Here is a 248,020-nt window from a genome sequence, read left to right as displayed (position 1 = left end):
TGGAAACAAAAGACTTTAAGATTAGTAGATCAAAGATGGAGTATATGAGGTGTAACTTTAGTCACACTATGATGGATAATGACATGGTAAAAATTGAGGAGAGAGATATACTGTCAAGTGCTATTTTAGATATCTAGGGTCTATCATAAACAAAGAGGGTGACATAGATGATCATTTTTGACAAAGAATTAAAGTGGGTTGGATGAAGTGGAGAGAGGCGACCGGAATACTGTATGACCACCACATTCCTTTAAAACTTAAAGGAAAGTTCTACAGGACTATTGTCTGACTAGCTATGATGTATAGGGCAGAATGTTGGGTAGTTAAGAAGTGCCATGTAGCGAAGCTTTGTGTGACCAATTTGGATCTTCTACTGCCGAGTTACTCGATAGGACCGTACTGCCAAGAAACGGTGAGGTGCACAATGATCACCTTACCCCTGCCTAAGCGCCTTGCCCGAGTGGGGGTAAGGCGGTCATTGCGCGCCTCACCATGTCTTGGTAGCACTGTCCTACCGGGCAGCTTGGCAGTAGAGGATTTGGATCCATGTGTGACAGAGATGAGGATGCTAAGATGGATGTGCAGCAAAACTAGGAAGGATAAAGTGACGAACAAAATGCATTAGAACTGATGTGGGAGTTTCCCCGATCAGCAACAAGCCCCGAAAATGTTGCCTGAGATGATTTGGTCATGTACAACGGAGGCCTGGAGATCCCCCAATAAGGAGGAGTGATCTGATCCCAATTGAATGAGTTAAAAGAGCTAGGGACAAGCCTAAAATGATCATAAGTGAGGTTGTGAAGAATGACATGCATAGCTTGGGGCTTGGGCCAAGTATGACCTCAGATAGAGCCTATTGGAGGGCAAAGATCCACGTTGCCGACACCATTTAGCTGAGATTTTCTTGTTTTCCTGGGTTAGCCTCTTTCTTTTTACTCTCATTTTTTTCCCCTAACTTTTCTTATCTCATTTCTCTTAATTCCCTTTCCCTTGTGAGGACCTCAGTTTTCCATACTTTTTTTTGAAAGGATCCATGTAGCCGAGTCCATTTAGTTGGGATAAGATTGAATTGTTATTGTTTATCCTATCCCAATGATTCCATTTTGGTATTTCCTAGTTTTCAAGGAGTGTAGATTAGGGTTTCCTTGATATTTAGTTGCTTTCATTTAGGTTGTTTTTGGATTTTAATTTTAGGTTAGTTTTCTTCTATTTTAATAGCAATATTGTGTCAAGGATCCCATTAGGGTTACCTTAATTAGATTCATTTTCTGTATGCAATCTTAGCCGTAGAATTTAAGTTGGTGCTTGAGAATTAGGGTTTAATTTTTCTTATAAATTGTAAGAGTTTTATTCATTGTAATATAGTGAATAGAAGAATTGAATTTGTTTTGAGTACATACATTAAGTGTATAAATCTTGAAAACCTATAAGAGTTTTGCTACATTCTAAAAAAATTGTAGCTTTTTTTCCTTTGCTTTCTCTCTCTCTCTCTCTCTCTCTCTCTCTCTCTCTCTGTTTGTGTTATTCAATTGCACACCTAGAAGTATGTGTCTTATCTCTCTCTCTCTATCCGTAGCATCTTACGGTCTTGCATCAGATGCCAACTCATGGGTATTCGGTCAGCCAGAATAGAATTAATTTAGGTTGGTGGTGAATTCATGGAGGGTGGAGATTAGTAATCACAAAAACCTAAAAGTCCAGAGTCACTGACAGTTATCTAAAACCATTCATGGGTATCACCAAGCTATTTGTGCTCTTATTAATTCTTGTTGATCGTTGTCATGATAATTGGCATTTTAGTTACACTTTAAGGCCTGATTTGGCCTAATTTCTATTTCAATTTCATTGGATGATTTCTATTTCGGAAATTGTTTGATTTGATTTTTGCACCTTATTTCAGTGAAACAAAAATCAAATGGAATAGAAATTCTGATATAGCTGAAGAGTTTTTTCAAATTTGAAATTGATTTCACCCTTGCTCTTTAGTGAGGACATGGTTAATTTGATAGGTAAAATCATAATTTCATGTTAAAAATAAAACACTACCCTTCTTCTTCTCTTGATGGTCTCCCCACCACCTCCCCACCATTACCACCACCACTACCTCCCTGCTGCCACCATCACCATCACTACCTCCCTGCCGCCACCACCACCACGACCCTCTCCCAAAGAAATATAGAGTATATACTGAGATATTGAACTACCAAATAGATTTCTTATTCTTAAAATATTCAGATTGATGCAACCAAAACAGTTTCAATTTCTTTACAAAAAATCTATTTACTGACTATTTAATGCAAATCAATCCGAAATCAAATAGAAAACATACCAAATCTGGCCTAATTAAATTTTACTATGTTTTTAGGAGTCCACAACAACCAGTTGTTCCCTTTATTTTTCTTCTCGTATATTGCTGATCACACCTGCATGGATTGTTTGTCTTTTAGAATGATACTGTCTAGTATTGATGCAACCCACTAGCTAATATTGATGGATGGGTGGACATATAAATAAGCTTCTTAGTTTTCTTCTCTTCTAATTTCTGAAACGAAATCCAAATTCTAAATGGGAAAACGCATACTATGATACTGTCTAGTGTTAATGCAACCCACTAGCGAATTAGTTTTCATTTAAGATTCTTTGCGATCCACATCTAAAGATTCAAAACCCTCTGTTCCGATGGTGATTGGCCTTCATAGGCAGTTTTGGATTTCTTGAGCTCCAATACTTTCTGTTTGGGCCAGTTTTGAGGATTATCCTCGCACAGATTTGGTGCTCTATATAATAGGGTTGGATTATGGGGGTTGCTCCATATCCCCTAATCGTGCATGCAAGTGAAGTTGTAACCTTTATGGTGCTGTCTTTGTCTTTCTTTGTGATTCTGTGGAAGTTGTTCTAAGTCTCTCAATGGATCTCTCTTCTATTTCTTCTCTGGAGTCCCTATCCCTTGTTGAGGGTGATTTTGCTTCTCTGGCATTGGCGGAACGACTGGCTGGCGTCTGATTTCACTACCAAAATTTATATGTCGCTTCGCCATGTCAGGTCTGTTAATATTACAGAGGTTAAGTTTCAGGCGGTCAAACACCACCTAAGGTTCTCGCTGGTTGGGTGGGTCAGTGACCATATTCTTGTTAACCTGACTGAGTTGTGTGAGCTGTTTGTCAAGGCATGACAAACTAGATATGTTAAGGTTATGGAGATTTCTTTAGTGGATGAAGCCTTTGATAGGTTTATTGTGAAGTTCAACAATGCACAAGACATGCATGTAATTGTTACGACCCTGCTGTCCCACTCGAGAGTAATGAACTCTGGTGTGGACTAATATAATCCTGGGCACCCTCACCTACCGAACTGGTTTTGTGGGCTGAGATCCAGGATCGTATCAGTAGTATCAAAGCGAGGTTGCCATGTCTATGGGTCGGGGCACCAGCAGGGGCGACCTATGGAAAGGGCTACCTGGTGCTCGAGGGGTCCGGAGTGATAGCCGCCATGGAGTGGGCCGCCGGGGACATTGGTCCGGAAGCGTGGTGGAATGTTACGATCCTGCTATCCCACTCGAGAGTAATGAACTCTGGTGCGGACTAATATAATCCTGGGCACCCTCACCTACCGAACCGGTTTTGTGTGCTGAGATCCAGGATCGTATCAGAGCCAGACATGGTGGAGGAGCAAAGGATATACTACGACCATCTTGTGGTTCTCAAACCATGGAATTCAACAATCCCAATTGACAAGATCCTCTCCCACTTTGCTATCATGTGGGTTCAAGTTCATAAAATCCATTTGATGTTTTATGAAGACGATATCCTAGCGGCAGTCTTCTCAAAAGTGAGCAATGGTTGGATATCGAGTGTGGCTTGGTTAGTTCTACAAACAACCCTACGGCTCATCTTCTTGTTCCGTTATCTCAAGAGACGGTCACTTGAATCAATGTGGAGGTTGGAAATTCTTTTTCAACGAAGGTTCAATTAGTGTATGAACACCACCCAGACTTGATATGTCTGAACTGTATCCGTATTGGTCATAAGGGACTTGATTGCCCTTTCAGACCCAAAGCAACATTTATTCAAGCCATTTCATCAAAGGTTGCTATTGCGGAGCTCTCCCTTCTCCCAAAGACGGTGATTCCACCTCGGAGGGTCAATATACATGTGGAAGTATGCCACATTTATGATGAGGTGTTCTTAGGGGTCCAAAGCAAGTTACAAAGGATCTCTCCTCTCCCACTACACCAAATCAACAATTGGCTCCTGCCTATGAGGTAGACTTACCCCGACAACATCATGGTGTCCAGACGATAATCCCCACACTGATAATACGCCCCTTTCCCATCGCCCAACACAATTATTAAGCGGATCCACCCCCTGCCAACACTCTCCATTACCTCTGCGAGGACAAATCCAACGTTTGAGACCTGTTTAGCTCCCTCCACATCCGAACCACTCTCGCTCTCAAGCTTCAGAAGGACTGCTAACTCCTAACCCTACCTCAGAGAATGTCATTATTGGCAAACCTATACAACAACAGTCCGATGGTTCCCATAATATTTCTACAAATGATCGACTGACCCCCATGATAACATCTTCCCCTTCTCTACAACTCTTCCCTTATCCGACAACTATATATTGGTCTGGGGAGGCAATAAATGCATTACATTCCATCTCCAATTTACAGAGCGATTAGACCTAAAGGAACTAATGCAAATGTGACTTCTCCTTTACAATCTTACTTCACAATGTACAAACGAAGAATTGCTATTCAAGAGGGTTTCTCCAAAGTGGGTGAATGTTCTAATGCCAATGGGATTTCCAAGCGTTTCTGAGTTTTCTCCTACAATATTTCCTTGTCTGAGGCTGAGGTGACTGGCTAGAAGTAGTCACCCGATCAGACATGATTTTTATCTCTTAATTGTCATGAGCTTGGTCGCCCCTCGACAAGAAGGGAAATTCGATCCCAAGAGAAAAGACAAAGGCCTCTTTTGTTGTCCCTTTCTGAATCCTAAAGCTCTTCAGAGGATTGGGATGTTTTTTGTCGATACCTTTCCTTTGATAGGTATCTCTGTGCTCTTGCAGTACATGGGGCTAGTGGACTCCTTTTGCTTTGGATGGACCCCTTGTAACTACAGTTAGTTTGGAATACTTTTGGTGTTTTCATGTATTTGTGTTTCATCCTTTGTTTAATGAATCGTGGTTTATGTCATTTTTTTTATTTGAGCTCTATCCAAAGCACTGGACATAACCAGTTGGCATATCTATCTCTACTCACTTCGTTTTATCACTTCTCACTAGACTCTTATGGGAGATTGGAATACCTTTCTATATCCCCTTCGGATAAGCTTGGAGGGCGACGTGTTAACCATAAACAAATCAAACTGTTCTAGAATTTCCTCATGGAAAATGCTCTCATGCAACTCACCTCTGTGGGATACTCCTATACATGGAGTAACAAACGAAGGGGACAAGACAGGATTGAGGTGCGTCTTGATCAGGTGATTTCCAATACACAATGATATGGGGTCAATCCAAATTCATATATGGAACACATCTTGGTAGGCTCATCAGATCATCGTGTGCTCCTCCTCCGAACAGAACCAAAAAACTAGCTAGGAGACTCCCTTTGCCCTTTCGTTTTGAAGCCCTTGGCTTTTGGAACCTGAGTTTGAAGATATGGTCAGAGAGTCGTGGATCAATAATAAGGGAGGATCCCTGTCTCATAAATTTTTATCTAATCTTTTCACCCTCCAGAGCAATCTGAGAAAGTGGAATAGAAATGTTGTGGGTAATATATTCCAAAAGGAGGAAAGTATTAACAATGCTATCGCCCAGCTTTACAAATATGATCTTGTAGAGCGAGAAGAATAGTGGTTTTGGTCGGAAAGCTATACACTAGCGATGCTGACTCGGGTCTTGAACCAAAAGGAAATGCTATGGAGATAGAAGTCCAAAGTGAACTGGGTCACTCATGAGGATCAGAATTCCCGATTCTTCTACTTAAGTACTTTGAAAAGAAGGGCTCGCAATGCTATTCAAGGCATCCACCACCAAGGTCTCTATTGCTCCTCCATGGTTGCTGCATTTATCTCTCACTTCTAGAATATGTACACATCGGCTCACCCCTCCATTGGTGTGTATTATTTCTAACATATTAATGGTAGATTATCCGCCCAAGATAATGATCAATTTTTAAGGCCTATTACTGAGGAAGAAATACACAACACAGTCATCAAAATGCCAAATTTAAAAGCCTCAGGATTTAACGATTATTCAGGTATGTTATAACACAAAGTTTGGGACATAATTGAGGCTGGCATAGTGGCAACGGTGCAAAACTTCTTCATTAATAGGGTATTCACAAGCCCGATTAACAAAACCTTCCTCACTCTCATTCCCAAGGTTGATAACCCCACAACCATTGGGTATTATCAACCAATAAGCCTATGTAGCTTTAGTTATAAAATTATATCTCGTATCATTGTCATAAGGCTCCGACCATTGATGCACAAGCTTATCTCATTCAACCAAAATGGCTTTTGTTAAAGAGAGACATAACCAAGATAACATCCTGATCAGCCATGAGATAATGCATCGTATAAGTGCTACTAGAAGGGGTCGTAGTGGTTTGATGGCGATCAATCTTGATATGAGTAATGATTGTTTGGAATGGAAGTTCGGTAAACTCTGAGAAGCTACGATTTTCATTAGTGCTGGATTGATATGGTTATGTTTTGTGTGGTGTAATTTTAACTTACGATTCTGCTAAATGGATCTCCTCCTAAGTTTTTCTCTCCTCAAAGGGGGCTCCGCCAAGGCAACCACCTTTTATCACCATACTTGTTTGTTTTGTGTGCAAAAGTTCTATCCATTCATATGGAAGAGGCGATATACCTTAAGCACATATATGGGATTAAACTCTCCAGACAAGGTGAGAGTATCTCCCATATATCTTTCGCATATGACTTAATCCTATTTGGCCATGCAACTAGCACAGAGAGTCACAATCTCATAGATATTTTGAGTAGTACATACTGCCACCACTCAGGGCAAACTATAAATATTTCCAAAACTAGAGTCCATTACAGTCCCAATGTTGCTGCATGTACAAAACATGATCTCTCCACTCAGTTTCTTGTAACCCCCATGACGGAGGTGGATATATATATTTGGGGATACCTCTTATAACAGAAAAATTAAGGAAAAGTCACTGCTTGAATCTTTTTAAGAGAGTGTGGAACAAGTTGCAATAGTGGAAGGCTAACTACCTTATAATGGCAAGCAAGCACACCTTGATTCAATCCACTGTGTCTTAATTTTATGCCTCTATATCTCATTTCTTGCTTCCAGGTAACTTCCTCAATCACTAATTTTATAATTTTGATTTGTCGTAAATTTTTCTGGTCAAATTAGGAGACTTCCCTTGTTCCAACCATCAATTGGAATCTGATTTGCCAACCCAAAAGATGTGAAGGTTTAATTAAACTTGAAACTGTATGGGCTGATGAACAAAGCCGGCCTTGCTCGCCAAAAAAGCATGGGAGCTAGCTACTTAACCCCAACGCTTCTCTGTGGGGCCATTTAATGAAGGCTCGATACTGCAACACATCAGAACCGCAAACTCATCCGGGCATGATAGCTAGAGACACTGTAGTCCATATGGGTTAATTATTTATCTAATACCTTTCGACAAAACCCCATCTCTCCTCTTGACCTTGTTTTAAGGCAAACAGAGATGCTCAAGAACGTATCACACTACAACTTTTAACCACCTATGCAACCCTAGAAATTCAATTCATTGGGTTCCTCTTGAACCAAGCATTACAAAGATCAATCACGATGGGGCTAGCCATGGCAATCCTGGTATCACCGGCTTAGGGGGTGTGACTCGGGACCATCTTGGAGGTTCCCTATTTTGCTTTGCCAATGGATGTGGTACCAACTTTGTATGTGTTGAGGCTCATGCTGTTCGTAGGGCTCTTGTAATTTCCCATGAGCTTCGTCCCCTGAAAATTGGCATTGAGAGCGATAGTTTCCTTATCATCTCCATTCTCAAAGGTATTTGTCAAAGTACACCATGGCGCATTCATTTAATCATGGAGGTTTGTCTTACCCTATGATGAGATTCCTTTAAGTTTATTGACTTTAGACATACCCTTTGAGAAGGAAATTTTGTGGCGGACACCTTTGCGTCTCATGACATCTCTACATAGTTGGAATCTCTTCGGGCTTCTTGCCCCCGTTGTTTGTTTGTTTGTTTACCTTTGTATTTTGATTCCCTAGGACCTCTTTCCCTAGAGATTTTTGTTAATAAAATCATATATATATATATATATACAAAAAAAAAAAAAAAAAAGATTTCATGGCTTGTTTTATCTGTCTTGAAAAATCCTTTAGTATCCTTATTCTTCACCTGAACCCAATCAGTTTAAGGACCAATTAATCTCTCTGTTAATTACATCAGAATATTGACAAAAAATGATTTAACAAGTTTGTCATCCTTAGATCGAATACAAGCTAATAGACCAAAGCATTGACGAAAGAGACTACTGGATAACCGATTAATCGGCAACAAAACGCTCACTAGTCGTGTAGCCCCTGCACCAGCATGATAGCCAATGAAAGTGTGCATGAAAGCATTGGTTAATTTGGATGCGAATTTTTATTTCACTAGGAACTGAACGGTCTTTTTGCACACAAAGGCATTGGTTTGTGTCTAATCATAGAAACCACACTAATCATGTGAACGATTAGCATTCTTTTTCTCCTAATTAATAGATGGTTTTGGTTTGGTATGCCCAAGACCGGCCCATTAGTTTAATCAGTTGGTCTAGCCTAATTAGACCGAGACCAAATAGAGACCGATGGAGATTGACCAATTTATTAATTATGTCATTAACAATGGGTTTATCAAATAAAAACTAAAATATGATTGAGCCTTACTAAATCTACCTTAACAATGGGTTTATCAAATAAAAACTAAAATATGATTGAGCTTTACTAATGCCCTATGATAAAAATCATGATGACACAATGATTGATTTATTTGTCTCTCTCTCTTCTCAAACTCAATTTTTTTTTTTTCTTCTTTTGGCATCCAAACATAGCCTTAATGATACTCGTCAGATAGCAACATAAGATTTGTCGGGTCGGGTTCATGTAATCTATGATCTTTGCAGCCTATCAAAGTGTGATGAGAAGTTTGGCCAGCTTCTATAGAGCTTAAGGATTTTTTTTTTTTTTTTTGATGGATGATGGATAGAGCTCAAGGATTCGATATTGGATCCAGACAAACACTGATGGCTTTGGAACTCTTATCCTATCTTTTAGCAAATTTCTCATCTTATTTTTAATAGTATTTAATTTTACTAATCAACCCCTTAATTATATTATTATCCTTTTGAAATGTTTGGCCACCAAGGCCATGAAGGAGAAGTCATACTTTTTGAATTTAAGCTTTCTTGTAAACATTCAATCCCTTTATCTTAATGCTTTTTCTTGTTCACACAAAAAACATGTGAAGCTAGATGCTAGCCTAGGAAGAAATTCCCTTCACTACTTTTAGGGCTGCAAAATTACAAAAAGGACTCTCAGACAAAATAGCTGACATATAAATATTGGCTGAGATTCATAGCAAAAGCAAGCAGGTGTAGGAAACTAATTAATAATTAGGGTCTAACTTTATAAAAGGTTTTCTGGAAATGCACGTAATTAAGACAAGTCTTTATTTTCTACACTTTCTATTAGCATATTCTAATCAAATTTCTTTTCTTTATTTATATTTTATCTTTTGTTTTCTTCAATGGTGGCAGAGTGAGAGAGAGAGAGAATCCTCACAGCTTTCTTTTAAAAAAAATTATATGCTAGTGAGAAACAAGCATGACAATTAAGTTCACTTAAACATTAATTTAATCCGCACTTAAACCCCTCCCCACTCCCAGACAATTTTAAATTTTTATTAATTCAAATAAATGTAAGTGTGGCCATAAATTAACATTTTATTTCACTTTCCATGAGAAGCATTAAAGAAGGTGATAATCATGAATGAGTTAAGCAACTAGGCTATAAATGTGTACTTTTTCATCCATCCTTTTTTATTTAAAGTTTAGGAAAAAAGAACATTATTTGGTTGCATGATTCCTGCATCTAGACATAAAATTGTGCGAAAATTATTATCTTTTTTTTTTTTAAATAAAAAATCACATATGTGATTATGCTTTTTGTGCGTTCTTTCATTAGCTCCTATGCTGGTGCAGGAGCTACACGATCAAAATAGGGCACAGATTGGTTTATATCAATTTTGATTCAAATGTTCAAAATCGATATAAATAATGGAAGAAGGAAAAAGAGGGAATGATTTTCACAAATCTCTTATTTTTTGGAGTTTTTTCTTTTAAAATTCTTACAGAATTATTTATAAGAGAAATAAATTCCATTTTTTGGGGTAATCTTATTGACCAAAGGGAGAGGGAAAATGCCCAAAATTTAAGATTTAAGTGCATTTAAGCTTAATTTCAAAATAGATTTTGAGGATCAGGCTGGCATTATCCAAATTGGGATCGGTGTATACCAATTTGTATCGATCAATTGTGATTAGATTCTTTAAACGATGTTCTTAACTTCTTATTAGAGAAAAAGAGAGAGGAAAAGGGAGGGGAATCTTAATGATCATTGAAACTTTACACTTACGTTTCTTGTAAACCTACTTATTTTGTAATATTTTTTCTTATCCAGTAAATCTAAGAAATTGTCCCTTTATGTTTTCAGGTCCACCTCTAATGAGTGTCCAAATACATGATTAGGGCTTTTGATAGTTTTAGTATATTTCATTGTTTTTTGTGCCAAACATTCGATTTTTCTCATTATAATTTGATTGGGGAATAGAACGCTACTCCGTCACACACTAGGCATGGCAACCAGTCCTAACCACATAACCCTGCCTTGGGGTGCTTGGGAATTTCTGCCTTTACATGGAGGCAAGACGGTCATTTCCAAACGCCCCATGGCGGTTATGTGTCTAGGTGTTGTCACCACGCCTAGCGCATGACTAGGCAACGTTCTTTCTCCCAATTTGATTTCTTGTATTTCAGTTAGAATCTTGGTTTCAAATATTAGTATCTAAGCAGCCGGACTATATTTGTATCGGCCTGACCCGATATCTTATCGAGGTAACAGTAAAGATCAAACCATCCAAAAATCAACTTTTGTAAGAAAAATGAAGGTAACATCCAATACGGGGGCGATCCATCCGATCTGCATTGTTATCGGCCGAGACTAATACCAATATTTAAAACCATAGTTAGAACTATCTTCATTATTTGGATTTACTTTGAGCTTGAGAAACTAGATCTAGAATCAAATCTTATGAGTACTATTATGTAACTTTTTTTTTTTAATTAAAATACTACTATCTAACTTATGTTAAATGATACAAAGAAATCCTTTAGTCCTTACTATATTTGGAATACATCCCATACATAATATATGTCTATTGAGGAATATACAAAATACATTGGATCTTAATTTTTGAGTTGGATATATCTGTTCCAGTTTCCAACTAGAATCTGAATCCAGATATAATATAATATAATTCATATAAATCTATGAAATATGAATACTAATAATATAGTTCTTTTTTTTTTTAATTCTTTCCCAACATTGAGTGGATAAGGAGTTGTTAATTGGTTCTATAAAATAAGAAAATAAAAAAAATTCATGGGTGGAGTGGATTCACACGGATCAAATCAATAAATAAAAAAAATCAATTGAGACCTGCTTCATGCCCTATTAGTATAAGTATGTTGACCCCACAGGTGACGAACCCCAGGTGTCCTTTGCTTGTAATACACATGCTTCAAACCCTCCTCCGCCTTCCCCCAAACAACAAAAAAACAAAAAAAAAAAACAGGCTCATGTTCTCTGTGTCGCAGCGCAGGTTATGCCCAGACACATGGGACTGCCACTCAGGGGAGTAGGGTGGTCATTGCGCCCACCCTCGGCACAGAGAACATTCTCCCAAAAAAAACTTGAGAAAAATTTCTATTGTCGTACGAAAATGGGTTGGGTATGAACTGCCCAAATGGCGCATCCATCATGTGAGACCCATGCATGGTAGATGCCATCTGGGCGGCTCACACACATTTTTCATATGAAAACATACGAGAATGGGGTCCCAATACCCAAAACTCCCCTTACTACTCACTCTAATTTATGAGTTGAGTCTCATATTTGTAATGTTTGACTTGATGAACCACCATGGTCATTCAAATGTATCGGGTACATGGATTGTCCTTAATGTTTGTTTATTTTACGGGAGTTGTTGATTAGAAAAATCTTCTAGGCCACATCGAGCAATAATAAGATCTGGGAAAAAGAACTTCATTCTATGACGGCACTCCCATATGTCTATCTCTATCTTCCTCAAAATAAGGGGTTAGAGGTGTCTTTTCATATGAGGACGACGAGATAGACTCATGAGAGTCCTGACTTAGGCCAAACTCTTGGACACAGTTTTTTTTTTCAATTCTTATTATTGTGTACAAAGTACAAACATTCCTTTCACTTTGATGTCTGAAAACTCTAGAACCTATGAGAAACTATTGAGGTTTACCAAAAAATAAAAAAAGGGAAGCAGTTTTCTGTCTAGGAGTGTGGCCTATGTTAGCATTCTCATGTGTCTATCTCTCTCCTCTTCAAAACAAGGGGGCAAAGGTGTCTTTTCATATGGGGAGGAGAGAGATAGACTCATGGGAATGCTGGTGTAGGCCACACTCCCGGACAGAGAACTTTCTCCCATGAAAAAAAAGTAGTCTGAACTCATCCCCCCCTCCAAAAAAAAATATAAAAAAATCTGAACTCATCCCCCACCTTCAAAAAAAAACCAAAAAAAAAAACCACTTTTATTATTTTATTTATTTATTTTGTGGTAATAAGAACAGCCTTTAAACAACCAAGAAATTCCATAGCGCGTTTTAATGCCATTTATATTGCAGCATTAATATTTTACCCAAAAAAAAAGTATTGCAGCATTAATAGAGCTGTTAGCACGTTTGGAAGTGGCATAGTTTGATGGTTACAATAGTGCTTTACGATTCACTTATTTGAACTGGGGTTTATCTCTTGTTTATGTTCTTGCTAGCTAGGGACCATCTAAATGACATCTTTATAGCTTCTCACAAAAAAAACAATGACATCTTTACATATGAATTTTGAATTTGACACTTTCTTTTAATTATCCTTTGTCTTGTTTCTAAAAGTTTTAAGATTTTTTAAAAATAGTTTAAAAGTGACTTATCATTATGTCAATATCAAAAATCGTCAGTGTTCAACATTTTTTTCAAGTATGCACATATGAAATGATAGGATTATACTCAATGAAAAAACGCATTACATTAAAAGGGTAAAAAGGTAATTTGACACCTTAAGAGTATCAATAAAGAAACAACTACTGACTAATTGATTTGACAATTAAAAAGATAAGAAGAACAAGAATAAGATCGAAAAGATCAATGACAACTAGATCGAAGTTGTCAGGTACATTATTACAATTCAATTAAGCCTTATTCAAATTAAATGAGGTTGCATCCTATTTGGTCATTCAATTATATTTAAACTATGATTAATATTAACCTTAATCCTCTTACCCAAGGGAAAAAAACCTTTAATCTATACACATGTCTATAATTGAAGTTGCTTGGAAGGTAGAGTCATTCTCCAATCAGGATCATTATGGAAAATAGGCAATGATTTTAGTCTGAAAACAGAAGTTTCAGATATATTTGACCCTCTAAATTAAGAGGTCACGAGTTAAAATCTCCTTGAGGGCCTATCTATCAAAAAAAAAAAAAAAAAAAAAACAGGCAATGATGAATCAATCAGTATATGGCATGACAACTGGGTTCCCACTATACCCTGGAACAGATTCAAAGTGCAATGCCAATTGGATCTCAATTTCATGCAGTTTCAAATATATTTGACCCTCTAACCCGATCTTGGTGTATGAATTTGCTTCAACTGCTATTTCGGCCAAAGGAGAAGAAGGCGATTCAAGCGATAAGTCTTAGCCTGTTCCCAGATGATGATAGAATGGTGTGGGGTGCCGCAAAGAATAGGGTGTTTAGCGTGAAATCAGCATATCATATGTTGTCAAATATGGCCCAGACTTCTGATGCGAGCCATGCTTCCTCATCGAGACCCCATAAATGGGCACTGGTTACGAATAAGGTAAGGAATCGTATTTAGAGTATTGATGCTTTACCTAAAATTAAGGCTTTTATGTGGAGAGACTGTGTGGTTGACTCCCAACGGGAGAAGGGTTCCATAAATTCTCGAAGAATCCCAGTTGACCTGGTCTGCCGTGGCGTTCAGGAGATGTGGGACTATATCCTTCTTAGCTGCCCTTTCGCAAGAGCCGTTTGGTTTGGTTTGTTCAATGACTTATATCGTCAACAGTTCCAGATTCATCTATTTCTCTATGGTTACAGAGTTGGGAGAGCTTGTTTAGGAGGGATAAGAAGTTAGCCAAGGAATCATTATCTCGAGCGGCTTTTATATGTTGGTAAATCTGGTGTGCACGTAATGATTTATGTCTTTGGTACAAAGATATGGAGCTCTCAAGAAGTCATCAAGGTCGTTGAGAGTGGTTATATGGAGTATCACAAAGCTACAAGAAAGGTGCCCCAACGATAATCAGTTCTAGCCTCACCTGATGCTCATGAGATTCCATCATCAATGAGTTTCACAATGGTAAACTACGATGCAGTTTTGAAACGTGGTAGCACGAACAGAGGGAGAGCTTGTTGAGGAGGGAGGGATAAGAAGTTAGCCAAGGAATCATTATCTCGGGCAACTTTTATATGTTGGTATATCTGTCGTGCATGCGATGATTATGTCTTTGGTACAAAGATATGGAGCCCTCAAGAAGTCATCAAGGTCGTTGAGAGTGGTTATATGGAGTATCACAAAGCTACACGAAAGGTGCCCCAACGATCATTAGTTCCAGCCTCACTTGATGCTCATGAGATTCCATCATGAATGGGATTCACTAAGGTAAACTACGATGCAGCTTTGAAACATGGTAGCACGAATGGAAACATTGGTTTGATTTTCCAATCAGATGCGGGAATGACTTTACATGCGATATTTGCTCCTCTTCACTTCTATACGGCTATCCAAGTTGAAGCACTCGTCATTAGGATGGCTGTTTCTAAAGCAATCTCTATGGGTATTTCTCACCTTCAGGTGGAGTCTGACTACAAAGAGGTAGTGCAATATCTACAAGGAATTAGCATACACCCCCCCTCTAGAAGAAATTGTTGCCTTAGACGATGTTAAATGCCTTTGTGACTCCTTTAATGTTGTTTTCTTTTCTTTTATTCCACGAGATCTAAACGTGATGCCCTGGCCAGGAGGGCCCTGTCTATCGTGTGTTTGACAGATTGGTCTATTTCCACCCTTGCCTCCAAGACTTGTTTGGAGTTCAAGGCCCCTCACATGAACTTCAGTAAAACTGCTTCTTATTATAAAAAATAAAATAAAAAACTACTCCTAAAACTACATCTAATGTGTTTCTTCCTTATTTCATTTTTTCTACTAACATCATTCAACCATCTCAACATTTGTATCTTACCTACATTAGTTTTGTTTTGTTTTGTTTTTGTTTCTTCAACTTTTCTTTTCAACTATTCCATATTTTAACTCCATATATTATCATTGGTTCTATAACTATCATTTAAAATTTTTCTAATAACAACTTTAATGAGATAAGTCTATCACATAATACTCTAGAAGTATGGAACTTTAAGTACCTCTCCATATATTATTATTGGTTCTATAACTATATTTATTTTTTATTTCTCACTCTCAATTTATAATTGAATCTAAGCATCTAAAGTTACCAATTTAAGGTAATTCTTTGTCATGATTCTTGTCATTCCAATTTTAGTCCCACTTTTAATATAATATTACATTTCATATACTTTTTTTTTATTATTTTTTTAAACTCCAAATGCTTATCTACATAATTTTAACTAATCATCTCTGTATCTTTGCTTTTTTTTCATCCACCTAAATTATATTATCAAGGAAAAGCACACACTTGTGAACTGAATCTTGAATCTATCTCATTAAGTCATCCATGATTGGTGCAAATAAATATATACTTATAGCCTGAAAGTGTCTCCCCTTGTGGAATATATAGACTACTACAAACAAAAAAATAAATAAATAAATAAAATTCAGCCTTATTTAATCATTCCTTATATTTTTAATTAATTATCTTTTGGAAATGTTTGAGATTTATTCAAATTTTTTTATCAATGAAATAGATGCATTAAAAAGTTTGGGATCATCTTTATAGACTATTTTGCTTGGTGATATCCAGGATAAATTCACTAAACAATAGGGTCAAAGTTTATGAAGCATGTAGTTTGTCCCAAGTTGCTAGACATTAGAATATTGGTTTGGATCCTTAGACATAATATTTTTTTTTACCCTATTATAAGATTTGGGCAAAGAATGGAATAGTAGAATAGAGTACTAGTTTTCTTTTTTGGGGCAAAGGATAATTTTTATTAAGAAAACTGGACTAAAGAGAATCTCTTGCTGAGGAAAAGGGAAAATAGTACTAGTTTGTAATATGTACAATAGAACAAGGAATGGATGAACTGCAATGTTTTTTAAAATTTTATTATATTACTATTGGAGAGGGATCTATACAGGATACACTAGCAATATGTAATGAAATTTTATAGGATAAATTACACGTTACCCCCTACTTTTCAAACGAAACTCAAATCACCCTTTAGTTTTTGAAAATACTCAAATCACCCCCTATATTAGACCCCAACATGACATATTAGTCCCTACCGTTAGTTTTGTGCTATTAAGTAATGATGTCAGCCAGTTAAATAAACTAAAATCCCTACACTACCATTGACATCCAAACATAGATTTTGAAGGGTAGTATTGTAAATTTAATCCTAATGTTTTAGTACAAGGGTAAAATAGTCTTTTCACACCAATAACTAGCAACAGACTAACACCATTACTATAGAGGGGGATGGATGAGTTTTTTCAAAAATCAGGGGGTGATTTGTGTTTCGTTTGAAAACCAGGGGTGGCGTGTAATTTACCCAATTTTATACGTTAACAATTACTGATCGTTAGATCCCCTCTCTGCATTTCATCCATTCAATCAGTCTGTCGTTGCAACCCTCCGGTATTGGTTCTTGACGATCGTATCTACAAGGGAGGTCGAGAAACCATTGTTGACGACTTGGGATCCTCCATGCTTGGGTGAGAGAGAGAGAGAGAGAGAGAGAGAGAAAAGGGGGTGGGTAGGGAGAAGCAAAGGTCATTGCACTACTGATGCATCCTCTCTCTCCCCCTACTCTTCGTTGCAATACACCCGATTCAGTATTATTGCGTCAAGATATCGTCGAGCGGTCCTGCGAGTGCCATCACCTGTGAGTGGACCAAGGGGTCAACAGAGAGAACCGGTGTGGTTCCGGCCTGGGGCTCTCCGATGCCAAAGTTAGATCTCCTGAGCAAACAGATGAATAGTGATTATTCAATATGAGTTTTGATGTCCCCTATGGGTTTGTGTACCTTGCCTTTTATAGTAGTGTATGGCGGTGTGGAGAGTCCCAGTTTGATGGCGATTGTGCCGTTGAGTGGATAGAGGCCCTGGGTAACGGGGCTCTATCCTGATTGGCCATCTCCCCGCGGGAGGGAGTGTCCTGGTGGTATCAAGATCCTTGTTGGATAGATACCCGCGTGTGGTGATAACGTTATTGGTGCTTGAATCCGTCTGGGTGACGTGACTTCTAAGAGGTGGCCTAGAGTCCTGGTGGTGACATGAGTCTGTAGTGACACGATTGGGTCATAAACGAGTGGTCTCGGTGTCCGAGTACATCACGTCCGCGTCCACGATGCCGCGCCTGGGTGTAGGCCTGCCTGGGTGAGAGGCCGCGCCTGGGTGAGGTCACGCCTGGGTGCAGGCTGCGCCTGGGTGAGGCCACACCTGGGTGTAGGCCGCGCCTGGGTGAGGTCACTCCTGGGTGCAGGCCGCACCTGGGTCAGGCCGTGCCTGGGTGAGGCCGCGCCTGGGTGAGGCCACACCTGGGTGCAGGCCACGCCCGGGTGGGACCTCCAGTTCATTCTCCTTGGCTCTGGAGCGGGTCGCCCTGTGACACGTGGCGGCTGTCGATTGGTCCGGTGAATCTTGGATGTATCATTTGCCCCCCACTCTCTTGAGATAGGATGTCCAAGAGAGTAGATGCCTTTACATAGTGAGGGGTCCGCTGCGAATAAACTTTCTTTGCGGGGCTTGCCTGTAAATCTATTAATGAGGTAGGAGAGGTTGGGGGTTCAAACCTTTCCTCCTACACTTTTTCTTCTTTTGTTTTTTGTAGATATATGTTCCTCTCCTTCACTTTCTCTTCTTTCACTTCTCATTTCTCTTTCTTACTTTTTGTCTCCCATTGTGCTCTTCTTTAATTTCCCCTTTGCATTCCACTTTTTGTCTTTTGTCCTCTTTTTGATGCCCACCATGTGCTTGTCTTTGGGTCACCTAAACTAGTATCCATTTTGCTTGATTTTGGGTCATTGTGTTTCCTTTGTGCTCACTTATTGCCTTGTTTGCTTGGAGGGCTTGAGTGCTGCTTGGCTTAAGTGCCTTGCCTCCGGTGGTCTCTGTTACTTGATTGTGCCCGTGGTGTGGCCGCGTCGTCGTGTGCCTGCCTCCCCGTGCGGTCGCCTTCCCCCTAAGGTCAGTTCGACCCCTTCTCTTTCTTTTTCTTTTTTTTTTTTTTTTATATGCAAGGTTGCGCCTAGGTGAGGCCGCGCCTGCGGGTGTGGCCGCTCCTAGGTGAGGCCGCGCCTGCGGGTGTGGCCGCGCCTAGGTGAGGCCGCGCCTGCGAGTGTGGCCGCGCCTAGGTGAGGCCGCGCCTGCGGATGTGGCCACGCCTGTAGGCACGAGGCCGCGCCTGTGGGGCATGAGATCGCGCCTATAGGCACCGAGGCCGCGCCTGGGTCGCCGCTCTTATGGGACGTGAGGCCGCACCTGGGTGGCCGAGCCTAGGTCGCCGTGCCTGTGGGGCGTGAGGCCGCACCTAGGTGGTCGCACCTGTGGGCGTGGGGCCGCGCCTGCGGGCTTGAGGCCGCCTAGTCGCCACACCTGTGTGAGGCCGCACCTGGGTGATTGCCGCCTGCAGGTGTGAGGTCGCGCCTATGGTGGCCGCGGCATGGGTGTGATGGACCCTCATGCTTCTTCACTTTTCTTCTTCTTATCTGTGATGGATCTGCTGTTTATACTTTGCAGGTGGCCTTTATTTTATTTTTCTTGCTAGCTTCTCGTCTGGGAGATCGCTTTCTCCAGTAAGTAGTCTGTTCCTCTCTTGTCGTTCATGTCGTTTCCAGGTGACCTTGGCCCTGCTTCAGTCGGGGTTGGATCTTCAGAGGAGCGTTCCCTAGGATCGCCTTCTTCTGTGGGTACTCCATCCTCTATACCCTCCCCCAGTGCTATTGATGGAGGTGTGGGACCTTCTAGTGTCTCTGGTCCCAGTAGGGATCATAGGCCCTCTGGGGCGGCGTCCTCAGTCGTCGGTCCTGCTGATAGGTTGGGCCATGTTACTAGCATCTTGTCACCTTCTAACTTGGTCTCCCTCCGTGAGGAGTTCCATATTCCCGCTGAGGTCATGTTGCGTACTTCTGGACCTGGCGAGTATACCTTCTCTCACCGTGCAGATGAGATCCGTCTCTACCATTCCTTTTTTCTCCAGGGCCTTTGCCTTCCTATCCCTCGCTTTTTCGAGTTGGTGTTAGAGCATTGGCACCTCACCCTTGGGCAGGTGTTGCCTGATTCTTGGAGGGTGATCTTGGGTTTCTATGTCTTTTTTGCCCGCCTAGGGAGTGCTGCCACTGTTCCCCTATTCTCCCACTTTTATCTGTTGAAGAAAGGGAATCATGGATGTTATCACTTTGCTCGCCACGTGCTCAAGGGGCCCTATGCCTCTGTGGAGCTTCTCACGGGGATCACTAGCAACATGAAGTATTGGAGGGATCGCTTCTTTTTTGCCAAGGTCCCCCGATGCCCACTACGGACCGTTAGGGAAGTCATTGACCTCAAGAGGGTCAATCAGGGGCTTGAGCTGAGTGATTTTGAGGGTGACTCCCTCAAGCTGTGCCTGCGTCGCGATTAGTTCCACGTCCAGGAGTTGGACTCGGAGGCCTTCCTGTCCCTCTGGAAGCTGAGTCCTGGTAAGAGCACTGTCTTTTGTACTTGATTGGCATGTTTGTATTTGAATATATATGTCATCTGACTGGTTGGGCGGTCTATACAATGGATATGCGTCCGGACTTCAGTTTGCTCCGTGGCAATCTGCGGAGGAAGGCCGCTTCTTAGGGTGGTCCATCTGCTGGAGTGACCGATGTCGGTGCTGCTTCTACGCCTGTGGCTGTTGGAGCGAAGCGGAAGGGTGGTCCAGGACATGCCCATGTGACGAGCTCTAGTGTGCGTGTCCTCCTTCCCTATACTTCTCTTGATGATGATGGCGTTTCGGGCTCGGTGCCTCTTCCTCCATCTGTCGCCCCTTCCGGGTCTTCTGCATTGCCCCTCTCTAAGGGGAAAGGGGTGAGTTCCTCTGGTGGTACTGCCACTGATCTTCCAGCGATGGATGAGTCCCTGGTGATCACCTTCGGCGCGCAGGAGGGCTCAACCTTGGCTGAAGCCACGGGAGTGGGTGGACAGGGGTAGGCTCCCTACCGCGAGGGTGGCCTTACAGAGGCTTAGCGATGCGTGTCTGGCCCAGACTCTCTACCATGATATGGCTTTGGTGAGTTATCCCTTTTTTTTATCTCGTCATGTTCGCTGCTCCCCTTATGCTTAGAGTGTTTGATCGCATGCCATGTTGATTGTAGGTCCATCACCGTGTTGCTGAGGTGGTGCTTCGATTGGAGAGTCATGCTTCTCGCGAGGTGCAGATACAACGTACCCTACGTGATGTGGAGAGGGAGCTCCAGGGACAGATCGATGCCCGTGAGAGGGCCGAGGCCGACATGTAGAGGGCGTCGGGGGAGCTCGCGGTGGCATCCGGGAAGCTCCTAAAGGTGTCTGAGGAGCTTCGTGTGACCTCTGCTGGTGCGGCCGAGAGCTCGGCTAGGGTTCTTGCGTTGGAGGAGGAGCTTCATTCGTTGAGGGGAAGACATGAGGCAGAGCTGGCATCTGCAGGCGACCGAGCTGTGGTTGAGTTCCAGGCGTCCTCAGCATTCTCGATGCTGTATCAGGCGCATCTTCAGCCTACCTATGAGGGAGGGGTCCGGGACTTAGCCGCTTGTGTCCTGGAGGTGACCCCCGATTATGACTTCTCTGTCTTGGGGTTCTCTGAGTTTGCTACGGCGCTTTCGGGTGTAGCGGTGGTGGAGAGCGTTCCAGTGTCAGAGCTGGAGGCTGCCCTGCCTAAGGGGGGTGCTACTACGCGTCTTCTTGAGGTGGACATGATGTCTCCTGCTGGGTCAGAGGTGACCCACCCCTCCGTGGTCCCTTGACCCTACGGTCGTACCGATCTTGTAGACGTCTTGAACTTTTTCCTTTTTGAACTTGAGTTGTAACTATTATGACTTCACTCTGTGATCGCTGTTGCTTTTCTTTGATTGCATTGTCTCTTGGTGGTTGTTTGCGCGTTGATGCCCTATGACCCTTGATAGTCATGGGATTTTGGTAGTGGCGTAGCGCCTTGGTGGTCAAGGGACCTTGGTGGCTTAACGCCTTAGGCGTAGAGCCTCAATGGTGGCATGATGCCTTAGGCATAAAGCCTCGGTGGTGGCATGACGCCTTAGGCATAGAGCCTCAGTGGTGGCATAATGCCTTAGGCATAAAGCCTTGATGGTGGCATGATGCCTTAGACATGAAGCCTCAATGGTGGCATGACGCCTTAGGCATGGAGCCTCAGTGGTGGCATAACGCCTTAGGCATAAAAGCCTCGATGGTGGCATGACATCTTAGGCATGAAGCCTCAGTGGTGGCATGACGCCTTAGGCATGGAGCCTCAGTGGTGACATAACGCCTTAAGCATAAAAGCCTCGATGGTGGCATGACGCCTTAGGCATGAAGCCTCAGTGGTGGTATGACGCCTTAGGCATGAAGCCTCAGTGGTGGCATGTTGCCTTAGGCATGAAGCCTCAGTGGTGGCATGACGCCTTAGGCATGGAGCCTCAGTGGTGGCATGACGCCTTAGGCATTGAGGCTCAGTGGTGGCATAACGCCTTGGTGTAGTGGCAGTGATTCGATTGAGTGGTAGAAGAAGACAAGTATTCCTGAAACACCTCTTTATTTTAAATGAAATTTTTTAAATTGTCCTTGAAACAGTGATGTCATCTACTGCTACTGCTGCTACCACTACTGCTACTACTTGACTGCTAGAGCTGTTTGCTTCTACTGGTAATACTTCTTCAGGTGTTCTGAGTTTCAGGTACGGTCTACCTTCTTGTCCCCCGGAGTCTTCAAGCGGTAGGTCCCTGGACGTATCTGCTTGGAGACTATGTAGGGTCCTTCCCAGTTGGCTGATAGCTTCCCTGCCTTTTGTGGCTGTGATGCACTTGCCCTCCGTAGGACTAGATCTCCCTGGTGGAATAGCCTTTCCTTGACTCTGGCATTGTAGTATCTGGCAGTACGTTGTTGGTAGGCGGCATTCCTTAGTAGTGCTCTCTCACGGACCTCATCTATAAAGTCTAGGTTCGCCCGTAGTCCGTCGATATAGGTACGTTCGTTGAAGTGCAGAACCCTATGGGACATGGCGCAGACCTCTACTGGCGCCAATGCTTCAGTGCCATATGCTAGGCGGAATGGGCTCTCTCCTGTGGGTGTCCGTACTGTAGTTCGGTACGCCCACAGGACGATTGGAAGCTCTTCGACCCATTTTCCTTTGGCTCCCTTTAGCCTTTTCTTGACTCCTTCTGTTGGTGACCTCCACCTGACCATTGGCATGTGGGTATGCTACCGATACAGGCCGATAGTCGATGTTGTAGCTGTGACAGAATGCTTATAATTTGGGGTTACTGAATTGTTTGCCGTTGTCTAAGACGAGGATCTGTGGTACCCCAAACCTGTAGATGACGTCGTCGCGAATGAACTTCTCCATCTCTGTCTCTGTTATCTTGGCCAAGGGTTTAGCTTCAACCCACTTGGTGAAGTAGTCAATCGCGACGATCGTACTTTGTTTCCCTTTGCTAAGATGTTCCCCCACATGGCAAAAGGTATGGGGTTGAGGATTGATGTCACTAGATGTAGATGGATCGGCAACAACGCATTGCTCGCACTTCTGGCATATTGGATGGCCTCCTCTTGCATTCGGGGTGAGGATTTTGTAGGCTAGGCTCGTCCCCATGTGGCTTCCACATATCCCTCATGGACTTCGCTAGGGCGTACCTAGGCACCGAGTAGTGGTGTTGTTGCCCCGCTCGATCCCATCTAGGATTGTGTACTTTGCATCATCCGATCTTCCTTGCCTCGCCTTGTCTTCTTAAGATGTCATTCTGGAGGTAGTTGAGTAGAGGGTTCATCCAGCTAGGTCCCTCCTCGATTTTGTTAACCTGCTTTTCCTTATACGTTGGCTCATGCAGGATCTCAACATAGACTACGCTAGCTAAATTTTGGAGTTCCTCATTGGCTAGCCTGGATAGGGCGTCGGTGGTGGCGTTCTCATCCCTGGGGACTTGAACCATCTCGAACTTCACAAAACCCTTGATCAATGCTTGAGCACGTGCTAGGTATGATGCCATCCTATCATCTTTTGCCTCATACTCTCCATTCACGATTCACCACAAGTTGGGAGTCGCTCCGGGTTGATAGGTGTGTGACTTGGATGGCTCGGCCACCCGAGTCCAGCTAGTAGTGCTCGTATTCGCTTCATTATTGGATGCTTGGAAGGTGAATCGGAGAGCATATTGGATACTGAATCCTTCGGGGCTAGTTAATATGAGGCCGCGTCGCTTCGCGCGTTACTTGACCCGTCCACGAACATGTCCCACGATCCGTGATCCTTCTCCTCGGGCTCCCTTATCTCCGGTTCGATCTCGCAGGCAGTACATTCTGCAATAAAATTTGTAAGAGCCTGGCCTTTGATGGCTGTCCTTGGTTGGAACCCGATGTCATGCTCACTTAACTCCACCGCCCATGTTATTAATCGTCCGAGGACGCGTCCGGCTTGTGGAGTATCTTCTTCAGTAGGTCCTGTAGGACCGTGATTGTATGGGTTTGGAAGTATGGTCGTAGCTTCCTGGCTGCGATTACCAAGGCATAGGCTACCTTCTCGACCCTAGTGTACTGGTCTGCATCGATCGAACATGGCTGACGTAGTAGATAGGCCTCTGGACTTTGTCTTCTTCCTTCGGAGATCTGCGCTAACCGCGACAGGGTGGCGGCCGAGAAGAGCGCAACTCTTCGTTAGGTCCTGGTTGCCCAAGCGGTGGTGGGCTCTCTAGGTACTCCTTCAATTCTTTGAACGCCTTCTAGCACTCTTCCGTCCATGTGTAATCTTTAGGGCTTCGGAGGTTCTTCAATGTTTTGAAGAATAGTAAGCACTGATCACCTGATCGTGACATGAACCTGGAAAGGGCTGCGACCCTTCCATTCAACCTTTGCACTTCCCTGACCGTCCGAGGAGGTGCCATCTCTTGGATGGCCTTGATCTTGGATGGGTTGGCTTCTATTCCACGTACTGAGACCATGAACCCTAGAAATTTTCCTGACGTTACACCAAAGGCGCACTTTGCAGGATTTAGCTTCATCTGGTTCCTCCTCAGTACTGTGAATGCTTCCTCTAAGTCGGTCAGGTGTTGGTTGGCATGGATGCTTTTCACGAGCATGTCATCCACATATACCTCCATGTTGCTCCCGATCTGCTCCTCGAACATCTTGTTGACCATCCTCTGATAGGTGGCCCCTGCATTCTTCAACCCGAACGGCATGACTTTGTAGCAGTAGTTCTCCTTGTCCGTCCGGAATGCGGTGTAGGACTCATCACCCTCATGCATGAGGATCTGGTTGTACCCAGAGTAGGCATCCATGAAACTAAGCATCTCATGGCCGGCGGTGGCGTCGATCAGTAGGTCGATCCTGGGCAGTGGGTACTCATCTTTTGGTCATGCCTTGTTCAAGTCGGTGTAGTCGACACACATCCTCCACTTTCCACTTGGCTTTGGTACCATGACCACGTTTGCGAGCCAGGTTGGGAACTTCTCCTTTCTGATGAACCCTGATCGGCTTAACTTCTCGACTTCTTCCTTGATTGCTGCTTGTCGGTCAAGGACGAAGTTACGCCACTTTTATTGAATGGGCTTCCTGGTTGGGTTGACATGTAGTCGATGCTCCGCTATGGAACGTGGTATTCCCGACATATCGGTGGTCGACCATGCAAAGACATCCATGTTCGCTTGGAGGAGGTGTCCAAGCCCTTCTTTCTGTTCCTTGCTTAGTAGCGAGCCGGCCTGAACCACCCTGGAGGGGTAGTCTCGGCTGAGGGGTCATGGGATGAGGTCTTCCACTGGTCTTCCCCTTCTCTCTGTTAGTTCATCTCTCTGGTCACTGACCATGTTCTCTAGGCAGAGTGCCATCCACGGGTGTTACTATTGTTCTTTTTCATGAAGGTGGCGTAGCACTCCCTTGCTTCTTCTGATCTCCTTGGACTTCGCCTACCCCATTCTGGGTGGGGAACTTTATCTTTAGGTGAAGTGGCGATATGACTCCTCTAAGGGCTATCAGAGATGGTCGCCCTAGGAGGCCATTGAAGGACACCACGGACTTGACTACCATAAAATTCACCATGATAGTCACTTGTCGAGGGTGTACCCCGAAGGTGACGGGTTGTTCTATGGTACCTCTGATGGAGGCGGTGGCACCTGAGAATCCATGGAGGTAAGTGGGCTCTGGTTTGAGTCGATCGTCCCCAAACCCAAACTGTTGATAGGCGTCCAAATAGAGTACGTCAACAGACGCCCCTGTGTCTATCAGTACCCTGTGTACAGGCCGGTTGGCTACCTCCACCTGTACTACCAGGGCATCTTCATGTGGGAAGTTTAGTCCTTCCAGGTCTTCATCCGAGAAGGAGATCACCGCCTCGGTCTTGGCTATCTTGCTTGGCTTCTCTGCCACTCCCAAGAACCTGGCATGAGCTTTAGCTTTTCTGGTGGACTCTTGCCCTAGTCCTCCAAGTATGGTGAGGATAGGAGGTCCCTTGGTGCCACTAGGTTCTGTTGCATCTCTTCGCTCTTCTGGGCGGTCTCTCTCTCGATCTGTTCTTCTTTCTTCTCATCTCGGTTCCACTCTGTCTCCGTCACGACCTCTGTCTCTTTGGCCTGAGCGGTTATCACTTCTCCCCTTCACATACTTATTCAAGCTTCCTGCTCTTACAAGTTGTTCTATCTCACTCTTCAATTGATAGCACTCCTCCGTGTCGTGCCCATTCTCTTTGTGGAAGAGACAGTACTTGTTAGGGTTTCGCTTCTCTGGTCCTGCTAGCATGGGTCGTGGCCAATGGAGTAGGTCATGGTCCTGGATTTGCATGAGTATCTGGGACCTGGTGATGTTTAGTGATGTGAACTCAGGGGTGCTTGCCCTCTCACTTCTCTCTGGGCGACGGTCTGTCCTCCCAGATGAGCGGTCGCCCTTCTCTTGTCGACGCTCTATCCTCGACCTCTTACCCTCTTTGCGGTCATCAGGTGCTGACCTCTTGTTGTCCTGCGGCTTGGCCTCGATTATTTTTGTTCTAGCTTGTAGTACCTCGGCCATATTTGCAAACTCGTTGCACCGCTCCAGGAGCTCTTTTATAGTCCTGTCTCATGACGTGCCAGGTCCTTGATCAGGTCCAGATCCCTGATGCCTCTTGCTAGGGCTGCATGCTGTGTCTGGTCGTCCAAGTCTCGAACCTCCAGGGACTCCTTGGTGAACCTGCTAACGTACTCCCTGAGAGATTCCCCAGGGTTCTGTACCATGTTCAATAGATTAACGGTGGTCTTCTTCTGCTTGACACTGCTTTGGAAGCGGGTGTCGAACTATTCACATAGCTCTGCGAACGAGCATATAGATCTCGATCGTAGCCTGGAGAACCATGATGTGGCTGCTCCCTTGAGGGATGCAGGGAATGCCCGACAGGAGACCACGTCCGACCCACCATACAACGTCATCATGCCATTAAAGTAGTTGATGTGGTCATTAGGGTCAGTGGTACCACTGTAAAGTTCAAAGGTGGGTAGTCGGAACCTGGAAGGTAGCGTGGCTGACATGATCTCCGTCGAGAATGGGTGTTGTCCAGGTATGGAATGTGTCTCGCCTTTGGTCTGCTTCTTCAGCCCTTCCAGCTTCTCATCCAGGTCGCGGAGTCTTCGATCGAGCTCCTCGTCCCGTGTCTGTCCCTCACACCTGGTCGGACGTTCACTGTGACCCCGTTCACGCTCTCTCCTGGATGTCCCCTCCCGCCTTGAGTGTTGGCGGGATGGTGAATGGTCACGCCGTGATGAACTCTGTCATGAAGGTGAGGGGCTTTCCTCTCTGTAGGTCCGGCTTCGTCGTGGTATGTGGCCTTCTTCAAGTCGTCCGTCGAACACAGACCTCCGGACCGATCTCTACGGGCTAGGCACCCTCGCCTTGGGTGTTGGCGTCCTCCCACGTTCTGACCGTGGTGAGAGGTCTCTTGTTCTCCTGGGACGCTGGGAAGGCTCCCCCCGCTGCGGAGTGGGGGTTGCCCGTTGCGCAAGTCTCTCTGATCCCACGCCCCTGGGAGATGATCTCTTAGGGTTCGGCTCTTGTCGAGGTACGGACTCCACCCTTGCTGATGGCGACGTCCTTCGGCGGTGAGACGTCGCACGCTGTGTCAAGTATTCTCGAAAGAGTCATTGTTCACCGAGGATCTGTATTTGCAGGTCGTTGATCTGAACCACAGTGGCTGGAGCATTGGGGTCAGGTATCACCTCCACCACCATTGTTGGGCTCGTCGACCACAAACTGGTCATTAAGGGGGATCTCTTCCTCCAGAGGGACATGGTCCTGGTTATTGACTCTACGGCGAGAGCACTCTGGGGGTGGTGATCCATTCTTTGCTCCGTTGTTGGTGGTGGTAGTCTTCCTTCGTGCCATTGAATGAATATGGAAGCGAGCTAGTAGCTATAATGGCTAGCGTCGTTCCCACAGACGGCGCCAATCTATTGCGTCAAGAAATCATCGAGCGGTCCTACGAGTGCCGTCACCTGTGAGTGGACTAAGGGGTCAACAGAGAGAACCGGTGTGGTTCCGGCCTGGGGCTCTCCGATGCCAAAGTTAGATCTCCTGAGCAAACAGATGAATAGTGATTATTCAATATGAGTTTTGATGTCCCCTATGGGGTTGTGTACCTTGCCTTTTATAGTAGTGTATGGCGGTGTGGAGAGTCCCAGTTTGATGGCGATTGTGCCGTTGAGTGGATAGAGGCCCTGGGTAACGGGGCTCTATCCTGATTGGCCATCTCCCCGCGGGAGGGAGTGTCCTGGTGGTATCAAGATCCTTGTTGGATAGATACCCGCGTGTGGTGATAACGTTATTGGTGCTTGAATCCGTCTGGGTGACGTGACTTCTAAGCGGTGGTCTAGAGTCCTGGTGGTGACATGAGTCTGTAGTGACACGATTGGGTCATAGACGAGTGGCCCCGGTGTCCGTGTACATCACGTCCACGTCCACGATGCCGCGCCTGGGTGCAGGCCCGCCTGGGTGAGAGGCCGCGCCTGGGTGAGGCCACGCCTGGGTGCAGGCCGCGCCCGGGTGAGGCCGTGCCTAGGTGCTGGCCGCGCCCGGGTGGGACCCCCGGTTCGTTCTCCTTGGTTCTGGAGCGGGTCACCCTGTGACACGTGGCGGCCGCCGATTGGTCCGATGAATCTTGGATATATCAAGTACAGTTCAAGCGGAATTAGACAATGACGATTCAGATCCAATCCAATCCGGATTGGAATCGGCCTTCAAGAACCCTAGAATCGATAGATCCAAAAAAAAAAAAAGGAAATTTCTAGGATTTTGAGTGTGAATCGACCATGTCAGATCGGTTGAAATTGGGATCGGTCACTACCAATTCTAATATGAATCAGTCAATTCAATGATCTAATTCCTGATTTTTAAAACCATGATCCTTGATCTTCGATTTCATGAGGTCTTCTTTCTCCATCTCAAGAGAAGATTCCAATACCACTGCACTATCCCCTTGAGTAAACAAGGAACATGGATCATCTGCACGTACATGCAGATGAACGTACCTCTCAACGCTAATCACATGCTTATTTTGTTTTCATAAATACCCCTACTCCCCTTGTAAATGGCAAAAATAGGACAGGTGATTGCTTCTCACATGTATGTGCACCTGCACATACGTGCAAAGGAACCGAACTCGAAAACAAGGATGTCACCATTGCACCTGCATTTGAAGATGGACACTATGTTTTAACCTTATTCTGAAAAAAACCCTTATTTTATAGTAGGGCAAAATCGATTTTATTGATAATTAAGAAATCAGGATTTATTTTCATACATGTACACTTCGTACATGTGTGTACTCTGAGGCGAGACGAGTCCTGTGTATGTAGTTCCTTTTGATTATTCATTAAAATTAAAAAAAACAAAAAACTTTAAAAAATTAGGACAATGGGACGCTACACAATAAATCAATAATGGTCAAAGAATCCTAAACATGTGTGAACAAATGCAAGCCAAATTAATGATGAATATGAAGGGAAATATTCTCTACACTGGGTCAGAGAACAATTTCTAATTATATTTGGAGTGTTGAATGACATCTCTATTGGTATATTTAAAGCTTGACATCTTTTTTTAGGGCTATAGAACACTTACCGGTTGTGTAGCTCCTTGCATCAGTGTGGGAGGCAATGAGTGTATGCACAGAGGTATTGGTTTGGATGAGTTCTTTTATTTCACTAGGGTTGAAGCCCCGGTTATGCTCCTGTTTCTAGGTGCAGGAACCATACGATTGGTTAGCGATCTTTTCACCCTCTTGATTTTGTTTTATTTTCAAATCATCTGTTAAGTTAGGAAAATTTATGTCTATCACCCCTGGAATTTCATCTATTTCATAAACCTCCCTTGTATTTTGAAAGATTCTTACACACGTACCCCTACCATTAGATGAGAACAGTTATTTGTTAAAGTCATCGCCCAAATATTAACTAAATGTCCATAATACCCCTAATAAAGATACTTTTTCATATTTACCCCATTTGTAAAAAATGGACACACAAACCACACGATTGCCACAACCCATCCTCCTCGGTTCGTTCTCTCTTCTTTGCAACTAACCCGCACCCTCTACACAGGAAAAAGAGAGAAACAGATAACCCTCGAATCCTCCTCACCCCATGCAGAACAGTCATACACGCACCACCCTCTGCAACCTCGCCCCACCTCCTGCTTGCCTCTCTTCCCTGCAAACCCGCACCACCTCCTGGAATCAGAGCCCCTTGAAACACGACTTCCCTCTCCCATTTTCAGTCTACATTTCCCTAATCCCACCCTCCTCTGTTCTGCCTACCGCCCCACCTCCTCTGCGAAGAAAACGAAGGAGGGATTGACTAAAAAATTTAAAAAAAAATTGAAGGATTGAATTTAAAACAGAAGAAATGATAAAGATTGAAATTAAAAAAAAAAATGGCAGAGAAGAAGGATGGAGGGAATGAATAAAAAATTAGAAAATTGAGGAGGTTGCCATGAATCTCTCTCAAAGCAGCCCATGATTGATTTCAGGAGTCTGACTCCACTTCAGAGATCTTTGAGCAGTTTTCAGACTTGCTCGAGTGTCACGAATAGCACCATAGTGAATGGCTCTTGTCTTGAGATCGTTGGAATGAAACCGCCATCGGCCGCTCATCCCTTACACTCTTCAAGGCACAATCCATGGCTCCGGTGTAGGGTGGCTCTGCCCCTGCCTCCACCTTCATGTTCATCACCCTCGTATTGATCACATCCACTGGATTCGATGCCACTGCAACCATAAATGCAGCAGTAGAGCTCGAAGTCACATGGCTAGCAAGCCCATCCTTCATCACACCATTCCCAATTAGAAAGAGCAAAATTTGAAATAAAATTATCAGAGTTAGTACTTATGGGTACAGATATAATTTTTGATATCCTAAGGACGGTATATGTAATTGTATGAAAACATAGGGATGGTAGATGTAAATTTCTCTTTTAAGTTAAGAATATAAAAGAATTTTCAAAAATAATTTAAAAGTGACATATCATTATGTCATGGGGGAAGGTATTCGTACATCAGAGATTCTCCCATCAAATAGGATGACAAGGGGTGTTTATGTCATTTTAGAAAGGCATTTATGTCAATCTAATGCATCGCAGGTCATGAATACACATGGCCGTATACAGAAATTGTTGCGTTATGTGATTATCAAAAAGTGTTATTGTCATGCATATTTTTTTGAATATACATGTAAAATGATAATATTTATCCTCATAAAAAAAAATTGTATGTTATATACTATAGGACAAAAAATATTTTCAAAAATATTTTGAAAATGACATGTCACTATCAGAAAGGTGTTATTGTCATGCACATTTTTCGAATATACATATAAAATGACAATATCTACCATCATCGGACAAAATTAACTAATATAAAAGTAGATAAAAAAGTAAAAGTATAAATTATTTGACACATTTAGTGATGTGAAATTGTGAATAAGAAAATCCCTTTATTTATTTTTGGATTTTGGATGTTTATGTAGTATGAACTATGAAGATAAAAGCTTTCTTTCATGCATTGATATGGAGATCATCCCATTTGTAGCAAAGTACCGAATTTTTATCCTATGCTGTAACTGCACAGTGCTGTACTGCCTCGTGCGACGACTGCAGAGGCCATGTGCACTATATGGGGCTCACCGAGCCACATGGCCTCTGCAGTGCCACACGATACAGTACAGCACCGTACTGTAACAGGAGAGGATAACGATTCGTAAAGTACCACTTCCACTCTAGAACCATCCATCAAACAGACTCAAAAATTAAATATTCTTCCCACGAAAATGTATTGATCAGGTAATTGAGATTGCTTAGCTTTTATTTATTTATTTTTATCCATACCTACCCTATGGGGGAGGGAAGGTGAGGACCAAGATCTTCCTTTCCAGTCGACATTATTGTTATTCTCTCAATAAGATTCCTCTTTTCTCAAAGTGCATCATCAACATTCAACAAAGAACAAATCCAAAAATCCATTTAATTTATTTAAACACGCGTGGGGCAGGATGATGTAACTCAAAACAGTGATTCCGCATTTGGTAACTATTTCATACTGGGAATACTGTTCTTCCACAAAATGATCTTTTGCTAATTGCAGTTCCTGAGTCTGACTCGGGAAGTGAAAACTCTCACAACTCATCTATTTTGAAGTTTCAGCTTGCTTTTTTTACTAATTAGAGATGCACTATTTTGCTATTTTGAGTTTTAAATTGTAAGTTTTAACTGGGTGGGAAAGAAGAACTAGGAATCTTTCAGCCAGAGGCTCTCACTACAAGTAAAAGAATGTGGTTTTTTAACTGCCAAGAATCTCCAGAAGGCCACCGAGCCAAACTTTAAAAACAAACGGGACCTAAAGGACAAATTTTGGGTGAAATTCTTTACAAACAAAACCCACCAACGTCAACTCTCATATTCTCCTAAACTCAGCTCAGCTCCGCTCCGCTCCGCTCAGCTGGGGTGATGGTGATTCTCTTTCAGACTTCGCTTTCTTCCCACTATAAGATATCCCTATTAAGAACATATATTATAAGATCCTTGTTATCTTTTTGGTAGGAAATATTGTTATCATAACAAAGAAACTTAAAAACCAAGAGAGCTGGCTCTGTTTTTGTCTGGGTGCTCTCATAACAACTGCTGCAGTTGACTTCAAAGACGTGTGAGTACAGAGATACAGATGATTTGAAGATCAAAAATAATTGTGGGTAAAGCTTTTTCTTGTGGAGAGGATTTTTTTTATTTTTTATGATGGACAGACCGGCAGACACTACTGGAAGTCAAGAACATAGAAATCTTTGTGGGTTGTTTCTGGTGTTCTTGCATCTTAGGCAGAATTTTGGTTTTTGAGGAAATACCCACGTTGATAGTTTTGAAGATAACAAAAGTGAGTTGCTATTTTCTTAAGTTTTTTCCTTTTTGTTCCAGTCTTTTGTGTTTTGGATTCGTTAGGTTCTGAAACTAGGATGAGTTTTGTGGCTTTGAATCGATTGTTTTTCTTTTTTCCACCTTGTAAGTTCTTCCCAATTTGGTGTTGGATTTTCTTTTTCTTAACTTTATGTGTGCATCAAATAGTAGAAAATAGGGGAAAGAAACATATATTTCTTAGAAGAATCTGCAGAAAGTTGGATTCTTTTATGTTTCTTGCTCCCTCTTTTACTCTACTTTTTCATTTTATGCTTGTCAATATGGATCCTATGTTTACCGCAATTTTGACGGATTTGGGGCTTCTCAAAGTGGGGTTCTTATTCTTTACTCATTTGGGTGTTTGAAAATCGACATATTTGGAATTGTGAATCGAGAAAGAAGATACACATCTTAAGAAGAATCAATCGAAAGTTTTTGTTCTTAAAATTTTTTTAACTGTTTTCCAGTCAGCCTTTAGAACTTTCAATTCTCTGAAATGTTTCTTTGATTGCAGTTCCTAAAGATTTTTGTTGACGATGTTTCTGCAACTCGGACAGATTGGAATTTCGGAGACTGGAGAGACGAACCCTCTGTGGAAGTTCCTCTTCTTGTTTTTTATCTTTTGCGTTCTTCTCTATTTTGGATCCTGAATTTATGCAAATTGGGAAGCAATAGGCCTTTTGTGTGATGGGTTTTTGAAGATTAATCCTATCATGGAGGATGGTGCTGATTTTCAATCTGATTCTATGCTGGAGACTTTCTCGGGCACTGTACCGGATTTTGATCTCATGGATGAACTCTTGTTAGGTGGTTGCTGGTTGGAGACTGCTGACGGATCCAATTTCCTGCAACAACCAGGCCCTTCTACTTCTACTGCTGTCTTTGACTCTTCATATTTTCTGCCTGCTTCAGAGTTTAACAATGGACGCTTGAATCCAGTTTCGTCTGAAAAAGATGAAGAAGAGACCAAAGCTTCCACTTTCCCTGAAAATCCATATCCAACTGGACCTCCAACAGAAAGCCCAGTTGGAACTCAATCTCTAAAACAGAGTACAGTCGAAATTGCTGAAGGATCTGGCCAATTACTACGTTTTCCAGCTGAAGGAAGCGCTGAACTAGTTAGAAGGTGGAGGATAGGGCCAAGGGTAAATATGGTTCCGTCTTCTTCTGTGAAAGAGAGATTAATTCAAGCTCTTGGATACATAAGAGAGTTCACAAAAGATGATATTCTTATTCAAGTATGGGTTCCTACGAGGACAGGAGCAAGAAATGTGCTTAGAACCAATGACCAACCCTACTCTCTCCAGTCTAATTATTCGAAGCTTGCAAATTACAGAAATGTCTCCATGAACTTCCAATTCTCAGCTGAGGAGGGTTCAGATGCGATGGTTGGTCTGCCCAGCTGGGTTTTTATGGGGAAAGTTCCTGAGTGGACTCCGGATGTTCGATTCTTACGCAGCGATGAGTACCCACGAGTTACTCATGCCTACCAATATGATGTCCGAGGGACTCTTGGCCTTCCTATTTTTGAACGAAATAGTTCAACTTGTTTGGGTGTTGTTGAGGTTGTGATGACAACGCAAAAGATCCATTATCGCCCTGAGCTTGAAAGTGTCCGCAAAGCTCTTGAGGTATGGTTTGTACATTTCTTTATTTACAGAATTAAGCTGTGGCATTCATAAGGTTTAGTAAAGCACTAACCACAGAAATATGGAATTTGCTTATATATTTGCGTAATATTCATAATAATGGTCATTGTTGGGACTCTGGGAGAGTGTCTTTCCTTCTTCTTTTTTTTTTAGACTTTCTGTTTTTCTAATTTCCTTTCCCAACCCTCTATGTTTCTCAAGGCTGTTCAGACTGAATTTCTATGGGAAAAAGAAGTAATGGTTTCTTAAAGGAAACATCAGGACATCAACCACATTAGGAGTCATCTTTTTTGGAGTTGAAGCCACAAGATCTTTGCCTTCCAAGAAGTACTGGAGACCTGTGAGAGTTAAAATCATTAACAAGATTGCAGTTTAGGCTGTCTATTAAGTTGATCAGCTTTGAATGAACACTTTCTTGTAAATCAAGAGAAGTTTGCCCCTGATGATGTTTAAAATCATCTAATTTGAGTGTTTGTATTGGCTGGAGATTTATCTGATTATATAATTTCTGAAGGCTGCAAGACTCGCAGATTCTTTCGGATAGATAAATAGTAGCTTATTTGAAATAAATTCTTACTTCAGAAGTATTATCTTTGAAAGCTATGCAGGCTTGCCTCAAGTCAAGATTTAGGTAGCTCACAGCAATGGTTCATGCTCACTAGATAATTTTTAGGCTGTGGAGTTATTTTTCTTGACAATTGTTATCTGTTTATGCATATGGAGTATGAGAGGCAAAGGAGAATACCTCATGTGGGGAAAAGCTTATGACTTGATTCCCTTCAAATACTCACTTTATAGGTTTGCCTGACTATCGAAAGCAAATTTTTTACCAAAAAAATATATATATATATCAAAAGCAAACTATGGCCCTTATTTCTCCTAATTTCATGTTAGATAATGAAAGCAACAAATGGTATCCTCTTTCTTTCTCCCTCTGTTCTTTCTTTTTATTGGGCCGTTATTGGAGACCCAACCTTTTGTAACTTTTCTTGAAGTCTCAAACAGATCTGAGCCATCCATTTTTATGGTTTTTCCTATGTAAGCCGTCTTTTCCGGCTCAGGAGTTGGGAGTGTGCACAGTAATGGCTAGAGTGTCAGTATACTTTCAACATACACGGGATGCATGCCAATAAACGAGGGTATTTATGATTGAATTAGACTCTGAAATTTGATACATGGCTAATCTAGACCATCTCCTCTCTATCCAACAGTTGGAATGGCCACATCACCTGTCCACGTGGCAGAATAGTTAGGGGTAATCCGGTCTTGTAAGGTTTAGTATAATCACAAACCTTTGTGATATTAATATTTTACTACTTTTTATTTGCTGTTCTTATCATTCTATGTTTTATTGTAAACTTATTTCCTTTTACGTTCTGAAAATATTGCCCTTAATTAGTGCATGATTTTGTTCTTCATTATCATTCTATGTTTATGATTTTCCCTTGTCCGAAAATAAAATTTCTTGGAAACATAATAATGATTTAGTAGGCGAACCTTGGCACAATTGTTAAGTTGCACTATTGCAACCTGTTGGTTGTGGGTTCAAAACTTGGAAACAGCCTCTCCTGCGAAGCAGGGGGTAAAGCTGCGTACTTCTGCCCCTCCAGACCCTGCAGTAGCAGGGGCCTTGTGCACTGGGATGCTCTTTTTTGAAACATAATATTGAATACATCCCCTGCAACCCCCCCCCCCCCTCTTTGCTTCCCTTGTCTTTTTCCCAGTATAATGCTTGTAAGCCAAGTTTATTAGAATGAGGATTTCATTTCTCTCATAGTCTTTTCCTGAACAAAATATTTGCAGGCTGTTGATCTTAGGAGTTCTGAAGTTCCAAGTTCTTTCCAAGAACAGGTAAATGGAAGACAAAAATTTGCTACTCAAACTATCTGATTTCATCATTTCAAGTGTTTTTTTTGGGGGGTGGGGGGAGGGGAGAGATTTTGCAGGTAGGATTCCGTTCTTCTTCTTTTTTCCTTAATTTTTAATTAATGTCAGGTGCATAACAAATCCTACGAAGCTGTATTACCTGAGATTCGAGAGGTCCTAAGAACTGTTTGTGAGACACATAGATTACCCTTAGCTCAGACTTGGGTGCCATGCATCCAACAAGGCAAAGGAGGTTGCCGACACTCTGATGAGAACTATTCTGTTTGTGTTTCCACTGTGGATTCAGCTTGCTTTGTGGCTGATCAGAATTTTTTGGGTTTTAATGAGGCTTGCTCTGAGCATCATCTGTTTAGAGGTCAAGGTGTGGCAGGAAAAGCATTCAGGACAAACCAACCGTGCTTCTCACCTGATATAACTACTTACAGTTTGACAGAATACCCTCTCTTAGATTATGCAAGGATGTTTCAACTACGGGCTGCTGTTGCAATCCGCCTGCGCAGTATCTACACTGGAGCTACTGATTATGTTTTGGAGTTTTTCTTACCTGTGGCTTGCCAAGATCCTGGAGAACAAAAAATGATGCTTAATTCCTTGTCCATGGTTATACAAAGGGTCTGCTGGAGCTTACGAGTTCTCACAGATAAGGAGCTTCAAGAAGAAACTGTTCTCCATCTTGGTGAAGTGGGTTCTTCAAAGGGGAAACTTGATGCAGAATTGCCAAAGTTGGGCTCTAACACTAAAGGGTCTCTTCATGAAGAACCGTCCTGGATTTCACATTTCATGGAGGCCCAACAGAAGGGAAAAACTGTTCCACTGGACATTCAGAAAGAAAAGCCAACTGAAGAATTCAAGGTAACATCTCATTGGGATAACCTTGGCTTAGCATTACAGGAAGGGAAAATGTTGTCTAAGCAGCATCATCTTGATTCTGGATCCAAAGGTGGTGCTGAGTGTGCTGGAGATTCTTCTTTTCGACGAGGTAACGTCTCAGGCACAGGAAAAACAGGAGAAAAGAGACGAACCAAGGCTGAGAAGACAATCAGCTTGCAAGTTCTTCGTCAATATTTTGCAGGGAGCCTAAAGGATGCTGCCAAGAGTATTGGTGGTAAGTGACATGCATTATTTCTTTCTCAAACCTTTTTATATGTTGTATTTCATGTTAGGAGCTTCTTTATATTGATGTGTTTCAAAGCCATCAGCCAATGTACCGACTCCGTGCAACATTCTGTTAGAGTTGGAAGCTGCAATTTCTGTCAACACTGACTAGAATTGTTGCCTAAACATCTGCCCTTTTAAGTATTTGTAAAACAAGAATGTATTTATGTTGTTGCATGTTGCATGTTTGTTGTCTTAATCATTAAGTTATTCTTCACTGGATATTATTGACCGAGTACATTAATAAAACCCACCCGTCTTTGGTCAATCACCTCTTATAAGGGGTGTTTTTTGTGAAATGAGTTATTTTTTTAAAAGAGAGAACTTTGAGGGCTTCTTTTGCATGTTAAGTACCTGAAGGAGTTTCTATTTCTTGGTTTAACTTCTGTGCAGACCAGACATTTGGATTGCTTACAAGTGTCTTTTCTATTGCAGTGTGCCCCACTACCCTGAAAAGGATATGCAGGCAACATGGGATCACCCGGTGGCCATCTCGGAAGATCAAGAAGGTGGGACACTCTTTGAGAAAACTTCAGGTTGTCATTGACTCGGTCCAAGGTGCAGAAGGTGCTTTTAAAATTGGTTCCTTCTATGCAAACTTCCCAGATTTGACCTCTCCAAATTTAACTGGAACCAGCCCATTTTCCACGTTGACGACAACTGATAATCCAAATCCAATAAACACGCAACCCAAGCGTGTAGTCAACCCTCAACCTGCTACATCAAAATCCTTTTCCTCTTCATGCAGTCGGACATCCAGTTCAAACATTTGTTGTTCCAGCCTTGGGACACCAAACCAGTCTCAACCTTCCCATCTTAATGGTAGTGAAGTGGCTTCAGTGGCCGAAAAGTCTGGTGTATTGAACAGAACACGTAGTGATGCCGAGTTGCACATACAGAGCCAAGAACCGAGGGTTCCAGCAAGATCAGAGAGTGAAAAATCCCCTGGTGAGCATCCTAATCTTGAGAGTCTAGCCCCCTTGTCAAAGAATGGTAGCCATGTATCACGAGATTACAATGCTTTTAGAGTGAAAGTCACATATGGGGAAGAGAAAATCCGGTTCAGCATGCAATCCAATTGGCGCTTCAATGATCTACAACAAGAGATTGCGAGACGGCTTAACATAGATGATATGAACAGAATTGATCTCAAGTACTTGGATGATGACTCAGAATGGGTTCTGTTAACATGTGATGCTGACCTGGAGGAGTGTGTAGACGTATACAAATCTTTTCAGATCCGCACAATCAAACTCTCTGTCCATCAAAGTTATTCGAATTTGCGAACTTCACTGGGTACTGTAGTTCCATCTTGACTGTTCAATAAACCACCACCACCCTCTGACTCATTTCATAGAAGTTAGAGTTATTGATTTGGAAAAAGAACAACAAAAAGAAAATGCAAAATTCATCCCAGAACCACAATGGATGTTAACAAGCTACATTGCTACAAAACTGGATTTTAGATATGGGACAGGATCAGGTGAAGCTTTATGACTCTTGAAACCATCTTCATCTTGTGTTGAGACTTTGAAGGTGGGATATGGTGTACTGTAATAGGGCAACACTAGTTACAAGAAGATTTTGTGGGAGGATGTGCTATAAGGTGTTCTTGGAGGCACAACATGCACAGAATTTGATTCTGATTACATAGATACAATGTTTGCAGAAGAGGAATTTCCTGAGTTTGATAAGAAGTTGCTGCTGGAAGATAATTTAGACCCCCAAAACCAGCATGAAACTCATCAGACCAAATAAGTAAATAACTTGGTATCACAGTAATCTTGTCATAAGATGATCAAAGTGACTGATGTTGTACAAATACCTTAATCAGATATCTTTTAGTTGGACAGTTTTGAGAAAGATTGGCTACCTGCAACTAAACTGTTTGGCTTCTTGATCTGTCAATAGGTTTGTTATTACTTAATAATTAAGCCTCGAGATGCTCTTGTAACTTTGATTGAAACTTACCTCATGTATGGAAGGAAACTCAACAATATATTTTTAAGTAAGCAGCATGTAAATATTTTTCAGGAACTCTTGCCACTGATTCTATTCCTGCAGCAGTGAAATTGTGATCGAGAGGAAGGGGAAAATTGGTGACTCGATTGCCCTATTTCATCTAATCTCTCTCTCTCTCACAGTTTTAACATGTTCTTAATTTACCACTGGTCCTTGCTGTTGATGATCATCAATTCATGCAAACGTGGGGAGCTCTAGATAGAAGAGACCGGCTGCGGACTATAGTCTGTATCATCTTCAAACCTTCCATGCATCCAAGTCACATAGATAGACATAGTATTTGTAGTGTCCAATACTTAGGTGGAGGGCTTCTCATTAGTTGCCCTGAATGATTCACAATCTTCTTGATGGGGGGACAGAAATCAAGAAGAGGATTGAAGGAGGTAGAAGAAGAAACCAGAAGGGGAGGGGAGAAATCACACAGAAGAAAGGGGAAGAAGGAGACACAGCAGAAGAAGGGAGCATCCAAGGAGGGAGGAGGAGAGAAGCAACCAGCCACGCAGGCTTCAAACTCTTGCATTCATTCTTGCGTCATCTCTAATGATGGGGAGTTACAACATATATAAAGAGAAATAAGAGGCACCCAAAAATAAAGACTCCTAATTACTTATTAAAACTAGGCTAACTAAAATAGAAACCCAATAAAACTAAAATTGGAAATTTTCCTATATGTCTAATAACCTTAAAATAAAAGATTACATAACAATTTTTCAAATAAAATAAATTTCCTAAAATCCGACTAGATCCAAACACTCAAACTGGACCCGGTTCAACTGGGTTTGGGTCGGTCCAATGTGGTACACCAGTTGGGTTTGCCCGGTCTAAGATTGTCCTACATCAACTCTCCCGATGTTGAGAAAAACTCGGCCATGAGTTTTAAAAAAAGGAGAGGATCAATACCACTCGATCAACATCCACGATCAACAACTTGGATGGGGTGAACGTACGGATGTAATCGTAAAGACAAGGACGACACTCCTCAAAATACTTCAAGGAGATGATGAATTCTACGTGCCCAACCTTAACGTCGTCGGACGTATTCATAGGGCCATATGTGGCGCCTTCCATTGTGTTCTTGACCTCCATAGTTTCAATCTCCATTAACGTTGCTTCAACGTCAGGCTTTTTAGGGACTGTCCTATTAGGAGGCAGAGTAGCCATTTGCATTTCATGGGTAACTGGAAGGATTTTCAAGACCTCTCCAATCAAACGATCCAACCGTTCAAGTTTCGAGAGCTCTTCATCTTGTGTTGATTTGTTCGTGAAATCCCATGACCATTCAGTATTGTAGATCAATTATAACTCACTTAGGCATGAAAATTGAATATTCAGTGTACAACAATCATCATAAATATTACGACCTTGAAGAATATTCCTTGCTGAAACGGCACTCAGGAGTGACTGATACTGGACAAAAGCTTGACAAACAATAGCAAACTGATGAAAGATCTTGATCTTTTCAACAAATCCATGAGGAGAAAACACTTGATGCAACACTTCCACCGTTATGGGATATAATCGGAGACGAGTTGTAATTAAGAGAATTCAATTGGGTTATGATTCGAATACAATGGAATTCATGACAATTTTGTAATTAATCGCAAGTTGCAAAGGAAGGATGGCAGTTTTAAAATAATCAGAATTTTCTAAGGTGTAAATTGGTAAGCAAAGAAATGAGGACTTTAAAAGGATTATCATTTACTTTGTAGGGACAGATTTGGAAGCAAAAACAAATTAAAGGATAGACGTGGTTTAATGACAATATGGGAGGGTAAAATTGAAAAGGGATAAAGAGAATAAAAGAGAGAAGTGAGACATCACATGGATGAGGAAGGAGGGACAACTTGCAACTAAAAGAAAATATGGAGAAACAAAAATAAGAATGGAAGGAAGAGGTATTTAGGGAAAGTGGGTAAACAAAATAAAAGCACATGGAATTGTGAAAGGGGAGGTTGTGTTCTACCTCAAGCCAAGAAGAGGCGGAGAAACCAAAATTGCTTCCACAGAAGAGAACTCCTTCAATCTCTGTTGGCTGGATCTGAGACTTCAGGCGAAGGGAAGAGATTCGATCCTCTGCTGATTACAAACCTAACGGTACCAAATATCAATACCTTAGTGAGATTTGAAACTCTGAAATCACATCTGGCGACATCACAGTTGAAGGGTTCTCTAAGGGGTCGAGTCTCATAGGAAAGGAAGGCTTACGGAACAAGCACTTGAGGTATGAATCGACCTTAGGTGTGGAATCTTAACCCTAAAGCTTGAGGAACAAAGATTGGTGAGGGAGGAGATCGAACCAGAATATCTGGGCTGCTATTGTCGTCCAAAACATAGTATGACAAGAGGAAACAGAATAGAAGAAGCAGAAAAATAAGAGAAGACGGGGGAAGAGATTCACCCAGGTTTGGGCTCTGATACCAAATTGATGGGAGATAGAAATCAAGAAGAGGATTGAAGGAGGTAGAAGAAGAAACCAGAGGGGGAGGGGAGAAATCACATAGAAGAAAGGGGAAGAAGGAGACGCAACAGAAGAAGGGAGCGTCCAAGAAAGGGGGAGGGAGAAGCAACTAGCCACGCAGGCTTCAAACCCTCAATTCATTCTTGCATTTATTCTTGCATCATCTCTAATGTTGGGGAATTACATCATATATAAAGAGAAATAAAAGGCACCCAAAAATAAAGACTCCTAATTACTTACTAAAACTAGGCTAACTAAAATAGAAACCCAATAAAACTCAAATTGAAAATTACCCTATATGTCTAATAACCTTAAAATAAAAGATTACATAATAATTTTCCAAATAAAATAAACTTCTTAAAATTCTACTAGATCCAAACACTCAAATTGGACCTGGTTCAACTGAGTTTGGGTCGGTCCAATGTGGTACACCAGTTGGGTTGGCCCGGTCCAAGATTGTCCTGCATCACTTCTATTATGTAGTCGTTAAGTGCATATAACCGTTATATAGTCGTTGCATATATAGCTGTTATATAATCGTTATTTTGTTTTATTTCTTAACGGCTATATTCCACAACTAGGAATCGCCTCTCCCCCTTCATATCCATTATATAATGGGTAGAGTGACCCATTCTTCATAAAAGTAGGTGAGGCCAGATGGCCACCTCACTAACATCTTTCACTTGGCCATACTAGCTACATTTACACTTCACGTTGCCATTTCTAAGAACTAATTGTCATGATATTTGCATCTTTCGCTTGGCCATACTGGCTGCATTTATGCTTCATGTTCTCATTTTTCATGAACAACTATCATCATTCATTTACATTGTCAAGTTTTCATTTTCAGGAACAATCATCATGATGCATTTCCAATGTCACCTTTCCAAATTCTAGGAACATCCATCATGGTGCATTTACATTGTCATGTTCTCAAATTCTAGGAACAACATAATGATGCATTTAAATTGTTATGGCAAGAAACATTCAGTTTTAATTTGAACATCTAGTTCCGGCTCCAGACTTAGGTTGCTCTAAGTGTCATTGAATTCACATGTTTGATGTAGGTTTCCTCACGAACTCCCTTTGTGAGGGAATAAGCTACCATGTCGCTCATAGTTGTATATGTTACTTTAGTCTCACATTTTTCTTCTATATGTCATATTTTTTCTACATGCTTTCCCTTCAAGTTGTTTGTGCTACTATGTGTTAAGCTTATTACTGCTTGATTATTGCAAAACATTTACACTACTTAAATTCCATGAAAAAAATCGTTCTATCCAGACTGCATGAGTAGCTGCCATACTTCAAGCAGTGTACTCAGCTTCCTGTGTGCCTCACAATACATTTTTATTTCTTATTACCCTAGGAAACAGGTGCACCTCTGAATATATACACATTTTTGAAAGTGTACTAACAGTTGTGTCTATTACCTCCGAGATCAGTATCGAAGTTTCAAGAATCTCAAGCTTTTGCTTGACAAGACAAATTTAGACGGTTAGTTCCTTTAGATGCTTTCATTATCCTCTTTAGTGCTTCCCAATAAGAAGATCCATGATTGCTTTGGCATCTGTTTTACAAACCGACTCGATATGCCAAATTCGGTAGAGTACACAATATAACATTCAACAAACTACTTATTGCTTGAGCATAAGATACATTCAATTTTTCTTGTCCTTCTTGAGGAGGACAATGACTTTTTGACAAAGTCTGTTCCAATATAATTGGAGTTGAAGAGGGATTAAAATTATGCAGTTTGAATTTTTTTAATACAGAGTTCAAATATCTTTCTTGACTAATACACAACTTGTATCCAAGATTGATAGGTGCTACTTCTTGGGTTATCCCAAAGTCACAATAGGATATTATTTTTATAACCCTGTGAAATAGAAGGTTCTTGTTAGCAAACATCCCACATTCCTCAAGGATGATCAGATCATCCCTAGGCATAAGCCTAGTATCACCGACTACTAACAGTCCACAACCTATAAAAACCTTATAGAACCTTGACATATTGGGAGGACGGTTAAACCTCATGATCATTTAACCTTCTTTACTGAAGAGTCAAATGAAGTAGAAGAGTTCTACATAATTATTGATTCTTTGACTTGACCAAACTCTTATAAGGAGGCTATAGGAGATATAGACGTTGATAGATAGCTTAAAACCATACAACCTAAGATGGATTCTATGTATAGAAATGTCTAGATTCTCGTTGATCCCCCATAAGGTATTAGACCCATTGGGCGCAAATAGAACTATAAGAGGAAGAAGTGTATTAATGGAAATGTGAAACGTTTCAAAGCTAGACTAGTTGCAAAAGGTTAGAGCCAACATGGGGTGTGGATTATGACGAGATCTTTTATCCATTCGCAATGATAAAGTCTATTCAGATTTTGTCCATAGCAACATACTTTGACTATGAGATTTAGTAGATGGATGTTCAGACAACTTTCTTGAACGAACTTCTTAATGACATTTACATGTCTCAACCAGAAGGATTCACTTCTCCAGGAGAAGAGAACAAATTGTGTAAGTTATTGAAGTTCATTTATGGACTCAAGTAAGCATCTAGAAATTGGAACATTATGTTAAAACAAACAGTCAAATAGTTTGTGCTTGATTAGACCATAGATAAACCATGTGTCTAGAAGAAGATCAATGAGAGCACAATCTGCTTCCTAGTTTTATATGCAAATGACATACTGCTGATCGAAAATGATACTGGTATGTTCACTTATGTAAAGAAGTGATTGTCCATAAATTTCTCAATGAAGGACTTGGATGATGCCAGTTACATTTTGGGTATCAAAGTTGTAAGAGACCGAAAAATTAGGATGTTGGGAGTCTCACAAGCAAACTACATTGACAAATTCTGGAAGGTTTAGACTGAAAAATTCTAAAAGAGAAAATGTTCACTTTAGATATGACATTATACTTTTTAAATCACAATGCCCCTAGATCCCAAGGACATAAGAGGCTATGAAAGGGGTTCCCTATGCATACTAGACTAGAATATTAAACTGTTGTCAATTATATCATAAAGTACTTGAGAAGGAAAAAAGATTATTTTCTTGTTTAGTTAAATCTGTTAGTTCCTTGTCGTAAGTGGAGGTCAAAACTAAGTTGTTATTTTGTTTTCAGCCTAGGTATGCTCGGACTATAAACTTGCACAACCTCTTATTTCTTTATTAATATATACCTTGTTGACTTATAGCAACAATCAAAACAAAAAAGGAAAATTTATATCTAGCACCCCTGGGGTTTCAAACAATTACCTCTACCACCCTTAGAATTTCAAAAATTACTTTCGTACCCTTGAGTACTAACTCTGTTAGTTTTGGAAGAAAATGGTAACTTTGCCCTTTCTTATTTCTTAAAGAAATAAACCCACTGCACCCCACCCTACTACTGATCATCTTCAAGGTCTTGAAGCAGTCACCACCACCATCGCCATACCTTCCGCCTCCCTGCTGAGAGTCCCTGGCCAAGCGCCCTGTCTCACCGCAACTGTAACATCCACCAATACCATTGTCGTAACCTCCACCACTATAGCCACCCCCTCCCTTTCGACCACCACCACCACCACCTCTACCCCCACCTTTTTTCCCACCGTATCCACCACTGTAACCACCACCTTTGCTTCCAAAACCGTTACCCCACCACGGCCGCCCCTTCCCCCATCGCTACCGAAACCATCAGACCTGCTGCTTCCTTGAACATCTGCCTGTTAGATTTTTCAAGTTGGGAAGAAATTGAAGTACAAAATTGCTTCCTTAGGTACGTAGGAGAAACCTAATCTTAGCTTAGTGAGGTTTTCCATGGAGCAGACTCAGTCAGGTAGATCTATTAGACGTCCGTTTAGGCAAAGTTTTATGATAAATGGCGGTGGTGAAAATGGCTCTAATGTGCAACAATTCATCCTTATCATGACCATGGAAAAAGAACTCGACCGAAACCTATCGAAACCACCGAGTTAACTCAGTTTCGCAGGTTTTCGAGGCGAGTTGAAGGGTGATTTTAAAAAATCCAGGGTTTCGACCCAAATTCGATGATTTCGACCAGTTTCGACCGAGACGTTGGTAATTTTGCAAGTTTTGATACTTATGCCCATCGAAACTTTGGGAAATGTGGCTCGAAACCAGTATAGATTCTTAAGTATGACAGTAACTAGGCTAGAAACCTGGATAGACACTTATTTATGCATAATATCATCTAAGTAAATGTTTTTTGTATTTGTATTTTATTTACTTAAGATATTATTCATAAATAAGCAAATACCCCCTATTTGAATCCAATAAAAATAGTTAAAAAATAAAATTCCAAAAAGAAAAAAAAAGTAAACTCCCCAATTCAAGAACAAAAACTAGATTTTTGGCGGTAGATGCAATTTTTAACTTTCTAATGTTGGGGTTTTTCTCAAATCTAAAAATTCCATAAATCTTAATATGATAAAACATTGCTAAAATCCAAAAGTTTGGTAAAATATTCATTTAATTTGATGTCTAAAAAAATATTTTCATTCAAAGCGATTTTAACAGCATTTGCGCACACCAAATTAACTGTGACCAGTACATAACTCCTTCAATATAAACCAGATTTAAGCAATCTTGGACTTGTTGGAAAGCTATCGAAGCAAAGCTTTCTAAAAAAATCCAAGATTGCTTAAACCTGATTTATATTGAAGGTGTTATGTTCTAGTCAAACCTTATTCGATACCATGTCCAAGAATAATATACAGTATCAAACTTGGATCAAAACCACAAGTATTATTTTTAGTGTTCTCTATGTGAAACTAATGCATGGATTGGATTTAAAAAGTCAAAAATAGGCAGCACAACAAGAATCAGGGCAAAAAAAAAAAAAAACTTTTGGGCCTCGATACCAAGGTTCGAGTTAGCCTAGAGAAAGTTTCAAGTTTCGACCGAGATATGGTCGAAACCGAGATGAACTCGATTTTTGGTTGGTCGAAGCCTAATCTAAACCCGAGTTTTAGAATCTTGATCATGACCACTTGTATCTAGAGATAAAGAGAGGAGTCCTCTCATATTCATAATAGAAACAGAGAGCTCATTGGCATGTTCTTTAGATACATACCATCAATTCCAGTTTCCTGAGTTGAGTAAAATTACTTAATTCTTTGATGATGCCATTCTCTCTTCAACCAGAATTTCCCAAGTAGCACAACCCAAATCCAGTAGCCTTTCTTTGTCAAATTAGGGTTTCACAAAGGTATCATCGTACTTGGTCGAGATATGGTTTCTCCTTCCTCCTCTCCCTCTAACTTCAGATGATGAAAGAGATTGATGAAGCGACATAGGAATAAAATGGATTTAGCCTTCAAATAACCCATGGTCAGAAGAAGAAAAACATAGGTAGAACAGGAAAAATAGAGGAACAATCTACCCACGGTCAGAAGAAGAAGAAAATTACCTTTTGTTAGAAATAGGTCACCAAAGATGGAAGGGACGTTAGCCGGAGGTGTAAGAGACACGTTGGCAAGTCGCTCCAGGTACTGGATATGCAATGGTGGTAACAGGGGTGAGGTATGAGTGGATCTAGGGTTAGTTTGGGAATTAAAAAAAATTACTATGGTAGGGGTATGTTTATAAGGGTATTATGAATATTTAGTTTATATTTGGGTGATCACATAATCATTTAACTGTTCTCATCCAACGATAGGGGTACAATCTTTCAAAATACAGAGGAGGTTTAAGAAATAGATGAAATTCCAAGAGTGGTAGATGAAATTGTTTGAAACCCTAGAGGTAGTAAACGTAAATTTACCAAAAAAAAAAAAAAAAATCAATCGTAGTATGGCTAGGGGTGTCAACCGGTCGGGCTTGGTCGGTCTCGGTCGGGCCTAGCCGGGTCTCACCAATTTTATAGGCTGCATCGTGTCCGACTGTGTAGGCATTCGGGCTTGCCTTGGGCGGGCATGGTACGGTTTCATTTCGGTCGGTCGGTGTTCGGTCTTTAATCGGGGTAGCCTTATTCGGGCTAAACGGGCCTAAGCAGGGTCTAAAACGGGTTAATGAGCCATTTAACTCTAACGGTCTCTAAACGGTGTGGGCTTACTAATTGACATGCAACTAGAATTTTAAGTTCAAACCATCACACCGTTGGGCACTCACTATACACCTCAACTCAAAATCAAATAAAACTTATCCCAACTAAAATAGCAGTAGAACACCGAATAGAAGCACATCTAACAAATTAAGTAGAGGGAAAAATAATAACAGCACAACACTGAATAGATACATTTCTAACAAACTAAGTAGAGGGTAATAAAAAAATAACAACACAACACTAAATAGGAACACATCTAACAAAGTAAGATCTAAAAACTAAAACTAAGCCTCATCTCACCTACGTTAAGTGTATCTAAATCTAACTAAGAAATGTCAAAGACCAACAAAAAAAAATTTGGAGGGAAGGGGAGGGGAAGTTTATAAGTTAAAAGGTCGGGCTGCAACAGAGCGGTCTAGGTCAGGCCTGGAATCGGTCGGTCCGGTTGGGCGCCCGATGGGTTAGGACCCCACATCGGGACCGCCCGATTACTAAACATGTCGGGCTTAAGCCTTAAGCCCGACACGTTTAGTAATTGGGCCGGGCCGGGCCGGGCTTTAACTGGGCGGGCTCCGTCGGAACTGGCAGGCTGCACCTAGAATTGACACCCCTAAGTATGGCTATCACTACAAGAGATAGAAGGCTTTCTCTTTGTATGGACTATAAATGTGAACTCGTTTTTATCTTCATAATTCAAGTTTGATTTCCTATGAAAAAAAGCTACTTCGTGCCGCTTTGAAGACTAGGAAATTGATTGAAATTTTAGAAGTGGGTATAGAAGGGCCATTGGTCACTTTGTTCTAAATTTGAAGATTTGGCTCCTCTCCTTGGAGAGCATCGCCCAATGAGTGCCCAATGAAGCATCCAACGGTTGTGCTGTGTCACACATCACAATGGTTGACTGTACAACCCAGCCGTTGGATGCATCCTTGGGCACTCATTGGGCAATACCCTCCAAGGAGAAGAGCCCAATCTTTGATTTCGTGCCATTGGGACTTTGCTAATCCACAAAGTAACTAACCATGCCCACCACCATTTCGCATCTGCCTTTTCCGTTTTCGAACTCAGAAAACGAAACTGAGTTTGTCTTTCTGAAACGAAAATCAAAATGTCCCCAATAGCTCAAAATGCTATGCAGACCCCTCCAGAGTCTTGTCTCTTTTATACCAGTATTTTAAAGAACCACTGTTTCAAAAAATTGAATGAATATGGTCATGGCAGGTCAGACAACCATTGTATGTCTCACTGGTCAAAAACTTTCTAGAGGATACTCAGAGTCTGACCATTGGACAGCAATGTTCTAAAACTTCGAGTTTCGATCAACTAGAAAACGAGTTCATCTCAGTTTCGACCATATCTCGGTCGTAAGCTAGGACTTTCTCCAGGCTAACTCGAACCTTGGTTTTGAAACCCAAAAGTTGTTTTTTTTTTGCCCTGATTCTCATTGTGGTGCCTATTTTTGACATTTTAAACTCAATCCATGCATTAGTTTTACATAAAGAACACTAAAAATATTACTTGGGTTTTTGATCCAAGTTTGATACTGTATATTATTCTTGGATATGGTATCGAATAAGGTTTGTCCGGAACATAACTCCTTCAATATAAATGAGATTTAAACAATCTTGGATTTGCTAGAAAGCTTTGTTTTGATAGCTTTCTAACAAGTCTAAGATTGCTTAACTGATTTAAATTGAAAGAGTTATGTACCGGTCAAACTTAATTTGGTGTGTGCAAATATTATCAAAATCACTCTGAATGAAAATATTTTTTTGGATATTAAAACAAATAAATATTTTACTGCATTTTTGGTTTTTAGCAATGTTTTACCATATTAAGATTTATGAAATTTTTAGATTTAAGAAAAACCCCAGAATTAGAAAGTTAAAAATTGCATCTACCGTCGAAAATGTAAATTTTGTTTTTGAACTGGAAAGTTGATTTTTTTTTTCTTTTGGAATTTTATTTTTTAACTATTTTTACTAGATTCCAATAGGGGGGTATTTGCTTATTTATGAATAATATCTTAAGTATATTGCTTAAATGATATTAGACATAACTAATTGTCTATCCTGGTTTCTGACTTGGTTTTTGGCATAAATACATGTCTGCCCTAGTTTTGAGCCAAATTTCCCCTAGTTTCGATGGGGATATGTGTCAAAACTACTGAAATATGGTGAAAACCATAGAACCCGGTCGAATCCAGGGATTTTATAAAATCCCCCTTCAACTCGTCTCGGAAAACTATGAAACCGAGTTAACTCGGTGGTTTCGACATGTTTCGGTAGAGTTTTTCTTCCATGTTTGGCAAGCAAATTATTCAGACTACCAACCATTTCGCAGAAGCAATCTTTGGCCTAGGCCTGCATTTCATGTGTCTCCAAACATTATTTGTTTTTAAACCATGTCACCATGGTTTTTCTTATCCTTGCAAAAACTCCAACATCTACCCCGACCTCAAGCAGAAGCTAGAAGTGCTACTACTTCGGCATTGTCATTCCTATAAAGGTTCGCTACTGTTCTTCAGATATTGACCCAAAAATGTACCATCATTTTAATTTACAGGGTCAATCCTTTTAAAGCATGCTCTGGCTATACATAAACTTATGATACAAAAGAACCTCCCAACTTCCCAATCCATTCTTGCCCATTCTTTGTTTTTTTGCTTCATGGGGTATCCATTCCGTACCTATCACCTAAGCTCTGAAGAAGTTGATGGCCGATCCTCAGACTGCTTCTCAATTAGCACACATCTTGAAGGTGGACCACAAATGCTCAATAGCACCTGCACACAAGCCATACAGAAATGGTTCAGCCATTGGAACTCACTGGCAAATTTGATTGGATCAAGTGGTCGAGGTAAGCAGATAATGAATTACATGATTGTGGCATTTTAGATTTCATGCTTTCACAACAGAAAAAAGAGAATGAAGAGGATAGTTCAAACTAAATTACAGGTTTCTCGAAAAAAAGAAAAAAAGAAATAACTTACGGGCAAAAACACAAGCCCATGCAAGAACCCGAGCAAGACTAGTGCCAGGTACATTTGGAAGTAATAAACCTGCAAAAGAACAGGATTAGAGAAAAGGAAGTGATAGGTCCACATCACATAGACTAAAAAGCAGTAAAAGTTGTATCAGAGACCACAAAAACTTCCGATCTTGCAAAACAGAGGACGATCACTCCAACTAGCTTTGTAAGTGTGATTCCACTACACACAGAAAAACACAGAGAACACAAACATTTGTTATTGATGCCATTTCATGGAAGAAGGTGAAAAAAATTTATAACAGTGAACAAGGGGTCACTGAAGTTGACTGAATAAATATAGCTTGAAACCATATTTGGAAGTGAAATTGCACTGAAAATTGATAACTTTCTTCTCTCCTTTCAACAGAAGTGTGTCAAATGAGCTGGGGGTCTAAATATCATTTTTTCTTCTACTGTATCACGTCAAATGTGGTGTAACATGAAATTTCTCAACTAAAAAACATTGTTCAATACTTACACATGATCCACATTCAATACAACAAACTCAGCCTTATCCCAACTTAATGGGGTCAGGCTACATGGATCCAAACAAAACTAAAAAAAAAAAAACAAAATATGGAAAACATAGATTTAACCAAAAAAATAAAAAAATAATAAAAAAAAAAAGATGGGAAAAGAGAGATGAAAAAGGAAAAGGATAGTAATAGGAGGAAAGAGGCATTCAATGCAATGTCTAATACTTATGAAGTTTCTAGCATTAAGGTTTGCTAGAATGATGGTAACAATTTTTGCTGAAAAAAAAAATTAAGGATATCATTAGGAGTAAAAGAGACTATAACAAGAAAAAGGTAGGGCATGAGAAATTCATATGCCAGCAATATCAATGCACTATATGGTGTCAGGATTAGCATTTATCCTGTTGATATGGGAATGCAATACATGTATAGGGATCTAGTAAACACAGTTGGAAGGTCATAGATGAAAGCTGAGGCCTGAGGGTGGGGACTGATGAGGTTTTTGAGAGGAAACAGATGGTGGATATTTACACCCCAGAGGTTTCCAAATCTGAAAAATTAAACATTAAGACATTAAAACATCTCCAGGAACAAGTCTTCCGCAGAAGACTGTGGGACAGAAGATTTCACATAAAACTGTTCTCTATGAAAACTGGCTGATTTTCCACATGGTCCAGTTTTAAGACTAATAAACGGCGAAAACTCCTGTTCTGCTCCAACCTAGTTCACCTTCCAGTCCAGTCTGGTTCTCAATGGCATCATAACACTAGTGCTAGACAAGTGTCAGGTATGACCCTGGCACTGGCATCAAATGTCATTACTGGATGTCACATGCTGCATTCTTTCCTGCCCATGTGAGTTACAAACATTGAGCCTTCAAACTGCATTATTTCAATATTACTAGCTAGCTATCAACACTTAATGACACAAGAAAACCTGCACTGCATCAGTCAAAATAATAGTGGAAGTGAGAATTATTATAAGAAAAATATGTTAGAAGGTGCTTTGGCATAGGGCGAATTTGGTATTCAAGTTGGGCAATATGCGCGCATGTGTGTGTGCGGTAATTGACATAGATGTGCATGCAAGCTAAAAGTTCTCAATTTCAAGATCATTTACCTTTCGTTTAATCTTTCCTAGTATCAAGTGTATTTTCAAATCATTAATTATAATGAACATAAGAGGCATTTCCACATCAACCAACTGATGCACATACACATGCTAATGTACTGGTCAATGGATACAATTTCCAATACTGGTAGTTCACAAGCCATAGTTAACAGGCTTCCATCCTATAATAGATGCAACCAACAACAGCCATGGTTAAAACATTGCTTTGATTTAGCCAGCTATCAGAGAGAAAACAAAATAAATGAATAATACTATAAGTCTATAACCTGAAGACAGAAGCTCCCATCGTACTCAGGGCCTCCTTTGTCCGTTGAGTCCTATCTCCATGGCTGACCTGTACTCAGGCAGCAACAAATTATAATAACAGCAGATACAAAATTACATCAAAGTAATGCATTGGTCCAGGCAAAGATGAATTGAGTAAACATAAGGTAATACTGACCGAGAAAGCATGTGTTATATGCACACAGAATTCAACAGCAATCCCGATTGACATTATAAGGTTTACAACAGAGATTGCATTCATTTGGATATTCAGAATCGCCATTACACCCTGCAAAGTTCCTTTTGTAAAATAAATATGCAGCAGGAGAAGAGAAGATTCAAATGATAAGCAAAAAAATAGATGTTTCAGAAGAAAGCCTATGACATATTTGAAAATATATGAAATCTTGTCACCAAAACAAAGAGCAGTAAATAGTCTATAACACTGATAAACGCTTCACTGAAACCACCACTGGACCTTAAGATTAAAAAATAAGATACCAAAAGGAGGGAAAATTTGGGAAATTTTTACTTTAATAGAAGAAAGCGTACCATGAGATCTATAATTATCATTGCCAACACAAGCGAAATAATAGCTGAACTCCATAGACTGCATAAAGTAATTCAAGAATAAGAAACCAAATTAACATTACTGTGAATCTGTAATTAAAGAGAAGAGATACATAACCTCCCACTACTTATTTCTTTCAGAGAAAGTGAGAAACTGACTCGCATTAAGCTAGAGCAAAAATAAAGGAGAAAAAGAAATATAAACCTGCATGTGATGACCAGGCAAACGATGAATACAGCACCTGTAAATCATCAAATGAAAGATCCAATCAATTCTCAGATGGAAGTACAAGGAATTTGATGAAGATATCAAATGCAGTATGATAAAATATAAGAACAACTATAATTTAGGATACTGATTAACATAAACAATCATTTAGAGTGGAATAAAGCGACCATCAACCACCATACCACATTTCCAATGTTAATGTGGACCTCAAATACTTGATTAAAGATGGATAGCTGAGGCGAACTAAGCAGCAGGCAATAATTAGCTTGTATTTTCCTTACGAGTTATGAGTCGATTTAATTAAATGGGGGAGCAAGAATATTTGGTTTTGCGAACAGTTTGGATTATAGACATCAAAATTTGAATAACACATCCTGTAGGTATAAAAACCATAATTTTATTGCAAAATGTTGGCCTAGAAGTCATAGGATTCTCCCCTTCTAGAGAGAGTGCCTTTGGGTGGACATGTCTTTTGCCAGATCTTCTATATGTGATGCGGTGGGAAGACTAGCCTTCAGTGCCTCCATCAACCAGATTTGGGACACCATTTCTTTTGACATTAGGAACAAGCTTCCCTGTCTCCTCCCGTTGTATTGACACCGCAAGGAATAGGCATATTGTTGTCTCTTGGGATCTCCCTCCCCCCCCCCCCCCTTCCCATTTGCAGGCCTCTCCCTCCCTGAGAGTCTAGCCTAGCTTTGCTTTCTTTCTGTATATTCCTCTATTTGGGGCCCCTTGTTTTTCTCCTCTTTGGTAATGAATTATTTATTCACCAAAAAAAAAAAAAAAATGGCAGTTCAATTATAACTGGCAGTGACATCTGGTGTAATACCTACCAGAGTTGTCACGGTGTCTAGGCGACCCAAGCCATTGAAGGGGGCCTGGATGCAAGGTCACACAAACAGGCGACCTAGGCGACCAAGGCGACACGAGTTGTCAAGGTGCCTTGATGCCAAGGCGGTCACATTGGTGATGCCTAGACAACTATGATACCTACGATACCTACCAAGCAAGAGGTTTATATCAGGATAATTGTCTGCCAGTCACACTTCCACACCTTCTTAGGTATTTGATACATGGCAAGCTTTTTGTTTTTGTTTTTTTTTTTCCTGGTAAGCATCAATTTTGAAAGACTGACCACTTGTTGAACTATGATTCCCATTCAGCTATGTTTCGTAGAACACTTCTGCCCATCTAGCTTTGTCGTGTTGACAAAGCTAGATATATGTTTGGATATCCCTGCACATGTTTTGCATATAATCTGCTCAACATATTCCTTCCCCCCCCCCCCCCTCCACTTTTGAGTTTTAACAAGGTCCCAAGTTTTTCTTTCCTCTCTACCCCAAATTTTTATAGTTTCTTTCGACTTCATTATAGAGCTGTGAGCGCAGGTGTGTGCTTGCATGCGTATGTATCTTTGTGTGTTTCTGTTAGTTCGACTTACCACCAACCAGCTTTTTCACCTAAATAATATTATTTTATCTAATACAAGAAGCAAGATCAGCCCCCCCCCCCCAAAAAAAAAAAGGTATGAAACAGTTCCTTAGTCAGGCTCTCTTTAGAGAAGGAAGTCTACATAGTTGTACTTGTATCCCCCTTCTAGATTTTGGAGGGAACACTGTTTCTACATGACAGCATGTCTCCCCATTTCCACAAACCACAAAGGGTAGCAGTCAGTTATTAACATGAAATCAACTCATTATAAGCAGTAGCAAATTTCATTGATTGCTCTAGCAATGATGGAAGCACCTATAGCATTACATTTGAAATGCAAAAACTTCCTATAGCCAGTAAGGTTTTCACTGACGTTCCAAGGATAATTTTCTGGAGTTTTTCTTTTTCCTCTTGGTAGAAATCGCTTCCTCTAAAAGGCCGACCTTGTAGGAAAGGGAGGAAACAATATGTATATCATACAGGAGCTCTAACACGGCGGACTATCCAAAGAGGGACACGGATGGATAAATAATTCAACACCTGCCCGCTCCCAGGGCTCGATACTGTGACCCCTACCTGCTCTGATACCATGTAGAAACTGCTTCCTCTAAAAGGCCGACCTTGTAGGAAAGGGAGGAAACAATATGTATATCATACATGAGCTCTAACACGGCGGACTATCCAAAGGGGGGCATGGGGAATCGTTATCCTCTGCTGTCCATTGCCCGGACAGCAGAGTGCTGTCCCCTCACATGGGTGCGAAATGACGATTTAACCACCCTGCCTGAGGGGTGGTTAAATCGTCATTTCACGCCCATGTGAGGGGACAGCACTCTGCTGTCCGGGCAGCGGACAGGATAAAAATTCAGGACACGGGTGGATAAATAATTCAACACTCTTGTTCTTATTTGGATCCTAAAAGGTAGCAAGAATTTTGCATATTCAGGAATATGTTTCACATGGAGCGATTTGAGCACTGTTAGCATTTCCATTTTAATCTAGGGAGTAGAACTATTTCATCCTTCATCTCAGGTCATTAGATTCTTAGTTTGAAAATTTGCTATTAGTTGTACACAAGAATGGTTATTCATGGGAAGTTGGTTACTTGCTCGTCTCAGTTGGAAAGAGACAAAACTCGCCTTCATGAGTACGAAATTGAGACTATATTCCACTGAGATGATGGTGGCTCATCACAAACTAGATTTAAAAGCCTTGACAGCGATGAAATGAGTATAAGATTCATAATTCTTCACAAATACCATATGAAATCATTTGGTTACTAAATATCAAATTCCTATTATTCAGATTTCTTTACAGCAACACAGGTTAGGCTTGACAACCTTATAATTTATTGCTCTTGTAGAGATTTTTCATTTTCAGTTTTTAATTGCATCATCTGTATTTTCACTCAATGTCAGACTGTTTTGTCCACAGGAAAAATGGTTCCATTATCCAACCATTCAATTTGGGCAGTTTGACTGCCAAAGCAAATGGTATAAAAATAAAAACAATAATAATTATATACATTTCCATAGTACCAATTGGGCTTTGTGAGCTGATGGATAAGGTTGCTTCCATGCATTTGAGAGGTACGTCTTGTAAGGCTACCTTTTAAGATTTCACTATTTTGTTCTAAATTGTATAACAATTATCATAAAAAAGGCATGCCAATGGTCTATGGTCTGCCAGTGCCAGGTAGAGACTTTAACCATACAGTAAGAATAGTTTTCAACCAAGTCAATGGTTTCGAAAAAAATGAAGCTTCCGGGGTCAGTACGACTGTACTTAAGACCAATCAACTGGTCTAGCCCTCCAAATATCCAGTCCAGTCCAGTAATCTGGTTTTTAGAACCTAAAACAGTGGATCATTTAGTATCAAATGCAAAATCTCAGAATCCACAGTCTTGCTGATAAGTGTAGTTGTGTTCAAGGGGGTCCCAAACAGAGATATAACATAGGAGCAACGTAAGGGGCCCAATGATAAGGGTTTCAGCTATGGATGCATTAGGGCTGGTCTGTGCGGGATTTTTCTTAGGGCTCAGCCCACGCCCGGCCTGAGGTCGGACTGAGATATTTCAGTACAGGCCCGACCCTGCAGGGGTAAGGATGCATACATTACGATCCCCCCCAGACCACGCACTGGTGGGAGCCTCGTGCAATGAGTACGCCCTTTTAGGACCAGCCCTGCAGGGCTTAGAGGGGGCTGGGCTTGGCCTTATTTTGTCATTAGAGAATGCTATGTCCATAAATAAAGCTAGACATCCCAAGCCGCTTGCATTATTTTTGGGTTTTGATCCATAGATATAAAACATGTGTAAAAATATATATATAGGGCCAGGCTCAACCCAAGGCCTCAGCCCAGGTCTGGCTCGGCCCTAGCTTGGGCCACCCTACAGGTTGCTTAGGGCGGGTTCGGCCTTGCCGGGTCAAACTTTCACCCCTAGTTTCAACCATGGTTCAAAATCTCGCGTAATATCGCCGATACTTCGGTATATTTCAGATATTTTGACACTGTTGAGACGAGATGACCTTGCGAAATGAAAAAAGTCCAAATTTCGGTATATTTCGTGAAATTTCGTCAAAATTTCATGAAATTTCAGTATATTTCATAAATAAAGTGCATTTAACAATTTATACATCAGGGTCCGACCGTATACTGTCAATCAAGGATGCAAACCCAAAACACCACTTTAAGTTCATTTTTTTGCAATATGAAGGTTTAAATGTGTTTATTTAACTTAAAATAAGGGTGTGCACATGAAGTATTAGGCCTTAATATGGCCAAAAACCCACCGAGATGGAGTGCCGAAATATGGTAGAAAAAATACCATATTTCGGTGAAATTTCGGTATATTTCGGATATCTCGACCAGCCCGAGATACCGAGATATTGTGAGATTTCAAACTATGGTTTCAACATCATCAAGAAGGGTTTTGAACACCATCCCTGAAACAACAGGAAGAATATCTCCGAGGAGTTGAAGGAGATGTCCCAACTAAATAGAATTTCATTCAATACAATCTCGAATTGGTTGTACTTATACTCACTAAACCTAATCAGTCCTACAATAAACTTAAAAGGCCAAATAAAATTATAACACTCTTAGACTAACTAAGCACACAAATATAGAAATACAATTAATGTTCCTGAAACCATAATTGCTGTGGCAGCAAGGTGAGCCTAGGCGGTGCCAGGGCACCTTGGTGCCTACGTGACTAAGGCATTGAATATAAAGGGGGGTGGGTTTAAGAGTAAACTGTCAAAGTTTCTTCTTCTTAAACTTTAATTTTAGTAAGATTATTTTGTGCAAGAAGTTCAAATTTTTTATTTATAAATACAAAAGGGCAAAAGTATATTTTGTAGGCCAAGACATAGGGGAGTACTGGCAATGACCCAGGTAAACATAATTCTCCCCCCTTCTCTGTTCCCTGCCTCCTTCCTCTGCCTTCCCTTTCTCTTTTTTTTTTCTCTACCAGTAGTGGCAACTGTTGCTGTGGCTTCCTATTCTTCTCCTTCTTCCCATTTACCCATCTCCCCCCCTCTGGATTCCTTTTTCCCCATTTTTCCTTGGGAATTTCCAAATCTGGATACCTAGACTACTTGGTGGAGGGCCGGTTAGGAGATGGAAGATTCCTGAGAAGGGTTTAGAGTTGCAGGGAGGGAGAGAAGAGGGAACACACACACGCACAACTCTCTTGAGCAAACAAACAATGTCACTATTCAATTCTTAAATCTGTGTTCTCTTACGTATCATAATGAATATAAAGGAGCTCTTAACATATTTAAATTGGAAACTAAATAAACTAGGAAATAACTCAAATTAGCAACTACCAAATTAATACCTACATAATCTACCCACCCAAATAAAATAAAATAGAATAAAGATTGCATCGTAGGTTGTCTACCAGCCATTGCCAGACCAGAAAATTGGTTTAAGACCAATCCTTGGTTTGGGCCTCCAAAGTGGGTCATGTTGGTCCAGCCAGGCTAAGGCAACTGCATCAGCTCACGTCCTCTGAAGATGAGGTCCAAGAATGCCGTCCGAGTCAACTTGCCAGAGGAATGTACCAGCTGTCTTCTTGAGTTTGATAGATGGATGATCTTTCGTCGGAAGAAACTTCATCTCGAGCCCACCATGTAGAAAAGAACATGTATTCTCATAACCACAATGCTTGGCCTTCTTGTCATACAGCCATGGGCAGCCCAAAAGAAAGTGGCAGACTTTCAGAGGGAGGACATAACATTGCACCTGATCAATCAATCCACCATGGAATATGTGAGCAAACACCTTTTATCAATCTTGAGATTTGGGTTGTTCACCCACGCAACTTTGTATGGATTAGGATGAGGCTCCATCTTCAGACCCAACTTGCGAACAACATCTTCAGCGACGACGTTGGTGCAGCTGTCTAGGTCAATCACCATGATACACAAGGTGTCATTGAATCGTACCCTGGTTTGAAAAATACTGTTACAATGCCAATCTTCATCTTCCTCATTGGGAACCTTCTGTGTAGTCAAGAGAGGATGAATAACATAACACGATTGACATTCACCATCACTATCACTGTCCTCGACCTCACTAGACTCACGTTCATGCTCAGCCTCCAGATTTACTATCCATGTTGTCTATTGCTTGTCCAGTGCAAATGATATGAAGTTGTCCTTGTCAATGTAAGAAGCTACGAACCGGTTAGGGCACTGAGCAGACATGTCTGTACGCCTTGTACATGAAGCACTGAATAGCTGCCTTCAGCATCACTGAGTTCCTATCATATCACGCTGAGAGGAAGAATAAGGCCAGTCTAAGCCTTGCCGAGGTGGGGGAGTAAGGACGGACTGGACATGTAGGTTCCATAGAAGAACCACTAGCCTATGGTTTGCTAACTGAAACTGACTTCTCCTAAGAAGAAAACTGATGTGGGCGGAAGCTATCACCTCTGGAATATGTGTCAATAAAAGTCCTGAGTACAAGACTGTGTCAAAGTTTCCACAACCTGAGATGCCACCTGAACTGCTTCCTCTATAGTAGGCAGTCTATTGGCTGCAAGTGCTGCACTAATCTGTGGGTGCAAGGGTGGAAGCTGTTGCGGAGTTGTGCCACCAAGACCTCATCTCGATCTCACTCAAGCTCAGAATGAGTGGCTAAGTAATAGAACCTGGCCACTTACTCCTCAACTGACATACTATCTTGCCTCAATTGCACAGATTTGAGGTGTAAACTCTGCTTGTAATCAGTCAGTTGGAATCTCTACTCCATTGCATTTCGCATCTCACCCCATGTAGTAACTTGCCCCTGGTGTTTGATCTACTAGACCCGAGCTGTGCCTTTCAACTTGCCTGCAAATATCAATTTCCAGGCCTCTGTCAAGTTGTACCATCTGAAGTAAAATTTCCAAACTATGAACCCAGTCAAGATATTGCTATGGGTTATGGACCCCATAAAAATCAAGCACGTCCAACCTTGCTGCTTTGTCCATTCTGTCCTCATATCATCCAGCCCCATATGGTGTTGGTGGTGGTGGTGGTGGGATGACGTGTAGCAAGTCCTGTGGAACAGTGTTGGAAGAATCCTCAGATAGCATGGGACTCTTCCCTTTGTCTGAACCACCAATCGGTCATTAGAAGCTTGCACAGATTCCATCATTGTCTGAATGGAATTGACAGCGGTAGTGAGACTATCAATTTTTGCATCGATTTCTCCTTTATAGGAGTTGAGCTGTTGAAGGATCTCTCTGTTGGCTACCATGTTAAGATGAGCAAGAGAACACTCAAAAGGGTAGGGGCAAAAGAGTAACTACTCAATAGTTATAAGAGTAATGGCAAAATGGTAAATAAGCTGAACTCTATAACAGGATGGCACCATAGTTATCAAGGCGACGCCTAGGCGTCCAGGCTCCTTGGGCGCCTTGGCCCGCCTTCTTGGTGTCGCCTTGATTTTGAACCCTCTCCAATGCCTTGGTCGGTGTGCAGCCTTGATAACTATGGAAGGCACCACCGTAATAATGAAAGTTCAACTATAAACACACAAGAGAGTGCTACATATGGGAAGGGCAAACTTGGGAATCTAAAATAAATTTAGAACAAGAGGGGTAATTCTGGAAAAGAAGTTTGAAGATTTAAAACAACTAGACTGGAGGGTAATATTGGGAAATCAGTGGAAGAAAAGAAGGGAGACTTATCGTTGGGAGCAGGTGGAAGACATGTGGAGTGGAAGACGCTATTGAGTTAATTTTCTTCGTCACGTGATGGGACTGCAGCGGGATATTCTGGAGAGCAGAGGCGGGAATGCAACGGGAATCTAGGGGTAAGCATGAAGGAAACCAGGAGAGCCAAGCTCGAGACAGCAGTGGGAGTCGACTTCGAAAACCAGGTACGAGTTCTATCTTTGTTCTGTTTCTCGCTCTCTCTTCTCTTCACTCTTTTTTTTTTTTCACTTGATAGAACCCTAGAAGGGGTTTGCTTGTGCGAGTCGCAGGGATGGTTTTTTTTTTTGTGGAAATCGATGGAGGAGAGGGTTACAGTGGGAATGGAGAGGGAAGGGCTACAGAGGGAGCAGACAGAGGGGTTTGGGGACTGTAGAGGTTAGGTTTGTACAGAGGATGGGGCAGATGTGAGAAGAGAGACGTATTTTTTTTACGGTAACCTAGCAGGGAGTACTGGAAGTCTGGGAGGAACTGAAGGATGGGTGAGGTTTCAGTGAAGATGGAAGAGGAAGAAGGTTGATCGAGGACAGTAGAACAGAGGAGTGGGAGATTTGGCTCTGATACCAAAATTGTGGAGGGCTGGTTAGGAGAGGGAAGATTCCAGAAAAGGGTTTAGAGTTGCAGCTAGCAGGGAGGGAGAGAAGAGGGAATACACACACACAACTCTCTTGAGCAAACAAACAATGTCAATATTTAATTCTCAAATCAGTGTTCTCCTACGTATTAGCTCATAACATATTAAATTAGAGACTAAATAAACTAGGAAATAACTCAAATTGGCAACTACCAAATTAGTACCTACGTAATCTACCCACCCAAATAAAATAAAGATTGCATCTCGGGTAGTCTACCAGCCCTTGTCAGACCAGAAAGTTGGTTTAGGACCAATCCTTGATTCCTTGGTTTGGGCCTCCAAAGTGGGTACCGTTGGTGCAGGCTAACTGGCTAAGGCAACTGCATCACAATTTTGTGACCATCCACCTAGGACCTTAGCAACCGCCTTCTCACCTTTGTGGAACCTAGGCTATGCCTTGACAGCGGTGCCCAATAATCTCAGGATCGCAAGATCTTGGTCTCAGTGGATAGGAAACTTAAAAACCTTCCAAATGGTCACAAAATAACGCAAAATAGATGAGTTTTGATCTCCCAAAACTAACCCTAAAGAGAAGGATCAGAACCAACTCAGTTTTCTTGACTTCAAAAAGTTAATGTCTCATTCTCTTTCTCATTTTGATCACAATATTCCTCTTTCCAGGCCATAAGCCTCCATCATTATTAACCATAGCTGCGTTTCTCTCATCAATCCCGCCAGATTTAGCACAGATATGATCCACTTCAGCCCCGTTTCTTGAATTTCAATTTGCTCCATAGATCCACTCAGGTTTCCTATTTTCTGTCCGGCATCAAAATACCATGTATGATGAAAACATCTAATAATTAGAAGTCTTCAACAGCATGTTAATAGTTCAAGGTTTCGCCGAATTTTCGTGAAATATTTGGTTTCAACAGACGTCGAAACGACTTGAACGATACACAGATTACAGTTGTTCGGTTCAAATTTTGCTGTTTTGGAGAAATTTTGAGGAAATGTATCGTTTTGGTATCGCTTCAATTGAAATGTTACATTCCTTTAAATATAAAATGTCAGGTTTCAAATGAAATGGGTCAAAATTTCGATCGATTTCGTTCATTTCTCTGGTTTAGACAGAAAAAATTGTGCAAACCTGGCTTTTTGTGATTTTTGGCCAAATCATTCCCATACAAGCGTGAAACAAGTTGTTGTGTAGTAGTGGAACACATCTTAAGTGAAGATTTGCTGCATTTGTGGAAGATTTGTGCAAGATTAAAAGTTGAAGGTATATAACATTTCCCAAAAATAATTTTATTTTTGCAAAAAATAGGGTAAATACTTGGCACAGCATCAGAAGATACACAAAGAACGCGAGCAAAGGTATCCGTGAGTGAGGCTACAGTTTTACCACCAAGAATCTGTGATCTAACCGATTCAAATTCTGATCCAAGGCCTCCCAAAAAACCTATAACAGCCAATTGCTCTCTTTGGGTCTGCATCAGTTTCACATCGGAAGCAATAGGAAGACGGGAATTTAACTCCGCATACATTCTCTTAAAATCAGCAAAATATTGAGTGATAGAGCGCCCCTTCCTCTCAGTCCAATAGAACTCCTGAGATATCTTCATAATATATTCTTCACTCAGTTGTCAAGAGGCGTCCAGGCGCCTTGGTCGCCTAGGCGGTGCCTTGGACGCCTAATTGGTGTTGCCTTGATTTTGGACCCTCCCCAACACCCTGGGTCGCCTAGACGCCATGACAACTATGTTCGAGATAGATTGTTCTGGCCAGAATATAACTCCCGAATAATCCCATAGTTCCTTCATAGTATCAATATGAGTAACCAAATCCACTATATGATTCTCCATCGAATTCAACAACTGTCCAAGGATTCTGGCATCAACCGTATCCCAAGTTGGATCATCAGCTGGTCTAGGGCCTAATAAATGTGCCTGTTGATTCCTACCTGTCAAAACCAGGTTCACAATTTTTCTCCATTGCTGAAAATTAGTGATACCCTCAAGCTTCTTCTCCGTGATTCGATTGGACGATGAGGACACAACCTCCATAACCACAACATTCTTCTTATCATCATCACCCATATTGCTCCCGTGAAAATTAATATCAATAGAATCACCAAAAGAAAATTAAAGGAGAACAAAGACAAGCAATCGACAACCTTGCTGCCACCTATCTAATTGAATATAACAGCACTCACACCAATCGAATCACCACAAAGAATGAGAAGAAGAACCAACCAACAACCTGCCTCTATTACTTCTTCACACACAGCACCATAACTCCATAAGTACTGAAAAATACAAACCTAGCACCCTGCGGTCAGCAATCTTTCCATAGCCAGTACCATAAACACTATAAAAAAAAAACTCGAAAAATATCAACCCAGCAACCTGCGGTCTTCAATCCTTCACAACCAATACCATAAACATCAATCGAAATCTGCTTTTATATTGTGGAATAAGCAGATTTAATCCATCCAATCTCACAGCCAAAGAACGAACAAAAAGAAGGGGTGAAAACACCCCTGCTCTTACGATCACAGACCCTTGGTTAGTTTAACCAGAAATTGCAGAAAGGAAAAAGAAAAAGAGGAGAAAAGGAGAAAGGGAATCTCACAAGGTGTACACCAGTCCTAGCGGATCTGCTCTGACACTGTAGAAAACCTTGGACCTGTAACCAGTAACTTTAGAGTGGAGAAAAGAGAAGAGAAGATGGAGAGAGAAGAGTGGCTGCAAGGAGAAGGGCCGTTTGTGTTACAAGGCTTCCTCCCTCAAGTATCTTATTTATAACAAAACCATTACAACCATAAAAGGAAAAGGAAACTAAACCTAGTCTAAAATTGGTAACTAACTTAGACTAGGAACTGACTTTGTTTTCTACATGGTATCAAAGTAGGTAATGTAGTCCTAGGTAGGAGTAATCCCACTAGGAACCAGGGTAATAGGATCTCTTAACAAGGCGATTGGGACAGCTTAGGCTAATTAGGGCAGAATTAGGGTTATGGTTAGGGTTTCGACTTAGGGTTTTATTTGGTAATGATGTGCAGAATTTTATGAGTCTAATGGTATAAGTTGGATCAAATTTGGTTGAGGTTGGAATTCTAGGGTTTTGGGTAGGATGCCTTATGAAAATGGACTGTTTGTAAGATCTAGGGTTTAGGGGCAGATTTTAGGAAAGAGGTTTATAGGGTATTAATGGGCAGGTCTAGGGGGTTATTTTGGTATAAAGAAGTTAGGGTTTGGATGAGTTACAAAATTCTGCAATTTAAGGCAGAATTGGATTTAGGGTTCTAATGGATCTATGGATTAATGGAAGGGATGATAATAGGAGTAGATGGAGCTTAGGTTAGAGGATTAGAAGAAGAAGGTTAAATGCTGAATTAATAAACTACTTACTTGAAAGATTAAATCTTCAATGGTAGCAGCTTTGAAGAACTAGAAGAAGGACCTCCCGATCTACAAGATGCAAGGAGTCGATCGGAGTCCACCAATCCCTTCACCTTGATATTACCCACAAGGTAGCCTTGATATTACTCACAAGGTTCACTCAACAGAGCAGAGCAGAGCAGCAGCTATGGCAGCAAACAAAAGCATTTTCATTAATCAAATTCGTCTCCAATGCTGGCCTCCCTTACAAACTTATATAGAAGACTCAAAAATAGACTTAGACACTAAAAGGGAATGGCCTAACCTTATTCCTAACCTATTAGGCAACTTAAACTGACTAGGAAACTCAAATAGAGTCCTAATGACTTAAAACAACTTAAACTACTTAAAATAAAGAAGATTCCCTAGTAGCCAATAGGATATAAGAACCTCTTAGCCAATAGGATCACTTCACTTAAATTAGACCAATTGAACCAATTGGATGCAACCAATTTAAACCGGTTCAATTAAAAACACAAAATAAAAACTAAGTATTGGGCTAATCCCGTATGCAACCTATATACCCCTATTTCAGGCCCACTAAAGTGGCCTAATACATAGAAAACCCTTGGGAACAAAGGCTTAACATATATATATATCCCAACCCTACACTTATTCCCAATGAAACAAGCCCTATTTGATGATGAATTTGCATCAACTCTCCCCAACTTGAAAAAATTCGTCCTCGAATTTTGTAGTGATGAGGGGGAATCAACATGTGATCAGCAGCTTTGACCATCCCCAAACAGAATTTCGGTGAAGCGGGAACATTGGGGATAAAGTCTTCAATGCGTGGAGCGTTCTCTTCAAAGAACCATAGTGGCATAACAAACTCTTTGTGCTCGACCTCTTCAAGAACAACATCTTGGATGTCGATGATTTCTTGTGGAGTGTTGTCAATCACCACTTCATCTTCCATGTCCTCAGCCTTGTCTACTTTGCCCTCTTTAGTAGTTTCTTCTACCATTGTGTGTTGGACCTCCACATCAATTTGATGGCCGAGCTTCTCAACCATGATCTCAACTACTGGTGTGGAGGTCCTTCTTCTAGTTCTTCGAAGCTGCTACCATTGAAGATTTAATCTTTCAAGTAAGTAGTTTATTAATTCAGCATTTAACCTTCTTCTTCTAGTCCTCTAACCTAAGCTCCATCTACTCCTATTATCATCCCTTCCATTAATCCATAGATCCATTAGAACCCTAAAACCCTAAATCCAATTCTGCCCTAAATTGCAGAATTTTGTAACTCATCCAAACCCTAACTTCTTTATACCAAAATAACCCCCTAGACCTGCCCATTAATACCCTATAAACCTCTTTCCTAAAATCTGCCCCTAAACCCTAGATCTTACAAACAGTCCATTTTCATAAGGCATCCTACCCAAAACCCTAGAATTCCAACCTCAACCAAATTTGATCCAACTTATATCATTAGACTCATAAAATTCTGTACATCATTACCAAATAAAACCCTAAGTCGAAACCCTAACCATAACCCTAATTCTGCCCTAATTAGCCTAAGCTGTCCCAATCGGCCAGCCTTGTTAAGAGATCCTATTACCCTGGTTCCTAGTGGGATTACTCCTACCTGGGACTACATTAAATTGGTATCAGAGCTATGGCGGAGGGAAGCTCCAACCAAGCCTCGAAAGACCCACCTCCCTTTGTTTTCAAGACCCGAGTTCGTCTACCCAATGGGAGCACAACCATCTTAGTTGTTGATGAGAGGAGACGTAACAACATTATTTCACAATTCGTGTACAATGCTGGCCTCCCTTACAAACTTATATAGAAGACTCAAAAATAGACTTAGACACTAAAAAGGAATGGCCTAACCTTATCCCTAACCTATTAGGCAACTTAAACTGACTAGGAAAATGAAATAGACTCAAAATAGAGTCCTAATGACTTAAAAACAACTTAAACAACTTAAAATAAAAGAAGATTCCCTACTAGCCAATAGGATATAAGAACCTCTTAGCCAATAGGATCACTTCACTTAAATTAGACCAATTGAACCAATTGGATGCAACCAATTTAAACCGGTTCAATTAAAAACACAAAATAAAAACTAAGTATTGGGCTAATCCCGTATGCAACTTATATACCCCTATTTCAGGCCCACTAAAGTGGCCTAATACATAGAAAACCCTTGGGAACAAAGGCCCAACATATATATATCCCAACCCTAGACTTATTCCCAATGAAACAAGCCCTATTTGATGATGAATCTGCATCAACAGGTAGGGATCACAGTATCGAGTCCCCCTGGGAGCGGGCAGGTGTTGAAATTATTTATCCACCCGTGTCCCCCTGTGGATAGTCCACCGTGTTAGAGCTCTTGTATGATATACATATCATTTTCTCCCTTTCCTACAAGGTCGGCCTTTTAGAGGAAGCGGTTCCAACATGGTATCAGAGCTAGGCAACCAGGGACTAATTCTCTCCAAGATTGCCGTTTTGAGAGTCGTCTTGGATTTCCCGTTTGGAGAAGGAAACCTTAATTCATAGAAGAAGAACTAGGGTTTCGTATGGGTTTTGTATGTTGGTGATTGAAAGAGGGTTGTTCTCGATCGTATGCTGCCTCTGTTTGAGAGACGTGGTCTCGCTGCCTCTGATTTGGTTTTATACCTTGGCTGCTATTAATTTCTGCTGATCGAACTAAGTTTTTTTCTGGTTTGATCGAAGAACTTTTGCTGATCGATCTACAGTCAATCTTGCTCTCCTTTTTGAACTTCCGATGATTTTTTTTTCTGCTTGATGGTGTTTCGTTGAGTCCAGAGGTTGAAGACAATATTTCTGTCTCTGGTTATCGCCTCCCCTTTTTTGAACTTGGTTTCCGGCTGGTTCACGCTGGAGTCGATTAATGTTGGAGCTTTTCTGTTTTTGAAACCCCTTTTGTTTGATGTTTGATGGTTCATCGGTTCTTCAATTATTGCTGTTGCTGCTCTTTGGTTTTGGCCTGAGATCCTAATTGAGGGCAGTACCCACATAGGCGATCCTAATCCAAGGGTTTCATCACCCAAACCAACCTCTGTTTTGAAGATTAAGTCGAAGCAGTGACCTGCTTCCCTGTTTTACCGCCAGATCTGATTTTAGGGCTTTAAATACTTGAGTGGAGCTTGCTGTTTGTAGGAACTACCACCTGGGTTTAACAGGGCCTGGGAGTGTGACTCTACCTCTGAAATTTTAGGCCAAACAAAGATCTGTCTTGGATTTTCTCTTGATCGGAGTTTCTTCTTTCCGCTAGGTGTTTGTTCATGACTGAAGGTTGAAGACAACCTTCCTAATGTGAGTGGCTTTCTTTTCTTTTATTCTGGTTTCCTATATTATCCCTCCTTTCTCTTTTTATTCCACTTAGCCTATATTTTACAGCCCTTCCTAGTTTGTCCCCATACAATAATTTTAATTCCCATCATGTCCCATTGCCTCTTTATCTAACAAATGACCCCTTGCAAATTCTGGTTTATTACCAGATTGCCACTCCTCCCTTAAATTTGGCCAGCCTTATGCATATATATATGGATTTCACTTAAATTAAAGTTCTGCCATTACCTCTTGCGATTGCCTATTGCATACTTGGATGGGTCCATCCCGAACGAAATTGGGTATTTTGACCCGGGTTCCACATCAATTGGAGATTGCATAATGTAATTATAGAATTGCCACTGGGTATACATATGTGCTATATTATTGCTTTGGTGGGCCCAGATCACATCAATTTGTTTTTTTGGCAAATTAGTACTTAAATGATATTGAGGTTGGAGTTTGTTTTGAGGGGGAGATTGGAAATTATTGAGATGCTGGTCAGATATCAAACTGCCATTGCCCTTTTAATTCCGACATTTCTTCAAAATTCTTGAAGTATAGTGGCCTAGGTGGGCCCCAAACACATGTGGGATTTGTACTTTTTTGAAGCTTGGACCTTGCATGATGGTTGTTGGCTCCATTGAGGGGAGGATAGAAACTGATATTGGGATTCTTTTATCTACAACTGTTATTTGTGCTGCTCTTGTTTATGGGATTTTTTATGATGCCCGTGCTTTGAGATGTTGATTATTGGCCGTTATTTGTTCATGTGTACTGCTACATGTGAGGGGGAGATTGGAATTGGATATTACTATTTGCATATCTGCTCTGCACAAGTCATCAATTGGAGAGTCTTACCTTTCTCAAGACTATTTCAATGAAGATTTCTCAAGATTTATTTCAATGAAGATTTTTACTTTTGAAGGGAAACTCCGAAGTTACTACCCTCCATCTTTTAAGCATGATATGGTTTTTTTGAAAATCGACAGGAAAATTCCACTTTGTGTGATTGAATTGATTCTTCCTTTGTTTGAAGATCGAGTTCTTTCCTTATATTGAAGATCGAGTCTTCTTTTATTAGAAATCAAGTTTTGCAATTATTGGAGAACATCTGTCATCGTTACCTATCTGCTGTTTTTGGATTGCGGTTAAAGTTATCAATTGTCCAGTGCTTGGGCTGATATTTCTACTGGTTTTATTGGAGTTTCCTCTATGCTCACTGAAGTCTACAACTACTTTCAAGACTGGTGTTGAGTTTGATTTTCTATTCTTTTTGGTCTAAGCTGGAGCCTTTCTTTTGATATCTGTATACTCCAGCTTGAGGGGGAGTGTTGAGAAGTGTACCACGATAGGGGGAGTGTCCCTATTGTGGTTGAACCCATTATGGTTTCCTTTATTGTTTTATGTCTTTAATTGTTAGGAGTTAGGAGTCAGTTTTTAGTCTAAGTTAGTTACCTATTTTAGACTAGGTTTAGTTTCCTTTTCCTAGACTAAGTTAGTTTCCTTATTAGATCAATTTCCTATTTTCTCTCCTTGGCTGATAAGGATTTAGTTTCCTTTTTGTAATGTAACTTTCTATTGATTTTATTATAAATAAGATAGAGGAAGCGGTTCCAACATGGTATTAGAGCAGGCAGGGGTTGCAGTATCGAGTCCCCCTGGGAGCGGGTAGGTGTTGAAATTATTTATCCACCCGTGTCCCCCTTTGGATAGTCCGCCGTTTTAGAGCTCCTATATGATATACATATTGTTTCCTCTCTTTTCTACAAGGTCGGCCTTTTAGAGGAAGCGGTGCCAACAGATACCATGTAACCTGCGAAAATTAGAGAAGGGAGAGAGGAAAAAGAAGAAGAAGAGAGGAGAAGAGAAGCTCACACAGCCGTGAGCAATCTATTCAATATCATAATGAGAGTATATAAGGTGTTATATAGGGTTAGGAACAAAACAGGAAAAACCAGAAAATTAAGAAGATAATGAGCCCACAAAACCTCTCTTCTAACAGATGCTATTATTTATTGTTTATTTATGTTGTACAAAGCTTAAAAACTCTAGTTATGCATGTATCAAAACTTGAATTTAGTTTGTTGATATTTTTTTTTTCTGACGAATATCTAGCATTGGTATGATTCTTTAATATTAATTTAGCATGTAAATAGAGTAATATAATTTTTAATATGCTATTTGTGCCAAATACAATGGTTATACGAAAAAAAAAACAATAGAACGCCTTGCTCACCGAGGCGACGCCTTGTGGCCGCCCTATCGCCAAGGCGCTTAGGAAGGCCCGCAAATGCCTTGGTCGCCCTGCCGCCTTGATAACTATGATCAAAAGCATATCCATGCATGTAGCATATCTAGTGTCCATGGTTTGAGGTCTCGCCGAGATCTCGGTTTTTATCCTGTTTTTTTGTGTTACCAAGTCGAAACCACAAGCAAGTTAAGGAATCAACAAGGTTTCGGTCGAAATTTCAGTATCTCACCGAAATCAGAAATCTCATATCAGTAGAAATTGTTACCATCCACTTGATATACAAGCCTCAACTCGACAAGACTTGGTAGAAATGTCAACCAGTCTGGTCTATCTCGGTGGGTTTCGCTTGTGAATGCACAACCCCCCCCCCCCCCCAAATGCTTATTTAAGCTGTTTTACTTGAACTATATGCGTTCTAATACTAAAGATTGTGTGAATTGGTCATATGAGTAAATATATATACAGCATACACTACCAACCTAGGGTCCTAAGTCAAAGTATCATTTTGGGTGTGATTTTTAAAAAACCTAAGGGTTTCCACCATGTTTATAGGGCCTAAAATAGGCTGTCCTGCAAGTTTCATGACCTAATTAAGTCATATGGCTACCAAAACCAAGGACCGAAATTTGATATAAAAAATGCACCAACTTGGCCGTGATCTCGCTGAGTTACCAAGAAAATTGACCGAAACCAGCCAAGATACTGAGACCTCGAACCTTGCTAGTGTCTCTTAACGTCTCTCAGATACATCTCTTAAAACCAACTTTCTAATACATTGCCTGATACTGAATCACTGATACTTCACATCTTGCTATCAACCATTAGTTATTCTTTTTAAAGTTCCTGATTTTAGATGTTGTAAGTACATACATGGAGACAATGTAAAGATATTATCTGCAGCAATCCTTCTTCTTTTCTAATTTGAGTATTCTTGTGCATAAGGATGGCAGATTATGCTTCAAAAAAAGCTAAAAATCTGATGGAAATACTCTTCCTCAAATAACTTTGCAGAAGCAAGCCTAATATATGTTCAAAAGAGGCATGAATGTTGAATGGAGCCTATGGCCAACAGAACTGAAATATACAAAGATTCCTACAAGGCCAGAACTTCAAATAATTAGGATAATGAGAACTGCCAGATTAGTTATAGAGAACACACCAAGAGCTATTGCTAGGTTGATCAACGCGGTTCTCCATATGTCCAAGTATTGCTCAAAGAAGATATAAAACACTGAATATGGAAAGATCTCAATCTGCATCAGAAAGGTAACGTTAGTGCAGTGAAAGTACATGGACTATGACAGCTACACAGCCTGAAATTTGATTCCACTGCAATGCCTTAAACTATTTGCAACATCTGCAAAGGAAAATAGATTAATTCTAACAGTTGCGATTCTTCAGAAAATAAATATTTGTAGCTTCATCAGGGTATTCATTAGAGTACCGTATGGATGTTCTACCTACCCGCCTGTCTTGAGTTTTTTAGGCACTCTGATCCGCCTCTAAAGTTTGACGCTTTATTGGATGAAAGATTAGGGCTACCTTTACAAAGATCAGTTCCATTGTAAATTGGTATGGGTCTTCTGGGTTAGTAGTAAGTAGGGGTTCGTGGAGTCAGGTTCAGCCCCCTCTACTTAGGTTGTCATTCTTCCATAGATCTCTCAAAGCTCGTGCAAACTCCAATTCCATCTCTCTGCTTCTCTCCCCTTATGGCAACCCCCTCACTTCCGTCCCTAAGATTAAGTCTGAAGCTATCTCTTTCTTTTCCTCCCTCTTCTCCCCCCTTCCCCCCACCCCTTCCCCCTGATTTAAGAAATAAATTTGTCCCCTCTTCTCTCTTTGGCTTTCTCCAATCCATCCCCTCGGATGTCCTCTACCACAAGTCCAATTGGGCCCTTGGTCCTGATGGCTTTAGTATGAGCTTTTTCCTTGCTTGTTGGGACCATGGTTCAAAATCTCGCGATATATCGTTGATATTTCGGTATATTTCGAATATCTCGACACTGCCGAGACGAGATGACCATATGAAATGAAAAAAGTCCAAATTTCAGTATATTACTTAAACAATGTGTATTTAACCATTTATACATCAGGGTCTGACCCTATACTGTCAATCAAGGGTGCAAACCCAAAACAACACTTTGAGTTCATTTTTTTTGCAATATGAAGGTTTAAATGTATTTATTTAGCTTAAATAAGGGTGTACATGAAGTATCAAGCCTTAATATGGCAAAAAATCCACCAAGATGGACTGCCGAAATATGGTAGAAAAAATACCATATTTTGGCAAAATTTCGGTACATTTCGGATATTTCGGAAATCTCGACCTGCCCGAAATGGCGAGGCGAGACGAGATCTTGAAATATGGTTGGGACATCCTCAAAGATGACATTTTCAAAGCTATTCGCAGCTTTTTCTTCAATCCTAGTAAGATCTCTAAGATCAATCAGACCTTCCTTCGCCTCATCCCTAAAAAGTTGGGGGCGTCCTCTTTGGCTGAATTTTTTTTTTTTTTGGGTGAATAAAAAAATTCATTACCAAGGAAGAAGAACAACAGAGACCCCAAAAAGGAGGGGAAGAAGAAACAAAAAAATACAAGCTAACACATCCTCAAACAGGGGAGGAGGTTGGCTGGATAGAGGAGGGGGGGAGATCCCAGGAAACATCAATATGCCTGTTCCTTGGGGAATCAATACTAGGAGAAGTTACAGTAGAGAGCTTTGCTTTAATGTCAAAAGAGATGGAGTCCCAAATCTGGCTAAGAGGCCTGGAGTTGGAAGTCCATTTTCTAATGTTACGCTCCATCCAAATTTGGTTGATGGAAGCACAAAAAGCCAGTTTACCAACTGTATCACAAATCGAAGAGCCAGCAAAGGTCATGTCTCCATAACCATTCCCTAGAGAAGTTGAGAACTCTCCGCCTATGAGGCCAACATTTGACTAGCATTCGCTTCCAGATGGCCGAGGAAAGCGCACAATCAAAGAATAGATGATCTATATCTTCAACAGCATTCCAACAAAGACAACAATAAGGGGAGACTGAGATCTGCCGAAGACGGAGGAAGGACTGTGTTGGGAGGCAGTTTGTGAAGACGTGCCACACAGTGAAGCTGTGCCGGGGAATGTGGCTTTTGAACCAGAGCTTTCCCCAAGGAACCGGATCACTTCTGAGACGAACAATATTCCAAGCATCCTTGGATCTGAACAAACCGGAAGTGGAAGGGATCCAAGTGACACAATCACAACTCCCGGAGGGTCTTCTAGGGATAGAGGGCAGAGCATCCCAGATTTAATTGAGGCCCAGGTGGAGAGAGGGGGGCGGGTCCTAGTCTTCGTTAGAGATAATATCAGCTACCTGCGAGTTCCTGTTTAAACCACAATTGTAGATAGCTCTAGAGCTGACCGAGTGAATGAGAATACCCTTTGGATGCCAGTGATCCAAAGAGCAGTATAGGATCCATTCCCAATCTTGGAGTGAATAGCTTCAATAGCCATTTGTCTAAGAGAGAGAATCTTGCGCCAGACCCAAGAAGCATCCGAAGTAGAAGCGACAGACCAAATAGAATCAGATCGAAGGATGCCAGAGTATATCCAATCAACCTAAATGCTGTTTTCTTTAGAAGCGATCTTCCAAATCAACTTGATGATGCCTGCCGAGTTCATATCTTTGATGCAGCGAAGACCTAACCCTCCCTCTTCCTTTGGCTGATTTTAGACCTATCTCTCTCTGTAATCTCCTTTTTAAATTCATTGCCAAAATTCTTGCCAACCGTCTTCAGTTGGTTATTCCTTCCTTGGTCAGCCCTAACCAATCGGCTTTCATTTCGGGTAAAAGCATCACTGATAACATTCATCTTTGCTCCAAAATTGTCAGAGGGTTCAACTGTAAATCCCACTCTCCTGCTACCCTTATGAAGATTGACATCCATAAGGCATTTGACTCTATCAGGTGGGATTTCATTGGTGATGTTTTGACTCAAATATCCTTTCCCCTTCCCTTTGTGCGTTGGATCCATTTCTATATCTCTTCCCCTTCCTTCTCGGCTATTATCAATGGTTCTCCTGCCAGTTTCTTCCCCTCTAATATGGAAATTCGCTAAGGCTGCCCTCTCTCTCCCTTTCTCTTCTCCCTTGCTCTAGAAGTTCTCTCTAGGAGCATTCAGTTAAAAAACTGGCCAGCACCTCATCTCCCCCATTGCTAAATGTAAGGCTCTCAATCTCTTCCACCTTGCCTTTGCGGATGACCTTATGATCTTTTCTAAGGCTGATCCCTCTTCGATCTCTTCCATTATGTCCTCCCTCCATCTCTTTGAAAGCCTCTCGGGGCTTAAGATCAATTTCCTTAGTTTCTGACTCCATCAAGGATCATCTTCTCTGCCTGACGGGATTCTCCTTCGGCCACCTCCCTGTTAAATATCTTGGTCTCCCCCTCATTCCCGCTAGGTTGACTGCCCACCATTTTTCCACTGCGTTAGATCTCATTAGAAAGCGCATCTAGCTTTGGAAGGGCAAACTTCTCTCCTTTGCTGGTAGGCTTGAGCTCACTAGATCCATCCTCCAATCCTCTTACATTTATTGGTGTGGCATCTTTGGGCTTCCCAAGTCGACCATTTCTGCCATGGAATCCCTCTTTTGTGCCTTTCTTTGGAAAGGCAAAGAATGCTCCAAATTCATCCATCCTATCAGTTGGACTACCATCTGTTTCCCCAAATCCGAAGGTGGCCTAGGTATCCGTAGGATTAGTGATTACAATAAGGCTGGTATTCTTAAGCTCAATTGGAAAATCATATCCAATCATGATTCTATCTGGGTTCACTGGGTTCACTCTCATCTCCTTAAAAAGGATTCCTAGTGGGCTGTCCCCTTTCAGACGGACACTTCTAGGGTTTGGCGTAAAATCCTCCTCCGGCCTCTTGCCCTTCGTACCATCTCCCTCAAGATTGCTGACGGCTCCTCTTTCTCTCGTTGGATGGACCCCTGGCACTCTTCTAGTGTCCTTTTTAATCTCCTTGGAGCCCGCTCTGTTTACTCTTCCGGTATTCCCAAGTTCTCCCCTCTCTCCTCCATTATTGTTGACGGCTTGTGGTCTCCCCCTCCCCCTTTCCCCCATGTCTTGCTGCTCAGGTCTGGGCCTCCCTTCCCCCTCTTCCACCCCCTCCTCCCAATCGGATAGGACCATATGGAACCGTTCCCTAAATGGCCTCTTTAGCTCTATATCGGCTTGGAATTTTATTCGTCTCCAAGATCCTAAGGTTCTCTGGCATAAGCTCATTTGGTTCAAAGGTCATATTCCCCGCCATAAATGTTTGGTGCACCCTGAACAAATGCCTTCCCACCCAAGCTTTTCTTCTGCATCGTGTGTTGGAACGGTCTTGAGGACGTTGACCACCTTTTCTTCTCTTGCCCTTTCACCTCCCCTATTTGGAAGAAAGCCCTCCAATCCATTTAGCCCTGCCTGAGAAGGCCTTTACCTTTTTCCAGTGGCTTTGGATGGATATGACTTTTTCAGGCAGTCTATTTGTGATTCAGCAGGTAAACTTGTGCTAGGAGCTGTCATTTCCCATATTTGGATGGAAAGAAATCTTAGAAGATGGACCTACAATTCTCGATCTTTTGATAAGATTTGGAAAGCCATCTTCTTTGATGTTAGCTCTAAGCTGCAGATTGTTCGTTCTGGCTCTCTTGTGGACTCTCCTAGAAATAGGCACATTACTTCTTTTTGAAGCTTAGATGTTTCTTTTATTCAGACTCCTAGCCCGCCCTTATAGGGCTTCTTAGGGCTTGGGTCTTTGTATAGCTTCCCCCCCCTCTCTTCTCCCTGTGTATTCTCCCCTCCCCCCTTTTTTTCTTTTCCGTTTTTGGTAATGCATTTTTATTCACCATAAAAAAGAAAAATCTGAGGGCATGCCCAAATTCCTGGGTAGTTCTGGGAAAACAAAGAAAAGAAAAGAAAAGAAAAGGAAAGAATCGAGTAGGTATGGATGTATTCACTCTCAAAGCAATTAACCATTTCCCAAAAAGACTAAAGGTTCATCAGAAAAGCCTCAAATTATTCTCACAGATAGGGAGGGTTTTTTCCATCTCTAAACCTAGCTTGAAAAGTTGTAAGGAATGTTCTCCAGGGACTAGAAATAGTTCTACAAATCTTGGAGTTCATTCTTACATGAAAGGGAGGATTGCTTCACCCAGGATTATCAAAAGTTCATATTGCTTCCCCAGATCCCGCAGTGGTGGGAGCCTCGTGCACTGGGTAAGCCCCTTTTTTTTACATTCCCAGGGTGGTATACAAGTCTGAAGGCAGTTTGGTCCTTGGGATAATCACGTGCCAAGGGTTGGGACACTTTCTAGAGGTCTCCAAAGTTATATAGGAAAAAAGTTTATTGTGATGGTACTCCTCGTCTGCGGATATATTTATTTCCAAGGGTTGCATAACAGACTGAATGTTGTTTCATGTTTTTTGAGGTAACCAGTAATCCAATTTCAGACTGATAGGTGTTGCTTCCTAGACATCTATTGCAAAACATTTCTTTACTTTCATGTCCTTTCTATGTGCATACATTTTGAAAATTTTTGGGTGCTTTTATATTTGAAAATGAAATAAATTATTCGGATACCTATCAGCCTGGCAAGTATCTTTTGAACTTTATCAGGTATATTTTTATGGACACAAAACGCAACAGCATGTAGGCGTACAATGCTCATGGTTCAAACATGAAATTATGAATAGTGGCTATTGATACACATTTGGTGTTAGCTATATTGCCAGAATACCGTGGGGGTATTCTGGTCCTCTTTCTTTTGTTATTTTATTTATTTCGTACATGTGGTTTAGTCCCACATTGCTAATGTACAATTGTTTCATTCTTCATTATGATTATAAATAAAGATGTGCTTGGGATGACTAAATCATCCAAGCATTCATTCTCTAATCCTATTCTGTTAACATGGTATCAAAGCAAAATTCGAATTAGGAACCCCCCCTTCTCTTCCTTTCTCGATTTCGGCCTCCTCCCCTCTCATTCGCAAGTTTTTTTTCTTCTCCTTTCCCCTTGTTCTTCATTCACCCCTATTAGGGCAGCACTGATGAGGTGATCAATAGATCCAGTGGCTGCCCTCCATTACCTCATTCTATGATCAAGTTATTTGATCGATAGGGACAATTTCAGCTCCAGTTGCTGCCTGCGATATTTGAAGATTCTGTTTTTTGTGGACTGCTCTCACTCCCTTCCAAGGAAGCAATCTACATCATTGAAGACTCAAGAAGCAGCAGTATTTACTATTCTGTATTAGTTCCTATCTCCACCAAGTTTGAAGACATCCTAGATCGATTATTCTTCCACCAAATCAGGGTTTTGAAAGCATTATCGATCTAGGGTTTGCAGGTTCTTGTTGCGGCTGATATTTGGCAGAGTGATTCAGCATTACTAGAGCACCACTCGATCCTAGTTTCAGCTGCATCTGCTGTGATTTTGCTCTTCTTCTTCCCTACATCGATCTCATCAATTTCAGGGTTTTTTCCAAAACCCTGTAAAAATCGATCTAAGGGATTTACTTGGCTACTGTTGCTGATTTTTGGAGACCATTGTTCTACCACTACCAGCAGGCTCTCCTCTAATTTTCAGCCCTTAACTTGGAGGATTTCTTGGGTTTTTCTTCACAACAGTCCCCTTCTGCGATTTGGGCTTCTCTACTGTCTTCATGGGTGACTCTGTAGATTTGACTGCTACTTCAGTTGGTGATGGAACCAGCAAGCCAGATTATCACACTTTTTCTCCAAATCCAATCAAGTTGGATGGCAGTAATTATTTACTTTGGTCTAGGTCTACATCCTTTGCCATTGCTGGCCGTGGCCTTACGGGTCATATTAGGGGCACTATTGTTATGCCCATTGAGGTTGGAGCTGCTTAAGACAAGTGGCTTGCCAACAATGGAGTTCTTATGTCCTACCTAATTGGTTCTATGACTACAGATCTGCAGCACAATTTTCTTCTCCTTGACACAGCCTCGGAAATTTGGGCTGCTTGCAAGGAAACTTACGGACAACTTAGCAATGATGCCCAGGTTTATGAACTCAGGAAGAAGGTCCTTCACACCTCTCAGGGGGAGTTGATAGTCTCCAAGTACTATGCTACTTTGCGCAGCAACTGGACCACTTTTCTGACTTTCATTCAAGTACAGCTGCTGATATTACTTCTTACAAACAACATATGGACAAGATCAGAGTCTATGATTTTTTGGCAGGTTTGAATGTCGAGTATGATCAGATTCGGGTTTAGGTGTTGGGTCACAAGCCATTTCCCCCACTTGAACAATCCTATGCCCTGGTCTCCTCTGAAGAAAACCGTAGGGCTGCCATGTTGCACCCTCCTATTACTGACAGATCGGCACTCCAGGCTGCTGCCCTTGCCACTCCTGCACCTAGTGGCACTGCTTCTCTTGGTGATTCTACTACTGGGTCTGTTGTTTGTGAGTACTGTCACAAACCTTACCACACCAAGGAGAAGTGCTGGAAACTTCATAGGAAATCGGCTGACTTTGAAGCTAAAAGGGCTGCCAAGACCAAGACAAAGACTAAGACCAAGGCCCATCGATTGAGATCATATCATGCGGCCCTCGCTATCGACCCCGGTCTATCCCAGGATGATCTACAGGCACTCCTTTGTATGCTGAGGGGTCTTCCGCTGCTGCTGCCTCTACTACATTAGCTACTGCCAATTCTTCTACTACTTCAGGTTCCCACTTTGCCCGGTCAGGTATTCCATTTGGGGGTCATTGTGCTTCTGTAGCTTCACATCCTTGGATCATAGATTCTGGGGCTACAGATCATATGACCGGTTCCTCTGGTTTGTTTCATAGATATTCTCCCACTTCTGGGAAAGACAAGGTCAAGGTAGCTGATGGTTCCCTTTCTTCTATATCTGGAAAAGGAATCATCAACTGCACTTCCTCTCTTCCATTAACTTCTGTTTTGCATATTCCTAATTTTACTACTAACCTTCTTTCCATTAGTAGTATTCTCGTGATCTTAACTGCAAAGTCACTTTCTTTCCTTCTCATTGTGTGTTTCAGGATCTGGACTTTGGGAGGACGATTGGATTGGGTAAAGTGCACGGTGGGCTGTACCTGCTTAATGATGGTCGCTTCTCTCCACCACCATTGCCTTCTCCACTACACCAGAACTCCATGGTCTCTTCTGAACTCTACCAGTGGCACTTTAGGTTAGGTCACCCCTCTTTAGGAATTTCAGCACATTTATTTCCTAGTTTGGTCACCCTTCGTACTAAGGATGACTTTTTTTGTGAGGCGTGTGTTCTGGCCAAACAGACATGTTCAAATTATCCTATTTGAAATAAAATGAGTTCTTCTTGCTTTCAATTAGTGCACTCTGATGTTTGGGGCCCTAATCGTAAACCCTCTATTTCTAGTCATCGGTGGTTTGTCTCTTTCATTGATTGTCATTCTAGGAACACATGGGTGTATCTTTTGCATACAAAAAATCAGGTTTTTTCATGTTTTCAGCACTTTCATAAAATGGTCCAAACTCAGTTCCAGGCTACTCTCAAAATATTGAGAAGTGATAATGGGACAGAGTATAAAGAATCACAATTTCAAAAATATTTGGCTGACCATAGAATCATTCATCAAACTAGTTGTGTTGATACCCCTGCCCAGAATGGTGTGGCAGAAAGGAAAAACCGCCACTTGTTAGAAATGGCCAGAGCTTTGATGTTTCCGAAAAATGTCCCGTCTCAATATTGGGGGGATGCGGTTCTTACGACGGCCTATCTCATCAATAGGCTGCCCTCTAGGGTACTTAACTCCCGTAGCCCCTCTGATATTTTGATTGGTAATTCCTCCTTTATTGTGCCTCCCAAGGTGTTTGGTTGTGTGTGTTATGCTAGAGATACCAAATCTCCAGGCAAACTTGAACCTCGGGGGCTCCGTTGTATTTTCTTGGGTTATTCTCCAACCCAGAAAGGCTATAAATGCTACCATCTCCTTCCCGCCGTACCGTGGTTAGTATGGATGATATTTTCCATGAGTCCATTTCTTATTATTTTTCGCCACCTCTTCAGGGGGAGAGTGCTGGTGAAGATGTGGCTTTCGAAATTCCTTTACCTGAGGTGCCTCTGGCTGTTGCCCGGCCATCTTTACCACCCTCGGCTGCTGTCCAGCCCCCTTTACCACCCACGGCTGCTGCCCAGCCCTTTTTGGATGCTGCCCATCCTACTTTGGAGACTGCCCAACAACCTCTGGCTGTTCCTCCCTCACCTAATGGGAATCCTTTACAGGGGGAGACCATAGAAAATAGTGGTGTTAATATTCCTATTCTGGGGGAGCTGAGTCCAGTCCAGAGAACTATTGGTGAATTTCAGAAGAGAATTGACAACTCCAACATGATCACCTATACAAGGGGCAGATCCACCAGAGGGCAGTTGCATCCCACTGTAGCACCAGTACCCATCCAATTGCCGGCTCCAGACACAAATCCTACATCTCCTGGTAATCCATCTACTTCCGACCTACCTATTGCACTTCGCAAAGGTACTAGGACTTGCACTTTACATCCCATATCTCATTTTGTTTCTTATAACTCCCTTTCTCCCTCTTTTCGTGCATTTGTATCTTCTCTTTCCTCTATCTCGATTCCTAGAAATTGGCAGGAAGCATCTACATATGGAAAGTGGAAGGCAGCAATGTTAGAAGAAATGAGAGCACTACACAAAAATAATACGTGGGATCTTGTGGCTCTTCTTCAGAGGAAAAAACCAGTGGGATGTAGATGGGTCTTCGTGGTTAAACAAAAAGCTGATGGCTCGGTGGATAGGTATAAGGCACGTCTGGTTGCAAAGGGGTTCACTCAGACTTATGGAGTTGACTATCAGGAGACCTTTGCACCAGTGGCAAAGCTCAACACCGTTAGGGTGTTATTATCTTGTGTTGCAAATCTTGGGTGGGATCTTCAGTAGTTAGATGTCAAAAATGCCTTCCTCCATGGAGAGCTTGAGGAGGAGGTATATATGGACATTCCACCAGGTTTTTCTGATGACAGGACTAAGGGCAGGGTTTGTAAATTGAGGCGTGCCCTTTATGGTTTGAAGCAGTCACCTAGGGCCTGGTTTGGCAGATTTTATGAGGCTATGATTTCAGCAGGTTACAAGCAGAGCAATGCTGATCACACTTTGTTTATCAGACGGCTTGGTAACAAGGTTACTCTTCTCATAGTCTATGTGGATGATATTGTGGTCACGGGTAATGATGATGCTGCAATCAGGGATTTGAAAATTCTTCTTGGCCGTGAGTTTGAGGTCAAAGATCTTGGTCCCCTAAAATATTTTCTAGGGATAGAAGTTGCTCGATCTTCAAAGGGCATCTTTCTTTCTCAAAGAAAATATGTCCTTGATCTATTGACTGAGACAGGGCTATTTGGTTGTCATCCTTCAGATACTCCTATGGAATCTACTACAAAACTTAGGGAGAAAGAGGGTGAGCCTGTTGACACGGGTGCTTATCAGCGGTTAGTGGGCAAACTAATCTACCTTTCTCACACACGCCCTGACATTGTAGTTGTTGTAAGTTTGGTGAGTTAGTTCATGCATGATCCCTATTCCTCTCATATGGATGCAATCCGTCGTATTTTGAGGTATTTGAAGTCTGCTCCGGGAAAGGGAATCCTTCTATCTCCCAATGGTCACTTGAAGATTGAAGCCTATACCGATGCCGATTGGGCTGGTTCTCCTGACAGGAAATCTATCTTTGGCTACTGTTCCTTTGTGGGTGGGAACCTTGTCATATGGCGTAGCAAAAAGCAGAATGTTGTGGCAAGGTCTAGTGCTGAAGCCGAGTTCCGCGCAATGGCACAAGGAATTTGTGAACTTCTGTGTCTTAGAGGATTATTACAGGATATTGGTGTTGTTGTCCATCTTCCTATGATGCTTTGCCGCCATTAGCATTGCTCATAACCCTATCCAGCATGATCGTACTAAACATGTGGAGGTTGACCGTCATTTCATCAAGGAGAAGCTTGAAGCCAGCCTCATTTGTGTTCCCTTTGTGAAGTCCACTGATCAACTGGCTGATGTGTTCACTAAGGGGCTGAGTAGCAAGCTGTTTCATCCTATCTTAGTCAAGTTGGGCATGCATGATATATATGCACCAACTTGAGGGGGAGTGTTAGCTATATGGCCAGAATACCGTGGGGGTATTCTGGTCCTCTTTCTTTTGTTATTTTATTTATTTCGTACATGTGGTTTAGTCCCACATTGCTAATGTACAATTGTTTCATTCTTCGTTATGATTATTAATAAAGATGTGCTTGGGATGACTAAATCATCCAAGCATTCATTCTCTAATCCTATTCTGTTAACATTTGGAGATGATGAAATTTAACTTTTATGAGGAAGCATCCTCGTACTAGAAGCTAAAGAGATAGGAAGAGGGAGGGAAGAGGGAAAAAAACAAGAAAACAAATTATTCTCTTCTGTCCATTTTCACTTCTACAACCTTATTCACAAAAACATAACAGACGGACAACAAAGACGGGGAAACAGTTTCCATAAGTAGCATTTATGGTTACCTGCAAAGAATCAGAAACCATAGAGCTGAATTCTCGTGCAGCACGCATTGAATTAACATAGTCACTCTGTAATATATCAGAGGCAGATTTGCTAAAATGAGAAACATGAATCATTCTGCCAACATCATGAAAATGACATTCTACTAAAAGGGGAGCAGGGGGAAAAGGACAGGTCATACTTGTTTGTTGAGTGGTGTATGGTATGTACGGAATTCAGATGCTTGAATCACTCCACTTTCATAACCTGATAATATAACCCAAGAAGTTAAGATGAAGAACTAAAACAAAGATAGTCAAATATATGAGTTTCAACCAAGAAAAACTCATACAGACCATTCAGATCCACACTGCTGGTATAAGCCCCATGTCCACCCTTCGCACAATCAGCAGATGGTAGTGCATTGAGAAACCAAGGAAGCTTCTCCCTAAATTGTGCCGTAGATGGGCGATCATTGTGCAAGTCTGAGTGAAGGAAGCACTGAAACAATCAACAAATGTTTTCTTCAGTCAGAAACAAGAATATGTTTATTTCATTGATCAAGAAGTAATAGTTACAGTTGATAATGTACACACCCCATACCAAAACTGTATGATCTATACATGAAGATGAAACTATCAACACAAGCTGCGAGACTCAATGTCATTCATACAGCAAAGAATCCCAGGTGGAAGTAAAACCACTCCAGTCTTCCCCAATTTACTTTTTATAAGCTAATTCCTTATCAGCTAACTACTTGGAAATATCAGCACAAATTCTTTGGAGAACTTAGGATTGTCTTCAAACATCCTTCCGTTTCTCTCCATCCATAAACCCAAAACCAATAGGCAGATACTTTCACCTCAATGAGACATTTTGTCTTGTGAGAACAAATTCACCACACATCCAGACCTAGTCATATGAACCTCTTATAGACTAACGAAATGTATTCACACTAACTGTAATGTTCCATGATAAAATACATATAAAAAAACAAATGAAAAACCGACTCCTTATGATACAAACAAAAAAAATTGAATCTCTTAGCTAGGTGCCATTGCTTGGGCTGAAGGATGTCCAAGATCAAAGCTATGGTAAGAGTCAACACCCCAGACAATGGCTACTCTTGTGGTGCCTTTGTCTTCCACACCCTATTAGTTTTTAAAGCAGAACTAGTTAAGTTCAATTTCTCTGCTGCTTTGGCTCACACGGCAGTCGAAAGATACATTAAGCATAAAAAGTGATATGGCAGCATATTTTTTATAATTCCCAAGAGCCAAGATACAGCACAATGATCCCTTCCAATATGGTTACACCCTGCCTTAGTTTCTCATTTTTCATGTGACTTGAAAAAGTGATATGACAACATATGAACGTGTAACTTGCTAGGGAATATCATTCATACAGATAGGACGTGGGGAAGCTGAAAAATAACAGTATCACTATGTCAATCCTAATGCATTAATAAACCAAAATCAAAATACTAATACACAAAGCATGTTAAAAGAATGGAGTGTATCAAAGTCTAAATGTTCCTCTGATAATTAGAAGGGAAGGATTACCGTGGTGCAATCTTTGCAAACCCCACCAAGGTCACAAGAACCTTCGTCAGGTGAACAACAAGGAGGCTGCAGAAGCATATTAGCGTGCGTCAGTAAATCTTAGATCACAGTGAATACCAGTAAAGGTTCAGTGAGATCGATAATATGATTTAATTCAATGCCTGAAATTATACTCGCAAATGTCACATCAGATCATACCCTATAAGCACATCAAAGTTCAATAAGTATCATGTTTTAAAAAGGAATCATGATAAACCAAATCCATAGCATGATCAACTACGACAACATTTTAAGACCCAGACATCAAATTGGCAGGGGGGTCAGTCAGGTCAAGCCATCAGATCAGACCAACAGTCCCAACTCAGGTTGATCTGCTGAACAATATTATATTGAATGAAGGCACTACAAAGTGTGGGTGGTAAAGTATGTGGGTTGGGCATGATAAACCCAGGATTGATTCCCATCTTCACCCATCGGTTGCTACACCATGGCCTGTAGTATTGTGCTCCTAAAATGAAACACCACCCAAAGCATCTTCCCCAAATGGGGCTTCAGTCCCTCCCATTAAGGTTCCAGCCGGGGTAGGCTACCAAAACAGATATATTATACTGAATATTGAAATGAATAAAATCTTAAAAAATATAAATTTCAGGAAAATATATGCGGAAACCCCCCTTTTATCTGTCCTCACTCACTCCTCATTTTATTCCTTTCATAAAGATTCCTCATTGCATAAACCTTGATATGAGATGGAGAAAGTAAGGAGTGTTTTTTATGCATTCCAATAGTCAAGTGGCCTGAAGCTGATGTAGGAGACACCCAAAGGGTGAACTTGTAGGTGGCAGCTGCTGTTCCTTTAGAATAAAGTATCAGCTGATCCAAACCTGGATCTTTAAGAGGAGATACCAACACAGATCAGTATGGACCAGAAAATCTAAATGGAACAACAGCTGATACAGAGTGGGAAAGGCTGAAATTGCAGCATACAATAGTTTGGATAGTCCTACCTAATACTGATCTATATCAGCTTATCCCCAAAACCATGCTTAGAATTTAGCACCCAAAAAATGGCATAAAGTGATCAGGAACCAATCTGATACATCAAGTGTAGCAACACAACTGACTTTATTGAAAGAAAAAGTATATGATCTAATTTTCAGTTGTAGTTTATGAATACGAAGCTGATAATAATATGAACAAGAATAAAATGAGTTGCTGCATGCATGGAAAGTATGATCGGAATCCTTGACCTGATCATCAGGAGGGCAATAAGTCCCATTTGTAAATTTACGACAACAGCCAAAAGCTTCTGGAGATAACCACACAAGGAAGTCATCAAGCCATGAAGCAGCAGGCTTAGCAATGTAGCTTGATTCAGGTACCAAGGATGCTCTAGATATCTGCAAAACAAGGAAATTTTCAGCACGAAGCCCCAGTGAAGCATAAGAAAAGGGGGTCAGGAGAAACAAAGAAGGAAGAAGATATTGGTATATGGCATAGTTGTCAAGGCATCCAGCCGACACCTTGTGTCTGGGCCCCCTCCAATGCCTTGGGTCACTTAGACACCTTGAGGCCCATGACAACTATGGTATCTTGAGAGTCAATTAATTTTCTGACTATAAAGTAACCAAATGCACATAAAAGAACCAATACATGGTTAGTTGTCAGTAGTCTTTTTAAAATTTAACTGTTCTTAGACTCTCTTCCTTGTTTTTTGGACGGGGTTTACTTATGAATAAAACCCCAATAGATTCCATAATCCATTTAATTGCCACCTAATGTAGTTTTCTGCAATGTTTGGTTTCTTAAACACATGGTTGCTTAGGATCTAAAACCTTCTTCTGTTTCCACAGTTCCAGGGAGCCTTACTCTTATGGAACGAAAACATTTTGATAATCAAACTAATTTTCTAACTACTAGAGCTGTGGTTTCAAATCCTTCTATTGGATTCATTCTGGTACAAAAGGCTTCACCACAACTCCATACTTTTGTTCTCTGTTGCAAGCCATTCATATTTGTAGCAGATGCTCAATAAAGAAACGCAGCAAGTGGCAATTAAACTCTTAACCCCTACTCTTTCAGTATGATTGTTTTTTCTGTCTTTGAGCATCACTGTTGTTTGATGCAATATTTGGCAAAAGGCCGTGTTGGCTTAAAATTCGTTGATTTTTCGATACATATTATACACAATCCTCCACCTCGGATCCTATTCTGTTTTCTTGTACAGCATCGCTTGAGCTTTAGATAAAAGCAACATCTTCCAAGTACAAAATCTTGGATCGTTTATACTTTAGAGTTGTTTTTTTTTTTTTTTTTTTTCCATTTTCAGTTTTGGCTTGAGTGGGGACCCTTGGTAATAATGCCAAATAGTTGAGGTCATAGTTGTCAAGACCGAGGTTTAAAGTATCGGTATTAAGTATCGTATCAGTTGGGCGATTTTAAAAGACGTATCGTATCGTATTGGAGATACGTATCGATCGGTGCAGAAACGCATGAAAATGATTATAATACACATGGAAATACATTTTTGGACACAAAAAACAATATAAACAAGCAATATATGTCATATATCATACATATACACTAAGAATTGTGAATAATGTACAACCAGACAAGTGCGGCACTTCTAAATTGTAAAAAAGATGAGATTTCTTACATGTAGAGTCATTCTATTGCCTTGACGAATGTCAGGGTGGATCAAACTCATGTCTGTAAGGGTCTTCAAGAATAAGAGCAACTAGAATGATGTTGTGAACCGACCGAACATATGCACAATACTGATCCTTAAGGAAGCCATTTTCGGTTTTGGGTGAAAAATGGTGGATTTAATTTCAAATATTTGCAAATGTATACAAAGCATACATCTAATAGTTAGTTGAACCTATTCTCCTTGAATCATAGCCAAAAAAAAAAAAAGAACTAAATGCAAGATTTGAAGCGAAAGATCAAGTTTTTTTTGAAAAAAACCTACCTTTTCCCTTTCAAGTGTTGAGTATGTCTTGTATTCCAAGGATTTGAATGCGATGTGGATCCAACCCGACCCGACATATTTTGTGGCACGATCCGAAGGGAGAAAAAATTGAGATTTTGGGGGTTCTGGTTTGTGTTTGGTGTAAAATATGAAAAAGGCATGTGTATCAATACGTAACGATATGTATCGGTATGTATCGATATGTATCGACCAATACATATTGATACGCACCGATACATATCGATACGTACCGATACATTTAAAAAAAAAATAAAAAATTGAGGAATTTCACGTGAAAGCAAGAAGAGGAACTCAGACGTACCACATACAGCTTGTAACTGGACATTATTATTCCAGAGCATCTTTAAACAAGATAGGAATAAATCTGTCGATCATGGAGCCATAGTGGGCTCTACGCCTCTACAGCTTAGGACATCAGCCCTGCACCGCTATACACTATACTACAAGTAATGTGTTCTGCTTTTGAGTTACTCAATTATTTTGTTCTCTTGTTGTCAGGTCCACATTAGTCAAAAGACTCATTAAAATCTAAGCCATAAGTAGAAAGACTTCTATTTTGAGTAGGGTTAGTCTTTACAGAGAAATATTATCTCTTATTGTAAAGCACATCGGTTCTTTTTGAATAAAAAGGGGAATGATTTGGGCACCCCCAATTTTTATTAAGTGGTCAATCCCCCACCTCCTTTTTACTTATGTGGAGCCAAATTATTAAAAACAGCTTCAATAATTCTATATGACAAATACACCCAAAAGGGTCTTGGAAGGGCAACTGGTTTTCTATTCGTATACCCATATAAAGCAAACAAACTGAAAGCTTTCCAATCACCCCATTTCTTTCACACTATGAAACCTTATTTGATAAATACATTAGGTTGCTTCAATTAAAAGTATCCAATCCAATCACTCATTAACCTGAAAATCAATATCCAGACTCCCCTCATTCTTGATCTCCAAATCAATAGTTCCTTGGCAGTGTGGAGTGAAAAGTGCTACCTTAATCATAATTAGAAATCTCAGTGGAAACCACCAAGATTTCATGAATATTTTCGATGAAGGTCGAAACGAAACTGGATGAGTCGACTGAAATTTCAGTATTTTGGCTAAGATTTCAGTTTTTGGTAGGCAGTTTCAGTATAATTTCAACGAAACGATACAATTGCATGGTTTAAATACCATGTTTTGATCGAAATGACAGTTACTTGTGTTTCCACTCTAAGAGGGAAAAAAAGCCCAGAAAACCACAGATTTGGTGATTTTTGGTGAAATCACTTACATTTCTTGGTGGAACAAGGTGTTGGAGACTATTAAATGGTTTTTCTTCATTCCTAATACATATTTGAGTTGTTTTTAATTGAATCCTGTGTGTTCTAGTACTAAAGTATGAATAGAATAGGCTATATTAAAGAATGTATACAGCAGGGTACGACATACACTAGCAACCCAGGGTCCACAAACTAACTACCATTTTGGGTATTATTTTTACAATCTAAATATGTTAAGAGATGCTTAATTAGGGTTTCCCTGAAGTTGTAGGCAAAAATAGCCATTTGACCACCGAAATGACCGATATGATCAAACAAATCTAGCAGCCGAAATGTGCAAAGTTTCGGAAGAAACCTGAAAACTTATGTGAAACCAAAATTTTGAACCCTGACCGTAAAAGTGTGATGCAGATTCATCATCGAAATGGGCTTATTTCTTTAGGAATAAGTCTAGGGTTGGGTGACATACATGTTGGGCCTTTGATCCCATTGGTTTCTAATGTAATAGGCCACTTTTATGGGCCTAAAATATGGGTAAATAGGTTGCATATGGAATTAGCTCCCATACTTAGTTTTATTTCCATACTTAGCTTTTTATTTGGTGTTTTAAATTGAACCGGTTCAACCAATGGTTTAATTTAAGTGATTTTATTAGTTTTTCTTTTAGTTGTTTAGTTGGGATGGATTAGGATTCTATTTTGAGTCTATTTCAGTTTCCTAGTCAGTTTAAGTTAGCTAATAGGTTAAGGATTGGGTTAGGCCATTCCTTTTTAGTGTCTAAGTTTATTTTTGAGTCTTCTATATAAGTTTGTAAGGGAGACCAGCATTGAATACGAATTTGATTAATAAAAACTCAGCTTTATGTTTGTTGCCTTTGTTGCTTCTTGAGAGTGTTGCATCCTTGTGGGTTTATCAAGGTGGAAGGGATTGGTGGATCTCCAATCGACTCCTTACATCATGAAGATCGGGAGGACTGCTACTTATCTCCTTGCCTCGTGAAGATCGGGAGACCCCATTGTTCATCTTCAAAGCTGCTGCCATTGAAGATCTCTTCAAATCCAATAAGTTTGAATCTGAATTTTGTTTAAACCTTCTTCTTCTCACTCCTACCCTAACTAGGATTCCTCCATAACTTCAAATATGTCCATTAGTTTCAAACTAAACTTTCAGCATACATCCCTTACATCATTATTGACACTCGATCCAAGTTTCATCAAACCCCCACCACCCTAAACCCTAGAATCCCCTACTCCTACCTCCATTAGGAATTGTCTCCAATAACCTTATCTTGCTGTCCAACTCATCTAACCTACTTCCATTCACTCAAACATCATAAAACCTATACCATTAGACTTCCCTACACCTGCCTATCATTACCATGTAAGACAACCCCAACCTAAACGTAACTTAACCCTAATTTTGACCTAAAATTCAATTTTGCCCAAAATTGCAGAATTTCAAAACTCATCCAAACCCTAACCTTTTTATACCATAATAGCCCTCTAGACCTGCCCATTAATACCCTATAAACCCCTTTCCCAATATCCAACCCTAATCCTAGTTTTGCCCTAAATTACTAAACCCTAACCCAATCGGCCAGCCTTTGTGTGTGACCCCATTACCCTGGTTTCTAGTGGGATTACTCCTACCTAGGACTACATTACAGTGTCATTTTATATCATTCTCTTTTAATCAAATATTTGAAAATCATCTGCTATTTCAATTTTCAATTATAAAACAATTACTTTAAAACAAAGAACAGGGAAAAGAATAATCTAATATAATATGAATAAGTCCTGAACAGACCGATCAACGAGATTTTATGACTGTAGTTAATTTATTATTTTAAGAAATAAGAAATTTGCAGAGAGAGGGAACAAATGATGCAGATTTGAGGAGGTTTGAGATGCAAATCTAAAAAGAAACCAGGAAAAGCAGAGGTAGAAGAAATAAAGTGTAACCAGAACTCAAATAGACTTTGGCAGTTTCTATATGAGTACTGAATACAAGTTACAAGTGCCACTTTTTTTCTGCGACATGTAGCTAAGTTCTTAATTTTCTGGCCATAAAAAAAAATTTTGACTCATTGCTACTTGGCTACTTGCTACTGCTAATCTCGTTTGTAGACTGAAAAGAGAGGTTAAAAAGACGTTGATTGCCTCCGGTGTTCCCCATTCTGCATAACCAACAGTTGGGGACCCATCCCTTTATTAAAAATAATGGGTAACCATATCGCAACTCTAAAGGAAGACACTTTTTGGTCATGTCTAATCTGAACATGCAGTCATTGTGCTGTGTAACTCCTTCAGTCCTTCCTAAACCCTTGTTGGGCTGCAATCAGCCTGATGATTGCCATCCACTTATCTGCAGAACCATATAGCTTGGAGACTGATAGCTTTCATTTGATGGAGAAATAGATTGATACAAAGATAGAGATGGAAATCATTGGATACTTGGATAGGCCCAACTCTACAGCATTCACGGGATTAGAAAATTGTTGGAGACACTTTCAATCCAAGGGGATAATAAGTCCATGTGACCTCAAAGTGGAAAACATGGAAAGAGTCAGGATGATGGAGGGGATCAGAATGACACATTTTACATAGGGATGTAAACGGATAACTGAAAATCCGAATTCGATCCACATCTGTATTTGTTTAGGGATATCAGTTTTTGTTTAGAGATATCCACAAAAAAATCTGAATACTCCGACAAAAATCCGTCCGGGAAAAAAAGCCTAATACTTAATAATAAATAATTAACTAAATAATGATCTTAAGGGTTTTTGAAGATTCAACATGTTATAGAATATGAAGAAAAGAGAATCATGATCGAAGAGATATGGATTGAGAGTGAATTGTATCCGCTAGGGGGAGGAAAGTCGGGTTTACACAAGGCTGAGATGTAAACGGATGGTCGAAAATCCGAATTCAATCTGCATCCGAATCCATCAGAATCCGTTTAGAGGTATCCGTATTCGGCCAGGGAATATCCGGATCCGATCACATTTGATCCCTATCTGAGTTAAATCTGATCCGTTTACAAGCCTAATTTTACATGCTTTAGCGAAGCCCCAGAAACAAGTACCCTGAAAGCATTAGCATATTAAAACATCTTTCTCCATTACTTCTCATTTTTCTCTGACACTTTCTATCCTTTCACTTCATTTTTCCCCTTCAGGCCTTTTTTTTTTTTTCTTTCAACATTTTCATTTTTCCACGGTTTCTGACAAGTCTAAGGATTGTTCCTGTTATTTTATCTCACAATGACATCAATTTCCATGTTCAACCTATGAATCAGGATTGAACTTATGATTAAAGTCATAAAGCAGTAAGCCTGGAATGACACATCATCTTTAAACATTATCTCATTATTCCTATTAAACAGCTTTGCATGGTGTCAAAAAGAACTCTTAGTGCTAAATTGTATATATGCATATGTGGGTATTGAGAATCTCAAAACAATAATTAGATGAAAATACTCAATTAAATAAGTCTTATCCCAACAAAATGGGGTTGGCTACATGAATTATTTGTCTCTCCATATAAAATCATTTTGTTACAACTCCAATAGCTATCAATATATTCTTCCATGTAATTTTAATCAATGCTTTGTCCCTCTAACTCCTCCAATCTGCACCATAACACTCGCTTCACCTTACCAATTCATTCGATGGGCTTCATTTTACATGCCCAAACCACCTCAACTTATCATCTATTAAAGCGACTCCTAAATTACCTCAAACATGTTCATTTCTCATTTTATTTTTCCTGATTTTTCCCCTTATCCTTCTCAACGTCCTCATCTTCACTTCATTTTTTATTTAGGTGTTGATTCTTTATCTCCCAACATTTAGCTCAGGGACCCATGGGCAGACTAATAGCTGCCCTATACGATTTTCCTTGAATTTTAGTGAGTGCTTTAGACCATGAATACACAGAATAAAATGGAAAGCAGTTCTAAAATGTATGACAGCCTGCTGCTAATTTAGCACCTCAGTTAAAAGAGAATTAGAATCACACTGGCTGATGGAGCATAACTGGTTTGTATGTCTCGAGTCTGAACTGCAAAAGGAGGTAAAAGCAGGCATCAGCAGAGGAAAAAGGAATGAGTTTCAATTACTTGTGTTGGGTTTACAATAACCAAGAACAACAACAGTGAGATCTATTTCCAGATGATAAAGAAGTGCTGATACAAATACCTTTCAATGTCAAAGAGTTTCCAAAGAAATCCAGTACATTCACAGCTTACTAACCAAAATAATGAGGGAAAAAATGACATCTCTAAAATTGGTGTTTGAAGTGGACAGATATGTACCTCATAGTCCAATATTCAGTATGTGCTATGTGCTATGCAAAGAACAGTATCTAATAAGTGATTAATCAATCATAATTCTTGGATGGATAAAAGAGCTAAACTGAAGAGGTTTGGATATGTTGGATTATATGGGCCAAAATACCGTGGGGGCTATTCTGGTCCTTTTTACTGTTTTATTTTTATTTCTATTATGTGGGTTTAGTCCCACATTGCTCACATGTAATTCTGTGTTCTATTTTCAATATTATAAATAAAGGCTTGGGATGATCATTAATCATCCAAGCATTCAGCTCTAATTCTGATCCTCTCAACAACATGGTATCAGAGCAGGCAGGGGTCACGGTATCGAATCCTCCTGGGAGCGGGCAGGTGTTGAAATTATTTATCCACCCGTGTCCCCCTTTGGATAGTCCGCCGTGTTAGAGCTCCTGTTTGATATATATATTGTTTCCTCCCTTTCCTATAAGGTCGGCCTTTTAGGGGAAGAGGTATACATGGATGTTCCACCAGGTTTCTCTGATGACAGGACCAGGGGCAAGGTCTATAAATTGAAGCATGCTCTTTATGGTTTGAAGCAGTCACCTAGAGCCTGGTTTGGCAGGTTTCACAAGGCTATGATTTCAGCAGGATATAAGCAAAGCAATGCTGATCACAATTTGTTCATCAAACGAGTTGGTGACAAAGTAACTATTCTCATAGTCTATGTGGATGATATTGTGGTAACTGGTAATGATGATGATGCTATCAAGAAATTGAAGCACTTCCTTGGCCGTGAGTTTGAAGTAAAGGATCTGGGGACTCTAAAATATTTTCTAGGGATAGAAGTTGCTCGATCTTCAAAGGGCATCTTTCTTTCTCAAAGGAAATATATCCTAGATCTATTGTCTGAGATTGGGTTGCTAGGTTGTCATCCTTCAGATACTCCTATGGAAGCTTCTACAAGACTTAGGGAGAAAGAGGGTGAACCTATCGACAAAGGCCGTTATCAGCGATTAGTGGGCAAACTAATCTATCTCTCTCACACACGACCTGACATAGCCATTGCTGTAAGTTTGGTGAGCCAGTTTATTCATGATCCTTATTCCTCTCACATGGAGGCAGTCCTTCGTATTTTGTGATATTTGAAGTCTGCTCCTGGAAAAGGAATTTTTCTCTCTCCCAATGGTCATCTGAAGGTTAAAGCTTATACAGAAAATCGATTGACAGAAAATCCATTTTTGGCTATTGTTCTTTTGTGGGTTAGAACCTTGTCACGTTGCGTAGCAAGAAGCAGAATGTTGTGGCAAGGTCCAGTGCTGAAGCAGAGTTCCGTGCAATGGCACAAGGAATCTGTGAGCTTTTGTGGCTTAGAGGATTGTTGCAGGATATTGGTGTAGCTGTCCATCTTCCCATGATGCTTTATTGTGATAATAAAGCAGCCATTAGCATTGCTCATAACCCTGTCCAGCATGATCGTACTAAGCATGTTGAGGTTGACCGACATTTCATCAAGGAGAAACTCGAAGCCGGACTCATCTCCGTTCCCTTTGTGAATTCTGCTGATCAGTTAGCCGATGTGTTCACCAAGGGGCTAAGTGGGAAATTGTTTTTTCCTATCTTAGTCAAGTTGGGCATGCACGACATATATGCTCCAACTTGAGGGGGAGTGTTGGATTATATGGGCCAGAATACCATGGGGGGTATTCTGGACCTTTTTACTATTTTTTTTTTATTTCTATTTTGTGGGTTTAGTCTCACATTGCTCACATGTAATTTTGTCTTCTATTTTCAATATTATAAATAAAGGCTTGGGATGATCATTAATCATCCAAGCATTCAGCTCTAATTCTGATCCTCTCAACAGGATAAAATGTTGACTGTGTTATCCCTGGCAGTGTTGAGCAGTTCTTGTATGTGTTAGAATTGATGTCAACGCAAGTGCCAATTTTGGTTCATTCTAGTTGTATCAATATTGGTTCTAGTCTTGAACCAATTCTGGTTTAATGGCTATGCTTTATTGGTTTAAGCAGCTCTTTGGATGTGGAATGATGAAGTAAGCAAACCTGTTTTTTTAATTAAAGGTTCAGCAGCTTATTAGATGAAGTCAGCATTTATATGGGATGAAGTCAGCAGCAAACATATAAAATGAAGTCAGCAAACACTTCAGATACAGTTTAATGGTTAAGCAGCTTAGTGGTTCAACAGTCCAGGCCGAGAAGATCCTCTTTGTTTGCTGAGTCACAATGAACAGTCCTCAACATGATCAGGTGGCTAGCAGGTAATGAAGATAATATGACACCTTCTCATTATTAAGTGTTTTAAGATGGAGATGTTGATATCGGCCAGCAAGGTGTGAGCAAGTTGTTTATGTGCATGTTCCTCAAAGATCTATTTTAATGGGGCTCATAAGTCTTGAGCTACTGTATTGTGCATTATACTGAGGTAGGCACACTGCTGAACCACGTATCTCTGTGTTTGTGGTTTGTGTTTCACTTTCAAGTGTTGATTGACAAGTGTGCACGTGAGGCAAGTTCACTGATTCACCACCCTCTCAGTGATACATTGGGTAAAACAGACTAACTTAGAAGGGTTAGAGTCCACCTATTTCAGTTTTCATTGTAGGACTCTCTCCACATAGAAAAATAAAATTTTTACCCCTCGCAGCAGGACGACTTTTGCCGGGGGCAGGAAGCTAGGATTGTTCCTCAAATGTTATTTACCCTCACTTTGACTAATGAATATTCATATTGGAGGAATGGAACAAGATAATTTTTCAATTCTGAACATGTTCTTCAGGGACTAGCAGGGACCTTGGTCGGACTGTTATTAAGTACGATCAGCCTTCATACAAACCCATTTCCACCCCCCCTCTTTTTTTTTTTTTCAGGGAGTCAAGTAGGCAACAGTCCAACCTAGCTCGGCCATGGGTTAAAAAAAACACAGAAGGTTTTAGCTTGTTATCACTACGTTGGTGATATTTGATTTTGTAACCATGTATCATTTCCACCAGGTTGCAACTTACATGGGGCTAAAATTTAGTGGATGAGAAGACCCCATGGTCCCCTATTCGCATGTCAACTTTCTTCCCAGTCAGAGTTCTCCACATTGCAGAGTCAGGACTACAAAGAGGGTGCACGAGACTATAAGGGGGTGCATGGACTGGGATATGCCATTACATGGATGGGGAAAGATTGAATTTGAGGCTGAATTTTGATGTGGCTAATCCAAAACATTTCCTAGATATCCAATGGTTGAATTTCCCAAATCACTCTTCCACGTGGTAGAATGAGACCATGCGGCATCTGTCACCATGTGCGGTGACAACAAGATTTTCCCAAAAAAATACTGCAATCTACCTTTGAAAGAGTCTAAAACAAAGATATAGCATTTAATGATAGTAAAACTGAGGAAAAAAGTGCAAATAAGGATAAAATTGACCAGGATACCTGTAATTATAGTTCTTCACCACAAAATATAATGGTGGACCTACTCTGAGATAGTCAGAAAGGTTATTGAAATATCCCTGCAGGTGATGAAATTTAGTAGAGCAATACACTAACAAAACGAATGATAAAAAGAAAGGGCTACATCAATCCATCATCCACGAAACATGTAAGGATCACTTATGCTTCGAAATTAAACCTGAAGATATGAGTCCCGGGGAAGAACAATCTTCTGCTCCAAACCAGTTTCTACCCTTGTGCACAATGTCTATAAGTTCCAGAAACATGTAACAATTTACTTGAAGTAAGGATGTAAGCTCAGAAAGGGGAAGAGTAAAGAAAAGAGAGAGGAGACAAACAAATGGAGAGAGAAATTAGGAGGAGGTATCTAAGCATCAATGAAAACTTACGATGCTAGCTAAGGTTAAAGCGAAGAAGGCACAAATAACAACTATTTTAACTCCACGAATAGCAAGAATGGGTGCATGGACTTCCTACAAGTTGAAAGAGCCACAAAATGTCCAAAAAGAACATTAGAATTGCCATCAATGGGGCGAGGGAAAAAAAAAAGGAATATATGATTAAAGTTAGCAGCATCACACAATTCTACAAGAGTTAATTGGAAATAAACATTGATTATGCAATAAAAAAAAGTTATTTTAGGTCATTTCCCATGAAAAATGGATCATTTTATCAGACATCTCAAAAATTTGCCACTGGGTTGATTTTATTCATGAGAATATGATAATATGATTATGAAATATCTGACTTCCCAAGAAGATAGCAAGCATGATTTAAATCTTGAGAAAATTACAAATTCATTCATGGGTAAGAGGTAAGACATCAAGAGTTCCTAACATACAGCATGCATTAAATCTTAAGAATAATGCAGTTACCAAGTTACCATAGTTTAAAAGTTTATTAGTTCAGTATTTATGGTACTCAACTGTTAGGAAGCAAATTACATTTTTCAATTTAGTTGCCACAGTTTATAAGTTTATTAGTTCAGTATTTATGGTGCTTAATAAATACTGTATGTTATTTGGTTGCCATATTTCTTTTGGTTACGAATAAACCCCAAAAGAAAAATCTAAAAAATGCCATTATGTCTGCTTAATTACAATACACCACATTATCACCAACCAAATCCCATCTAATGACATAAAATTCTAAAAATAACTTATGTGGGACCCATGAGCCAAAAGCTCCAAAATGGCCTGCTGAAACATAGGAAGTCGAGAGGTGAAACAAACCTATGGGTGATGGAAGGTGTATGAGTTCCTTTTATGCCGGACTAAGATTACTAGCCATGAAAAGTACTAAATTCAGTGAGAATTAAAAAAAGGGGGTAGGGAATGGTTGTCTGCTCCCTGTTCGAAATGTAAAAAACCCTTGTCTTCCTGCTTGCCGGCCTTCCTAGCTGGCCTGAGGGCCTCTCCATTTTCTCGTCCTTCAGCTTCCTTAGGTGGTTGGCTTGTGTGAGATGCCTTCGACCTCCCCCACCAATCCTCCCCTTCGGTCTCCCACTGGTCCAGCTCTTTTCTCTCCTCCCCACTCCTCTTCTCCCCCGCCGTGGAACTCCCTGTTTGGCCCTGCCCCTCAGCTCTCGAGAGAGGGTCTTCCCTTTCATTATATTTCTCCTTCTGTGGAAGGAAGCTCAAAAATTGCTCTTTGCCCTTCTGGTTTACTCGAAGATGAAGTCAAGCTCTAGGGCAACTGTCTGGTCCGAAATTTCCTGGGTTCCAGACCCCCTTTTCACATCGTCAAGCTCTCCCTCTCCAAATAGTGAAGAGCTCAAGGGAATCTCGAATTTTTCCTTCTGGATAACGGATTATTTATCTTCAAGTTCTCTGATAAACTCGACAAGATCTGCACTCTAGAAGGTGGCCCCTGGCAGGTAGGGAAGAAGCCTATCCTTCTCAGGCAATGGCACCGGCAACTACAACTCCGCAACATTGATTTGTCCTCCATCCCTCTCTGAATTTCTCTCCCTGGGCTTCCTCTCCACTTCTGGTGCACGGAGGGACTCAGCACTATTGGATCAGTTGTTGGTACTCCCCTTTTCTCTGATGTAATAACCATGAGGAAAGACCATCTGGCTTATGCTAGAATCAGCGTTGAAGTTTCCGCCAGTGATCCTCTGCCCTCCTTCATCAAGGTGAATGATGGAGACTCATTCTCCTTTGAACAAGACATCCATTACGACTGGCGCCCTCCGTACTGTCTGGTTTGCAAGAAGTTTGGCCACGATTCAAACCTCAGCTCTCCAAAAAATGCCTCTGGATTCCTTGAAGAGACTCCACAAATTGCGTCTGGAGTTCTAGAAGAGACCCCAAAAACTGACACTGCAGTTTCTGCTGAAGCTGCCTGCGACAGCCATGCTGCTTGTGACAACCTCCGTCGTAGGAGCTCTTCATCTCGCAGAGGTCGAACTCGCACCCAGTGACACCGAAATCACCGTCCTTTGAATTTTCAGGCTACCGGAGCTCCTAGCGGTCTCTCCTCTTGTCTTGCCGACCTTCCATTGGTCCATCATCCTGCTGTAACCTCTGGTCACAACCGATTTGCTGCCCTAACCTCTGTCGAAGTTGATCCTGAAGCTCTCATCACTGTCATCGAGGATACCCTTGCAGTTGAAGTTGAAAAGGAGCCCTCTGTGTTGACATCGCCTTCTCTGGAGAATGATCTCCCCCTGCCCCAACAGTCTGAGCCTCCTCTGCAACCTGGGAGCCCTACCCCTCTCCTTGAGGTCTCTCCTCCCATCGAGCATCCTCTATCGTGTTCTCCCAGGCCTATCCCTTCGAGCCCAGGGATTACCCCCTTCCTTAAAGCGTAGGTTAAATCCTTCTCAGTCCCTCGATCCCTTATTGCTCCCCCTGAGGTGGGCCCTCCTATGGTCCCTACTCCCCCCTTGACCATTCCCTCTCAGGCCCAGCCCATCACCCGCTTGCCCTTGGTTGCTTCTACTGGTCTAAATGGGCCAGTCCCTTCTACCCTTTTGGCCCATTTCTCTAACTCTTCCGTCCCAGCTAAACCCCATTTAGACCTAAACTCCAACATTGGGTTGACCCCCTCTGCGCCCCAGGTTTCTACGCCCCTTCGAGTTTTTTGGTCGCCGTCACCTTAGCTCCCCTCCTTTTCCTAAGAATCGTCTCTACATTGCCTATTACTTGTCTTGCTCGGAGAGGACTTTGCCTCTAAGCTCGGATCTCCGAGGTCACACCCTCTATCACGAGCCATTGGATCCTGGATAGTTTCCTTCCTAATGGATGGCTTTGGTCGCGTTTAGTTCAGGCTTTTTCCCTCTTTAGTGCGCTGTTTTTTGTCGGGGCTCTTCCCCTTTTCTGTTAGTCCTTGCCCTGTTTAGGCAGGGCTTTGTATTTTGGCTCGTGCTTGTATTTCCCTCCCCCTTTTCTTTCCTTTGGTTAATTAATTTTTCTTCATCCAAAAAAAAAAAAAAAAAAAAAAAAAATAGGAAGTCAACTCCCTTTCTTCTTCTTGCCTTTTCCTAGCTTAGGGTCCCCATCAGCTTGAAATAAAACTATTCCTTTTATTTATAAAAGCCAAGCATACACACTTTTCCAAGTTCATGTTGACCACATACAACATTAACTTTTCATACCCACTGCACCTCTCCCTCTCTTTCCGCATTACCTTCATGCTCCCTACGGTTCTTTCACAAAATAATTCACGAACTTAGGCTTCTCTTCCTCAAGTCCAACATTTTATGGATCATATTGAGGAGAACAGTAATGTAGACTAATCCCAAACCAGAAAAATCCAGCTGGAGAGTACTACAAATGGGATTGCAGAACAAAGAATATGATATATGGAACTAATAGAACAGAATATGAAACTAGATCTAATAAAAAATAGAATAATTGATAGAACAAGGCAGGAACCCACCAAACCTGCGAAGAAAATCCACTCTTCATTAAAGAATCTACCTTATCCTTCACTTGGAATCCACCAAGCACACTACTGAATCAACAGCAGCAAAGTTTCATAAAAACTGAACTGTAGTACTTCTCAAATTGATTGGGGAGGCCTATGGCCTTCACATACCCTTACCAACCAAAAGTAGGATAGCATAAGGACTGAATTACAGATATGATTATCCAAAAAAAAAAATCTATTTTTTTAAAATGCTGGCTCTAGAGTTAGAGATAAGCTGGATGTCTAACATCAGGCCTATCCAGCTAAAGATAAGATAAAATCATATATAACAGAAGTAAAATAGAAAACAACTACTAAGATTCCATAAATCTGGACTAAACTAATAAAACACATATTCCTAGCTCCTACCCATATTTTAGGCCCATTAAAGTAGTCTATTCCAATGAAACCCCTTGGACCAAAGGCTCAACACATATGTAATCCAACCCAAGGCTTTCTCCACTAGAAATGCACATTTTTGTCTGATTTATCTGAATCAATTTCCCCTTATTGAAACAAAAAAAAAAAAAAAACAGCTCATCTCGAGTAGTGAAGTGAATTAGATACAACATCCACATTAATCTTCAATCCAAAATGAAAATCTGGCTTCTCATAAGCAATAAGAATAAAATGAGCTGGTAATCAAAGTACAAAAAAACACACGAAATTTTTCTGTTTTCTCTCGCTCTGCCTCTATGTGAATACCTGCCTCCGGCCACCATGGCTGGCTCCCCTGGGCTGGTGCCTCCGCCTCCCAGGGCCTCTACCTCCCCTCCTCCCTCTCCAGTCTCCTCTCCCAATGGTTCCCAACGCATCCCCTCTCCCCCATCCCTGTCTCCTCTCCCAACCCCACCCCCTCCAAGTCTTGGTCTAGCCTCTTCAATCAGGTCCTGTCCATTGCTGGAGAAGGCCTCTTCCTCCATTATGTTCCTCCGAGCATCTCTGGAACTTCCAAAGTTGCCTTGTGCCCCTAAGAACTTCTGGCAAATGAAGCCAGTCTCTCGGCTAACTCTCTTGTCGGCCACTTCTTAAGTAAACGACTTCCTTTTCATATTGTGAAACTGTCCCTATCCAAGCAATGGAGATCTAAAGGACAGATGGACACTTACCTTCTCGATAACGACTTCTTCACCTTCAAGTTTGCCGAGGAAGGAGCTTCGAGTCCTTGAAGATGGTCCTTGGCAAGTTGGTCGCAAGCTGATCATCCTCCGGCCAAGGGATCACCGCCTTCAGCTCCGCAGGATCGATCTCACCTCCATCCCCCTCTGGGTCTCCTTACCAGCACTCCCCCTGCATTATTGGTGTTCTGACAGACTTAGTCACATTGGATCAGTGTTGAGTACTCCTCTATTCTCTGATGGAAGAACCAAAAAGAAAGACCCCCTTACCTTCGTTAAAATCTGTATCAGCATCCCGGCTGATGAGGCTCCTCCTTCTTCGATCACAATCTCTCTGACGGTAAAGGATACCCATTTGAGCAAGAGATCCTCTATGACAGGATACCCCCTCACTGTACTGTTTGTACAGTGTTCGGCCATGATTTTTCACCCTGCTTACCCAAAAGCCCTGCCTCTGTTGCTACCATAACCGATCCCAAAAGCCTTGCCCCTGTCTCTACTACCATAACCAATCCATCCCCTGAACCCTCCTCCCTTGTCACCCCTAAAACTAATCAAACCCTCTCCACTGCCAAGGCGCTAACACCACCACCCCTGCTACCTCTATGGTCATTGCCAACCACATCCATCCTCACACCATCAACCCAGCTCCTCCAATCCCTCTTCCCCTGTCTGACCCCAACACCTCCCCTATACGTGGACGTCGTAGAAGCATACGCCGGAAACCCCACTGTCGACGCAAACAACCAGCCTCAAGATCTTCCAATGGTCACTCGGGTGCTCCTTCGAATTTCCTACCGCCGGTCCGTCCTATGGCAAGAATTGTTGGTCCTTCCACGGCAAGTACCGTTGGCCCTTTCACCTCTCTCCCTCTGACATTTAATAGCTCTTAGCCCAATCGTTTTCCGGCCTTGAGTAATGTGGAAGACAGTAACCAGCCTTCCTCCCTACATACCGATGTTGCCTCATTCACGTTCGATAGTGCCGCTTCCTCTTCTCCCAAGGAGTCGAATCCCCCTGCAGCCAATCAACCTTCCCCTTGTCTGTCGACCAATCGCTTTCCTTTGCATGCCTCTGCTACATCTTTGACGGCTTTTGGTTCCTCCTCCAATCCTCCCTCTGCTCCTTCTCTTTCTCCCCTAGTCCCTCCTGACGTCGGCCCTTCATCCTTGGGGTTTAACCCCTCTTTGATCCCTCGTCCATCTCTCCCTCCTCTCTTGCCTCTTCCTCACGCATCCCCTGGAGTGGGCCTCCCCTTTAGTTCTTGCTTCTTCTTAGCCCATTCCCCCTATGACTCTTCACTCTGTTGGCCTTAATGGGCCATCCCCTTTGTCGGGCTTTCTCACCTCTTTTGACATCCGTTTTGGCCCATCGACCCTTCCACCTGTCCCATCTCCCTTGGCCCAACCATCATTGGGCCCTATCCCTTCCTCTGGGTTGATTTCCCCTACGCCCCAGCCTAGAACCCTTCCCTCACCCTCCGATATCCTACAGCCTCCTATTGTCCCTACTGCCCCCTTTGAGTTTATCGCTAGCTCTCCTCCTTTTCCTAAAAGGCTTCCCTTCAGAGATTAACCCTCGTCCAACATTGAGAAGATCCAGTCTCTTAGCATGGATATCAGAGGTCATGCCTTTTGTCGTCAGATTTTAGATCCTTCTACTCTAGGGTAGTGCACTTTCGTCGAGGTTGGCTTGGTTGTTTCGTCGTGGCTACGCTTTTCCCTTTTTAGTATGATGTAGTTGGTTCAGGCTCCCCCCCCCTTTCTCTTTTGCAAGCTCTTGCCTTCCCCTTGTAATGGCACGGCCTTGTATTTGGCTTTTGTTTGTATATTTTCTCTCCCCCTTTTCTTTCCTTTGGTATTGAATTTTGTATTCATCCAAAAAAAGAATAAAATGAGCAACCCTTGAACTCTTCTCGTTGATGAAGTTACAAGGTATCACAAACTCAAAAAACTTAACGACAAGAACAGCATCTTGAATATTTATGACTTCATGGTGATCTTGCTTTAAGTAGTTCTCACCCATTACTTTGTCTTTTGTGCAATGGAATTGATCATTGAAACTAAACTGAAGAGAAACTGGCAGTGGAGATTGAGAATGTAGAAGATGAAGGAGAGGAGAACTGGAACTGAATGAATATCCAGCCTCTCACACACCACTTTGTTTATAATAACATAATTACATGAAAGAGCTAGGAATGTAGACTCCTAGAACAAATAGGAATCCACACCTCAAACTCAAAAGTAAAATAGGAAACTAAAACAAGGGAAGTAAATAACTCAAAATACAACTAGGAGTTTAAATCACTGTTTATGTCACTGTTCACGTGAACAGTGTCACATAAACAGTGTTACGTGAACAGTACTTCAACACTCCCCCTCAAGCTGGAGCATATATATCGCCCATGCCCCAGCTTGGTATAACCACGAACAAAAGTCGGCCGAAATAGAGCTTTGGTGAAAAGATCGCCGAGTTGATTGGCCGACGAAACATATGGAGTAGAGATCAGTTTCTGTAACACAACAGTTCGAACAAAGTGACAATCAACCTCAACATGCTTTGTCCGTTCATGAAATACTGGATTACTGGCAATGTAAATAGCGGCCTGATTATCACAGTACATCTCCATTGGTGATGACACGACAACTCCCAATTCTTGAAGAAGAGACTTTAACCACATGAGTTCAGAGGTTGTATGAACCATAGCTCGATATTCTGCCTCAGCACTCAATCTGGCAACTGTAGTTTGTTTTTTACTGCGCCAAGAGACAAGATTACCACCAACAAATGTACAATAACCCGTCGTCGAACGACGATCACTAGCAGATCCTGCCCAATCAGCGTCTGAATATCCAGTAACGAAAGTGTGCCCAATTTTGTGATAAATAAGTCCCTTTCCAGGGGACCCCTTAAGGTAACAAACAATACGGCAAGCTGCATCCCAGTGAGCCTGACATGGTTCAGACATAAATTGACTGACAACCCCAACAGCAAAGGAGATATCAGGGTGAGTCACAGTAAGATATATAAGCTGTCCCACCAATCGCCGATACTGATGTAGATCAGAACAAGGATCACCGTCATCAACACCAAATTTTAAGTTAGGATCCATAGGTGTGTCAGTTGGTTTACACCTTAAGAGACCTACATCAGACAACAGATCAAAAACATACTTTCGCTGAGACAGACTAATCCCCTTGGAAGAGCGAACAACCTCAATACCCAAGAAATATCTGAGTTCACCCAAGTCTTTCATCTGAAAGTGGCGGTGAAGATGAGCTTTAACATCACTAATGCTTAGGGAATCATTGCCAGTGACAATGATGTCATCGACAAAAACAACTAAGACCACAACCTTCGCTTGATGACGGCGAACAAAAATCGAATGGTCTAAAAAACATTGTACAAACCCAAAATCACCAACCACCTGGCTAAATTTGGCGAACCAAACTCGAGGTGATTGTTTCAACCCATAAATAGCCTTGTGAAGACGACACACTTTAGTGGAAGCCTCCCCCAGAGCAATATAACCTGGAGGTTGCTCCATGTAGACTCCCTCATCTAGGTCCCCATACAGAAAAGCATTTTTGATGTCAAGTTGAAATAAGGGCCAATCCAGATTAACAGCCAAAGAGATAAGCACACGAACAGAAGTGAGGCGAGCCACAGGAGAAAAAGTCTCAAAATAATCGACCCCATAGGTTTGAGTGAAACCCTTAGCAACCAAACGGGCCTTAAGCTGTTCAATCGAACTATCAGGCAGATACTTAACAGTGTAGACCCAACAGTACTTAAAAACTTCCTTACCAGAGAGCAAACCAACGAGAGACCAAGTCTTGCGATCTAGCAAAGCATCAATCTAGATATCTATGGCCTGTTTCCACCCAAGGTGAAGTAAAGCGTCTTAATACCAGATAGGAATGTCAGGAGAAGCAATAGACAAGGCATACTGGCAGATGGCAGTTGGAAGATGGGAAACAGTAACAAACTGAGAAATAGAATAAAGGATAGAAGCAAACCGAGTACAGGAGCGGATACCTTTGCGGAGAGTAATGGGCTGATCAGAGGAAGGAGGAGGATCCTCAGACGCAGCAGTCGAGGTGGAGGACGGTAGCAAAGGTGGTTCCGGTATAACCGGAGAATTCCGCACCTGGCGTCGCTAATATACTTACAAAGGAGAAGGAGAGACAGGTACAAGTAAAGGGACACGGAAAATATCGACATCGACAGGACTGGGAGAAGTGCTAAAGTAAGGGGTCGTTTCAAAAAAGGTAACATCAGCACTAACAAAGTATCGACGAGTAATCAGGTCAAAACAGCAGTAACCCTTTTGGGTACGAGAATACCCCAAAAAAACACACTTAGTAGCACGGGGAGATAATTTGTCCAATCCTAGGCGAAGATTGTGGACAGAACACACACAACCAAAAGTACGAGGAGATTATATCAAACAAAGGATCATCTGGAAATAAAATAGAAAAACGGGAAACACCATCCAAAATATTAGAGGGCATACGATTAATTAAATAGCAAGCAGTAAGAACCGCATCACCCCACAGATATTTAGGAACATGCATATGGATCATAAGTGACCGGGCTATATCAAGGAGATGACGGTTTTTGCGTTCAGCAATCCCATTTTGTTGTGGCGTATAAGAACAACTAGTTTGATGAATTATCCCATGATCAGCACAAAAGGAAGAAATTTTATCTTGAACATATTCCAAAGCATTATCAGATCGAAAATTTTTAATAGAAGTACTAAACTAAGTTTTGATTTCAGAATAAAATTGTTTGAATGCAGTTAAAAATTTTGATCAGTCCTTTAACAAATATAACCAAGTGAGACGAGAAAAATCGTCTACAAAAGTAACAAAATAAGAAAAACCACATTGACTTTTAATACGACAAGGACCCCAGATATCAGAGCGACCCAACGAAAACAAGGAGGGACTACGATTAATAGTTCGAAGGGGAAAAGAAGTTTGACGATGTTTGGCCAATTCACACGCCTCACACTCAATGTGAGATATAGATTTGCAATTGGAAACCATTTGGCGAAGTTTAGAAACGGAGACATGTCCTAATCGGTAATGCCATAACAAGGGAGAAACAGGAGATGACGTGGCAGCAACAATTGGAAATGAGGATTCTTCAAAATAGTAGAGACCATCCTTTTCACATCCTCCACCAATTGTCTGCTTTGTCTGGAGATCCTGAAAAACACAATAAGAAGGAAAAAAGGTAACCGGACAATTGAAAGACTTGGTGAGGGCACTAACAGACATAAGACTTAAAGGAAAGTTGGAATATGTAAAACAGACTGTAAGGATAGAAAAGAAGAAAAATGAATAGTCCCAGAAGAGGTCACATCCATAGAGGAGCCATCGGCAAGGATGACTTTAGTTGGATGGGAGCTCTTGTGGGAGTTATCAATGAGGTGGGATTTACCTGTTATATGAGTAGATGCTCCAGAATCAATAATCCAAGGAGCAGAAGTAGTAGAGAAAAGAGCAGATGTACCTGTATGGGCTATAGTAGCAGAAGTTGGAGTAGTAGTGTGAGATGATGGTTCAAGTTGTTGTAGACACTTTTGTAGTTGAAGATACTCATCCCGAGAAACAGGGGCAGATACCGAAGTAGATGGCCCATTCACTATGGTCTTTTCAGAAGATCCCTCAGATTGTGCAGTATTGGCAAAGTTAGGTTTGCCATGTTTGCTCCAACACGGACTTTCAGTATGATAGAGACGGCCACAAAACGTACACTTTGGTGGTGGTCTATCACTTTGCTGTCCACGACCTCCACCACCACGGCCACGGTTGCTTGGACCACCACGACTGCGATTGGAGCCACGTCCACGGCTAGTAGTAAAGAGGGCAGACGTGTCCTTAGGAGGTGGATCAGATCGTGACGGAGTAATAATCCTCTGAAGTCTGGAATAAGCTTCATTAAGAGAAGGAACTGCTTCATCAGTAAGAAGCTGTCCACGAGCAGATTGAAAAGTAGAGTTTAAACCAGCTATAAATTTGGACACATAGAAATCCTCTTCCCGGCGCTGAAGGATATCAAGGTCAAGAGTCAGAGGCTGATGTACACGAATTTCATCGCAAATACCTTGTAAGGTATTAAAATACTCGCTAAGGGATTTTTCATTTTGTTGGAGATTGAACAATATGGAATACAACTCATAGACCCGAGTCAAATTTTGTTCTAAGCAAAAACGTTGCTTCAAGGCATCCCAAACTCTCTTAGTAGTGGGTTGAAACATAACATTGGCTGAAATAGAGGGTTCCATACTATTCCATAACCAAGTAAGTAAGGTGTCATTCTCTCGCATCCAATCCTCAAAGTCCTTGATGGTTGCAGGGTCTTTAGAATCCCCAATGTCAGGAGGATCAATGAGAAGATACTTTAACTTGCCACGGGCATTGATATACACATGGACAGATTGTGCCCATAAGAGATAATTGCCAGCACCATTAAGTTTAATGGTAGTAATTTGAATGTTGAAATTGTCCTTAGTCTCAGCCATGGCCACACAATGTGAAAAACAAAAAACTGTAGAAGGTAAATACCTGAAGAAGAACTTGCAGAAATCCAAACAATATCTGATTCAATTTGTTGAGACAGAACACACCAACAAAAACTAGGAGATTGGAGAAGCAGCAACACACCACCGAGATCTTGGAAAAGCAGCCACACACAAACCGAGAAGCAGATGAAGCAGCCGCACACAATCCGAGAAGCAGATTGATATTAAATCAATCTAGAAAACACACAACAGCTCTGTGATCTTCAGAAGTAGAACCACAGAGACATAGAGACCAGAATTGCAGATCAAAAAACACAATCACAGGTGCAGAAAAGACAGACTTGCAGATCAGACTCCATGCGTGAAGGAGAAACACCCTAGTTGTTCTTATGTGATCATTGAACTAGGGTTTAAGTACACACAAGCAGCAAAGGGTGCTGCACCTAACACTGGAAGCCTGTGAGAATCTTCAATTCAAATCGCAGGATAGCAAAGAACTTCTCAAAGGAGTTGCTCTGATACCATGAAACCAAACTGAAGAGAAACCTGCAGTGGAGAACGAGAATGTAGAAGATGAAGGAGAGGAGAACTGGAACTGAATGAATATCCAGCCTCTCACACATCACTTTATTTATAATAACATAATTACATGAAAGAGCTAGGAATGCAAACTCCTAGAACAAATAGGAATCCACATCTCAAACTCAAAAGTAAAATAGGAAACAAAAGGAAAATAGGAAACTAAAACAAGGGAAGTAAATAACTCAAAATACAACTAGGAGTTTAAATCACTGTTCACGTCACTGTTCACGTGAACAGTGTCACAATACCAGTGTTACGTGAACAGTACTTCAACAATCATCAAACTTAAGCACGTTTTCTTTATATATTAAATCAGCAACATGGTTCAAAACTTCAACCAAAATTTCGACTAGGGTCAAAATGAAATGACAACCGAAATTTTCAAAATTAACCGGAGTATTTCAGTTTTGACGGGTAGATATCCCACCAAAATCCAAAATTTAGAATCCTGATCAGCAACAACTTTGTCTTCCTCAGCAGAATTTTCTGTGTTTTCATCAAAAAGAGCAACCCAGTGCACAAGGCTCCCGCTACTGCAGGGTCTGGAGGGGCAAATGTATGCAGAATTTTTTGTGTTTTCATCCTTTTCTTTGTCTTCAACCATTGGCTTGTCCTTGTCTTTACTGTCTTCATTGATCTCTTCCAAGTCTTCACCTTTATCCCTTTCCCCTGAAGTGAAGGAAAATATCCTGCCTTGCAAAGAATCTGATTTTCAAATTTTTTTTTTTTATAACCCGAACATTACCTGGGACCCGGGCCAGCCCCTAGCATTTTATTAATAATCAAACGAAATAATAAAGAATACACGGGGGGAAATACCACCTTACCCCAACCCAAAGAGGAAAGACACTCGAGACTTCTTCACAAAACCAAACCCTACAAAAAGTATCAACACTACGTGTGCTATTGCCTAAGGATGGGCAGCCCAGCCCTGTCCTTCCTAAGAATCCCCTGGAAATCCCCCGAAGGGAGGGAACCATGCTGGAACTTCGCAGACGAACCAGTCTCACAAGCAAGATTTGCAAGCCAATCCGCCGCCCTGTTACTTTCACGAAAAACAAAGGACAGCAAGGCCCTGGTAGAAGACATAAGATCCATTATCTCCTGGAGCCAGTACTAACCCTTCCACATCCCACACCTCTTTCTGTTCACCATTCTGACCGTAGCCTCAGAATCCGAGTTAACCACCAAGTCCCTCAGACCTAACTCCTGACAAAGAGCCAATCCATCCCTCAATGCTCTTAACTCCGCAACCGAGTTAGTGCAAAGGCCATAATAGTTAGAGAAGGCAGCAATAACCACACCATCAGGGTCCCTAATGACACCTCCACCCCCGCCATAACCTGGGTTGCCTCTACAGGCACCATCCACATTCAGCTTTACCGTAACAAAGGGGGGGCACCATTGCACCAATACACTGGTGTAGGCCGTGGTAGCTTGGGGGCTGGAGCCTGAAGCCCAAGGCACTGAAGAATCAAGATGTCCCTTGCCGACCCCCCATTGCCCACCTTGGTGGGGAGTAGTGCCTCCTTAACCCAGGTCCTAACCTGCTCAACAATCAAATATTTGATTCCTCAACAATCTGTTTCCTTGTCACATTCACGATGTATAGCTAATTGGTGTAAGTGGGTTGTATCTTCCTTTGCTGTCTCTTTTAGAAAAATTCAATCTACTAAAGTCTAATACATGCACATTCTTTCAACCTCGCATGGTGCTTTAAGAATGAGCTTAGCTGGCTCTTTGTTATTATTGTTGCTAGGCTTTTGGTACTCCACCTCAAATTGAGAATTGGACCTTCTAGATTGTCGAAGGGAGAGTTGGATTTTAGGTAAGGATGCAAGTAAGAGGAGGAGGAGAAGTTGGAAGAGAGGAAGAGAGGAAGGAGAGAACAAGGGAATGGAAGAGAGATAATACGGTTGTAATGCTTGTGTGTGAGATGATTCTCTCCACACCTATATTACTCCACTAACAACACTAAACATATTACATCCAACCTCCCTAGGGAGGTAAAAGGTAAAAAGGTAAAAAAGGAGAAATTACAATATAAGGGAACTAGATAAAGTCCAGTTCCTAAAGTACCCCTAGAACATAAATTCTAGTAACTCTAACACTCCCCCTCAAGCTGGAGAATAATGTCATGCATTCCCAGCTTGCATAGGAGAGTACCAAACTAAAGAGAGGAAAGTGCCTTGGTGAAAATGTCTGCCAGTTGATCACCAGTATTCACAAAAGGAGTGCAAATACAGCCAGAGTCTATCTTCTCCTTGATGAAGTATCGGTCCACTTCAATGTGTTTGTCCTGTCATGTTGCACTGGATTGTGAGCAATGCTGATAGCTGCCTTGTTATCACAGTAGAGCCTCATAAGACCTTCAGTGCCAAACCCCAATTCTTGAATCAATCGTTCCAACCAAATGAGTTCACACACTCCATGAGCCATAGCTCTATATTCTGCCTCTGCACTAGATCTGGATACAACAGGTTGTTTTTTGCTCCTCCATGTAACTAAATTTCCTCCCAAAAATGTACAATAACCAGAGGTAGATCTCCTGTCTGTGATGGATCCAGCCCAATCAGCATCAATGAAATCTTCCACTCTCAAGCGATTTGTGCCTGGCATACAACAGTCCTTTTCCAAGAGAAGACTTCAACTATCTGAGGATGCGATACACAACAACCAACTGACCACTCTTGGGGGCATGCATAAATTGGCTCACTACTCCCACTACATAAGAGATATCTAGACGAGTCATAGAGAGGTAGATAAGCTTCCCCACTAGTCTCTGGTATTTTCCCGCATCAACAAGAGAAGGACCACAATCTTCTCCTAGTTTGTGGTTCTGCTCAATAGGAGAATATACTAGTTTGCAGCCTAACATCCCTGTCTCTGTCAACAAATCAAGAACAAACTTCCGTTGACATATATTGATTCCTCTCTTGGTCGTTGATACTTCAATTCCTAAGAAGTACTTCAAGGGACCCAGATCTTTGATTTCAAACTGTTGAGCCAAGTAGTTTTTCAGTTTATCTATCCCAGTTGTATCATCTCCAATGACCACAATATCATCAACATAGACAATAAGGGTTGTGATAGTACCATTACCCCACTTGGTAAAGAGGGTGTAGTCAGCTTGGCTTTGGGAATATCCATTCTTCATAATAGCTTGCCGGAAGCGCTCAAACCATGCCTTTGGTGACTGTTTGTGGCCATATAGTGCCTTCTTGAGGAGGCACACTTTCCCTTCAACTGAAGGCATTTTGAAGCCTGATGGGGTTTGCATGTATACTTTCTCTTCCAAGTCGCCATGAAGAAAGGCATTCTTCACATCCAACTGATATAATGGCGAATCCTTATTGGCAGCCAATGATAAAAGAACTCTTATAGAGTTGTGTTTAGCCACAAGAGCGAATTTCTCCTAATAGTCAATTCCATAGACTTGACTGTACCCCTTGGCCACCAACCTTGCTTTGTATCTCTCAACAGTACCATCAGATTTATACTTGATTGTGTAGACCTATCTGCACCCAACTAGGACAGGTCCCTTGGGAAAATCCACCAATTGCCAAGTACCATTCTTCTTAAGTGCCATCATCTCATAGCTTGTCTCCACTTTGGGTAACAGCATCAATAACATTCTTAGGAATAGAAGCAATAGAGAGGGCAGCAATAAAGGCAAGACATGTAGGAGAAAGATCATCATAGGAAACAAACTGGACTATAGGATTAGTACAAGCTCTTTTCCCTTTTCTAACAGCAATAGGAAGGTCTAAATCAGATGGAGTAGAAGGGATGTCACCTGATGGAGAATGAATCTCCAGATGTGGATCCAAAAAGGATTCTTGGTAGGTCTTCTGACTCTTCAAGCTTTCACATCTTTTGTACCCAATGTGGTAATCCTTCTCCTTACCCTTCTCATTACCACAACCACTTTCAACAACCAATTCTGTATTCACACCTGATGGATCATCAGTATCAACCACATCCACAGTTCTGTGTTTTCCAATGTCAAGCATAAAAGGAGAGATAGGTAGAGAAGAAGGAAGGAAATCAGCAGCCTATTCACATTCACAATTCTCCCCCTGAAGAGGATGACGAGAAGGTGCAAAGAAATGGATAGATTCAAGAAAGGTGACATCTTTGGAGATGAGGCACAGGCGAGAAGAAGGGTTATAACAATTGTACGCTTTGGTAGTAGAGGAGTACCAAAGAAAGAGACACTTGAGAGCTTTGGGATCAAGTTTAATGCGAGCAGATTTGTTAACATGCACATAACAAACACAACAAAAGACTTTAGGAGGAAGAGAAAAAGCAAAAACCTGGGGAGATAAGATGTCCAAGGGAATTTGAAATCAAGAAGTTTGGTACGCATGCGATTGATGAGAAAGGAAGCAGTAGGAAGAGCTGTAGACCAGAAAGTCTTGGGAACATGCATACCAAACAGGAGACTATGGGTGACCTCCAATAAATGGCGATTTCTCTTCTCAGCAACCCCATTTTGTTCGAGTGTATCAACACACGCAAGTTGATGGATAATGCCATTATTAGTAAAGAAAGTTTGGAAGCAACCAAACATGTATTCTCCCCCTTTATCCGACCGATCAATTTTGACTCGAGTATCAAATTTACTAAGAATCATCTGATAAAAATTCTTAAATGCATCACAAACATCACTTTTATGTTTCATAAGAACAGTCCAAGTAGCACGAGAAAAATCATCAACAAATGACACAAAGTAACGATAGCCAAATAAAGAGGTAGTAGGTGAAGGTCCCCAAACATCAGTATGCACAATATGGAAAAGAGCGACAGTTCTAATACCATGATACGGATATGAAGAACGACAGTGTTTGGCAAACATATATGGTTCATATTGAAAACATGAGAAGAAGCAATAGAAGAAAATAAGTGAGGTAATTGTTTCCTCATTACAACTAAAGATAGATGGCCAAGACGATGATGCCATAACATAACAAAATCCACAGAACTACTATCATTACGTCCACACACATAGGACTGAGCTATGGGCAAAAAGGGTTCAAAAAGGTAAAGGCCTTGCTCCTCACGTCCACTACCAATAATCCTCTTCGTCACCAAATCCTAAAAAAGACAGTGAGAAGGAAAAAAGGTGACACAAGAGTTCAGAGATTTAGTCAAATGACTCACAGATAAAAGGTTAATTGTAAGGTTAAGGACATGAAGAATGGAAGTAAGGGAAATAGATGATGTAACAAGGATACTACCCTGACTAAGTATGGAGGAAAGGGAGCCATCAATTACCCCAACCTTATCCTTACCAGAGCAAATGGTATAGGAATCATAATAATGGTATGTACCAGTTATGTGGTCAGTGGCACCAAAGTCAATGACCCAAGACTGGGCTGCAGTAGAAGCTGAGGTAGAGACTTGCAAGGTTGAGGATGAAGAAGAGCTGGCCACTGTGGGTGCAGGAGATGTGCTCAGCTGAGACATGACCCTGCGAAACACTGCATTTGCCAAAGTGGAGTCATTCTGTGTAGCATCTGCCTCAGTCATCACAGAGTGTGCTCTAGCTCCACCTCTACGGCCACCACGACCTCTTGTGCCATGAGGATGACCATGAAGAGACCAACATCTGTCCTTGGTGTGTCCAATTCTCCCACAATGATCACATTTAAACTTGTCTCTACCAACTCCACTGGCACCAACTGTCTCCACTGCTCTACCTTCCTCACGGTTAGGCCCTTGGCCTCTACCACCTCCACGGGTGTCTCGAAAAGAACTTGAATTGAGAATTGACCACTCAATAGATGGTGTTGGTGTTGGTTCCATAGCAACATGCCAAGTCTCCTCACTTTGTAAGTACCTATAAACCTCACTAAGAGATGGAAGAGGGGACCGGCCTAAAATTTGGAGCCTGATTGGCTCATAGTCAGGGTTTACACCACCAAGTAAAGTGAAGACACGCTCCTTTTTAAGAGTCCGATACAACTTTGTTTCATCCTCTAGGTTGGTCAATTGAAGATCCCCGTAGTGGTCATACTCCTCCAAAAGAGTAAGAAAAGCACTGTAGTACTCAGAAATGGTCCTGACACCGTTGAGTTTATCTTTCGATGAAGCTGATAGACCTTGGCAGAGTCTCCCACTCTATCATAAGTCTAGGAGACACTGTCCCAGGTTGTCTTCGCAGTTTCTTTTCTTATAAACCTTCTCCCAATCTCGGGCTTCATGGAGAAGATTAACCATATCCTGGCTGTAGAATTTTCGGTCTCCCATTTCTCATAAGTAGGTGAACCTGGTTCTGGGGCTTTAATAGCACCTGTAATGTACCCAAGTTTCCCTTTGCTCCTCAGGGAAAGCTTCACAGAGTGTGACCAGTCCAAGTAATTAGTGCCATCGAGCTTCACAAAGGAAATCTGTAGTTGTGTGTTCTCATAAATCAACTTCGGAACTGTTTGAGTGGGCTGTGAATCAGCCGAACCAAGTCTAGAATTAGCTGAATCAACCATAGTGCAAGAGAAATGGCACTTGACCATAACCTGAGATATCCAAATAAGGTGGGGAGTGCACACTCAACCCAAATAAGAATTCTAAAGACAAAAAATAAATTCCAGCAAGAGAGGAAACAGGTATAGGCTTGACAAAACCTTACCCTAACCCTTTGTAAGAAGCAACACCCACTTAAACAAGTTTCAAGACCTCAAACAAAGGTATCCATAGTCATTCCTCAACCAAGGGAGAAGTCCATGGCACTCCAAATGCAAGAAAAAAGAGTAGCAACAGTTTCGGGTTTACCTGGGCAGAAAAAGAGACCCCATGAGAATGAGCTATGCTCAAATAGTGCCTTCAGTCATCAAGGAGGAACCCTTGGAGCATAAATAGGACCCTTGTACAATTCTATTGAGCTATTCCAAGCTCCAAACATATGCCGAGGAAGAAAGAGACATGGCCTGCAACCTTGAGCTGGCGGAAACCCTAGCTGCAGCTTGGTTTGCTTCAAAAACTTCTATGGAACTTCAAAATAGCTCAAGGATCATCTTCAATCACCTAAATAGGTTGCATAGAACCTATTTCATACCTCTTCGGTAAATGGTTTACATAAGAACCTCTTCCTTGAAATCCCTTGAGTTCTAGGATTTCAAAGAGAGGGAAAGAATAGGGGAAAGAGGAATGATACGACTCTCAAACCTAAAGCTCTGATACCAAGTTGGATTTTAGGTTAAGGATGCAAGTAAGAGGAGGAGGAGAAGTTGGAGAAGAGGAAGAGAGGACGGAGAGAACAAGGGAATGGAAGAGAGATATTTCGGTTGTTATGCTTGTGTGTGAGATGATTCTCTCCACACCTATATTACTCCATGAACAACACTAAACATATTACATCCAACCCCCCTAGGGAGGTAAAATGTAAAAAGGTAAAAAAGGAGAAATTACAATATAAGGGAACTAGTGATGCAGCTCCAAGAAGGAAGAAGAAGAAGAAGAAGCCCTGAACTTAGGGCTTGAATAGGGAGCCATAGATTAGGATTATCATTTTCCATACTTAGTTTATTTTCTCGAACTTAGTTTATTTTCTCGTTTTTAGATTGAACCGGTTTAGAATTTGTTGCATCCAATTGGTTCAATTGGTCTAATTTAAGTAAAGTGTTCCTATTGGTTAATAGGCCCTTATATCCTATTGGCTACCATAGAATCTTCTTTTAAATTAGTTGTTTTAAGTTAGATTCTTTTATTTTAAGTTAGTAGGGGTATCTTAGTCAATTTACTGTTTTAAATTAGTTAAGTTAGATTAAATCTCTCCCTTCCACGATTTTAGAAGGAGGAGACTTTAATTTGTACTAGGATTTGGCCATTGGCCCTTTATTATAAAATTAGAAATCGTGGGAGGCTCCCCCACATTGAAATTTGAATTAAAAAAATCTGTTTGCTGCTGTCGGCTGTTGCTGCTGCTGTTTCTGCTCCTTTGAGTGTGCATCCTTGCAGATTTCAAGGTGGATAGGGTGGGTAGATTCCTTCGACTCCTTGCATCGAGAAGATCGGGAGGTTCCATCAAGTGTCAAGCTGCTGCCGGTGGATTCCAGTGGTTAGTTTGAAGTTTAAATTCTGTTTTTTTCCATTCATCCTCCCTCCCAATCATTCCCCTTTTATTTTATTTGAATCCCATCGATTCCCTTAAACCCTAGATCATCTAGGTTGCATTAAACCTTCATTCATTATTAGAATTCAATCAGATTCAGACTACAGTCCATTCATACCACTACCTATACTCGACCCCAAGCTGCTGCCTTATTTGTCTCTCAAACCCTAAAATCCCCTGACTCCATTAAACCCCAAAAAACCCTAAAATTCCAGAATCAGTACTTCCAACCATCAAAAACCTCTTATACTTGGATCGAACCCTTCCTTCCCTACCTCAAAAATTCGACCCTAACCTTAGCCCTAAACTCCCATTAATAACCCTAGTTTTCAACCTAGATTCTAAAACCTAAAGCCCAAACCCTAACCCTAAAATTCTGGAATCTGAATTTTGATTTAAATCTGTGTCAAATCTGTTTTAAAAGCCTTCCCAAGGCCTGCATATTAAAATCAGATATACATTGCCCCATTCCCCCATACCTAACCCTAGAATTTAGCTTAAAAACCCTAACTCTGCCCAGCCAAATCAGCAGCCTTGTTTGGTGATCCTATTACCCTGGTTCCTAGTGGGATTACTCCTACCTAGGACTACATTAACTAGATAAAGTCCAGTTCCTAGAGTACCCATAGAACATAAATTCTAGTAACTCTTAACAGGGAGTCCATCTGCTTTTAGAACCTATTTATCCTTGAGCTTTTGGTTCATCTATTCCCATGTGGTAAGTTCGGTAGGACTAGCACGAAGACTGCTAATGTATCCTCCACCATTCTCTGGCAGCACCAACAAGTTTGGCTTGTACAAGCTTGTACTTGTAAGTTGTAACACTTTGACATTTAATAATATTAAATGTTTTTTCTTCATTTGTAATGCATATTTTTAGTTGTTTTCAGTAAATTTTATGTGTTAAAGCATTACATTATGTGCAAGTGTAACATAGACTATATTTGAGAAAGTACACAGCAAGGTCCCCCGTATACTACCAACCCAGGGTACGAAAATAAACCAGCATCTTGGCTGTCTTCTTTAATAATCTAAAGGTTCCATTATGTTTAGAGATGCTTAATTAGCGTCTCCATCAAGTTTCGGGCTAAATTATGGCCTTTTGAGCACCGAAATGGTTAAACGAAACAAACCACCAAAACATGCAGGGTTTCAACCAGGTTTCGGTCGAAACCAACTTCTCAAACCTTGCAATGTATAACCTTTGCTAACTAGTAGTATGAATAGGTTGTTAGTTTTATTATTTTCTTTTGGATATCCGTATCTGTAATATAATCCTTAAAGATATGTTGGATGTCTAACATTAACATCAGGACTAATCCAGCTAAAGATAAGATAAAATAGTAAATAGCAGTAAGTAAAATAAAAAAATAACTACTAGGACCACCACAAATCTGGATTAAACTAGTAAATCCTGTATTCCTACCTCCTACTCATAATTTAGGCTCATTAAAGCGGCCTATTACAATGAAAACCCCTTGGACCAAAGACCCAACACATATGCAATCCAACCCAAGGCTTATTTCCACTAAATAAGTCTTCTTTTATGATTTATTTGCATCAAATAATCATATTCTCCCAACAATATAAACTGGAAGAAGCCATCCTTGTAGTCTAACCCTCTTAAATAGCATAAAGAGATTTTTTTTGTTTCATCCTTTACCCATCTAAGGTAGGGATGTACATCTCATGGTATTTCTGTTTCTTATTTGTGTAGTACTATTGTTTGAATCTTCTATTTCCATAGCTTCTACTTAAATTTTACCTGGCTAAATTTTACCTGGCTTATGATAATCCCCTTTTTTTTTTTTTTTTGATAAAATTACTTATAACCAAATCCCTACCTCCTCAGCACTTCAAAGGTCCACATCAGAAAAAAAAAATAACAAAAAACAAAAAACAGATCATAAAAGAAAAGGGAAAATACTAAAGATCAAGAAAACCATAAAACTATATACAGTAAGGGCAAGAGATCGCTGCCAGGTCATGTAGCACTTGCACCAGCACGGGAGCCAATGAGAACACCCGTAAGGGGATATGTTGGAATGTGATTTAAGTTCACTGGGGGCTGAACGGTAAATTCACACGGTCCTGCGTCTGGATGCAGGAACCACGCTACCGGTTAGCGTTTTTATCCCATACAGTAATAACTAACTTCCGGATGAATCAGATAATCTTAAAACACTTCATATTGAAAGCAAAGAATAAATAATACAATAGGCTATCTTCATCCAACCATACCTTCATATAACGAGTCAGCAAACTGGGCTTTCCCTGATCAGTGCCTACATTTTCTTAAGAAGCTCTCCACTCAGATTTCATCCAAAATTTAATAAACAAATGAATAAAAAATGAATATTTGCAAAAGACATATCATGACAATGGAAGCAGTAACAAAATACCTTCATCCAATTGAGTAACAGAAGGAATTTTAATGCATGGGAAACAGTCAGCCCTGTTATCCTCTGCCCTTAAAAAGTCAAAAACTATCAGGGCAACAAAAGCAGTAATTTGCAGAAGGAAGTCCAAGAGAACAGCCAGTGCTGTAGCGCCAAACAAAAATAAAAAACAAAGAACAAAGAGAGGTGAATGAAAAGTCAGCACGGACTTCACCAGGAAGCTATATATGCCAAAGAAATATTTTATTAGGAAAAAAATGTCCAACCTGCAAACATGGAGAATACACGGCATGCTGGCATGGGAATGAAACTTCCAACTGCAAATGCTAAAACCTCAGATAGACTCGCTAGTGTAATAGATGGCCCAACTTCAACAAGTGCATTACTCAATCGTCCTTCTAAAGGCAATGTCAATGATTGCCGTTTCACAGCATGTACCAGGATACACATGTTATCCACTCCAACCTGATAGTAACATATAAGATGATCTATTTAGCTTTAGCGAAAAATACATGATGAAAATAATAATTTCAAATTCTAAGTCTCATACAGAGATATTAAGGGATCAGAGAGAAGATAGAAATGCACAGATGAACAAATGCTTAATCAGAGAACTGTCAGATACAATAGTGGTGCGCAACCAAGTTATGTATAATGAAGAAGCAATTTATAAGCTAAAACAAGTCCAGATCTCTCCTAAGGGAAAATTCACTTTAAATCATATTCCATATTACTGAAGATATCTCAAAAGCGTCTAGATCTCTCCTAAGGGAAAATTCACTTTAAATCATATTCCAAATTACTGAAGATATCTCAAAAGCTATTTTTTTTTTTGGGTGAATAAATATGTATTACCATACCCCAGGAGGGGGCAGGGAAAAGAGAGAAAGGAATATACAAGGGAAGAGGGGGGAGGGGAGAAGCAAAGCCGACCTACGCAGAGGTGGCAATAAAAAGGGAGGCCAGATCAAGACCCCAAAAAACTGCAATGTGCCTATTTCTAGGGATGTCTTTGATAGCACGAAGAAGGAGATGGCTGAGCTTGGAAGAGACATCAAAGGAGATGGCTTTTCAAATCAGATCATAAGATCGAGAGTTGGAAGTCCATCTCCTAATGTTACGCTCCATCCAAATGTGGTAAACAGCAGCTCCAAAGATTAGCTTGCCAATGATGTCGCAGATCGAGGTCCCTGAAAAGGACTTGGCCACCCAGGGCCATTCTCTGTCAAAAGGAAGGGGTCTTCTGCTACGGTGCCAAATGGAAGAGAGGGCTTTTTTCCAGATGGTAGAGGTGAAAGGGCAGTCAAAGAAGAGGTGGGGAATGTCTTCGAGACCGTTCCAACAAAGGGAGCAGGTGGGGGAAGCATGGATGTGACGGTGAATAAGGAAGGTTTGGGTTGGGAGGCAGAGGCGGAGGGCTCTCCAGGTGGTGAGGCTATGGCGGGGAATGTGGCCTTTGAACCAGACAAGGTTGTGCCAAGGGATAATGGGGGCGGAGTGGCGAACAAAGTTCCAAGCAGAGAAGGAGGTGAATCGGCCATTGGGGAAGGGCAACCACAAAAGTTTGTCATCAGAAGGGGGGGGGGGGGAGGGGGGAGGGGGGAAGGGGGGGGAGAGCAGGCCAAATCCTATCGACAATAGAGGGATTGAGAAGAGGGGGGGGACACCAGGCTCCAGCGGAAATGAGAGAGGATAGGGGGGCATATTTTTATCACAAGGAACAATGGAATGGAAATCAAAGTTAAAGCTTTTATCCATTGCTCTTTCATTCATTCAGCAGTCCAACCCTTCTGCAAAGACCCACTATGGGTGGCTGACTTCCACCCCTTCAGCCCACAACATTTGCTGTTATTTTCCAAAAACGAAAATTATTTAAAAAGTTTTTGAATCACTCTATAGTCTACAGATACACTAACCACAATACAAGGATTAGAAGCATAAACTCATTACTTGATGTCATATTACTCGATAAATAAAAAGAGGAATGATTGTGGCATAAGAAATCTCATGATGGAATTCATTCTGGGTCCAAATCCTTCATAAGAGATTTTCTTTAGTTACTTTTCATGTCAAGCTAATCACATGCTAGTATGTTTTTTTTTGGATGAAGAAAAACTTAATTACGAAGAAAAGGGGGAGAGGGATATACAAGCCCGAAGGCCAACTAGCCCGAAACTAGAAAGGACTAGGTAGGGCGCAAAATAGTAGAAGAGAGACCCCAGGAGACAACAATACACTTGTTCCTTGGGGAATCTATGACACTAGTAGGGGGGAGGGAGTTACCTTTAGATGAGACATCAAAGAAGATGGCCTTCCAAATCATGTCTAAAGAGCGGGAGTTGGATGTCCATCTTCTAAGGTTACGCTCCATCCAGATGTGGGAAATAGTAGCACAAAAAGCAAGCTTTCCAACCGTGTCACAGATCGACTTTCCACCAAAAGTCATATGAATCCAAATCCATTCCCGAGCCAGGGGAAGAGGCCTTCTACGAGCAGGCCAGCAATGACGAAGAACCCGATTCCAGATTGAGGCAGCAAAGGGGCAGGTGAAGAAGAGATGGTCGATGTCTTCGTGTCCATTCCAACAGAGGCAGCAAATAGGGGAGACTTGCATGTGCCTGTGCATGAGGAAGGCAAGAGTTGGGAGGCAATTTGCAGGGGCGCACCAAGCTGTGAAGCTCTGCCTAGGGATGTGGCCTTTGTACCAAACCACTTTGTGCCAAGGACAAGGGGTCCCTCTATTTCTGACCGTGTCCCAAGCAGAGTAGGAGCTAAAAGTACCAGTGGGGGAGGGAAGCCATAAGATGGTGTCCCCTCTGCCTCTGTGACCCGGGGGAATAAGGGGGAGGGAACTCCAGAGATCAGCCAAGGGGGGAGGGAGGAGGGGGGGGTTCAAGAACCATCAGTGATGATGGATGCTACAGGGGACAGCCTGTCCAAGCCGGACTCATAGATGGTGCGGGGGCTGACTAAGGAGGCCAAGACACCCGAAGGGTGCCAATTGTCTAGCCAAAGATAGGTCTGCTGCCCGTCATCAATCTTGCAAGAGATAAACCCTTTGGCAATGTGTCTCACTTGAAGAATTCTGCGCCAAATCCAGGAAGAGTCTGTGCTAGGACTGACAGTCCAAATTGAGTCTCTACGAAGAGGCCCCACATACACCCAGGAGGTCCAAATGCTAGATTTGTTGGAGAGGAGTTTCCAAAGCAGCTTGATGGAACCTGCAAGATTAACATCTTTGATCCTTCTGAGCCCCAGACCTCCTTCAGATTTGGGGAGGCAAATGGCAGACCAGCTCTTGGGGTGAAGGAACCTGGCAGAGTCCAAACCTTTCCAAAGAAAAGCACACATGATGGATTCGGCAGCCTTGATAGTAGCCTTGGGAAGGCCAAAAACACCGCTCCAATAAATGTAGCAAGACTGGAGAACCGATCTGATGAGCTCGAGGCGGCCTGCATAGGATAGAAGTTTGGCTTTCCAGAGCTGCAGTCTCTTGCGAAGGAGGTCTAGGATGGGGTTGCAGTGATGGGCTGAAAGTCTGGCTGATATTAGGGGGAGGCAAAGGTAGCGGACAGGAAGGGTGGCGATGGGGAAGCCTGTGATGTTGGATAGGGTAGTTTTGGTAGAGTCAGGAACCCCAGCAAGGAAGATTTGGGATTTTAGGAGGTTGATGCGAAGTCCGGAGAGGCCCTGAAAAAGGTGTAGGGAGGACATAAAATGCTCAATGGAGGAGGGAATGGCCTTGGAGAAGATCATAAGATCGTCCGCAAAATCTAGGTGGGTCAGGTTGGTAGGTTTACACTTGGGGATGGGGGAGATGAGGTGAAGGTCAGTTTTGGACTGAAGGCTGCGGGAGAGAACCTCAAGGGAGAGACAGAAGAGGAAGGGCGAGAGGGGACATCCCTGGCGGATGCCAGCAGAGGAGGGGAAGAAACCCGCAGGGCTGCCGTTGAGGAGGACGGAGAAACGAGGGGTAGAGATACAGAAGTGGATCCAGCTGACAAAGGAGGGGGGGAAAGACATCTGAAGAAGGACTTGGGTGATGAAGTCCCAACGAATAGAGTCAAAAGCCTTGTGAATGTCGATCTTCAGAAGGGCTGAAGGGGAAGTGGTGTTCCGGTGGAAGCCTCGGACAATTTCATGACAAAGGATGATATTGTCTGAGATACTTCGCCCAGAGATGAAGGCGGACTGGTTGGGGCTAACAAGGGAGTCAATGACAAGTTGAAGGCGATTTGCAAGGATTTTGGCAATGAACTTATAGAGGAGGTTGCAGAGGGAGATGGGTCTGAAATCAGCCATAGAGGAGGCACCGGAGGATTTAGGAATGAGGCAGAGAAAGGTATGGTTGATGTTCAGACTCTGATGGGGGTTGAAGAAGAAGCTCTTAATGGTGCCCATAAGCTCGGTTCCGATGATGTCCCAGCAAGCGGAGAAGAATCCCATACTGAAACCATCAGGGCCGGGAGCTTTACTGGCCTTATGGGAATGGACAGCAAAAATGATTTCGGAGTCAGAGGGGATGGAGCAAAGGGAGTTGAAGAGGTTGGGAGGAACGAATTTGTTGATGAGGCCTTCAGGGATGATGGGAAGGGGGGAGGGAGGGGGACAAAAAATACCAGAGAAGTAGGAAACAGCTTCGGATTTAATGGCATCGACAGAAGAGAGGACCGAACCATCAGAGGAGGTTAGAGAGAGGATGGAGTTAGAGTTGGTTCTGGCTTTAAGGGAGCGGTGGAAGAAAGCAGAGTTAGAGTCGCCAAGGTCGAGCCATTTGATTCGAGATTTTTGCTTAAGGAAGCTCTCCTCCTAAGAGAGAGCGGAGGCGAGTTTAGAGGCAGCAAGGGACTCCTCCTCAGCGAGAGAGGGGTTAAGGGAATCTACCTGAAAGCGGAACTTGATGGAGGAAAGGGTGGCACGACAAGAGGAAACACGGGAAGAGATATTACCGAAGGTGGAGGAGTTCCAGGATTTGAGGGCAGCTTTGACATTTTTAAGCTTCTTAGAAAAGGCAAGGAGAGGGGAGGAGAAGGACTGGACTGGAATATCCCAAGCGGCCTGAACTAAAGGAAGGAAGTCTGCATGGGAGGACCACATGTCGAAGTATTTAAAGGGCTTGGGGCCAAAGCAGAGATAAGGAAGGACGAAGAGGGAGGTGGGGGAGTGGTCAGAGAGACCAGGGAGATCAAAAACAACGTAAGAGGAAGGAAGGGCAGAGAGCCAAGAGTCATTAACGAGAACACGGTCAAGCTTACAAGCTACTCTGTCGACGCCAGAGCACTTATTGTGCCAAGAAAACTCAGCACCCGACCAACGAAGGTCGTTGAGACCAACATCCTCAAGGCAGGAATTGAAGGCATCAACCGCTTGATGGTCGATGGGGGAACCACCAAGCTTTTCATGGCTAAAGCGGACGACATTGAAGTTGCCACCCATACCCCAGGGGGAGGAACCAATGGAAAGAGAGATGAAGTGGATGTCGTCCCAGAGCGAGAGCCGAGCCGAAGGACGGTTGAAAGCATAAACCATAGAGAAGAAGAGAAGATTGTGCTGGTGATCAGAGATACTGAGATGGAGATATTGGGGGGAGGCAGAGGAAGCCGACAAGTGGAATTTGGAGGGGTCCCAAAGAACCTAGATCCGGCCATTTAGAGAGTGGGAATAGTTGGAGAGGAAGGACCAGGAGGGAGCTATGGAGTGAATAATGCGAGAGGAGTTGGTTTCAAGAACCTTAGTTTCCAGGAGGCAGCAAAGGGAGGATTTAGAGGATTTGAAGCGGGCACGAATTTCAGCCTGTTTAGCCAGGGCGTTGAGGCCACGGACATTCCAAATGGTCCAAGGAATCATGAGCAAGGGGGGGAGGGGGCAACCAACCAGCTGTGGGACTAACCCGGGAGCCCGGGAGGACACTGCGGGGCCTCGAACGGTACTCTTGCAAGGGAGGATAGCGGACCAAGGTGGGGGGAGGAGGCAAAGGGGGGAGCGAACCAAAGGGGGGTGTCCAGCCGCAACAACTAGACTGGGTGTGGATAGGTTCGGCTCAGGTTCAGGGAGAATATTTAACGTGGGCTGGGTATGGTGGGCTGGGTATATGGTGGGTATGGGTAGAGATAGGTGGTTATCGGGGCTGGGTTGGTGGGTCAGGTTAGGAGGGGTATTCTTGTTAGTGGGGGCGAAAGGGGGAATATGGAGAATAAGAGGGGTTAAAGGGAAGTGGACACGTGGGGGGGGCTTGGTGAAAAGTTGATTCTGGTTGGGGTCAGAGGGTTTGGTGAAAAGTTGAGTCTGGGTGGGGTCAGGTGGTTTAGTGAAGTTTTGCGAAAGGCGAAGTGTAACAGGAGATAAAGGCGTATATAAGTTGCCAAAAGAAGGGGGATCAGGGAAAGGAGGGGGATCAGGGAAAGTCTACACATAGGACTCGCAGAGCTCAGGAGGAGCAACGAGGGCTGCAACGTCACCATCAACATCGGTTTCTAAGGACAGGAGGGCTGCGAACCTATTGTGGTCAGGCTGGCGAGCATCGGGAACCTCTCTATTGTTGGGATTCTCGCCAAGGTTCATTGCTGGTTTAGGGCTTCTTCTCCGGCGATGATCCTTGGTCTTCTTCTGGCCGCGAGAAGGTTGCAGAGGTCGCTCCATCACCTTATCTGGCTTCACCAGAGATTGAAGCGTGGCCCGGGACAAGGCGGCAACCTCTTCTTCAGATATAGCAGTATTTGGGTCTTCATTGACTTCATCCGAACAGACTTTCGGCGCCTCTACTGCAAACGGAGAACCATAAGAAGGATGACTCTTAAGTTCAGGCCTGGGAGAGCTACACCTGTGATCATCTTGTTCGTTAGGGGGGCTTGCAGTCGAAGGCGAAGAAGATGGAGCAGGGGTGCATTGCTTCGATGAATGACCAAAGGATTTGCACACAGAGCAGTAGTGGGGGAGCCATTCATAAGCAACTCTCTGAGTGAAAACATGACCGTCTTTTTCTTGGATGGTGACAAATTCTGGCGGAGTGACATCGGCAGAGATTTCAACACAAATGCGTGCGAAGGAGAGGCGGTCCATTTTTTTCGTTCGTTCATCAGAGAAGAGGGGGTTGCCGATAATCGAACCCACAATGCTGAGGCCTGAGGCGCATCAGTAATGTAGTGGGAGTCCCGGCAGGTTTACCCAAACAGGGATGGATTTGAGGTCGATCTTGCAGAGAGAGGAGTGGTGATCCCATTGCTGGAGAAAGATCGGTTTCTTGCCAATTAACCAGGGACCACCCTCCAGGGCTCAAGATCTGTCGACATCATCAGAGAATCTGAAAATGAAGATGCCACTGGAGAGGAGATAGGTGAAGACTGCTCTGGCTGAGCACCATTGCTTAAGCAGAGACGCTTTCACGACATGGAAAGGAGGTCGTGCGCCGAGGAAGTGCCCCACAAGACAATTTTGCCATTTTATGATTTCGTCGTCAAGTAGGCCCTTCGGACAAAAGCCTACCTTAGAATCATCAACGAAGGAGGGGGGGGCATAGTGTAGGGAGTGCCTGTCGATGGGGGTGTTGTTGGATAAAAGAGAACTCCAGGAAGTGGGGTTTGAAGCAACGTTTGTGGTTGTTACAGTAGGTGAAGCAGAGATGGGAGCGACAGGGATGGGTGAACTTCGGTGAGTAGGGGAAGGTTCAGAGTGCTCAGGGAAGGTGGGAGTAACAGGGCAAGCAGTGTGAGGGGAGGCGGTAGACAGGGCTGCCGGAGGGGAGGCAGCAGGCAGGGCTGCCGGAGGGGGGCCGACATGTTCACCTCATCGACCAATTAATGAATACCCTATCCCTATATCACACAATTGAATGAACAGAATTTTTAAGTTTTGGACATGCTAGTATGTTATAAGCTATAAGATGTTGAAAACTTCTTATATATATATATATATATATTTTTTTTTTTTTTTTGGAACTTCTTCCTCTTCCATATTTCTTCTCTCTTCCTTTGCATCCCCCTTCTTCCCCAATTTCTCCTCTTTCCAAGGGATCTACTTGATAAGAACAGTAGTTTCTATGGTATTCTATCTTTTTTTTTTTGGATGAATGAAAATTTAAATTACGAAGAAAGGAGAAGGAATATACAAGCCCAAGGGCAAACAAACCAAAGCTAACAATGAGTCTGTTCCTTGGGGTATCCTTAACAGCAGCGAGGGGAACAGACCTAACTTTAGATGAGACATTAAAGAAGATAGCATTCCAAATCTTGTCGAGAGAGCGAGAGTTGGACGTCCATCTTCTAAGGTTATGCTCCATCCAAATGTGGGAGATAGCAGCACAAAAGGCAATCTTGCCAACCGAATCACAAATTGAATTTCCTCCGAACGTCATGGCAATCCAAACCCATTCCCTGTGAAGAGGAAGGGGACTTCGTCGACCTAGCCAACAATGGCGAAGAATACGAGTCCAAATGGAAGCAGCAAAGGGGCAGGAGAAAAACAGGTGATTTGCATCTTCGAGCCCATTCCAACGAAGGCAGCAGTTGGGGAAGACCTGCATGTGGCGATGAATGAGGAAGGCTTGAGTAGGAAGGCAGTTTGCGAGGGCACGCCAAGAGGTGAGACTGTGGCGAGGGATATGCCCTTTGAACCAGACTACTTTGTGCCAAGGACTGGGGGTCCCTCTATGTCTAACCATATTCCATGCGGAGTGGGAGCTGAATCTGCCGGAGGGAGAAGGGAGCCACATGATGGTGTCACCTCTACCTTGGCGACCGGGAGGGAGCTCCATAGGTCTGCAAGGGGAGGGGGGAAAATGGGGGGGGGGACCAAGAGCCTCTGCTGATGACGGAGGCAACTAAGGAAGATCTGTACAACCCAGAGGAGTAAATGTCACAGGGACTCACAACTGCAGAGGACATCAGAAGGGTGCCATTTGTCTAGTCAAAGAGAGGTAGAGAGGCCATCATCGATCCTGCAAGAGATGGCTTCCATGGCTATATGTCTCACTTGAAGAATTCTGCGCCAAACCCAAGAGGAGTCTGCCACTGAGCTAACAGTCCATATGGAGTCTCTACGGAGAGGCCCAGCATACACCCAAGAAGACCAGATGCTGGTTTTGTTGGTGAGGAGCTTCCAAATAAGCTTGATAGAACCAGCAATGTTGACATCTTTTATCCTTCTAAGACCAAGACCTCTTTCAGATCTAGGAAGGCAAAGGGAAGACCAACCCCTGGGGTGGAGAAATCTGGCTGAATCCACACCTTTCAAGAGGAAAGCACACATAATAGATTCTGCTACCTTGATGGTAGCCTTGGGAAGGCCAAAAACACCACTCCAATAGATGCAACAAGATTGGAGCACTGTCTAATGAGCTCAAGGCGACCTGCATAGGAGAGAAGCTTGGCCAAGGTATCGAACAGGTAAGGTGCCAAGGGTAAAGCCAGTGAGAGAGAAGAGGGTGGCTTTGGTGGTGGTGTCTAGCACACCAGCGAGGAAGATGTGGGACTTGAGGAGGTTGATGCGAAGGCCGGAAAAGCCATGGTATTCTATCTTATTAGTACAGTATTCAAGAGCACACTAAGCCATGGTACCATCAAGTTATCATACTTCCACTTGGATATATTGTATTCATCCCATGAACAACCAATATATAGGTCGACAACTAATAACAATACAATAACAGTTGCTTGTCAAGAAATTCACAACAAATATAAAATATATTGACTATCCTAGTTTAATTGCGCAATAGGACAAAACTGTGTTGGCCAGTCCTTCAAGATGGAACAATGCAGTGGCTTTACAATGGTGGCATGAGCTAGACCATATTTGGAGGCCCAAGCACAAGTGAGCTTGGAGAAACCATTCCAGCCAACATCAGCCATTAGGCCAAAGCAAGCCCATTTAGTATGTTGCAGATTAGAGGACTTCTATTTTCATAGAGGGGAAATATGTAATTTTTTTATTTTAGCAGGTCCAGTCGTAAGAGTTGGAGTCAATTATTTTAGTCTATAAATATAAAAGGTAGTAACCCCATGATTAAAGAGTTTTCAATAAATAAAGTGTTCGAGAAAATATGACTTGCATCTAATGGGACACAGGCCCTCCTTATTTATAATATGGAGGAGAACATTCTAGAAAGAATACAAGTCCAAAATACCCATATAAGACAATTCTACCACTAAGCCCCTTAGTAACTACATCAGCCAACTGATCATGAGAAGGGACAAAGGGAGCACAAATGAGACCAAACTCCAGCTTTACCTTGATGAAGTGACGGTCATCTCCATAAGTTTAATTCTGTCATGCTGAACTGGATTGTGGGCAATGCTGATGGCGCATTTGCTATTGCAGCAGAGCATCATAGGAAGGGTAATAGGAATAGCCAGGTCAAGCAGAAGTCTATGGATCCATAAGAGCTCACAAAAGCCATGTGTCATAGCACGGAATTCTGCTTCAGCACTAGAACGAGCTACAACAGCCGGCTTCTTGCTTCTCTCCAAGTAACTAGAGTACCAATCACAAATGTGTCATAAGCTATGCTAGAGTGATGATCATCAAGAGAGCCAGCCCAATCAGCATCAATTAAAGCCTCAACCCGGAGATGATGATGAGGAGAAAAAAGGATCCCACAGCCTGGAGCAGACTTCAAGTAATGGAGAATTCGAAATACTGCCTCCATATGTGTGGAGTATGGATCATGCATATACTGAGTAACTAAGCCGACAGCATACATAATGTCTGGACAGGTATGAGCAAGGTAAATCAACCGGCCAACCAACGCTGATATCTTCCTTTATCCCCAGGTTCACCTTCTTTGCTTAGGGGATGAACATTTGCATCGATAGGAGTGTCAGCCAGTTTGCAGCCTAAAAGACTTGTCTCTGATGGCAGATCAAGAGTGTACTTCCTCTGAGACAAGAAGATACTGCGGGTAGATCTTGCTACCTCAATAACAAGAAAATAGCGAAGCAGTCTCAGGTCTTTGATTTCAAATTCGGTACCCAAGAAATTCTTGAGGCGAGTAATCTCATCAACATCATCACTAGTGACAACAATGTCATCAACATAAACAATCAAAATAGCAATCTTACCAGCAGATCGCTTGATAAATAGTGTATGGTCAGCATTGCTTGGAGTGTAGCCAACAAGCACCATAGCCTTCTCAAACCTCCCAAACTAGGCCTGAGGTGACTGCTTCAATCCATATAAGGCACATTTCAGCTTGCACACCTTTCCCTAAGTCTTAGGAGAATCAAAACCTGGGGGCACATCCATATAAACCTCTTCTTCAATCTCCCCATTAATAAAAGCATTTTTAACATCTAATTGCTATAGGTCCCATCCCATATTCACAGTTATGGAGAGAAGAACATGGATAGTATTAAGCTTGGCCACTGGAGCAAAGGTCTCTTGATAATATATCCCATAAGTCTATGTGAAGCCCTTGGCAACAAGTCTGGCTTTATATCTGTCAACCATACCATCAACCTTTTGCTTCACTGTGAAGACCCACGTACAACCAAAAGTCTTCTTATGAGTAAGAAGGATAACAAGATCCCTTGTATCATGTTTTTTTTTCAGAGCCAGCATCTCTTCTACCATAGTTGTCTTCCACTATGACTCCTTAAAAGCATCCTACCAGTTCTTGGGAAGACAAATAAATGAAAGGGAAGACACAAAAGTGAAGTAGGAAGGAGAAAGGGAATCATAAGAAACAACTTTAGCAATGGGGTGAATAGTGCAAGACCGAGTACCTTTGCGAGCAGCAATAGGTAAATCAAGTGTGGGATCAACCAAAGAATCAACAATAGGAGAGGGAGAAAGTATTACCTTCCAAAGTAAGACCCGGATCAGGAACAAAAGGCGGCGGTTGACTAGGTAGGGTAGGTGCAATGGGCTGTTTCCATTGCTTGAACATAGACACGTATCTCTAGTCTAGACTAAGTAGTATCCTATGGAGTAATCTCCCCGTGTGTGTAAGGCGTTAGAGCATCTGGAAGAACTAAAGGTGGTAGCAGAGGTGACTCATCTTCTTGAGAAATAGTAGAAGGCTCCCCTTGAGGAGGAGTCATAGAGTAGTAGGCGACGGACTCATGAAACATCACATCCATTGTCACAAACCAACGACTAGGAGGATGATAACATTTGTAGCCCTTCTGGGAAGCAGCATCAAGAGTAGCCCAAAAAATGCAGCGGAGACAATGAGGTTTAAGTTTCTCAGGGAAATGATGATTACGAGCATAGCAGACACAGCCGAAGACCTTAACAGGAATGGGAAATGCAGAAGACCCTTGGAGAACATCAAGAGGAGAACGAAAATCAAGCACACGAGATGGCATACAATTAATGAGGAATGCCGCTATTAACACTGCATCACTCCTATACTGTGAACGGACATGCATTTCAAACATAAGAGAGAGGGAAACCACTAAAAGATGTTGATTCTTTCTTTCTACATCCCCATTCTGGGCAAGGGTGTCAATACAACTGGTTTTATAAAGGATGCCATGGGCAGCAATGTATGACTGAAAGGAGCTTTCCATGTATTCACTACCATCATCACTGCAAAGCACCTTAATTGTGGCAGCGAACTAGATCAAAACCATATGATGGAAGTGTTGGAAGCAGGAAAAAACTTCGCCCTTGGTCTTCATCAAATAAAGCCAAGTTTTTCTGGAGTAACAAACCAACAGATGCCAATAATAGAAGTACAACGAGAAGGACCCCAAATATCAGAGTGTATTAAAGAAAAAGAAGTGGCACTTTTACTATTGGAACTAAAAAAAACTGGTCGAGTTTGTTTGGCCAAAACACAAGCCTCCCAGAAAAAATCACTCGACTTACAATGCTTGAATGAAGGAAACAAAGGAGCTAATGATCCTAAGGGGGGGATAACCTAAACGCCCATGTCACTAAAGTAAGTCTAAAGCAGTAGGAGATACTGTAAGAAGAGCCTAACCAGAGACCGGAGAAGCGCCTTCATCAAGCAGATACAGACCATTGAGCACCCTACCAGAGCCAATCATTGCCCCCGTCACCAGATCCTGAAAAACACAGTGAGAAGGAAAAAAGGTGACTTTGCAATTGAGATTGGAAGTAAGACTACTAATGGACAAAAGGTTAGTAGAAAAATTAGGAACATATAAAACAAAGGAAAGGGGCAAAGAGGGAGAGCATTTGATGGAGCCCTTCCCAGAGATTGGGGAGAGAGACCCATCAGCTACTAGAACCCTGCCTTTACCAAAACATGGAGAATATTGGAAAAATAGGTTAGATGAACCGATCATGCGATCAAATGCGCCGGAGTCAATGATCCAAGTAGTGGATGCAACGGACATACTAAGACCGGTAAAATGAATACCTGAACTGGCACTGTGAGGGGCAGCAGGGGCAGCAATAGAGGCAGAAGAAGCTGATGCAGGTTGATCCATATGAGAGAGGAGACGTCGGAAAGTAATGACCTCATCAAAAGACAAAGAGGAGCCGGGAGCAACAGGAGGGGCAGGGTCGGCTGTCTCGGTGTGATTGGCCTGGGTTTGGTTGCCACAACCACAACCAAGACCAGAAGTATCAACCGGTCGACCATGTAATTTCCAGCAATAGTCTTTAGTGTGACGCTCCTAGCCACAATATTCACACTTCACAGGAGGCTTCTCAGATAAGGAACTATTAGTCCGAGAGGCCTAACCACAGGGCTGTTTTCCTGAAAAAAGGGTTGATCGCTCTGGGGTTGCCGTTGTAGGCTGTGGAATCATAACAGAACGACGGTTGTCCTCCAGCTAGATCATAGATAAGCCTACTCAACAGTAGGAAAGGGATCACGGCTCAGCACCTAAGCACGGAGCTGATTATACTCCATATTAAGGCCTGCCAAGTGCCAAGAAGTCATACACTCGCAGCTTGTCCTCATGTTTTTTGAAATTGGTTGCGTCAACTATTGTTGTAGCCTGAAAATCACTCCTGCCACAATCTTCGTAACTCAGCATAATATTGTGACAGAGTAAGTTCCTTTTGTTTCAGATCATGGAATTTCTTGCGGAGTTCATAGACCTGGGCATCATTCCCAACTTGAGAGTATGTGTCTTGGGAAGCTTTCCAAATCTTGGCAGCCAAATCAAGGAGATAGCCCTGGGCAATTTGTGGTTGCATGGAATTGATAAGAAAAGCCAAAACAGAGGAATTCTCACATTCCTATTTATCAAGAGTTGCCCTGGCAGAAATAGGCTTCGCTACGACTCCAGTAAGGTACGCATAAAAGCCACGAGAGCAAATAGAAATGCAGCACAAGCGTGACCATATCAAATAATTCGTGCCATCCAATTTGACACAACATGCTAGGAAGGAAAAATAATTTCCCTAAGAAGAAGCATCTATCCCAGTAGATGCAAAAGAGATCTTAGAAGTCCCAGGCATAACAGAGCGTGTGGATTTTTAATCACAAGAGAGAAAATAATTGTAGAGGTCTGCAAAAAAAATCGAAAAAGCAGGGATTGGCCTTGAAAATGACCACCACACAAGCAGAGATTAATCCTGAGAAACCAACATAAAATGATGAAGAATCAATGCCTAAACCAATCCCATGAAGAAGAACACAAAAAATCGAAGCAACTCTATTAATGCATCACGGCAGAGCTTGTCGAACCAAGGAAGTGGGGGAAAAAGCCCTCGATGGCCTAAAAAAGAGCTACTGAGGGTGGCGGTGATGCTGGTGCTACCTCCCGACGATGCTCAGTGTCGCTAGAAGAGGAGAGGGAGTCGTCGGGAGAGGTCAAGAGGCGCTGTTTGCAGGGGGCGGTAGGGCTAGATGGTGGCTTGGGTGGTGGCAGTAATGGAGGGAAACGAAAAGGAGGAAAAGGTGAGAGAGAGATGGACCGATTAGGGTTGTGGATTCCTAGGAAGATCCTGCTCAGATACCATGTTCTAGATTTGGGAAAATAAGACTTGTATCTAATGGGACACAGGCCCTCTTTGTTTATAATATGGAGGAGAACATTCTAGAATGAATACATCACCAAAATATCCCTATAAGACAATTCTACCCTTGTACCCATTTACAACATAAAGTTTGGACATAAGAGTGGCGGCCTTATGGATATAAGAGTGACCTACCCACACACAGCACTAGCTGTTCTCTCTTTCTTCTAAGTTCTTTCCTTCCTATCCCTATCGATTTCCTTTATTCATTCCCTCTGCTTCTTCTTATACTTTCCCTTCTTCAAGTTTCAGCAAGCTTAGCAGTGTTTCAGACAGAACCAATTCAGGTAAGTTTAGTTCAGTTTCTGATATTATATTTCCCTTACCTATTTGTTCCTACTGTAATAAACTAAAATCTAATTTCTAGCTTGAGTTTTGATTTTACTTTTGTATTTTTCTGCTTCGCTGTCTTGTTTCATTTCTCATTAAATATTTCCCTATTGGCACCTTCTTTTACCCACAATATCAATCCTCGTATGCATAGTTCAGAACTTCGGTCAAAATACCAAAATTCCGACGAAATATTTCGGTTTCGACACTTGTTGAAATGAAATGGCATGTGAATTGAGGGGACTTCAATGTTTCGACTTTTACCCTTAAATGGACCATATTTCGGTGCCATTTCGGTGGTATATTTAGGTTTCAACCAGGATCGAAATCCTAGTCGACACCAAAATCTTGAACCTTGCTTGTAAGATATGACCTGAATCTAAAACCAGGTCCAAACACACCTCTAAATTCAAGGAGATATTTTATTTTTCTCAAATACAAATCATATTGAGCCCATTAAAACCTTCATAAGAAATTTCAAGCCAAACTGATTGATTTGAGCCATCTATTAGAGTTATCCAGAATCCCTGTTTTAGTTGTCCAAATTTATTGTTTTCAGAAGCTGTCTACATATATTGATACAGAGTTCATGCATTGTCCACTTTTATATTTGTAATATGATACTGACAGCCACAAAAATTTTGAGTGAGAAAAAAATTTCCTAACTCAGATTGGATTACGGCTTGGGTGACTAACTTACAAGTGCTACACTCATAAGTGATTTAGTATGGCCATCATATGACTGGCATCCAATGAAAAATCTTTAACAGTAATACTGAAAAGAAAAGAACTTACAGCCAGAACAAGAAATGGAATGACTTCCATTATAATTAGTGTAGATTTAACTCCAATTGCACTGAAAAATCCAACGGATCCAAGAACAGAAAGCATCACAACTAGAACTCCCGAAAGTCCAAGTGATACCTGCAATCCAATCCATCCACTCAGAATAGCACATCTAAAATTTAAAAGGTTATTCGAAACGAACAAATAGGCTCTCAAAAAAATGCCCCCAGTGAGCAGAAAAGAAGAGACTAAAGTCGGATGAAACCAAATAATATGAAGACATAAAGAAGAACAAGATCCATTTATCAAATAAAGAGATTAAAAACTTCTAAATCTCTGACCACATATTTCCAGGACTATAATAGACAAGAACCAAGGCACATAAGATTAAGACAGAGGTAAAAGTTTGTAGAATGAAAGGTTATTAAAAGCAAACTGTTCAAAAGAAAGAAACTAATCCAACAGGAAACCATCCATGTCTTGTATAGTCCTAGCAAATTCAAACTCGGGGGGGGGGGGGGGGAAGAGGGAAGCATTTCTTAGACCAACCAAGGATTTTTTTAACACCTCCCAAGTTTGCTTCTGTTAAAGTGTAGCGTGGAGGGTTTATTTTATGCCTTCTTCTTCTTCTACGTCTTTCTCTTGTAGATACTGATTTACAGGTTCTTTTATTGTAACATGCCATCAGAGCTTGCTTAATCGTTCTTACTCCTTCACTCTTTGGTTTAAAGTCCTTTATTATTTTAGTTAAGGATAGGGTTAGTTAGACCTTTCCTTTTTAGTTTCTAAGTTTATTTTTGAGTCTTCTATATAAGTTTTTAAGGGAGGCCAGCATTGTACACGAATTTGAAATGAATAGAAAAGTTGCTTATGCAATGTTCAAATCCTGAGATAGGACAGGTGAGAGGCCTAGGGTGAGATGCCCATTCCATTCCCCCATCCCCTTCCATCGGTTCTTGAATCCAAACCCTAATTTTGTTCAAATCGACCTCAAGAGTGCTACAAGCTTCTGGGGATTTCTTTCAACTGATTGTCACATCAATTTCTGGAAGATTACCACATCAAGATCATTGCTGCTTCAACAGGTTACCAATTTGTGGGTTTTTATTTCCAACCAAGGAAATTGTTCCCTCATATGAGCTCCCATTGTTCTCTTGGTTCCCTCATATGATTTCTTGTTTATTGGAGGGTTTTCTATTTTATCCTGCCTGGGATTAGACCTATTCTGGTTCTAGTCTTGCATTATTTGGTACCAGAGCCTACTAAATAGTCAGCCATGAAGATGGGCATGCACAACAAGAAGCTTTGTCTAAGAATGATCAAAACTCAAGGACAAGTTTTTTTTTCTCAAGATGGGGAGAGTTGATGTAGGTCGAAGCATGAAGAAGACCCCCAAAAAAAACAGTAATTTGGACCTGATATGAACTGCTAGTTTAGAGGAGTTGATTTTAGGTGTTATTTTTATTATTAGATACTTATTTAGTTTCCTATTTTAGTTGCAATCCTAATTAGGAATCCTAGTTAGACTTAAGTTTCTATTTTAAAGGGGATTTTATTCCTAGAAGTTGCCTTAGGTTTATTATAAATAGGTAAGTGGCTGAACAGAATAGAAACACAGATCGAAGAGAAAAGAGCTATTGATGAAGTTGTGAGATGCGGCAACGGTGAGACACCGTGGGTGAGAGGATGATGGGCTGAGAGAGCTGCTGATCCTATCCCCCCCTTCTAATATCCCTTTCCTATCCCCCCCCTTCTATATCCCTTTCTTCTTCTTTCCTATCCTTTGATGTTCCTTCTTCATATGTAAACAGAAACTAGCAATAAAAAAAAGAGTTTTAGTTATTTAATTTTGTTCCTTTTATTGTATTGATCATGCTGCAATCGATCTCCCGCTGGTTTCCCTAGTTCGAGGTCAACTTTGCATTATGGACCCTCTATCCTTTTTCTGTGGGAATTGAGGCTCTTGAAATTGTTTTTGTTTCTAACTTCGGCATATATTCTACTCATTAGATTGAACATCATAGATCGAACTCATCCTAATCCAACAGACAGATGCATAAACCAACATCCACATCTAATTATACTTACCAATTAAATTAGAAGCCACAGAATTTCTCAAACCGCATAGGGTTAAACCAATAGATAATACTTCAAAACTAATCACCAATCGATGGCTAAAATAAGGTATATTAGTACCCTAATGTTGCTGAATCACAGGAACCGAAATAGCAGCCAATGTTTACTAAACCTAGGAACTGTTATAACCTCCAAATAGCAGATTCGATGAGAACCAGCTCATGGTCGACGATGGGCTCCCTTTAGACCATGGTTGAAGACCTCAATCGAACCCGACCGAGGTTTCGACCAAGATACCTTGGTCTCACAGCTCACCAAGACGATACCATGGGTCGAAATGGTATTGCCCATGGTTTCACATGGTTTCGACAGGGTTTGACCAGGTTTCAGTCAAAACCTTGGTTTCGACCAGAACCTGGTTGAACCCCCATGTATAAAATGCCTTAGTTCATGCGAAACTAGTCTGTTTTGACTTGTTTCGACAGAGGAGTTTCGCTGGTTTCAACTAAGGAGAATTGTCTTTTGCCCAAAACTTTTTTTTTTTTTTTTTTTTTGGCAAGACACTTCACTGATCACCTCTTTCTTGCATTCTCATAAACATACAACCCTTCTAGAGAGTGGATTTGCTGCTTGGAGCTTGAAGATAATGCATTTTTTCCCCAAATCTAATTTTTGGTAGAACATACTAATAGACATTGTAGTTGTGTTTCAATTTTTTAAATGCTAGACAGAATGGCCTGATCTACGACTTCACAAATTCAAAAAAAAAAATGAAAATAAACAAGAAAAACCAGGCAAACTAGTCAGATTTTAGGTTTAGGAATGTAAGTAAGAGAAGGAGAGGATGTTGGAGGAGGAAGATGAAGAAGACAAGAGAGAGGATTCAGTTGTAATGTGTAGTATAATGACTCTACACTCAATACCTATATTACTTCATTACTAGAAATAAGAATATTACACACCTCCCTAGGGAGGTAAAAGGTAAGAAAGGAGAAAAATAGAAAAATACATAATGGGGAAACTAGACAAAAGGCTAGTTCCCAAACTACCGTTACATAATTTCTCATAACTCTAACACTCCCCCCTTAAGCTGAGAATAAATGTCATGCATTCCCAGCTTTCATAGGAGAATACCAAACTGAATGGAGGTAAGAGCCTTGGTGAAGATGTCCGCCAGTTGATCACCAGTCTTCACAAAAGGAGTACAGATGTATTCAGAGTCTATCTTTTCCTTGATAAAGTGTCGATCCACTTCAATGCGCTTGGTCCTGTCATGTTGCACTGGGTTGTGAGCAATACTAATAGCTGCCTTGTTATCATAGTAGAGTCTCATAGGGCCTTCAGTGGCAAATCCAAGTTCCTGAACAAGTCTTTTCAACCATATGAGTTCACACACTCCATGAGCCATAGCTTTAAATTCTGCCTCGACACTGGATCTAGCTACAACCGGCTGTTTTTTGCTTCTCCATGTAACCAAGTTACCTCCTACAAAGGTACAATAGCCGGAGGTAGACCTCCGATCTGTGATGGATCCAGCCCAATCAGCATCAGTAAAACTTTCCACTCTCAGGTGGTTGTGCCTGGCATACAACAGTCCTTTCCAAGGGCACGACTTCAAATATCAAAGAATACAATACACAACATTTAAATGGCCACTCTTGGGGGCATGCATAAATTTGCTCACTACTCCCACTGCATAGGGAATATCTGGGCGTGTCATAGAAAGGTAAATAAGCTTCCCAACAAGCCTCTGGTACTTTCCCGCATCAACAAGGGAGGGACCACAAGCTTCTCCTAATTTGTGGTTCTGCTCAATAGGAGAGCTTGCTGGTTTGCAGCCTAACATCCGTGTCTCTATCAACAAATCAAGAACAAACTTCCGCTGACATATGTTGATTCCTCTTTTAGTCCTTGATACTTCATTTCCTAAGAAGTAATTTAAGGGACCCAGATCTTTGATTTCAAACTGTTGCGCCAAGTAAATCTTCAGTTTATCTATCTCTGCCATATCATCTCCAGTGACCATAATGTCAACAACATATACAATAACGGCTGTGGTGGTACCATTGCCCCGCTTGGTAAAGAGAGTGTTGGTCAGCTTGGCTCTGGGAATATCCATTCTTCATAATAGCCTGCCGAAAGAGCTCAAACCATGTCTTTGGTGATTGTTTGAAGCCATATAGTGCCTTCTTGAGGAGGCACACTTTACCTTCAGCTGAAGGTATTTTGAAGCCTGGTGGGGTTTGCATGTACACTTCCTCTTCCAAGTCACCATGAAGAAAGGCATTCTTCACATCCAACTGGGACACGTCCCTTGGGAAGATCCACCAATTGCCAAGTACCATTCTTTTCAAGAGTCATCATCTCCACAGACATAGCTTGTCTCCACTTTGGATCAGATATAGCATCGGTAACATTCCTGGGAATAGAAGCTGTAGAGAGAGCAGCAATAAAGGCAAGACTTGTAGGAGAAAGAACATCATAGGAAACAAACTGGGCTATAGCATTAGTACAAGCTCTTTTCCCCTTTCAAACAGCAATAGGAAGGTCTAAATCAAATGGAGGAGAAGGGATATCACCTGATTGAAGAGAATGAATCTCAGGATGTGGATCTGGATCCAAAGACGACTCTTGGTAGGTCTTCTTTCCTTTATTATGTAAGCTTTCACCTCTCTTGTATTTAATGTGGTAATCCTTTTCCTTACCAAAACCACTGTCAACAACCAAATTTATATTCACATCCACATCCACAGCCCTGTGCTTTCCAATGTCAAGCATAAAGGGAGAGGTAGGTAGAGGATAATGAAGGAAATCAGCAGCCTGTTCACTTCCACAATTCTCCCCCTGAAGAGATCGTGCAAAGAAAGGGACAGACTCAAGGAAAGTGACATCTTTAGAGGTGAGACACCTGTGAGAAGATGGGTAATAGCACTTGTAACCTTTGGTAGAAGAAGAGTACTAAAGAAAGAGACACTTAAGAGCTTTGGGATCAAGTTTAGTACGATGGGATTTGTTAACATGCACATAACAAACACAACCAAAGACTTTAGGAGGAAGAGAGAAAGCAGAAACCTGTAGAGAACAGATTTCTAAGGGAGATTTGAAATCAAGAAGTTTGGTAGGCATGCGATTAATGAGAAAGGAAGCAGTGAGAAGAGTTGCAGGCCAGAAGGTCTTGGAAACATGCATGCCAAACAAGAGACTACGGGTGACCTCCAATAAATGGCGATTTTTCCTCTCAGCAACCCCATTTTGTTGAGGTGTGTCAACACACGCGAGCTGATGGATAATGCCATTAGTAGTAAAGAATGCTTGGAGGCTACCAAACATGTATTCCCCTCTTTTATCAAACTAAGTAAGAATCATCTAATAAAAATTCTGAAATGCATCATAAACATCACTTTTATGTTTCATAAGAACAGTCCAAATAGTACAAGAAAAATCATCAACAAATGACACAAAATAACAATAGCCAAATAAAGAGGTAGTAGGCAAAGGTCCCCAAACATCAGTATACACAACATGGAAAGGAGCAACAATTCTATTACCATGATATGGATAAGAAGCACAATAATGTTTGGCAACATACATGGTTCACATTGAAAAACAAGAGTAGAAGCAATAGAAGAAAATAAGTGAGGCAATTGTTTCCTCATTACAACAAAAGATGGATGGCCAAGACGATGATACCATAACATAACAGACTCCACAGAACTACTATCATTACATCCACACACATAGGACTGAGTTGTGCGCAAAAAAAGGTCAAAAGGTAAAGGCCTTGCTCCTCACATCCACTACCAATAATCCTCTTTGTTACCAAATCCTGAAAAAGACGGTGAGAAGGAAAAAGTGTGATACAACAGTTCAGAGATTTAGTCAAGTGACTCACAGATAAAAGATTAAGTGTGAGGTTAGGGACATGAAGAACGGAAGTAAGGGAAATAGATGATATAACAGGGATACTACCCTTACCAGATATAGAGGAAAGGGAGCCGTTAGCTACCCTAACCTTATCCTTACCAGAGCAAATGGTGTAGAAAGCATAATAATGGGACGTACCAATCATGTGGTCAGTGGCACCAGAGTCAATGACCCAAGAGTGGGTTATAGTAGAAGCGGAGGTGGAGACCTGCAAAGCTAAGGATGAAGAAGAGCTGGCCATTGGGGGTGCAGGAGATATGCTCAGCTGTGACATGACCCTGCAAAACACTGCATTTGCCAAAGTGGAGTCATCCTGTGCATAGTTCAAAATCTCACGAAATCTCGATCGAGATTTTGAGAATTTTGAGAATTTCGACCCTCTCGAAACGAAATGGCCCCTCGAATAAAAAAAATACAAAATTTCGATCGAAATTCTCGAGATTTCGAGATTTTTTCAAAATCTCACGAGATTTCAAAAATCTCGAGAAATTGCTTTGTATAAAATACCATGTTTCGACAGTCTCGGTCGAAATTTCAACCGAGATTGAGAAACAAAGAGCATTTTTCCTCCTTTGGCACTTTTGCTTGGTTTTTTAAGGTTTTTGCTCATTTCTACTTCAATCTTCTACTTCCCACTTGAATCCTTGCCGCATCTACGCCAGAATCACTTGGAGAACAAACTTCTTAGCACATCTGTGAAGCCTTTCCACTATTCCAGGTAAAACCATATTCTCAAAATTGATTTTTTTAGGGAAATGCATGATCAACATGTCTGTTTGTAATGAAATAAATATATGTTAGACACCGGAAGCCGATCTATGACTTCACGGTGTCGAATTTTTTTTTTGGTATATATATTATTTATTTATTTTTCTACTTCAAAAATTGGATTTATTTACAACAAAAATCAAAAAATAATAGGGGTTACGTATATTGTATGGTGATGAATTAAATATATGTTAGACACCATTAGCCGATCTATGGCCTCATGGTGTCAAAAATATTTTTCTGCCAAAAATTAATTATTTTAATTTTCGGAAATTATAAAAAATATTTAAAAAATTCAAAAAAAATAGCAAAAAATAAGAAAAAATATGAGGTTTTTGTTTTAAAATTACTGAAAAATATAAAAGTAAATTGTACATACTTCTTATTTGCTGCCCATTTACATATCTTTTCGATTTTGTTGTGCTAGGCCAATATTTATTTGAAAAATATTTTTAAAAATTGTTTTTAAATATGAGAAAAATATGAGGGTTAGGGGAAAAATACTAAATAGTTATATACTTATATACTTGTGTTAGTGCTCTTAAATCTTAATTCTTAAACATTTAAACTAAAAGAATTGATGTGCTTCAGTGATTAATGAATTGTCTTTTATTCATGCAACAGTAAACTAGTCCGATTATGGCGAACCGTGGTAAACGACAGAGCCAGAGGCAAGAGGGGCAGAGGCAGCCGGCCCAGACCCAGGGGGAGGGGAGCACACCCAGGCGCACTAGGGGTGACATTGCATGGTTGCATGGCACTCCAATTGATGGGGATAAAAGAAAATCCCAATGTAACTATTGTCACATGCAGTTTTTGAGAGGTGGTGCCACTAGACTCAAACAACATCTAGTTGGGAATTCTCCTGTAGTGGTCGCATGTCATATGGTCCCTGTGGAGGTATCTAGGGCTGTCATTGATTACATGAAGGGAGGGAGTAAAAGGAAGGCTCAAAGAGAGAAGGCAAAAGTAGATCTTGAGGAAGTAGTGAGGTGTACAGCAGGAGGCCAATCAAGCCATCGTGATGATGATGATGATGACAGTGATGATGTCTATGTTCCTGATGATATAGAGACTGAGCGAGAGGCTAGGGATTGGAGACGAGCACAGATGATGAGCAGAGCCAGTTATCATAAGGATCAGGAGAGAGTCGAGAGACAGAGAGTAGGTGGTAGTAGAGGAGCTGGTACCTCTAGAGCTGGTGCTAGTGGTAGTGGAGGAGCAGGTACAAGTGGAGGAGGTGGGTTGCCTAATCCCTTTAGGAGATCACAAAGTACGAGGGCAGCTCCCCCTCCGCCTCGACCACCACAAGATGACCCAGCACTTCACCAAGCACCTGGTGTTTATAGAAAGAAAGGCAACAAACAACCAACTATCAAGGGAGCATGGAAAAATCTGAAGGGTATGGTGAAGGAATCTATAGCTAAGTGGATGTTATACCATACCATCCCAGCAAACACAGCACAAAGCCCCTTTTATCAGACTATGATAGATTCCATTGTTGAGGCTGGCCCAGGGTATAAGGGGCCCACCCCATATGAGATTATGAATGTGTATTTGCCTCAGCCGAAGAGAGAGCTTGAAGACTACAATCAAATGAGGGGGCTGTGGGAGATCTATGGGGTGACCATAATGTGTGATGATTGGACTGGTCCTACAAGAAAGTCCATCATCAACTTTATGGTGTATTGTGATGGGAGGACAGTCTTTCTGAAGTTTGTTGATGCATCTAAGGAGAAAAAGGATGCAAAGTATATCTACAAATTGCTGAAGGAAGTGGTAGAAGATGAAGGAGTGGGGAACGTTGTCCAAATTGTAACGGACAACGTAAGCAACTACAAGAGTGCCGGTGAGAGGTTGATGCAAAACAATAAGTACCGGTTGTTTTGGACTCCCTGTGCTGCCCATTGTATAGACCTCATGTTGCAGGTCATGGGAAAGATCAAATTGGTACAACATGTTGTGGAAAAGGCAAGGCAAATGACCAACTTTGTCTACAACAATGGGTTTGCACTAAACCTCTTGAGGGAGAAGTGTGGGGGTTACTTAGTGAGGCCAGGCATAACTAGATTCGCCACCAACTACATTGCACTCAAGAGTATAGAGACCAAGAAGTCTCGACTGAAATCAATGTTTGCTTCTGAAAACTGGTTCAACTGGAATGGGTCCAATACCCATGGTGGTAGGGAAGCATAAGCTACAATTTCATTAGATGACTTTTGGTCTAAGTTGCATAAAGTGGTACAACTTCTGGACCCAGTGGTCAAGGTTTTGCATATAGTTGATTCTGCTCTCAAGGGACCAACCATGCCACATCTATATGCTGCCATAGACTTAATGAATGAAGGTGTTTACAATGCAAATCCACGAGGTAGCAAACACTTTCTCAAAATTATCAAGGAGCGTGGAAAATCAACTTATGCATCCACCGCATAAGGTCAGTGAGTGTACACTCTTTGTTTTTTATGCAATTACATCTTTTAAAGTTAATTTGTAGGATATATTACTAACTAGTCAATATGTAATGTCAATTTCAGCATATTATTTGAACCCCAAGTACCAATACAGTCATAGGCTTGGGTTGAATAATAGTCTTATTGATGCAGTCAAAGAAGTAGTTGCCAAGTTGGAGCCGAATAGTAAATTACAGGCGATATGCAACAATGAGGTGAGTCTTATAAGTTATAATTCATTTGGAATTACTCAATTCAATACTAAATAGTAATGAGTCATTACTAATTTTAAATATTTTCCAAATGATTATAGTTGAAGATTTTTAGGGATGCACTGGGAAGTTTTGGAACCGATGCTGCAGAGCATGGCCAGACACGCGGTGATGCCGGCACTCATTAGTCATCACTTCATTAGTCATTACTCAATTCAATATCCTATTCTTTTGAAATGAAGGTGACATGTTTCTTTTGTTGTAATGCAGCTGAATGGTGGGTGTTGTATGGGGTTCGCAAATAATTTAAGAAAAATAGCAATCAAGGTTCTCTCCCGGACATGTTCAAGATCCGGTGTGAACGGAATTGGAGTACATTTTCTCTCATCCACTCCAAGAGGAGAAATAGATTGGGTTACGAACGACTCTCGACTTAGTGTATGTGCATTATAATTTGAGGTTGAAGATGCAACACATACGCATGGGACAAGAGGGTATCAGGGAAAATATCGATCTCGCCGACATTTTCCAGGTGGAGTCAGATGACGAAGATCCTATTGTTGATTGGGTGAGGGATAGAGGTGAGCCAGTGTTAAATCAGCCTGGAAGTAGACCTGACCCCATGATAGCTAACACATAGAAGCTAATGTGGATGACTTCATGGCTGCAGAGGGTGAGGTACACGCACGGGACGCATCACCCATACCATTCCAGCCTACTGGTGGTGTTGATGAGGAGGATGAAGATTGGTCTATGTCATCTGGTGGAGATGGTGGTGGTGGTCCTGGTGGAGATGGTGATGATGGAGGTAATGATGAAGGTAATGATGGACGTGATGATGATGGTGATGGTGGTCAAGCATATGAGGGAACTCGAGTCCCGTTTGTGGTGCAAGAGCAGCAAGAGGCAATCCGTGCCCCCACCGGCCCCACACCAGCCACACGGCCCACATCGTCCACCTCGACCTACTCGAGAAAGCAGCGTGGCCAGTACTGTCCTAGTGGTCGTGGTAGTGGTACTAGTAGGCAGGCTGAGCTTATGGACATTGATGCCCTATCTGGCTCTGTTGGTGGACTCTGTTGGTGGACTGAGTATTGGCGATAGAGACAGTAGATCGAGTGGACATTTTTGTGCCCCATCTTTTCATGTAGACAGTAGTCCATCTCTAGCATAATCAGAGCATGGTTCATCTCATTCACATCCATATGGCGAAGGGCATTCTGGGCAGCACCCTTGGGGGCCGCAGCCTATATCTTCTCCATCCATTCCCAATTTTGAGTATGACTCCCACTCACAAGGATATAGTGGATCGTCTTTTGTGGATGACTTCTTTTCCTACACTGGCTACCTAACCCACCAGCCGCAGCCGTACAACCCGTACATGCTCCCAGAGCCGTCATATGACTCGTATCATAGTGGATCAGTGGGTAGTACTTCTTCACAGTTTGGTGACCTATATCCTAGGATAGGTTACCTTCAGCATGTTGATGATGCAGTTTACATGGCCACTGTGGATGACTACACTCGCTTCTTCTCCCAGACTATGACGTGACATGCATTTGTCCTACAGTCGGAGAGCAATACACGTCGGCTTCAGCGGACCATGAGTGGGGTTGATCATGGACGGCGGAGTAGTTATTATTAGCAAATTTGTAAACATTTGAGATGAATGATGACTAGTTGACTACTTGACTTGTAGCCTTGTACGGGACAATTGGGGATATTGACATATTGTGATTTGGAATGTTTGATAATTGATATCATCTTCTTAAATCTTAACTCTTAAGTTGTTATTTGTTAACTTGTTATTGACTTGATGTCTTATGTACTTAATATTATGATTTATGACTTAACTTATGAGTCATTATGTTTCCAACTTAGTTCCAAGTCAATTTATTTGTTTAATGTACAATGTGTATGTGTAAATGTGTAATTAACTAAGTTATACATTAGGGTTCGACTGTACGTTGCCAATCAATGGTGCACATCCAAAACACTATTTTGGGTGACTATTTTTGCAATTTGAACATTTAAATGTGTTTATATAGCCTAAAATAAGGTTTCCATGAAGTTTCAGGCCTTAACTTGGCCTAAAACCCACCGAAATGACCTATCGAAACATACCAGAAAAAAAACAATATTTCGACCAAAATTTCGAATATTTCGGATATTTTGGTCAACTCGAAATACCGAAACGAAACGAGTTCTCGAACTATGATCCTGTGTAGAATCTGCCTCAGTCATCACAGAGTGTGCTCTAGCTCCCCCTCTACGGCCACCACGACCTCGTGTGCCAGGAGGACGACCATGAAGAGACTAACCCCTATCCTTGGTGTGTCTACTTCTCCCACAATGATCACATTTAAACCTGTCTCTCCCAACCCCACTGGCACCAACTGTCTCCACTGCTCTGTCTTCCTCACGGTTAAGCCCTTGGCCTCTACCACCTCCACGGGTGTCTCGAAAAGAACTAGAATTGAGAGCTGACCTCTCAAGAGATGATGCTGGTGTTGGTTCCATAGCAACACGCCGAGTCTCCTCACTCTGTAAGTAACTACAGACCTCACTAAGAGATGGAAAGGGGGACGGCCCTAAAATCTGGAGCCTGATTGGCTCATAATCAGGGTTCAAACCACCAAGTAAAGTGAAGACACTCTTTTCAAGAGTCAGATACACCTTTGCTTCATCCTCTGGGTTGGTCAAGTGAAGATCCCTGTAGTGGTCATACTCCTCCAAAAGACTAAGAAAAGCATTATGGTACGCAGAAATGGTCCTGTCACCCTGCCTCATTGAGTTAATTTTTTGGTGAAGCTGATAGACCTTGGCAGAGTCACCCACTCTATCAAAAGTCTGGGAGACACTGTCCCAGATTGCCTTGGCAGTTTCTTTTCTTATAAACCTTCTCCCAATCTCGGGTGTCATGGAGAAAATTAACCATGTCATGACTGTAGAGTTTTCGGTCTCCCATTTGTCATAGGTAGGTGAACCAGGCTCTGGAGCTTTAATAGTACAAATGTACCCAAGTTTCCCTTTGCTCCTAAGGGAAACCTTCACAAAGTGTGACCAGTCTAAGTAGCTAGTGCCATCAAGCTTCACAAAGGAAATCTGTGCATGTGTGCTCTCATAAACCAACTGAGGGGCAGCTGGAGTGGGCTGTGAATAACCTGAACCAAGTCCAGATGTATCCGATTCACCCATATTGTATGGGAATCAACACTTAACCATAAACCAGATTACATACAGCAAGTGGGGAGTACACACCCAACCCAAATAGAGGATACCAATACAAAACAGAAATTCCAGCAAGGAAGAAGACAGGTATAAGCTGGTCCTTAACACTTTCCAAGAGGTAATACTAACTTAAACAAGCTCCAAGATCTCAAACAAGGTGTCCATTATCATTCTTCTACCAAGGGAGAAGCCCATTGTACACCAAAAAGGCAAGAGCGAGAAATAAAGGCAAAATCGGTTTTACCTGGGCAGAAAAGGAGCAACACGAAAAATGAGATATGCTCAAATAGGGTTCTCATCCATCAAGGGAAAACACAAGAGGCATAAAGAGGACCCTTGTACGATCCTAGTGAGTTACTCCAAGCTCCAAGCACATGCCGAGAGAAGGAGAAGCAGAACCTGCAACTTGTGGCTGGCGGTAACCCTAGCTGAGACTTGGTGAGCTTCAAAACATCATGAGAGCTTTAACACAGCTCAAATTACACTTGCAAACACTTGAATAGGTTATATCGAATCTATTTCATGCTTCTTTAACAGATTTCTTACATAGGAGTCTTCTCCTTGAAATCCTTTGTGAACTAGGATCTCAAAGAGAAGAAAAAGAATAGAAGAGAGGAGCAAAAAATGACTCTCAAACCTAAAGCTCTGATACCAAGTTAGATTTTAGGTTTAGGAACGTAAGTAAGAGAAGGAGAAGATGTTGGAGGAGGAAGAAGAAGAAGAAGACAAGAGAGAGGATTCGGTTGTAATGTGTTAAGAGTATAATGACTCTACACTCAACACCTATGTACCCGCTTGATAACCTTACGAGAAATAGTTTTTGGTGTTTTTCCGTTCCGAGAAACAGGAAAACACCCAAAAACCCGCTTGATAACGATGTGTTTTTTGTGATTGTTTTTGGAAACATAAATCAAAGTTTATGCTCCCTGGAAGACTTTTGACAGAACATGTTGGACATGTTCTGTCGTTTCTCAGCACAAAATTGAAAACTTGTTCCCGATAAAAAGTCTTAAAAATCCATACCTAACAACTCTTCCAACTTACCCAGCTCTCACAAGCTTCATCCTCTTCACAGGGTCTGAGAAGAAAACCCTAACGGTGGCATCGTGCTAGATCCATCGACGACCTCAGATACCCTCTAATGTCGATCTCTCCTGGCTTTCTCTATCGCTCTCTCGCTGTCTCTGTCTTTCTCTCTGGCTCTCTCGCTCTCTCTGTCTTTCTCTCTCACTCTCTCACTGTCTCTGTCTTTCTCTCTCGCTCTCTTGCTCTCTCTGTCTTTCTCTCTCGCTCTCTCACTGTCTCTGGCTTTGTGTCTGATTGGATCTAGGTTTTTTTTTAAGTTTGAACATACCTTGGTCATGAGCTCTGAAGGCCGCTGCATTGGGGATACAACATCTCCATCGCAAGGAGGGAGAGCATCTCAGTAGCCCAGTGGTTCAACTCTCCTGGCAGGTATAGTTTGAAAACTCGTTTCGTTTCGGTGTTTCGGGCTGACCAAAATATCCAAAATATCTGAAATTTCGGATATTTTGATCAAAATTTTGCATTTTTTTGTTATGTTTCGGTCATAGTTGTCACATCGTCACGGCGATCCAAGTCGGTGGAGGGGTGTCATGTCGATATATCGACATGTCGCCCGCCATGGCAATGCCATGGCGATCATATCGACCATGTTTTATTTTTTATTTTGTCTATTTTTAATGTCATTTAGTATGCTATAATATATATCCTATAACATCAAAAATTAACATGAAAGTGTACTACTAATCTACTATGGTTTAATTCATGAAAGTGTAATATCCATTAGTGTATATGAAATCATGGATTATCAAATAATTGATAGCAATAGTCTTGCTGATAATAAAGTTGAAAAATCATGAGAGTTGAGATATGATTCATATGAAAGTGACTACAAAAGTAACAAAACAAAAAAACAATTGCAAGAACGTAATTTATATTGAGTAAATAAAGCTAATAAACAACCCATCTAAATAAATAAAAAATTGCTGATGTGAATATGTGATTGTGTATTAGTCAATAGTGTATTAGTGTTTTCTGTTTGATGTTTTTTTAATTTTTTTTTATGTTAAGGAAAAAACATTAAAATAAAAACTGGTTAAAAAAAATAAAGTTTTATAATTTGAAACAACCATGTCGCCCGATATGGCCATATGTCGTGCTATGGCGTCCATGGCGGCGCCATGGCAACGACATGGAGGCCATATCGGTCGATATTCTTACATCATCTATATCGGTGGTCGATATGCCCACTTCTCCAGCGATATGACGCCATGGCGGCTATGGCGACGCCATGACAACTATGGTTTCGGTAGGTCATTTCGGTGGGTTTTAAGCCAATTTAAGGCCTGAAACTTCATGGAAACCCTATTTTAGGCTATATAAACAAATTTAAATGTTCATATTGCATAAATAGTCAACCAAAGTGGTGTTTTCAATTTGCACCATTGATTGGCAATGTACCGTCGAATCCTAATGTATAACTTAGTTAATTACACATACACATTGTTTAAGACTTTAAGTACTAGAGGACATAATAAATTAATGATTAATAAGCAATTTAAACAAGTAAATTGACTTGGAAGTTGGAAACATAAAGTGAATGACTCATAAGTCATAACTTAAGTCATAACATTAAGTACAATAAGTAAATAACAAGTTAAAAAGATGATATCAATATGTCAATATCCCCAATAGTCGAATACAAGTCAAGCAGTCATCTAGTGACTTAAATGTTTACAAATATTCTAATAATAATTACTCCGACGTCCAGGATCGACCCCACTCATAGTTCGATGGAGCCGACGTGCATTGTTCTCCGACTGTAAGATAAATGAATGTCACGTCATAGTATGGGAGAAGAAACGAGTGTAGTCATCTACAGTGGCCATGTAAATTGCATCATCAACATGCTGAAGGTAACCTAACCTAGGATTTGGGTCAAACTGTAAAGAAGTACTACCCACTGATCCACTATGATATGACACCTCTGGGAGCATATACGGCTATGGCTGGTGGGTTGGGTAGGGAAATATGTCATCTAAAAAAGATGATCCACTATGTCCCTATGAGTGGGAGTCGTACTCAAAACTAAAAATGGATGGAGAAGATATTTAATTGATCACCATACAATGTATATAACCCCTATTTTTTTTACATTCTTGTTGTAAGAAAATCAAATTTTTGAAGCAGAAAAATAAAAAAAATAATATATATAGAAAAAAATTTCGACACCGTGAGGTTGTAGATCGGCCTCCGGTGTCTAACATATATTAATTTCATCACAAACAAACAAGTTTGATCAGGCTTCTTTCAAAAAAGCATTTTTGGAGAAATTGATTTTACCTGAAATAGTGGAAAAGCTTCACAAATGTGCTAATGGTGTGTTCTCCAGCGTAGATGCGGCGAAGATTCGAAGGCCGGTGCAAAAATCAACAAGGAGAAGTGAAAGGATGAAGAACAAGGAGAAAAAAACCCTAAAAACCAGAGCTTGTTAAAGCTCGGTCGAAATTACGAGTTTGGGTATTTATAAAACTACTTTTGAAAAAAGAATCTCGATATCTCGCGAGATTTTGATTTTGTCTTGAGATATCGCAAGATGGTCGAAATTTCGATCGAGTTTTTGCATTTTTTTTATTCGAACTGTTGTTTCGTTTCGGTCAGGTCGAGATACTCGAAATATTCGAGATCTCGACCGAGATTTCGCGAGATTTAGTTCTATGCTGGGAGGTATGCTTCCTTTTTTTCTTCTTCAAATTTGTTTAATCCATGTCTCTGTACCTATGTATCAATGGATCTTGTGTATGAGTTTTGCTTGTTTAGCCCTTGGTTATTCATTGAAGCTAAAACTCAAATTGATTTTTGATTTTTATGTATCTGAGATTCTGATGTTTATTCATATTTCTTCATCAAACAATGCCGGTGTCAGAGCATCTATAACTTATCAATGGATCTTGTGTATGAGTTTTTTTTGTCAATTTCTTTCTGTTACATAATGGTGTGTGCCAGAGCCTGTTGGTTGCTGGCTCATTAGGTCCAATTTCACTTCATAGGTTTCAGTCCTTGAAAACCCAGAAATCCCCCCTGCAAATTCTGGGGCCATTGATCTCTGACCTGTTTAGGTGTCTTCTGGAAATGTTTTCCAAAACAAGTTTACCAAGTGGGTCAAAAACGGTTTCTCAGCACAGAAAATGGAAAAAACTGTTCTGCTGTTTCTCAGCACAGTTCCAGCACAGAAACAGCAGTAAGGTTATCAAGCGGACACTATATTACTTCATTACTACAAATAAGAATATTACATACACCTCCCTTGGGAGGTTAAAAGTTAGAAACGAGAAAAGTTGAAAAATACATAATGGGGCAGCTAGACAAAAGGCTAGTTCCCAAACTCCCCTTACATAACTTCTCACAACTGTAACAAAACTTGGGTCGAAACCACAAGTACCATTTTGGGTAGCTTTTTTAGGAAACTAACTAATGGAATAGGTGTAAAATGCTGAAAAAAACAGGTAAAAAAAAAAGTTCTGGGCCTCGAGACCTCAGTTTTGAGTCTGCTGGAAAAATACCAGGTTTTGACCTAGTTTTGGGTGAAACCTGGGAAATCTTAGTTTCGGCCACAGTCGAAACTGGCCTTGAAATCAAGATTTAGTTCCTTGCTTTAGGCACAGAACAACTCTTCCAAATCTTGTATCAATCTGATGATCAGACAGTCTAAACCTGGTTGAATTATGCAAAACAGTAGAACCTCAAGCCCTCTATTGATCAGCAGAAACTCTACATGCAAGAACAACATGCATGCAGCAGTTTATACCATCAATAGCATTCGAATAGCAATAAAAGACTTCTCATGTTCCCTCATGGTTCTATTATTGACTCCACAAGGAACAGGCATTTGTTGTTTCCTGGGGTCTAAATATTTCTTTTTTGCAGCCTATGGCTCCTCCTACGGCTTGAGGCTTTGTTTATTACCCCTCCCGCCCCCCCTTCTTCCCTGAGTATTCTCCCCCCCTCCCTTCTTTCTCTTCCCCTTTGAGGTTTTGGTAATGAATTTTTTATTCACCAAAAAAAAAATAGCAACAAAACAAAGTCAAAAGTACCACAGTAAGTTGCATAGAACTAAAACATTTATAACCAAAAGATAAAATTTGGAAAGAAACGATATGAACAAGACCTCTCACCTATGGCCTTGGTCAGTCTCTCACCAGTCACCCCCACCTCTGTCTCTCAAAGAAAACAAGGCTCAAGCCGATCACTTTTTTTTTTGTGTTTTTTTTTAACTTCAGAATTGTGGGTAGGGTTCTATGACCACTTTAAATAAAGAGTGGTGCTACCTCTTGTTAAAGTAGCACAAATAGAAACTAGAAGAGGTGCACAATTTGTAGTAATGGATTCTTTTAGATTAAACAACTGAAAAATAGAAATAACTTAAATAGAAACTAACCTATTGCTACCAAATAACCAAAAGAGAAACTAATTACTTGTAGCAACAACTAATAAGCAAAATAGAAACTAGTAAATAAGCCCCCACACATGGAATACTTAAAAGGACTAAATGATGGGCTCAAGTCTGGCCCATTAAGTAGACCAAGCTCAACCACAAGGGCCCAAACTGGGCTGCTTGATGAGCTAGGCTTGCTGGGCTCTCTTCACTTCTTCTTTCTTTGAACTACATCAAGTTCAGATAACCCTAAGTCTGTTTTCTTTTGTGTTTGAAATCCTATTTGGTTTTTTCAGGAAACTATGCACAGTGGCCTCATCATTTGGAAACCAAATCTAACACAAAGAATCCCTAATTAACTTTTTCCAAAAACCCCAATTGCGGGTGGGCACAATTTATCCATCAAGCATATCTTGCTTTTTAAATGGACCCTGGAACTACATTATGCACAAGGATAAGATCAGATATCCACACTTATTTGTTTTAAATAATCCTTGGATAATAATTAAATCAAAGAGTCTTGCACATGAAAATCCCATCCCTGGTTTTTTCCCTAATCTTTTATTAGTAAGATTCCATCAACTACTCATGTATAGAAACACACAATTGAGCACCTGTGCACTCAAATGCTAATTAGACACACACACTGCTACATGCATACGATTTTTCCCCCTCAATACAGTTAGCAGCTGCATCTTTTTCTTCTTTTAAAAAAAAAAAAAAAAAAACTGCATCTGACATTCATCTAAAGAACACCGCCCCCCCCCCCCCCCCAAAAAAAATAAATCTTATACAAAAATCAGCTTGATTTTCCCAACATTGACCCTGGTTAACTACCCTAACCATAAATGCAATAGCAACAATGATCCACCATGTAGAAAACTATAAGTACAAATATGTAATATGAACTGTCTATGCTGTATGCCAATGATGCCATAGACCATGACTAGTATGAGTTTCATTCAATCAAACAGAAAATACAGCCCTTTAGGTTCACAAAAATTAACTGAAAGGCCCCAAAAAAAACCACCTAATGATGTTTTGTTCTTTTGGGTGGGGGATGGGGGGAGTTCCACTTCAATATGAGAACTATAAACACAGAATAAAATAATAAAGTTCCCCAAGCTATAAATAATTGGCCAATCACTCAGCTTATACATTTCAAAACTGAAAATAGCTGACAAGATAGAAGAGAATTCAAACTGAGGATCAAATTATACCTTGGATGAAATGTAGAAGGAAGATATACGAGGTGCATCTCCCAGAGTCATAGATATGTAGGCAAACATCACAAGATAGCTTATCTGAATACAAATGAGATTGGAAAAATAAATAGATGCGAATCAAAACAATTAATGAGCACAGGATCAAGGGACAACGATTATGTTGCTGTAGATGTGGAAATAACCCCGCGGAAATAATCCCAAGGCGTTAATCTCATTGACAATGAACTTAGTTCCCAAAGTTTTAACATGCAAAAATCCATGAACACTCACCAAGATTGTAATGACATCTGCAGTGCTTTCTCTCGTTAGTTCATCCTCAATGGAGCTTTCCGATGAAAAGGATAGTGTAAGATTTTTAGATTGAACCATGGGCAAGATCTCTTCCTGTCACATAGACCAAATCAAATGTTTGTACTCATCCAAGGGAAAGGGAAGAAATTGTAAAGATTAAATAATCAAGTGGAAACATAAGAGAAACGAAATTTAACTACTAATGAAAACACAAAATGCAACCAGTACAAGAAAAGGCCATACAGTAACAACCGTGCAATCATAGAGTGCACTCAGCTTTTTTTTTTCAAACAAAATAAACAGAAAAAGAAGCCCTCCAAAGGAAGGCATGAGTTTAGCTTTCAAACTGGAAAAGTTTGAATGGTAACAGAATTTCGAGTTGCTCAAGTGCAAATGAGTTTGACAACTTTACAACAAGATTTCACTTGACTGTTAAACGGATCAATTAACGCTAACTCAGAACCCCATAAAAAAAAAGGGTACTGCATTGAGTAAAAATTTTGCAATCTGACAGCGTATTCCCAGACTTTAGGAAGTATAGGAGAGAAGCAAAACCCAAAAAGTCATAAACAAAATGAAGCAGAAAATAAAAAAAAGAGATCAAAACTGAACATGATGAAGGGCATAAAAGTCCTAGAAAAAATAAATTAACTACAGCAATAACAAAACTGGTACACAAACAATAAAAGTAATTTTCAATAGCTCATTTTAAGGTGCATATCGCTGAGAAGGGGATAAACAAAAGTTCTTTGGAAAAGAAATTAAAAGATTTAATTAACAGGCCTAACTTTAGATACACTCAGGATTGGCATGCTGGAAAGGGAAGACACAGCAGTCATTTTCAAAGACAAGACCACCAGTGGAGAACTCATGGGAGGACATAAGCTGGGTGAAAGATTATAAATCACATTAGCGAGGGGCAGGCCGATGCAGATCAAATAGATGAATATGCAGGTGATGAACTCACTAAAGAGATGAGAGGAGGAGATTCAGATCTAACAGCTAGATTTGGATAAAATCTGATAGATATTTTTTTTAATTTTTTGGTTGCGAGGGTGGATGGGTTTTAGCTATTTGTTGATTGAAAGCAAGCTGATCAAATTCAAGGCTTTAAAATTAATGAGTGCTCCAACATATAACATGCCAACAAGACATTCATCTTTCTTGCACCAGACTTAAATCAGGTTCTTCATCCTCAAGAAACCCCGAAAACTTTTTAAGCCATTAACATGATCTAGTGAAAATGATAATTATCAAGGCATCGCCTAGGGCGTCCAGGCTCATTGGACGCCTTGGGCGCCTTGCCACCATGGCGTTGTCGCCTTGGTTTTTACCAGTCTAAAACGCCATGGTCGCCTTCCCTCCTTAATTAACTATGGTGAAAATAGGAGCCTCTTCAATAGAATGTAGCGTTGATGAGATGCCTTCCGTGTATTTGGGAACCCCTATTGGAGATAATTGAAGTGCCCCTACTACTCTCTATGGCGCAAGCTTGTCTGGTTCAAACACCATATCCCCCGTCACATTTTCACCGTATGTCAGGCTCTCTCCAACTGCCTGAAGATCGCACAATCACTTTGACTACGCAGGCACTTACCAACACTTCACTATTCCATTCTTCAAATCTCTGATTCTTTGATCGGCACCAGCATACATATAGATTGGAAAAGAAAACCCTATGCAAAATCTAAGACAGAAATAGAAACATATCCAACTAGGAAACTACCAAGCTACCGTCCTATGTATCCTACCCAAAATAAAAGATTGCATAATATTTTCCCAAATAAATAAACTTCCTAAAATCCTACTAGGTTCCAAAAACTCAAACTGGACCCGTTTCATCTCCATCTGGGTTCCCAAACGGGTTTGGATTGGTCCAAGGTAGTGCACCTGCATCAGCCTCCCAACACAGTCCTTCCTCATTCATCGTCAGATCCCTATCTCTCCATCCTGTTGCCTTTGCTGGAATGCTGTGGAAGATATAGATCACCTCTTTTTTGCTTGACCCCTCTCCTTTTCTTTTTGGAAAGGGGTCCTAGCCATATGTTAGCCTAGAAGTCGAAGGATTCTTCCTTTTCAGATAGAATGGATTTGGGATGACATGTCTTTTTCCGGATCATCTATCTGTGATATAGTGGGAAACCTCCCCTTCGGCCTTCAGTGCCGCTATCAATCAGATTTGGATGGAGCGAAATATCAAGAAATGGACCTCCAATTCTAGATCTTTCCAGCAGATTTGGGACACCATTTCCTTTGACATTAGAAACAAACTTTCCTCTATCTCCACCCATTGTATTGATTACCAAGGAACAGACATATTGTTGTCTCCTAGGGCCTTCATCCCTCTATTTTGCAGGCCGCTCCCTCTTCTTCATGAGGGTTTAGTCAGGCTTTGTTTGTCTTTTTGTCTTTATTTTTCTCCCCCTATGTGGGGCCCTCTGTATTCCGTTTCTGTTTGGTAATGAGTTATTTATTCACCCAAAAAAAGAAGTGCCCCTTACTGTATGGATTTCAACGATTGGATGAATGGAGAAAAGACTATCGAACAGGAGGTATTTATTAATTGGTGGAAGACTTACCCTAATACAAAGCACTTTGAACATCATTCCGGTTCATTTAATCTCTATGTTAAATGCTCCAGTGTATGTATCAAAAACAAACACATATATGGAAAACTGATGTAGATCGAAATATGAAGAAAAAAAGACCAAACACTGTTCATGGTACTGTTCACGTGAACAGTGTCAGAGCCCATATTTGCCTTGTGTGGAGATGGTTTTTAGAAGATCTTGTGGGCCCATCAAAGTGGAGAAAGCTTCTATCCTAATGCTGCCAATGTTTTGTTTCTATTTTCAGATTTAGAAGTAGGTTTAAGTTTCTAATTTTAGTTTGTCACTATTTTTATTTTGTTCTAAAAATAGAAGTTTCTATTTTGATGTATGGCACCTAGATTTTATAGGTTTTATTAATTAGTAGTTTCCTTCTCTAGATTTATTTAATTTCTTAATTAGATTGGGACTGCATTGATTTTTAATTGGGTTATTATAAATAAGAGTATGAGGCTGAGAAGAGGACAGAGATTGAATAGAAAAGAGTTATGGTTGAAGTTGTAAGACGCAGCAACGGTGAAGGACCATGGGTGAGAGGCCTTGGGTGACAAGACGAGGGCTGAGAGAGGTGATCCTATCCCCCATTCTATATCCCCTTCTTCTTCTTTTTCTCCTTTTATGTTTCTTTTTTCATATGTAAACAAAAAAAAAAAAAAAAGCAATAAAGTTTCAATTATATTCAATTTGTTCTTCCTTATAGTGTTGATCCTGGCTGCAATCGATCTCTCACTGGTTCTTCCCTGGTTCAAGGTCGACTTTTGCATTAAAAACATTATCAGAAATTTTCTAGGGGATGGTGTTGATGCAAAAGATAAAAGAAGAAAACAACAAAGCACTACTTACTGAGGGGGCTCAGCTTTCCTGTATAAGTGCTTTCCAACCACAAAGTCCCTCATAGGATTTGTTTCTTCCTGTGGACCGCAGTTCTACAAAATATTCTCACTTTGCACTGAACGGGAAGGGGGTCCAATGGAAGGAAGAGTGGTTTGACCAGGGAATATGATCCCCCTTTGCAGTACATGGTATGAGATCTCACTATTTTCTCGGTTTCGGCAGCTCTCAAGACCATGGTTCAAAATCTCGCGATATTTCGCCGAAATATCGCTTAATTTCGTATATCTCGAGCTTACCGAGATGCGAAATCTGGTCGAAATGAAAAAATATCATATTTCGTCAATATCTCATGAGATATCGTGAGATATCGACGATATCTCGTGAGATATCGACGATATCTCGTTATCTCGTGAGATATCGACGAAATATGGTATTTTGGCTTAAAGTGTCACGTGAAAGGGGGCTTTAATACAATATTTCGCAGATTTCGGTCCATATTTCGACCGAGAGCTGCATTTGCTAAGGAATTTCAGTCTTTTGCCTATTCTTCCACTCTTCCAAGCTCTCATCCAACACTCTAGCCATTGTTCAAGCACATTGTTGTCGGATTTTCGCCGGTAAACTCATCGGAGGGTCATCTAAGCTCTTCATCCAAGCTTATCATCCAAGCTTTTTTCCACTATTTAAGGTAAATTCTATTCCTCTAAAACTATTTTTTTGAAAAGACTATGTACAAATTTTGTTGGATGGTGATGATATTAATATATGTTAGACACCGGAGGCCGATCTATAGCCTCACGGTGTCGAAATTTTTTTTTCCATATGTATTTTTTTTTTTTAATTTTCTGGTTTTAAAAATTCATTTTCCTACAATTAAAATAGGAAATAATTAGGGGTAATATGACTTAGATGGTAATGAATTAAATATATGTTAGACACCAATGGCCAATCTACGGCTTCACGGTGTCGGATTTATTTTTCTGCTCTTAAATAATTATTTTAATTTTCGCACATACCACTCCATTGGCATTGGATTATGGTGCATCACAACCTTACGGTGGATATGGATATGGATCATCATCATATGGGTAGTTTAGTGGGGTAGGGGACTATGACTACCAGTCCCAGTCCCAGGGACATACTGGATCATCTTTTGTAGATAACATCTTTGCATACCCTAGCAGACCTAGCTACCAACCTCACCAGCCATACATGCAGCCAATGCCATCGCCTCTTGCGCCGGCGCCAACATCATATCACAGTGGATCATCTTCTTCACGGACTGGATCGATTGGTCACCCTAGTTTATATCCTAGGATAGGTTACCTACAGTATGTTGATGATTCCATTTACGTGACACTTGTGGATGACTACACTCGTTTCTTCTCCGATTCTATACCGTGGTCTACATATGTCCTTCAAACAGAGAGCAATGGACGTCGACTCTAGCGAGGCATGAGTGGGATTGATCCAGGGAGGCACAGCAACTACTATTAGCAGTTTAGCACTTGTAATTTGTAACTTAAGTTGTGATTTCATTGATCTATGAACTTGTGAGTTGTGACTTGCGAGTTGCGAGTCTTGTGACTTACTAACTTTGACACTTAGTGTATTGCCTTTAAGGCTTTAAGCGAGTTATTGAATATTATGGAGTTTATGAGAATCATGGCACTCATCAATGTGTATTGGCTTTAACTTGATATGTGATGAAGTTAAATACTATTATTAATTATTAACTGCCTAATCTATGTGTATTTAACTATTTATACATTAAGGTCGGCGACTATATGTCAATCAAGGGTGCAAGCCCAAAACACCAATTTGAATTCACATTTTTACAATTTTATGGTTTAAATGTGTTTATTAAGCTTAAATAAGGCTGTCCATGAAGTTTCAGGCCTAGATATAGCCAAATACCCCCCGAGATGGACCCCCGAAATATTGCAGAAAAAATGCAATATTTCGGTCATATTTCGCGATATCTCGGATATTTCGGATTTCTCGGTAGGCCCGAGATATCGATATATCGCGAGATATAGTACTATGCTCAAGACGAGACCATAGTCGACACCAAAAAGATCTCGACCTATATCTCGGTCTGGGTAAAATGCTGAAATAACCAAAATTTCGACAAAACAATGCATTTTTTAGACCGAAATTTCAGAAATATTGCATTTTCTCAGTTCGACATAGCATCTCGTCTCGGCTCGGCCTGGCCGAAATATCCAAAATTTTCGAACGAGGTTGTTGGAATATGGGTATTATTGTAACATGTTGTGTTCTATTTATGTTCTAATTGTTTTACCCTATCCTATTGGGGTATTATTGTAATTTGAATATTCTGGAATTCTCTCCAGAATTATTATAAATAAATCATGGAGGGCTGTGTCATATGACTCATATCGACAAGCCATTCCATTCATTCCATTCAATTGTTTCTTCATGGTATCAGAGCTACTATCGATACCTAAGAAATAAGTTCCTAAATTCAAATCGATCTCTGCCTTCTCCCTCCTTTTCCCATCTCTGCCTTCTTAAAGATCGATCTCTTAGATCGATTAACCTAGTCCTCTTAAAACCCTAAACCGAGACTCTCTTCTCCTAAGGTCTCTTCTCTCCCATGAGGGCGGTACTTGGAGGTGATCTAATATGATCTAGTACCTGCCCTAGCCATTACCTCCTTTTCTTTTCCAATTTTTTATGATCTCCATACAAACTGAGATCAGTTTTTTGGAAGTTTGAAGATCTGCTGACTCAGTTTTTACAGATTAAACATCTGCAGAATTATTTTTTGAAGAATGCACATCTGCAGGATTTTTTTTTGGACTCGATACTCAACAGTTCAACAGTTCTGCCTTTTTTGGACTCGATATTCAACAGTTCCAGTTTTTTTTGGTTCTCGGCACTCCAGGTCTCTTCTGGTCTTCATCTTAAATTTTTTCCCATCAGATTTCAGCACTTTAAGATCGACACCACAAGGGATCAGGTTTTCTTCAACAGCACCGAGACTATTTTTGAAGATTTCATATCTGAAATTTTTTGGAACATCATCTCTGTATTTTTTGGACTCTTAATTGTTGGTCGATAGCCTCATCAGTATGCCTGATTCAGAGGACTCTACTTTGGTATCCACTGGCCCATCTGTCACACAAGGGAATCATCACGATTATCCCTCCTTTCCTGTCAGCCCTGTGAAGCTCGGTAGTACAAATTATTTACTCTGGTCTACATCAGTATTTCTCTCCATTGATTCAAGGGGCTATAAGGGCTATATATATGGGACTACTGTTAAGCCACGTGATGCTGGTCCATTACAAGATAAGTGGAGTTCCAATAACTCCCTGGTTATGTCCATTCTCCTCAGTGCTATGACTCCATCCATTGCCCGTGGCTATGTACTGCTTGATACAGCAGCAAAACTCTGGAAGGCTGCTAAAGATACATATTCCCAGGTACGGAATGATGCACAGGTTTATGATATTCAAAGAAAACTCCATGCAACTAAATAGGGTGAACTTACTTTGTCCCAATACTACTCTGAACTCCGTAGTCTATGGCAAGAGCTTGATTACTATGACAACTTTCAACTTGATTGCCCTTCCAATATTACCAAATTTCAGCAAAGGGAGGATAAATTCAGAGTTTATACTTTTTTGACTGGACTTATTGTGGAGCATGATCAGCTTCGGTCTCAAGTTTTGAATCGTTCCCTTTTTCCCAATTTGGAGCAAGCCTACTCTATGATTCAACTGGAGGATACTCGTCGTTCCACTATGTTACCACCTACCCAGCCAGAGAGATCAGCTTTAACAACTTTTGGGGGTGGTTCTTCTAATACTGGTACCCATTCCTCGTCTGAGAAGGAACCTCTTAAATGTACCCATTGTGGAAAAGAACGACATACTGTGGATTTTGCTGGAAATTGCATGGTCGGCCATCTGATTCTTCTGATGGTCGTGGTCGTGGTCGTGGTTGTGGCCGTGGCCGTGGCCGTGGCCGGGGTCGTGGTAATCGTGGTGGTGCACAGGCCAACATTTCTGAAGCTACTGAACCAGCCCCTAATGCCACTCTTTCTGCAGAGGAGCTTGCTGTATTTCGTCGTATGATGACCAATCTTGGGTCTCTCACATCTCCATCTACATCTGCCTCTACCTCGAATGTGGTTCCCTCTTCTGAATCCAACCTTGTTTTCTCCCAACCAGGTATTTCTTTTGTCGGTCAGTGTGTTTCGGCATTATCTCATCCTTGGATAATCGATTCCGGAGCCACTGATCACATGACTAGTACATCAAATTTATTTTTTCGTTATTCTCCTTCTTCAAGCAAAGATAAAATCAAAATCGCAAATGGCTCTCTTTCCTCTATCTCCGGGAAGGGAGCTGTCCATTGTTTTCCTTCTTTATCTTTGTCCTCTGTCTTGCATGTTCCTAAATTAACTTCTAATTTGCTTTATATCAGTAGTTTAACATCTGACCTCAATTGTAAAGCTGTTTTTTATCCTTCTCATTGTGTCTTTCAGGACTTGGGGACAGGGAGAACGATTGGAGCGGGTAGAATGCATGGTGGACTTTATTTGCTCGACGATGATCTTATCTGTAGTACTGCTGCTGCCAAGTCTGGACAGGCACTTATTGCTACTTCCGCTGACCATCATCTCTCTGAATTACATTGTTGGCATCGTCGATTGGGCCATCCACCTTTAGGAACATTAGCTAAGATTTTTCCTACTTTATTTCAGCACTGTAATCCTCAATCTTTATTATGTGAGGCCTGTGTTTTTGCAAAACAAACTCGTTCTATTTATTCTAGTTCAAATAAAAGATGTTCCAAACCTTTTTCTATGATTCATTCTGATGTTTGGGGTCCCTCACGCACCTCTTCTATTTCTGGTTTTAAGTGGTTTGTCACGTTTATTGATTGTTACACACGCACCACTTGGGTTTATTTAATGAGGCACAAAAGTGAAGTGTTTTCTTGCTTTAAGGTCCTTTATAGCATGGTTAAAACTCAGTTTCAGGTCACCATTCAAACTCTTCGGAGTGACAATGGTCGTGAATATTTAGATGGGGCATTCCAATTATTTCTTGTAACTCAAGGTATTATTCATCAGACTAGTTGCGTCGACACTCCACCTCAAAATGGAGTGGCTGAACGCAAGAATAGGCATCTTCTTGATGTTGCTCGCTCCATTATGTTTGAAATGCATGTTCCCTCTCATTTTTGGGGCGAGGCTGTTTTAACAGCAGCTTATCTTATTAATAGAATGCCCTCTCGGATCCTTGACTATAAATCTCCTCTTGATCTTTTAAGGGGTTCTTCTTCTTACATCATTCCTCCTAAGGTTTTTGGCTGTGTGTGTTTTGTGCGTAACCACTATGCCCATGGTAAGCTTGATCCTCGCGGTCTCCGCTGTATTTTTCTTGGTTATTCCCCTACCCAAAAATGTTATAAATGTTATCATCCCTCCTCTCGTCGTTTTTTCGTTTCCATGGATGTTTTTCATGAGGCTGTGGCTTTCTTTCCCTTTTCGGCACCTCTTTAGGGGGAGTCTACACCACCTCTAGAAGATGTGCCGATCCATATTCCTCCTTCCGTCCATGAGCCCATTGATAATTATCATGTACCTTTAGAAGATGATGCTGTCCAGGGGGAGCAGCAGCAGATTCAGCCAGAGAAAGACTTTAAGCAGCAATATTATCGAAAGAAAAAGGGGCAAATACAGCCCACCACTGCAGCAATACCGAACCAAGAGTTGCCCTCTGAACCAGGACTGAATGAGACTTCCTCTGGTAATATTTCTGATCCTCCACATTCACATTCTGCTCCTATTATTTCTGATCCATCACTTGATTTACCCATTGCCCTTAGGAAGGGAAAAAGATCTTGTACGCAACATCCAATCTCTCAGGTTGTTTCGTATGAATCTTTGTCCCCCTCATTTCATGCTTTTGTTTCCTCTTTATCTTCTGTTTCCATACCACAGACTTGGCAGGAGGCATTTGCAGATGTTAGGTGGAAAGAGGCTATGGTCGAAGAAATGCAAGCTCTTAAGAAGAATGGTACATGGGATCTGGTTACTCTTCCACCACAAAAGAAGACTGTGGGCTGCAAGTGGGTATTTGTGATTAAACAAAAAGCGGATGGCACTATTGACCACTTCAAAGCAAGGCTGGTTGCTCGCGGGTTTACACAAACATATGGGATAGACTATTTGGAGACTTTTGCGCCGGTTGCAAAAATGAACACTATCAGGGTTATCCTCTCTTGTGCTGTGAACCTGGGATGGAGTCTACAGTAACTTGATGTTAAAAATGCTTTCCTCCATGGTGAATTAGAGGAAGAAGTATATATGGATATTCCTCCTAGATTCTCATCTGCTGCGACTCAAGGCAAGGTGTGTAAACTTAAACGGGCTTTGTATGGTCTGAAACAATCACTATGTGCATGGTTTGGTCGCTTTCAGAAGGCCATGGTGACTTTTGGGTATAAACAAAGCAATGCAGATCACACCTTGTTTATCAAGAAGACGGGCAGCATCATTACTCTTCTCATCGTATATGTTGATGATATAGTTGTCACTGGCAATAACCCTGCTGAAATTTCCAAGTTGAAGACTTATTTGGCCAAGGAATTTGAGATTAAGGATCTAGGCATACTTCGCTATTTTCTAGGGATTGAAGTAGCCCATTCTTCCCAAGGGCTATTTTTATCTCAACGCAAGTATACTCTAGAACTTCTTTCAGAAACCGGCATGCTAGGCTGTTCTCCTGTGGATTCTCCTATAGAGCATAATGCTCGTTTCCGAAACACTGATGGGGAACTAGTGGACAAGGGGAGATATCAGCGGTTAGTCGGGCGTCTCATTTATTTATCTCACACTAGGCCTTACGTTGCCTATGCTGTGAGCCTTATTAGTCAATTTATGCATGACCCTCAGTCTAACCATCTAGAAGCAGTGTTCCGAATTTTGAGATACTTGAAGTCTGCCCCTGGTAAAGGAGTTTTATTATCTTGTCATAACCATCTCCAGATTGAGGCCTACACTGACTCAGATTGGGCTAGCTCTCATGATCGAAAATCCACCACGGGTTACTGTACATTTGTGGGTGGAAATTGTGTTACATGGCGCAGCAAGAAGCAAACTGTGGTTGCCCGATCCAGTGCAGAGGCTGAATTTAGAGCTATGGCTCTTGGCATTTGTGAGCTGCTGTGGCTTAAAACCTTGTTACAAGATTTGAGCATTCCTATTACTTTGCCTATGCGACTCTACTGTGATAGTAAATCAGCAATCAGTATTGCCCATAATCCAGTGCAGCATGATAGGACGAAACATATTGAAATTGATCGTCATTTTATCAAGGAGAATCTGGATAATGGGACTGTTTGTGTTCCCTATGTTCAATCTGGTGACCAGTTGGCTGATGTGTTCACCAAATGATTGAGTGGAAAGGTGTTTCAACCTCTAGTGTGCAAGTTGAGCATGACTGATATCTATGCACCAACTTGAGGGGGAGTGTTGGAATATGGGTATTATTGTAACATGGGTCGACCCATGTTATATGGTCGACTCATGGGGGAGTTTGTGTTCTATTTATGTTCTAATTGTTTTACCCTATCCTATTGGGGTATTATTGTAATTTGTATATTCTGGAATTCTCTCCAAAATTATTATAAATAAATCGTGGAGGGCTGTGTCATATCGACAAGCCATTCCATTCATTCCATTCAATTGTTTCTTCAGAGGTTTTAACTATGGCTATTCTTTCATCATATATTCTGTTTTCCACTTGATTTCAGAATATAATATTCTGTTGATTAAACCTAACCCTTGATCTGATTTCACCCAAACTTTTGGGAATCAAAGACTTCCCTCAGACCTCCACTCGACCCAACTTTTGTGCTTTCTGATTTGTGGTTTCTGAGCTACTTAATTATCACTCAAACCTGCAACTTTCGGATTCCAGATTTTTTATTTCCTTAATCAGTTTTAATCTAGCCATTGGCTTTGAACCCTATTTAGGGGGTTTGATAGCACCTATCAAGGGTAGAACCCAACCAGAGTTTGGGGCAATTCTATTGGCCTGATTTTATTAACTTTCAGTTTGACTATTTTTCATTATTCTTCCCAGATTTCTGTCCTGAGTCGAAATTTTCTAATTACTCTCAAATTAACCAATCATTTTCATATTCTGAAGGGCGTTATTATACATCATGAGGGTTAGAAATCTCAAGTTTGACTTTCATCTGAGAAGGTTGACTTTTTCTGTAAGTTTGACTGTTTCTTGAGATCCTGCTGTGAGATTAGACCTGAGCTACGGTTACAGGACTACTCTTGTATTACTAAAGATATAAATGACTTTGTGATGTGGAAGGTCTTCTGAAAGGCTTTCAATGTAGACAAATAATTGTATCTTACTCTGTCATCAGAGATAAATCCTTCCTTTTCGTAGAAATGTACAGTTTCTGTTTTTATAAAGCTTCAACTATGAATTTCCAGTCGCAGCTGCATATTTTGTTTTATAATTTGATATTTTTTGCCAAATTTCTTAATTTTAAAAAATTTTCTTCATTTTACTATTTCAAAGCACAACAAAGAAGGTCAAGGCAAAGCAGAACATTGTTCTCTCTTGATTTATCCTCTGTAATCTTGTTGTATCTTCTCCATTCACTTTGCTCCTGTAATAGATTATAAATGGCCTTAATTGTCTTTATTAATATGTCACACTTGCAAAGACACAGTTTGTCTATTATTGTGGTTCAATCCTTGAGAGTTGAGTTCCTAGGGTGAGCTGCCTGTCTTGAGGTGACAGTGTGACGCTAGGTACTTGGCTCAGGGCCAGAAAATAGTCCCCGGCCCGCTTGTCAAAATACTGTCCATATGCTGTAGGTATGTCTTATCTGTCATAGTCCATTGTATAGAAAAATTGGGATTTTTAAGTATAGAGTGCAGAAACAGGCTACCACCAATCAATAAAGTGTTCAAGGAAAAATTTTCCTTATAGAAGCACAGTATGACCTTCAAGGTTATGGCATAGAAGAAATTCATTTCCTCACCAAACAGGTTGAAAATGAGTACAGAGGATTAGAACAATCATGAAAAAGCACAGGAAATTCCATCTTAATTCATAGGGAAACAAACATTGAGAACAGGGAGCATAAAAAGAAACCTTTGCCAACTGAATGAAAGCCTTCTCCCAAGCCACAGCCTTCCCATTTTCAGAGCCAGACATACCAATCTCATTGTTTACCGGATAGGTAATAACAAATGCAGAAGCCTGCCATGAAAAACAAAATTATAGAATAACTGTGTCCCAATCATCTCAGCAAAGGATGAAGTATTACCTCTGAATAATTATTCCCAGAGAATCCACCTAAAGCTGTGCTTGGATCAAGTGGACCCTTAAATGCACTCATACATGTCTCCGTAGAGGTGTAATGCTGGAGACATGAAAATGCAACAGATGAATATCAATTGGCATTCTCTTTAATATGAGAATATCAGTCTGATAAAGCAATATTGCAATTCATAGAAGAACGACGAATCAAGCAATCTTTATGCTCAAACGATAAAGCATGTTATTGGCATATAGCAAATGAAAATCTATGGGGACATTTTTTTTAGGCATCAGCCATTCCAACTGAAACGGCTGTCTGCCATGTGATACTGTTCGATGAGGCCCAAGTTCAGCTGACAAGTATGTCCATGTCATCATCCAATCATGGGTCAAATTTCAGACCAAGCTGAGTTTTCCACTAGTCATTTAAAAGCTTTGAAGAAAGGAATTTCCGTTTAGGGCGGGGTCCAGTCCAGTGACTATTGAAGAAATAAGGAAAAATGCTCTATCATGGTGGGATACATGGTTGAAATAGCCTCCCCAAATTTGACATGTGGCCTATCCAAGTAATCCCCCCCCCCTCTTCTATCTCTATCCAATGGACAAATATTTTTGGGTGAATAAATAATTCATAAGCAAAGAAGAAACAGAAACAAGAAATCAATACAAGAATAAATAGACACAATTTTCCAAAGGTATACATGGCAAAACTAGGTGTTTCAGCTGGAAAAATTTCCAACTGAGCTTTAGTTGCAGACCTTTTTCCTTCATAATTAACAAATTCTAAAAATTTATAAACACTACTCTCTGGTCAAACTCTACTTTATACTTTGAAGACAGATGAAGCCATGTTGAGGCAATTATGAATGACATAGGAGAAGTAAACTCATATACTGAAGAAGAACCAAAACCATAAATGCATTTAAATGGATTTGGCAGGACTAAATGATATGGAATGACAGAAAAGGACACCAAAATGCACATAGAAAACCAAAAGATATGAATTAATATTCTGTTGTTGGCTGTTTATACGCTTAAAAAAGGTATCATCAAATAATACCTGAAAGCAGTACTCAGCATGGTCAACTCCCCCGTACTCATCATACTTCTCAAGGTCCATTTGATAATACTGTGAAGGGGAAAAGAAAGTAAGATCCATTAATCTTCCAAAGTAACAAAGAGAAGAGCACTGAAGCATGTACGGCATGACTGAAATAAGATGATTGCAGACAAGGTTGTCAAGGCGCCGCCTAGGCATCCAAGCGGTTTGTTTTGGGGGCGCCTTGGTTGGTGTTGCCATAAGTTTTTCCATCCCTCGACCTCCTTGATTCGCCTATCGCCTTGACAACTATGATTGCAGAATCATCCATAACAGAGATTATACAGGAAAAGGGGACTAGGGGACACAATTTACTCAAAATAAAGGGAAACATCTCTTTTACACGACCTGGCCTAGAAAGGCTTTCCTAAATGGTCCATCATGTTCCAGCCACAGCGATGCCTGATTTTGATTACTCAAAGCATTGACCATAGAGCAAGCACTAGGCAGCGTACATGTCAAATTTTGTGGCATATCCCAAATGTATGGCCCACCATCTAGTTGATTTTTGTAACACATCTTAATCCATCAAATCAGGATCAAATCAATAGATAGCGGATGTGGCTATTCTACCCTTGGATAGATAGAGGACCATGTGGATTGATAATCTGTCTAGTTTCGAGGCCAAAATCAATCATATGGTCCACCACTCCACCGTGTATTGGATCAGTTCCGTAACTGTCCAAATCTTGTACAAGATTGATCCGTTATTGGTGACACATGGTGTAATTTTTTCGGCTGCAACTTACCTCATGAGTCAAAGGTGAAGTGCACAACATGACCACCAAGTTTGAGATCCAACTAACTTTCCACATGGCAAATTTTTAGGGCCATCTAAGAAAGGTCTCCTAAATGGACCGTGCAGCAAAAGGCGTACCCAGTGCATGAGGTTCCCGCTACTGCAGAGTCTGGGGAGGTTCATAATGTACGCAGCCTTCCCCTGCTTTCGCAGAGAGGATGTTTCCAGACTTGAATCCGTGATCTCATGCCCCTCAAAAAAATTTGTAACTCAAACATATCTCAGAAAACCAGTTTTTCTAGGTAGATAAAGCCTGGAAGGATATGTAAAAGTTATATCTCAGACCTGGGTCAATCCACTTGGTACACAAAGGAGAAATGGATATTTTTATACTAATAAAAATTAACAAGGTAACAGCAAAGTTGTATGGCCATACCCAGGATTTAAATATTGGAAAATATCAGCATGTGTTAGCAAGGATTTAAGTATCGGTATCGGGTATCGTATCGGTCAGGCGATTTTAAGAGACGTATCGTATCGTATCAGAGATACGTATCGACCGGTGCAGAAACGCATGAAAATGATCAAAATACACATGGAAATACACTTTTGGACAATAAAAACAATATAAACAAGCAATTTGTGCGGGCTGTTAGATGCAGCAAAAAAAACCTACCTTTCCCTTCAAGAACACCTTTTGATTTCGAATGTGGGCTGTTAGATGCAGCAAATGATGAGATTTCACCTCCTTTAGGATCGTTTTTGGCAAAGGAATCAAAGCCCTCAACAAATCTTTGGCAAAAACCAAGTTTAAAGATGTTTTTTGATGGGTTTCTCAAAGCTGGAACTGTTTTTTTTCCGCCAGCCTGCTCCTGCTCGAGTTTTCTATTCTGAGAAGACTTGGGCCCATGTGGTTTTTAAGTTGCCGATACGTATCGAGACGTATCGAGACGTCTCGATATGTATCGATATGTATCGGTCGATACATATCGATACATACCGAGACGTCTCGATACGTATCGTTATTTCAAAAATAATAAAATAATGGTTTAAATCATGTCTCGACTGTATCGATATGTATCAACCGTATCGTATCGTATCGATATGTATCGGTCGATACATACCGATACATTCGAGACATTTACATTTAAAAAAAAAAAAGATACGTCTCGACCTGTCTCGTCTCGGCCACGACCGATACCGAGACGTATCGGCCGAGACGATACGATACGCTCCGATACTTAATTCCTTGTGTGTTAGTGCATAATACCTGATATTAGTTAGCAAATATAAAGAATGCATGTAAGCCTGGTAAGAATCAGTATCAGTTCATAACTGATGTGTGTTGACAACAAATATCCAAAACATATTTGTCTCAGTCCTAATCTTCTTGTAAGTTGGAAACTAATTTTTATTATAGGTACTGACCTACCAGTGACAATAAATATATTTCCTAGAACTACGGGTGCTCTACAAGGTTCATAGGTCACTAAAATTTTAAATGATAATATATATATTCATATTTTTTGCACTTTTTAAGGAAAAGAATCCAAAAATAACAATAATAACTCATTTTATTATATTACCCTGCCACTTCCAGGTCTAGAAGATTGCTTCTTTTACATGAACAGTAAATGATTTGACCAATCCAGAAGGACGACTAAATGACTCCAATAAATAAAATACAAAGAATCATTGATTTTACTTTTAGTTATACTAACCATTTCAGTTCCTGAGAAGTCCTTTAGGCTGTATGCTAAGTCAGAAATAAGTAATACACACAAGAAAGTCCTTTCACCTATAGAATATGGCAATGTTTCTTGCTGTCTAATTAGATTAGCATCATTTATCATGTAACAATCAAACTATTAGATCCTTAATCCCTATGCAATGGAACAGGAATCGTATGGTTCCCACTCTTATTTTTGTTCGCTACTGTTTCACCTAAAAGCTCAAACTATTAGGGAAGGGCAGCGTCAATGTATACATCAACATTCCCCCACACGTTCAGGCCAAGATCTCATGGTCCTTGCACATGGAGCTCAAGCGGCATTTCCTTCACATGGTACCGAGGGAGAAGAAATGTCGGGAAAACTCTTCCGATGAAATAACCTGAAGAAGAGTGTCCTCTTCTCACCCAAGATATTATTGTCAGTTTTATCCAAAAAGATACTATAGTCAGTGGAGCAAATCAATCGAGGTTCATGATCAGGAGGAACTCCATTTTTTGTTACACAGGTTTGCAACTAGTGTCAATCCAAGAGTCATTTGAACTTGGAACCCAGCCTTTGAGAGGACAAAGAAAAGACTTTCGAGCCAGAGGAGAAGATACCTTTTTATGAACAGTGAACTCACTCTTATTAGGATTATTCTTAATAGTTTTCCAGTACACTTGATGTCCATCATCCAAGCACTTTGTTTCCTGATTAGGGACAGCACTGCCACAGGTTTCACAAACATAATATCCAATCCTTTAAAATTTTGCCAGAACATAACCAACCCAACTCTAACAATAAGCATGGAGCTCACAAATTTTACAAGGTAACCGCCAAATTCCTGCATCGAGAGGTGGGGCAGAGCAAGTTCCCAGGGTGTCTCAAATACCATACCCAACCACAACCTGACAAGGGTCATGCCATACTCAAACCATAAAGGGAAAGACAGAATAGGGCACTGGTTTAACCCACTGTTGTTATGTGTTGATATACATTGTTGTAGCCCTTACTTAACAGCTCGTGCTTTTAGGATAAGCTGTTGTAACATGGTATCAGAGCGATGAACAGAAAAAAAGAAATTTGTCTTCTTCTCCTCTGTTGTTGATTGTGATCTACTGACCTGTGTGCTCTGCCGCTGTTTTTCCTGAAGATCATTAGATCTTCCTTTGCTTGTGTTGCTGGTTTCCATCTTGAAGATCATTAAATCTTCCCTGCGTCTGCTGTTCTCTCTCTTGAAGATACTTGAAGTATCCCTGCGGTTGTTGCTGTCTTTGGTGCTTTCTAGCTGCCACTAGGGAACACCATAACTGGGTACCAACCCCTTTGATTTGGATTATCAATTAAATTTTCAGTCTGATCAGACGGGTTAATTGCAAGTTCAGCTGATTCCTATTTTTTAGGATCTGATTCCTGTTTTTTAGGATTTGGAGTTTCTATTTCTGTTACACAGCAGCTTACACATATCCATATGTTGGATTTATATCAAATTTTGAGGAGAAGTTCTGCTGCTTCAACTCTCTACTCGATTGGAGTATTAAGGGGATTAGATTGGTGGATTTAGAGATGTACAATTTCTCCTATTCTTTAGGGAGACTTTTTTACTTTTACTCCGTATGGCTATAGTTTTCTATGATGTATTGATGTGTTCTGATTTGGTGTTGATCTGTTCCTGCGATTGCATTTTCTATTCTGATCTGTTATTGTAACCTGCTATTGCTGGTAACCTACAGCTACTGTTCTTGACAGATCTGATATGATTTATTTTATTTATTTGGGCTACTGTTTTATTTATTCGGATGATCTGGTTACCTGTGGCTGCCATTTGTTCTTGTTCAATCTTAAGCATTTCTTCCCGGCGGAGGTGCCTTGATCTGATCAGATCTCATCAGATCTGATTCCAGCTGTTCATGGAAGTATTCCTCTCCTGATCCAGATTTGATTCCTTCGGATATTGCGAGTACTCTCCTTCTGTTATTTTCTATCAATCTCCTCCTGTTATTGGAAGCATCTCTGCGATATATCAGCTTGATTATTTCTCTGTGGCTTATCTTGGCTAACCAAGCTGTTTAATAAGATTATGTGCACTTAGAGAACGTCAGATGAATGGAAAAGAAGCATTGTGGTCCTGATGTAAAAAAAAATAAAGCTGATATCCAGAGTTGTAACAACTACAGAGGCAAAAAACTAATGAGTCATACTATGAATGATGGGAGAAGATTATTGAAACAAACCTGAGAAAAAAGACCACTATTTCGGAGAACCAATTAGGTTTTATGCCAGGCTTATCCTCAACAGAAGCTATCTACCTACTTAGGAGACTCGTGGAAAGATTTAGAGAGAAGAAGAATCTCCATATGGAAGATATTGACATAGAAAAAGCTTATGACAAGGTTCCTAGAGATTTAATCAGGCATGTGCTAGGGAAGAGAAGTGTTTCAAGTAAATATGTGGACATAATTAAATATATGTATGATTGTGTGGTGATTAGTGTAAGAACTGTGAGGGGTCAAGGTAGTGAATTCCCAATTGCAGTTGGGTTATATCAAGGATCAGCTTTAAGCCCTTATTTGTTTGCACTTATCATGGACGAGTTAACAAAGACATCCAAGATGAGTTTCCTTGGTGCATGTGTTTTGCTGATGATATTGTTTTGGTGGATGAGACAAAAGCAACAATTAACACCAAGCTGGAGTTATGAAGATCAACCTTGGAATCAAAAGGTTTTAAGATAAGTAGAACGAAAACGGAGTATATGGTGTGTACCTTTAGTAATTCCGGGACAGATAATGAGAGGGTGAAAGTTGATGAGATGGAGATAGCACAAAATGATCATTTTTAGGTATCGAGTATCAATCATCAATAATGAGGTGATATAAAAGATGATGTCTCACAGAGAATTAAGTAGGATAGATGAAGTAGAGAGGTGCATCCGGAGTGTTATGTGATCAACGGATTCCTTTAAATCTTAAAAGGAAAATTTTACAGGACAGTCATAAGACTGGCTATCATAGTTGTCAAGGCGACTAGGCGAACCAAAGCAATCGAGGGGGTAAAAAACCAAGGCAACACCAACAAGGCGTCGCCTAGGCGACCAAGGCGAGAGAAAGGCGCCTGGACGCCTAGCAACGCCTTGACTTATGCTAGCTATGATGTATGACACAAAGTGTTGGGCAATTAAGAAGCGTCATATAGATAAGCTAATTATAGCGGAGATGAGGATGCTGAGATGGATGTGTGGCAAAAGCAAAAAGGATTAAATAAGGAATGATCATATAGAGCTGCATTGGGAGTAGCTCTGAGGTGGCATGGCGATGTTCAACAGAGGCCTTCGGATGCTCCAGTTCGGAGGAGTGACTTGATTCAGATTGAAGGTACTAAAGAGCTAGGGGCAGGCCTAAAATGACCCTCGGAGAATTGGTGAGGAAAGACATGCATAGTTTAGGTCTTGTTTCAAGTATGACGTCGAATAAAGCTGATTGGAGGGCAAGGATCCGTGTAGGCGACACAAGTTAGTTTGTAAGACTGAGTTGTAGTTGTAGTTGTTGTTGTTGTGTTCCTTTTCTGTTTACTTTTATTATTAATATTTTGTCTTTGCAAGGATCCATGTAGCCAACCCCATTTAGTCGGAATAAGGCTTTGTTGTCGTTGTCGTTGTTGTTGTTGTTGTTGTTGTTGTTGACAAAAGCAGGGATTAACAAGAAGTTGGAGTTATAAAAATCAACCTTGGAATCAAAAGGTTTTAAGATAAGTAAAACGAAGACGGAGTTTATGGTGTATTGGTGTGTAACTTTGGTTACACTATAACGGATAATGAGGTGGTAAAAATTGATGAGAGGGAGATTCTGCAAAGTGATTATTTTAGGTACTTAGGCTCAATCATAAATAATTAAGGTGATATAGAGGATGATGTTTCACAGAGAATTAAAATAGGATGGATGAAGTGTGTGATTGGCATATTCCTTGAAAACTTAGAAGGCAAATTTGACAGGACAATCATACGACCGGCTATGAAGTATGGTGCAGAATTGTTGGGCAGTTAAGAAGCATCATATTGATCAACTCAGTACAGCGGAGATGAGGATGTTGAGATGGATGAGTGGCCAAACTATGAAGGATGAAGTAAGGAATGGTCATATTAGAGCTGATTTGGGAGTAGCTCCAATACATGATATGCTACGAGAAAGTCTTTTGAGGTGGCATGGCCATTTTCAACGGAAGCCTTTTGATGCCCTAGTATGGAAGAGTGGTTTGATTCAGATTGAAGGAACCAAAAGAGCCAGGGGTCAACGTAAAATGACCTCAGGAAAGGCATTTATAGCTTAGGCCTTGTATCAATGTATCAAGTATGACCTAGAATAGAGCTGATTGGAGGGCAAGGATCTATGTAGCAGACCCCATTTAGTTGGGATAACGCTGAGTTGTTGTTGTTGTATAGCTGGGTACCGGAACCGAATGGTCAAAAGGGATTCAGTGAATTTTAACAGATTTGAAAAATAATAATTGGTTGGACAATAAAAATCATCTGGTCATGATATTTTTTACATATTTTTTGCATGCTTATATAATTTATATGGTGACTCTTCAATGGTAGCATGGCTCTAAGGATGAGTCAATACTAATTAGGAATTCACAATCACATGATCAGTTTCCATGTCATACAAGATAGGTCTAATATATTATGTACAGTGATAGGCCGATCCACTGGCTGTAACGATCAGGCTTTTGCTCAGTTCAGTTGAACTGCCAATCCTTGTGTGAATAGGCCAATGCAATCTGATCCAGATTGGTGCCCAGGGAGAATTCAGGATCTGGCTCCATTCAACCGTATCAATAGGTAAGATACGTGACAAGTTATTGGACCCAGATCTGTGTACGGGTCCTGGACATGACCCAAGACACACTCACAAGGAGGGGGGAAAGGAAGAGAAACATACTAAAGGCAATGTATTACATCCATCCTCACTTAGACAGCAATGTTGGTAACTCAAATCAATGTGAGAACAGGATGCATTGTCAACAACAGCACTAATCGCATCGCTGATATACATAAATTCTGAGATGCAAATCAAACACCCCCCCCCCAAAAAAAAAAAACCCAACTTAAAATGTTCTGAGCTATCTCAACCACTTCGTTGTTTAGTTTGAACCAAATGTTAAATGACATCTGCAGTAATAACATAATCAAGTGCCACTGCATTACATAGCACAGAACAAATGTCCACCGTGTAACACCCCGCAAGCAGGTCATGAATATATTGTAATCTAATATACTAAGGTATATTGATATGTACTATGTTAGGTATTATATGATTGTAAAATAAATTGACATGATACTTTGGCTTGATATTTTAGGACTCAAGAGACTTATATGCTATGATAAACAGATTGGATCTGTGAATCATTGTAACAAGCAAGGTGAGGGAAACATACTAGTATTTCTATATGATGTATAATGAAATGTTTGAGCATGGTCATGTGTTTTATGATGTGTTATATAGTGTATCAGCATGATATGGATTATTGAATGTTTGACTTTTATGCATGATTAATGAATGCCAGAGAATTGTATATGTGTTGCTATATGAGGTGTATCGAAATATTTGACATGGCACATTTAAAATGATATAATTATGAGGTGAATCACATGATGTTAAGTATATGTTAAGGTGTTATATAACAAGTTGTATCAGTATATGTTTGTGTACAATAAATGTGAGCATGTGAATGAGAAATGTAAATATGCGTACGAGATATGTGAACAAGAGTAAGAGTAATGTAAAAAAGCATACGAGATATGTGAATCAAGTGAATGAGGTTGATAATAGTAGTACTACGAGAAAATGACTCTGTGAATATCATCCCTTTCCAGTAGGGAGTTTTGTATTGGATGAGGTTTCTTATGAGCTAAGGGACTCAGTACAATCCAGTATGTGGACGAGCTAAGGACTCGATAAAATCCTACATGTAATACGAGAGCAAGCTAAGGATTCGGTAAAATCCTGTATGTGGACGAGCTAAGGACTCGATAAATCATGTATGTGATACGAGAGTGAGCTAAGGACTCGGTAATCTCCTATATGTGATACGAGATTACAAGTACGAGCCGCGGCATTCCTCTCCTAGGCTACAGTACTGGGGTAAATAGTTGATTTATTAACACGAGGCCAGGCTAAACTCTTCTATATAGTGCACTATCAGTATTTCACAATATTGATTAAGATCTGATGTAACAGTAAAACATTGTATTTGTACACTATTATTGAAGCACATGAGCACTTGTTTGTATTGTATTATGTTTTCCTCACTGAGCTGTTAGCTCATCCCTATAACAAATCTTCTTTTTCAGATGATGAGTTAAGAGGAGAGGTGTGCACAGCTCCAAACTCTATAGGCTGTGAGTGCACGTGGTGCACTAACCTTAGAGACATGTCATAAGAACTTATGATGTTTGGATAAACAATGTGATAATACAATCTTTTGATGTAATATAACTTTTGATCACTATGTTGAACTTAGTATTTGCCATCAGTAGATGTATATACAATGTGCAAACCTTAAATCCAGCTCCAATTGTTGTTAAGTCTTTCGTTGTGTATGTATATAATGTATGGGAGTTGGGTTATTATACAAATGTGAATGGTGGTTTTTGACCAATGCCCGTGAGGGCAGTACCTTATACCCTGTCCGGGTTTGGGGCCGTTACACACCGAGTATTGTGGTATCTAAAAAAATCAAAAGAGCATTATTATCACATTGATACAACAAAGCAGAGCATGCATGGCCTTGAACCCATTAACTCATAATTGTGACATACAGTCCAACAAAATGGAGGACAAAAAATCGTGACCATCAGCTGTACTCGTACAATGAGGTATTCAGAATCCAAAGATGTCTTGTCATGTAGCATCACTCAAGAAATCATCTTGCTAAAACTTTTACCACACTTGCACAAATGATTCAGTTAATATAGTCTACAAACCTCACTCCCCACCCTACCCCTTTGGAATTTTGAGCCAAGAAGAGAAACAAACATGCTTGAAGAATTATGAAAAAGAAATACCTGCAGAATGCTTTGAGTCGCACAATCCTGACCAAGTGGCTTCAAACAAATGTCAGTTAGAGATACAATTGAGCCAGAATAATTAGCACGAATTCCATCAACCTGCCAAGTTACGGGAAATAGTCTACATTTTCTGAGAATATATAATTAAGTACCCATATGGAAGTGGTAAAGCATGTCATGTAGGATAAATAATTGAATCCATGGTATACAAATAAAGGTGATACTATACCTTCTTTTGTATTTCAAAGAGTAACTGGATAATATCGTCTTTAACAATACTGGGTGACTTCCCATGCGTTGAATCTGGAATAGTAGCTAATATAAGCTGAAAAGAAAATAGATGATCAGTGGCCATTAATTGCTTGTGAAATCACGATATGATAAAGAAGTATAAGATCATAAACTGAAAAAAGTTGGAAAACACTGACATACGAATCAAAACTGGACTAGGAATGCATATTTATTTTCCAAACGGTTGAAATACAATTTTGAAAATGAAAGACTCCATGTTGCGACAGAGGGAAGTAAATCGAATACAACCTCAATCCTGATTACAGGATTCTAGAATACTGTCATAAGGACTAAGGAGTATGAATTCAATGTCAAATGAGATCCAATATCTAGCAATAAGATGATACCATTCATATACAATTCGAGGAATTATATTTTTCCATTGAAAATAAGAAATAGAAAAATATTCTGACACACAGCACAAAACATGGTTATGGTTGTGTGACTTGTGTCCACAATAATAAATTGAAAATTTAGGCAGAATAAAAACAATTAAAAGTGTTCTCTTAATATGCATCATAACAAATTATAACCCACCCACCCCCCCCCCCCCAAAAAAAAATTACATAAAGAGTTTAACCGGTCGAACATAATGAGCTATAATATCATCTAAAGCATAATAAGTAAAGATAAGAGAAATAACTTATTAGTTATTACATCCATAACTAAAAAAAATTGATTGTTCTCTTGATTTCTCTAGTGTCTCTGATGTGAATAAAGATACCTTGCTACGCCTTACAGGATTTACTCTTGGCTCTCTTCCCGTGAAATACTTGGCCTCCCTTTGATTCCAGCCAGGCTGACTAGTCACCACAACACCACTATGTTGGACCTTATCAGTAAAAGGCTCCAGCTATGGAAAGGTAATCTGCTCTCCTTCGCAGGTAGGATTAAGCTGATCCGTTCAGTCCTTCAATCCTCGTAGATCTATTGGTGTGGCATCTATAGGCTTCCTAAATCCACCATCAAAGCCATGGAATCTCTCTTCTGCTCCTTCCTCCAGAAAGGCAAGGAATCTTCAAATTCCTCTACCCGATCAGTTGGGCCTCTATCTGCCTCCCTAAATCTGAAGGAGGTCTTGGCATCCGTAGGATCCAGGACTTTAATATTGCAGGTATCCTCAAATTGATCAGGAAAATCTCTTCCAAGCACGATTCTATCTGGGTCAATTGGTTATACTCCTACCTCCTCAAAAATGACTCCATTTCGACTGTCCCCATCCCTGTTGATCCTTCCTAGGTGTGGCGTAAAATCCTCCTCCTCCGGCCCTTAGCTCTCTCAACCACCTCCTCTGTGATTGCTAATGGGTATTCCATTTCTCTCTGGCTAGATCCCTGGCACCCCTTAGGAGTCCTCTACAACTTCTTAGGTTCTTGTTCGGTCTATTCCTCTGGTACTCCCAAATCAGCCCCGCTCTCCTCAATCATTTCCCTAGGTTCCTGGTCCCCCTCCCCCTTCCCCCCCCCCCTAACCCCTCTCTCTCTCAGATAAGGTCTTTTGGCTCCCCTCCCCTAACGGAGCTTTTACTTCTAGATCCGCCTAGGACTTTATTCGTCCCCATGCTCCCATTGTTCCCTGGCACAATATTGTTTGGTTCCCCGTCCCCCCCATCTTGTGTCCTTTGTTGGAATGGAATTGAGGATGTCAATCACCTCTTTTTTACTTGCCCCCTAGCCCTAAGTATTTGGAAAAAAAGCCTCAATCTCTATTTGGCCTTGAAGCAGAAGGCCTCTTCCCTTTGCTAGGGAATATTTTTGGATGGTGGGAGCTTTCTCGGGTGGCATAATCTGCGATACTATTGGTAACCTAGTGTTTGGGGCTGCTATATCTCACATTTGGATGGAGCGGAATCTTTGAAGATGGACCTTCAATTCTCGTTCCATAGACATGATTTGGAAAGCCATCTTTTTATTATGTTAGCTCCAAAGTCCATTCACTCCCTTGTAGATCGTTCCTTGATATCCCAATGAACAGGCTTACTGTTGTATCCTGGGGTCTAGATGATTCTCTTCTTCAGTCTCATGGCCCGCCTCTTAAGGCTTGAGGCTTGTATTCCCCCCCCCCCTTTTTTGAGGTTTTGGTACTGATATTTATTCATCCCAAAAAAAAACAATTATATATAAGCTTTGGAAATGAATTTAAAATGATGTGTATCATCCCCCCAAGTCCCCAAATACTGACAGTGTGATACATTAAGAAAAATCCCAAGACCATGTCAAACTCTAACACCTGCACCATATCCATGCAACAGGAAATCAAACAAGGATGTTGAGGACCTCATCTCTTCTATATTTCAAATTTGTAAGTTTAATATGTGTCCTCAGTCCTAACAACCATTTAAGATATAGTTTAATTCAAACCCAAAGATAAGATACAAAAATTACCCTCTCAATGGAACTTCTAAGTCACAAATTAATGAAGTTGAAATTTACAAAGAGTTTTGTTGCTACCCAAACCCATCATAATTGTCTACAATGGAAAACACACTGTAGAAGCAGATTTCCAATTTTTTGATGGTTGAAAAGACATGTAGATAAGCACCTAGCAATTTAAAATGTATGTGGCATATTTCAGTAAGAAGACATACTGCAGGTTTTTTCTTTTTTTTCCTTTTTTTTTTTTTTTTTTTTTTGGGAGTGGGCGGGGGGGGGATTGTGTATGGATGGGAGCAGCAGTTTAGGTAAGGGCTAGATTGGTGGGAACTTCCTAGAGATCAAGAATTTACTTGTGAACAAAACTAATTAAATACAAATTTTCTCTAAGTTATTGAACTGAAAAAAAAAACCCCACTAAAATGTCTATTAAACAAAGGTGAAAGGCTTCATACATGGTCGCGTAATGCTGTCAACACTTCACCGTTGGATAGGAATACTCAATTCTCATGCACCAATCCAACGGCTGAATTGTTGACCGTGTTTCATACATGACTATGCATGAAAACCGGCCCTTTAAACAAATAAAACATTTTGCAAGGGGAGCCAAAAGTCCATAAAGATTTCTTTCTTCAACAAATCAACACATACAAGTGATAACAAATTAAAAAAATTTGAAATCACTATTTAAGGTGATGTAAAATTGAAACACTAGTAAAGGAATACAAAATTAAAAATACCTGTTCAATTCTGTAAAAAGGGGCCAGGTGGCTATCAAAAAATTGCTTCTCCTCTGCAGCTTTACTCCCATGCCCCACCCATAGCTGCAATTATACATGCGAAAGTTGATTTAACTTTTTTGATGGAACTTGAACTTATCAAACTAGCTTACAAGTTCAGTAATCAAAAGGGTTGAAGTTACTCCCAAACCTCATCTATATTTACAACTGAGTATATTAAAAGTTAATAAACATCTGGATCGAACAACTGAAGTTATCATAAAAGTTTCATGATATATAAAAATATTCAATTCTTTGACTTGAAAATGAAATTCCATGTAACCTAAAGAAAAATATTATACTATGAATGACTCCGGAATTGAAAAGGATATATGGATAAACAATTACTGTAAAATAACCCCCATGAACAGTATGCCTATCAATAATATCATCTTACAAGACCACAACTTGATCATATGCTGTGATAGAGTTTCAGATTGAAAGAATTATGCAGTCCAAGCCTGTAAATGGAATAGCCTTTTATGAAAACGCTAAACCAAAAACAAAAAAAAAAAAAGCTTCAAGATTGCACAGTTTGGGGATAAATCAGTATCTCCAAACAAGTATAGCTAATATAGAAAATTCAAACATTAGTATTTCAGGTTCTATATTTGAAGTATGACATCAACAACTCCATACATATATTTTAAAATTAAAAAAAAAGGGAAATTTAAGTCTACCACCCCTGGGTTTTCAAAAAATTATATCTACCACCCATGGGATTTTAAAAATTACTTCCGTACCCCTGAGTACTAACTCTGTTAGTTTTGAAAGGAAATGACAATTTTACCCTTGTAGAACCTGTCTCTCCCATCTACGGTAAGCTCCCATCTCCCTTCACTACCTCTTCTCCGGTAAGCCACCATCAAGCCTGAGAAAGTCCCTCAGGAGAGCTGTAAGTTTAACGAATCAGATTCTTGTTTGTTGTTACAGAGTCCAGATGGTGACCTTACAGATTGTGTTCCATCTACAACCAGCTTTCGATCACCCTGAACTGAGAGGGCAAAAGCCACTGGTATTTGAATTCTGCTTGTAACAACAATTTAAACTCTCTTCCCTTTTGTTCTAAAAATCTAAACCTTCTCTTGTTCTTCTTACAGGATCCACCGGAGAGACCCAATGGCGACAATCCGATGGATTCAGTGCCGGAAGGTTTTCAGGTTGGTCAAATTCAGGCGAGTTATGTCCAGAAGGAACAATTCCGATAAGAAGAACCAAAGAAGAAGGTATACTAAGAGCTAGTTCTGTTGCAAGATTTGGGAGACAAATTAGTAGACCCGTTAGACGCGACACTACGAGCAGTAACCACGAGGTTAGAAATTTTTTCCATGGCTTTGAGTTTCTAATAAGCTTTAGAGAGCTCAGGAAAATGGCGATTCAGAGAACAAAGCAATGGTGCTTCGATCGTTAAAAAGCGCGTCTTTTAGGATTTCCCCATTCCCTCAAGAAAGAAAAGACCTGCTATGGTTAATCCAAATTAACCATTTGGATGGAAAAAGAAGCTCAACCAATGCGCAGACCATGAACAGAGTCTTTAAGATATGTTCCTTGACGAAATAGGAAGTTTGGTAGATGGGTATTGTTGTTGTTGAGTCATTTATGAAACATTGATTCCATTCCAGTTTAATTCTTTTCAAACTTTCATCTTTAATATTAATTTAATTTCATTTTCATAGTTTAAAGCCATTAATAAACTGGGTTTTCTCTGCAACTTTTTTCCTTCTTCTTCACAGCATGCAGTTGGGTATGTAATCTACTGTATGGAAATTTCCAAGTTGAACTCCAAGAGCGACAGTGAGTTTGGGTCTGTGAATTGGGTGGTGTAAATAAAACCAGATTTAATGGAGAAGATGGAGAGGAAAAAGATGAAGAAGAAGAAAAGTGGTTGTAATCCTTTGGGGAGAACTATCGAATGAAAAATTGTTCTCCCCTCTTCACCAATATTATTAATAATAGGGTAGAGCTAACACACAAGAGAAATTCCCAAACTGCCCCTGACTAACAACTCTCATCTTCTAATTATTGTTCACGTGAACAGTGTATGGTACTGTTCACGATATTATTCACGTGAATAGTGTATGATACTGTTCATGACACTGTTCACATGAACAGTACCCAAAGCACATTAACACTCCCCCTTAAGCTGGAGCATAGATGTTAATCATGCCCAGCTTGTTACAAATATAATCAATTCTCACACTTCCCAAGGACTTAGTAAAAATATCAGCAAGTTGCTCCCCTGTACGAACATGTTGTGGAGCAATAAAACCTTCTTATAGTTTCTCTCGAACAAAATGGCAGTTAACCTCTATATGCTTCGTCCTCTCATGAAACACAGGATTGGAAGCTATATGAATAGCAACTTGATTATCACAACACAGCTGTATAGGTAACTCCTTCATAAATTTCAACTCAGTCAACAACTGCTTCATCCACATTAGCTCGCAAGTAACCTGTGCCATTGCCCGATACTCAGCCTCTGCACTAGATCTTGCTACTATTGGCTGTTTCTTGCTCTTCTAGGACACCAAACTTCCCCCCACAAAGACACAATACCCAGTGGTAGACCTCCTATCCACAAGAGAACCAGCCCAATCAGCATCACAAAATCCCTCAACACGTCAATGACCATGATCAGTGTAGAGTAGACCACGACCTAGAGCTTTCTTGAGGTATCTAAGAATTCGAATCATAGCATCCCAATGTGACGTCCTAGGAGAGGACAGAAATTGACTTACTACACTAACTGGGAAGGCAATATCCGGTCGAGTCACAGTGAGATAATTTAATTTTCCAACAAGTCTTCTATATTTTTCCGGATCATCAAGAGCATCACCACTATCAGCTATCAACTTCAAATTTGGGTCCATTGGAATATCCAAAGGTTTAGACCCAAGCATACCTGTTTCAGAAAGCAGGTCAAGAACATATTTCCTCTAGGAGAGAAAAATACATTTACTAGACTGAGCTACCTCAACTCCAAGTAAGTACTTCAACTTACCAAGATCCTTGGTCTGAAATTTACACTGCAAATGTAACTTAAGCTGCTTAATGCCTTCAACATCATCACCAGTAATGACTATATCATCTACATATACCACCAAAAATATCCTACCAGCCTTGCTATGCCGATAGAACACCGAATGATCACTGCCACACCGAGTCATCCCAAATTCCAGAACAACATCTGAAAATCTCTTAAACCAGGCCCCGAGAGATTGTTTCAAACCATACGACGACTTCTTAAGTTTACACACTAAACCAGACTCCCCCTGAGCAACAAACCCAGGAGGTTGCTCCATATAAACCTCCTCATGGAGATCACCATGAAGAAAAGCATTCTTCACGTCCAACTGAAAAAGAGGCCAACGATGGGATGCGGAAAGAGAGATCAAAAGACGAACAGATGCAAGCTTGGCAACAGGGGAAAAGGTATCAAGATAATCAACTCCATAAACCTGTGTATAACCTTTGGCAACTAAGCATGCCTTCAAACAAGCCAAAGAACCATTAGGGTTCACTTTAACCACATATACCAACTGACAACCAACAGCCTTCTTGCCAGCAGGTAACGGTACCAAGTCCCAAGTGTGATTTTCAGCCAAGGCAGCCAATTCCTCCTCCATAGCTGTCCTCCCGCCAGAGTGGGATAATGCCTCTGAAACAGACTTAGGGGGAGGATAAGACTCAACAGTAAAGAGACAAGCAATAAAGTTAGCAGACAAGCCTGTATAAGAAACAAAATGAGACAAAGGATGTTGAGTACAACTACGAACACCCTTACGAAGAGCAATGGGAATATCAAGATCAGAAGAAGGAATACTTAACTAAGAAGTAGGATCCGCAGGCGAAGTTGAAGTTGGAGGATCAGTAGAGACCAGGGGTGCTGTATCATCTCGAGGACGCTGAACAAATGTAAACCGAACAGGAGGACAGGCAGGCCGAACAAGAGGAGGCAAAGGCGGAGGTGGCGGAGACAGAGCAGCAGCCGGTTGACCATGGGAAATAGTACGTTGCACCACATATAAAGGAAGATCCTCATCCAACTCCGAGGAAACAAAAGATGTATCATCATAAGCAATAGACTCAAAAAAGTTAACATCAGTAGAGACAAAGTACTTTCGAAGAACCGGTGAATAACATCGATAACCTTTTTGAGTACGTGAATAACCCAAGAAAATACATTTAATAGCCCGGGGATCTAATTTGGACAGACCTGGACGATGGTCGCGGATAAAGCAAATACACCCAAAAATTCTAGGTGGTAAAACAAAGAGAGGTTCAGTAGGAAATAAAAGAGAATGAGGAATCCCACCCTGTAATACAGAAGATGGCATACGATTTTTAAGGAAACAGGCAGTCAAGACAGCATCAGCCAAAAGATTTTTGGTACTTTCATCTCAAAAAGAATTGAACGGGTCACTTCCATTAAATGTCTATTCTTCCGTTCAGCTACACCATTTTGTTGGGGTGTATCTGAACAAGAAGATTGGTGCAACATGCCACGGTCAGCCATAAAAGAATTAAATGGAGTAGAAAAATATTCAAGGGCATTATCACTACGTAAAACACAAATATTCTTATTAAACTGAGTCTGAATTTCAGTAACAAATGCACGAAAAATGGCAAACAGATTAGAACGATTTTTCATTAAATAAATCCAGGTGACTCGAGAATAGTCATTGACAAAAGTAACAAAATATTTAAATCCCATCTTAGAAGTAACAGGGCAAGGCCCCCATACATCAGAATGCACTAAAGAAAAAGGGTACGCAGACCGTTTTGACTCTGGGGGAATAACTCACACGGTGGAGCTTTCCAAACTGACATGACTCACACTCTAAACTAGAAAGGGAACTAAAACGAGGATCCAACTTCTGTAAACTCTGCAAAGACGGATGGCCCAGCCGACAATGAACTTGGTGTGGAGACAAAACACTGGAATAAGCAATTGAAGGAGAGTCTTCAAGATGATACAACCCCCCTTGCTCACGTCCCCTACCAAGCATCTTCTTCGTCATAAGATCCTGAAAAACACAGGAATCAGGATAAAAGGTCACTAAACAATTGTAGGCTTTAGTAATTTTACTAACAGAAAGCAGGTTACAAGGGAAGTCAGGTAAATGGAGAACAGAAGACAAGGACAAGGACTTAGTTGGGTTGACAGTACCCGTGCCAGTGACTTTGGCAAGGGAACCATCAGCCAATGTAACACTAGACTCTGAAGACTGAAAGGAAGAAAAATTACCTGACACACCAGACATATGATCAGAAGCACCTAAATCAATGATCCAGGGACGAGAAGTGGAGAAACAAGCAGTGGCATTACCTGTCTGGGCAAAAGTAGCCGTGGAGGAAGATGTAGAAGGCCGAGAAATCTGAAACTATTTGAACTGAGCATAATCCTTATCAAATAACCTTACCAACTTACCCTCAGAAGGTGTAGCAGGAGACTCGGTACTAGCTGCTGAATTAGCATACTGCTGTTGCGGTGGCTCCCCATGAAGTTTCCAACAAAAGCGTTGGATGTGTCCTGGTCGACCACAGTGATTACAAGTCTTCACAGAACCAGAATTTTCACCACCATTACCACTACCACTACCTCTTCCACCTCCACGGCCAGCTATACCACCACCACGGGCCCCATTACGTCCACCATTACCTCTCCCTTGACTAGAAGCAACAAGGGCAGAGCTCTCACCAGGAGCAGCTGCTGGTTCATGGGAACTATCACGAGAAACACGAAGAACGCGAGAAAAAGTTTCTGCATGTGAGTCAATTTTATCTCCTCCAAGAATAGTGGAGCGTACAGAGTCATATTCCTAGCCCAGTCCTCCCAAAAGTCCCATGATTGCAAGTTGCTCACGTTGATCTTGCATTTGTTTCACATCCGAACTAATGGGCAGCAATGCATTTAACTCTTCGAACATTCGTTTATAAACAGCAAAATATTGGGTCAACGGACGTCCCTTCCTATCAGCACAATAGAACTCTTGTGACAGCTCATATATACGGGATAGATTATTCTGTCCAGAATACAAAACATGTAAGTAATCCCATAACTCCTTCACAGTATCTATGTGAGTCACTAAGTCAACAATCTGTGAATCCATACTATTCAACATCTATCCCAGAATGCGTGCATCTACAATTCCCACGCTTCATCATCCTCTGGTTTGGCCTTTGTAAGATGTTTCTGTTAGCCACGACCAGTCAAAACAACCCACACAATTTTCTTCCATTGCTGGAAATTACTTACCCCTTCCAAACTCTTCTCTGCAATAGATTTGGAAGAGCCCGAAACAACCTCAGAGATAACACCTTTAGAATCTTCAGTTGGGTCACCCATCTCGATCAAGCACATCGATGCAGAAATTCACCAACAACTAATAAAAACTGAGCAAAAGTAATGAACCAGCAAGCAAACACAATCGCCAACAGCCAACGAAAAATTCAGAGATCGATTTTAGAACAAAAATCGATGCAATCTCAATATCCAACAAGGATCGATTCAGGGAAAAACTTACAAAGAACCTTCAAACCGCCAAAAAGAAGAACTGAAATCGAAAAAATAATCACCTCCCAAAACCCTGAATCGATATCAAGCAATCACCACAAAATCAAGACTAGGTTCCTTTATATAATCATGAATCAGTCTCAGCAAACTCCACCAAACCGCAGCATAGGGTGCTGCAGCCTCTTCAAACTATGGTCACGAAAACCTTCAAACATGAAGCCTTCAAAACCGCAACATTGTCTTGATCAGTTTGAGAGTAATCGAGTAGGTCCTAGGATGTAGAATCGACTCCTAAGATCCTAGCTCTGATACCATGTAAATAAAACCAGATTTAATGGAGAAGATGGAGAGGAAGAAGATGAAGAAGAAGAGAAGTGGCTGTAATCCTTGGGGGAAAACTATCGAATGAAAAATTGTTCTCCCCTCTTCACCAATATTATTAATAATAGGATAGAGCTAACACACAAGAAAAATTCCCAAACTGCCCTTGACTAACAACTCTCATCTTCTAGTTACTGTTCACATGAACAGTGTAAGGTACTGTTCACGACATTGTTCACATGAATGGTGTACGGTGCTGTTCACAACAGTGTTCATGTGAACAGTACCCAAAGCACATTAACAGGTGGATTATAAAAGGGGTACACAAGAGGTTGAGTTCATTGTTTAGATATTTGTGGAAAGGGTAGAAGGAAGGGAAGGAGAAGATAACTGTCGAGGGAGCAGCAGCGGAAGGGGTCTCCAAGGGCTACTCCAGCAATAGCAGGGGACTCCGGCAGCTAGAGGAGAGAGAAATTAACCAGCAGGCTAGGTTACAAACAAATGGGGGTAAATATGTAAAAGCACCTTCATTAAGGGTATTATGGGCATTAACCAGCAGGTTAGGTTACAAACAAATGGGGGTAAATATGTAAAAGCACCTTCATTAAGGGTATTATGGGCATTTAGTTAATATTTGGGCAATGACATCATCCTTAACTGTTCTCATCTAACGGTAATGGTACGTTTGTAAGAATAATTTCAAATACAGGGGAGGCTTATGAAATAGATGAAATTTCAGGGATGGTAGATGTAATTGTTTTAAAGTACAGGGGTGGAAAAAGTAATTTTCCCTCAAAAAAAATGACAAAGTTATAGAGCCCAAGTGAAGCACATAATAAATGAATAGCATCCATAGTGTAAGGTACACAAGCAAAAGGATATAGATTAGTCATGTAAGAAAATAACAATAATAAAATGTGACAAGCCGATACAATACCTTCTCAGGCCTTGTCTCCACCTTGAAGCGTATTAGTCCCAAGCATAGTAGTAGAACAACAGCTAATGATGAACACAGGACAAGAGTTGGGTTTCTAGCAACCCATGTTCCATATCTCCTGAAAAGCAAGGTCAGCAACCCATAACGTCAGAAAATAACTAGATAATACTACCAAGCAGACCATTGAAAACGTAAGCAAGGACCTGTAAAAGCTCGACAAATATCCCTGCACAACTGAAAGCTGGACTCCATTCACCACTCTAGGAGCCGCATCATGCATCTGATGTTTACCAGAAAGTCATTACACAATTATGCAGACCAACAGAAACAACCTTAAAAACAATGATAGCACTAAACTTGATTTGATTGACATTTTTATTCAGAAATTTCTCAGGGGAAATCCCAAAACAAGGAGCGAAATTTCACTTAATCAAGGTTAAACATTTAATAATGTGTACCTCCAAGAACACAATGAACATCAAAAAAGGGAAAAAAAAAATTATCTAGAACAGAGTGTGTCACAAACAAGTTAAACATGTAAAGCAAAAATCAAACCGAAAAGGCCATTCAGCCTTGAAGAAGAAAGTTTAGGTTTACATGTTTGATCAAATTTAGTTTTCATATACTGTGATGATTAGGAAATATAAAATTTTCTTTTCAGATTCAGATTCAGATAAAAAGGGCATACCCAGTGCACGAGGCTCCCACCACTGCGGGATCTAGGGAGGGTCATAATGTTCGCAGCCTTTTGTTTTCAGATTCAGATATAGAATGGAATTTGTCCACTAACAGTAGAAATTTTCTCAATAACAGTATCTACATCTAAGAGTGTCGTATCTACATCAATTCACAACCATTAGAATTTAATTCAATGAGGAACGTAAACATTTATATAATATGGCAATTTCTTTTTTCCTGGTCCGGTCAGGTCAATAAGGTCATGAAAAAATTCAACTTATTTATTTTCTTATTTTACATATAATATATAATGGATTATGTGGGCAAATACAAGATTTTTTATTAGTATTTCTCAGATTAGGTCTTATATTAGGGGTTCTGGGGTGTAGTATTATTTAACAATCCTGTTTTTTCTTCCTTTTCATGGGATTGGTTCTTAATAATCATACTTTCTGTGATGTTCATGAATTGTTTAAAATTTTACAACATTTCCATCTTTGGACTGTTGGAGAGGGGGCAACTTCACTGGTTCATACAAATATTATGTTTTACTAATTACTACTATCTTAGACACAACAAGGTACGGGGTTATTTGGACTACAAGATCAAATCACTTTATAGAGCAAGACTTGATAAGTAATGGTCCGCAAATTGGAATTCATTTATTAACAGCTATTTTTTGCATTTTTAGTTTGTTCAATTTACTAACTTTCCTTTATTCCCGTTATATACTTTCTAGTCACAACTCAATTGAATTGGTTGAATTTTTGCTCCTAACAAAGTGAATCAAGAATAAAGATTTATGAGGCGTTGGTAATGATGGTTGAACATGTACTTGTTTTGAGTGCTTATTTATTTTTTACCGGTATCTATGGATATCACAAGCCAAAATATGGTTAGAGCACTTACATGTTTGGAACTTATACAGAATGCAATTAATAAAAACTCTGTAACATTCTATGATTTTTTTGATAGGTGCCAATTAAAAGGAGACATTTAACAGAAGACCACTTCCCATGGATGAACCAAAACAGACGAGAACTCAAAAACTATTTTGGAGTACTCAAAAATCATGGATGTTGATGGTACAACCACTTAACATCTTTTAAGATGGACATATTTGTTGTACAGTGGGGAAGTTCACCTCTTTGCTTTCAACTTCTAATAAAATTCTCTAATATTTTTTTTTTAATTAAGATGAGAGGAAAAAATCACTGAATGCATGAAAAACAAAAGTAGACACTGAGATGCACCTGCATGGGAACAGTCTCATCTTTTTGCTTGTTAACTGAATTGGGTTCATATTCATCTCTCATATTCAACAGCGGTTTCATCTTAGAAGCGGAGCTCCTTTTTCTTGTTCGACGAAACAACCCCCAACCAAAAAATGCAGAAACCAAAACAATATATAGGATAGCCATTGAAAAGTCAAGACATCTGACCTGCAGTCATCAGGAAATAGAACCAAGTTAATGATCCAAAAGTTACACATGGAACTACCAAACTTCATACTACAAATTGATAATCGATACATAGAACCTCCTGCTCATCAATATGCTGTACAGCAATCAAGATCCAAGATGACAAATAAATCAAGAGAACACCAGCACCATATACAAGAAAGAAACTAACCTTAAGAGACCCAATACTAATTGAGCAGGAATCTTTTTTATGTGGGGAAGGAGGTGGTGTATTTGAGCATGATGAAGAAGTTGGGCAATCACCACAAGAACATCCCAGGGATGAGTCACCACATGAATAAACAGATACATTCATAGGCTTCATTCCAGATGCCTCAGAAATATTTGACCGGAAGTTAATGGCATATGGTGAACCAGGAACATCCAGGGCTGCTTGCATTCCTATAAATGCGAACCACTCTGCCGAAAACAATCAGAAACCAAAATCATTAATGCTAATACAAAAGAACTTACAAGAAAAATAGGATGTTACTCCTAGGAAGGGGGAGGGAGGACTAGTAGACAGGCTGGAAGTGAATCTAAACCTGAGAAAACTCTTGCTACCAAGACAGTAGGTGTCGTAAGTACCTTAACTTATAAGTAAGACCTTTTCAATACATCTATCGAGGGAGGAAACATGGTTCTCCTTCAGTTCCCTAATCTCAACCCATCATGGATGAGTGTGGTAGGAGAGGTAGAGATCTCAATACAAATATTTTATATTTATATCAATTATTATCTATTAAATCATTAAAGCCTACGAATATTGTATTTGGTTATATATGCTCTTCTTAGTTTTACCTTCCTTTAAAAACTTCGCACTAGTTGATGTTCCTTTTTATCTATAAAAAATTGATCAGGCAATAAAAGAGAATATATTATAGGTTTGAATTATTTGAATAAAATATACAAGCAAGCATTTGCATTTATGCTCTGGAGGCACTCTGGAATTTGTAAATATATTTGAAATAGGCTCTCTAAGGCTCTCACTCTACAATTTTGACACTTACATAGCTTATTGTTGGAATAAGCATCACCTTCTAACCATATCATTCCAAGACTCAACTCATCACCTTTAATCATAGGAAAAGATGTCTGAGTATGAACAAATAAATTTAACAGATTTAGCAAATAGAAAAGCTTAAATCATAAGATCGTTGAGGTCGAACTTGTCTAAAATTAACATTAAAAAAATTCCAAAGTACCATTTCAATATGCCAAAAATATGGCACATAGATAGATACACAAGCGAACAGTTGGATAGAAGGATATTAATTCCCATGTCAATCTTAAAAATATAGATACAATTTCCATTTTTCTTTTCTGTTTTTATAAATTAGATATTCATATTAAACAACAACAATAGAGGAAGAAAAAAGGGGATGAGGAAAGAAGACAGTTTGCCTTCAGATTCAGGAAATTCGTCCTCACCTTTGAAATTTTGAGCTCCTGCTCCAATGAAATCCATAGCTCGACTATTCATACTTCCGAACTTCACTTCTTTGCAAGAGTTGTATAACTCTTCACCAAAAGCATCAGTCACGTAAAAATCAATTCCATCTACGGTCAAATTGTTTTTAACCTGACATAAAAGCAAGTACGTAAATATTATTTGGGGGAACTATAAACTCTACAAAGCAAAGGTTCCTTCTGTATCACCAGACTAACTTGCTCTTCATTTCACAACAGCCCTGTGGGCTGACTATCATGTGAAAACCAATAGTTGCAGCACGAAGGGGAAATCATTGGCTATATTACTCACAAGGTCAAACTTTAGAAAAATATAAATGCAATTATGAAATAATAAAATAATAGCACCAATGAAATGAAGAAAGCAAGCAAAGATGGGCATAAATACAAAATGGTATAGAAATATAAGCACCATAAATACATCAAAGATTGTCCATGAGTTGGGCTTCTAGAAATATAAACATGAACATATGATAAATTAACAAAATGGGACAACAGAAATAGCACATAGACTGCAAAATTTCACTGAACAAACACTATTTGGTATAAATTGATTTTACAAACCAAAAGGTGAAACATGTGAGAATTGGCACCCTCTCAGATGTTGCCTAGCATACAAAATTACAAATAAATAGGTACCTGCTTGCACTGCAGCATGTTTCACAGAAAACAAACTTCTCAAGTTTAAGCAGCAAAACAAGCTCCATTACGGAAAAAAATAAATAAATATGCAATATCATGGCATACAGAAACAGCTCTCTATAGCATTTATAAAAATTTCTGACCTTGGAAATAGATGTCACATTGATAAACAAGCTCTGATTTGGTGAGCAGGAAAGCTGACAGAAGAGGTTTAGAAAGTTCCTCAAGCATGCTGGGCAGCCTACAAGAAAAGGAATCGCCTGCAAACATAGACTGAAGGATAAATAAAATGCATCAGGTCGGGGGGGGGGGGGATATAAAAAATTTGGATATGACCAAAAGACATATGGAAAAGGAGAAAGTTTGGTTTCATTTAACCCACTGGCATATCACAGTTTTGGGAAATATGGCCACATGGGGGGTCCATGTGATAGAGGGCCCCACGGCCATCCCCCTGGTCAAATTTCATCCCCAAACAAACACAGGGAGTGCCATAAAGTTGAGTCCAAAGTAACAACAAATTTATTGTTACAACCGCTAATCCCAAAAGCTTGAGTTGTCAAGGGCTACAACAATGTATATCAACAACATCAACACCACCCACATGCAGACCCACTCACACGGCTCTGCATGTGACACCATCACGTGCTGGAGTGGTGCCATCACGTGACACCAAGGGGCACAAAGCGTAGGGGCACAACACACAACACCAACCCCTCGCACTTACCAAGGCAAACACCCGACCTTCTGGCTCTGATACCATGTTACAACTGCTTATCCCAAAAGCTCAAGCTGTTAAGTAGGGGCAGCAACAATGTATATTAACACACATCAACATTTACAATAATGCTACTAGATCCCATTAACATGAAATGAAATTCTAGTAGTTTTCATCAAAATTTATAACTCGTTTTTTAACCGATTCCCGTGATTTTTTTCAAGATGCAATTTTACCAATGAAATAGGTATTAGGTCATCTATCAAACTAACTCATTGATGTTGGCTAGGGGATAATTACTGATTGGTTAAATGTAATTAAGTATGGTCCATCCAATCATACGACTGGTAATTCTAATGTGTTTTCTTCTTTCCGTTAAATTATTCATCAATCCCGGGTTATACTCTAATGGATCCTCTACCCAGGTTTCTGGCCATGGTGTTGTTTATCCCACTTCATTGCTTTTATCTTTTGTTCTTCATGTACTTAAAATGCCCTTGAGTCTTTTATCTGTGAATCAAATCTCTTAAGTCCCTAAATTACTCTCTTTTTATCTTTCTTATTGTGTCTTCCAGGATCTTCAGATAAGGAAGATGAATAGCGGAGGGCATGAGAAAGGTGGCTTATATTATCTTGGTGGTGATTCTTTTGCTCCTGCTGCTTCTGATGGTGTTTTCCCCTTGGATTGGCATAATCAGTTAGGGCATTTGTCGCTCTCCAAGCTTCAATAAATGGCTAATAAATGCAAATCTGTCTCCTGTATAGAGTGTGAAGCTTGTAAGGTTGGCAAACATCACCATACTTCCTTTCCTACACAGGATGTTTCCAGGAATCAATCTTTGTTCTCATTACTTCACTAAGATATTTGGGGTTGCCGCATCCAGAGTCAGTCCAGTTTTATGTACTTTGCTACTTTTATGGACAATCATTTACGCTTGACTTGGTTGTATTTACTGAAATATTGTTCAGAGTTTTTATCTGTCTTTAATGCTTTTTATAATGAAAAAAAATTCAGCTTGGTGCTTCTCTTAAAATTTTTCGCTCGGATAATGGTTTAGAATATACTCAACGTGCCATTTCTTCTTTTTGCTTTGAGCATGGTATCTTACATCAAACTAATTGCTCTTATGCCCCTCAGCAGAATGTTATGGCTAAACAGAAGAATAGACACTTATTAGAGATTGCTTGTTCTTTATTGTTTCATATGAATGTTCCTAAGAGTTTTGAGGGGGATACAGTTATAACCGCTTTTTACCTGATTAATCACACGCCTTCTTCTGTCCTTCAACAAAAATTCTCCTATAAGAATCGTTTTTCCTCATTCTCCCTTATTTTCTTTGCACCTCGTGCTTTTGTTGTATTTGTTTTGTCCAAGTTTTATGTCCGGGTATTGATAAATTGTCTCCCCGAGCAGCCAAATGTTTTTTTCTTGGATATTCGTGCAATCAAAAGGGTTTTGTGGTTAGGAGTTATGACCCTACTACCTGCCAACCACTTATGAGAATCAATAATACCATTTTTGAGAGTACACCATATTTTTCTGAGGGTAGTGATTTGGCAACTAACATTATCTAGTCTTCTCCTATCCCTGCTTTAGTTCTTTTTTCAGATTCTCCACCTACTTCTCAGTTCGCACCATGGCAAGTTTACCAGCAACACCCTAAATCGTCTTCACCTGTGGTTGTTCATTGCCCTCTGCTCAATCTGATTATTTGGCTAAAGTTCCTAGTTCATACTTTGCACCCATTGACTTGCTGGCTGCTTTAAGTAAAAGTACTCGTTCATGCACTCAACGGTTATGGTTACTTACCCTATTGATGACTTTATTTTTGTGACCCATCTTCTATCTTCCCTACATAGTTTTGCCTTGACATTGTATGTATATTCTGTCACAAAAACCAATCATGAATCATTGTCTCATCCTGAGTGGAAGTCAGCTATGGATGTGGAAATGGATGCTTTGGCCTCTCGTAAGACATGGACCTTGGCTGATCTCCCTCCAGGTAAGGAGTTAGTGCAAAGTCGTTGGGTAGTATAAACTACAACCCTGTTGTATTTGTAGAGCGACTCAAGGCCAGATTGGTGGCAAAAGGGTATACTCAGACTTGTGATATACATTATTTTGAGACATTTTTTCGTGTGCAGATTTCCCTTACAGTTAATCTTGACTGGCTGTTATATCAGTTCGATGTCAAAAATGTTTTTCTTCATGGTGACTTACTTGAGGAGGTGTATAAGGAGTAACCTCCTCAATAAGTTGCTCACGGGGAGAGTGTTAATAAAGTTTGCAAACTTCATAAAGCAGTCTCCTAGAACCTGGTTTGATAAATTCAGCACAGTGGTTCGCATGGTTTAAAGTATCGACTGATACGTATCAGTATTGGTTGATACCGATATGATACATACCGATAAGTCTCTTTTTTTTTTAAATGGACTGTCTCTAAATGTATCGGCCGATACGGGTCGATACGATACGTATCGATACCATCGATACATCCAGTAAAGGGTTCTGTGGGTGGTTTAATACGTATCGATATGTATCGATACGTATCGGCCAGTACGGCTCGATACATACCGATACATTACTGATATGTACCAATACATACCGATACTATTGATACATTCCATAAAATAAAAAACATTTTCACGATACAACTCTAAATCTAATGAAAAATGAAGGAAAACTCTCAACCAAGAGTCTAAAATCTTGCATTTAATCTAGGTTTTTCACACTTTTAGACTAAAAAACGAATCAAGGAGTGCTACACCATCATCCAATACTCTTCATGGCTATAGACGATTACAACATGTAAGAAACCTCATCTTTTATAACAATTTCAATTTAATGCACTTGTTTGGTTATACATTATTTCACTATTTTAGTGTTTATGCATGACACTTGTTATATTTTGCTTATTTATATTGTTTTTTGGTCCAAAAGTGTATTTCCATGTGTATCTAGACCATTTCTATGTGTATCTGTATTGTTCAATACGTATCTCCAATACGCTACGATACGTCTCTTAAAATCACCCGACTGATACAATACCCGATACCGATACTTTAAACCATGGTGGTTACTCAGTGTGGATTTACCCAATGTAACTCGATCATTCAATGCTTGTTCATCGCTGTGAATCCAAGTGGTAGTGTTAGTTTTATATGTTGATGATATTATTATTTTTGGTAATGATTATCTGGCATTGGCGAGGTTAAATTTTATTTACAACATTTTCAGATGAAAAACTGGGTGCCCTCAGGTATTCATGGGGATTGAGGTTGTGAGGAGTAGTAATGGTATTACACTCTCTCAAAAGTATGTGCTTGATCTTCTGTTTCAGACTAGGATGTTAGCATCCAAACCTGTTGATACACCTATGGATTCACATCTGAAGTTTAAGCTAATGATGGTGAGGAGTTTACAGGTAAGCATCAGTACAGGAGGTTGGATGGAAAACTTATTTATATTATCTTAACCAGGCCAGATATTTCTTTTGCAGTAGGAGTTATTAATCAGTTTACGGAGATGCCTAAGAGGGCCCATTGGCAGGGAGCTTGTCAAATTTTGTTGTCATCCTAAAGGTGCTCCAGGAAAGGATCCTATATACAAAACTAATCAAAATCTTAATCTTGTTAAGTACTCAAACGCTGATTGGGGCACTGTTGAAAGTGATAGGAGATCTGCTATTGGTTATGGTGCCTTTGTTGGTGGAAATCTTGTTACTTGGAGGAGTAAAAACACATACCACAGTTGCAAGTTCTATTGTTGAAGCTGAGTATAGAGCTATGGCTCATACTGCAGCCGTGGTTTTAAGTTTCGACGAAGACAACTTGGTTTCGACCTTGTCCGAGACTAAACCAAGAGTCGAATCTGGTTTGTACCAAGTTTCAACCCTATTTTGACAGGTTTCGCAGGTTTCAACATGGTTTCGACTAAAAGCTGGGAGTTTTGCAAGTTTCGACAGTCAAGGGGAATTTTACCAAAAACTTGCAATTTTTTGCCAAATCATTTGATGTTTTCCTACTTTTTGGCATTCTCTACTCATTCAACCCTTCTACAGCTTGGATTTGCATGATTGGAGCTTGAAGGTAATGGGTAATTTTTTTCTCAAATAAAATTTTTGGAAGAATTAGAACATAAGTATAATGCTGGGCACAAAATATGTCTTGGGACACATATGTACCGCATTCAGTGAAGTGTCAACCACATCTTCAGTGGTATGCAGCTCGTGGATTAGACCTTCCAAGAAACTGCATGTATTGAGTAGTAGTTGTCCTATACTTGTATTTTCCTAACCTAATATATGTTTTAATTGTTTTAATTGTTTTAATTGCAATTGACATTTCCAGTAGCTAAATTACATGTAGTGTAAACCTGGGCTAGTGTACAACAACATCCAACGTACACTAGCAAACTTGGGTCAAAACCACAAGTATCCTTTTGTGGTTTTTTTTCTTTTCTGAAACTAATTCTTGGAATAGGTGTAAAATGGTAAAAATAGGCAGCACAAAAAAACTGATCAAAAAACCATTTTCTAGGCCTAGGTTTAGAATTTAGCCCAGACAAATCCCAGGTTTACATCAAAACCTGGGAAAAAATTTTGGTTTTGGCCAGGATCAAAACTGGCCTCGAAACTGAAATCTCAATCCTTGACTGAAAATGAACTGATGTGGGTGAAGTCTCTTCTTTAGAAGCTCGAGTTTCTTGTTACCAAGCCTATTGATATATTTGTGATAACTAGACAGTTATTTATAATGTCAGCAATCATGTTTTCCATGAGTGGGCTAAACACATTGAGGTGGATCGTCATTTTGTGAGGGATGCCGTAATAAGAAAACTGGTTTCTACTCCGTTCTTTAGTTCTGAGAATCACTGGGTGATATGCTTAGTAAACTACTATTTCAACCTGGTTTTTCTTTAAGGATGCTCCAAGTTGGGCATGGGTGATATTTATAATTCAGCTTGAAGAGGAGTTTTAAGCATGGTTTAAAGTATCGGTATGTATCGTATCAACCAATACATATCAATAGTAGTAGGTACCAAGGTTCGAGAACTCGGGTCTCGGTGGCATCTCGGCCAGGCCAGAAACCGAGTCGAGCCGAGATCTCGCCGAGATCTCGGCGAGTTGATGCATTTTTTTTTTTTTGGACTCGGACCCCCAACTCGGTGGGTTGTACACATATTTTGGGTCTGAAACTTGGTATCCGGCCTTTTTCAGGCCATTTAAACACAATGGCATGCCCAGATTTGCCAAAAAACAAGTCCAAATATGAGTTTCACTTTGGACCATAGGTTGGTAGGCGACGAGTCGTACTAAAACAACATAATCTATATATAATTTAGTAAAACATAGCAAATTAGCAATCAAAACATTCTAATTAGCACACATCAATCAAAACATTCAAATAAAATGTACATTACATCAATGTTCACTTAATTTGTTACATAAAATGAGATTGAACAAGAAATTCATCCCTATATCGATCCACATAGAATTCCCATGTCATGGAATTGCTATAGTGTTGCAAATAGTGTGACACAGCTTCCATATAAGTCTTCTGATCAACATATACCAATCTCCCTATCTTAGGGTACATGGGAGGCTGTTGGTATGAGGTGTAAGATCCACTGCTACTGTCATATTGAGTTTGAGGCATGTATGACTGGTTTGGGACTAGGAATGTATACCCAACACCTGACCTAGAGCTTTGACTGTCATACTCAGCTGCTGACTGCCCATACTGACCATAGGCACTATAATCAGAACCGGTGCTCTGCTGGCCATAGTCATAGCCATGATGATGCTGAGATGATTGCCATGACTGATGCTCACTAGTAGTATCTATACTCATGCTTCCGAAACTTGTAAGCATGGTGTTCATACTGCTGTTGTCCTCCTCCTGAGCATATGACTGATGTGAGTGTTTGCGACCCTTCTTTCTGTTGTATGTTTTAGGGTAGCCACCATGGTCTTGATCTTGAGTGGCATGCGTAAACTGAGACTCACCGGTGAAACACACAGGGTCCTCCTGCGTTCCAACTTCTTGCTCGTACTACTCGCGCATCCCCTCATGACGATCATCATAATAACCGCCACTCCGCATGCCACTAGCAGCAGCAGCTTCACCACCATCACCATCACCATCACCATCACCATCACTAGCATCACCAGTGTCATCACTACCACCATCATCATCATCGCCAGGACTTCCCTACAGCAGGCTCAAAAGGTTTCGGTGACTCGCATGTGCACACCCTCTTGCGTCGACATATATTCATCAACATCGTGCGTTACAGACGCAATAGTGGGGTCGGGCCTACCCCAGATTGATCCATATCGGTGTACCACGATCCCTCACCCACTGGAATAGGGGATCCTCATCGTCATCGAGTCCTCTTGAAAAATGTTGGACAGTTCAATGGGTTCTTTATCATTGGCCTCAATTCCTTCACGTATGTGCCTCATCCTTAATCTCATATTGAGCGCACATACACAAGCCGCTCCATGCTCGCTACCCAACCTATTCCGCCTCTTTGAATGTATCAATGAGAATGTACTCCGCTGCGCTCACATCCGAGGATGAACAAGTTTGTGAGAGCACTCTCACTGCTACCTTCCTCAGGTTGGGTGAACTTGTACCATAAAGCACCCACCAGTCGGCTGCATTACAAATATAGAATAGTAAGAATATGTACATTCTAAAGAGATAAAATTATAATTCATAAATGTAATATCATGCCACCTACCAGGGTCCGACTTTTGTCTACCCTCCACTGCAGCCTAGTCGATGAAACTTCTGAGGCCTCTCCAAGTATTTGATCTATTTTCAATATGAGGCATTAGTATTTCCTATTTAGTAATTACATTCATAAAACCAAAATGCCAAAGTCCCATACTCTCACCTCATCGTTGCAGCTTGTGTCTTTGGATGGGGCTCCAACTTCGAGTAACGACTGAATCGCCTCTAACAATTTTATGTCTAGCCCAAGATCATGAGAGTAGTGATACTTTGAATTCAAATAGTATGCTGGTAAAGTAAACACCACAAATATGATTTGTTAGTGACTTAATCGCTTTAATGCCTTTAGGGTTTTGAATATGTAAATGTAAAAAAGTTATAACATTTAAAGTATAAAGTATGTTGAACTCACCAGCCTTATGCAATGGATGACTCAAGTGCTTCTCCCACCGCTCATCAATGATGTTAGTGTAGGACTTTGCACTTCGAGGTATAGCAGCTCTAACCATTTCCTTCATTTTTTGGATGGCAACATAAATGTGGCCCAAAGTAGGCTTCTTCTCTGTATCAACCATCCTCGAGATGCGCCACCACTGGCTCTAATATGCCAACCACTTTCCCCAAGTCCTTCCAAAATCCATCATTTGCAATGGTCTGTTGTGCTACCTTTGCTTCTTCTGACTTAGAACCTTGCCAACCAAACCATTCATGACTTGCAAACATACACCTTAGACCTATCGCCTTACTCTGAAAGCTCTTCAATGCAATGTAATTGGTGGCAAATCGAGTGACACCAGGCCTCACTAAATCTCCATTGCATTTCTCCCTCATCAAGGCTAAAGCATAAGAATGGTTGTACACAAAAGTTGTCACTTGTCTTGCCCTATTTACCACACCCGCCACCGAAGTCTTTTTCCCCATGTCCTTCAGCATTAAATCAATAGAATGGGCTGCACATGGGGTCCAAAAGAGCCGGATCCTCTTACTCTTCTTATTCATCAACTTCTCTCCAGCCTTTTTATAGTTGGAACCTTTATCCGTCATAATTTGGATAACGTTCCTTGGTCCTACCTCCTCCACCACTTGCTTCATTTCCTTATACAAGTATGATGCATCCTTTATATGCTTTGATGCATCGATAGACTTCAAGAATATAGTCTTTCATTGCAACTCACCATGAAATTTATGATGGACAGCCTAGTAGGTCCAATCCAACCATCAGCCATAAGAGTAACCCCATATGTCTCCCACATTGGCTTCAAACCATCAATGTATTCTTTTAGCTCCTCTACCTCCTGAGGCAAATATACATTGTATAATTCAAATGGTGAAGGTCCCTTCCATCCTGCACCAGCCCTCCCTACAGCATCAAGGAATGCATTATAGTATGTTCCTTGTGCTACATTGGCTGGAATGCCATGGTAAAGCATGAATTTGCTGAAGGCTTTTCGTGCTTTCTCTTGTTTACCACCAAATACTTGTGGGATGGTTGGCTGGTAGGCATCTTGTTGCCTAAAAGTGGTGGGATCCTGCTCAAAAATGGGTTCTGGACCTTGGACTCGTGGTCGGGTTTGGGGTCGGGGTATATTTCTTGTCCCAGTGCTTCTCCTCCTCTCATCTTCTTGCAGATGCGCATGAGCCAGATCCACCACTCCTCTTGCTTGCTCATATGCTCTTATATTATCAAAATGAAAACTTTGTCTACTCTCAGCCAAAGTCTGCTGGTAAATTCTCCATTCAGCCTTTGATTGAAACTCACCAGGTGGAGGCCCAATGTCAGTATCATCTTCGCCACAAACCTCTGCACCAGCCCTCTCTAATATTGCCTCATTAAACTCTTGTTGCATTCTTTCCCTCTCAGATTTTTTTAATCTTCCTCCTTTCAAATGTTGTGTCATTGCCACTTTCACTTGGATAGGAACATTTGGGCATGATGAAACATCCTTGCGTATACTAGACAAGTGTTGCTTTAACCTGGTGGCTCCTCCAGATAGCAACTTCCCACAATAATTGCATTTGGACTTCTTTTTGTCTGCGGACATGGGAACTCCATGTTGCCATGCTATATCAGACATTGTATACAAAATGTCTTATGTTTGACACTGTTACATAAAAAAGCATGTATTAATAACCATGGATCACTTAAAGTAAGGTATTCAAGACTTAAAGTATGCTATTCATAACTCTTAAACGTAATGTCAAGCTACTAGAACTATGAAATAACTATCTCTTATTTATCCCCTAACCCTAGTATTTATTTGTTAATTAAAAATAATATTTTGAATTTTTTTTAAAACTATTTATACCTTAAAGTATAAGAAAAATATAATGTAATGATGAATTTGACACCATTTGAAGTTGAATATTATGTACATATGTTGTACATAATTTTCCATAAGCAATAAGTATTTTTCCTTAATATTATATATATTTTTTTAATTTTTATAATATATTTATTAAATCTGAAAAATAAAATAATTTTTTTAATGGGTGAAAATAAAAAATTAATCCATGGGGCTGTAGAGCATCCCAAGTAGTTTAACATATATCAAAATCATTTTCAAACAATCACTATTCATCATATTTTTTTCATTTTCTTTTTTCAAATAAATCATTTATTTTTCCAAAAATTATAATAAATAATTTATTAACTGAAAAAAAAATCCGACTCCATGAAGTGATAGATCGGGCAAAGATGTTCAACATATATTAAAACCACATGAATCTAACAAGGATTACAAAAATTTTTTTTGGAAAAAATAGATTTGGGGAAGAAATAGAAAACACCTTTGAAATCTTGCAAATAGGTGATGATGCTCCAAATTGGCACTTGAATCTTCACTTTGGCACTTCAATCCAACTCCAAACAGTGCATTCCATCCAACAATCGAAAGAAAGAAGAAGAAATTTGAAGGAGAGGTGTTTTTCCCCTTGGTTTAGAGCCTAAGAACTTCTGTTCCTGCTCTCTCTTATGTTGGAAATGGGTTTTTGGGTGAAAATTGGGCTGAATACAAGTAAATAGCATCTTTGGGCCCAACCGAGATCTCGGCGAGATATTGTTTTTTTTGTACTAAAAAAAACTTGATTTTCACCTTCGAGATATCACCGAGATCTCGGTCGAGAAAGTGCACTTTTGAGTACCGACTATGAACTCGACTCGGTTTTGCCCAAAAGCGAGAAACTCGGCGAGATCTCGCGAGTTCTCGAACCTTGGTAGGTACCAATAAGTTTTTTTTTTTTCTTGTTTAAAAAAAAATAGTATGTCTCAATTGGTATCGAATTGCATCGACCGATACAGGCCGATATGATACGCACTGATACTTATGGTATGTGCATTCAAGGGTTCTGTGCGAGTATCGATACGTATCGGTATGTATCGAGCCGTAAGGTTTCTATGAGAGTATTTATACGTATCGGTATGTAGCGGCCGATACGGTCAATACCAACTAGTACATGCCAGTACAGCCATTAAAGGCCCATGTGGCTATCTAACTCAATATAGAGTCATTTGGCGCAAAAAAGCAAAGGAACTCCCAACCGAGACTCCCAAAACTTGCCTTTAACCAAGTTTTTTCAAAAAAGTTGGAGTTGGGGTTCTAATCTACACTAAAAAGCAATTCAAGAGGTGCTACAAAAACTTTGTTTGCATCATTAACAAGCTGAGATCAAGATTGAAGGAGATTTCACATAAAAAAGGTAGGTTTCAGAAAAAACTTGATTTTTTGTTTAAATCATGATTTGTATCCTATTTTTTGCTATAAATCGATAGAGTTAAGTAAAACTAAGTTAGTCTATGCATCAAACTTGGTCATCTGCAAGAACTTGTACTCAAATCCATGAATTTTCATAAAAAAACGACTCTCTTCATGGCAATCATAGTATTAAATCTCAACTCGAAAGGCCATTTCGGCCATACCAAAATTTCGTCAAAATTTTGAAGAAACATTGTATTTTTTCTGAGTTTTGCTTGGCCATTTCGAGGTGTAAAATGCCAAAACGAAATAACCAAAATTTCGGTATTCCGGAAATTTCGGTCTGGCCGAAATGGCCTTTCGAGATGAGATTTAATACTATGATTGCCACGAAGAGAGTCGTTTTTTTATGAAAATTCATGGATTTGAGTACAAATTCTTGCAGATGACCAAGTTTAATGCATCGACTAACTTAGTTTTACCTAACTCTATCGATTTATAGCAAAAAATAGAATAACTGAAATGTCGACGATACGGTGCATTTTTTAGACCAAAATTTCCAAATATTGCATTTTTTCATTTCAACATAGCATCTTGTCTCGGCCTAGCCAAAATTTTTGAAATTTCGGCGAGATTTTGAACTATGATGGCAATAGACCATTACAACATATAAGGAAACCTCATCTTTTATAACAATTTCAATTTATTGAACTTGTCTGGTTATACATTGTTCTCCATTTTAGTGTTTATGCATGTTATATACTTATATATTGCTTAATTATATTGTTTTTTTCTCCAATAGTGTATTTCCATGAGTATCTTACCATTTCCATGCATATCTTTAGCGTATCTTGCATATCTCCGATATGAAACGATCTGTCTCCTAAAATCACCCTTCTGATACGATACCCGATACCTATAGTTTAAACCTTGGTTTTAAGTAGTTTATTATGTTGTACCATAGGGGCATATTTCTCATAGCTTGTGTCTTAGTTCATTAAGTCATGTGCATGTTACAATAAGTAGGGTTGTATGGTACATTAAGTGAGGGTATACTTGCATTCAGCTTATTTTTTATTATAAATATACAGCTACCTGTTTACACCCTATTTTCGGTCTATTTCGGTCAAGACTGAAATCTATTTCAGTTAAGACTGACCTGTCAATGACCGAAAACGGTCAGTGACTGGAAAACGGTCAGTGACCGATGAACTGTCAGCAGGGTGGTTATAAGTTATAACCAATTCTCAAAGAACTGGGGGAGGATGGACATGCAGTGGGAAGGGTGGGGGTGGGGGTGGGGGTGGGGGTGGGGTGGGGCGGGATAGGGGATACCAAGGCGTAGTGGGGGTGACAGGAGGAATGATGGCGGTGGTGCTTACCGCTCTTGGAGAACTATTGCAGTAACAGCCATTGTCTCTGCTACACCATTCCAAGGAGGATCGTGATGATAGAATCCCCTTGCAATTTAGAGAAAACCCTTTGGCAGCATATGGAATGGGCCCATCGAACTTGCAGAGTTGGGGGTGGGGGCAGGGGCGATGGGGGGGCCACACGGTATAGGAGAGGGCGGAGATAGAGACAGCACAGGGGCGCACCAGGTGGTGGGGAACGGGTGGGGGTGATACTGCGACGCCACAGTTCAGCTGCATCCTTTTCTTCCGTGGGGAAGGCTAATGAGAGGGACGAGGCAGCAGGAGTGCAAATAATCATTGTTGCTGGCTGCAGAGGCAGTGGAGGTGGTCTGCAGGGGCGGTGAGAGGGCAAAGGAGAGGGCGCTGTGGGTTGGGGTGGGGGAGACGGATACGGAGATGAAAGGGAAGAGAAGAGGGAGAGGGAGAGGGAGAAGGAGGGTGAAATTACCAAAAAAATACCATGATCTTTAAAAGTCAGCAGTATAGTGGGTTGGGCAAATAAGTCCGGTTACAACAATATTTTGTAACTGGGTTGGTTACAAACAGATTAACCCATTTAATTTATCATGTTTAACAGACAAGAATCATTTTATGAAATTTCACTTTAAGAATTCATTCGATGACCGTGACATATCTTAAGCATAATCTCCGAAGTATTTTTCTTTTTCAATGATTAAAAAAAACTTCACTTATTGTCAGGAATACAAGTTCTATCTCTACATATAAGTAATCTATATATAAAACAAACTGTGCCAGAAAATTTCACAAGGTGAGAATTGTCACTCATACTTGGACCCATAATTAGTACAGAAAAAAACTTATAATTAGCCTATTGAGAGAAATAGAAAATATTATCTTCCACACTTTAAAAAAAAAAAAGAACACCCCAGAGCACAAGCCCCCTGCTACTGCAGGGTCTGGGGAGGGGCAAATGTACGCAGCCTTACCCCCTGCTTCGCAGGAGAGGCTGTTTCTAAGTTTCGAACCCGCAATCAACAGGTTGGAATAGTGCAACTTAATGAACTAATTATCTTACACACCTGTGTGAATTTAGAACAAAATTCTGGACTTCTATTGGTTTCAGACTCTAAAGAATTTAATGAACTACATCCAGATGCCTCGTTACCAATGTAAATGGTACATAGTTGCTGAAAGAACTTGTGCCAAAACATGAGTGCTCACTGGATCATATTTAGTGAATCATAGATATGAGACTTGAACAACTCCAACAACGATTATACGAGTTAAATGTATCGTGTTTTGGTACCCCCCTCCCCCTAAAAACAATCAATCATTCTATATTTTATAAAAGAAATCACTTCTAACAAAATCCAACAGAAAATACACCTACTTGTTGCACTTGCGTTCTCAACGTATCAAACTGGAACTCTGTACAACAAACATTTCCACTGATTGTTGGGCATAGGCTTTGGATTTTTGAAGAAAAAATCTCATCTGGCTGGAAAACAGAAAAAAGAAATAAATTATCTGTTAACAACAATGAAGCATGCTGCAACTAATAATAGAGTCCCAAAATAAATTGAATATGAGAGATAATTGATGCAGGCCCATTTGTTAAGATTAAAAAAAAGAGCACTTTAAGTGTTTATTTGCCCCAAAATAAGAGAATGTTTGGGTATTTTGACCACAGGACTAACCTACAGGAGAGGCATAGGAAGCTGTATGAGATGACGAGTTTTGGCTTGTGTTATCATAAGCGGGTTTTTATTTAGTGGGTCTGATTTATGGTAGCTTTTGGGGACACGATTTCTGCTTATTTTCCTTCTATCTCTTTCAGACATTAGCCATTAAGAGAGAGTCAAGGTGGGAGTCTTTACTTTGTTTCTAAGTCTGGTTTCTTTGATCAAGTTTGGGTCTGAATTTGTTGCATATCAACATCAAGACTTTATTATATCAGGAAACCTCGGGTTAATAAAAGCAAACATGTTTTTGAACTGAAGTAGTGAAAGCAGTGTGAAGCTTTTGAGTGAACAGCTAGGACCATGGCCTTGTTGACTGGTGTTCCATCTTCTACATTACTGCTGTATTCTCATACAATCAAAGTTTAAACATGGTTCAGTCAGTGTTATTTATCAATTAAACTCATGTCTGGCCCATCAATTTGAATAATTTTTTGTTTTGTTATTCAGTTTAAGTTCCACAACAGAACCAGAAAATAGACAAATATGACTGCAACTCTACGTTCAGTTTGGATTTGAAATCTAATATCGTTGGATTGCACAATTACCTTGACTGCAATTTAGTTGAGTTTTCCTTTAATTATTCAGTAATTAAACTCCTTAAGCTAGAACCAGGGATGGAAATCTGACCAGATTAGCATTACTAGCCAGTTGCACCCCTTTTTTTTTGGGTGAATAAAAAATTTCATTACCAAAGGAGGGAATAAAAACAGAGAGCCCCAAAGGGGGAAAGAAAAAGAGAAAAATAAAAACAGCCAGCCTAAGGAAAGGCTAAGGGGCTGAAGCAACAAAAGATACATTAGAGAGACCCCAGGAATCAACAATGAGCCTGTTCCTTGGGGAGTCTGAACAAAAGGAGGGGGGAGCAAGCGATAACTTTGCATTAATTTCAAAAGAAATGGAATCCCAAATCATACGGTAAGATCAAGAATTGGAGGTCCATTTCCTAAGATTGCGCTCCATCCTAATATGATTAAGGGCTGCACAGAAAGCTATCTTCCCAACTGAGTCACAAATAGAGGAACCGGCATATGTCATATCAATCCAGATCCACTCTCTAGAGAAAGGCAAAATTCTTCTTTGGGCAGGCCAGCATTTGTTAAGAATGCCCTTCCAAATGACAGCTGATGGAGGGCAATCAAAGAATAGATAATTCAGGTCTTCAACATTATTCCAGCAGAGACAGCAAGCAGAAGGAACAGATATCTGACGGCTGCGAAGAAAATCCAGGGTTGGGAGGCACTTGGTGAAAACTCTCCAAGCTGTGAAGCAGTGCCGAGGAATTTGATGCTTGAACCAAAGGAGCTTCCGCCAAGGAACCACAGAGCCATTTGATCGAATGAGATTCCAAGCTACTTTGGAGGAGAAGGAACAACAGTTGAAAGACAACCAAGTAAACATAATCACCTCTAGACACTAGCCTTCTAGGAATGGAGGGGAGATCATTCCATAAAAAGTTTAAAAAAGTGGAGGAGGAGTGAGGAGGGGCCTAACTAGTGTCATCCAGGATATCAGCAACCAAGGAGAGCCTATGTAGTCCAGATGCATAAATAGCCCTCGGGGTTACCAAGTGAAGCAAAATCCCTTTTGGATGCCAATTGTCCAATCAAAGGTATGAGGAGAGGCCATCACCAATCTGAGTACGAATAGCCTGAAGAACGAGGTGCCAGCTACCAAGAATTTTGCGCCAAACCCAAGAGGCGTCGGATAAAACTGAGGCAGTCCAAATAGAGTCATGTCGGAGAAGACCTGAATATATCCAATCAACCCAGATGCTTTTCTTCTTAGAGAAAATCCTCCAGATAAGCTTGATGATGCCAGCAGAGTTCATAACTTTGATTCTTCTGATGCCTAGACCACCTTCCATCTGGGGCAGACACACTGCAGCCCAGCTAAGAGGATGGAGGAATCTAGAGGAATCATTGCCCTTCCAAAGGAAAGAGGCTAACAGGGATTCAAGGGACCTGATAGTTGATTGAGGCAAACCATAAATGCCAAACCAGTAGATGTAAGATGCCTCCAAGACTGATTTGATAAGTATCAGCCTGCCTGTATAGGAGAGGAGCTTGCCTTTCCACAGTTGAAGTCTGTTAACAAAACCAGAAAATAGAGGAATGCTTGAATGATCGATGTGATCAGCCAAGACATATATTTATAATCTCAAAAAATACATCATAGTGACAATTATACCCTTGCCATACATAGCTAGGCAGTACATAATAACAAAAAATAAAACACCAAAGTGACCAGAATACCCCCACGGTATTCCGGTGTACATTATTCAACACTCCCCCTCAAGTTGGAGCAAAGATGTCGATCATGCCCAACTTGACTAGATTAGGATGAAATAATTTCCCAGACAATTCCTTAGTGAAGATATCAGCAAGTTGATCAGCAGATGTCACAAAGGGAATACAAATCAGCCCTTCTTCTAACTTTTCCTTGATAAAATGCCTATCCATCTCAACATGCTTGGTACAATCATGTTGTACTAGGTTGTGTGCTATGCTGATTGTAACCTTGTTGTCACAATACAACATCATAGGAAGACAAATAGGGACACCAAGATCTTGTAGCAAACCTTTGAGCCAGAGTAACTCACAAATACCTTGTGCCATAACTCGAAACTCAGCTTCGGCACTAAAACGAGCAACTACATTTTGCTTCTTGCTACACCACGTGACAAGATTTCCACCTACAAAGGAGCAATCCCAGAGATAGACTTGCGATCCGCAGAACCAGCCCAATCGGCATTAGTGTATGCCTCTATCCGTAGGTGACCATGTGCAGACAGAAGAATGCCTTTTCCAAAAGCTAACTTTAGATAGTGCAAAATACAAAGAACAGCCTCCATATGAGAAGAGTAGGGATCATGCATAAACTAACTCACAGTACTCACGGCGACAGCAATGTCAAGACGTGTGTGTGAGAGATAAATCAGCTTCCCTACAAGCCTTTGGTACCAGCCTTTATCAACAGGCTCACTCTCTTTTTCCTTGAGACGAACAGTAGGATCCATAGGAGTATCTGAAGGGTGGCAGCCTAACAACCGGTTTCAACCAATAAGTCTAGGACATACTTCCTTTGGGAGAGAAAAATGCCTTTAGAAGATCTGGCCACCTCAATCCTAAGAAAATATCGTAGTTTCCCTAGATCTTTAATCTCAAATTCTTGTCCAAGGAAGGTCTTCAACCGTCTGATCTCATCACCATCATTACCAGTAACCACTATGTCACCAACGTAGACTATAAGAACAGTGAGTTTTTCACCAACCCTCTTTATAAAGAGTATGTGATCAGCATTACTCTGCTTATAGCCCACAGAAATCATGGCCTTGTGGAACCGGCCAAACCATGCTCGAGGAACCGGCCAAACAAGAGCTGACCGCTCTGGAGGGTCTGAAACCAGTTTTGGTAACATAGTACAACGACGGCTGTCTTCAAGCTGAATCATAGAATAGGCCTGCTCCAGAGGAGGGAAGGGATCACGACTCAAAACATGAGCACGGAGCTGATCGTACTCAACATTTAAGCCTGCCAAAAAATCATAAACCCGGATTCCTGTTTCCTGAAGTTGGTGATATCAGTGGCTGTAGTGGGCTGATACTCCTCATAAATATCCCACTCCTGCTGTGAGACCCACCTCTAAAACCCGATCTCACTAAACTTGTATACTTTCAGGTCCAAGTTCAACAACCATGTATGTTTCAATATTGTGGGCTTTAACAATTGAGGATTCGAACCAATCCCTCGATTCACCAATGGAGGATTCCGAAGAGCCAACTCAAATGGCCATTATTGAATCGCAGGAATCTGGTGGGAGCCCACACATAAGTTTTGCATGCGAGGCATGCATCATGGAGCATATGCAAAACCTATCAATCTCTTAGACCGGATCATAGGTAAGAATCCGTTAATAACTATATAAAGCTAATGTCTTATTTGGGTACTATACGCTGAAATGTAATTTTTTCCCCGTGGGACCCACATACCCCGTCTGGGTTGAGCTGCCCACATACCATCTAGGCCGGGCTCTCACTTATGTCACGGGATATCATTCTCAGGACTTAATTATAGGTCTTCCTTAAGTCTATTATCATTTAATTAGTTTAGAGAATCAAATTTCCAAACTAATTCTATTTTGGCCCAAACCAAACAGACCTTAGTAGCTTAGGCTCTCTTTGCTATAGTTTTTATTTTTTATTTTTACTTATTTAACAAAAATCATTAATGAAAACCATTTTTGTCAAAACATAAAAATCGTTTGGTACCCACTACACATAATAGATTGTAAACAAAGAAATATGTTTGGCATACCTATATGCATAATAGTTTTTTGAAGTGGGTAGGTGGAGAGATGCTACCTACATCCATCTTCCTTCCCAAAGCATAAACTCAGAACTGAGACTTGGTCGAAACCTGTGGTTTCAACCGAGAATTGTTTCCATGCCTTGAGTCGGGCAGAACCAGCAGAGAATAGGAGAGGTTACGAGTTCGACCACCGGACATTTCCAAGCAGCAGATTCAATCAAGCCGAGGGTTAGGGCCTTGAATCGCTTATCGAAATCCTTTAAAATCCAAGCACTGTCCCAGTGAACAGCCTTCAAATCATCAAGGGAAACTTCCGGGTTTTGTTTCTGATGGTGTAATTGAAACCAACAGTAATTTCTGGTCTCGACCTCACAGCCCTTGGTGTATTTCGGTCTGAAAAGTAGATGAGGAAATCGCCCTGTAGTGTAAGCTCTTTCGCTCCAATTTTTAGGTAGAACTAGACAGGATAATTAGAGTTTGGTTCAGATCTGGTAGGTTGCAGGTGTCGTTGGAAATAGGTATTAATATCACACGAAGAGAGTGAGAAGATAGGAGTATGGGAGAAAAGAGAGAGACGATCAGAGGAGGAAAGGTTGCACACACAGCTCTTGGCAGCACCGGTAAACACTTCTTTCAATTTCAATCAAAACAATTCAACCTCAATTGTTGAGTACAGCCAAGTATTTAAAGGAAAGTCAACTCCTAACACTACCTTGAAACTGAAATAAGAAGAATGGAAAGTGGCGAATGGGATCGTAGGAAGAAGAAGAAGAAGTTGTTGGAGCAAGAGGGTCGATATTTCTAATTAAACAAGGAAATGACACTCTTACCCTTCTATTTTGAGATCTATGAGCAAGTGCTCATTAAAGTCCCGCATAAATGGTCAAAAGTGATTTTTGGCCAAAAACCATAAACGGCTTTCGATCTATTTTTGGTTTTTGGTTTTTTTCAATCTTTTTTAAATTGAAACAGTCTCCATAAACGATACCAGACGCAACCAAAAACATTTTTTAAGACAAAAAATAAAAAATAAAAACTATATCAAAGATGGCCTTAACTATATAACCAAGGGTTAGTTTTAGGAACTCTAGAGAAAGGAAAAGAAAGGAAGGCTTGGAGAACTTGGCTATTGAAGAGAGAAGCTCTGGGAAAGGACTGATCGGTCGGGCTGCTACTATCTCCTCCATTTCATATCTCTGATAGGCTATCAAACCCATTCTGATCTGCCCAATTTCTCTCTTCCTTCTTTTGTTTCATCTGAGTTCACAATTCATCTCAGCCTAAGCTTAGGAAATTAGGCAAAATGGTTGTAAAGACCTTAAACTCTACATGCATTTGGGTTGATTTGACCCAAATGCTATGTTCTCCTTCCCCTTCAAACTAATTTTAGATCTTGAAGTTGCGCATGGAAAGATCCATGAAAGAGCACCCCAAACCCCTACATTGTAACAACCACCGGATGGAGATACTGCCATCCAACCAGTCAACCGGTCCTTGGGCTGGCCTGCATTCGGTCCCCCTCTATTGACCCTAATTTTGCCCTAAATGGTTGGGGCTTTACCTTGGGTTTATTCCATGATCTAATTCATGTTATATACTATTAAAATAAGTTGTAATATTCTATTTTGGGTGAGGTTTATCAAGAGTTGGATCTACTTTTAGTTTGGATTGTAATCCAACTCAAGGTGAGTGGATTTGACCTTAATTTGAGAATGTTTGTTATTATTCTTTTATTTATGCTTGCTGCTGCACCTATGCATACATCATATCAGATTTAAGATTCATATCGATTATAGTTTTCCCTTTTGCATTAGTTATATGCATGATAGTAGGATACATTTCATAATGTATTGCATATTCTTATTTGTGATCTATGAATGATGTGTTGAGAGATGATGATGGAACTGATTTGATATTCTATTTACTATGGAACTACATAACATACATGTTAGAAAGTGCATATGGCTAGGATATCATAAACCCTATGCTACGACCCTTGCCAACAGGGGTAGTGAGGTGTTGGATAACCCATGGTAGGTCCAAAGGGATGATTCCGGAATGCCATTTGCTGTCTCCTAGGTCCGATGTGTGCTTCCGGAATGGGATGTACAATAGGGTTAACTTTGGGGGTTTGCTGGAGACCAATGTGTGATTCCAGTACTGGCATGTCTTCACCGTAGTAGAGTGGTATTCTTGGGGTCCGATGGGTGATTCCGGAACTGAGAATACCATACCTGTTACAGTAGCATTTAACCTCATGAGACCTAGATCTGTTGTTAGTTGCATGCTTAGACTTGAAACATACATTATAGACTATTTGCATTTGTTTACACGTTTTCCCTCGCTGGGCTCAGTGGAGCTCATTCCTATTTCCTGCAGATTTTCCCCTTTTTTAGATGGTATGGCTGGTTGTGAGGAACCAAGGATGGGAGTTGTTGCTGCTTTGGACTTCCACACCGATGATGGCTACACGGTGCAAGAGCTCGAAGTGCATGATGCTTCATGCTTGTGCGATTCATGCGCGTTTCTGTGATGTTGCTTGATGGACTAGGCTATATTTCTTTTGTGTTTATACAATACTTCTATTATAGATAAGCATATAGTGGCTTCTATATACTTTTGAGCTTGTATTTACTTTTGGGAAGTTATATAGTGTAAATGCAAGTTTTATCAATATAACATGTTTATCACTTAGATTCCTTCCTATTATTGTTATTATTATTAAATGTTCCTTTACCGCCGCATTTGATTACTATATTGTGATAAATTGTGAATGGGAGTACTGTACTTGCGATCCTGGTAATTGTGTGGATGTCAGTTGGTATTCGGTCACACCATGCCCTTATTAACCGGACCGGGGTGTGACACCTGCCACAGAGAACGTAACTCGGAATAATATTGTGACAGAGTCAGCTCCTTTTAATTTAGTTCATGAATCTTTTTGCAGATTTCAAATCCCTGAGCATCATTCCCAACCTGGGAATAAGTGCCTTGGGCAGCCTTCCATAACTTAGAAGCATAATCCAATAAAAGGTAGCCTCAAGCAATCTGGGGCTGCATAGAATTAATAGGAAATGCCATAACCAGGGAATTTTCACACTCCCATTTATCAACAGCCGAACCAGCAATAGTAGGCCTCTTGGTAACTCCAGTAAGGTACCCGTAATAACCACAAGATTTGATAGATACGCAGCAAGAACGGGACCACAACGATAATTAGTGCCGTCAAACTTAATAAAACATAGCAAGAAGGAAGGAAAATTTCACGGAGTTAATCCTTCCATCCCAGTGGAAGCAATAGAGATATCAAAGGTGTCTGGCATGGTGGTAGTCACAAGCATAGTACTAAATCTCGCGAAATCTCAGTCGAGATTTCGAATATTTCAAAAATCTCGACCAGGGCGAAACAAAATGGTACCTCGAATCAAAAAAATACCAAATCTCGGTCGAGATTTCAATTATCTCGTGATATCTCGAGATATTGGTACATATCTCGCGAGATATCGAGATTCTCTTTTCAAAACACCTAGTACAAAAGGCAGAAACTCATTAGTCTCGGTCGAAATTTCGACCGAGACTAACAAGGCTGCTCTTTTGTGGTTTGTTTCTTCTGTTTTCTTCATTCTTCAAACTCTCTTTGCTGATTTGTGTACCGACCTTCGAATCTATGCCGGAACCACTTGGAGAACACAAGATTCAAACTTCTTAAGTTGTTAGCTTGTTATTGACTTAATGTACTAAATATTATGACTTCACTTTATGTTTCCAACTTCCAAGTCAATTTACTTGTTTAAATTGCTTATTAATCATTAATTTATTATGTCCTCTAGAACTTAAAGTCTTAAACAATGGTTATGTGTAATTAACTAAGTTACACATTAGGGTTCGACCGTACATTGCCAATCAATGATCCAAAACATGACTATTTTTGCAATTTGAACATTTAAATGAGTTTATATAGCCTAAAATAGGATTTCCATGAAGTTTAAGGCCTTAACTTGGCCTAAAACCGGCGAAATGACCTACCGAAACATACCAGAAAAATGCAAAATTTTGACCAAAATTTCGAATATTTCGGATATTTCGGTCAGCCCAAAACACCGAAACGAAACGAGTTTTCGAACTATGGTCACAAGAGAGAACCAAAAGAAAAAATATCAGCAGCCTAAGAGCAGTCCCTGGAGAAATCGAGCAGGTGCAGAAACCTGAAATTTTGATTTTTAGGGTATGGACCCTACAAAATTTATGAAGCAGGGATTGGTCCTGTGGAAAAGTAGAAAAGCAGGGTTGGCCCTGAGTAGAATCGACAAGCAGTGATGGTACTGAAATGAAATAAGAAGCCAGGAAATATCCAGAAGCAAAATTGAGAAGCAGGGTTTCTCCCTGGAAAACCGGTAACAGGGTTGGCCCTGAAAAATCAATAATCAGCCTTGATGAAGAAAAATCAGGGATTGGCCCTAAGAGTCACAAATAAATACACAGGGATTGGCCCTGAAAAATCGACATACAGGGTTGGACCTGTAGATCGAGAAGAAAAAGCACAGGAGAAACCTACGAAAAACTGGTAAAACCTCTCAAATCATGGGAAAAACTCCCATGAAGATCTAGGTCTTGAGAGGCATCTTCAAGAGGAGAGAAAAGGCTCTCGGTGGACTAGGGGGAGAACCACCGAGAGCAAGGAGAAGGATGGTGGTGGTGGGAGATGCAAACAGAGAAGGGCAAGAGATTCGGTTTTTTGGTTGTGGAGGCACAAAAATTGAGAAAGAGAGAGAGCTATAGTTAGGGTTTCAAAACAGATCTTCTGCTCTGATACATGTTGGTTTAGTGAATATGACTTGTGTCTAATGGGACACAGGCCAGCTTTATTTATAATATGGAGGAGAACAATCTAGAATGAGTACAAGATCAAAATACCCCTAAATGACAATTCTACCCTTGTACCCATATTACAACGGGTTATACACAAACATATGGTGTGGATTATTTTGAGAACTCTCATATTGCTCGTCTTAATTTAGTCTATGTATTTATCTCCTTAGCTGTGAATTTAGACTAGCCTCTACTAGTTGGATATCAAGAATTCCTTCTTATATGGTGATCTACATGAAGAGGTATATATGGAGCAACCCACAGGGTATGTTACTCAGGGGGGCGAATTCCCACAGAGTTTGTAAATTACACAAGGCAATTTATGGCTTAAAAGAATCACCTAGAGCTTGGTTCGACAAGTTCAGTTTGATTGCTACTTAATGTGGATTCTCACAACGTTATTCTGATCACTCTATATTTATTCAGCTTTGGAATTCTAGAGTAGTTGTATTAGTTGTGTATGTAGATGATATTATCATATCTGGGAATGACGCATCTGGGATTACAGAGGTGAAATCTTATCTACATCAGCACTTTCAGTTAAAGACTTGGATGTTCTCCGATATTTTCTTAGCATTGAAGTGCTACATAGTAAAGGGATTAGACTTGTATAGAGAAAATATATGTTGGACCTTTTGTCTGAGACCAGTATGCTTGCTTCTAAACCAATTGATACTCCTATGGATCCACACCAAAAATTTGGGACAGATGATGGTGAAAATTTTGATAACAAGCATTGCTACAGGAGATTAGTAGGGAAACTTATTTACCTTACTGTTACTAGACCTGATATATCCTTTGTTGTCAGAGTAATTAGTCAGTTTTTGTAGTCACTAAGAAGACACAATAGGAGGTAGCATGTCGAATCTTAAGGTATCTCAAGGGTGCTGCACTCTCTCTGAACCTGAGCAGCTGTCACGCTCATACGTACCAGGGGATGGACGCTGAATTAGGGGTGGTAGGCAGACAAAAGCAATGCAGACTAGCCGGAAAAGTTTTGAGTTTAGGTTTTTTATTTGCTTATAAGAATCCATACTAGGAGTTTTGGAGAAAGGCCAACTTGGCTTTCCATTCTAGTTGTCGAGCGGTAGTGTTGTAAAGTCTCCCTTACTTAGGGCTGGTGTTGACAGTGATAGAAGATCTACCACAGGTTAGTGCACGTTCATTGGTGGTAATCTTATCACACGGAGAAGCAAGAAGCAAACAACTATGACTAGATCCAGTGCTGAGGATGAATATAGGGCTATGGCTCATACTATAGCCAAGTTGATCTAGGTGAAATCTTTGCTTCAAGGGTTGGGGTTTCCAATTACGAAACTGATGAAGATGTTCTGTGATAATCAAACTATTATCTATATTTCCAGTAACCCGGTGTTTCATGAAAGGACCAAACACATTGAAGTTGATTCTCATTTTGTGAGTGTTGAGATGTGTTACCCGATATTATAAGGGTATTTTTGGTTTTTTATTTATGCTTTATTTATATACTTTTGAACAAGGGTAGGATTGTAATTTGGGTTGTGATACTGTTCATGTGAACAGTGTCATGAACAGTATGGTGAACAGTGTTTCCCCTTGTAATCTCTTTTATTATTATTATTATAAATAGAGAGCTTGACTGATCTCATTGATCATTCAAGCCATTCACGAAATTCCTGTTTTGTTAACATGGTATCAGAGCCAAATACACTCTGATCTAGGTTTTCAAAACCCACCTCCCTCCCTTCGATTTTTTTCTCCTTCCCTCCATCGAGCTTCTTCCCTTCTTCTTTCTTCCTTTCTTTTGGTTCTTCTTCTCCCATTAGGGCAGCACTACTGAGGTGATCATAATGATCTAGCTACTACCCCAATATACCTCCTTTTCTATGCCTCTTTTTTGGATCGAGTGGAGCTGAAGCACTGTCTGCGATTTGAAGATTCCTATTTTTTTTGGAGATCAGGCCTCTACATCTGTTTCGGCTGCATCTTCTATTGTGGGATCTTTATTTGATATTGTTCTCAGCCCCTATTGACTTCATCAGATTGGTTGAAGACCCCAGCCCCTTATTGATCTCTCTTCTCAGGGTTTTTTTTCAAAACCCTGACATTAATCGATCTTGGGGTTGGGCTGCTGGTTCCTGCTGCATCTGATTGGCACCTTTGCTGCCTTCATTCGACATCATTCCCAGCCTACATATCTGAGATTTTTTGCTCCAATACAACCCTTTTCTATTGGGGGTCGATTCCAGAATTTTTTTGGATTTTTTTGGTTGTTTGCTGCTTCATTGAAGATTGGTTACCTGCTGCAATGACTGGTTCAGATTCTTCTTCGGCCTCTTCTAGCATTGATGGCCAGCCCCGGACTGATTTTCTTCCCCTTGCTGCCCCAATCAAACTTGATGGCTCTAACTACCTGAAGTGGTCTCGGTCTACCTATTTGACAGTAGCTGGCCATGGCCTCACTGGCCATCTTCTTGGGACAACAACTAAACCAGTGGAAGAGGGTTCTCAGCTCAACAAGTGGTTATCGAATGATGCGATGGTGATGTCCTACTTGATCCATTCTATGCAAGGGGATATCTCAGACAATTTTCTTCTACTGGACACTGCCCATACTATCTGGAATGGTGCCAAAGAGACTTTTGCTCGCACGGGGAATGATGCACAGGTCTATGAGATTAAAAAGAAGGGTAGTGCCACTACCCAACACGAGCTCTCTATCTCCAAATACTATGTTGCCCTCAAGAACATGTGGCAGCAATGGGATTATTACTGCGACTATCAGCCCTCTACTGCTACTGATCTGGCTGCCTATCGCAAACACGTTGACAAAATATGTGTCTATGATTTTTTGGCTGGACTAAATATGGAGTTTGATCCTATTCGGGTGCAAGTACTTGGGCAGTCCCCTTTTCCATCCCTAGAGCAGGCCTTTGCCTTGGTTCATAATGAGGAATCTCGTCAGGCTGATATGCTGCATTCCTCTATTGTTGATCGCTCCGCCTTGCAAGTTGCTTCCAGTACTCCTTCTCTTACCACTACTGATGGTGGTATTGCTGTCCCTAAAGGTCCTGTCAAGTGTGAACACTGCAACAGACTCTATCATACTAAGGCTCAATGCTGGAAGCTCCATGGGAACCCAAGGCTTATATGGCTGATTCTCCTACTACTGCTGTTGCTACCCCTTCATCTGACATTGGGCTTACTCAAGATGAGCTCCTAGCTTTCCATCGCATGCTACAGGCCTCTTCCGCTGCCTCCACTACGGCATCTACATCTGCTGCCCCTCTTGGTTCTAATTTTGCCTCAGGTACTCCAGTCAGTAGTCTGTGTGCATCGGCTGTATCCAGTCCTTGGATTATAGATTCCGGTGCCACTGACCACATGACTGGCTCCTCCCATATATTTCATCTTTATTCTCCATCTTCTGGCAAAGACAGTGTTCGAGTAGCTAATGGTTCCCTTTCTCCTATTAATGGGAAGGGTTCCATACGCTGCTCACATACCCTTTCATTAAAATCTGTTTTGCATGTTTCGTCTTTTTCTACTAACCTTCTCTCTATTAGTAGTCTAACTAGAGATCTGAACTACAAACTGACTTTTTTCCCTTCTCATTGTGTCATACAGGATCTGGAGACGGGGCGCACGATTGGGGGTGGTAAGATGCAGGGTGGTCTCTACTTACTTGACCCGGGTCAGCCTTCTACTTTGCATTCGGCTTCCTCTACAGCTCATCATTTACAGTCCACCTCGTCCCCTGACCTTCATCTCTGGCACTGCCGACTTGGTCACCCGTCCCTTAGTACTTTGTCTCTTTTGTTTCCGAGCTTGATTAAGTATTGTAATAGGAAAAAGTTTTTATGTGAGGCTTGTGTTTTGGCCCAATAGACTCGTTCCAGTTATTCTTCCTTAAATAAAAGAAGTGAGTTTCCTTTTGCTTTGGTTCATTCTGATGTGTGGGGCCATGCCCGTTGTACTTCCCTTTCTGGTCATCGATGGTTTGTCTCGTTTATTGATTGTTATACTCGTGCCACTTGGGTTTACATGATGAGCCATAAAAGTGAGGTCTTCCGCTGTTTTCAGTTATTTCATCGTATAGTTCAGACCCAATCCAATGCCACCTTGCGCATTTTACGCAGTGATAATGGCAGAGAGTACATGGAGGGTCAGTTCCAACTTTATTTGGTTGCACATGGTATTGTCCATCAGACCAGCTGTGTTGACACACCTGCCCAGAATGGGGTTGCTGAAAGGAAAAATAGACATCTCCTTGAGGTAGCCCGGGCCATTATGTTTGCACGGCAGGTTCCTTCTCATACTGGGGTGATGCCATTCTTACCGCTGCTTATCTCATCAACCGTGTGCCTACTAGTGTCCTTAATGGTCGTTCCCCCGTTAATCTCCTCCAGGGTTCCTCCTCCTTTGTGGTTCCCCCCAAAGTTTTTGGTTACGTTTGCTATGTCCCCAATCATCATCCTTATGGGAAATTTGATCTACGGAGCATTCGGTGTATTTTTCTGGGCTATTCTGCGACCCAGAAAGGATACAAGTGTTACCATCCACCTTCTCGTCGTACTTTTGTCTCCATGGATATTGTGTTCCATGAGTCCTTGTCATATTATTCCCAGACACCTCTTCAGGGGGAGCAGGATCAGGGTTTTGAAGATGTGTCTGCTATTCTTCCGACTTCTATTCAGGGGGAGCCCTCTGTAACTTCAGCTCCTATAATGGCTCCTATTCAAGGGGAGCGTAGACCAGTCAATCAAATCCTTGTTGATAAGGTATATACCCGGGAGCACACAGGACAAGTTGAGACTACCACCACCACCATACCACCTTCACAATCGTCTGCACTTGATCCAGATCAAGACCCTACTACATCATCTGGTAAGGATCCTTCCCTTGACTTACCTATCGCTGTTCGTAAAGGCGTTAGGTCATGCACCCAACACCCCATCTCCAATGTTGTTTCCTATGATGCTTTATCTCCTTCCTATCGTGCATTTGTTTCTTCTCTTTCCTCTGTTTCTATTCCTCAAAAATGGCAGGAGGCGATTGCAGATCCAAAGTGGAAAGCAGCCATGATGGAAGAAATGATGGCCTTACTTAAAAATGAGACATGGGAGCTAGTTGTTCTTCCTTCGGCTAAGAAACCAGTCGGGTGCAAATGGGTATTTGTTGTCAAGTAGAAGCCAGATGGAACAGTGGATAGAAATAAAGCTAGGCTTGTGGCCAGAGGCTTCACTCAGACTTATGGGATCGACTACCAGGAGACATTTGCCCCTATTGCGAAGTTGAACACTGTCCAGGTCTTACTGCCTTGTGCTGTCAACTTTGGCTGGGACCTACAGCAGTTGGATGTAAAAAATGCATTTCTTCATGGGGAGTTGGAAGAGGAGGTTTATATAGATGTTCCTCCGGGTTTTTCCTCTGACAAGACCCATGGGAAAGTTTGTAGGCTCAAAAGGGCACTCTATGGGTTGAAGCAATCTCCACGGGCATCGTTTGGTAGGTTTCATAAAGCCATGGTCTCCTGTGGATACAAACAGAGTCATGCTGATCACACTCTGTTCATCAAGCGAAAGGGAGAAAAAGTCACTCTTCTCATAGTTTATGTTGATGACATAGTTGTGACTGGTAATGATACAGATGAAGTTTCTCACCTGAAGGCTTTCTTGGGCCGGGAATTTGACATAAAAGATCTAGGACAACTAAGATATTTTCTTGGGATTGAAGTTGCCCGTTCTCCAAAAGGCATCTTTCTCTCCCAAAGAAAGTATGTTCTAGATTTACTATCAGAGACTGGTTTGCTTGGTTGTCATCCTTGTGACACTCCCTTGGAAGCTACTACCCGTCTGCAAGAGAAGGATGGTGAACCTGTTGATAAGGGAAGATATCAACGATTGGTGGGCAAGCTGATTTATCTCTGCCACACCAGACCAGATATTGCCATTGCTGTGAGTCTTGTGAGCCAGTTCATGCATGATCCTTATTCTACTCACATGGCTGCTGTTCTTCGTATTCTCCATTACTTGAAGTCAGCTCCAGGAAAGGGGATTCTTTTGTCTCCTCATGACCATCTTCGCATTGAGGCTTACACAGACGCTGACTGGGGTAGTAACCCTGACAGGAAATCTACCTCCGGCTATTGTACTTTTGTTGGAGCAAATCTAGTCACATGGTGGAGTAAAAAGCAAAATGTTGTGGCAAGATCTAGTGCTGAAGCTGAATTCCGTGCTATGGCCCAGGGCATATGTGAGTTACTATGGCTTCAGAGTTTACTCCTTGATATCCGTGGTTCTGTTCATCTTCCAATGATGTTGTACTGTGACAACAAAGCAGCAATTAGCATTGCCCACAATCCAGTGCAGCATGACCGTACCAAACATGTGGAGATTGACAGACACTTCATCAAGGAGAAGTTAGAGAGTGGGCAGATTTGTATTCCTTTTGTGAAGTCTGGAGATCAACTGGCTGATGTCTTCACCAAAGGGTTGAGTGGGAAGTTGTTTTATCCTAGTCTAGTCAAGTTGGGCATATGTGATATCTATGCCCCAACTTGAGGGGAAGTGTTGAGATGTGTTACCCGATATTATATGGGTATTTTTGGTTTTTTATTTATGCTTTATTTATGTACTTTTGAACAAGGGTAGGTTTGTAATTTGGGCTGTGACACTGTTCACGTGAACAGTGTCGTGAATAGTATTGTGAACAGTGTTTCCCTTTGTAATCTCTTTTATTATTATTATTATTATAAATAGAGAGCTTGACTGATCTCATTGATCATTCAAGCCATTCACGAAATTCCTGTTTTGTTTACAGTGAGGAATGCAATAATGAAGAAGTTGATTGATACTCCTTTTGTTTCTTCTACAAATCAATTGTGTGATATGTTAACCAAACCTTTGTTTAGTCATGCGTTCCAAAAGGGTTGTTCCAAGCTGGGCATGGGTGCTTTATATGCTCCAACGTGAGGAAGAGTGTTAAGTTATATGTTTGTAATATACCAAAGGAGTATTATTGTCAAGCCCTGGTAATGTAGAAGAGGTTCAGCTAAGAACCACTCTACAGTAGGATCGATAAACCCACAAATCCCAGAATCAGAAATTAGAAGGATAAAGTTTTAGCCAAACCAGCCAACTGATGGACACCTCCTTTGGATCGAAGGTAGAGAACGCTAAGGAGAGGCTGTCTTCAAAATTTGATTCACTTCTGATGGCTTGATGTGAAGTTATCAAGGAACCACCAAATTCGAAGGTTAAGGAAAAACCTTCCAAATCAGGTTGTGTTGGTCTCCAGCAGCAATGGCAGCAACTAAAAATAACTTGGAGCAGCAGTAACAGATCTCGGATGGCTTTCTGTGTAGTGGAGAAGCTTCCCCGCAAACCAGGCTCAATGGAGAAGAAGAAGAAGAAGAATGGAGAAAATAAGGAATAGAAGGTCGGGGGGATAGATGGGTTAGGCTCTCTCTCAACCAGGCTCCTTCAGCCCTTCAAGTCAATCACTCAACTTGAGAAGAAATCACACTTGCAGCAAAGCAAAGCAATATTTTCATTCATCATAATCAAATCGTGGGGATGGCTATATCAGCCTTACAAATAAATAGAACCAATACTTGCTTCCCAAGAAAAGACAGAAATAGAAACTAACCTATTGACTCAATCTTAAGAATTAGAAAGTACTCTAACTATGACTGAAATAAAATTAGAAACATAATAAAATCTTCTAAATCTTCTTAAGTCTTCAGTGGGACCCACTTGGATGACTTAATTGTTGCAGCCGAAATCTCCAGCCTGTGGTCCCCATCAGTTCAACTTATTAACTTTAGAAGAATGACAAAATTGCCCTTCACTTAAGGACTTGAATAACTAATACTTAAAAGACTAATCTGCCCCCATAATTTTTCAAGGAATATTCTCACCAAGCCAAAAATAAGGGGCTGTGACACTATTCACATGAACAGTAACGTGAACAGTGTTTTGGCCTCTTCTTCAAGTTTTGATCTACATCACCTGGGTAGTCATTAGTTGTTAGTTGCGGTATTCTGTAGTTTAGTTCTCTACTTCAGCAAGGACTGTAGAGTCCTTGCTGTATTGTAATTAATGATTGATAGATATATATACACACACACACACAACAGGGTGACTGCTGATAGTTCTCATGGACTGTCAATCTAACTAGCGGCAGTCTCTCCTTTCTTCTCTCTCACTTCTTCTTCTCCTCTCTTGTTCTCTGCTGTTATTGCTGGTTATCCTTTTCTGGTATTGTTTCACAGATGAAATAAGAAGTAAGAAGAGAGGGAACAATGCTAAGCATTAAATAAGAAATGCATTAAACTTATCCACACCGTGATCCAGGAAAAAATGCATTAAGACTGACATGTATTCATACAACTTTTTTCCCAAAAATGTTCAAGTATCAATGAGAAGCAAAAGAAGCAACCTCAACACTGGTGCTGTACAATTGATTAGTCCCCAAAGGACCCTCTACAAATAGAAAACAACCCTTTACAAAATAAAGATTTCTATACAATCATGCAGCCCAAAAATATCCCCCCCCCCGGGGGAAATTCTAACCCTATTCATTCAAGCATTCATCATAGTTACAAACATGCAAGAAGCCCTGCTACTACATACCTCCACAGAAGGAGTACCAAAAGGGCAGTTCAAAACTTTCCCATCGCTCCGTTCTCCACATATATCGTACATTGCACAATACCCCTCTGAATGCCTTTCGCTGAATATCACAAGAAAATAGAGTGGTTAGCCAACAATAAGAGAACAGAAGTTCCAACTTTCTTTTGCAAATTATAGATGCAGGTCAAAATGAAGAGAAAGGCAGAAAACACACAACTGAGCCACAAAGTAGTTAAATGCAGATATTGTAAGTGAAAGATATGCAGAGAGTTGTACAATCCAAAATCTGACAACACAGCAATAACTAAAAAGCTAAGGACTATGAGTAACTTCAGAGGTTTATCTATTCTTTATCCAGCAACAGAAAAAAAATCTTCATCGGCAATGTCCTTCGAAACTATCATATTAACGGAAAATTGCAGACATCTGCAGCAGCAATGCAACCCAAAGATCCATCTTGAATATGATGGAAACAAACAAATCAAAGTCAATCTGGAGTTCTTCCAGAGGGAGGAGATTAGGGAAAGAAGAGCGTTCTGCAAGGGAAAGAGAAAAAAGATGAACTAAGCTCAAAGTCTTTGTTCGACAGGAGGGGATTGTTTGTCACCAAATACACTGTTTTTTTAATTCATCCAAAAAAAAAAAAGGTTTTTGGTATTCATTGATGTTCTTGGTCTTTTTGATGTTGTCTTAGACCTCATCCTAGTAAGGTGCCCTACCGGTCGAGTGTACATGACTTGTGGTTGGCCAACCAATCGTTAATATTTGAATATGGTAAAACTACTTCACGGACTGGCCCATGATACATACCCCTGCTTGTTAGGGGATGGAGTTTGTGGAATACTCAGTTTTTATGTGTTTTGTGGCCTCACATGGGTTGCATGCTGTGGGGGTCTCAAGCTCAGATGTTGCTGCTGGTGGCTTTTTTGTTGGTACTTATTTCCATAGGTTTGTTTTTTTAATCTGACAGGATCTAAGGATCCTGTTTCTTTACCTTCATACTAATATTTTTCAATAGATCTTCTTGTTGCCAGTCACAAGAATAATAGCAGCAAGAACAATAATGATAATATTAGATAGGTTCTCCAGGTGAGCCACTTAAAGAAGCTTCTTCATGTGAATCATGACTTGGAAATCTGCTATGTAGCAGCTCAATTTGCATCCAAATTTTGTGTGTGTAGCTTAGATCACCTTCAATTTGTGTTGAAAGTTTCAACCGAAGTAGAGTTTTATACGTGGTAGAGTAAGACTTTAACAAATTGTACAAGAGTTATGATTTTGAAAAAGTAGGATAGTGAATAACACAAGAGGAGATGTCCACTTGCCCAGTACATTGTGGGTCATGCAGTTGAGTTGGACCACCAAATTTTAAATGTGATCCCACAACAGTATGCATGGCCACACCAGCTCTCCACATGGCTCAAATAGGTAATGAAGGTGAGAAGTTTTCATAAGTGATCCACTCAGAAAAACTTCCCTTAAAAAATATTATGAATAATAATAATAATAATAATAATAATAATAATAATAATAACAATAATAATAATAATAACAATAATAATAATGATAATGATATAATGATGATGATATTAATAATAACACCCGTTCCATCGTAATAATTAATTATGGCAAAACTTTTCAAAGTAGCAAAAAATTTCTGTCTTGTGGCAGACCGGATGGGGCCCAAGTTTTGTGGGCAAATGAACCCAAAGATCTCCTACTCACATGCAAGATTTCAGCCCAGACAAAGTTTACAATGTGGCAAAAATAGAGCTACGAAAATTCAGGCAAGGTTTTAAGTATCCTACCATATCCACCGATATGTATCATATCTTTAAGGTACCGATACGATACCTAAGAAAATGTATTGACTGTATCTGGTCGATACATTACCCGATATGGTCGATACATGGTTGATACCTACCAATATGTTCGATACATCTCTTATAAACTACAGGACATGATCTATGGCTTCAAAACACTTAGGTAAAGCATTCTAATCAATATTTTTGGCAAAGTCAACTAGATTCCTTGCTTCTACTAGTGAAAGTGACTCTAGTAGTGTTGATTTCATCATCATTTGGGGATTAAACAACTTGCAATCAAGGATCGAAACCAAATTTGTACAAGAACATTTATCTATCAAAACTTTTATTTTTTTGCTTAAATTTTAGTGTTGATTTTTTGCAATGTATCACTAAAAGAGGCGTACCCAGTGCACAAGGCTCCCGCCACTGCGGGGTCTGGGGAAGGTCATAATGTACGCAGCCTTACCCCTGTTTTCATAGAGAGGCTGTTTCCATACTCGAACCCATAACCACTTGGTCACAATGGAGCAACCTTTACCGTTGCACCAACTTGAAAATGATTGCATTAAACTAGGTTTTTTTCACAATGATGTATGCATATAAACCCTAAATCTTCCCCAAACTGAAAATGGCATCTTTTTTGGTATCACTACATATAAGAAACCTCATCCTTTATATATAATCAATTGAATGCACTTGTCTCGTCATATTTTGCTCTCCCTTTTATGCATAATATTTTTTTTAATTATTTCATTATAGCATTCTATGCCTCAAACTATATTTTGCTTGTACCCTAAGCATTTCCATACGTTTCTTTGCCATTTCTATGCATATCTTTAGCATATCTTGCGTCCCTCCGATACTATACATCTCTTAAAATCACCCTTCCAATACGATACCTGATACCAATACTTTAAACCTTGGATTCAGGACTATGGGATGGTGCACAATAGTGGTTGGAGTACCATAGGCATACATGGACATACATGGGGATGCATGCGAATACAAAAGAGAGTATTCGATTGCATTAGACTTTGAAATTGACATGTGTCTAGTTTAGACCATGTACTATCTTACCAACAATCAGAATTGCCACATCATCATTCCACGTGGCACAATGAGGATGAGCCAGGTTGACAAGCTTATCAAAGCGGGCCACAAGAATGAGTGTTTCCATTATTATATTATTAAATAATCATTAACTATTAAAATTGTTGTAATTACAGTGATAACAATGTAAGATAACTACAAAGAACCATAATAAAAAGAGAACTGCATCTCAATGTGCATCAATCAGAAACTTCTCTAAGTCTGCAAGGAATCTGCCAGTGGCAGCCTATCTAGCATTCAAGTTTCGGTGGGCATCCAGCCTATGCCCCCTGCCCCTGGATATATGGTCAGTTTACCCCAAATGGATTTCACCATGGCAGAATAAATCGTAAAACATGGTAAAAAATGTGAACTTTTTCAAAATGGTTTCAAAGCTCATACGACAATCAAAAGAGTAGAAACAAGGTCTCCAAGAGGTTGAGTTGAGCCGCTAAATTTGATATTTGGCCAACCTATAGGTGTCCCAAATATCTAAAATTTGAATTGGACATGACAGTGCTACATGTGGCTCAACCCCCATATAGAGGTGAGGTGACTTACTCAGAAAATTTTTCCCTAGTAGAAGTCATAGTTGATTTTTTTTTAATCATGCTGTAGCATTACTATTCATTTCTTGATCTCATCAAGGGAACCAGGACCTTGGAGATTGTTGAACCACATCCTTCCCACTCCTATGTAAGCCTCAACCAACTCGTTATAGGTGCAAAGGGCGAATTACATATTTGGGTGACAATATTCCCATGTAACTTTCAGATATCTACATGTTCTAGTGGCCTTTCAAGGAGTGCATGTTCAATTTTTCTTTTCCACTTTGTGGCTACTATCCCAATATAACTGTTATTCATAGAAAAACAAAAATTGGAATAGAGGCACCCAACAATAATGTAGAGTTTAAGTATTGTCAGTATGGACCATGGGTACCTAATTCAGTAACACCTGGAGAGCTGTGAATCAGATTGGCAAGTTATGTGGACAAAACTCAAAATTTTTAGCTTATATTGAAAAATAAAATTTGGTGGAACTTCAAAAACATACAAATTAGATGAGAATATATTTGGTTAACCATGATATGAACTCTCACACCCAGGGAAACTCCACATAAGAAGTTAGAACATCTAAAAATTAGTAATTATTGTGATACTATCATCCTCTAATAAGAATAATCGATTCCCTTTAGACACAACAAATGAATTAAGGTAATCATAAATTGGCCTTACCTCAAGGAAGCATTGGACTGCAAAAGAAACCGCGAAGCAGAACTCCCTCCACTCTCAAAAGCTAAAACAGTTGCCTGCATTCATAATACTGGAAATTAGATGGACACAGATGCGCCTCCACGATCAATACTATTAATCAGTTTATAGAAGAAACAAGCCTCGTTCCAAAAAGGTGAAATGACGTACTTCCAAACTATCCAAGGCACTCAAAAAAACAACACATTCAACTCCAATGTTCAGTAAAGTGACCTGTTTTCAGCAAAACTTATAAAGGATTGAAAAGATAAAATACCGAACTATGCAGATAAATGTTTTCCCCAGTAAATTTGGCACTCAATCTTAGGTCTTTCTCGATTCAAAACAAAGCGAATACTTCGTGAAACCAGGTGAAAACCAGCACAAAATCCCCAAGCTAAGAAACATCTCCTCTAATGATAATGGATTATATCTAACGAGCTGTTTGTTGTTACAAAAAACCTAAAATTCGTAGGAAGAACATCGACATTCAACCGCCGAACTGAAACGAAAATCAGGCCACACCAACTGAGAAAACGTAGCAAGAAAACTGAAGTAGTAACCATGATCAGTGAATTCTTGCCTGTAACAGATACAAAACAATCAAAACCCCTAGAGAGAGCTTAATTCTCATCTCCGGCGATTCCATGTTCACCGACCAAGAAAAGATTGGGAGTGCGAGGTAAATATGGTAGTTGCAGAGCCAGGGAGTCAAACCCGAATTTGTACTCCCGGCTCCCAAGAAAACTAAAAACGATGTCCGTGTCCCGTCGATTTTCTAGAATATTTTATAAAATTAGCAACACGGCATGTTTGAGCGCCTCGTGCAATGACAACAATGCCCTTCTATCATTTACCGCTTCTCTATCTTTTGGTAAACATAAGTTACCGTTTCTCATTGGCAAATATTGGAACTCGTATTATTGTATTTTGACTATTTACTAAAACACCCTGAAACAAGGAATATGTTTTTTGCTCTTTTCGTGATTGATGATAACGGCGCCACGGCGGTGATCCCTAGTACGTGAATCTGTCATGATGCTTTCAGCTTATTCCTTAATATAGAATAAATTAAGTGGCATTTTGGTAATTTAGTTTTGGATTTTTGTTTAGAAAACGAAATAAAACGAAGCTTCTGCTTGTGAGGTCTGCTACGTCATTGCTTGCGGATATTGTTTCCCTTAATTTTAGTTAGGGATGTTGATGGATATTCGAAAATTCGAATTAATTCGCATCTCTATTGGATTAGGGGCATCTGGATCCGTTTAAAAATATCCAAAAAAAATTCGTATAATCCAAAAAAAGTTTATCCGATCATAAAAGTTCTAAGGAATGAGGAAATGAGAATCATGAGGCTAAGATACATGGATTGAGAATGAATCGTATTTGTCGAGAGAAGAAGGTCTAGGTTACACAAGTGAAAGATGTAAATAAATAGTCAAAAATCCAAATTCAATTTGCATCCATATCCATTTAGAGATATCTGTATCTGATTCTGAAATATCTGGATCCGATCACATCTGATTCATATCCGATCCATATACAATCCATTTACATCTGTAATTTTAGCTCACTTGGTGGTATCTCTTCCATAATATCTCTCTCCTCATCTTACTTAAGTTGTGCTTGGTATTCTTGAAATGCATTATAGGTCGATTTTGCATTCTCGAATGATAAAAAATAGTTATTTTATCATTTGAGAATGCAAAATCAACCTAGAATGTGTTACAATAATGCATACCAAACACAACCTTAGAGTGTCAAACGGTCAGTTTGTTTTATATATTTATTGGATTAAAGTAAAATTGGACCAGTAAGGTGTTTGGTCTAGACATTTTGATCTCTTATCAGTCTGATCTTGATTTTTATAAATGAAAAGAAAAAGAGGATAAGAACACTAACCGGTCACGTGGTTAGGGTGGTTCTAGTGCCTATACACAAATCAATGTCTTTGTGCACAAAAGACCATTCAGCCCCCAATGAAATTAAAAATCGCATCTAACCCATTGCCTCTATGTGCACTTTCATTGGCTACCATTCTGGTGCATGGGCTACATGATCGGTTAGCGTTCTCTTGGGGTTTTTTTGGTTTTCTATCAGTGCTTTTTTCTCTATTTCAATCCAACCGGACAGTTTTGATCAATTTGGTTTATTGATTTCTAAAATTCAAAACCAATAACCAAAAAAAGATTCAAAACCAATAAGAAGTTCAATTTAGTCGATTGGTTTCGATTCACTCCAATCGTTTTCAATCGGTGTAATTCTGTTGGTCCGAATCTTTAGACACCTACTTCCTCAATTAGGTGGGCAAAAAGAGCATTGCAGTTTCCAACTTTTGTTTTCCCTATTTTTAAATAATATCGTTGTCTACCTTTATTTGTCTTGTGTTTGTGTCGTGAAGGATCAGCACACACTTCAAATCACATAAGAGTACCCTTTCTTGCTGCTACCACATGCTCTACATGATGGATGATTTTTATGTTGGATATGTGTGTCTATCAAATCCAATTTGAATAACTCCTTAAAAAAAATTCAATTTGAACCATTTAAATTGTATTAATTCTAATCATTTTTATGTGAGATTGTATATGCATTCATGTTAGATACTTAAAATGCTCGCAACTAGAGAATGAATTAGGCATTCAGTTTGTATGATTTTGTATATTTCTAGAAATATAGATGTAAGTACTCATGTTATGTGTATTGAACTATATTATTATGGTAGTCTTGAATGGATTGCCATCTCTTGTTATTTAGCCACAGGACTCTCATCATTGGCACTATAGTCTCAAAAATTGAGAGGTCTCACTATTGCAATTGAACCTTCTACGATTTGTTGTACAAAAGGTTAAACTTAAAGCTAATGTTATCACTGGACTATGGGTAGAACAATATAAAAGTATAAGCAACAGTGCGAAATATAAATATCCAAATAAATATACGTACTTGTAACTCGCAGAATATCGCCAAAGAAGACAGAATGTTGGATCGAGTCGTATCTAGATGACACTCTCCTTAAGGTCTTTAATCGCCCCTTATTAGTGCAGATCGGGTACAGTGCGATTATACCTCCAAGATGAAACGATCCACTAATCACTAAAGGCGGCACTCCCAAAGTGATTACAGAAAGGGTCCGAAAGTTATACTCAACACTCCTCTTTCCAGAGACAGAAAGGACGGACAGAAGCAGAGAAGGAACCCTCTCTGATAGAAACATAAAACAGAGAAGCAAACACTCCATAAGATGCAGTAAACGGGTACAGAAGAAGTGAAGTATACCCCTGCCAATACCCTTGTATTTATAGTATACGTAGAGGTAGGTTCTAAAAGGTATTGTATGTATACAGGCGTCCCTGTACTTCAGGTGTCTCCTAGTGTATGTACAGGTACCAGTACATACTCGTACAGGTAAGGTACATGTATTAATAGATGCATAGTATGGAGTTGTTATAAAAATAAGATATTTATTCATTACCCACACCCACACTCGGACTTGGCCACAGCCCGGCCCGATTTGGCTTGGCACACGTGCGCGCGCGTGATTTAATAGCACCCCGAACCAACCCCCCCACAAGTGAGAGGACACACTTCTCTTTATAAGCAAGCTCACATCCTTGAAACTAACCAATGTGGGACTAAACATCATTGGTTCTTTTACAAATGCAACTCAAAAAATGGAGGAAAATGAAAGCTCAAATTTAAATAAAAGTAGACAATGACAATGACCTTTTAGACAAGTAATAAAGACCTTTTGAATCTTTAGAATAATGATATTGAATCTTTTAAAATCCAATCCAAGGGCTAATATTGACTAACTATCAGTGCATTAGATTCACAATGTTAATCTGTGAATGGGAGAGATTATCAATATGAAATCCACTTTTTGAATTTCTCTCCTCTTCTTCTCCTACGACTAGGGGTTTTTTTTTTTTTGGATGAAATACAAACAGAATATATTAGATACTAGAGAAATAGACATTGTTTTTACAGTAACCATATTTAGCCAGATTAACAGCTAGTTGTATACACAAGGAGTTCTTATATAGAAAGCATATATTAGAAGCTTTATCAGAGATATAAATAAGGTCTTTGATAAGTTCCCAGGGCCAAGGATGTGTGGTCGGAGATGGAAGAACGTCGATGATTTGCTTGTTTGAGCACCATACTTCTTGGATCTTCAACCCCATACTCGTGGCATGGTTTATACCAGATTTTATACTAAACAAGTCAGGTTCCATATTATTGGTAGTATTTATATGTCCTGCAGCAAAAAACACCAAACAGCCTCCTAGTAATATGATATAGGACCAGCCTGCCAATCTTAGTCCAGGAATGTAGTGTCCTGCACAAATTAAAACAGGAATATTGAGAACAGGAATAATGTCAGAAGAAATAAATGAGTAAACCTCTTGGTGGCTATCAGTAACAATATTATGGGGTGAAATGGAGGGAGGGGATAATTTTAAATCAGAAATCCATCTGTTCACATTATTTAGAATCCAGAGGGGGTCAGGTCTGTTGGTCCTATTGACGACTTGGTTACATAAAGACCAAATAAAATAACAAGTAATAATAAACACACTAAAGAACCAGATTAAAGATTGTCTTCCCAAAGAGTGATTGCTAAGAAAAGCGATACACAAATCTGTCAAGCTTGGATGCTTCAAATGTTCGGTTCTCAAGCCTAGAGGTCCAGCCGCCCATATGTGTTTAACCCAATCGCAAGATAAAAATAGATGCCAAGTGGATTCGATACAATTTCCACATAGAGCACAGGAAGGATCGATCTGGAGCCATTTTGAAAGAGTGGCCTTGAGAGGGAGTCCTGCATTTAGCAAACGCCAGAAAAAAAAAAAAAAACTTTAAATTTTGGGTGGATTGTGAGTTTCCAAAAGAAATTCCACCAAGATTTGATAATAGGGTGAGAATCCACAGAGTTAGAATTAATCGCTCTAGCAGCTAGTTTAGTCGTTAAGATTCCATGTGTGGATTTAATGCACCACCAGCTGTCATTTTGGAGAGAGATATTAATTAAGTGAACACAAGAAGAAACAGTGTCAGACAAATAATGAGATAACAAAGTTTGGTCCCAATTAGAATTCAAGACAAATTCCTCAACTTTAGTTAAGTGGTTTCTAGAATTTGGAGGGATCAGGGAAGAGTGTAGAAGATTACCTGGGAGGGATGGTACCCATTTATTAGTCCAAAAAAAAGTTGATTTTCCATCACCTATTTTCCTAATAAGCATTTTATCCAACGTTGACGAGATGCAATTGATACTGTTCCAAGTCCAAGAGCCCATCTTGAGCCTAGTTTTGGGATAAAAAACGGACAGTTTGGGAAAATATTTAGCTTTCGAAATCATGGACCACAGAGAAGAAGGCTCAGTCAGTAATCGCCAGCCCAGTTTTGTTAACAAGGCCTTATTATGATGTTCAGCCCTTCGAAATCCTAATCCACCTGAGGATTTCGGTTTACACATTCTACTCCAAGAGATAAAATTAGTTTTTCTTTGGTTTCCTGAGGTGTCCCCTAACCAGAATTTTTGGCAAACGGAGTCAATGGATTTACAAATTTTAAGGGGAAAGAGGAAGCACTGCATCAGGTAAGAAGGGGTAGAAGCCAGAAAAGACTGGATCAATACATTACGGCCAGCAAAAGAAAGGAGTCTTGATTTCCAAGAAGAAAGTTTTCGCTGCGTACGACCCATAATGCTGTCAAGTTCTTTGACCTTTGATCTGCAGTGAAACAAGTTAGTTCCTAGATATAAAGAATCTTTGGGCATCTCCTTTATACCTAATAACAAACAGAGAGAAATCTTAGTTTCAGTTGGAACATTTCTAATGAAATGGATACCACTCTTCTTAAAATTTATTTCCTATCCAAACAGATCAGAAAAAAGGTCAAGAATAGCTTTAATGGTTAAAATATCATCAGAAGTAGCTCGACAGAAAATAAAAATGTCTTCAGCAAAAAGAAGGTGTGAGATTTCAGGGGTAGTTTTGGAAATTTTAACACCATGAAACAAATTAAGATCCCGATAGGTCGAAAAAAGTCGGGAAAGGACTTCCATAGCTAAAAGAAAAAGGTAGGGGCTTAGCGGACACCCTTGTCGGATTCCCCTGGAAGCAAAGAAGTGGTTAAACGGGCTCCAATCTAATTTAATAGAGAAGGAGGTGGTAGATATGAGAGACCAGACCAAGGTTCCCCATTTATCACCAAATCCCAGGAAAATAAAAATAGAACGAATAATATTCCATTCAACTCTATCATAGGCTTTGGACATGTCAATTTTGATAGCAACAAATCCATTTTTGCCCCTGGTCTATTTAAAAAAATGAAAATTTTCCTGGGCAATAATAATGTTATCAATAATTTGTCGCCCAGAGACAAAAGCAGCTTGGTAGGGTGATATAAAAGATTGTAAGGTGCCGTTGGCCAATAATTTAGAAAGAATTTTGTAAGCTACATTACATAGACTAATAGGTCTGAACTCAGCAACAGTGGTAGCATTTTCGGTTTTGGGAATCATGCAGATCAGTGTATGGTTGATTCCGGGGGGAAGGTACCCATTGTTAAAGAACTGTAAGGCCATATTCAACAAGTCCAGATGAATAATCTCCCAGTATTTTTTATAGAAGATAGCTTGAAAGCCATCAAATCCGGGAGTCTTTAAGGGTCCAAAAGAGAAGACAACCTTTTTTATTTCATCAAGGGTAGGGGGACTACAAAGAGGGGGAGTTTCCCCAGGGGGAGAACAGATGGGAATAAGCATTCCACAAAGTTGGCATCTAGGAGATTAGAGGTGGTGAAAATAGATTTAAGGTGGTTAGAAAAGACAAGAGCAATTTGCAAGGGGTCAGTTATCATAACTCCCAAATCATTCTTGATAAAGTTAATCCTTCTTTTTCTCAAATTGGTCTTGGCAATCAAATGATAAAATCTTGTGTTTCTGTCCCCATCTTTAATATAGAGATGTCTCAATTTTTTAAGCCAAAAGGCTTCCTCAGCAGCAAAAATCCAACTCATTTTTCTGTTGATGGTCTAGAGGATTTCCTGATTAAGGAACAAAGAATCCGAGTGGGATAGGTAATTAAGGAACAAGGTGTTTTTAAGGTTGTTAATATGTCCAAAGGTATTCTTGTTCCAGAACTTCAAAGAGGTGGAGAAAGAACTTTGATGTCAAATTCCAATTAGGATCAGCATTCCAAGCAAATGCACAGAATTGGGTGAATTCTGGGTAGTGTGTCCAAGCCTCCTGAAAATGGAAAAGTTTTTTATTGCTTTTTCAGTTTCCAGATGTAAAAAGGAGGATGGGGTTATGGTCAGAACCTAGGGGTGATAGTTTAGTGATATGGGCCAGGGGTAAAGAGATAGCCATTCTGGGGAAGCTAAAGCTCGGTCAAGGCATTCTGTAATGAGCTTAGGTGGTTTTTGTTTATTCGACCAGGAGAATTTTGAACCACCAAAAAAAACATCCTCAAGAGAATGAGATTGGATGATGTCTTTCAGAAGAAGAGTAGCTGCAGAGGGTTGGAAAATAGCACCCCCTAATTTCTCATGACTGTGAAGAATTTCGTTAAAGCCACCGACTATGCAAAAACAACATCTAAATGATTGATAAACTCTGAGAATTTTTTTCGGAAACATGTTCTCTCAGGTAAGTGGGGTGGAGCATACAAACATATCAAACATGAGATGTTAGATTCTCCATCCTTGATTTTAATGCCAATAAAATTCTCAGACTCCAATTTCTCTATGATAATAAGTTCAGGGATTGTAAGAACCCAAAGTGCTGCTTTTTTTTCGTGAGTGCCCACAGTATTTGAGAAGCACACCGAGTTGTAAGAGGAAAGAGGTGGCTTAAGCTTAAATAGGGTATGATTGGGGCATTTGGTTTCACATAAAAATATAATATTAGGCTTCAATTTAGAAACATGAAAACCTAAGCATTTTTTAGTGAAAGAGCTATTAAGGCCACACGTGTTCCAGAAAAAACCAACATGTTAAAGCAAAAGAAATGAACAACAAACATACAGAAACGATAACCACGGCGGGGCTTGAAAGAGCGAAGAAGAGCTCTCCGATTAAGATCCCAGGTGCAAAGTGCAAAGCTCAGAAGCAAAATAAAGAAGACAGTAAAAAAGTTAAAAAAATCCAGGTAGAGGTTATAGAGAGATACTGGATTAAGTGAGCTAGGATTCATTGCTACTCCAGGTTCTGAAATGAGAGATATGCCATCATCAGAGTTAAAATCTGAGGAGCCCCAGAAGGTTGTCAGACTGATGTAATTGAGCCAGTTCTTCACCATAGAAATGAAAAAGGCCGGGTTGGTGGAGATGGAAATGCAATGTTCCAAGGAGGATTTAAAGTTGGAGAACTCGGTTGCAAGAGAGGGTGGGATGACCAGAGATTCAAATTTACGATTTTTGGAGGGTCGAGCTTCAACATGGTCCCCTAAAAAGGTCTTAGGTCTAGTGACAACCGGTGGAGGGACTGCCTGTGCCATTGGTATGCCCACCGAGGGGTTGATGTCCAGAGGGGAGGGTACACTTAATCTTGGTAGAGAGGGAGTCTGCCTGTGCAGTACAATGTCCACATCAGGTGTCTTCGCAGGTGTGTCCAAAAAAAGCTGAAATAATCTCCTCCAAGGGGGTATCTCCAATAAGAGGGAGAGGATCTATACTAGTAACCTCATTGAACATGTCAGCGAAGCAGCCAGTGTTTAATCCCACTCCCCAGTCTTGTGAACTGTTGAACAAAGATAGCTCCCATTCTATGTCAACCGGGGCAACATTACTAGAATCATGAATTGCCGTATGAGATGTTGAAGCTGCAGCATTTTTGCCATCTTCAAAAATTTCAATAATAAGAGGCGCAGGCGGATCTAAAGGGTAAGTAACAGCCTCATCTTGTGGATCAAATCTGTTAGAACCAGTGAAGTTCATCTTAAGAGAGCTGACTTCATGACAAAGTCTCACACAACGCCCACAAATTTTAAAAGCCTCATATTTTAACACAACAGGAAGCAGGTCACCACGTGTATTACGTATTTTTGAATGAACACAGATCGGCCTTCTCCATTTTAAAAGTACCTTTACTCTTGCCACTTTTAGGGGTAGTCCAAGATCATGTTTAAGATATAATTTGAGCACTTTCCCGACGCATGAAATAGCTTGTTTTATGGTGTCATAAGAGAAGGCATCAATCGATACCGGGCTCACCTGGATCCAAACAGGGATGGCTTCCCTTTCCGCAGCAAACAAGATGTCATCCAAAGCATGGGGGACTAGATTGATAAGAGCTTTACCACACCACCAGGGGCATAGATTCAGTAAGTTATCTCGGGCAGCCATAGAGCAAGTTTCAAGTATGAACATCCTCTCAGCAATCCAAGTAAGTGAAAGGACACCTAACGGTTCCCATATCCCAGAAAAATGGTTCCAAAATATATCTTTGGAAGGTTTAGGGAAACCCACAGTGAAGTCGAATAATACTGGATGGTCTTTATTGTAGAAGCTGATCAAGTTCCGTCCATTCAGACTAGTTGCACCCAGCTTAGAAGATAGGGAAATTGCATTAGCACTTCCCACAACAAAAGTAAGCTGAGGACGAGAGGGAGTCTCCATCCAGCCATAGTCCAACTCAACCCGACGGCAACTACGGTAAGGTCGTTGAAAACCAGAACCATAAGGTCTTCGTGGGGGACCACGTGAAGCCATAGTCAGAGCACAGCCTGTAGAAGAGAAAATGACAACAGAACAAGAGAGAAAACCGTGTATAAGTGCTAAAAAGGAAATAAGCAAAGGTGGCAAGATCCCTTTCACATAATAAAATCGAAAAAGAAAAGAAAAACAGGGGTGGGGAAGGAGTAAATTATACCAGAAGGGGTAAGATCTATCCAGTAGGATCAAACCAAAAACCAAGAAGTCAAAAAAGGCAAGAGTTGTGCCCCTGCGAGGAAGGATACACCAATCAAGCCAAATAAAGCAATAAAGAGGGAGGGGAACGAAGCATTAGTAACCAAAACAAGAAACAGAAAGCAGACAAAGCAAGAGGAAAGAAATCTCCAAAGGGATGGCTTTCTCCCTCATTCATCCCTAGCGTAGCAGTGAGTACCTACCTAATCCAGGAGAGAAGGTTAAATGAAGCTGAGAAAAAAGGGGGGGGGTAGGTCAGAGAGTTAAATGGCAGATAAAAATTAAGGGGAGGAGATCTTGGAGAAGCTTGAAGCCATCTCAATGCAAGATACAACACGTAGCTTCTATTTGATCAAGCTTGGACAACTCACAGAAGGGATGGGCTTGAGGCACTCCACTGGTTAATGGTTATGAACTTTAGCCTTCATTGCTCAAGAAGGGAAACCCGATTGTTGAGTAGAGACACATGCACAAGTGTTGAAATGCTTAGGTGTTGTGCTTGTGAAATTGAGGTAATCCTAACCCTTGTTTGATTCATTTTGAATACCTTAATGTATGTGAGGATGCATTCCTAGCTATGGTCTATTTTGCTTTGGCATCTCCCTTCCCGAACACTTTATATGTTATCTCCTTTTTTTTCTTTCTTTTGAGAGATAACTAACAGAAGTTTTTCCATCGTAGTGGTCGGGACAGGTGGTAGTATTGAAGTAACGATTTTTATTCTTTCTTTAAATTCTTTATTTATAATCTGCATTTCATATGGGAGGTGCTAGGGTTTATAAGAATTTCACTTGATTTATTTTATGGATAAATATGTAAGTTCTATCATTAGAAAGGAAATTTTGTTTTTGCATGGCCACGTTTTAAAGGACTTCATAATGGTCCACCATTTTGAACCACGAATATGGTTATTGGTGTTGTTGGATAGGTAAATACCTCAGCCATATGTTACATTTCAAACTCAAATTCAATCAAATATTGATGCATATGTGTCCATGTATATCCATGCATACCTATGTACTCCAAGCACTATTATGTTCTCTTATGTTCCTAAATTTTTCCAAGTTGTATTTTGTCATTCGGCAACTTCCATTTGAGTTGGAATTATCATGTTAATAGGTGACCATGGATTTTACCTGTCCACAAAATTTAAGTTTGTCTTATTTGCCACATGGTAGATTTTAAGGCCATTATGGAAAGGTTTCCTAAACAAACCACATGGGAAAACTTTCCCCTTGTAGGCATCGCCCTTTCTTAAGGCTTATCTTCATTTTCATTGTACATTCTAATAAGCTTATCAAAATGGACCACTGATTTGAGCCATACGGTTAGATAATGTAGAAGATCCTGACCGTTATATAGATAGGCCAAGGTTTGGATTAACCACATGCCAAATTTAAAATCAAATTCAATCAATATACTCTCCCATTTTACCTCTGTACATCAATGTATTTTCTCAGTCCCCCCCCGGTAGTCCTTAGCTTCTTGTTTTTTTTTTGTCACTTTGCAAACTCTGTTTGAACTTATTGATACATAGACAAAGAATTTGGAGGTCTACTTGTCCATAAAATTATGGTCCATCCAATCTACCAAGTGATCAATATTTAGGTTGCTTTGATAGGCTATCGGGATGATATCTTATGAAAACATTCGTCGCCCTTTCTTAAACATCCAATGTGCTGATAATATAGCTTAATGCTCACTAGCATGGAGCAGTCCAATTTTAGCACCATTGTAAAAAGCCACTAGATTGGGGTATTGTTAGATTTTATTACAAATATTATACAAGTGATCCACCTTATCAAAGAAAAAAAAGGAATGGTACACAGGTGATTAAATTTGATTAATTGAATTCTAGTGTTCAATAAGCATTATTTTTTAATATTTCAGAGTGAGAAAACTTAAATTGTATAATAACAAACAAACAACATCAAAAAATGTAATGAACCACACATAGAGCAAGTACCACCCTTTTTTATATAAAAGGAGAAAGTTTTGGATCTTTATCCCCTACAATTCCCTACCTATCCATTTCCTGCAATTCCTCTCATAGGGGGCAAAAATGACCACCCTACCCCCTGCCCGGATGGGGTCTACCCCCTATTAGAGAGACTTTGGGAAATGGATCGAGCAGAGAAATTGCAGGAGATAATTTTTTCATTTTCTTCCACCGTCTAAGAAGAAAAATCCACAATTTGACAGGATTTGAATACTCCCCTCTATAAGGCAAAGTTAAAAAATACTCCTATCATCATTATGATCCTTATCCCATTTCATTAATGCCCAGGACATGGTTTGAGGTATCGTTCGGATCAATATCAGCACCAGCCGATATGAATACCTGATTGAGTTTGGGACGGTATTTCGAATCAGGCCATGTATCGGATCCAGATCGGCCAATCCCCATCCCAACTAGGTGAGACTCTGTCTCTTCATTGCGATCATCAGGTTGTGCAAGATCTCCAAGCTCTTCTCCCCATGCCATGGCTATGACCATGGTCACCTAGTCGTTACAAGATGGTGATCTATGATTTCTCCTAATCACCTTGTTAGCATATGATTTTCATAGTTGTCTATAATTGATAGGAATTGATTCTTTCCTAAGATAACCCATAATCTTAGGATATATTTTTGATTGATTGACCTTATAATATCTGTATATATTGATATCTTCATATCAATAGAAGTTTTTTATTCCATCTAAAACACATTATGCCATACGTTTAACATGGTATCAGCTTAATCAGTTTTGGGCCTTCTTTCCATCATCATCTTCCCACCATGACTCATGGTGCTGACAGTTCTTCCTCTTTTGCACCATCACTTGCTCATTCTCCATACTTCCTCCACGCATCTGAGAACCCGAGCGCTCCTCTCATCACCCCCGTTCTCGATGGCAATAATTTTCCCACGTGGCATCATGCCATGCTCATGGCGCTTGAGGCAAAGAATAAGCTGCAGCTTCTTGATGGTTCTTTGCCCAAGCCAGACTCTACGTCCACCGATCTCCCTCATTGGATTCGTTGCAATAGTATGGTGAGATCATGGCTTGTTCATTCCATTGTTCCCGGCAGCGCCCATAACAAACTTTGGTTTGACTCTACTCGGGATGCTTGGGTTGACTTGCATAGCCGCTTCTCTCCGAAGAATGCACCTCAAACTTTTGAGATCCGCTCCATCTCTACCTTGAAGCAAGGTCTCGATTCCATTTCAACATATTACACTAAGCTAAAAAGCCTTTGCGATGAGTTGGCTTCCTATCACACCTTGCCGCCACGCTCTTGTGGATCTGCTACAAAGCTTCATGAATTTTTTTATTTTGATTCCCTAATGGACTTTCTTCAAGGTCTTAATGATTCATATTCAGTAGTTCGTAGTCAGATCCTCTTAATGGATCAACTTCCTACGATTGCCAAAGCATATTCCCTACTCTTACAAGATGAACAACAGCGGTCGCTTCATTCACTTCCTGCTTCATAGATTGAACATGCTGCCATGGCCGCTACTTTTTTAATGGGCACCACTACACATTCAAAGCCCCATTATCATTGTGATTTTTGCGGCAAAGATGGCCATTCTGCAGCTCATTGCTTTAAAAAAAATGGTTACCCAGACGACTGGACTCCTCGGAAGGACTCTAAACGTCCTAACACAACTCGTGGTACTACTGCCCAGCCCGGCTCTCTTCTTTGGCCGCCTCTGTCTCCTCCGGATTGAGCACATCTGCCTCGTCACCTACTCTATCGGCTGACCAGATTCAGCAACTTTTGGCGTTGCTTCCTGTTGGTAATTCCCACCATCTTGCAAATCTTATAGGTAAGCTTTGCCTCACTTCTTCTTTCGGTTCCCTTCCTTGGATAATTGATTCCGAGGCCACCGATCACATATCTTCGGATTTGTCTCTTTTTTCTTTTATTTCAAACTCAACTCAAGCATTACCGATTAATTTACCTAATGGTTCCCAACCCCCCGTTGTTCATATTGGCAATGTTTCTTTGTCTCCTTCTTTAATGCTTGAGAATGTGCTTTATGCCCCTACTTTCATGTATAATTTGCTTTACATCTGCCCTCTCTTGTGATGTTCACTTTTCTAACATATCTTGTGTATTTCAAGACCCACACTTGAGGAGGATTATTGCGACGAATAAACGTCATGGCAATCTTTATTTATTGGACATGCCCACCCGTTCTGTTGCTGCTGCTGCTCAATCCGATTTTGATCTCTGGCATTGTCGCCTCGATCATTCGGGTTCTTCTGTCATTTCTTCTTTAAAACATTTGGACTCTGCTAGTTATTTTCATGATAATTGTACTTGTACTATTTGCCCTCTGACAAAACAGCACCGTTTACCTTTTCCTACTCGTTCCATTTCCATTGTTTCTTGTTTTGATATGATTCATCTTAATGTTTGGGGACCACATTGCATGCCTTCTTTATTTGGGGCCCTTTTTTAACAATTGTGGATGATTTGTCATGGAGCACCTGGCTCTATCTCATGCAAACCAGGGTTGAAGTTCCTTCTTTGGTTCAATCTTTTTTTGCCATGATCAAAACACAATTTGGGACTCATATTAAAATTATTCGTTCTGACCAAGGCACAAAATTTTTTAATCATCCAACTCTTCACTTTTTGTGAGCATTAGGCACTATCCATCGATCTAGTTGCATTTCCACCCCTGAACAGAATGGCATGGTAGAACATAATCATCGGCATATTCTTAATGTTGCACGTGCCTTACGTTTTCAAGCAAATTTATCTTTAAAATTGGGGGGGGGGGGGAGAATGTGTTCTCACTGCTACATATCTCATCAATAGATTGCCTACCTCCGTGCTCCATGGGAAAACACCCTATCAGTTGCTTTTTGATAAAATCCCCTCCTTTTCACACTTACGAATTTTTGGATGTTTATGTTTTGCTCGTAACATTTCTGCTCACCACAAATTTGACAAGAGGGCATCCCCAGGGTTTTTCTTGGTTATCCATTGGGGCAGAAAGGTTACCGCATCTACGATCTTGCCTCTGGAAAATATTTGGTGCCCCGGGCTGTCATTTTTTATGAAAATGTTTTCCTATTTCATGCCACCCAGGACACCCCATCGCCCTTAGTGCGCCCTCTCTTACCAATTAAGGCCGAGTCAGATGATTTGGGTGTTTAACAATTGGGTCCAAATGGGTATTCAAGATTAAGAGGTGTTCGGATAGCTCCATCGAGCGCTACAAGGCTCGCCTTGTCGCCAAAGGCTATAACTAGGTGGAAGGTCTTGATTACCATGATACCTTTGCCCCTGTGGCGAAACTTGTTACTGCTCGCACTCTTATTGCTCTTGTTACTGTCCAAGTTTGGTTGTTGCATCAAATGGACGTCCATAATGCATTTTTACATGAGGACCTCGATGAAGATGTCTATATGACCACTCTTCCTGGCTATCGTTGCAAGGGGGAGAATCTTGCCTGCAAACTACATAAGTCATTGTATGATTTGAAACAAGCTTCCCGTCAATGGTTCTCCAAATTTTTGACTGCCCTCATTCAGTTCGGCTTCTCTCAATCATAGGCAGATCACTCTTTGTTCATCTTACGGCGGGATAATGCAAGTGTTTATATTGTACTCTATGTGGATGATATTCTCATCACAGGTACGGATACCGACTTGATTGATGTGGTAAAGAATTTTTTGCTTCAGCATTTCTGCATTAAGGATCTTGGGGCTTTGAAATACTTCCTAGGCATCAAGGTCGCTCGTTCCTCCAAGGGTATTTACCTCTTGCAACGCAAATATGTTTTGGATATTCTCACTAATTGTGGCTTCACTGTCACTAGGCCTGTTGAGACATCCATGGAGCAAAACTTATGCCTCACTGATTCCACTGGCGAATTATTGGCTGATCCTTCGCCATATTGACGCCTTATTGGACGTCTGATCTATTTCACGGTCACTCGTCTTGATATTGCTTACACAGTCAACATCCTTAGTCAATTTATGCATCAGCCTCGCCAACCGCATATGGAGGTTACTCATCGCTTACTTCATTTTTTAAAGGCTACCCCAGGACAAGGCATTTTTTTTTTTGCTACATCATCACTTTAGCTTCGTGGCCATTGTGATTTGGATTTTGCCACTTGTCCAACCACTCGACGATTGATGATTGGGTATTGTATCCTCCTTGGCTTCAGTCCTCTTTCTTGGAAGACCAAGAAACAATCAACTGTTTCTCTTTCTTCTGTTGAGGCCGAGTACAGGGCCATGGCCGTTGCCACCTGTGAGATCTCCTGGTTGTCATATCTCATGAAGGATTTGGGAATCGCTTCCAGCTCCCCTACTCCCTTAGTTTGGGACAACCAGACCGCTATCCACATAGCCTCCAATCCGGTTTTTCATGAATGCACGAGAAATATTGAAATCGACTGTCATGTTGTCCGTGAAAAATTGCAACAGGGGCTCCTTCGGTCGACCAAGATTCCGAGCTCAGATCAACTTGTCGATCTCTTCACCAAATCTCTTAGTCGCGAATCTTTTTAAGATCTCCGTTCCAAGTTGGGCGTTTGTGACTTGCATGCTCCAACTTGGGGGGGACTGTTAGCTTATGATTTTCATAGCTGTCTGTAATTGATTGTAATTGATCCTTTCCTAACATAAACCATAATCTTAGGATCTATTTTTGGGTGATTGACCTTGTAATATCTGTATATATTGATATCTTCAAATCAATGGAAATTACTGATTCCATCTAAAACACATTGTGCCATACGTTTAACACACCTCACACATCACGCTTTCACACGACAATAGTGACATTTGCCTTGCTTAAAAATCCAACTTCTTCTTCTTCGATTTCAATTCAAAAAGTAAGTTTTCGAAGATCTTTGCTGCATCTATAAGATGAAATCAGTGTATTGGCTGATACTGGGCCAATATTGTCGATCCGTATCTTTACAGGGACTTGAAGAGCATAAGGGGTTAGATATTCACTTCTTTTTTTCTTTGCTTTGTTTTGGGATTTTTTTTTTCAATTTTCCAACCAATACCGAGCCAATATGGTCGATCCGTATCTCATATATACTCTATCAGTTTCTGGGATGATCAATCCTAGATCCGATACTGGGCACTTAAACCATAACCCAAGGTGAAGGAATGCCTCATTCCCATGGGCGAAGGAAAACTGCCGCCTTTGTAAAATACATTTTCCCCAAAAACATATGTACATTTAAGGGCAAGAGATC

General features: G+C 40.6%; 3 protein-coding genes and 1 long non-coding RNA gene across 5 annotated transcripts; 3 read left to right on the top strand and 1 right to left on the bottom strand.

The window, feature by feature from the left end:
- The first annotated feature begins 33,614 nt into the window (after positions 1-33,614).
- LOC122662176 (protein NLP4-like) lies at positions 33,615-39,846 on the top strand. Its single transcript, XM_043857746.1, has 4 exons — positions 33,615-34,802; positions 36,624-36,671; positions 36,816-37,812; positions 38,298-39,846. Exons 1-4 carry the CDS (start codon positions 33,885-33,887, stop codon positions 39,176-39,178), a joined length of 2,844 nt encoding a protein of 947 aa, XP_043713681.1. The 5' UTR covers positions 33,615-33,884; the 3' UTR covers positions 39,179-39,846.
- An 11,215-nt stretch (positions 39,847-51,061) lies between these two features.
- Positions 51,062-230,956, bottom strand: LOC122662175 (NPC intracellular cholesterol transporter 1-like). 2 transcript variants are annotated; one of them, XM_043857743.1, is made up of 38 exons: positions 230,862-230,956; positions 226,727-226,826; positions 208,584-208,691; positions 194,810-194,926; positions 193,986-194,136; positions 192,727-192,974; positions 192,348-192,536; positions 190,620-190,696; positions 190,417-190,534; positions 182,603-182,686; positions 179,429-179,524; positions 179,197-179,298; positions 169,644-169,712; positions 168,591-168,686; positions 168,416-168,523; positions 155,785-155,898; positions 155,509-155,592; positions 136,176-136,304; positions 120,383-120,581; positions 120,120-120,260; positions 119,959-120,011; positions 97,847-97,930; positions 97,636-97,704; positions 97,440-97,516; positions 93,692-93,761; positions 86,694-86,843; positions 85,444-85,509; positions 84,238-84,382; positions 84,084-84,148; positions 83,905-83,970; positions 72,487-72,580; positions 54,088-54,124; positions 53,865-53,922; positions 53,491-53,601; positions 53,315-53,382; positions 51,556-51,622; positions 51,404-51,472; positions 51,062-51,196 (listed from the first exon to the last, which is right to left on the bottom strand). In XM_043857743.1, the coding sequence occupies exons 1-38, from the start codon at positions 230,939-230,941 to the stop codon at positions 51,104-51,106; spliced, it is 3,852 nt and encodes a 1,283-aa protein (XP_043713678.1). In that variant the 5' UTR covers positions 230,942-230,956; the 3' UTR covers positions 51,062-51,103. The 2 variants fall into 2 exon arrangements, with proteins under 2 accessions (XP_043713678.1, XP_043713679.1); XM_043857744.1 differs by having other exon boundaries at positions 119,959-120,002.
- On the top strand, positions 183,606-184,395 carry LOC122662177. The gene is made up of 3 exons (XR_006332986.1): positions 183,606-183,656; positions 183,742-183,953; positions 184,375-184,395. It is a non-coding gene; the product is annotated as an uncharacterized LOC122662177 (long non-coding RNA).
- Positions 230,957-243,577: 12,621 nt separating the features above from the next.
- On the top strand, positions 243,578-244,276 carry LOC122662856. Its single transcript, XM_043858565.1, has one exon. The coding sequence runs from the start codon at positions 243,578-243,580 to the stop codon at positions 244,274-244,276; it is 699 nt and encodes a 232-aa protein (XP_043714500.1).
- The last annotated feature ends 3,744 nt before the right edge of the window (positions 244,277-248,020 follow it).

Source organism: Telopea speciosissima, chromosome 5, assembly GCF_018873765.1.
Source record: "Telopea speciosissima isolate NSW1024214 ecotype Mountain lineage chromosome 5, Tspe_v1, whole genome shotgun sequence".
In the NCBI taxonomy this organism is placed as follows: Eukaryota; Viridiplantae; Streptophyta; class Magnoliopsida; order Proteales; family Proteaceae; genus Telopea; species Telopea speciosissima.
Note: the sequence above shows the minus strand (reverse complement) of the source record. Positions and strands in the feature narration are given on the sequence as shown.

Bases quoted from the DNA above. Each gene is read 5' to 3' on its own strand.
- LOC122662176 (XM_043857746.1), top strand. From the start codon at position 33,885: ATGGAGGATGGTGCTGATTTTCAATCTGATTCTATGCTGGAGACTTTC. The intron at 34,803-36,623 runs GTATGGTTTGTA...AAATATTTGCAG, and splicing joins GTGTCCGCAAAGCTCTTGAG to GCTGTTGATCTTAGGAGTTC. The intron at 37,813-38,297 runs GTAAGTGACATG...TTTCTATTGCAG, and splicing joins TGCTGCCAAGAGTATTGGTG to TGTGCCCCACTACCCTGAAA.
- LOC122662175 (XM_043857743.1), bottom strand. From the start codon at position 230,941: ATGCAGGCAACTGTTTTAGCTTTTGAGAGTGGAGGGAGTTCTGCTTCG. The intron at 194,137-194,809 runs GTCAGAAATTTT...CTTTTATGTCAG, and splicing joins ATGTGACATCTATTTCCAAG to GTTAAAAACAATTTGACCGT. The intron at 53,383-53,490 runs GTCAGTATTACC...GCCTGAGTACAG, and splicing joins ATATAACACATGCTTTCTCG to GTCAGCCATGGAGATAGGAC.
- LOC122662856 (XM_043858565.1), top strand. From the start codon at position 243,578: ATGACTCATGGTGCTGACAGTTCTTCCTCTTTTGCACCATCACTTGCT.